General features: G+C 39.0%; 13 protein-coding genes, 2 long non-coding RNA genes and 4 pseudogenes across 40 annotated transcripts in view; 10 read left to right on the top strand and 9 right to left on the bottom strand.

The window, feature by feature from the left end:
- LOC148868018 (protein FATTY ACID EXPORT 3, chloroplastic-like) overlaps positions 1-6,393 on the bottom strand; it is a 9,923-nt gene extending 3,530 nt beyond the window's left edge. For 5 of the 12 annotated variants that reach the window (XR_016107130.1, XR_016107129.1, XM_088969309.1 and 2 more), the window contains exons 1-4: positions 5,934-6,393; positions 4,952-5,717; positions 2,107-2,497; positions 1,745-1,912 (exon numbers count right to left, since the gene is read on the bottom strand). Coding sequence is in view for 9 of the 12 variants with exons in the window: in XM_088969309.1 (XP_088825435.1) it covers positions 1,745-1,912; positions 2,107-2,497; positions 4,952-5,227 (835 nt within the window). In the remaining 3 variants the exon portion in view is untranslated. The remainder of the gene's footprint in view (positions 1-1,744; positions 1,913-2,106; positions 2,498-4,951; positions 5,718-5,933) is intronic. The other 7 variants (XR_016107131.1, XM_088969311.1, XM_088969310.1 and 4 more) reach the window with 5 other exon arrangements.
- A 27,146-nt stretch (positions 6,394-33,539) lies between these two features.
- LOC148868019 (Nucleic acid-binding, OB-fold-like protein) lies at positions 33,540-52,751 on the bottom strand. Of its 2 annotated transcripts, XM_088969303.1 has the most exons (13): positions 52,498-52,660; positions 50,066-50,419; positions 48,117-48,221; positions 47,731-47,901; positions 47,192-47,257; positions 44,222-44,287; positions 43,790-43,906; positions 43,197-43,348; positions 42,861-42,951; positions 42,673-42,741; positions 35,580-35,671; positions 34,538-34,601; positions 33,540-33,927 (listed from the first exon to the last, which is right to left on the bottom strand). In XM_088969303.1, the coding sequence occupies exons 3-13, from the start codon at positions 48,219-48,221 to the stop codon at positions 33,823-33,825; spliced, it is 1,098 nt and encodes a 365-aa protein (XP_088825429.1). In that variant the 5' UTR covers positions 50,066-50,419; positions 52,498-52,660; the 3' UTR covers positions 33,540-33,822. The 2 variants fall into 2 exon arrangements, with proteins under 2 accessions (XP_088825429.1, XP_088825428.1); XM_088969302.1 differs by lacking the exon at positions 50,066-50,419 and having other exon boundaries at positions 52,498-52,751.
- Positions 52,752-68,530: 15,779 nt separating this feature from the next.
- Positions 68,531-73,496, top strand: LOC148868020 (putative LRR receptor-like serine/threonine-protein kinase IRK). The gene is made up of 2 exons (XM_088969300.1): positions 68,531-70,893; positions 71,667-73,496. The coding sequence occupies exons 1-2, from the start codon at positions 69,434-69,436 to the stop codon at positions 73,117-73,119; spliced, it is 2,913 nt and encodes a 970-aa protein (XP_088825426.1). The 5' UTR covers positions 68,531-69,433; the 3' UTR covers positions 73,120-73,496.
- A 3,027-nt stretch (positions 73,497-76,523) lies between these two features.
- LOC148868021 (uncharacterized) lies at positions 76,524-100,341 on the bottom strand. Its single transcript, XM_088972395.1, has 5 exons — positions 98,621-100,341; positions 97,435-98,282; positions 97,069-97,339; positions 77,224-77,351; positions 76,524-77,122 (listed from the first exon to the last, which is right to left on the bottom strand). Exons 2-5 carry the CDS (start codon positions 97,567-97,569, stop codon positions 76,670-76,672), a joined length of 987 nt encoding a protein of 328 aa, XP_088828521.1. The 5' UTR covers positions 97,570-98,282; positions 98,621-100,341; the 3' UTR covers positions 76,524-76,669.
- On the top strand, positions 99,060-100,120 carry LOC148868022 (putative glucan endo-1,3-beta-glucosidase A6 pseudogene; annotated as a pseudogene).
- A 9,169-nt stretch (positions 100,342-109,510) lies between the features above and the next one.
- LOC148868023 (uncharacterized) lies at positions 109,511-111,827 on the top strand. The gene has a single exon (XM_088967691.1). The coding sequence runs from the start codon at positions 109,679-109,681 to the stop codon at positions 111,506-111,508; it is 1,830 nt and encodes a 609-aa protein (XP_088823817.1). The 5' UTR covers positions 109,511-109,678; the 3' UTR covers positions 111,509-111,827.
- A 2,023-nt stretch (positions 111,828-113,850) lies between these two features.
- LOC148868024 (elongation factor P (EF-P) family protein) lies at positions 113,851-128,009 on the bottom strand. 2 transcript variants are annotated; one of them, XM_088970537.1, is made up of 7 exons: positions 127,616-128,009; positions 127,439-127,516; positions 125,904-126,010; positions 123,782-123,859; positions 116,753-116,854; positions 115,819-115,900; positions 113,851-114,236 (listed from the first exon to the last, which is right to left on the bottom strand). In XM_088970537.1, the coding sequence occupies exons 1-7, from the start codon at positions 127,746-127,748 to the stop codon at positions 114,118-114,120; spliced, it is 699 nt and encodes a 232-aa protein (XP_088826663.1). In that variant the 5' UTR covers positions 127,749-128,009; the 3' UTR covers positions 113,851-114,117. The 2 variants fall into 2 exon arrangements, with proteins under 2 accessions (XP_088826663.1, XP_088826665.1); XM_088970539.1 differs by lacking the exon at positions 123,782-123,859 and having other exon boundaries at positions 127,616-128,002.
- Positions 128,010-132,600: 4,591 nt separating this feature from the next.
- On the top strand, positions 132,601-159,354 carry LOC148868025 (uncharacterized). Of its 4 annotated transcripts, none has more exons than XM_088967704.1 (11): positions 132,601-132,738; positions 133,587-134,031; positions 134,122-134,419; positions 139,394-139,475; positions 141,286-141,343; positions 156,233-156,321; positions 156,423-156,518; positions 156,614-156,684; positions 158,459-158,556; positions 158,839-158,926; positions 159,018-159,354. In XM_088967704.1, exons 1-11 carry the CDS (start codon positions 132,679-132,681, stop codon positions 159,055-159,057), a joined length of 1,425 nt encoding a protein of 474 aa, XP_088823830.1. In that variant the 5' UTR covers positions 132,601-132,678; the 3' UTR covers positions 159,058-159,354. The 4 variants fall into 4 exon arrangements, with proteins under 4 accessions (XP_088823830.1, XP_088823832.1, XP_088823831.1 ...); XM_088967705.1 differs by lacking the exon at positions 132,601-132,738 and adding an exon at positions 132,766-133,128; XM_088967706.1 differs by lacking the exons at positions 158,459-158,556; positions 159,018-159,354 and having other exon boundaries at positions 158,557-158,951.
- A 692-nt stretch (positions 159,355-160,046) lies between these two features.
- On the bottom strand, positions 160,047-167,575 carry LOC148868026 (uncharacterized). Of its 4 annotated transcripts, none has more exons than XM_088967740.1 (8): positions 166,869-167,463; positions 166,630-166,741; positions 164,817-166,001; positions 164,353-164,415; positions 164,035-164,255; positions 163,068-163,186; positions 161,766-161,910; positions 160,047-160,525 (listed from the first exon to the last, which is right to left on the bottom strand). In XM_088967740.1, the coding sequence occupies exons 1-7, from the start codon at positions 166,935-166,937 to the stop codon at positions 161,799-161,801; spliced, it is 1,881 nt and encodes a 626-aa protein (XP_088823866.1). In that variant the 5' UTR covers positions 166,938-167,463; the 3' UTR covers positions 160,047-160,525; positions 161,766-161,798. The 4 variants fall into 4 exon arrangements, with proteins under 4 accessions (XP_088823866.1, XP_088823867.1, XP_088823865.1 ...); XM_088967741.1 differs by lacking the exon at positions 160,047-160,525 and having other exon boundaries at positions 161,481-161,910; positions 164,817-165,734; positions 165,813-166,001; XM_088967739.1 differs by lacking the exon at positions 160,047-160,525 and having other exon boundaries at positions 161,481-161,910; positions 166,869-167,575.
- Positions 167,576-171,788: 4,213 nt separating this feature from the next.
- Positions 171,789-174,711, top strand: LOC148868027 (uncharacterized; annotated as a pseudogene).
- Positions 174,712-182,611: 7,900 nt separating this feature from the next.
- LOC148868028 (uncharacterized) lies at positions 182,612-194,124 on the top strand. The gene is made up of 3 exons (XR_016107295.1): positions 182,612-183,174; positions 185,888-185,962; positions 193,141-194,124. It is a non-coding gene; the product is annotated as an uncharacterized LOC148868028 (long non-coding RNA).
- LOC148868029 (uncharacterized) lies at positions 186,641-189,906 on the top strand. The gene is made up of 2 exons (XR_016107296.1): positions 186,641-188,991; positions 189,326-189,906. It is a non-coding gene; the product is annotated as an uncharacterized LOC148868029 (long non-coding RNA).
- Positions 194,125-194,172: 48 nt separating the features above from the next.
- Positions 194,173-195,543, bottom strand: LOC148868030 (uncharacterized). Its single transcript, XM_088970192.1, has one exon. It carries the CDS (start codon positions 195,088-195,090, stop codon positions 194,302-194,304), a length of 789 nt encoding a protein of 262 aa, XP_088826318.1. The 5' UTR covers positions 195,091-195,543; the 3' UTR covers positions 194,173-194,301.
- Positions 195,544-207,107: 11,564 nt separating this feature from the next.
- Positions 207,108-211,299, bottom strand: CYP79A2 (phenylalanine N-monooxygenase-like protein). Its single transcript, XM_088971790.1, has 2 exons — positions 210,046-211,299; positions 207,108-208,051 (listed from the first exon to the last, which is right to left on the bottom strand). The coding sequence occupies exons 1-2, from the start codon at positions 211,147-211,149 to the stop codon at positions 207,389-207,391; spliced, it is 1,767 nt and encodes a 588-aa protein (XP_088827916.1). The 5' UTR covers positions 211,150-211,299; the 3' UTR covers positions 207,108-207,388.
- Positions 211,300-221,100: 9,801 nt separating this feature from the next.
- ATSIK (Protein kinase superfamily protein) lies at positions 221,101-226,857 on the bottom strand. Of its 2 annotated transcripts, none has more exons than XM_088973440.1 (5): positions 226,244-226,857; positions 224,675-225,335; positions 223,570-223,827; positions 222,343-222,462; positions 221,101-221,956 (listed from the first exon to the last, which is right to left on the bottom strand). In XM_088973440.1, the coding sequence occupies exons 2-5, from the start codon at positions 225,302-225,304 to the stop codon at positions 221,324-221,326; spliced, it is 1,641 nt and encodes a 546-aa protein (XP_088829566.1). In that variant the 5' UTR covers positions 225,305-225,335; positions 226,244-226,857; the 3' UTR covers positions 221,101-221,323. The 2 variants fall into 2 exon arrangements, with proteins under 2 accessions (XP_088829566.1, XP_088829567.1); XM_088973441.1 differs by having other exon boundaries at positions 224,675-225,409; positions 226,244-226,592.
- A 16,617-nt stretch (positions 226,858-243,474) lies between these two features.
- LOC148868033 (chalcone isomerase-like protein 2) lies at positions 243,475-249,961 on the top strand. 2 transcript variants are annotated; one of them, XM_088969140.1, is made up of 5 exons: positions 243,475-243,696; positions 244,029-244,112; positions 248,509-248,664; positions 248,747-248,982; positions 249,550-249,961. In XM_088969140.1, coding segments are annotated over exons 1-5 (639 nt in total). In that variant the 5' UTR covers positions 243,475-243,695; the 3' UTR covers positions 249,712-249,961. The 2 variants fall into 2 exon arrangements, with proteins under 2 accessions (XP_088825266.1, XP_088825267.1); XM_088969141.1 differs by lacking the exon at positions 243,475-243,696 and adding an exon at positions 243,699-243,871.
- A 5,804-nt stretch (positions 249,962-255,765) lies between these two features.
- Positions 255,766-257,756, bottom strand: LOC148868034 (RING-H2 finger protein ATL74 pseudogene; annotated as a pseudogene). Of its 3 annotated transcripts, none has more exons than XR_016108360.1 (2): positions 257,575-257,756; positions 255,766-257,063 (listed from the first exon to the last, which is right to left on the bottom strand). The product of XR_016108360.1 is annotated as an RING-H2 finger protein ATL74 pseudogene, transcript variant X2 (transcript). The 3 variants fall into 3 exon arrangements; XR_016108361.1 differs by having other exon boundaries at positions 255,766-257,440; positions 257,575-257,754; XR_016108359.1 differs by having other exon boundaries at positions 255,766-256,607; positions 257,575-257,713.
- Positions 257,757-267,754: 9,998 nt separating this feature from the next.
- On the top strand, positions 267,755-268,945 carry LOC148868035 (G-type lectin S-receptor-like serine/threonine-protein kinase At5g35370). The gene is made up of 2 exons (XM_088968233.1): positions 267,755-268,327; positions 268,418-268,945. The coding sequence occupies exons 1-2, from the start codon at positions 267,755-267,757 to the stop codon at positions 268,943-268,945; spliced, it is 1,101 nt and encodes a 366-aa protein (XP_088824359.1).
- Positions 268,946-277,915: 8,970 nt separating this feature from the next.
- The window catches only part of LOC148868036 (transcription factor RF2b-like), an 11,990-nt pseudogene continuing 1,547 nt past the window's right edge, over positions 277,916-288,358 (top strand). The window contains exons 1-3 of the transcript XR_016108163.1: positions 277,916-278,652; positions 279,790-279,923; positions 282,302-282,386. The product of XR_016108163.1 is annotated as a transcription factor RF2b-like (transcript). The remainder of the gene's footprint in view (positions 278,653-279,789; positions 279,924-282,301; positions 282,387-288,358) is intronic.

Genomic DNA, 288,358 nt, shown 5'->3' on the forward strand with positions numbered 1-288,358 from the left:
GTCAAGTTCTCAAGGATGAATGAGATCAGTCAGTTTTTTGTGGCACGCTTATGTTTCAGGGAGTTGGAGGCATTTCCTCCCTTTTTGGTGCTCAATTGCAGCCACAAGAATATATCCTTAAACTACTAACAACTAACTTATTCGCCCTTGGAAGGAAAAGAAGAAAATGTGTTTGAGCAGCTACATTGTGGTCAATCTGTTGGGAATGAAAATCTAGATTTTCTTTTCCTTCTCTAACAAATAACAGGATGTTAATGTTTTAATTAGTTGCATCACCAGTAGAGTATCTATCTCTTTGGTTGCATATTGACATAGGAATCTGTATTCTCCCCTAGAAGGAAAAGAGGAAACATTATGTCAAGATGTATTCAAGCAGCTATGTTGTGGTCGACCTGTGAGGAACCAATCTGTTTTGATTGGTTGCATCACAAGTAGAGTAGTTTATTGGCTGCATATAGCATAGGAATCTGTACACTGTCTGCATGTTTTTTTGTCATTTAAAAAATGTCTACAAATATTTTTAAATTTTGATAATATCCTTAAACTACTAACAACTAATATATCCTTTTTGGTGCTCATGTACCTCCTTATTTTTTGTAAAAATATGTTGTTTTGCATTTCAGCAGCTGGAGACTACTTATTTGCTGAATGATGAAGATAGGCATTGGATAATTATTTTACTCCTAAAAAGTTTTTTTACAAGTTATTTTTTTGTAAAAAGTTACTAAGATTATATTAAAAAATAAGGAGGTACATGAGAAGATGTACGCCAGAGCGAAACAGAAAAAGGATTACAAAGGTAGAGCACTATCACTAAATAAACATTCTTTATGAGCATCAGATTTAGCTAACCCGTCTGCTACAGTGTTCAATTCCCTGGGAATCCAGTTCAACATAACCTGCATTGAGTCCAAAATGTCTCTAGCTTCTGCCAAGAGATGAGCCAAAGTTTAGCATATACCAACAAAACCCAAGGATTTAATCCATTTGGAATCCTTTCTGCATTCTACTTTCAGCACCTATTTCAGCGGTAATCAAATGGCCCCTAAGACTAACTTTTAAAGCTACAAACTAAAGAACTCATCCCCCTATTAATTTCTATTGAGATACATATGTTTTGGTGAAGAATGCTAGTAACCAAAGTCAGAGTGAAACTCATTGAATTCTTTACCCTACAGACAAAGTGGCACCTGTGAAAGGGGTATCCAAATTTGTCTTGTAGGGTGTCTTCTCAAGGTTCCACCATTTCTGTAGGAAGGAGAATTCAAAGAGTTGAAGAGTTGAACAGGGTGCTGCTTACTATCATTCCTCATATTTTAAGTATAAAATATTATGACTCAACGAAATCAAGCACCAAAAGGTCATGTGAGTTTGTAGTAATAATCACAAATTATTAGATGTACATGTTAGTCTTTTTGCTATTTTTGTTTAGTACAAGAGACACACAGATAACATAAAATATGAATGGATATTTCCTCCACACACTTTACCTAAGTGAAATGCTTATCTATCTTTATTCTATCCATCAACTTTACAGTGACATGCCTGTGTTCACTACTTTAATCTATGCATAAAAGTCGCATAATCTCTTATACGACAACAAGCACAAAAAGTATAGTGACCCGCTAAATACATTCTCACAATAAACCAGAAAATACAGGATCCATTGTCACTCAAGGAATTCATTAATCAACAAGAGAAAAGAAAAAGAAAAGAACAAAGAAAACATATATAATTCACCAACCTGCTTGCCCTTTCAAAGCCAGAGCAAACGATTCCCCCCTTTTCCATGATCTCAGACTTGATATACTTAATGCTAGAAGAATACCCCCAAGAATAACCCCAAACCTAATAGCAGAAATGCTTCCAGTTATCATGAAGGAAAGAAAACCACCACCAGAAAGAAAGACACCTGCTCAAAACAAGAATTCCATGACAAATACATAACTTAAATTAAAAGGACTTATAACTATAGTCCATCTGTATGGATCAAAATAATATCAACAAGGAAAAGGGAAACACCATTAAGTTGCAGAAGTAGGAACAGACCAAAGCACATTGCACATCTACGTCAAGGGCATCCATACCAAAAGGGACAGTACATACCATAAGGAATCCCAAGGTAAAAGTCTTGAACCTTAGAAACTTCCTTCAAATCATTAGTTGAGGAAGCAAAGGTTTCCACAATGTCCTTCACTGGCTCAGGAGAATTGTCTGCCACTGTAGAAAGATATTCTTTACCTTCTTCACTGATTTCTCTTGCTATTATACTCAGATCATGTCTTGCTTTCTCCACCTGGATGCTTAGCTGTGCTGAGGTATCCTTCAAAACCACCCTTGCCTTCTCAGAGTATAACTTGTATGCTTCTTCAGACATGATCTGCATCTTTACAGCTTGTTCTTTGAAAGATTCTAATGTCTGTTTCAGTGCTTCTTGGGATTCCTTGGCTCTAATGTCAAACTCACTCTTCCCTTCAACTTCAATTTCTGAATTCTTCTGTTATACAAAGACATTAAATTTACAATAACAAAAAAAAAAAAAAAAAACTTCAATTAAAGGGGTAAAAAACTGAAACTGAAGATGCAGAGAAAGAGAAGATTAATCAGATCTGAGCCATTATCATGCCTCAACCAAAGAAGAAGCATCATAGTTTCTCCAAGGAAAGCAGTCCTCCAGCACAAAGTACAAGAAACATGTTTCACTTTCCCAATTCATTTATTAAAAATTGATATTTGGCTGTCAACCCTGAAATTCGTTGCAATAAGATTCAAGTATCCCAATAAAGGGCACAACACAGATATCTATTGGTCCTTGGGCATTACCTCTAAATAAGGTTCAGAGTATCAAAAACACAAGGTGCATCAGAAAGGCAGTTTTAAGAGACGTATAGGGTACACTTTAGATACACATGGATACACTAGGAAACTCAAACATATTATAAAAAATATATTAATAACAAGAAATATAAACTTTATATGACTTTAATAAGTTGCGTACGCATAAAAAACCTTTAATAGTTTTTACAAAGTGTCATATATCGGATCGGGACACAATTGGTAACCATCAAAAAATGATAAAAGAACTAAAATGTATGTATATACCTTAAATTAAAAAATATATATATATACAATATAATATGTGTTAATATTTATTAGTATATAAATTTTAATAACTATTTTAGCACTTAGCCATTTATTGACAAACATCCACTAACCACTAAGAGGAGAAAGTTTACTTAAGAATCAAACTGCATATGATTATGACAAGCAATTAGAGTATGGCGTAGTGGTGGACCTATGGTCATTACAGTGTTTTAAAAGCGCAAGGCGCAAAGCGAGGCACGTGCCTCTTTAAGAAAGGTGCAAAACTACAAAAAAAAAAAAGCTAAAAATCAAAAATAAAGTCAGAAAATTCAAAAAAATTAAACATAATGTTAATAAAAAATATAAACAAATTTTAAAATAAATGTTTTAAAAAACCAATTATCTAAAATTAAAATACATAAACATAACATGTAAAGTGTATTCAAATGAAAATTTAAAAATAAAAGCAAATATATAAAGCATTTTCAAGCATCTAAAACCCACAATCTCTTTTTTTTTTTTCCTTAATTGCATTGTTTCAAGTAGCTAATGTGATGTAAAACATACTGCATTCTTGATTCTATGAGTCGCCTTTGTACCACGTCCCTCGAGGCAAACCCGAACAAGTCTATGTTAGGGCTTTTGAAAGGGGTGTGCCCAGGACCTGGGTGAGGAACATACCCCAAAATGTGCCTCACCTGTGCGCCTAGGCATGCCTTTTAAATCACTGGGTCATTACAAACTAATGACCAAAGGTTCAAATATTCTTATATCCTACTTGTAGTTTTTATACAAAAATGATAGGCTATAGTAATTAAATAAAAGTTTAATGGTGTGTCATTATAACAACTTCGAATTTGAATATTGCTTCAAATGTAGGAGGTAATTAAAATTGAGACAATTTTGAATTTGAAAAGTTTCTCTTAATATAGGAGTTATTAATGAGAAAGATTGTACAAGGATTAGAATGTTAAAAATCATATCTATATTGGCCAAAATGACCCAATACAGGTCCATATTGTCCCAATACAAACGAAAGGAATTCAACACATGATTTCAATGTGTTCCACGCATCGGGACCTGGCTGGAATAATATGTGTCGACCAATACAGATCAATACATTGTGAAATTTTAAACCTTGCCTCTAAAGACCCTCTACAGAACACCGTGATAATGCAAAGCTATGGTGCCAATTGGAGGCATATAGAGGTTTTAATGGTGGATCCCCCCAAAAGTAAAGTCAAAATGTGGCTCGAGTACTGCATAAATTCTTGAGATAACTGGTACCATGTACTTGGATTGGAAACACAATGTTCAACCGCTGGATTATGAGCCACTCATGCATAGGCTTGCTAAAAGTGAGGGGAAATGTATGACTGATCAAAACAACAAACAATATTTATGAATTACTTCGTTGCTGCATAACTAAATGGTTGACGATTGCTCCACCTGATGTGTGTGTGTGTGTGTGTGAGAGAGAGAGAGAGAGAGAGTATTGGTCCATCTGGTTGGAAAAAAGATCGGCTGAATTGATTTTAAGATCGAGTTGAAGTATCTATCCATCTACGATCTATTCCTTCTTGTCACCACGAAACGTCATGAAAATTCCATTTCCTAAGTTAAGCAATAAGATCAATGATATTCGCCTATTCGGAGTCTCCACCCGTCCCCGGCGCTCAACTAGTTTAATCAGTAAACCTGGTTACTAATTAGCAATCATACCACTGTCCGGTTCGGAATGAAAACGTTTAAGTTGCACTTACAATACATTAACAACACAATATTAGTCAGAATGCAATATGTTAAGAAGATTAAACGTATATAAATACAGAGAACGGAATTACAGAAAAGTGCAAGGTGTTCTTACCGAGTCTTCATGCGAAGCAGCAAATGAGGTAACCGATCCATTGTTGTTGGACCTTGGGCGATGGGGCAAAGCAGAACGAGATCCAAACCCTTTGAGAGATATGCAGCGACCGGCAACCGCGACCCTGTAATTGTAAGGACGAAAAGGTGAAGGTTCGGAACAAAACGACGAGGCAGAAGAAAGAGGGGTAGAAAAGGCCATGGAACCACTCCTCATAGAGACAGTAGTAGAGTTAGGGTTTGTGTACGAAACGAAGCACTTCAGAGATACCGCCATGGCGCTTTGCTCAGACGAAAATCACGAGGGGCGGAGTCGATATGAAAATGCTTCTTTATTTCTTTGCCTAGTTCAGACAGGCAGGCAAGTAAACTGCACTCAACTTTTCTTTTCACCCAAAGACAGAAAAAAAAAAAGGTTAAATGCTTAAACCTCCCCTCTGGAATTGACAAATGCTGAGACGTTCCCTTTGATTAGCGAAATGACTTAACAGTACATTACTGAACCATTATTTAGAGAAAGACTATTTTACTCTTTATTCATCTCTAATTTTTCAAAAAAAATATGATATATATTGAAAACCGAAAACTGTATTAGTGATTTAGTGTTACTACTCGAGGTTGAGGAGAACCTCAGAGGTCCCGCCGGCTTCGACGATGATCCAAGTGATCCCAGCAGAAGTTTCACAAAACTTGGGACAGCCCCTTGACCAAATAATTACAACCCCGGCATTCTCCGACGTTCCTGAAGCAATTTTCGACCTATAAGGCTGTAAAGAAAGGAAAACCTTTACAAAATTAAGGCTAAAGCTGCGGAATGTCCTCCCTCACAAGTAACTCAACAAAACGAGGAGCAACACCAGAAAAGTAATTAAAGCAAATAAAAGAAAAATAAGACATTCGATTTTTGTTCAACAAAGGAAAAAAAAAATTAAAGCAATGGAAGACAGGTTTAAAAAGGCATTATAAAAATATAGAATCAATACCCATCGAAAGTAATTTCCGAAGCTGCGTGATTGCCTACTGGCTAGTGGCTACTGCAGAGGGAATGCACACGGCGAAGGCGAATATTAAAAGTGTTAAGTGGCGAACATAAATATTCAAAATTTAAAGCGCCAAAGTCGTTCTGTGACTGCATGACATCAATCACAATCACAAGCTGTTCAAAATCTGAAATCAAAGCCTAAGAAAATGATCCAACAACCGTATAAGATCGAAACCATTACACAGATACCAAACACTTGACATCAAAAACACGAAGCGAACTTATACGCTACTCCACACCTCAACCAACCATCTGAATTCGGCTACGGAGAAAGAAACCTGCAGCAATGCGTGGGCACCATCGTCTCTCTCTAGCAGGAGAACGAGCATCTGGTATCTGTGGCTGCGTTTGGCCAGGCATAAAGGATTCCAGGGAATTGCAAGTTTGGGTTTTCATTTGATGTTACATACAAGAGGGGTGTAAACTATATACTCCGGCGGGCTTGCCCATGCTAGACCTGTTCATGGGCCGGGCTCGGGCCAGGCTTTCACTTGTCATTAAAGGAAATATGTTAGGCCCGAGCCCAAGTCCGGCCCGACCAACGGCCTATAACTTGGGCCCGAGCCCGGCTCTGATAAAAAGCCCAAAGCCTGACCTAATAAAAAAAACAATTTTCCCTATTCAAATTAAAATTAAAAATTCAGATAGTTTTTTTTTTCCTATTTAAATGAACAATGGGCTTATAAGATGATTTTTTCTCCTTTCTTTTTGACCCGGATTTAAGCCCGTGGGCCTATAACCACGTTCAATACCCGGCCCATGAACAGGTCTAGCCCAGGGGCATGGCCGCGGGCTCAGGATCAACTTTAGGCCCACGGGTTGGTTCGGGGTGTAAATGCCAGACATTGTTACTTTTCAATCTGTGATTGGGCTTTTGTAAATAAACCCGATTCATAACATGGGCTTTTTCACTTTTGTAAATGAACCCGTATGATACGCGGGAAAATCCAAATTTCTGTTAAATTATTAGTTTATTAAATAAAATTTTAAATTGACAATTTAAAAAAGAAAAAAGATAGAATTTATTTTGTTAATATATTAAAAATTATTGAATATTTTTCTAAACAACAAATTGACAATTCTCAAAGTAGCAAAATTTATTATGCCATTTTATTGAAAATTATTAAATATTTTTCCAACCAAATAATTAGTTTTCAGTAATTAATTATTAGTTCATCGAATAAAAAGCTAATCAATGTTTTAAGTTTTAACAAAAATTTTAAATAATTTCTATAATTAGTTATCAACAATTTATTACATTTGTGTATTTTGGGGAAATTATTGAAATTTATTTTTTGCTCATAGTAATTACCAGGAAATTATTTCCAAAAAATATTACATAAACCTATTCAATAAATTTATTGAAATTATTGGAAATTTTCTTTGTAATTTATTGAAACTTTACAATAAGTAGGGACTTTTATACCTGATGAAGGAAGATTTGGCCCGACCTCTTTATTATGTGACACGTGGCAGAAATGACAGCTCGGCAAAAGGGGTCAAGCCTAGGCGGGAACAAGGGCACACTTCGCCGAACTAACCTTGTAACAGCTCGGGATAGACTTCGCCGAACTGACCGTCTTGTAACAGCTCGGGGTAGACTTCGCCGAACTGACCACCTTGTAACAGCTCGGGATAAACTTCGCCGAACTGACCACCTTGTAACAGCTCGGGGTACATTTCGCCGAACTGACCCTTGTAACAGCTCGGGACACACTTCGCCGAACTGACCACCTTGTAACAGCTCGGGGTACATTTCGCCGAAATGACCCTTGTAACAGCTCGGGACACACTTCGTCGAACTGACCCACCTTGTTACAGTTCGGGATACCTCCGAGCTCAAGACCGCCTCGCTCAGCACTTCGCATCATCTTCTAGGCACCAAAGCCAAACAAGTCGTACCATGCCTGGCACCAGGGAAGTCCGTGCCCGAGGGCGCCACGCCTGACTGACTTGGGATCTGACGTTTTGGCAACAGCACTCTAAACGGCCACCTGCCACCGCCACTGACGCCACCATCTCCAGTTAGACGGTTAGGCAGTGACGGTTCTGTCTCAGTAGAAGGGACGACGGCCGAGTTGACAAGCGCAAGGGTAATCATACCCGATCTGACAAGGGCCTCGGGATGAGTACGCGAAGCGACTATAAGAGCCCCCTGCCCCCCGACAACGGAGGTATGCAAAACTTTGCGCTATCTGGTATTACCTTGCTTTTGAAAGATTCTAACTTGAGCTTCGGAGCCTCTACACCGGGTTCCCCCTGGAGCTTTCCCATCTCTCCCGTTTCAGGATCCCTGCTACCCCGTTCAAAAGCAAGGCAGCGGACAGCTAAGACCAGCCGGATCGCGCTCCATCAATTGGCGCCGTCTGTGGGAAACGCTTCAAAAAGCCTCCCTCCAAACTTCGATACCCCCTTTCTTCTTCAAAAATCCCAACACTCATGGCCTCCTCCAGCAACACCGGACGCGGCACGGAGACAAACGCCACCGGGGAGCAACTTCAGGTCCCCGTAGTGTGCGTTGGACAGTTCACCATCCCCCTTTCGGCGGATGGGATCCCCATCCTGAACACGCCACAAGCAGTGGCACCCGTAAACCCTCCTACCACAAACGTCCCCTTTCCTCTCCCCATTGAGACAACTTTCACTGAACCAACTGCCGTCCCCCTGGCAGCTAGCCAAGACCGGTTGGAGGACCTGGTGCAGTGCATGCGGGCAATGCAAGCCAAAATGCAACAGTTCCAGCAACACCAGCTTCACCAGCACCAAGTGATGCACAACATCTCCCAGTATCACTACCAACAGCAGTTCCCCCAACTGCCACTGAACCAACCACTACTTCCACCTCGCCACCCCGCTCCAAGGCCGGTCAAGGCCTCCCCGTAGGATGGGCGCCCCCGCCAGGCGAAGGCCTCCCGGCCCCAAAACCACCCCAACAGCCAGGCCTCGTCCCCAGGCCAAAGAGAGAGAAATGTCATCCCCGCCTCGCAACCCGCGGGTGGGTCGGGAACCTCGCCCGCGAGGTCGGCACCCCGGCGCTCCAAGCCCGAGCTCCCGCTCACTGAAAATCGATTCAGCGCCCTAGCGGCGGACTACCAGCACTCCGGGCCCATCGAGCTCGGTAACACGGAGGCCAGCAGCGCCAGCACAAGGCCCGCTCAACGGCGAAGGCGCCGGCGGAGTCGTCAGACCGCCACCCGCGCCTTGTCGGAAGTCAGAGGCAAAGCCACGAGCTCAGACGAGGTAGGGGCTACCCCGGCTCTCTCCGTTCCTTCCCCCCTCGCATCGGAACTCCTGGCGGTCCCCTTACCCAAAGACTTCAAACTCCCACCTCTGGACAAGTACGACGGGTCCTTCGACCCTAACGACCACGTTGACGCCTTTCAGTCGCAAATGCACCTCGCCAGGGCTAGCGAATCGTGCATGTGCGTGGCCTTTACCACCACCCTCAAGGGGGTAGCCCGCACTTGGTACAGGAACCTGGCCCCCGGGTCGATAAAGTGCTGGGCCCAGTTCGTGCAAGTCTTCACCACACACTTCGTCACCAGCCGACGGTGCCCCAGAACAGAGGAAAGCATCTTCGGAGTGGTCCAAAGAGAAGGAGAGTCTATTCGGGGCTACATCAAGCGGTTCAACGAGGCATGCTTGCAAATACCACGGTTGGACCCCGCAGTGCAGCTCGCGGCGGCCAAAAGAGGGGTGACGCACAAAGAGTTCAAATGGCACATGGTGGCCAACCAGCCCGCGACCATGGCCGAATTCCTCAAACTTGCAGATAAGTTCATGAGGACTGAGGAAGAGATCAACCAACGAACCGAAGGCGGGAACGAGAAAAGAAAGAGAGAAGGCGAGCTCTCCAACCCGGTGAGTAGAAAAAACCCGACCCGGGAGCCGAAGCCGAACCAATCCTTCCGGGCCCCCCTAGCAGTTCGAACGGACTACACGCCGTTGAACACGAGGCGGACAGAGATCTTAATGACGATCAAAGACGCTCCGTACGTTAAGTGGCCACCTCGCCTGAAGGGAAATCTGAACGATAGAAACAAGAATTTGTATTGTAGTTTCCATCGAGACCATGGTCATAGCACCGAACAGTGTAATAATCTCCGGGACGAGATAGAGGGACTCATCCGTCGCGGATACTTGAGAAATTTTGTACAGCACAACAATAACAATAAAGCAGGTCGGCAAGGGGAGCAAGAAAAAGATGCACCCGAGTCTAGCAACAGACCTGCCGAACCGTTGCAGAAGCAGCCTCCGGAAGAGACGCCAGTTCGGGGAACCATCCATGTAATAGTGGGAGGATCCGTAGTAGCGGGGTGTACCTCGGCAGCGGCCCGGACTTCAGTTCGTGAAGCGGCCCTCGAAGAAAGGAACCCCCCAAAGAGGCCAAAGACCGAAGAGCCAATCTTTTTCACCGAGGACGACGCGCGAGGAGTCCACTACCCCCATGATGACGCGCTTGTCATTAAGCTAAGGATCAGCGATTTCAAGGTCAGGCGCGTACTCGTAGATTCGGGCAGCTCAGCGGACATCCTCTTCAAATTGGCATTTGACCCGCTGCAGTTAAAGAGGAGCGAGCTGAAGCCCGCGAACACTCCCCTGGTAGGTTTCAGTGGAGAGGAAGTTAGGCCCCTCGGGAAAATAACTGTCCATGTGGAAGTCGGCACATGGCCTTGTGCGGTCAGACTCAACCATGATTAACTGGTAGTCGCAACCCCCTCCCCATACAATGCCATAATAGGGCGGCTGATCACGCATGTCCTACGGGTGGCGGTCTCCACCTACTATTTGGCCATGAAATTCCCTACGGACTTCGGTATAGGGGTAGCGCGGGGCGACCAGCTCGAGTCCCGCAAGTGCTACGTTGCCGCCCTAAAGGGAAAAACCAAGGCGGCCAACGACCTCAAGCTGGAGCGGCCGACGGAGCAAGGTGAGGAGCGAGCTTCGCCCACGGAGGAAACAGTCGCAATCCAGGCTTCAGCTACGGACCCAGCTCGCACACTAAGCATCGGAGCTTCCATCGAAGATCCCCTACGAGCCGAACTGGTAAGTTTTTTACTTCAAAATTTAGATATTTTTGCCTGGTCTGCGACCGACATGCCCGGCATTATCCCCGGACTGATAACTCACAAACTTAATATTGACCCTGTAGTCAGACCCATTAGACAGAAGAAACGCAACTTAGCCCCAGAACGCTGGAGAACGGTCGACGAGGAGGTTGAGAAGCTCCTCGCAGCAAACTTCATAAGGGAAGTCCACTACCCGAGCTGGGTGGCCTACCCGGTGTTGGTAAGAAAGGCAAGCGGCAAGTGGCGCATGTGCGTCGACTATACCGACCTGAACCGAGCTTGCCCGAAAGATTGCTTCCCCCTCCCCAGAATTGACCGCCTAGTGGACGCGACCTCGGGAAACGAGTTGCTAAGCTTCCTGGACACCTACTCGGGCTACAACCAAGTTAGGATGGATCCATCCGATGAGGAAAAAACCAGCTTCATTACCGAGTTCGGCCTGTATTGCTACAAAGTCATGCCCTTCGGACTAAAAAACGCCGGAGCAACTTTCCAAAGACTTGTAAATAAGCTATTTCGGCCCCTGATCGGTACGAAGATAGAATGCTATGTAGACGACATGGTCGTCAAAACTCAGTTTTCACAAGAGTTAATACAAGACTTAGATTCTGTTTTCCAAATTCTGCGTCAGTTTAGTTTGAAGTTGAATCCCAACAAGTGTGTCTTTGGCGTTACCTCGGGCAAGTTCCTAGGCTACATTGTCAATCGGCGCGGTATTGAGGCCAACCCAGACAAAATAAAAGCCATTCTAGATATGAAACCACCTCGGAAAGTAAAAGAGGTCCAGAGGCTAAACGGCTGCATAGCCGCTCTAAGCCGCTTCTTATCTAAGTCAGCAGACCGCTGCCTACCCTTCTTCAAGGCAGTCAAAGGCAAAGGGTTCGAATGGACCCAGGACTGCTAGTTCGCGTTCGACAAACTAAAAGGTTACCTCGCAAGTGTGCCAACCTTAGCCCGGCCCGAGATGGGTGAAGTCTTAGAACTGTACCTCTCGGCGAGCGACGAGGCGGTCAGTTCGGTACTAATAAAGGAAACATACTGGGTCCAACGACCCATATATTATGTTAGTAAAATTTTGCAGGGAGCAGAGGCAAGGTACCCGGAGATAGAAAAACTAGCATACGCCGTAGTAATAGCAGCTCGGAAACTTCGCCCGTACTTCCAGGCTCATACAGTCATCGTCCTAACTGACAAACCTCTCAAACAAGTTTTACTCAAACCCGAAGTCTCCGGTCGACTGACGAAATGGGCCATCGAACTCAGTGAGTACGATCTCCAGTACAAACCGAGAACCGCTATCAAGGCCCAAGCTTTGGCAGATTTTATCGCCGAATGCACTTTCAGCCACGAAGCCCCACAAGTCGAGCCCGAGGTCCCCATTTGCGGCGAACCCAGAGCTCCTGAGACCATAGAGTTCGAACCCCGTGAAGTAGCATCCAGTGTGGCATCTCTCCTGATCAGGCGAAGAGCGAATTGGGATGAGGAGCCCTGGATCCTTCACGTGGATGGTTCCTCGAACCGGTAGGGCAGCGGAGCTGGAATAGTCTTGTGCGGCCCGAGCGGCACAAAAGTAGAGTACGCGCTACGCTTTGAATTTGCGGCATCCAACAACGAGGCAGAGTATGAAGCGCTAATCGCCGGGCTGGGCCTAGCGCGAAAGTTTAAGGCAAAACACTTGGTCATCTGCAGCGATTCTCAGCTCGTGGTAAACCAAGTTACCGGCGAGTATGAAGCACGCGATCTCTCCATGATCGCATATTTGGCCAAAGTAAAAGAAGCCCTGCTCAACTTCCGGTCACACATCATCAAGCAAATCCCGAGGTCCGAAAACACTGAGGCCGATGCCCTGTCCCGGTTAGCCAGCACGAGTCACAACAATATGAGAACTGTGTACATAGAGGACTTACCTCGGCCTAGTATTCTCGGGGGGACAGAGGAGGTCGCTCCCATCTTAGATGCAGAACCGAGCTGAATTGATCCACTCGCGAGCTTCCTGATAGACGGAACCCTCCCTGTAGAACGCAATATCGCCAAAAAGATGCAGCGCCAGGCAGCCAAATATGTCATAATAGATGAACGGTTATACCGATAGTCGTACACGCTCCCCTATTTGCGGTGCCTGCGACCTACTGAAGCCGAGTTTGTACTCCGTGACACTCATGAAGGCCTGTGCGGCGGACACTTGGGGGCAGAGCACTCGCCCAAAAGGCACTTCGACAAGGATACTACTAGCCAATGATGAAGGCAGAAGCTGTCGAGCTCGTCAGAAAATGCGACAAGTGTTAGAAGCACGCAAACACCCACCATCAACCTGCCTCCGACCTCAAATACCTCGCCAGCCCGTGGCCCTTTGCACAATGGGGCATCGACCTCCTTGGGCCATTCCCACCAGCAACAGGCGGGAGAAAATTCTTAGTCGTTGCGGTAGATTATTTTACGAAGTGGATAGAAGCCGAACCTCTGGCAACTGTTACGGCCCGAAACATACATAACTTCTTTTGGAAGAACATAGTATGTCGGTTCAGATTACCTCGGGTTCTAATTTCCGACAACGGCAAACAGGTCAAGGATATCAAGTTCCAAGAGTGGTGCCAGGACATGGGGATTCGGCAAAATTTCACGTCAGTCGCGCACCCACAGGCAAACGGTCAGACGGAAGTAATGAACAGAGCCATCCTGCGCGGACTGAAAGCACGTCTGGATCGAGCTAAGGGATTGTGGGCCGAAGAGCTACCAAGTGTCTTATGGGCTCACCGAACGACCGAAAAAGCAGCAACGGGAGAAACCCCCTTCAACCTCACCTACGGCACTGAAGCGGTGATCCCGGCGGAAATCGAAATACCAACGTTGCGATTAGAAACATACGACGATCGGACGAACGGAGACGAGTTACACACCAACCTCGACCTACTGGACAAGGTAAGGGACCTCGCGCACATCCGAACAATGGCATACCAGCAGCAGGTAGCTCGCTACTACAATAGCAGAGTAAAGCGACGAAGCTTCCGAGTCGGTGACCTGGTCCTCCAGAAAATTATGGTGCCCGAACACGGCGTCGGCAAGCTTGGACCTAATTGGGAAGGGCCCTATAAAGTAAAAACAACGTTCGGGGGCACATATGAACTCGAAACCTTGGAAGGCAAACGAGTACCACGAACGTGGAACATCGTGAACTTGAGGTGATACTACCTATAAACCACCTAGCGAAGTGGACAAAATCAGGCCATGTGCCACAAGGCAAGCCGAGGAACTTCAGCACATTATCAGCTCGGCAAAAAAATCAGTTCGCAGCATAAAAGACCACGGAAATTTAAAAACCCGGCAAAGAAACAACTCGGGGAAGATGAGCAAGGGGAAAAAGACACCATTGCAAGAAAGAGTACACTGGCAAAAAAAAAAAAAAAATTACATGCCCGGAGCCACTTCTTCGCCATCGGAAGGCACTTCAACAACACCCGAAGGCCCTGCCTCTCCTTCAGAGACCGGCTCGCCATCGGCAGCATTGGCCATCTCCTGAGTTATGCGCGAAGTGGTTATGGCACTTACATCGAGGTCTGGGTATGTATTCCGGATCATCCACCGGCTCAACTTGAACCCCCTCCTGTAAGAGTCCACCATCAGATCGTCAAAACGCGGGGAGGCAATGTAGTCTTCAACTGCCTTCTTTTTGGTGTCTTCAATGCCTTGGGAGAAAATCTGTGTTCTCTCCCTAATGTCCTCCTGAAGATACTCGACTTGGTGCTGCAAATCCAACTTCAAGTCCGCCATGTGCTTGACAACTACCCCCATGGCCTCGGCGTCACGCTGAGACCTCGCCTGTCTGGCCATCGCGACGCGAGCAGCCTTTTCAGCAGCTTAAGCAGCCGCCTCAGCAGCCCGGGTGTTTGCCTCTGCAGCACGGAAGGCTTCTTCAGCAGTAGCCTCAGCAGCTCACGCCCGTCGCGAGCTCCTCTCCACTTGGGCCGCCAAGGCAGGAATCGAAGAATTCACCTACCAAAAGAAACAAGTGAGCAAAATGACAGCAGAAGCAACAGAATAAAAAAGGAAGACAAAATCTAACTTACCACCATGGCATGTGTTACGGTGCGGCAAGCGACCTGATTCAAGGGAAGATCGGTCCACGCCGCGACCTCCTCGGGGAAAGTAGCATCCCTACTCTTTCGAAGAGCGTAGTTCGGCATCAACACGCTCCTAAACTTCCCTTGAGCTCCCGAGCCTGAGGGCCCAGCCCACGTATGAGCAGACCCAGAGTGAGGAGCACTTGAGTACGCAGGAGCGCCCGTATGAGTGGTTTCAGCGAAAGGCGCCCCGGCAGTCTCGTGCACCGGTGGAATCACTTCGGGCTCCCTGGGCAGATCCTCTGTCGTATGGTCTGGGGCTTGGGGCTCCTCATCCAGGGGCAGCTCGTTACGAGTTCGCTTGGCGACCCGCTTCCTCCTCTTCATACCTTTGAACAAACGCCCGCCGCGAGTTCTCTCCGCATCCATCACACCTGCAGAACGAGTTCAACATCAGAAAAAATGAAGGAACAGAGCAAGCAAGAAACCGCATAGCCAGAAACCTACCCAAACTCAGGCCGGCTGCAAAAAGCTTAGCCTCCATTAAGTAGTGGTGGCACTTTAAGCCTTGCCGTGCCCACTGCCGGAGACCCTTCACCGTCTCTTTATCAAGAGTTACGCCCGAGTCGGGAGCGGCCTCACCCCACCCGGTCTGAAAGGGCCATCCTTGTGCACTTCGCACGCCGAAGTAGTCCCGCTTACACGCCGGGACCTTGTTAGGGAGATCGTGCAGAAGCTTAAAACCCTGGCGAGGAGTAAGGTAATACGCCCGTCTCCCCCCAGGAAGAGGACCCGCCTGTCTCTTGAGCATCAAGATAGAGGAGAATATCTCTAAGTCCAAGGGGAAGTTCTGCTCGCAAAAAAGGGATATCGTCCCCACCAGGTTCCGAATAGAGTTCGGATGAACCTGGCCAATGGTGACACCGAAGTGGTTTATGACTTCGACGAGAAGGGGATGGAAAGGAAGTCACAACCCTGCGGTGAGCTGCTCTCGAAAAATCACGATCTCATCGGGACCGTGTTCCCAAGGAAAGCTACCCGAAGGAATGAAATATGTGTACCCCCCAGGAAGATTGTAGGACAGAAGTATGGATTGAAGCCCCTCAGGCGTCATGGTCGAAGGACCAAACCTGTCTAGCATCCGACCTCGGCGGGAGGTAGACGCCAAACTGCCCGAAGCAACTCGGCCCACTAGTTCAAGTCTTCAAGCTCCACCTCAGGATCACTGAGGCAATCTGGGGACACGGCTCGGCCCTACTCGAAGAATCGTCTGAGCTATCAAAGCTAGACATTGGGGAAAAGATAGATTCAAGAAAGTACTCACTGGAAAATTTGAAGAACAAGCTAAAGAACCGTGAAGACTGTATAACCAGCCTTGACGCGAGCTGGAAGAGACTCAGACGCGAGTTGGAAGGTTGGACGCGAACTCGATAGACAACCGCAGAAGTGACAAACCAACTGGGGTCCCCCACTATTTATAGCTACAGTAACCAAGAATCGACCGTGCAGACTGAAGACGATCCGACGGCCCACGTTCTTACCAACCGCGCAAACCTTAAAGTCGAGACGTGATTGGCCACGTCTTTCCGAAAAAAGCGAAACGTCAACACGTCTTTTTGAAACCGACGTCGCTTTGACACGCGTCTTTTCGAATCTGACGCGCCACGCGTCTCCCTGACAGTCGACGGCGTACGTACAGCAGTGGCGTGCCTTTTTGAAATGACCCGCTGTCACGTCCCAGCGGCGCGAGTTGGTTTGAAATTTAAAACCCACGGTCACAACCACCAGCGTTCTTGAGTAAGTCACGTTTCCAGCCTTCTCGAAAACCGAAAAAACTCTAGCAAAAGTGTCTCATACAGTGAAGGTTTGAAGGACGGGACAAATCTACAAACACCTCGTGAAAACTCCCCGCACCATGGCAAGGCCCTCGGCGCAAGGAGTGGGGAGCAATTGATGAAGGAAGATTTGGCCCGACCTCTTTATTATGTGACACATGGCAGAAACGACAGCTCGGCAAAAGGGGTCAAGCCTAGGCGGGAACAAGGGCACACTTCGCCGAACTGACCGTCTTGTAACAGCTCGGGGTAGACTTCGCCGAACTGACCACCTTGTAACAGTTCGGGATAGACTTCGCCGAACTGACCACCTTGTAACAGCTCGGGGTACATTTCGCCGAACTGACCCTTGTAACAGCTCGGGACACACTTTGCCGAACTGACCACCTTGTAACAGCTCGGGGTACATTTCGCCGAACTGATCCTTGTAACAGCTCGGGACACACTTCGTCGAACTGACCCACCTTGTCACAGTTCGGAATACCTCTGAGCTCAAGACCGCTTCGCTCAGCACTTCGCATCATCTTCTAGGCACCAAAGCCAAACAAGTCGTACCATGCGTGGCACTAGGGAAGTCCGTGCCCGAGGGCGCCACGCCTGACTGACTTGGGATCTGACGTTTTGGCAGCAGCACTCTAAACGGCCACCTGCCACCGCCACTGGCGCCGCCATCTCCAGTTAGACGGTTAGGCAGTGACGGTTCTGTCTCAGCAGAAGGGACGACGGCCAAGTTGACAAGCGCAAGGGTAATCATACCCGATCTGACAAGGGCCTCGGGACGAGTACGCGAAGCGACTATAAGAGCCCCCTGCCCCCCGACAACGGAGGTATGCAAAACTTTGCGCTATCTGGTATTACCTTGCTTTTGAAAGATTCTAACTTGAGCTTCGGAGCCTCTACACCGGGTTCCCCCCGGAGCTTTCCCATCTCTCCCATTTCAGGATCCCTGCTACCCCGTTCGAAAGCAAGGCAGCGGACAGCTAAGACCAGCTGGATCGCGCTCCATCAATACCCATGCATCAGATGGGTCCCTACTTAACTCCCAAAACTTTGATTGTAAATAAAGAAATGAATATTCAGAAACATAATAAATTTTGAAAAATTCCAACTAACAAAATAAATAAACATTCAGAAACACATTAATCTCACTCAGCTTTCACTGATCCTGGTGGAATGTACTTTTCACCTTTAACTAAACAAATGTGTTATTTTCATAAGTTTTTATCTTTGATTGCATAATTTGTGCATATGAATCCAGATTCAATAAGGAAATAAACCAATTAAAGAAATAGTAAAACAGTGATCGGATGAGAAGTTGAAGTTTGCTTGATTTAATGAAATAAGTGAAGTATTAATATTTAATAAAACTAGAAATTGGGAAAGTAGTGAATTTGGAAAATGCGTATGGATCGGAATACCCAGAACTGGGATCGATTTAATAACCTTCCTGACCCAAATTTCTTTACGGTTGTTTCTCAAATTTAGGGTGGTTTGACGGTATAAGAACGCACTGCTCGCTGGAATGACGCTGGAGTCCATTAAACCGGCCTATTTGGTCACCAACGATGGTGATTTTTAAATGTTGTTTTAGAAAAGAACAATGGTTTTGATTGCAAAAAAATAAATAAAACAATTTGCTAAAATAGTGGTTTTGATTGAGGAAAAACAAGTTTCTCTTTGGTACAACAATAACGACCATTATTCATAGAAAAACCGACCCATTTGGTCACCGATGGTTGGTATTTTTATAGGACCGGGAGTAGGACACTCCCCTATTTCAGGGTGATCCAAAAACTCTCTGAATAAAAGCTGGAAGTTGAATGACCGGGAGTAGGACACGCCTTTAATTATTTGTTGAATGGTTGAATGTACGGTATTATGTGGCTTTAAGAACTTGAATGGCCATCAGACGTGGTGAAGAACGATTCAAATACAAAAATCCAAGGTGGATGGAAAAAGTGATCGACCTTGAGACTTGTAAACAAGAAAGAGAGAAGATGACGTCGATGTAGAGAAGTAAGGCAACTCCACGTCCACGAAGAATGGTGGTAAACGGTGGAATGTGGTGTAAGACGAAAAACAACCCCATGCCTTCGTACAGATTTGAGGCATTAAAGGAAAGACACAAAATTTAGGGTATAATACGAAACCCTCTCCTAAATTTTTTAAGAATTTAACAAAAGCCTCCCCTAAATTCCGTCACTGACCCAAACGGAAAACGTTAAACCGGTTTTTGTAACGTTAATTTACATATACTTTACTAAAATACCCCCATTTGAAAATTGAGTTAAAAAACTCCCTTTGACCTCATTATACTTCTCAAATCCCTGAACTCCACCGTTTGAAGATGAGGAACGTAGCTCGTGAAGTATTTGAGCCATTATAGGAATAGACTCAAACAATTTCTCGTAGAATCCTTTCTGGGCCTCACAGGTAGTTCAGACAGGAAGAACGAATTGTTATCGGAGCTTGTAATTCTGTAAAGACTGTTTCAAGAGTCCTTATTGACCGGGCAGCCACTCTGCATCAAGGGGTGGCTGAAACCACCACCATGGTTCGACAGACCAACTCTGTTGCCGACTGGCCTGAACTGACTGTGAACTAAGCCATTAGTCCCCTCCCCACAATTCCAAAACTAACCAGTCTCTCTTTGGTGGCTTCCCATCAAGTACTCATAATTCTCGGTCGAGTTTCGGGTGAGTGAGTAGCTGGGGTTGTGAGAGAAGGGGAGGGAGTAGGAGTACGAACGTGATGCTGCCGTATAGTCATCGGAGCATGACGACGCCAATGAATGAATGCTCCTCACTGACTTCAGATGAACAGGAGGGTCAGCTTTTGGAGCTGGGTTCAAAGTGTTGGGGGATAGTGAGACATCCGGCAAAGCTACAGAGAGATTAAGGGTCTCAATCTTTGGTTTCTTTTCCCTCTTGTCTTTGTCGATTTCCTCTTCCTCGAACTCTCGCCTCGGCCCTGCTCCCCTAGCATCGTTCAACTGTAGAAAATCTCTCTCTACCCATCTATCCTCTTCATTCTTGTTCTCCGGAGCCACTTCCTATTCCTTATATCTCCCTTTCTCCAAATAACTCAACACATGCTTCCCAGAAATCTCTCTGTCTTGAAAATCCATTTTAGAATTATCGCACAGGTAGCTCAGAGTCAGCCCCTGAGCACCTGAATTGCCATTTCTTGGCGGTTTTAACGGAAACCCATTATGACCAATCTCCGAACCTCGCAGAAAATTGGGACCCTTCTAAAAAAAGAACCAATTTTCCCATTTGGGGTCTTGAGGTTTTGCACGGAGACGTGATGTTTCAGTTTGGTCAGAGAGTTCTCTGTTCTGTGAACAAAACCATTGGAAATTTCAGAAGTCGTCCAAGGATTTGAGGGGAAGTTCGAAGAAAATTCTCTTCCTCCCTAGTATGCCCTTGCAGCTGGTGATGGACTAAGAAACATTCCCATGAGCTTCCTTGACTGGTGATGGACCAGGCATAGCTGTAGATGATGAACCCTCATTCCCATTAGGCATGAGCTCCTTGAGTGTAGATGGTGACTTGGTGAGGGTTCAGCATAGCTTCCTTGACTGGTTTGGTTGAGACTTGATGGTGCATAATTCGGCCGGTCCTAGCTGTCAACGATCTTGCCTCCGGCTGGAGAAGAAGGTGCCTGAAAAGGGGAAGAAGGCAAGTCTCTCCGAGGAGGGACCCGGTGAAAGTGCTCCGAAGCTCAAGTTAGTATCTTCAAAGGCAAGATGATAAACCAGATGGCGCAAAGTTCACATACCTCGTTCTTGGGGGGTAGAGAGCCTTTTATAACCACTTTGCGCACTCACTCCTAAGTTTTTGTCAGGTCGAGTATGATTACATCTGCGCTTCTGCCAGTTCGGGTGTCCTCACCTCTGTTGGGGCAGAATCACCACTGCTCTCTTTGTCGGAGCCGTCTCTATAACTAGAGATGGCGGTGGCAAGTGGCGGTGGCAAGTGGCAGTGGCAGGTGGTCGTTGAAATGCGGTTTGTCAAGCGTCATGTCCCAAGTTAGTCAGGTGCACAGCCTCCAGATACAGACTACTTCGGTGTCAGGTACGGTGCGGTTGTTCAGTTTGGCATCCCGGAGGCGAAGTGCTGGAGTGGTGTGTGAGGTGAAGTCTTGAGTTCGGATAGAGGTGTGGCCCGAACTGCCATGAGGCAGGCCAGTTCGGGTTGTTGTCTTTTGTGTTTGTAAGGCTCGGGGTCCAAGGGAGAGCTTGGGCTCCTTGTGGGGAGTTCGGACTGTGGGCTCTTCTTTTCGGAGCTCGTGCCTTGGGCGTACTGTTGTGCCGAGCTGCTGTCTTTCCACGTGTTGAGTGGTTACGAGGTTGGGCCATATCTTCCTTCATCAATTGCCCCCCACTCCTTGTGCAAAGGGACTTGCCCTGGCGCGGGGAGTTCGCGAGGTGGCGGGTGGATTTGACCCGTACTTTGGACTAGTTTGACCGATAGCACGAAGTGCACGTTTGTCAGGGTTTTTCTGGGTTTCTCGATCACCAAAAAGTCGAGAAATGTGTCAATCTATTTATAAATGCTGACAGACGTGACAACGCGTGTTTATTTCAAAATTTAAAAAACGCGACGCGGGGAGACATGACAACGCGCGTTTACTTCAAAGTTAAAAAAAAAAAAACGCGCCTCTTGTGACTTTAACGAGGGGAGACGTGTGCCGATGCTCTTTCAGTTTCGAATGATGTGTGGCCAGTCACGTCTTGGTCTCAGGAGACGTGTGGTCAGTGCGACTGCGGGCCATTGGATTTGCTTTGATCAGAGCCGTTGATTTTTTGTTACTGTGGGTATAAATAGTGGGAGACCCAAGTTGCTTTTCATTGTCATTCTCCTGCGTTTTGCTTCTTGAGCTCGCACCCAAGTTTTTTAGCTCGCATCCAAGTTTTTTAGCTCACATCCAAGTTTCTGTAGTTCGTTTGCCTTTTCCGGGTGAGTCTTCTTTCTTCATGGTATCATTTTCCTCCCGATGTCTAGCTCGGACAGCTCAGACAATTCTTCGAGGGGTTTAGATGCAGGTTCTACGAATCGAGCTGCATCCCTTGATAGCCTTAGTGAACCCGAGGTAGAGCTCGAGGAGGAGCTTAAACCCATAGGTCGAGTTGCCTCTAGTAGCTTGGTGTCCTCCTCCCGTTGAGGTCGGACGTTAGACAAGTTTGGGCCCTCGACCATGACGCCTGAGGAGCTTCAGTCCCTTTTACCTAGTTCAACTTGCCTAGGGAGTACACCTACTTCAATGAGCCCATAGAACAGTTGGTAGCTCATCCACCCACAACCCTTTAGCTCGGTCTAGTCGCGCTTTCAGTCCACGGAGGATAGCTATGTTCATTACTTCTGTTTGACCGTTTGCCTGCGGGTGCGTGACCGATGTGAAGTTCTGCCGAATCCCCATATCTTAGCACAATTCTTGAAACTTGATATCTTCAAACTTCTTACCATTATCGGATATTAGTACCCGAGGTAACCCAAAGCGACATACTATGTTCTTCCAAAAGAAGTTATGTATGTTTCGAGCCATAACTATTGCAAGAGGTTCAACTTCTACCCACTTTGTGAAGTAATCTACCGCCACCACTAGGAACTTCCACCCACCTGTTGCTGGCGGGAATGGCCTCAGGAGATCGATGGCCCTTCATAGTTGAGGTCGATGGCAGGCTGATGGTGGATGTTGGCATGTTTCTGACACATCGCATTTTCTGATGAGCTCGACGGCCTCTGCCTTCATCGTTGGCCAATAGTACCCTTGTCGAAGTTCCTTTTGGGCGAGGGCCATACCTCCCAAGTTTCTACCGCACAGACCTTTATGAGTGTCGTAGAGTACGAGCTCGGCCTCGACAAGTCGCAAGCAACGCAGGTAGGGGAGTGTGTAGGACCGTCGGTACAGTCGTTCGTCTATTATGACATATTTGGCTGCCTGGCACTGCACCCTCCTGGATGCATTGCGGTCTGCAAGGAGGGTTCCATCTAACAAGAAGCTCGTGAGTGGGTCGATCCAGCTCAGTTTTGCTTCAAGGACGGGAGCGACCTCTCTACCCCACCAAAAATGCTAGGCCGAGGTAAGACCTCTATGTACACGGTTCTCATGGTGTTGTGATTTATGCTGGCTAACCGGGACAGGGCGTCGGCCTCAGTGTTCTCTGACCTTGGGATTTGCCTAATGAAGTGTGACTGGAAGTTGAGCAGAGCCTCTTTTCACTTTTGCTAGGTAGGCGATCATAGTTAGCTTCCGTGCTTCATATTCGCCCGTAACATGGTTGACCACAAGCTGGGAATTGTTAGATAGTTTTGTATGCCCTTAGCTTCAATCAAAATGATGTACTTTATGAGTTTATTGTAAATGAATAAAAGTGCATATTTGATTCATGTTCCCTTGGTATGTTTCTGTATAATACCCTTAAACTTGACACTTAATGAGACTCGTGTTAGTTTAGAATGTTCACAGCCAGTGGGTCGGTCTGGGAGACCTATCCTGACAAGGCTGACACTATGGCGCCACCAAGTCGGTTGGGGTGGCTTGTCTTAGCCACCGGGGTGAGACCCTAGGCACATACAGTGTAGGATTAATTGAATCTTTGAACTGGACCAGATTTTCAGTATTGCCCTGGACCTTTGAGATTGATGGGCAAAACTGGAAAGTTACACCCGACCCCTAGACTCGATTATGATACTGCACTAGGTGTCGGATTGGGCTGTCTTTGATGTACTAATCAGTGAGATCCTTAGCAAGGATCAAAACCTAGGTATGTTGGGACAGTCTGAGAATTCATCTGAGTGGGTGATCGTAGTGACAGGATCAGCCCCTTTGTCGGACAAAGGTAATGATCAGGGATGCACTCTCACTAATGGAAACCAAGACTGCTGGCAGCCGATTTCAATCGTTGAGATTTGTTTTGCAAAATATATTTTATATGAGATATAAAAGTATATATATTATGGTTTCGAAATGATTTGCAAAAGATTTTAATTCCCGGGATCCATATAAGTAGAGAGTGCAACACTGTTCCTTGCAGCCGAGGGAGAGGTCCTCTCTTGTCGGGCAGTGTATGATCATTATGGGCTGAGAGGTTAAGTGTAAGACCATTGAGGATAATACCTGATGGGCTAATCATGCATCTACCCACAGTCCCTAGGTGTTACAAGGTGGCTTGGCCCAGGGACCACTTAGGGTAAGTGTTGGGCCCATAGAGCCCATCTGATGGGTTTTAGGGGGTGCACTATCCATAACAGTGTATTCGGCTAGGCCTTGTAACAAAGGCTGGGCTGAACCCATGTGGCTGATGTGTAGATCAATGTTTGGGTCACACGCCATACAAGGAAGCCCAACTAGGTAGCAGTTTGGAAGGCTAAATGAATACATAACCTTAAATGGGCCTTAAGCCCATTTCGAACTGGGCTAATTTGATTAGTCACTTAAGGTGCGAATTCTGAGATGGTTCAACTGATAGGATTGGGCCCACACCCTATCCACTTAAAGAGTCCAAGATCTAAATAAGATTTAAATCTGGAAACCTCCTAATTAGATTAGGAGATGGCTTATCTAATTTGCAGATAAGATAAGGATTATCCCTTATCACTTAAAGGGACTTCTAATCCAAATATGATTTGGGTTAGCAACTCCTAATGGGATTAAGAACTAATCCCTTTTTCAGTCTATAAAAGGAAGAGGGGGCGGCAACCTTTAGACATGCAAGTAATACACATTCTTGTCTCCAGAGCTGAAATCACAAGAAGAGAGGGGTATTCACAAGCCATCTAGGTGATTCTTGAGAAGGGTTAAGTTCTTTTGGAAGAACACTGTTGATTCTGCTCCACCCTGCACTGTGCCATCTTCAGTGGGAGCAGATTTTGGATCCTTCCTTGGGCGTGAACACCTCCATTGGGAGATACTACTTTTCTGTATCAGGTATTATCTCTCCCTACTCCTTTTGGTTCAAATCCGATTCAGTTCATGGTTCAAGAATGATCCTTGAAAATATGATTTTCTAAATGGGGAATTCGATTCCTAGTTGAAGGGAGAGAAAAAATTTTTGAAATTCGCCCCCTTATTCCACAATCTTTGGGCGTCCATGTGATGGATTTCCTATCCCTTCAGGAATCGCTGCAGATAACTATGTGTTTTGCTCTTACCTTTAGCGATAGGTTCAGCCTGGCTATCAATGCCTCATACTCTGCCTCGTTGTTGGATGCCACAAACTCAAAGCGTAGTGCGTATTCCAATTTCGTGCCACCTGGCCCACACAACACTATTCCAGCCCCGCTGCCCTGCTGATTCAAGGAGCCATCTACGTGAAGGATTCAGGGCTCCTCATCCCAGTTCGCGTTTGGCCTAACCAGGAGAGATGCCACCCTACCTGCTACTTCATGGGGTTCAGACTCTATTGGCTTGGGAGCTCTGAGCTCACTCGAACTGGGGATCTCGGGCTCAACTGGCCTAGTGACTTCAAGGCTGAACGTGCACTCGGTGATAAATCTGCCAAGGCTTGGGCCTTAATAGCAGTTCGTGGCTTATACTGGAGGTTGTACTCCCTAAGCTCGATGGCCCACTTCATCAGCTGACTGGAAACCTCGGGCTTGAGTAAGACTTGCCTCAGAGGTTTGTCGGTCAAGACGATGACAGTGTGAGCCTGGAAATATGGGCGAAGTTTCCGAGCTGCAATTACCAGTGCGTATGCTAGCTTTTCTATCTGCGGGTATCTCGTTTCTGCTCCCTGCAGAATTTTACTAACATAATAGATGGGTCGTTGAACCCAATCTACTTTTTTTATTAGTACCGAACTGATCACCTCGTCACTTGCCGAGAGGTACAGTTCTAAGACCTCGCCCTCCTCGGGCCTGGTTAAGACCGGCACACTAGCGAGGTAGTTCTTTAGCTTGTTGAACGCGAGCTGGCAGTCTCGGGTCCATTCGAACCCTTTGCCTTTAATTGCTTTAAAGAAAGGCAGGCAGCGGTCTGCCAATTTGGACATAAAGTGGCTCAGAGCGGCTATGCAGTCGTTTAGCCTCTTAACCTCTTTTACTTTTGGGGGTGGTCTCATATCTAGGATGGCTTTTATCTTGTCCGATTGTCAATGTACCCTAGGAACTTACCCGAGGTGACACTGAAGACACACTTGTTTGGGTTTAGTTTCATGCTAAATTGACACAGGATTTGGAAGACAGAATCTAAGTCTTGTATTAATTCCTATGAAAATTGTGTCTTGATGACCATGTCATCTACATAATATTCTATTTTCGTGTCAATTAAGGGCCGAAACAGCTTATTCATAAGTCTTTGGAATGTTGCCCTAGCATTCTTCAGTCCGAGCAATACAGGCCAAACTCGGTTATGAAGGTGGTTTTTTCCTCATCGGAATGGTCCATCCTGATTTGGCTGAGTAGGCATCCAAGAAGCTTAGCAACTCATGTCCCGAGGTCGTATCCACTAGGCGATCAATTATGGGAAGGGGGAAACAATCTTTCGGGCAGGTTTGGTTCAAGTAGATGTAGTCGACGCACATGCGCCACTTGCCGTTTGCCTTTTTTACCAGCACTGGGTTGGCTACCCAGCTCGGGTAGTGAACTTCCCTTATAAAGTCTGCTGCGATGAGCTTTTCGACCTCCTCGTCGACCGCCCTCCAACGTTCTGGGGCTAAGTTGCGTTTCTTCTGTCTAATGGGTCTGACTACAGGGTCAGTATTAAGTTTGTGAGTTATAAGGTTGTGGTCAATGCCAGGCATATCGAAAGCAAACCTTGCAAAAATATCTAAGTTTTGAAGTAAGAAACTCACCAGTTCGGTTCGTAGAGGTTCCTGGACGGAAGCACCGATCTGGGTCCGCAGCTGAAGTTGGGATTATGACCATTTCTTCTGTGGGCGCAGTTTGTTACTCACCTTGCTCCGTAGGTCACTCTAGTTCGAGGTCGTCGACCACCTTGGTTTTTCCCTTCAGGGCGGCAACATAGCACTTGCGGGACTCGAGATGGTCGCCCCGCGCTACCCCCACACCGAAGTCTCTAGGAAACTTCATTGCCAAGTAATAGGTGGAGACCACTGCTCGTAGAACATGAGTGATTAGCCACCCTATTATGGCATTGTATGGGGAGGGGGTCGCAACCACTAGGAAATCGTGGTTGAGTCTGACCGCACAGGGCCATGTGCCGACTTCCACTGGTACTGTTATTTTTCCAAGGGGTCTGACTTCCTCTCCGTTGAAGCCCACTAGAGGAGTGTTTGCAGGCTTTAGCTCGCTTCTCTGCAACTGAAGCTGGTCAAACACCGACTTGAAGAGAATGTTCATCGAGCTGCCTGAATCAACAAGCACGCACCTGACTTTGAAGTCACCGATCCTTAGTTTGATGACAAGCGCATCATCGTGGGGGTAGTGGACCCCTCGCGCATAGTCTTCCGTGAAGAAAATCGATTCCTCCGTCTTTGGCCTCTTTGGAGGGTTCTGCTCTTCTCGGGCAGCTTCGCGAACTGACACCCAGGCTGATGTTGAAGTGCAACCTATGACTATCGAACCTCCCACTATTACGTGGATAGTTCCCCGAACTGGTCTCTCCTCCGGAAGCTATTTTTCGGCGGTTCGGCCGGCCTACCGCTGGACTCAGGAGCATCCTTACTGTGCTCCCCTTGCCGACCTGTCTTATTATTATTATTATTGCTATGCTGTACAAAATTTATCAAGTACATGCGACAGATGAGTCCCTCTATCTCGTCCCAAAGATTATTACATTGTTCGGTACTATGATCGTGATCTCTACAGAAACTGCAATACAAGTTTTTATTTCTCTCGTTCGGGTTCCCTTTTAGGCGAGGTGGCCATTTCACATATGGGGCGTCTTTGATCGTCATCAAGATCTCGGTTCGCCTCGCGTTTAAGGGTGTGTAGTCCGTTCGAGCTGCTAAGAGAGATCGGAATGGCTAGCTCGGCTTTGTCTCCCGGGCCGGGTTTTTTCTTCTGTCAACTGGGTTGGAGGGCTTGCCTTCCCTCTTCCTTTTCTCGATCTCGCTTTCGGTCCTTAGGTTGATTTCTTCCTCTATTCTCATGAACTTATCCGCGAGCTTGAGGAATTCGGCTACGGTCATGGGCTAACTAGCTACCATGTGCCATTTGAACTCCATGTATGTTACTCCTCTCTTAGCTGCCGCGAGCTGCACTGCGGGGTCCAGTCGCGGTATCTGCAAGCACGCGTCATTGAACCGCTTGATGTAGCCCTGGATGGATTCTCCTTCCCTCTGGACTACTTCGAAGATGCTTTCCTCGATTCTGGGGCACCGCTTGCTAGTAACGAAGTGTGCAGTGAAGACCTGCACGAACTGGGTCCAGCTTCTTATTGACTTGGGGGCCAGGTTCCTATACCAAGTGCAGGCCACCCCCTGAAGGTGGTGGTGAAGGCCACGCACATGCATGATTCACTGGCCCTTGCTAGGTGCATCTGGGACTGGAAGGCATCGACGTGGTCGTTGGGGTTGAAGGACCCATCATACTTGTCTAAAGCGGGGAGCTTGAAATCTCTGAGCATGGGGACTGCAAGGAGTTCTGATGAGAGGGGGGAAGGAACTGAGAGAATAGGGGCAGCTTTTACCTCGTCCGAGCTTTTCTCTTCTTTACCTTTGAGCTCGGGCAGGACACGGGTGGCAGTTCGGCGACTTCGCTGGCGTCTTCGTTGCTGAGTGGGACTGGTACTGGCGCTGCTGGCCTCCGTGTTGCCGAGCTCGAGGGGCCAAAAATGTTGGTAGTCCGTCGCTAGGACGCTGAGTCGGTTCTCTGTGGGCAGGAGCTCAGGCTTGGAGTGTCGAGGTGCTGACTTGGCGGGTGAGGTTCCCGATCCGTCGGCAAGTTGCGGGGCAGGGGAGATCCTTCTTTCCCTCCGGCCCGGGGATGAGGCCTGGCTCTTGGAGGGGTTCTGAATTTGGGAGGCTTCTCCTCGGTGAAGATGTCCGCCCTGAGGGGAGGGCTTAACCGTCTTTGGAGCAGGGTGACGAGGTGGAAGCTGGGGTTGGTTCAGAGGAGGCAGTTGGGGGAAATGCTGCTGATAGTGATACTGAGAGAGGTGGTGCAGTACTTGGTGCTAGAGCTGATGCTGCTGGAACTGCTGCATTTGGGCTTGCATTGCCCACATGTATTGCATCAGGTCGTCAAACTGGCTCTGGCTAGTCGCCAGGGGGACAACAGTTGGTTCGGTAGAGGTTGTCTTGACAGGGAGAGGAAGAGGGACGTTCACGGCGGGTAGGTTCACTGGCGCCACTGCTCGTGGCGCATCCAGGCTGGGGATCCCATCCACCGGGAGGGGGATGGTGAACTGTCCGATGCACACCACGGGGACTTGAAGTTGTTCCCCGGGGGCCTTCATCTTCATGTTACGTCCGGCATTGCTGGAAGAAGCCATGAGTGTTGGGGTTTCTTGGAAAAAGGAGGTTATAAGAGTTTTAGAGGGAGGCTTTTAGAAGCGTTTTCCCACAGACGGCGCCAATTGATGGTGTCCAATTCAGCCGGTCCTAGCTGTCAACGATCTTGCCTCCGACTGGAGCAAAAAGTGCCTGAAAAGGGGAAGAAGGCGAGTATCTCCGAAGGGGTACCCGGTGAGAGTGCTTCGAAGCTCAAGTTAGTATCTTCAAAGGCAAGATGATAAACCGCATGGCGCAAAGTTCACATACCTCGTTCTTGGGGGGTAGAGAGCCTTTTATAACCACTTTGCGCACTCACTCCTAAGCTTCTGTCAGGTTGGGTGTGATTACCTCTGCGCTTCTGCCAGTTCGGGTGTCCTCACCTCTGCTGGGGCAGAACCGCCACTGCTTTCTTTGTCGGAGCCATCTCTGTAACTGGAGATGGCGGTGACAGGTGGCCGTTGAAGTGCGGTTTGTCAAACGTCAAGTCCCAAGTTAGTCAGGTGCGCAGCCTCCAGATACGGACTCCTTCGGTGTCAGGTACGATGCGGTTGTTCTGTTCGGCATCCCGGAGGCGAAGTGCTGGAGTGGTGTGCGAGGTGAAGTCTTGAGTTCGGATAGAGGTGTGGCCCGAACTGCCATGAGGCGGGCCAGTTCGGATTGTTGTCTTTTGTGTTTGTAAGGCTCGGGGTCCAAGGGAGAGCTCGGGCTCCTTGTGGGGAGTTCGGACCGCAGGCTCTTCTTTTCAGAGCTCGCGCCTTGAGTGTACTATTGTGCCGAGCTGCTGTTTTTTCACGTGTTGAGTGGTTACGAGGTCGGGCCAAATCTTCCTTCATCAAGACTGAATCAAATTTTCCACGTGTATCGTCCTTAATGCACGAGTTACTGCATTTCCCATTATCCCAAGCATTAAATGTTGCTTCTTTACCTAACTAGAATAAGCTTCAGCATTGAAAGGAAAAACATTGAAAAACTCAACAACCGCTTCTTCTTGAGTCGATGGAGTTTCAAGGAATATTGAAAGAGGAGGAAGAAAACAACGAAGAAAGAATAAGAAAATGACAGACTTTTCAGGATTACTCTTTATTTTTAACCGATAGGATTTGGATGAAAGATCGAAAGATCTGTGTTTCTCATCTTCAAACGGTGGAGTTTAGGGATTAAAAAAGTATAATGAGGTCGAAGGGAGTTTTTTGCTCATGGGGGTATTTCAATAAAAGTATTTGTAAACTAATTTATAAAAGGGGAAAATGGGTATTTAGAAAAAAAAATTGATGCACCGGTTTAACGTTCTGCGTCTGAATCAGTGAGGGAAGGAAGGTTTTTGTCAAATTGTTTTGATTAAAATCAAACTAAATGAAAAGTTTTTATGATTGTCAAAAACTTTAAAGGAGATTTTTATATTTTATCGGGATGTGAATAACCACCCAAGAACCTTATTAATTATCCTTTGCATGATGAAACAAAAATCACTGCCGATACCATTTATTACACAAATAAAAGGCCACGTTGACTACATTAAACACCCATCCCGCTTTAATATATAGCAGAGTAACCCGTGCTGAGCACGGGAGTGATACTGGATAAAATGTCTGACATTTCATCGAATAGGGATCATGCTAACAGAAATTTAGAAGTGTTTCTTTTTTTTTTTTTCCTAATTTATACCAACCTACCCAGTAATAAGCGCCAACTGAAAGAAAGTGTATTTTCAAGAAGTCTGAGCAAATACCAAAACTTATTTTCAAGGTCATTAAAGCCCTGGAATCAAAATATGGAGTTTGAGCAAAACTGGGAAAGGCATTAGGACATACACCACAGGAGAAGCATCTGATGAGGAGTAGAATTAACCGTAAGGCCCTTTGAGCTCCCAAGTTCCATATATTGCCTACTCTCCTGTTGAAGCTCACCGGAGAACTGACCGTCAATAGATTATGAGAATTGCCCAAGGCCTAGATCACGTGGAATCTCCTGCAAGCTGCTACCAGCTTCATTTTCGTTGGAACTCCATGTTGTTTGCTACAGCACCGTGAGGTGCTGATGATTGAACCATCGGGTTCTAGAGCCCCATGGTTGAGACTCCTGCAAAACATTCACCCGGATGCATACAGGAACTGGAAAAGACCGTCCCACCCAGTGAACCTTGCAGATATGTGTGGGAACTGTGAGAGAACTCATTGCTTGTAGACTTCTCTGAGCTTCTTGGCCATAGATGTGGCAGAAATTTTCCAGTAGCCATATAGGTTGTAGATCACCTGGCCTTGTGATTGGCCATTGTTGGTGTTCGGTCTGCCTGTTAGACTGATAACAATCAAGGAAGAGAGAGAGAAGAGAGAAGGAGAGAAAGAGAAAAAGGAGAAGAGCAGAAGAGAAACAAGGAGAAAAGATTCTGGTTCGAATGAGATAAAAAGTTCACTCTTCGGCCAGATGTATTTTATATTACTAAATAATGTAAAAAAGCCACATATGCCCCTACTTAAGTTAGAGACATTAAATCTAACATAAACTTACACATTAGCACCTAAACACAAACACAAAGACAAAATTACTCCTACATACTCGACACTAACAACCATATATCTCTTGGTGGATGCCTTGGGTATGCTGTGAAATCCATCAGAAAACTACCAACTCTACTGCTAGCTACTGCAAATTAAGAATAGAAAAATGTCATCAGTGGTCGGTGGAGTGTGGTGAAACGTGAGTGAGATAGCAAACGAAAAAAGGCAAAAATAATAACACATGAATAAGCAATTCGGGAGAAATGGGACCCTCATTTGTTCCCTATTCGTACAATTCAATGAAAATTATGTGGATACCATTTCTTGCGGGAAGAAGAGGCCACGTCGTCTTAACGAAAGCCCATCCCACTCTAATATATAGATAGATAGATAGATATTGTCATTCAGTAATATATAATAAAAATATATATTAGTAATACATGATAAAATTTGTTTATTCCCAATTTCCCATTTAGACTAGACTTTTAGCTTTGTATAAAGGCCAACTCTAGGCTCGATAGTCAGGTTGGATTCGGGCTTGGACCTGAACATTCTTTATTCATAAAGAGGCAAAGCCTGGCTTGAACTCAGCTTGTCCCATGAATAGGTCTTGTCTCTTGTATAAGCAGATCCAAATTCAATCGAAACAAACAATATTTAAATTCAAGTTAATATTTAATTAGATTCAAATTTGATTAATTAATTATTTTAGATAATTAATTTGTATATATAATACAAATATTTTATTATATAAAATATATGAATATAGGAATTATTTTATATAATTTAAATGTCATATATATGAATTACCTAAAATATTTAAATATTTTATGTTTTGTATATATAAATTATATAATTGGTCAAATTCGGATATTTATCCAATCAGATCTTATCCAAATTCGATGCCATTGTCACACCATGCAAACCAAATGCGACAAGCAACTGATGAAAGGGTAGCATCGGACATAACCCAGGAACCAGTAAGTTGGTCATTTTGGAAAATAGATACCAGAGGGGAGGTTTACGTATTTAACCCCCCAAAAAAATGAAAATTACTCAAACCTCCACTATATTTTGACCTTCAAAGAAAACTACCATCATGTTACATACCCCTTCCCTTAATTGTTAAAACTGACATGATTGTTTAAAATTTCTAAAATCACATTTGTCTTATTGATGTGAAGATTTATCAAATTACTAGAATGTGATTTACATTATTTAAATGTGAATCAATAATTACTTGATCAAGTGAACAAGAAATGCAGTTAGCCAAAATAAAAAGTGAACAGATGCTAAATTAGAATTGAACTTAAGCCTCCTCCATTAGCAGAAATACCATACTCATGAATTTCCCATGTGATTTTAGACTTTAAAACACAAACGCAATTGTATGTACTTTAAATCCCATTTGGAACGCACATTTCCAAATTGAGAATTTGCTTCCTAAAGCAATTGAGAATGGATTTTGAGACCTTGCTTCCTAAAGCAGGAATCATCAAATTGCCGTTTCTTGAAACACCGCCTAGAATGGATTTCTTTGCTAAGTATTTTATGACTCCTTGACTCAAAACCTCTCCAACCAAACAGAATTAACCGTTTAACTCAAAATGCCTACGTGACACTGATACGTGGCAGCACATAGCCCCCTTTGTCAACAGTTATCGTTAGTTTTCAGACCCCCAGCCAATGGCGCATACTGTTCTTTATAATTTTGATTGGCCATCATGTCAATAACTCCAAAACTGCAACATGTTCATGCATCGAGTAAAGATGAATTACAACTCGGACTCAGAATACAGGTTTCCAACGTATTAATTACCCAAGGAAAAATTGAGGCATATAGCCAATAGATTCTTGGATAGGCCGTAGGCGATATGAAACGATGAACAGAACAAAATGTAACGATTACTGAGACAAGGCAGCCTTGATAACTAGTAACTACAAGAGCATACTCCAATGCTTTAACAGGCTCATTTAATACTTGCATTACGGATAGAAGATGTGCATGGCCCAGCAGATGTCATGAAGGGTATTCCCTTGAATGTGGCCACTCCTTTGTCATCGGTGTAAAGATGCTGCATCAACCAAAAACTATCACCACATAAACAAAGCAGGGCATTTAAATCATGTACATAAAGAGAATAGATGGAGACTTGAATCTATAGCACACATTTGGCAAGGGTATCCCTTTAAGCAAATAAGCAAGACCATTTCCAGCAATGAAGCTTATTGACACGATTGGAAGGAAAAATAAGAGACCAAGAACAAGGGCCATCTCAAACCTGAACTTAAAATAACTGGGATAAAGTCTGGAAAAGTCTACACCCTGGCACCACAAAAAATCCCAACTATCCACTATTCAGTCTAAGACCTATGGTAGAAATACATAATATGAGAGAGAGAGAGAGAGAGCTTGTCAGTTGGATGGAAAAGACTCTGAGAATTGTGATTTGAAGGCTCCTGTGGACAGGGTAGAGAAAGAAACGGGCCAAATAACTATGATAGCCAGGTACTTGTTGAATAAGCCCTTCACTGCCAGCAGGAAGACGCATGATTCAAGAACCAGAACTTCTATAAACAATAAAATTAAATACACCAGCAGGAACAAGAATTGAAATGTTCTGCACATGAAAGTTGCTAGACAAAGGAGAAAATTTACACTTTCAACAGGAAAGAAGTATATACCGGTGTGATCTTCTCCAACTGCTTCTTCTTGGGATTTAGAACATCCTCTGGCTTACCATCGTGCCTAAATGGAAACATTCACAGATGAAGGTCAAATAATTATAGTAGTCCCTGTTAAGGGCAAAATGAGTTTTGCAGTTGTAATCAAAAGATAAATCCAAGTGAGCAAAACTATCCTTAAACAGTAGCAAAACAGTAAAGCATTAATGCTAAACAGAGCACCTTCTGAAGTCTGGAAATAGTCCTCTGAAGTGCCATTGAGCCTTAAATTTTAGGTGCAATAGACCTATGAAGGACTTACCATACTGCAGAGTATTTTAGGTGCAATTGACCTATGAATAGAATAGAGTTGAGGTTGAAAGATTCAAAATTTTAACTTTAATCTTTATAATATATGTCAGTAACATAACAGTCCCACACCCACAGTTTATAAGAGTGCCCGTCAGATACGGGGCTAACTAGAGTGGTTGAATGTTCAGTTTTGAATTCCACGACAGTCCCATACCCCACAGTTTATAAGAGCTTTTCTTCATAGAAAAAGACATAGGATACACAGTAGGGGCTTTTGGTCTGAAACCTGCTCAATTAGATAGAGAAGCAAGTGGACCCCAACTATGGTCCTGTGTTGAAGATTACTTGGTTGTTTACTGCACTAAACAACTCAATCACAAACTTGGTACCCCTGTATGTTTATGGGGATGGTGCTTCTAGTCAGGTCATTCAATGAAATCTAACCAAGAATCTTCCAAAAGAGTTCACATGTTCCTCTGGATGCCTTATATTCATGAGGGAAAATTTCAGCTTAAAACTCCCTGCAATACAGCCTAAATAAGCCTCGTTTTTTATTACAAATCAAAAAACATTGGAAGGTTGGACCATAAAAACTCATCTATGGTCTAAATAGTAAATACAAGGTGAGGTATGGTTATACATTTTTCATTTTCGAGATAGATGGATTGCCTAGGGAGCTTTCCTAATTAATACAATTAGAATTTTTTTCTCATTTGTTTATGGTTATACATTTTTCATTTTCAATGCTTACCCTGAAAATAGAACACGTTCCCCAATTTTAGCCCCTTCTGGAGGAATCAAAGGTTCCACAACTGTATGATCTTGATTAGAAGCACATAGTACCTGAGGCATACAAAACCACACAAACACACACAAACAAAACATCAAATTCATATCTTTAGGTTTGACAAGAAAAAAACAAACAAAAGGAAAGGGGAAAAAAGCAATAATTATTCATACAAAACCACACGAACGCACACACAAATAAAACATCAAATTCATATTTTAAGGTTTGACAAGAAAAAAAAAACAAACAAAAGGAAAGGGGGAAAAAAGAAATAATGATTCAAAACTTTACAAGTGCAATGAAACATACTATTTTTAAATGAGAAAAGGTGAAAATACTTTATGACACAAATTTATAGTTACACCAGCCATGAAAATATTTTATGACTTAAATTTATACAGAACATTTTATTAACATCCCTACTTTGATCAGTGTCAGTGACCCAAAAGAAAAGGAAAAAAGGGTGAAAAATGAAGAAAAAAAATATGTTAGAAGCCACTTAATTCCCTAAAGCATGGGACAGACAAGTTAATGTCAAAACAATCATAAGCAAAAGTAATTTTGCAAACAACATAAGCAAAATATAGATACATACACAACAAATTGAAAACCACATAACTCAAATTCAGCTATGGATTACATGACAACTTGATGTGGCACCACCATCTTAGCTCAATAAATATGATCTCTTACGGAAAGCTCAAAGGAGAAAACTTAGCAATAATAATTAAAACAATGAAGACAACTACATATACATCAAAGCAAAAGCACACTAAATAGAGGTTTGGATCATTCCCGAAAGGAGAACTACCAGCAAGGAGTTTTGGGGAGAAAGCTAATAGAATCCCATATTTTAAAAGTAATTCTCTATTTGGTTAATGTCTTATGAATAGGTTTAATCATGTTAAAGAGTCAAAACAGTTTAAAGAGTTGTATTAGCGAGTTTTTAGAACTTAAAAAAAAAAAAGTGGTTAAAACCCATCACGTTTCCTTCCAGTTATTTCAAGAGTCCACGTCCATTTTTAAATTACCCTCTAAGTTTCATATGGGTTTACCGTAGTCCTAATGCAATTAAGAAATCACTTCTAGACAATACCTCCTGAAGTTAGGGCCTTCTCTTGAGAACTGTACCACTTGATATTAATGCTTGTGTGAACCTTCAAAGCATGCTTTTATTTTTTTAATTTTTTTGTCAGAACAGGTCATCCGAACCAGACGGTCAAACCGTCAACCCAGAAACCAGTGGACAGAATGGTTCTATTTCTGGGTTGTTTTTTAAAACTATGAAGGAAGAGGCCTGATCAGTGCCTTTCTCCACACATCTGTTCCCTTTGCAATGCAAGTGGAGAAAGTACCTAGCATCTGCTAATCTCCTGTACTTGGTACTTGTGTTACTGGCTTTTTTTATCAATTACTTTTTGCTGCTGGCATTTGGGATGGGTTTTTTGCTCTATTTTGTTGTAGGTAGACTCCTCCATCAAACTTGGCAAAACTCTTTAAACCAAATTTCTTCAACCACCTAGAAGGAGAGGAAAGATATTATGAAGGTGTACTAGAGAAGCAATTGTGTGACCCACACAGCTTATCCAAAAATGGAAGAAAGAAAACTGATAAAAAAAAATGGGGGACTGTTTAGAGAGAACACCCAAGGTAGAAGCACTATCATAGAAAATATCACAATGAAAGTGGTGCATAGGTGAAAACAGTGGGAATGTTCAATGAGTTTCCACTAATGACATCATCCGAGGGTGGCAATCTCCTCTACTACTATGACTGCAGCAAACCTCCCCAGCAAACTCAATCAAATTAAACTTTGATGGCTCCAGCAGAGGTAAACTCAGGCTTATTGGGGATAGGGCGTCTTTAGGGACTACATTGAAGACATTACAACATTATTTTCTGCTCCAGTAGGCCACAGGAATTCAAATAGAGCAGAATTATTAGCATTACTACAAAGCTGATAAAAGATCTGACCTATACAAACTTCATGATTGTGGGTGGGATAGATTCAGAATGTGGACAAGACCGGCTGGCATTATAGAAATATAATAAAAGGGATAAAGGAGCTCAAAAGAGGCAGAACTATCTCGTCAACTTGGGTTTATAGAGCAGCTAATGGGCTAGCAGATGCCTTGGCAAAATGAGAGGTAAAGGAAATTCTGTTTTGAGGTGTGGAGGGAACATTTGATGTATACGGACTATGAAAATGCCCATCCCAATCTCTAGGATGCTGCCATTTTGTACAGAATTTTATTTATTTTTCTTTATTTGAAAGTAACTGATTATATTAGAATAAAGAAGCAGAAGAGAGGTACATGAGAAGATAAACATCTATAAGGCCTGCAGGAATTAGCTAGGTAGAGAACTATCACAATGCATTACATCCAAAAGCGCACTGGATTTAGCTAACACTTCAGCCATAGAGTATAGCTCTCTGGTGACACAGTGTAGGTCACAATCTCCACTGAAGTCCCAATATCTCAAGCTTCATTCAAGAAATGATGCATCCTCCAAGGACCATTATCCTTCACTCCCAACCAATTTATAGTATTTGTGGAATCACCTTCTATTGTTAAAACAGAGATACCCAGGTTCGTGGCAAAGCACAAGCACATCAGCCTTAGCTGAACCAACTTCCCCAATTGGTTCACTGAAACCCAGCAAACAATGCCATTGCTTCCCCGGATCACTCCTCCAATACCAGCCTTGCTTGGATTGCCCAAGAAGCATCCATCAAAGTTTAACCTCATTCCCCTCTCCAACTCCATTGAAAGGAAATAAAGGGGAATTAAAATCTGTGGTGAGAAGAAGAGGATCTCAGCCAAGTTGCTTTGCAGATCATTTAAGGAGATGATCCTGAATTCAGTAGAGCTTAGGACATAAGAATTACATTATGTAGCTGATCAAACTCTTCATGAGATCTGGCCCTGTTGTTGAAGATTTGATTGTTCTTCTCCTAAACACTCCACATCACCGCTTGAATGAGAGAGCACCAATAAACCCCCCCCCAGTTCTACCAAGTCCTCTTCCTTGCCATTGCCAAAGCCCAAAGGAGCTCAACAGTATGTTTGAAAGCAACCCAACTAAAACCAGCCAAGTTGAGGAAGTAATTCCTAATTCTTCTGGTCTTGGGGTAATGCACCAGCAGATGATCCATTGTTGCCCCCCTAATAAAGGCCACCCTAGGAGGAGTGGGAGGGAACCATATCTTCTTGCAAGGAAAACTAACAACTTAGTCCTCTAAAATGGGAGCCCTGAAAAATGACTTAGTCAAGAACTTACCAGCAGAGTGGATTTTCCAAAAGCATTGGTCAGGGAAAGGAGAGATGTAAACCTCCAGAAGAGAGTTTAGGAGATGGGAGATTAAATTGTAAATTTTTTTTATCAATAACAAAGATTTCATTAATCAAACAGAATAATTAATTACAAAGGAAGGGAAATAAACTTTCTTAACTCCCCCAACAGAGGCACACCCTCAAAGTGAAAAAAACAAAATTACAACTGAGCCCAAAATAAAGATTCCCTAGTCACCCCTTGCTTGGCTAACCCATCTGCAAACGAGTTAGCAGGTCTCTTCACCCAGCTGTACTTTATTTCCATGTCCTTAGCCAACCACCTGAATTTTTTCCTTTCATTGGTGTAGTTCCATAGCCCAGCCTTGTCTTCTCTCAACCACCCTACTACCACCTCCAAGTCCGCTTCAATTACAAGCCTCCTAATATTCATTTCCTTGGCCCTTTGAACACCTTCCAAAAGCCGCAAAAATCTCAGCCATGAGAGTCACCTGCCCCAATTGGGCCCGAGAACATGGCTGAAACAATTCCATTCTCATCCCTAAACACACCCCCAATGCCCGAATGCCTAGGATTGCCTCTACTGCTGCCATCAAAGTTCAACTTTAACCAGTGGGAGGAGGGGTCCAAGACAGACAAAGACCCATTTTCACATGGGCAGAACTAGCAATCTCTTTCCACCTCCTCAGCAAATCATCCACTGTAAAGTCTGTGAATAAATCTGTGAACTTCAACCAATGTACCACCCTGAAGTGAATCAAGTCGATCAAACTTTCAAAGTTCCTCTGTTTCCCGGAGAAAAATCTTGAATTCCTTTCTTTCCAACAATTGATAACCAGTTTCCCCATCAGCTTTACATAGAATACACCAACGAGGGGACAAACACATCTTGGGTCACTTTCTTTGAAGCAGATCATTAGTGTTGATTCTTTCCAGTAAAGTTTCCCAGCAAAAACTCCCACCCTAGGAGGAATTGGCTCACACCAAATCTCTTTAACAGTGAAGGATAAACCTACAGTGCCGGAAGGTTGAGTTAAGACTTTAAAGGAAGAGGCACAAGAGAACATTTTCAAGAATAGCCAGGAGGGGGTGGGGGTCCAAATTCTGGTGTCTTCCTTTGTGGGGTCCAAGAAAACATTTTCAAGAATAGCAAGGAGAGACAAGGTGTTGTTTAGATCTATATCTCTAACAGCCCTTCTTAGACCCAAATTCCAACCAAACCTAGTGTTTGAAGATGAAGGGACAACAAAGGAAAAAATGAGCTCATTTTTCAAGTCAAAGAGAGCATACAGGGATGCAAATTGATCCTTCAACGGAGAATTCCCCACCCAAGTTTGTTCCCAAAATTTTATGAGGTTGCCCGAGTTTAAATCATACCTGATTAGAGGGAGAAAACTGGTAACAAGTCATGGATTGCTTTCCAAGGTGAGGCACATGTAGTCCTTGCCAAGATTCCAAGATCCCATCCATTGTTCTCCAGCAGTCCAGCCCATGAATTCTAGCCACTATTCTAGCCCACAACTTCTTTTCAAAAGGGAACCTCCATAACCATTTCCCTAAAAAAGCCACATTCCTCTTCCTAATGTTCCCGAGCCCCAACCCTCGAAACTTATTATTCCTAATCACCATCTCCCACCCCACTCTATGGTCCCTCTTCTCCTCACCTAGCTCCCACAGAAAGTCTCTCATCAACTTTTCCAATCTATTGGACACCTCTGTTAAAATCTTGAACACTGACAAGAAACAGATGGGTAAATTGGCTAAGGTAGCCCTAATTAATGTGATCCTCCCACCAAGAGAAAGATAATTCTTTATTACAAGAGGGAAGTCTCATCTCAACTCTTTCCACCACCAAATTCCAGAAACTTCCTTTCTTGGGGTTGTCTCCCAGGGGTAGGGGTAGACCTAGATAATTCAAGGGCCAACTTGAAACTGCACATCCCAATAGCTCTATGGGAGATTTGAGAGAGATTTTAACTTGGAATTAAAGTATGTAAAGAGAGACTGGAGCCTTATGCTGACTTTGTAAATATAGTCATCATAATTGGAATTTTAGGGTTCACTTGATGCAAAAAAAGGTTCAGTTTAATGAATCTTGCTTGTGGGAGCTTGCTCCAAGCATCTCTCTTTCTTTTCTAATAATTCTCCTTTTGCTTCTTTCTCTATTGGTTATTATTTTTTCTCTACACCAACAACTATTCTTCCCTTTTTCATCTTTAACTTTCTTCTAATTTCTTATATTCAGCTAGCTGTATACCATCTTTCATCACTAGTTCATTATCTCTAATCTCTATGTACTTATTCCTACATTGTCATACTCCACTGCATATATGCTCGTCACTTGATCCATAATTGGACTTTTAGAGTTGATTTGACAGGGAAAAGTCTCCAGTTGAAGACTTTTTATGGGTTTTTTTCACACAGGACAGAGGGGAACAATGAAGGAATTATTTGACTCAGCTTAATGAATCCCTTATCTTTAAAAGTTAAAGCTAGTTCCCTAGCACCAGTAGCAGCTGTCTCTACTAAGGTTTTTCAATTAGTTTAAACATTGAATAATACAGTTAGTTATTCATCATCAACATTGAACCCCTGTCCCAACTATATGGGATCAGCCACATGAATCCTGTTTCACCATTCCATTCTGTTCCGTGCCTTATATGTACCATTAAATTATGGGCACTTAAATCATCTCTTATCACTCCCACCCCAAGTCCTTTTCGGTCTGCCCTGCTCTTCTAAGGTAACGCAAATCTGGAAAAAAGTGAAAGAAAAATTGAAAAAGCAATCAAGTATCCAATTGCAGTCTTGGTACCTTATCAACCGCATTCACCTTTAAAGAAACAACAAGAATTAATCAAAACTTGTTAATTATAACAACAAAGATGTACATAGACACACTTTGTCAGGCATAGCACCAGGATAACCTAGTTACATTTATCTACAAGTTCATTACAATTATTTGGCCAGAGTCCTTCAACCCTGGATGGCTGCATCAGGTGTAGGGCCAAGCATTGCCCAGGCCAAGAGTAAAAAAGAGCCAGTTACAACCCAAACACAGATGACCCAACCAAATGTGTTATATCTTGACATGAATCCAAGGTCACAAGAAACAAGCACAAGCCATCCTAAAACTCAAATGGTGAATACCAGAACAGAAAGCCTGAGAAAACTAAAACAAAAAGACTAAAGGGAAGTTTGATAGAAAGATCAAACAATCTGCATAGAAGCAATAAAAAGCATTTGCAGGACAGCAAAGCTTGGGTTTGATGTATATATATAGCCCCACATGTTCACCAACCCAGGCTGTTCAACTGAAGGACTCCTTGGATGAACCAGAGAGAAGAGCTCAAAATACCTTAGCAATCAGAAAATATTGGATGAAGAGAATAATAAAACTTTTAATGACTGGTGATCAAAAGATAAAACTCAAGGAGCTTAAAGTAACAAATTGAACTACATTTCATTTAGAATCAAGGGAAAGAAAAATAGCTCCTCAGATGATCCAATGGCTGCAGTTATGCCCAATAAACATTAGATGACCACACAGTTTAAATCACTGTTTAGGAGCCACACATATAAAACCATTAAACACAAGTTTAATGTCTCGTAGATGCAAATCTCTCAATTTAATTTATGGTAGACTTTCCAATCAAGTAGCACAAGCATGAGCAAAATTAGATTGGCAGTGCCAATAGAAATACAAATCTAACATAGATAAAAGCAAAATAAGATGACAATTAAAAAAAAAATCACATATATACCAGCCCAGCAGACATCACATCCCTCAACTTTCCAGGTTTAACATTGGTAATCAGCACAACACGTCGGTTCTGCATGACATGACAAAGAGTGCCTCAAAGGGTTATTGTCAGGGAAACTCCAAAGTTAATTGGTTGTAATATCAAATAGCATAACTCAATTAAGTTACTAAACTCAGGTAACTTCTTACTATTAATTCATCTGGACTGCAAAACTTTGCCAGGCCACTGACCACTTGCCGCACATTGCTATCTCCCAAGTCTATCTCCTCAACCAGCAAACTACAGAATAGATCAAAGGAAACAAGTCAAGAGGCATAACTAGGGAAAGTGAAAGTGCATGGAGCCACCTTAAATACATTATAGGTTTCAACAACTTGAATGATAAAAGGTTTAAAGCTCAAACCTTGTGTGTTCTGGAATTTATTTGGAATACACAATAACCATAGTTAGGTAGCGAGCAAACAATTATTAGCCAAATTGGAAATGCCCTGAAAACATGAAAAGTGGAACCTTTTTTGGTATACCTGTCTGCAGATGGATGCTTCCATGCCTTGTGTATAAGGCCAATCTGTATATTGAGTAAACTGACAGAAGCCTCTGTGTCCTTGTCAACTGCTTCTTTTTCTGGTAATTTGCTCTTCCCCTCAGTAGCTTTATTATCATCTGCAGCCTTTTTCTGTGAAATTCTCAATAAACACAATATATTGTCAATGCATGAGAATTAATGAAAAACAAAACATATAAGAAACTAAAAAATTAACTAAAGCCAACCTTAGTATGCTAGAGTTTCCCTCTAAAAGACACTAAAAAAGTCACAATATCTCCTAATACAAAATTCCAAAATTAACTAGAAAGTGATAATTATCCCTAGAAAATGTTTAATGCTGTTTGGACATTTCAAATGGTTTTGGTCATGCTCACCTAACCATTAATAAAAGCATAGAAGGGAAATCATCCCAACCATTAAAAATCCAGTAATAAATAAGGTGCATCTTATACTTAAACACAAAGATAAGCCTTCATTCCACCACACACACACATTGACTATGCATGTTATTCTGTCTATCTGAAAAGAACAAGGTATGAAACCTCAGCGCAACATAACAAAACATAATACCTCAGTACCATTCTTCTTTGATTTCACGTTGGCTTCCAACTTATCATCACTCTTTGTACTTTGTTCAACCTTTTTTATATTTGGTTCAGCTTCTAACCTAGCTATACTTTTAGGACACTGCAAACCAAAGAAAAGAGTTTTGTAAGCATTTGTTTTCAAGTGTGCCTATGAAAGAATGATACTTTGTCAAAAGTCTATTGCAGAAACTTCATGTTTTAGCCACTTGTGTTGGTGAATTGGTGAAGTACAAGGACTTCCAAGAGCTCACAGATTATCATGAGCCTCACCAACACAAAGAAGCAAATTAAATGCACAGGTTTTGTGACATATGGGTCATCTGGATCTGGTGCACCAATACATGCATAAGAATGATAAGCTTTTTTTTTATAAAAGCTCTATCTTATCAGGTAAAAGGCAATTATATCTACTCACTGGAGGATCAAAAACAGCCTTCTCCACTGGAACCAGTTCAAACATGTCCACAAGATCTTCCTTGCTCTACAAAATGAACAGTATAAAATTCAACAGAATTATTAGAATAAAGTTCCAGGAAGAGACACAAGAACTTTTGGCCCATTATTTTTCTAATCATACAAGTTTTTTTTGATAATTTTTTTCTGATCATACAATTCAACTCGTGATTCTATAATTTATCCAGTCTGTGTGGTATGAACCAAATTGACTTGAACTTAATTCCATATATTGCCCTTTGTTTTACTGTTTCTATTTAAGGTGGTGTTGTAAGACTTGACTGGACACAGAACCAGAATACTTGCCAGGTCACAGGTCAAATGATTTGACCACGAGTCATAAATAATATATAATAGCATATAAATAATATGTATAACAACTTTTGTAATTCATGTCACATGTATAGCTTATCAAAAAAAATATATTTCACGTGCATAGGTGGCAGCTAGATGGTTAAGTCATTTTTTGATACAAGTGACCAGGATTCAAGTCTTACAACTTGTATTTTATTCAAAACTTATATGTATTTAATCAATGTATATAAGAGACATATATGAGTACAAAAGACATGATGGATTAATAGCAGCAATATTAACACACATAGCTAAGAGGTTTCGAGTTCAAATCTTTCTATTGGTATTTTAAAATTTGTAGCAATTTGGTGACCCAGGTAGGTAGTGAAAACCATCTAGGTCATTGAAACCCAGTAGGTTTTCAACGGCTCCACCAGGTTGTGACCAATTTGACCAGTTTTCCAGAAATCTGCAAAACCAGGGTATTGAAAAATCGGAATGGCCTCCAGTTTACGGTCCAACCATCCAGTCTGATCCAAGTCTTACAAAACTTATTTAAGGATTTTTTAACCCTAACTAGGCAAAAAACTTGTTTAGGTCATTTAAAACCTATTTAAGGACACTTCTGGTTAATTTCCATTGTGTGAGTTAATTAACTCTAAACTTGAACTTGGTTATGCCATCCATTGCTTGCCTCCTACTCAGGGTCTTGGGAGGGGTACACTGCCTAAACTTTGGCTTTTTTTCACAAGAAATGAGCGAAATCAAACTTAAAAATTGCATTCTCATGTTTGTCAACCTGAGATTTTACCACTGCATCAAATAATGGCACATTCATCCACTGTTTACAATGTAAAGTGGAAAACTGTGGTGGTAATTTTATATCATGGATATGATTTGATAATGAGATATTGGGATAAAAATGAGGTTTCTATGTATTCAATATTTTAAGATATATTTGTAGTTTTATTGACAAATTCCTAAAACACAGAAAAATCTTATTGATTCACAATTTGATTCAATTCAACTTTCTTTACAACTTGGAACACAACCAGTGTTTCAAAAGAGCAAGGCGCAAGGCGAGGCACGCGCTTTTCTGAAGCAAGACGCAAAAATACAAAAAAAAAAGCTAAAATAAAAAATGTCAGAAAATTCAAAAAAAATGCAAAAATAAAACAATATATATATATATTAAACATAACATTAATAAAAAATAAAAAATTATATTTTAAAATAAATGTTTTGAAAAACCTATTATCTAAAATTAAAATACATAAACATAACATGTAAAGCATATTCAAATGAGAATTACATATAAAACATTTTCAAGCATGTAAAACCCACAATCACTTTTTTCCTCAATTGCATTACTTCAAGTAGCTAATGTGATACAAAACATATTACATTCCTAATTCTACGAGCCGCCTTTGTGTCCACGCCCCACGACGCTAACCCAAACAAGTCCATGTTAGGGTCTTAAATTCTTAGTTCCCACACAAAAAATGATTTTATAATTTTAATTGTTTTTAATAAGATATTTATTAGGATGAATGAATAAACAACATTTGCAAATAGGGGGTTCTTAGAGCTTAGGTGAGTGAACGAATCAGCAAACCAGACTACCAGAGCAGAGTAGAACCCCCCTATTTGCTAATGTTGTTCATTCATTCCCGGAAGCTAGGTTCAAAAAAAACAAAAAAGCGTCAAATTTTCAATGCGTGGACTGAGGTGCAAGGCACATCAAGCACACCAGGCGTGCGTCTTTTGAAAGGGCTGCGCCTAGGACCTAGGCGAGCACGCCTGAGGCATGCCTTTAATCACTGAACACAACTACATTTTTCAAAATGTTCTACATAAACTACCAAGCGGAAAAAAAAAATCAGAAATAAAAAAGCAACATTCTATCCCCACATCATGCATCCCACCAAAATCAATGCATTGTGAATGTTTTGGCGTAGAAAAATAAGGGCAACAACATACTGAACTTGAGTATGTACTCAATTTCAGGTCAAGCAGAGATCCATTTACTTGGCCTAGAAGTTCAAGTATCCCAGTATGGAAAATGTATATCCTGCATCATTAATAATACAAAAAGGGTTAAACCATATTTCAATTAGTATGCATGAAGTGTCTCGTATCACTCTCTATCACATTTTCATTTGAACACGAGTATCCAAACAAGTTATGTATATGTGAAACTAATCTGCTCAAAAAATAAAGACAGAAAAAATCTAGGTTGGGGGCAATATTATACTGCTTCTAAGAGAAAAAGAAAAATGATGCATTAATTTCAAGATTGATAGTACCAGTGCATAGGAAATGACAGTAAAAACTTAAAATAGGGACAATGACGGCAAAAATGATTAGGTAATAACATTCAGAAGCAGAAAATGTTGATTTGATATAAACCATAAATAATCCAATGGCATTGGTCTAAGCCAATTAACTACTCTAGGCAGCCAATACTCAAAGGATACCACAATATAAGTCCCAAAAGAATAAAGGGAATACTATAAATACATGACATGATCTTTTAAGTGTATTAGAGAATGATCATATGTGAATGGCCACATGATGGCATTAAATAGTCAGAGAACAAATGAAATTAAACTCAAAACATGACACCGCCTGGACCTACCTGAATGTAGTCCATCCATCTCATCACATTTGGCAACATCTGTCTGTCCGGAATTGAAAGACCTTTCTACCAATGACACACCATTCAAACACCCAATGGGTTTAGTACATAAAGTTAATGAAAATAAATATTCAAGATGAAAGATTGCATAGGAGACAAAGTAAGGACTAAGGAGTAAAATTTTATGGTGGCCCAACCACCATGAGGAATAAATTTAGAGGTTAAAGAAAATGAAATCAAATTTCTTAGTCAAGAAAAGTCATTACAAATAATTGTGTTTAGCTAGCCAACCAGAAAGCTATTGTTGTGTTACTCATTGTTTTCCACCTCTAAGTACTGTGAAAAATAAATAGATCTACTTAGGGCCATTACCATCCTGGCTATCTAGAATCTTGGGACTGGATATAGTCATATAAACCATTGCACCAAGCAATGAAATTTTACCATTGCACCCCTAATAAGATCAACTTTTAGAGGTTTAAAAGATAGGCAAGCATGGATTTTAAAAAGAATAAACGAAACAAAGATAAACATCATACCACATAAGAGTGAATCACTGAAAATACAAGAATATCCACTTCAGAAGGTTTCAATCCATTGCCCAACAGAACAGACCTTTGCACCAAATCTTCATTTAATGCCTTAAGACTTCCATGACAAGCTTCCAAACCACTAGGAAAATTGCTTGCAAATGCTACCCACTTCATCACCTACAAAAGAAAATCAAATTGTTAGGACCAGGGAAAAGAATCAATTTCCTTGTCAAGTTGGATATGGTTTTCACTTGTAGACATAGAAATAGCATCATTTATCATTGTACAAGTGATTCATATGATTACCCTCAAAAACAAACAAAACTAGGACTGTTCTTGGATTTAGACACCAATTTAATGTAAGCAATGATTTATCGATCTACCTAATTTACCTCATCATTGTTTCTCGAGGAGACAGAATTTCCAGAAGACTCCAAAATGCTAAAGAACAAGTCCTTGATGTCACTTCTCTCAATGTTTTCATTTGAGTAGCTCATCTGCATGGACCAAATTCAAAATTCAGTAGGCTAATTGGCAACCAATAAATATAGCAACCAAAAAAGTGCAAACTACAACATCTTAGTAATCATTCTAATTATTAATTTATAATATGAACAACAAATCCAGGATTTGAATATGGATAGCAAAGTCTAATCTTTCTTATTATTTCTTTCACTTGATCACAGCTGCCAGGAGAAAGGGCATGGATGGATGCCAGTGGGTAGAGATGTTTGTGGTACAGGTTAAGTGGTAAACCCGCGTTTTTTTTTATCAATTGTAAACCCACATTGACTGAACCCTATTGGTTGCAACCAGGTCAGTCTTAACTAGGTTTTGGGTTGGGTTTAGGTCAAGACTGAACCACATTGAACTTGGACTGTTGACATGGTAACACTGAAACATTTTGAAAATACAGTCTTGGTTGAGTATCGTTAACTATTTGCAGGATTGATCAAGCCAATATCCCCATTTCCCTTCACCTGGAAAGGGCAGGCTCAAAGCTGGGGCAACTTTGGGCCAGGTTTACCATGGCAAACCCAACCTTTTGGCATCCCTACCAATGAGTTGAGTTCAGCACAGATTTGCCTCAACCCAACTGCAACCCTGAAGTACCCACTACCAAACCCACCCATATTGACCTAATGAACAGTAACCCTGTTCTTAGTGAAGATTATATTTACAAAATCTTCAATATCATTATGTCACCTGCTATAGCAGTATCATGTATAATTCATTGCAAAGATCTATCAGCTATACCATATTCACAATAGTTTCATGAAAAACATAGTTTCAAGTCTTTCTCTAACAAGATTACGATAGAGAAGAGAATGAGAGACCAACTTGTTACATTCAAAAACCCTGAAATAAAGGGTAACATGACATAACCAATTACAAAAAAAAAAACTCAATATGCATTGCAACAACAACACAACATGTTAGGACTAGCAAAACCCGAACCAATGTTGATTAGATGCATTTAACCAAAACCCCACTCTAAACTAAGGCTGTCCTAAACCTGATCTGATAGCATTGGACAAAGGAAGGTTTACCATTTAACCTGACCCATGAGAATCCCGAGGTATTACTGACCAAAAAATGGACATCCCTAGGTATAGAAAAAATTAGAGAAAAAGTAGGAAACGACCTTAAAGCACCACATGATTAGGAGATGAGAAATATTTTTTTCCTTTTTACCAGTAATCAAAATCCATTAATGAAAAATTACAGAGATATAAAAAAGGGCCCTTATGGGACAGGAAAATGTGAGAAACCAATATGAATTTGTTTGAAATGCACTGAAAAAAGTGGAAAACAGCAAAAGAAGACACATGAAAATTGCAGTGACACTGATAAAATTTTCCCAAGCATTTATTATGCTTTATTACCACATTACTGAGTCTAAGCATGTTTCCCATAAGATGGAATACCAGAACAAATCTATTTCCCTAACATCTTTCCCAAGAAATGACAGTTCCATAATGGAAAATACATTTTACCAGTAAATAAATTTGATAAATGATAATCAGATAATTAATGCAACCAAATAATTTCTTGGGAAAGATGTTAAGGAAATAGATTTGATGAAGGGTAATTTGGCCGACCAATCGCAAGGAGACACGTCGTGAGTTCAGCCTGGCTTACGTCCTGATCTCTAAGGGGCTAGCAGGTCGCTCCTCGACAAGTCAATGACCTTGGAGGTTGGCATGACCCCTCCACCCCGGGCAGACCCAAGTAATAAATAGACTTCCAGGGTACCAATCCGCCAACATGTGTGGCAAGACACCTTTATCTGGAATGGCACAATTATCAGTATCGAGTCAGACGGCAGCATAATGCCTACCTAATACGCATGTCCACAGTTCCCGCACGATTCGGGGAGTCCGGATATGGATCACCGCCAATGTGGTAGGAAGGCACCCCGAAGAAAATAGACCGATAAGGCCAGTCGTTCCCAATTATCAGTACCAAGAAGGTACGCGCAATCTGTGCAACCCACTCACTTTTTGCTCTCTCAACACTCTCATCACTAACTTAAGCATCAGAGTGCCCAACCCAAGTTCAGCACCTTGAGTACTCTAATCCTTTGTTTATTGCAGTTCGGTAGACCAACCACATCAGCCCGTCCGTCCAAGCTGTCCTCCAGTAGGGAGATCAGCAGATTCTGGCTACATCAAGATTCATTCTAGTATTCCATCTGATGGGAAACATGCAGATCCATAATGAAAAAAACATTTTACCAGTAAATAAATTTGATAAATGATAATCAAATGATTAATGCAAGCAAAATCATCATCAACGATAATACAAACAATATGAGGTAAATCTGCAGGTCAGAGGATGGAAGAAAGCAGGATCTAACCAAAGTCCATAGTCACACTCAGTCTTCAATAATTTCATTGAAGAAATAGCTCCAAAATGGGTGAAAGGTTGCCTACTTTTTCCTGGACTAATGTTTGATTCAGATCTAAGCAGCTAGTGTGATGTTTCCAAACCTTTCTTACAATTAACAAAAAACAAAAACTTGAGACTAATCCGGATGATCTTCTATCCTTAGTACAATAAATTAGTTTCCAAGACCCATTGATGGAGTTCCTTCAATCACCCTCAACTAAATTAGCCTTCATAATTCTTAACCCTATGATAATGCCAAAACTTCTGCTTAGCTAAAATATAGCCTTCTCAGAACCACGGAGAAAATAAATGAGAAATCCATAATGTGCAGAGAAAGTATCTCTGATCCAAACCAGCCACAAACTACCCAAATAACTACTATCAAGAATGATATTAAAATCACAAGTGAAATGGATATCTACCATTGGAGAAATGTCTTTTAATATTACGGATATGGTATTCTCATACAATTCACATTTCGAACATTGCTGAGAGGGGATCTTGGACTTGCTCAAGAAGGATGTGATGATAGCTCTAGCTCAAGTAAACTGTAAAGACTAGACCATCACTTAGCTCTCTCTGTTCTTATATTTGACTTTCAAATGCATAAATCAGATAAACCAGAATACCTGATTTCACTTATCAATCATAGGTTAAAGTCCTGATTTTTTTATCAATATTAAAGGCCTAGATTTCTTTTTATGTTATTTGACGATTTCATATTCAGTTCTTTAATTCCAGTTGGCCAGCATAGTTTTCAGCTAATAACATACTATGATACATCAAGTTTAGAACCATGCCAGCAACAAGATATACATGAACCTCCCCTTCAAATGTAGTCATGAGGCTTAACTCCAATAGATTTGCAGGAATATGTGGAACTACTTAACAGGAAGATCATATTGTCCAGTGGAGGCCTATACTGGAAAAGTTTCCAGAATGTGATAAAAAAAAATGCATTGCCTCTAGGATTGATGTGTCAACATTTTGCATAAAACTACAACAGAAATAGAAAACGTCTACGCCCCTTTCTGGATAAAGAACATAGATTGATCATTGCAGAAACTCAATTTGAGAAAGATCAAGTAAATTTAAAGGTTTTAACACTTAAGGGGCATCCTCACAACTGAACCAGCAGGGAACCTAGTCATTGGCATTTCCCATATGGATAATTGAAATATATAGTTCACTTCTCAAGGATATTGAACATAAAGAAGTCTATACAATTAGTGATGCAAATACATCGCACTGTTTCTCTAATTTCAGACTCTTAACTTCTTCATGGGATACAGCTAAGACTCGAGCTTCTATCAATTATATCAGCAAGTCCGCTTATGGCAATTAAATTCATCAAGTGCCACTACTGATAATGTATACATGTACATAGACATGTATAATTATAGGTATATGTGCTCATTTGCATGCGCGATAGATGCATGCAAGAGTAGGATAAGCAGGTTGATATCTCATACATGTATTATGACAAAGCCCCCCGGAAAAGTGAACTGCCGGATCGGGAACTTATCGACAATATCAACAATTAACTACGATTTTAGTCGCCTAGCTCATAAACACTGTAAGAGGCCGGTTGTTTTAATTTAATCAGTCGAAAAAGCGCTCATAAGCATTTCTCCCTTAATGTATAACCTCTGTAACATATTAGAGACAATAGAACAAACATAATAAGAACTACAGAACAATTATTCTCAAACATCCACACAACCATCAAATATGAATAAATATCGTCTCAAAAAATTAAGTGCCAATGACAGACAATACACCTTAAACCCTGAACAAAGCGAAAAGGGAAGACCCGCTGAAATAAGGACTGGAACGAAAAGAAAAAATCGCAATAAGAATTGAATAGTAGATGGGGCTTACAGGGTCTAATGAGAGGCGTTTGCAAAGGGAGTGAACCATTGCTTGCTTTCTCCTGTAAATGGTGCTATCGCCGGCAGAACCGTTGGACTCCATTTCTTTTCCTCTTCGCATACAGTCTTCCTGGTCTTCAACCCTGGTAGTAAAGATTTTATTTTGTCACGATATATCTAGGCCGGGCCAATACCAAAATGTAGGGGAGACGGAGAGCATAGCATTGATAGCAATAGGGCATGCTCGTTTCAGGCTTTCAATGTACCTGTACAAGCCCAACAATAATGAATAAAGCCCAGTGGAAACCCAATCATAGTGAAATCGGAATAAAAAAGGGAATGGTCCAATGGCATTGTCCATCGTCTACTCAATGTTTTAGGGTATTTAGTAGATTTAGGGTCCATTTGGTTCACAGTTGAAATCGGAATAAAAAAGGGAATGGTCCATTCCCATGGTCTGTTGGAATAAAAATAGGAATTGGAATCGACAATAATGGGATTTCATTCTCAAGGGAGGGGCAAAGGAATGGCCACTCCCTCAAATGGGAGAATGCCATTCCAGAGGAATGGGAATGAGATTCCGATTATGCCCAACCAAACAATTGGAATGGGAATGACCCATTTTAATTCTAATTCCAAACCTCTATTCCTACGAACCAAATGGGGCTTTAGGTTTTGTAAATACAAGACCAAATAGAAAATGTCTTCAAGCCCAATAAGCTGCCAATTGCAGGCATTTAGACAAGAGACCCAAATTTTTAACTATAAAAATGAGATCGGATTCAATGATCACAAAACGAATATAGAGCTATTCTTAATATACGATTGCAAGTGGAGTAAAGCGATAAGCACCCATTTATGAGGATTGAATCCTAGTTCATGAAAAATAACTGCAATTCAAATTAAATTATGAGTAAAATAGAGTAAAAAATGCAGTTTATTTTAAACGCAGTTAAAATTCTTCAAATCAGCCAACCCTGGCTTGCACAATGATCGTCATTTAGATTTTTACTTTACCTCTTTGTCGCGGATGACATGTGAAAAGTTCCATTGCACTTATCGTTTCGTTCCTGATCTCAGCTTGTCGAAGGTTTATTCCACGCTTCGTTCCCGTAACAGAGTGCCCATGGACTAACGAGTTCGGATGGTCTGATCTGTGGGGAGATGTTCCCAATGCAGAGGGGATGGGCTGTGGTGTGCATGTGGGGCGTGCTTAGTGGGGAGTCCATCCCGTCATTCAACTAACTCAGTATGCTGTTAGGCATCATAGATCTATGACCTGACCCAATGTTTTCGTGTTCTTAAAGCATGTTTCGATATCCTACCCACATGACACATCGGTAACATTTTCCCTATTTGCAACGGTATATTGAAGATGTTTCGAATATACAGTTCTAATGTCTTGTGGGCAGGAGATCCCACATTTATTTATTTAGATATAAAGAACTCTTGTGGCAATGTACAGTTCAGTGTCCAATGGCAATGTTATCTGAAGCACTACACGGGATTAAATCAAATTTAAATCCCCAAATCCGATCGACTTAAGCAAACAAAATACCGCTTTTGAATTCAAATCTGATTAAACCCAATCCATTTGCAGCTATTTATTCAGAACCAAATAGCTCAACAAGTTGGAAATTTCAGTTTTAAATATGATTGGGGGTAGAGGCAAGAGTTGGGAGAAGGGAAGGTTGAACACATGGCTAATAATTTGAATACAGTATCTGTCATATTTTAACCAATTTATTATGCATAAAATTTTAACAAAAATATTATTATTCATCAAAAGAAAATTATACAAAAGGTTATCATTTTCGGAAGGAGATTGAATGTTAAATACAGAATGAATCAATAATCAAAACCAACGTGAGGACCACACATAGTTCAGAACTTGGATAAGCTCTAATGGACCGAGAAATATCATTTTATAAGCATATTTATATAGAGGTGAATCTGAATCAAGCAGCAAATTGGATTGCAAATTTAAGACAATTAGGTAATATTGTGGATTCATCTGAATTTCCTGCATATAGAGATTTAAATCTTATTGTTTCTTTTGATTTATTGGGGAAGAGCTGCCCCACGTCTATAGAAGCTACTTTTTTTTTTTACCTGAAAAAAAGGGAAAATTTCTGGTCATTACCTTGTACTTTGGCTTGAGTGACAATTTAATATCCGAACTTTAAAATGCGATAATTCAGTACCCGGATTTTCAAAATATGACAATCCAGAATCCGAACTTACAAAATGTGACAATCCAATACCTGTCGTTAACTAGCTGTTAAGTTATATTTGAAAAGTCAAAAATGCCCTAAAAATGACATATAATTCTATTTATCAACCATCTAAACATTGACAATAAAATAAATAGTCTAAAATTTTAGATTTTCTAAACAATCACCAACTTTTTGAATAGAAGATGATAGGATTTGGGATTATTTAGTTTTTTGTCAACGTTTGGATGGTTGATAAAGAGAATTAGATGACATTTAAAGGGCATTTTTGACTTTTCAAATATAACTTAACAGCTGATGAACGGATTGGTTAACGAAAGGTATTGGATTGTCACATTTTAAAAGTTTAGATATTAGATTATCACATTTTGAAAGTTTGGACACTGGATTGTTGCATTTTAAAGTTTAGGGATCAAATTGTCACTTGAGGCAAAATACAGGATACTGAATGGGAATTTTTCCAAAAAAAAATGTATAATTTATAATTAAGACACATGCAATACACAGGGGTTGTTAAACAATAATGAAATAATAGAATATAAGATACAAAAAAACAAATGAAACCTACCAAGCTCAATCACTTGACAAAAATATAAGATAATCTATAATAAAGTTGGTGTAGTTTAAAGAAATAGCCATTAACAATATAGCTTATGTAAATAAAGTTACTGATGTTCACCGATGTGAAAAAAAAAGAGTTAGTTGAGCCATAAAGATTGAAATGATGTTGAACCATGTTTCTAATAATTTTGGGCATTTTCTACTAATTTATGATCATTTTGTTAATTGATGGTAATTTACAATGATTTGAAATTTCTACTACTCTATGATAATTTTTCGAAAGAAATTGCTGGTGTTTTTTTGCTAATTCCTACTAATTTATGGTAATTTATATTAGTTTATTTATTTCACTATACATTTGTGTAAGTTTTGTGTTTAGGAAAAAAACTAATCATAGTATTCTTTTTTAGTTTTTGGTAAATTCCACCAATATTGATATTGTAAGTGATTTCTACTAATTTATGACAAATCATTAATAATAACTGGTGTAATTCCTGGACATTTCTATTATTTTATGATATTTGTTGGTAATTACCGGTAATATATTGTAATTTATGGTAATTTATAATGAATTGAAAGTCGTACTAAATTATGAATATACATTGGTAATTTTTTCTAATTTTTGGTAAGTTCTACTAATGTCTAGTAATTTCTGATAATTTATTTATTTCCTTAAAAGATTATGTAATTTATGTTTTATGGAAATACTGGTTGTATCAATTTATGGTAATTTCTAATAAATTATGATAATTTATTGAGTGAAATCCACAGGCTGTAACCATTATAATGCTTTAGCTTTTTATTTTTATTTAAAAAAAAAACTAAAATGACTGCCACATTAGCTAAATTAAAATGAATTGGTTTAAGGTAATGTTTTAAGACTTGGATTGGATTGGATGGTTGGACCATGAAAACTGGGAGTCAATGGCCTTTATGGCCTTATGGGTTTCAATTAAATGATGGCTCTACCGCCATGATAATGGGTAAAACCAAGACCCAAAGAGCACTTCAATTCACTCCGGTCCAAGTTTGAAATTGGCATTTGTGAACCACGAATGTCCCTTATGTATCATAGAAATAGAAAATTTCACAACTTTTTTGTAATATTTATAAGGGCCATTTATTAAAACACTTCTTATAGTTCCATGAATTTATTAAAACTTATCCTATAGTTTATGTTTTACTTAAACATTCCCTATATTTTGCAATTAATTTACTGAATCGACCTTCTATTACATGGAAGTGGAAAAATATAATTTTAATCATAACATCCATTAAAATAAATTTAATCAAAAGAAAATAAAAAACTAATTTTGCCCCTATAAAATATGGACAACCACTATAATTTTTTCTATTTGGTCAATTTTGTTCTTTATACAAAAAAAGTATTAGGGGTGTTTTTGGCATAAACAACCATAGATTCATACCCTAGAACATTTTTTCACTCAGTTTAGGGACACTTTTGGAATAAACAACCACAGGTCCATGCCCTTGAACATTTATCACTTAGTTTATGTGATCACATTACCATTTTCAAATGGCAAAACAAATAATTTTTAATGAAAAGTCAATTAAGTAAATAGACTGTAAATCATAAGGGGTGTTTTAATAAAATTGAAAATATAGGCTAGGTTTAAGTAAATCTGTGAAACTATAAAAATCGATCCGGAATTGAAATCGTTCTGGCCACTGATTTTGGGTTAACGGTTTGACTACCCGGTTCAAATGGACAACCTGTTATGATAAAAATTTAAAAAATAATTAAAGTAAAAAATCAAAAACATTGCATGGATTAATATATTATTGACCAATTAGATAATTTGACCAAATATCAGATTTAAGGTAAAAAAAAAAACAAAAAACCGATTGTCTCAACGGATTCCGATCTGAACGATTTGAACGTCCGACTCAGTGACGGTTCGAAAACATTGTTTGAAGCAATCAGGAGTTTGGATTCTCGGGGGAGCTTCTTGAACAAGTTGTTAACATTTTTTTTGGTTTTCTGAAGGGAGAAAAAGCCGATTTCATAAATGTTCTTTTTTTTGGGTTTTCCGGGTTGTGCGTCAATAATAAGGGAGAAGTACATAATGGATAGAATAATTACAGTTGTCGCAAGTATCAAAATCCCGCCAAGACAAAATTTTTGAATTTCGTTTAGGGCGGCGCCATTTTCGGCCTAGAAACCGGGAAACTCGTCAACGAGCACATTAATTGTCATTTGGTGAACCAATCCGCTACATTAATTACATTAATTGTAGCTTAAATTAAAAATTGAGTTATAATTTCTCTCGAGTCTCGTCCTTTTTCTTGTTTATTTATTTATTTACTGGTAAAAGTTTGCTCGTTTCTCGATAAGTAAAAGTCAGGGCCCAAGAAAAGCCTGGGACTGGGAGGGACTAGCCGACTAGGGAGTCGATTAATCGGCAAAACTTCCGACCGGGTCTCATTCGGTGAAGCTTGTTCGTACCTTCTGGACGAGCGTCGTTCCTAAGACTTGAGAATTATCTTCCCAATAAAGCTAATTAAGTGCAGATGGAAGCAAATATTATAGTAATAAATGCAAAAGTAAATCCAAATTGGAAATTAATCGGATGGTGAAGAATAAGTGCGTCAGAAGAAGATGGCCCCACTCACCGAGTCAGTCAACAAATGAACGATGTAGTCTCGTCGATAAGGAATTAAGGATGATTATCATTCATCATTCATGTCTGCTCTTCACAAGGGAGTGTGGGGACATTCATCATCATCCCAGTCTCCCTTATCTTTGAGGGTTGGTAATGGTAGGTCCGGGTGTATTGGGTGATACATCTATCTCTGTATCTGCGAATTCCCAATTCACATCACCTCGTGATCGTACGGACACAACGTACATCAAATTGCACTATATAAAAAGTAAAAGCCGTCGTTTCACTGTCTGCATTTTGTAGTATCCATACATCATATCGCGCATATGAACAGTAACGGACCCAATCCAAATTATTCCAGATTAGTGGTTCTGATGGATTTTCAAGGAGTAACATGAAAAACCAAACCCTTTCTTCTCTTTCTTTCTTTTTTTAATTAAAATTTAAAAAGGTCGGCTCACTGCAGAGTGCTGTCGTCCATATCTGATATCTCTATGGCATGCCTAGATGTTTTCATGTTATCTCCTCGGAACAACGTAACGAAATTGAGTATAATTGACATTTATCATTTACGTAATTATATAAAAACATTAATTAATTATTAGAAAAGAAAAATGCGGATATCATTTGATTGAACGCGATCCGGCTGGTCTTAGCTGTTCGCTGCCTTGCTTTCGAATGGGGTAGCAGGGATCCTAAAATGGGAGATATGGGAAAGCTCCGGGGGGAACCCGGTGTAGAGGCTTCGAAGCTCAATTTAGAATCTTTCAAAAGCAAGGTAATACCAGATAGCGCAAAGTTTTGCCTACCTCCGTTGTCAGGGGGGGTAGGGGGCTCTTATAGTCGCTTCGCGTACTCGTCCCGAGGCCCTTGTCAGATCGGGTATGATTACTCTTGCGCTTGTCAATTTGGCTGTCGTCCCTTCTGCTGAGACAGAACCGTCACTGCCTAACCGTCTAACTGGAGATGGCGGCGTCAGTGGCGGTGGCAGGTGGCCGTTTAGAGTGCTGCTGCCAAAACGTCAGATCCGAAGTCAGTCAGGCGTGGTGCCCTCGGGCACGAAATTCCCTGGTGCCAGGCATGGTACGACTTGTTTGGCTTTGGTGCCTAGAAGATGATGCGAAGTGCTGAGCGAGGCGGTCTTGAGCTCGGAGGTATCCCGAACTGTAACAAGGGTCAGTTCGGCGAAGTGTGTCCCGAGCTGTTACAAGGTGGCAGTTCGGCGAAGTGTGTCCCGAGCTGTTACAAGGTGGCAGTTCGGCGAAGTGTGTCCCGAGCTATTAGAAGGTGGCAGTTCGGCAAAGTCTACCGCGAGCTGTTACAAGGTGGCAGTTCGGCGAAGTGTGTCCCGAGCTGTTACAAGGTGGCAGTTCGGCGAAGTCTACCCCGAACTGTTACAAAGTGGTAGTTCGGCGAAGTCTACCCCGAGCTGTTACAAGGCGGCAATTCGGAAGTCTGCCCCGAGCTGTTACAAGGTGGGTTAGTTCGGCGAAGTGTGCCCTTGTTCCCGCCTAGGCTTGACCCCTTTTGCCGAGCTGTCATTTCTGCCACGTGTCTCATAATAAAGAGGTCGGGCCAAATTTTCCTTCATCAATTGCCCCCCACTCCTTGCGCCGAGGGCCTTGCCATGGTGCGGGGAGTTTTCACGAGGTGGTTGTAGATTTGTCCCGTCCTTCAAACCTTCACTGTATGAGACGCTTTTGCTAGGGTTTTTTTCAGTTTTCGAGAAGGCTGGAAACGTGCCTTACTCAAGAACGCTGGTGGTTGTGACCGTGCGTTTTAAATTTCAAACCAACTCGCGCCGCTGAGACGTGACAGCGGGACATTTCAAAAAGGCACGCCACTGCTGTACGTACACCGTCGACTGTCAGGGAGACGTGCGGTGCGTCAGATTCGAAAAGACACGTGTCGAAGCGGCGTCGGTTTCAAAAAGACGTGCTGACGTTTTGCTTTTTTCGGAAAGACGTGCACCAATCACGTCTCGACTTTAAGGGTTGCGCGGTTGGTAAGAACGTGGGCCGTCGGATCGTCTTCAGTCTGCACGGTCGATTCTTGGTTACTGTAGCTATAAATAGTAGGGGACCCCGGTTGGTTTGTCACTTCTGCAGTTGTCTATCGAGTTCGTGTCCAACCTTCCAACTCGCGTCTGAATCTCTTCCAGCTCACGTCAAGGCTGGTTATACAGTCTTCACGGTTCTTTAGCTTGTTCTTCAAACTTTCCGATGAGTACTTTCTTAATCTATCTTTTCCCCAATGTCTAGCTTTGATAGCTCAGACGATTCTTCGAGTAGGGCCGACGTAGGTTCCACCAACCGAGCCGTGTCCCCAGACTGCCTCAGTGACCCCGAGGTGGAGCTTGAAGACTATGAACTAGTGGGCCGAGTTGCTTTGGGCAGTTTGGCGTCTACCTCCCGCCGAGGTCAGATGCTAGACAGGTTTGGTCCTTCGACCATGACGCCTGAGGGGCTTCAATCCATACTTTTGTCCTACAATCTTCCTAGGGGGGTACACATATTTCGTTCCTTCGGGTAGCTTTCCTTGGGAACACGGTTCCGACGAGAACGTGATTTTTCGAGACCAGCTCGCCGCAGGGTTGCGACTTCCTTTCCATCCCCTCCTCGTTGAAGTCATAAACCACTTCGGTGTCACCATTGGCCAGCTTCATCCGAACTCTATTCGGAACCTGGTGGGGACGATATCCCTTTTTTGCGGGTCCTCTTCCTGGGGGGAGACAAGCGTATTACCTTACTCCTCGCCAGGGTTTTAAGCTTCTGCACGATCTCCCTAACAAGGTCCCGGCGTGGAAGCGGGACTACTTCGGCGTGCGAAGTGCACAAGGATGGCCCTTTCGGACCGGGTGGGGTGAGGCCGCTCCCGACTCGGGCGTAACTCTTGATAAAGAGACGGTGAAGGGTCTCCGGCAGTGGGCACGGCAAGGCTTAAAGTGCCACCACTACTTAACGGAGGCTAAGCTTTTTGCAGCCGGCCTAAGTTCGGGTAGGTTTCTGGCTATGCGGTTTCTTGCTTGCTCTGTTCCTTCATTTTTTCTGATGTCGAACTTGTTCTACATGTGTGATGGTTGTGGAGAGAACTCGCGGCGGGCGTTTGTTCCAAGGTATGAAGAGGAGGAAGCGGGTTGCCAAGCAAACTCGTAACGAGCTGCCCCTGGATGAGGAGCCCCAAGCCCGAGACCATACGACAGAGGATCTGCCCAGGGAGCCCGAAGTGACTCCACCGGTGCACGAGACTGCCGGGGCGCCTTTCGCTGAAACCACTCATATGGGCGCTCCTGCGTACTCAAGTGCTCCTCACTCCGGGTCTGCTCATACGCGGGCTGGGCCCTCAGGCTCGGGAGCTCAAGGGGAGTTTAGGAGCGTGTTGATGCCAACCTACGCTCTTCAAAAGAGTGGGATGCTACTTTCCCCGAGGAGGTCGCGGCGTGGACCAATCTTCCCTTGAATTAGGTTGCTTGCCGCGCCGTAACACATGCCATGGTGGTAAGTGAGATTTCGTCTTCCTTTTTTATTCTGTTGCTTCTGATGTTATTTGCTCACTTGTTTCTTTTGGTAGGTGAATTCTTCAATTCATGCCTTGGCTTCCCAAGTGGAGAGGAGCTCGCAACAGGCACGAGCTGCTGAGGCTGCTGCTCATGCTGTTGAAGAAGCCTTCCGTGCTGCAGAGGCACATACCCGGGCTGCTAAGGCGGCTGCTTACGCTGCTGAAAAGGCTGCTCGCGACGCGATGGCCAGACAGGCGAGGTCTCAGCGTGACGCTGAGGCCATGGGGGTAGTTGTCAAGCACATGGCGGATTTGAAGTTGGATTTGCAGCATCAAGTCGAGTATTTTCAGGAGGACATTAGGGAGAGAACACAGATTTTCTCCCAAGGCATTGAAGACGCCAAAAAGAAAGCAGTTGAAGACTACATTGCCTCCCCGCGTTTTGACGATCTGATGGTGGACTCTTATAGGAGGGGGTTCAAGTTGAGCCGGTGGATGATCCGGAATACATACCCCGACCTCGATGTAAGTGTCATAACCACTTCGCGCATAACTCAGGAGATGGCCAATGCTGCCGATGGCGAGCCGGACTCTGAAGGAGAGGCAGGGCCTTCGGGTGTTGTTGAAGTGCCTTTCGATGGCGAAGAAGTGGCTCTAGGCATGTAAATTTTTTTTTTTTGCCAATGTACTGTTTCTTGCAAAGGAGTGTCTTTTTCCCCTTGCTCATCTTCCCCGGGCTGTTTCTTTGCCGGGTTTTTAGATTTCCGTGGTCTTTTATGCCGCGAACTGATTTTTTGTCGAGCTGATAATGTGCTGAAGTTCCTCGACTTGCCTTGTGGCACGGTCTGATTTCGTCCACTTCGCTAGGTGGTTTATAGGTAGTATCGCCTCAAGTTCACGATGTTCCACGTTCGGGGTACTCGTTTGCCTTCCAAGGTTTCGAGTTCATATGCGCCCCCGAGCGCTGTTTTTACTTTATAGGGACCTTCCCTTCTACTGAGACAGAACCGTCACTGCCTAATCGTCTAACTGGAGATGGCGGCGTCAGTGGCGGTGGCAGGTGGCCGTTTAGAGTGCTGTTGCCAAAACGTCAGATCCCAAGTCAGTCAGGCGTGGCGCCCTCGGGCACAGAATTCCCTGGTGCCAGGCATGGTACGATTTGTTTGGCTTTGGTGCCTAGAAGATGATGCGAAGTGCTGAGCGAGGCGGTCTTGAGCTCGGAGGTATCCCGAATTGTAACAAGGGTCAGTTCGGCGAAGTGTGTCCCGAGCTGTTACAAGGTGGCAGTTCGGCGAAGTGTGTCCCGAGCTGTTACAAGGTGGCAGTTCGACGAAGTGTGTCCCGAGCTGTTACAAGGTGGCAGTTCGACGAAGTCTACCCCTAGCTGTTACAAGGTGGCAGTTCGGCGAAGTGTGTCCCGAGCTGTTACAAGGTGGCAGTTCGGCGAAGTCTACCCCGAGCTGTTACACGGTGGTAGTTCGGCGAAGTCTACCCCGAGCTATTACAAGGCGGCAATTCGGAAGTCTGCCCTGAGCTGTTACAAGGCGGCAATTCGGAAGTCTGCCCCGAGCTGTTACAAGGTGGGTTAGTTCGACGAAGTGTGCCCTTGTTCCCGCCTAGGCTTGACCCCTTTTGCCAAGCTGTCGTTTCTGCCACGTGTCTCATAATAAAGAGGTCGGACCAAGTTTTCCTTCATTAGCAGTGCTTAGTCCAATCTCCATGGTATTGAGTATAGTCCATGTTAATATCAGTTAGCGTTTTGTTTCCTTAACTAATTAAGGTTGAAGGCTGAAGCATGGATGTGCTGTGCAGTGGCCAGTGATCAGTGGTTACTGGATTGGACTGGGTGTGGGTGGGCCGTGGAGTGATTGAGTATTTTTGTTTTACTGGGCATGCATTCTCTTGATGGGATGTCCAGAAACCATTTACCTAGACGGTTGACCATTAAATTGTCATCCTTTCTGAAAAGGCCAAAAGCGACAGATTCAGTTGGTTATATATGAATATGATCAACCGGTTTTTGGTTGAATTCTAGTCCCTCTCTCACTCTCACCGTCTCACGTGGGGAAATGGGTGCTGTTGCCCTCTTGGCTTAAATTTAGCATTTAGCTGCTGCTTTGCTTAGACCTTATAAGTTGGATAGTGGGTCCATCCCTCCCTCCTTTATTCTCTCTATGTATATTTTGGTTGCACAAATACAAAGAAAGAAACCCCGTGATCAGGTTTTTTATTTTTATTTATCCTCTGAAAATTAGTTTGCCTTATGTATGTATGGATACATGCTGTCTAAAAAATGAAAGGCGATGATTAAATTTGAAATGGAACACCACAACCAACAACTAACAAGTAGCAATGGGCAATTGGCCAGTTTAAGGCTTCTTCCATGACAGCAACAGCTTTGCCATGCGTGCGTCTGCGTGGAGAGCAGGAGAGGGCCGGGATGGTTTATTTAAGGCTCTCGCCTACATACAAACCCTATAAGACGAAAATGACGATTCCCTTCACCGCTAAACTTCAAATGCATACAGTTATATCCACCTTGCATTGTTGCACTATTGGTTGGCTGTTTTCTGATTTCTACTCCTCAAAAATAAATACTCGCCGGCGGACGGCCCCTGTGCTGAATGAACCAACCATTTTCATTTTCCCAATATGGAAATCCTGGATGGGTCCCACCCTCCCTCCATCACTATGGTCAGTGCCCCAGCTTCCGACTTCATTAGCTTATCTCGTCAAACTCACTCAAACTCTTAACCAATGTTTCAAAAATATACCGTTTTTGTCTCTGGGTTGCGGGTCATCGATTCAATCGACCAGGTCAAATGGTTAAGGCCGTGTCACGCCATTATCATATATATATATATATATATATATATTATCAATAAATAATGTATAAATAAGTTTTAGATATGTTATATGTATTTTTTAATTTAGTTCTTAATTTTTTTATTTATAACAAATATTAAAAATTGCAATTTGAGGTTAAATAAGTTTTTTTATTTTTTACGAAAATAGCGGGCAAGGCATCTATAGATCCTTGGATGCATAGATCTCGAAAAATTATCTAAAATAACAAAAAAAAAAAAACCCAATCAGACATTGAAGTGTAAGGTTATGACCTCCGAAAGTTTGCATACATAGAATGTGTAACTCACGACCCGACGAATAGGTCAACGGTTGAATAACCAGGTCAAACGGTTCTTGACCAAGTCAACGATTTTGACCATTTGATGGGTCTTGATTGAATTGGACACAAAATCTTAGCCGGGTGATGATTCAATAGACTGACTACAACCCCATGAATATGATACATGGAAGTGTTGTTTACAATTTAGGGGGCATTCTTTTTTTGGATTTTAAGAGGAGGAAAGTTGGTCAATAGGATTTTGATTTCTATTAACCACGAAACCCATGCTCTTTTTTTTTAGATTTAAGTGGATATCATGGAAAGTTTATTTTCTTATGTAAGAAATACCTATCTCCTAGGTGGGTAAATAACTTTTTCACTTTAAGGGTAAAGTCACTAGCACCCGAATTGGACAAAAATACTAATTTTGACAATAAATTTGTATGACTAAAATATATATTACTTTATTTAATTAGGAAATAAAAGAATAGAAATAAATGTACTTACTTGAATAAATAAGTACATTTATTGAGATAAGTAACAAAGTGAACAAAGCGTTTATTCAATAAATTCTACCACATAGGCATCACTCCACCATTTCACCTTTCTTGCTCATCCCTATGCATCAAGAATGATAAAAGTGAACATTGGTCTTTATGCATGCCTACTGTTTAGAGAAGTTATATTCTAAAACTTCTACAAATGGTTATTTTCACTAATAAACTAATATGGAGCCTAATAACTCCTAATTGTCATAAACAATTATAATTATTACCTATCTAGGTTTTACAAGTAAATAAATTACAAGTATTGAATGAAAAATTTAAACAAAACAAAACACATACTTAATCCCTATTGTTTCACGACCAAACATTTTAGCGTCATCACGTGAAACTTTTTTTTTTTTTGTACTACCTTAAAAATTATCTATATTTCGTCTCCGGCGCAGCGCAGTATTTATTAAACACTAAGACAGTTCCACCCTGCGGAACTGGAAGGAACAAGGGAGTAAGTAAGAGACCAAATCTTTTGTGGCGCAGACAAATTAACCAATGGGAGCATAATTTCAGGTGTGATGGGCCCATGTTGAGAACTTTATGGGTCCATATTGAAAGCTCGCTATCCTAAAAATAATTAACAAAATAGTAATGGGAGGAAGCTGGAGGGATCATGAATCTTATCACTTATCAGTTATCACACCATGGTCCATTTCCACGGCCAGACAAACCCTATAGGATACATAAACAGCTATACAATATCAAAATGAGAAATGCTCTAAGCTGTTACAAATTAATAATATAGCCTATAGCAGCATTTATTTGTACTAATTAGTTGAGGGTGCAAGGATACATAATCCAGTCATCACCATCCAAGATGGGTTATAACTAATTTTCAAAATTGAGTGGAGGTCTGGACGTTTGTCTTATTGTACTATCAACAAGTAGTAAGATAATAGATGTATAAATAGTGATGACAAATAGTAACTACAAATTATACGAAATTTATTGATGACCAGCCATAATTGACGAGGATGTTCATTCATTAAGTGTTATTAAATGACTCTATAGTCTATCAGGCACTCTTTAATATTTCTACACGATATTAATGACTTTATCAGACTGTCTTTACTCTTCATGCGCCAGTTCCTTACTTAATGCCCATTAATTGGTCACACTCAACAATTAAATGCCACTGTTCCAAGTGATTGCTCTTGCTTTGCTTGCTGTTAATGTGGTTAGAGTGGATTAATCCATGTCATTAGACCACGATAAAACTAAACTACACCAAAATTAAATAAATACATAATGAGGTGACATGTGATACCGTTGTTTGATGCCCTGAGTGGGTAGAGAGTTGAGAAAGTGAGTCCAATCCCAAACTCCTAGGAACGGCGCCCTGGCCCTACACCTACCGTAATATGGTAATAGAGAATCCTCATAGCTAATGCCACGTTACTTGTTACCAAAATTTCATTTACCGGTGCACTACGTGGTGAGTGGTCCCCAGCAATATTGACCGTGCGAAAAAATGTGACCACTGGATCCATTATACGATTGTGGATTAACCGTGGTTAAATGTGACAGAGCATTTGAGCAAGAGCAATCAACCATCTTTCTCTCTATCTGGTTTCGCACGCACTTCTGGGAGCTGCACTTTATTGTTCCCACTTACTCCTCCCACTTTTATTAATTAACCCCACCACTCACCCCTTCCTTCACTTTAATACCTTTTATTGCTTTTGCTCTCTCTCTCTCTCTCTCTCTACACATCTAACGATTTCCCGCGTTTGTCCCTCTCCTTTCCCCTTTATTACCTGAGAGTGAGAGACACGGGAATTATAGCGTTCTCGGTAGTATGGAACGACCAGGGGACAGTCGCGTGATTGGTTGCTCTTGCTCGGATTTGCGATATTGTGCTAGCATCTGATCCGAAATCAGAGTTGCATAGTTCCGTTTGTTAACAATGCAAATATAAAAAATGTTTATTACAAAATCAAATATATTTGAATCTTAAAAATGTAAAATTGGTTTAATTTTACAGTGGTATAATAATTACAATTGATAATCTTTTCGGCTTGTGATTCTCATCCAACAAATCGATACTTTTGCTTTTCTAAACAAAAACAATTGGCTTATTCAAGTTAACACAATTTTAGAAAAAAATAGGAAATAACATAAGTTTAGATTATTATCATTAAAGTTATTTTTTATTAAAACAATCATAAAAAAGGAAAACTTGTACGCCATCTCTGGCAGATCACTCTCCAATGGCAATAGGGGTTTGACCATGGGACTCGGTTGAACCGTCCAAATCTACAACATATGTGTAGGGGTGTTCACTGTTAGGTTAACTAAATTTTGGGTTTTTCTTTTTCAAAATCAAATTGGTACTATCGATTTTTGAAAAACTTGTAATCGAAACCAATTGACTAATCGATTCAATTAATCATCAATTTTTTTTTTAAATTTTTATAATATATTATAAAAATATTATATTTTAAATAATAAAAATAGATCATATATTATAAATATATATTTATATATAATGTATATTTATTAATTTATAATATATAAAAATACAAAATATATATTTTATACATAATATATAAAAAATAAATAGAAATATATATATATATATACCAATTCGATTAACCACCAATTTTCTTTATTGGTTAACAGAAACCAAACTCATACCTTCGATCTTTTATAAAACACCAAACCAGATCGATTCGATTTACCGATTTTTCGATTCGGTTTCGACCGTTCGATTTTTTGGATTTTTCTCACCCCTAAATGTGATCTTATATTAATTCATTTCAAGAACCATTTAACAGCGCAACTGTACTGATTTCATCCAGCTCGCAATCTTCGAGGTGGGACCCAAGAGTGCAGAGATCATCAAAATAAGGTCCTTCAAATAAAAAAAGTACTGGTGGTGCTTGGTAAAAAAACATGAGTCAACCGATTCACTTTTGCTAGTTACTGCGATATGATTTTAGCGCAGCGCAGGGGTAAAATCGTGGATGAAGAGCATCGATTGAATTCAAGGTGGGAAGGTGGTGGGGCCACAACATCACATCCATGGCTTTGATTTCGTGGTTTTGGCGCAGCAGCAAACAAACGTGGTTTGTAAGCTCCAATGCGATGCTGGCTACGGTACAGCCTATATTTGGTAGGGAAATATTTGTAAATTCATAGAAGGTGAGGCCCCAGAACCCAGGCCCCAGGCCCCCAGCCTAACGTCCATCGGGACTCGGGCGTGAACCCATTTCACGTCTTCGCTAGATGGATAACTTTCTCCGGCAAAGCGCGCCGAACTTCGAACGTGACGGCAATGTCATAAAGCAGTTGGCTTGGCGACCAAAACAAAACGCCGTCTGTCCCCTCTCCCCCTCCCCCACATAGGATTGAGTTTGACCCAAGCTTTTTTGCCACGTGTACTGAAATAAAAGAAGGCCCATCTACCTGATTTTCGCTGTTAATAAGAAGCTTAAGCTATTCTCTTTTCAGTCTCATCAGACAGGCAGAGAGCTCTTTAATGGCAACTCAAGTTGGCTATATTTATGTCTCCCGCCGATTCAGCTCTTACCCTCAGGCCTTCACGTTCTCCGAGCTTTCCGGCTTAAAATACCTCTAAAACCTGTAAGCTTTCCGTGCTGGTTCAAGAGACCATTCCATTTTCTTTCTTCATCTTCAGGTCCCGGCCGCATTTCCGACGAAGTGAAGGTCAACCGCCCGGAGTTGTTTCATCACTAGTTTCTCACTACATCGCTTCTGAGATCTTAACTCTTAAAGTTAAGGGCGGGTCGATCCCGAGCTAGTCTTCTGTTCGAAGCTTGATATATGGGCGTTTTGGCATGTGGAGTTATTCTAGGGTTTCTTTACTGAAGATTCCAGTCATTCTTGGTTTGCTTTGTAGAGCCTTCTTGTTTTGGTTATTCCTTTCCGACAGTAGCTTGGAAATCACCTGCTAACGTGGTTTTTCCTTGTTGAATCGGTCATTTCGAGTTTTGTTGGAGGTCTTTATTTGCTTTTTCGGCTCTGTAGGTAATCTCACCAACTTTTACCTCTCAGGCTCAGCTTCTATCGGTTGGTAAACAAACAATGTTAGTGTGACAGTGCCATTGACTCACTTCCTTTAGTACCGGACCGCAATTGTTCATTTTCAACATCTCTCTTTCTCTCTCTAGAAGTACTATTTTCTCAAGGTTTAGTTCGCCAATCAGTGTTTTCCAGCCCCAACTGTGACAAAATCGTATTTTTTTAGAGAGTTTTCTCCATGGTTCTGATTATATCATATGAAGTTTCTCATTTCTGTTCACTTTATCTTTGAAACTCGTTCTTGAAGTCGTGAGGAGCTTCCTGCAATGACTGCGTAACATCAACCCAGATAGCTGTTGAAATGGGAAGGCTACTTGGGATTTTTGCCTTTCTTCTCTTAGTCCCAATTTTTGTGAGATCTTTGGAAACAACTCTTAATGACGACGTTCTTGGGCTAATTGTCTTCAAGGCTGATCTCCAAGATCCGGACTCGAAACTGATATCTTGGAATGAAGACGATGACAGTCCCTGCAATTGGGTAGGGGTAAAATGCGACCCCCAAACCAACCGGGTCTCTGAGCTTGTTCTTGAGGGATTCTCTCTATCTGGGCGTATTGGCCGAGGAGTTCTCCAACTGCAATTCCTTCGCAAACTATCCCTCTCAAACAACAATTTCACCGGGACCATAAACCCAAATCTTGCACGACTTGAGGGCCTGCGGGTCATTGATCTTAGTGATAACAGACTGTCAGGATCAATACCAGATGATTTTTTCGGGCAATGTGGTTCTTTAAGAGAAATATCCTTTGCGAGGAACAACTTGTCAGGACAGATCCCACAGAGTTTGGGCTCGTGTTCAACCCTCGCCACTCTTAACTTCTCCTCCAATCAGCTATCCGGCCCGTTGCCGTCCGGAATCTGGTCCTTGAATGGCCTTCGATCACTTGATCTTTCAGATAATCTACTAGAGGGCGTGATTCCCAAAGGTATGGCAGGCTTATATAATTTGAGATCGATCAATTTACAGAAGAACCGGTTTTCTGGGCAATTGCCCGATGATATTGGAGGGTGTTCACTCTTGAAGTTGATTGATTTTAGCGAGAATTCTCTATCTGGGAGTCTTCCAGATTCAATGAGGAAACTTACCATGTGTAGTTCTCTGAGTTTGCATGGCAATCTATTTAGTGGAGAACTTCCGGCAATGATTGGAGAAATGAGAGGCCTTGAGACTCTAGATCTGTCAAGGAATATATTTTCTGGTGGCATCCCAGATTCATTGGGGAACCTTCAATCACTGAAGCTGTTAAACCTGTCTAGTAATGGGTTTACTGGAGTTGTGCCTGATTCCTTGAGCAACTGTAAAAACCTTTTGATCATGGATTTTAGTCGAAATTCATTGACGGGTAACTTGCCAGCATGGATTTATGGATTGGGCTTGCAGAAGGTTTTTCTTTCAGAAAACAGACTAAGTGGAGTGATAAAAAATCCATTCCCCCTATCAGTGGAGCCATCATACAGTATTCTACAGGTCTTAGATTTGTCAGATAATGCATTTTCTGGTGAAATTCCCAGGAACATTGGGACTTTTAGCAACTTGCAGATCTTGAACGTATCTAGGAACTCTCTCATTGGTTTAATCCCTGCAAGTATAGGTGATTTGAAGGCTGTAACTATTCTTGATTTGAGTGAGAACCGACTGAATGGTAGCATCCCATCTGAAATTTGGGATGCTGTTTCTTTGAAGGAACTGAGGTTGGAAAAGAACTTCCTAGCTGGCAAAATTCCTTTACAGATTGAGAAGTGCTTGTCCCTAACATATCTGTAAGTTCTGTGTCCTCTTGCTGTCGCATTTCTGCTTTGAAGTATATCATCACAATGAAATTTGAAGCTTTGTTAACTCATTCTGTCGGAAGTATTTTAATAGTTTCTCAATGTTTTTTCCGGCTACTGGGAATTTTTAATAATCAATGAAAGGGTAGATTACACCAGGAGGACAATCCCTCCACTTGACTAACCACGCCATAGACAAACTACTAGCTGCAAGAGCTGAAAAATGGCCTATCTCAACTGTGGAGGAACCAAACCCCATGTCAATTTTTGAAGGATACTTGATAACATCAAGGTTATCTTCGCCTCCACTTATGTGATGATTTGTTCATCAGGCAGCATGCCTACGGCTATACTATTGCAATCTGATAGGCAAACTGTCTTTGGAAGTCAGAATTTTGCCCTCCACTGAACAAGTCCTGATTGCAACTTGCAAGTGTATTTGTCATCTTCTAGCTTGTTTAACAGTATCAAGATTCTCATTTTTTTACTGGAAACTGAAAGTAAAAAAAAAAAAAAAAGAATAAAATGAAAATTCTCAGTTTTTTTTTTTTTTTTTTTTCACATTGCTTTTTGCAATTGTTCTTGGTGTGTTCGTTAAAAAAATCATTGTTCAAATGTTTAGATTCTAAAATTGTAATACTAATGACAGGCAATCATGGAGTAAATCTGAATTGGGTTGATGTTATATCTCAAGATTTTAAACTTGTTATGATTATTTATTTCTGTTTTTCTAATTGATTTTGCTTTTTCTTTTATTTGCATAGGATCCTGTCGCAGAACAACATCTCAGGTTCAATACCTGCAACCTTAGCAAACCTCACCAATCTCCAAACTGTAGATTTATCCATGAATAATCTGTCCGGAAGCCTACCCAAGCAGCTGGCCAATCTCCCCCACCTTTTGTCTTTCAATATTTCCCACAACAATCTCCAAGGAGAGTTACCTGCCGGTGGCTTCTTTAACACTATTTCCCCCTCCTCTGTTTCTGGTAATCCATCCCTCTGTGGTTCTGCTGTCAACCGCTCATGCGCTGCTGTCCTTCCCAAACCAATTGTCCTTAACCCTAACTCATCTTCTGATTCCTCTGGCATGGGTTCATTCTCTCCTAATCTCCGCCACAAGAAGATCATCCTCAGCATCTCTGCCCTAATTGCAATTGGTGCTGCCATCGTGATTGCCTTTGGTGTGATTGCTGTGACTGTCCTCAACCTCCGGGTACGGTCATCTACTTCTCGCTCAGCTGCAGCCCTTACACTATCGGGTGGAGATGAATTCAGCCAATCTCCCATTACCGATGCAAATTCTGGGAAGCTTGTCATGTTTTCTGGTGACCCTGATTTCAGTGCCGGGGCCCATGCCCTTCTCAACAAGGATTGTGAACTTGGCCGTGGTGGTTTTGGAGCTGTATACCGAACGGTACTCAGAGATGGCCGTCCAGTTGCCATCAAGAAGCTTACTGTGTCAAGCCTTGTTAAGTCCCAAGAAGATTTTGAGAGAGAAGTAAATATGCTGGGTAAGATACGACATCCTAATCTTGTGGCACTGGAAGGATATTACTGGACTCCATCACTGCAACTCCTCATTTCTGAGTTTGTTTCTGGTGGGAGTTTGTATAAACACTTGCACGAGGGAGCTGGTGGAAACTGGCTCTCATGGCATGGGAGGTTCAACATAATTCTAGGGACAGCAAGAAGCCTGGCCCATTTACACCAACTGAACGTAATCCACTACAATCTGAAGTCGAGTAACGTACTGATTGACAGCAATGGCGAGCCAAAGGTTGGAGATTTTGGGTTGGCGAGGCTGCTACCGATGCTTGATCGCTACGTTTTAAGTAGCAAGATACAGAGTGCACTTGGGTATATGGCACCTGAGTTTGCATGCCGGACAGTGAAGATAACTGAGAAATGTGACGTATATGGGTTTGGGGTTTTGGTGTTAGAGGTGGTGACAGGGAAACGGCCTGTGGAATATATGGAGGATGACGTGGTGGTGCTGTGTGACATGGTGAGAGGAGCATTAGAAGAAGGTAGGGTGGAGCAGTGTGTGGACGGGAGGCTCAGTGGAAACTTCCCAGCGGAGGAAGCAATTCCGGTGATGAAGCTAGGGTTGATCTGTACTTCACAGGTGCCATCGAATAGGCCGGACATGGCAGAAGTCGTTAATATATTGGAATTGATCAGATGCCCATCCGAAGGCCAAGAGGAGTTGGTATGAATTTGACTTTTTTTATTAAATTTACTACTACTAGAAAGGGAGGACATAGAAGGGATAGATAATGGGTATTCCGGCGAAGAGGAATCCGGTTAGTTTATCAGTCTAATTACACAGAGAAAGAGGAAGAAGAAAAATTGATTATTGTAATTTTTGTTTTTTTTTTGGAAATTTCCTACTCGTTTATTTTGTTTTGTTTGTCTAGCTTATGACGGCACGGGTTCTCTTTGTAGGGTATTTTTGTGTCTTTTTTTTTCTTTGTTTTTTTTATTATTGTTATCATTATAGTGTTGCCGGATTCCTTTTCACCGGGTTTCAATTTGGGACCCCTTTCGAACCTGAACCAATTACTTTGCGGTGTGGATGAGTTTCTGATGTTATTGTTGGTTGGTTCTTTTATTTATTTATTTAGTTTGCCGTGATATTCGTGTGATGGATGGATATACATTCTTCTTGGTACGTACAATGGTCTGTGCTGTGAAGCAAACAGAAGCCCTATCTTACGATGTATTATTGTTGGTGAAATCTGGAATCCGGTGGAACCAAAAAAAAAAAAGGAATGATGGGGTCCGTCTGCGTCTTCCTGCTTAAAGGCGTTATTGTGAAGACTGAAGACGCATCGGCATCGTCTTTGAATCCATCTTGTGGCTGCGGCCTGCGAGCGTTAAGCTTTGGATAAAAACAAATTCCCATTGGCTGGTGGTTGGGCTTTCTCGACTCGATCGGCCGACTGTGTTGCATGTTGCTGGGTTGGGTTGTACTAAAATATTTCAGGATTGCCTGGTTGGCTGGCCCCACCCAAACCCAATCCAGTGGGTGGGGCCAACCACCAGGCGTAGAAAGATGTTCATTACGCTCTCGATCATCAGTATTCAGTAATTATGGGGTGCAATTTGCATGTCTCTAATTTATGGAAAAATGTTCCCAATGCGGTTACAAGTGTCGTGACTCGTGAGGATCAATTTTGCGAGTGCGAGGATGAATTCCATTCTCGGCTAGATGCCTAGATCTAGTTTTCCAAATTGTAATTAATAACACCAGAAGAATGGAACAAATGGAAAATTGGAGAGCTGGAGAGTGTGAGATGCCCAATTTTCACTTGTGTTCACAAACATCCACAGCTTATTCATATTGTTAGTGTGTTATTTGGTATTAAAAGGTAAAAGCAGTAAATACATGATGGGTAATGGGTGGGTGAGGCAGGTTAAAGTTTGGAACCGAATAACCAAAAGGCAAAAGCCCGGTAAAAAGTAATATAAAGAAAGAAAAAAAGAACCACTTCCACTATAAAGAAAAGCTATTGCGTGCTTTCGTACTGTCGGAAAAGAAGCACTCTTCTTTTTATTTTTTTGTTCTTTCTTCATTTCTTCATTTATTTTTACTTTTATCTTTTGATAAATTTGATTCCCATTTCCTCAGTTGACGCCTTTTTTAAAGAAATTGAAGAGCTTGACGTTCATTACTTATAATATTAGATAATTTCGTCCCTTTTTTTTATTATTCATAATATTCAATACGGATGCTGTTCAAGCTTCTTCACAGCCAATTTAGTTCTTTTTTTTTTCTTTTCTAATTTCGAAGAAAAAGGCCTTGTAGCAAAGGTGTGTTGATGGGTTATTTTAATTTCAGAACTTATTGCTTCACACTTTCACAGGCACAGCCTGCCCCTTCCAAAGTGCCTATCAGTCGAGGCATGAGCTTGAAATGAAACTTTTGATTAAATTAAAATTGTGTTGTGGGGCCGCCTTAGAGAAGCTTTTCCATGGGCTTCTCATTAACTTGCACATGGGGGGTCCTCAACAACTTAACTTTCTTTTTACTTGGGTGGAATGTAGCATGTAGTGATGTAGGTAGGTCCTCTTCATTATGTGGTGACCGGGACCCAGGACCTCCCCCCCCCCCCAAAAAAAAATGGTAACAAAATTAAGCCGAAGTGTTTCATCAAAAGCAACTCTTCAAAATTGTTTTTTCTTTCTTTTTCTTTTTACACCAAATGACTTCTAGGTTTTCTATCTTTAGCTTCTCATTTCGCTAAATAAATAAATTCATCATCACTGTTTCCCTAAACTGAATCTGAACCCTTAGTTGGAAGAAGTTGCGCGTGCGCGGGCTGGGGCCTTGGGGAAAGATTAAGAGAATATCGAAAAATTTGTCTTCGTTGATGGGGCAAGGCGTGCTTCCTGTGAGGAAAACAAAACGAATTTGAAAGGATAGAAAAGAAAAAGAGAAAATTCTTGTGATGTGAGGAAATAGTGAACTTTGTACTTGATTACTTCATAGAGGGACAAAATGATATCTTTATACAACTTTCACTGAGCACGTAGTGGTTGAGACTTGAGAGAGAGAGAGAACATATGATGCTGGATTTTCCGATTGTGAGTGGAGACAATACGACTTGAATTTATATATTATTTATGCTTGTTTTATTTGAAGGCGGCATGTGCAAACAGCAAACAGGTTGATGAGATTTCAGTGATTACCTCTACAATTTGTAAGATTGACAGGATTCTGATTTCTGAAAATAGATTCAAGTGTGACTGAATCCATCCATCATATGCGGATAATATTAGTATATTACTTTTCCCATCCATCAAACAGTGCAGATTAGAATTAGATGGAAGGAGCTGTACTGTTACGTGCAACAAAATATCAAAAAGCAATTGCATACTTGAATGGATCTGACCATCCACATCCAGCTGATTGATGATTGGACGGACTCTCCTGGGTACCTTACCTTACATTTACATGAGCTGCTGCTAAATTGTCTGTTCCGCACTTCCTTTTGTAGGGGAGGCCACTATTCCCAGCCCAACAATACTCGCCTTTTAGATTATTATATCAAGTTTTGGAGGCACGTTGGACCCATTTATGATTTATAGATTTTGCAGGTTGGATTCGTTGGAAGGGAACAATGCCGATGATGTGTGCATCAACAGACTATACTCTACATACAGTCCAAGCACAATAGAATAGGCACTTAAAATTCGAATTTCCAAATGATTTATTGAGACCAGAATATCGGAGTTTGATTTGGTGGGGATTGGATTTGGGGAAGAATGACCATTGACCTTTACGGCATTATTTCAACTTTCTAGTGCATTTGGAATTTGCACCCATCTCAATTACATATTATTCTAAAAGGAATGTAGATAAGATTTGGAGGAAAAGGAAATGAAACAGCTAAACCTTCAGTGGGATACATGATATTTCATCATTCTACCCATATGATGTTCACACTTCATACTAAATTGTTATAAATCAGAAATACTACCATGAGTTGTCAGGGCAATATTTAATCCAACTTCAAGGGATCTTCACGGTGAATATAATTATAGATTTGCTTTTGGACGCACATCTCCTCTTACCTATCAGATGAAAAAAAAAAGAACGCCTCATTCCCACCCAACTATCGCCAAAACTGCTTTCTATTTATTATTTGAAAATCAACATATTGCTATTGAAAAATCTAATGTGTAACTATTTCTGTCATTTTCTTTTCATTTTTTCCTCAACAAAAAAAAAAAAATCCCATTCATTTTTGTCCAAAAAACCTCTAATCATCCCATCCGTCTTCCCATCCATCTCTACTGGATGACCTGGAAGTATGGCCATTTGAAGACACATTTCCAGCCTGGAGTCCCCCTGCTGACTTCACTGCCTTGTCCTCATCCCAATCATCACCCCAATCCTGATTCCAACCATCCTCTGTGTCCACAACTACAGCTGAAACAGTCTGCGGCAGCCCCATTTCAAGTTCTTGGTATGGGATTCCACCATCACCGTGCCGCCTCTTCCCTAGCTTACAGCAGGCCCATGTCCCTCCAACAATAAAAGCAATTATAAACAACAAGTAGGCACCATAGATGGGTGACACAAGGGTGGTGTAAGAGGGGATTCGCTGGAAAAACCCTTCAGATACAGGTGATACCATATGAAGCACGCATTCCCCATTTCCAGCATTTAATACTATATTATGACTTTCCGAGGTACTAACTGAGAACTTGATCTGGAATAAAAAAATAAAAAAAAGTAAATACTACTGATAAGCTTTTCAAATAAGCTCACAAAAAATGAAAAAAAGGAAATAAAAAGACCGTGGAAACAGACCTTTTTCACTCGGTGTTTGGTTATCTCTAGCTCCTTAACAGGAATTTTCACTGATGCTGGGACTGTAATATTTACTTTGAGGGTACTCTCTCCATCATTCTGCACCAGAAGGAATAATTCCTGGGGTCCTGTTAGAAGAGCAAAAAGGAGTGAAAATCATTAAACCAATAGAAGAACAAAATCCCTGTTGCCAGAATTACCAAAACTTCAACTACCTTTCTCTTCCACTTTTTTTCTAAAATTTCTGTGCACATAATGTGCTTGGAGTAGAACATGCAATCTAATGGATGCAAAGTAGAATATAAACAATTGAGCCATGGATTAGAGATTAGAGAACATCAACATCGACTTCCAAGTTGCATTATAAATTCTAAAACATAAATATTTAATTCCTTTTGCAACTTCTTGACTCAGAAAGGAAAGAAACAAGAAAGCCAAAACACAAGGAGAGCTAAGAAGGCAATTGTTAAAGATACCAACAAGAATTGATGTTTGAAGTATTAATTTGAGCCATTAGAGTACCCCGGATCAGCGATAACTCTCACTGAATATTCTGTGATAAACCCTCTCAATCAGGGCAGAATCATAGTTGTTACCTCATCACATTAAAGTTCTATAATAGAAATAGAGTGGATTACATGAAATGGTTTTTCTTCTTCATGCGTTATTTTCCTATTTAAGGAAAACACCTAGTATCTGGTAAAGGTGAACTTGGTCCACCCTAAAAGATTTTAATGGTGGAACGTTAAGTTTATGGAATCAAATTTAAGAAGTTTAAGTTTGCAGTAGCTGAAAGAACCATCACATGAATGTGGACATGGGAAGTGGAAGCAGCTGTATAGTATTGCAGATATAACTTGATAATCTGAAAGAGAAATGGGTTATTCACAGGCCAGACTTCAGACTCAGACAATGAACATTTTCAACTGCTTTGGGCTCGGGCGAGGCCCATTCAAATTTTGGCAAAAGCTAAGTCCAAGCCCAGCCCATGAACAGGTCTATTGAGGCAGCATTTGGATTATCAAAAAAATTATTGAGAAAGTTGTAGGAAAGTCCACAAGGAATTTCATGACTTATTCTCCAAGGATACATGAACCATATGAATCGTATGATTCGTGAATCAAATAATAAGATTTAAAAAATAATCATAGGAGTTATATTGAAAAATTTGGATGCATCTCTGATATTATATATACATCGTATTAAACAAAAACAAATGTGACAAATAAGAATAACTTTCATACACAAAAATATAAAAAATTATTGAAAAATCTGGACACATTATTACTATTATTATCATCGTCATCTAAAACTGCCAGATGCAAAGCATGTATACATTTGCTGGTTGAGAAGAAAAGGTATGCCACTCTAATTGAAGCATCCCAGTCAACTTACCACAATACCTTGCAGCATTGGAAAGCCTGAACAATCAGATGCAGGTGGTGGTATCAGAAAAAATGAATGAATAGACTGGGAGGGGGGCATATCCTTTTGTTTGACATGAGGTACTACTTGTACTTCTGTTTCTACTTGGAGCTATTGGGTAGCTCTATAATGTAACACACTCGTTGTAATTACTTGTATATTATTCTTCACCCATTAACAAACTTTTTAGATACTGATTAAAGTCTTACCTCAATACCATTTTTAAAGGTGAAGATAGAAGATATCATGCTTTATATTCTGTTTCCCTATTTAAGATTCTAGTATCAATCTTCACAAGGAGCTTGTTAAGAGGTAATTTTCATAGCATAATATGGAAGGGGAAGAAAAGTCACCTCATTGATAGGCAAAACAAATTGCAGACATAGAGATCAAGGGGAATAAAGCTCTTTTTGTGTAAGTATGCAATAAGCATGGAGATTCAGGGAGAAAAAAGGGAAGTTTGTGGAAGTCAATGAGAGTAGTAGCAAGACTTTTGGCAGTTATAGGGTAAAGCATAAAGTAAAAGATAGCTGCAAGTGTAAATAAATTCATACTAGTTGTTTCATATAGGCAAAGAAATTTATCTCAGGAAAGCAAATTGCAAGTTAGAGCCTGCATGTATCGCTATATTTTTAACTAAAACCCTTCACCATGGCAATATTGGGTGTGAAGGATACTTTTCTAGTAGATTCAGAGCCTTCATATCCACAAATATAAATTTCTTTATGTATAGACTGTTAGAGTGTGGGGCCCATAAATTCATGGCCTATCGTTGTGGTTATAGGGGTTCCCTACAAAAAAACTCTCATTTTGGTTTAAGTGAAAACCATAAAGCCCTAAAATCTCTCGCCCACTTATCTTTATAATATTTTTGAATTTAAATTTGAATTTAGGTAGATGAATATAAGTGGAGAGTGGTTGATTCTTTATAGGCTGTTATAATAGGAGTTCCTTAATGGGGGGGGGGGGGGAACTACCTCCTAAATAGGTAGATAGGGTCCCTCCTTTTAGCTATATTCTAAGAGAAAAGAACCCCCGTTCATTCTACTCTTACCCACCAAACCATTATTGGGAAAATGAGAAAAGATAGTGAGAGAAGAAAAATTAACCCTAGCCTCTCTAGTCCAATACTAGAGTTTGTGAAAAGCTCCATTGAGAAATACAAGAAACTTTTGCCAAATATTGCAAACCATCAGCCCATGTTCAAGACTCCATGAGGAGAAAAGTGCAATACGAATACAAACAAGAAGCTGGACTGAATAGCTGATCAACCTAACTTTGGGAACATTCTGCTTGGCTGGAAATCAAAAGCAACAAGAGAAAGAAGAGATGCTCATGGCAATGGGCTCTACAAGTATCGTTTAGTTTATTTGTTTTTTTTTTTATTCTATTTTGTTGACATTCAATCAAACAATAGTATCAGAGCTGGTCCTTGCAGACCATGGCTGGATTGATTAGAAGGCCAACAATGGGCTAAAAAATTCCTACTGATTTTATTAATGATTGAGTGCATCATTTAGTTTAGTTAATGGGTTTTGGTGATGTTCATTCCAAGACATGGCATGATCTAAAGTTGTAATTGTGAGAAAGTCATTTCCATGTATTGTTTCTTGTTGATGTAATTCTTTGATTACTTTATTTTAAATTGTGGATGCTGAAATTTTAAAGGCATCCTTGATGTAACAGGCCATGTTGAGGATGGACAAAGTTCATCATTAACATATAGTTTCGCTTCTATGTTTTGCTATTTTTTTAGGATTTAAAATGATACACTCAAGCATTACATTTCAGAACCATTATTCAATTCATCTTCAGCCAATATTTATTTATGATTATTTAATTATATTTTTTGGCGCGTCATTGGCTCAACAGCATGCTACGATCCAATCAGTTTTTAATTCCTTGTGGTGGTGTATGGCTGATTGGATTTGTAATAGAGTTTTTCGCATAGTAGCATGCAAGATAGAATTTTTTTAAAGAAAAATATTGATGCTGAAATGCAATGCATGCCCATCAAGTACTAGTTTGTAGCTTATTGATTAATTGCTTACGTTAGAATGCATAGTGCTATTGTTGATATTTTTTTGAGATGTCTTAAATGTTCTCTTATTATTTGATGGATGTACCTTTACTTACGTTACTAAACTCGTTTAAGCCCAAAAGTTGAAGTTGCAAAGGGCTGGCTGAATTGCTAGGGCAATTTGGTAAGGTCCAACTATGTGTTTAATTACACATTTTGAGCTGAATTGGCGCAACGGCCCATTACAATTCAATTGGGAATGTTTTGGGCTGAGATAAGCTTTGTTCTCTATAGAATAATAATAGAAAATTTAGGACTACTTGCATACTCACTTATGGTGGCCTTATGTGAATCAAGGATGTTTAAGCTACCTAATTAATTGATTTTACATATACCACACATCCTTGAGTTTAAGCTGCCGTTAATTAAATTTAGATTTAAACTTAGGCGTGGCCAAAGCAACCTAAGTGTAAATTGTAGTAGGCAACCACATTTTTTGCGAAGATTGCATCTAGTTGACAAAACAATGACCATGAGGGCCCAAAGGCGAATGGTCATTGACATTGACAATTAGATGGAGGGAAATAGATGTGAGTTAATTAGGGAATGGAGAAATCTCTAATACCCAAGGGTGCGGGACCTTCATACTCAAATTGAACCACACCTAGTTTCACATCTAGCGGTTTGCTACAAATGCAATCAAGTTGAATGCCCAAAGGTAGACTTGATTTCGTTTTACAATTAATCTAATAATTTATTTATTCTTTGTGGCAGCTAATCTTAACTTCCTAGACCATAGTTCCATACTTCTATTGGAAGGAGACAATTTATAGGAGTGGAAAGAAAGTCTTCTTATTGCTTTAGACTGCACAAACCTGGACCTAGCCTTACAGGTCAAAGAAAAGCCAATCGTTACAAATGAGAGCACCAAAGAAGAGAAGGAACTTCTCGGAAACTGGGAAAACTCAAATAGGCTGTTCAAAATGATAATGAAATCCAAAATCAGCAAAAATATTAGAGGTGCAGTCCCCGACAAAGAGATAGTAACAGAATACCTGGCTGAAGTAGAAGGACAATTTGAGGCCTCGGAGAAAATGGTGTCACAGAGCCTTTGTAACAAAATGGTTAATATGAAGCTCTCCAACTCCAAGACAATGAGAGAGCACATATTAGAGATGAAGGACATAAGTGACAAGCTAAATGGTCTAGGTGTCGCCTTTACTAAACCCTTCCTAGTGGCCCTCGTGTTGAACTGTTGAGACACAAATAAAGGGAATACAAGTGTACAAGAAAAGGCCACACCAGCCTTTAAGGAATGTAACTAACAGCCAACCACTAGAACAAACTAAATAACTAACTGGACAAGTGGAGAGGCTGGTATAACAGAATTGTAACAGCAGTATATAAATAAGGAAAGGAAGCTAGGAGGGCATCATTGAATGGGAAATACAATCTCTCTCTCTCTCTCTCTCTCTCTCTCTCTCTCTTGTTCAAGAGGCAGGCTTCCTCGAAAGAGTCCCTGAGTTAGGCAGTTCCTAACAAGTTGGTATCAGAGCCAAGATGCCAAGCACCAGGTCGTCCGCAATGGAGAACAGGGTCGACAACATGGAAGGAGAAATGCAAAGAATATCGGCTGACGTCAAAGAAATCAAAGAAAGCTTCGCATCCTTGCTTGAAAGACTGGAACAGGCACCACCTGTGCTGAATCGGGAAGAGCGTAGTGACACCAATCATCGAAGTGGATCAAGAACAACAAGAATCGAGTTTCCCATCTTCACAGGGGGAGATCCCACATCCTAGCTTCTGGGAACAGAAAGATACTTCGATTACCACAACACGCAGGGACCTGATCGTGTTCCATTAGCTTTTGCACAACTGGAAGGAGAGGCGATCGTCTGGTACCAGTGGTACCGATGACGGCACCCAAGAGCCACATGGGCGGACTTCACCGATGCCTTAACCATGCGATTTGGAGTCTCGGATTTTGAGAACTATGATGAAAGCCTCGCTAAGCTACGACAGACTGGCTCCGTCCAAGATTATCAGATGGTGTTCGAAAGGTTAGCTGTACGCGTGCAAGGCTGGCCACAAAACACGCTTGTCGGCAGTTTTGTTGGTGGACTCAAGGAAGAATTGCAGCTCGAGGTAAAATCCATGCAGCCCACCACCGTTCTTGAAGCAGCAGCATTAGCTCGACTACATGAAGACAAACTGAATTGGGCAAGAAGGATTAATCGACCTCTGGGAGCTGTAATCAGACTAGGTATACCGAACCCAGAGCCAGGTATCTTGGGTAAATCGGAGTCCAGACCAGGAGTAGGAATCACAGGCAAGGACGCCAACTCTGGTTCAGGCCTCGACTCAACCAAGAGATTAACCCGGGCTGAGATGCAAGCCCGACGGGAAAAGGGCCTTTGTTATGCATGTGGAGACAAATTCGGGCCGAACCATCGTTGTAAGATCCCTTAAGTTTTCTTCCTTCAACCTGAAACCGTATACGTTGAGCAAGCAACAGATAGTGAAGAGCCAATGGACAACCAAGAATGGGGGCAATGGATAAAGGAATACCTGGAAGTATCCCTACAAGCCTTGACCGGTCTTGCTTCTTCTCAAACTATGAGAGTAACCGGACTGGTACAAGGGCGCCATGTGTCGGTTCTAATAGATAGTGGCAACACTCTCAATTTCATTACCCAAACATTGGTCAGACAACCAGGGATTCCGGTCCAACCATGTATAGCATTCCGGGTGCACGTAGCTAATGGGAGCAACCTGGTGTGCGACAATATGTGCACAGAATTAAAGATAAAGATACAAGGACATGAGTGCAAGGTAGATCTGCACCCCCTGAAAATCAGTGGAGCAGATGTAGTTCTCGGAGTCCAATGGTTAAGGCAACTAGGGCCGGTGATATGTGATTGGGCCCGTCTCACCATGGATTTTCAAGTGGGCAGCTCACACGTGCATATTCAAGGGCAGCTGTCCAAGGGTCCAGGACCCATTAGTCTCGCCTCCCTAAGGAAACAAGCAGAAGACCCAGCCCACATCATTTTAATGCAGATAGACTCCCACGGGAACGGCCCCATTCTAGCCCAAGGAAGCAGATCCGAAGAAGGCCGCACACAACTACAGCAGCTACTTCAAAAGTTATCAATGATCTTCCAAGAACCCAAGGAACTACCACCGAAATGTGCCCATGATCATTGCATTCCATTGCTGCCCGGAACTGCACCCACAAATGTAAGGCCCTATCGTTACCCCTATTTTCAGAAACTAGAGATTGAGAGGCAAGTGCAAGATATGCTTGATAGAAAAATTATACAACCCAACCAAAGCCCATTTTCCTCGCCAGTATTACTTGTGAAAAAGGATGGGACATGGCGGTTTTGTATAGACTATAGGGCTCTGAACATTACTGTGAAGGATCGATTTCCCATACCGGTAATCGATCGATGAACTACTAGATGAACTCGGCAGGGCCACCATATTCTCTAAACTAGACCTGAGATCGGGATATCATCAGATTCGGGTCCATGAGGGAGACATCCACAAGACTGCCTTTCGTACACATGAAGGGCATTATGAGTTTTTGGTCATGCCGTTTGGATTGACCAGTGCGCCAGCTACGCTCCAAGCACTTATGAATGACATATTTCAACCCCATTTGTGCAAATTTATACTCGTCTTTTTTTATGATATACTCGTATATAGCGCTACATGGGACGAACACCTAGTACATCTACAAATCACCTTGGAACTACTAAGGACTCATAAACTCCTTGCAAAGGAGTCAAAGTGCGCATTTGGACAGACACAAGTACACTATTTAGTGCACGTCATCGAAAACGGCATTGTAGTAGCAGACCCGAAAAAGATCTCAAGCATGATAAATTGGCCCTGACCTCAAAATGCTAAGGAGTTACGGGGCTTCTTGGGTCTAACAGGGTACTACCGGCGATTCATCAGAGGATATGGACTGATTGCTGCCCCCTTGACAAGTTTACTTAAGAAGAATGGGTTCTGTTGGACTAGGGAGGCCCAACAGGCCTTCGAGACACTCAAAACAACTGTCTCATCCCCACCGACGCTCGCACTTCCAAACTTCTCAAAGGACTTCATCATTGAATGTGATGCGTCAAGCCAAAGAGTTGGTGCAGTCCTCATGCAAGAAGAAAGGCCTCTAGCGTTTTTTAGCAAGGCAATGACAGCACAAAAATGGGCCAAGTCAGTATACAAACGCGAATTGATAGCAATTGTTCTCACAGTTCAGAGGTGGCGGCCCTACCTTCTAGGGAGGAGGTTCATTATACGAACCGACCACCAGAGCCTGAAATTTCTGTTGGAGCAGTCCGTACTATCCCCAGAACAGCAGCGATGGATAGCCAAATTACTCGGCTATGATTATGTCATTAAATACAAGGCAAGGCACACTAACAAGGTGGCGGATGCACTGTCACGCCAACCACAACTATTTCCATTACTTCTCACGGGCCCAACATGTTCCATCATGGGTCAGCTAAGGGAAGAAGCTGAAAGGCACCCACAACTGAGCAAGCTGCGTTCACAAGTCCAAGAGGACCCTAGTAGCCACCTAGGGTACACAGTGGAGGACAGCTTGTTGCTGTATAAACGCCAAATAGTGATACCACAGAATTCAGCCCATATTCAGTAGCTTCTAGAAGTGTTCCACGCATCACCAGTAGGAGGACACTCGGGGATCCTGCACACTTATAAGAGACTAACCACCCAATTCCACTGGAAAGGCATGCGAAATTCAGTCCAAAAATTCATATGTGAATGCGTCATTTTCCAGAAAAATAAAGTGGATACCTAGTCTCCAACAGGACTGCTACAACCACTCCCAATTCCTACACAAGTGTGGGCAGATATATCCATGGACTTCATAACGGGGCTTCTCCTTTCCTATGGCAAGTCCGTCATTCTTGTAGTGATTGATAGATTCACCAAATACTGCCATTTTCTCCCTCTATCCCACCCCTTTACAGCCTCAATGGTGGCTGAGATTTTTACTAAGGAGGTGGCATGAATGCATGGTACCCCTAACTCTATTGTCTTAGACCGCAACCCTATTTTTATGAGTTGTTTATGGGCAGAACTTTTTCGACTACAAGGAGTGAAACTCTTCAAGTCTACCAGCTACCACCCTCAAACAGATGGGCAGACTGAGGTGGTCAACCGGAGTTTGGAAAAACCTATCTAAGGTGCTATGCAGAGGATAGGCCACGTCAGTGGCTCAAGTGGCTTCATTGGGCAGAATGGTGGTACAATACCACGTATCATAGTGTAGTAGGAATGACTCCCTTTCGAGCTCTATATGGACGGGACCCACCTCTCCTACTCCCATATGAGAAAGGGTCTACAGCAGTAGCAGCAGTAAAAGACCAACTCCTCCAGCGAGATAGGGTGTTACAAGATCTCAAATCCCACCTCCATTGAGCCCAAATGGATGGCAGACTCCTACAACAGAAGGCATAAGCCTGTCCAACACCAGATTGGGGAGCAAGTCTTCCTTAAACTACAACCATACAAGCAAGTTTCAGTAGCAGGCCACAGGTGGAACAAACTGAGCCCAAGGTACTTCAGCCCATTTCGGATTGTGGAACGCATTGGGTCTGTGGCATACAGGCTTGACCTCCTAGCAACATCAAAATTGCACCCTGTATTCCATGTATCCCTATTAAAGAAATGGCCAAAAACAGGAGCAATAACAATCACCCTCCCATCATTCTCGGAAGATGGCCAAGTTCAAACTGAGCCCACCCAGATAACAGATATCAGGTGGATACACAAAGGAAATCACATCGAACCAGAGGCATTGGTGGTATGATCAGGTCTCCCAATTGAGGATGCAACTTGGGAACCATACTTGGACTTACAGAATAGATTTCCACATCTTGACTTTGAGGGCAAGGTCACTTTCAAGGGAGGAGGGACTGTTGAGACACAAATATAGGAAATACAAGTGTACAAGAAAAGGCCACGCCAGCCTTTAAGGAATGTAACTAACAGCCAACCACTAGAACAAACTAAATAACTAACTGGACAAGTGAACGAGGCTGGTATAACAGAATTGTAACAGCAGTATATAAATAAGGAAAGGAAGCTAGGAGGGCATCATTGGCTGGGAAATACAATCTCTCTCTCTCTCTCTCTCTCTCGTTCAGGAGGCAGGCTTCCTCGAAAGAGTCCTTGAGTTAGGCAATTCCTAACAAGAACTCTCTGCCTACAAAGTATAGACCATTCAAGGTCTCTTATAACACACAAAGAAAGCCATGGAGTTTCAATAGGCTCTTAACTATGTGTATCCAAGAGGAAGAGAGACTGAGGCATGAGAAGATGGAAACAACGAACCTTGTGCTTAAGGACAAAAAGAAAGGAAGCTTCACGAAGGGCAAAGGTTAGAAAATGACCAAGGGAAAGGGAAAGGGAAAGGCGTATCGGCATGCTTCCTCCGCAAGAAAAAGAGCCATTTCAAGAGTGATTGCACTTGTTACAAGAAATGGTTGGAGAAGAAAGACCAGATGGGAAAGAATGCAAGTATAAATCTATCCCTTGTTTGTGAATCACATTTAATTGAAGTCCATAGAGACTCTTGGTGGATTGGCTTTGGTTCAGTGTTTTAAAAGCGCAAGGTGCAAAAAAGGCGCAAAACTACAAAAAAAAAGCTAAAAAATCGAAAATAAAGTCAGAAAATTAAAAAAAAATGCCAAAAAGATATTAAACATAATGTTAAAATCAGTTGGAAATTGTTTCTTAATTGACAACCTTTATAAATTGGACTGCTCATTGGGTGAGACCAAATTGGTCTTAAGTTGCAATGCGAGTAATAAAAGGAGTTCTCATGAAAGGGACTCTCTAACCTTGGGGCGCAAAAGGTTGGGTCATATATCAGTTGATCAACTCAAAAGATTAATGAATGATGGGATATTGCAACCAATGGATTTCACCAAGTTCCCCACTTGCGTAAGTTTTATAAAGGGAAAACAAACTACCGAGAGGGGAACGAATGCCGCAAGAAGTAATGCAATTTTAGACTTGATCCATACAAACATGTGTGGACCCCTACCTACTCCCTGCTTGGGTGGTCAACAATACTTCATTACTTTCACCGATGATCACTCTAGATATATGTATCTTTACCTACTGCATGAAAAATCAAAAGCCCTAGAGGCATTTAAAGCTTTTAAAGCAGAGTTAAAGAAACAAACAGGAAAGACCATTAAGGTCTAATAGAGGTGGGGAGTATTGTGGTAGATACACGGAAGCTGGTCAAAATCCGGGAGCCTTCACTTTGTTTCTCCGAAAACATGGTATTGTCGCACAATACACCATGTCAGGTTCTTATTAAAATGGTGTGGTAGAAAAGAGAAATAGAACGCTTATGGACATGGTGATGAGTATGATGTGCAACTCCTCTCTACCACAAAATTTGTGGGGGGAAGCCCTTAAAACTGCAGTGCACATACTGAATAGGGTTCCAACAAAGGCAATTCCTAAGACGAGTCCAAATTTGCTGACCGCAACACATTGCTGGCCACGTTCACCCAACTATATATGGAATATTGGTTATGTTGTGGTCGTCGATGTTCTCAATGCGCGGCTGGATGAGCATGTCTAGCAATGTGTTGTGGACAACATATCCGAACTCTTCCTAAGACACCTTTTGAACTGTGGGTTGGAAAGAAACCCAACCTAAATCATGTACACATCTGGGGTTGTAAAGCCGAAGTAAGGGTGTATAACCCATAATTGGGGAAACTAGACCCAAGAACAATAAGTGGATACTTCATAGGATATGCAGAAAAGTCAAAAGGATATAGGTTTCACTATCCTAATAATGCCTTAAAAGTGGAAGAAGCCAGGAATGCTAAATTTCTAGAGGATCATGAAGAAAGTGGGAGAGAGCTCCTTGAAGCTCAACCTAGTGGGACAAGTGTTGTTGCATGTACAAATTGCATTTTGCTTGTACGAGAAATGGGAACAACAACAACTCCTCAATCATGGGGAAGTGGCACCCACTGAGACCACTGAAAATGATCAAACAATTGAGGCTACTAATGAGGTTCAAGAAATCGTTCTTGAACCTGAAGGACCAATACCTCATAGATCTTCTAGAATAAGGAGAAGCACTGCATTTCCAGATTTTGTGTATCTCCAACAAACAGACTATGACATTGGTGTCAAGGATAACCAACTAACCTTTCCAGAAGCCATGAATGGTTCAGACTCTTTGCTATGGCTTAAAGCCATGAAAAGTGAACTAGACTCCATGGCCATGAATGGAGCCTGGGAACTTGTACCAGTAGGAAAAAGAGCAATTCCATGTAAATGGATATTTAAAACTAAGCGGAATCCTACTGGCATAGTAGAGAGGTACAAAGCCAGATTGGTGGCAAAAGGATATAACACGAAGAAAGGAATGGATTATAATGAAATTACATCACAATGGCTTTAGTTTCGAAGAAGGATTCATTACGAATCACAATGGCTTTAGTGGCGCACTATGATATGGAATTACATCAGATGGATGTAAAAACAACTATTCTAAATAGGGATCTTCAAGAGTAGATATACATGGATCAGCTAGAGGGTTTCATTGCTAAAGGAAACAAGCATTTGGTGTGTAAATTAAACAAGTCAATATATGGCTTAAAGCAATACTCCTGTCAATGGTATTTCAAATTTCAGAGCGTTATTACATCATTGGATTTAAAGAAAACGTTGTTGACCAGTGTATATACCTTAAGGTCAGTGGGAGTAGCTTCATTCTGCTAGTGTTGTATGTAGATGATATACCTATAGTCAGCAGGAAAATTGGCTTGCTTAATCAAACAAAAGAATTCCTAATTGAACAATTTGACATGAAAGATATGGGAGAAGCATCCTGTGTCTTGGGCATCGAGATCCATAGAGACAGAGCCCACAAGACACTGGGTTTATCCCAGATGGCATATATAAATAGGATCTTGCAAAGGTTCGATAGGGAGAATTGCACACCAAGTGTAGTACCCGTTAATAAAGGAGAAAGGCTAAGCATAAATTGCTGCCCACAAACTCAATATGAAAAGATAGACATGGAGAAAGTTCCCTATGCATCTACAGTTGGGAGCCTCATGTATGCACACGTGAAAACAGGACCTGATATTGCTTTCACAGTGGGAGTGTTAGGCAGATTCCAAAGCAATCCAGGTAGAGAGCACTGGAGAGTGGCCAAAAAAGTTTTCAGATATTTGCAAGGAACTAAGGACTATTTGCTTACTTATACACAAGTAGACAACCTAGAGTTGTTGGGTTTTATAGACTCAGATTTCGTTGGGTGCCCCGATAGTAAAGCATCGACATCAAGATATGTATGTCTGCTTGCAGGTGGAAAAGTACTAATAAAAAGCTTAGAGCATCCTCTACGATGGAAGTAGAATTCATAAGATGTCATGATGCCATGACACATGCAATTTGGTTGAAGAATTTTATCACAGGACTCGATGCCTTAGTGCTCGACAATGTGGATAAACCGATAAAGTTGTTCTGTGATAATTCTGCGGCTGTGTTCTTTTCAAAGAACAACAAGAATACTAGTCAAAGTAAATCTTAAAGTACTTAGTAGTGAGGGACAACGTGCAAGAACGGAAAATCATCATTGAGCATATAAGAACTAAACATGAGCCATGTTAAAAACATAGGAATTGTTAGTTCTTTTACAGAATCAACATGATGACACGTGTCAATAATTGATTCTCTCGTTCTTGCAATCCCACAACTGTCTAATGCATGCACATCATTATAGACAGGCAGAAGAACACAGCTACGACTGGTATACAAATATAATCCACTACATTGAGGGTTACAAGTGTAATCGTAATGATGCATGGATGGAAACTCAACTTTTAGGAGAGATTGCCATGATCTAAGTTTACATAAGTAATTATGTAAGTGTGTTTGAGAATCACCATGAGCTATGATCAAATTGCGTCCTTCCATTGTTGACCCACCCGGGCCAAGTGCGAGATTGTTAAGAGTGTGGGGTCCATAAATTCATGGCCCATCGTTGTGGTCATAGGGGTTCCCTACAAAAAGCTCTCATTTTGGTTAAGTGAAAACCATAAGGCCCTAAAATCTCTCACCCACTTATCTATATCCTATTTTTGAATTTAGGTAGATGAGGATAAGTGGAGAGTGGTTGAATTGACAGGGGAGGTGGTTGATTCTTATAGGCTATTATAGTAAGAGTTCATTAATGGGGGGAACTACCTACTAAATAGGTGGATAGGGTCCCTCCTTTTAGCTATCTTCTAAGAGAAAAGAACACCCATTTGTTTTACTCTTACCCACCGAACCATTACCGGGAAAATGAGAGAAAATAGTGAAAAAAGGAGAATTAATTCTAGCCTATTTAGTCTAGTACTAGAGTATGTGAAAAGCTTCATTGAGAAGTACAAGAAGCTTTTGCCAAATACTACAAACCACCAGCCCATGTTCGAGAATCCATAAGGAGAAAAGTACAATACGAATATAAACAAGAGGCTAGACTGAATAACTGATCAACCTAACTTTGGGAGCATTCTGCTTGGCTTCAAATCAAAAGCAACAAGAGGAAGAAGAGATGTCCATGGCAATGGGCCCTACAGGTATCATTTAGTTTATTTATTTGAGGAGTTGTTCCATTTCTTGTACAGGCAAAACATAATCCGCACATGTAACACCTATCCCACTATGTTGAGCTTCAAGGAGCTTTCTCCCACTTACCTCATGATCCTCTAGAAATTTAGCATTCCTGGCTTCTACCACCCTTAAGGCACTATTAGGATAGTAAAACCTATATCCTTTTGACTTTTTTGCATATCCTATGAAGTATCCACTTATTGTTCTTGGGACTAGTTTCCCCAATTGTGGGTTATACACCCTTACTTCGGCTTTACAGTTCCAGATATATACATGATTTAGGCTAGGTTTCTTTCCAACCCACAGTTCAAAAGGTGTCTTAGGAAGATTTCGGATTTGCTGACCACAACACACTGTTGTCCACGCTCATCCAACCACGCATTGAGAATATCGACGACCACAACACAACCAATGTTCCATATATGTGGCTGGGTGAATGTGGCGAACAATGTGTTGTGGCTAGCAGATCTGAACTCATCTTAGGAACTACCTTTGTTGGAACCCTATTCAGTATGTACACTGCAGTTTTAAGGGCTTCCCCCCACAAATTTTGTGGTAGAGAGGAGTTGCACATCATACTCCTCACCATGCCCGTTAGCGTTCTGTTTCTCCTTTCTATAACACCATTCTGATCAAGAGAACCCGGCATGGTGTATTGTGCGACAATACCATGTTCTCGGAGAAACAGAGCAAAGGCTCCCGGATTTTAACCAGCTTCCATGTATCTACCATAATACTCCCCACTTCTATCAAACCTTACAACTTCAGTGGTCTTTCTTGTTTATTTCTCTACCTCTACTTTAAAAGCTTTAAATGACTCTAGGGCTTCTGATTTTTCATGCAGTAGGCAAAGATACATATATCTAGAGTGATCATCGATTAAAGTGATGAAGTATCGTTGACCACCCAAGCAGGGAGTAGGTAGGGGTCCACAAATGTTTGTATGGATCAAGTCTAAAATTGCATTACTTCTTGCGGCAATCGTTCCCCTCTCGGTAGTTTGTTTTCCCTTCATAAAACTTACACAAGTGGGGAACTTGGTGAAATCCATGGGTTGCAATATCCCATCACTCATTAATCTTTTGAGTTGATCAACTGATATATGACCCAACCTTTTGTGCCCCAAGGTTAGAGAGTCCCTTTTGTGAGAACTCCTTTTAATACTCGCATTACAACTTAAGACTAATTTGGTCTCACCCAATGAGCAGTCCAATTTATAAAGGTTGTCAATTAAGAAACAATTTCCAACTGATTTGTTGGATTTAAACAACTCAAACTTTTAACCAATAAAAAGTAGTTTAAAACCATCTAAAGTTAACTTGGAGACTGAAATCAAATTCCTAGAGAACCTAGGGGCAAACACTTCGAGGCGATCTCCATTTCCCAAATAAATGTTTCTATGGCCTCGATTTCCATGTATTAACAATATGAATCGAGGAACCAGAGTCAATCCGCCAAGAGTCTCTATGGACTTCAATTAAATGTAATTCACAAACAAGGGATAGATTTATACATGCATTCTTTCCCTTCTGGTCTTTCTTCTTCTCCAACCATTTCTTGTAACGAGTGCAATCACTCTTGACCTCTACCCTTCGTGAAGCCTCCTTTCTTTTTGTCCTTAAGCACAAGGTTCGTTGTTTCCAGCTTCTCATGCCTCAATCTCTCTTCCTCTTGGACACACATAGTTAAGAGCCTATTAAAACTCCATGGCTCTCTTTGTGTGTTATAAGAGACCTTGAATGGTCTATACTCTGTAGGCAGAGAGTGCAACACGAAGACCACTAGAAAGGGTTCAATAACGGTGACACCTAAACCATTTAGTTTGTCACTTCTGTCCATCTCTAATATGTGCCCCCTCATCGTCTTGGAGTTAGAGAGCTTCATATTAACCATTTTGTTAAGAAGGCTTTGATACCACTATTGGTTGATTGAATGTCAACAAAATAGAATAAAAAAAACAATTAAACTAAATGATACCTGCAAAGCCCATTGCCATGAACGTCCCTTCTTTCTCTTGTTTCTTTTGATTTCAAGTCAAGAAGAATGTTCCAAAAGTTAGGTTGATCAGCTATTCAGTCCAGCCTTTTTGTTTGTATTCGTACTATACTTTTCTCCTTATGAATTCTCGAACATGGGTTGATGGTTTGCAATATTTGGCAAAAGTTTCTTGTATTTGTCAATGGAGCTTTTCACATACTCTCGTACTAGACTAGAGAGGCTAGAGTTAATTCTCCTTCTCTCACTATCTTCTCTCATTTTCCCAATAATGGTTCGGTGGGTAAGAGTAGAACGAATAAGGGTTCTTTTCTCTTAGAAGATAGCTTAAAGGAGGGACTATCCACCTATTTAGTAGGTAGTTCCCCCCATTAAGGAACTCCTACTATAACAACTTATAAAAATCAACCATCTCTCCTATCAGTTCAATCACTCTCCACTTATCCTCAACTACCTAAACTCAAAAATAGGATAAAGATAAGTGGGTAAGAGATTTTAGGTCCTTATGGTTTTCACTTCACCAAAATGAGAGTTTTTTTTGTAGGGGACCCCTATGACCACAACAATGGGCCATGAATTTATGAGCCCCACACTCTAACGATGACACTTTTCTAGTAGATTCAGAGCCTTCATATTCACGAATATAAATTTCTTTATGTACAAACCATATTTGGGTAACCTTTTGGAAATTGAATATTTGATTTCATTGATTTATCTCACTAGGATGAATTTATGTGCAAAAAAGTGTTGATATGAATTAAGACTTTTCTCAAGACACTCCTATTTTAGTTTTTCCAACAAGAGGGTACCCCTCAAGGAGGACAATCTTATAATATTTCTAGTTCATCTTGATCCCTATGGACAAAAGGTATGGACAAACCTTCAAGAACTCAGATGGAGAGGATCTTGGGAGAAGATTTTAAGTAGGGTGGTTGAAATGGAGAAATGCTCAAGCAATTTTGTACGATTGGCATATAGCAATGAAACTAAAAGGAAAGTTTTATAATATGGCTACAAGACTAGCGGTGTTATATGGTGTTGGACAATTGGGGGAACAACATAACTACAAAATAAGCATAGATGATATGAAGATTCTAACATGGATGAGTGACAAGACTAGAAAGGATGGAGTCATCAAAAAACACATAGAGGAAGACTTAGGAGGAGTCCCAATAGGTGACAAGATAAGGGAAGGTTGACCAAGATAATTTCGCCATTAGAAGATTAAAACAATAACTTCACCAATGAGAAGTCATTGGGTACAAATAGAAAGCTCTATGAGAGTGAAGGGAAGGCCAGATAGGCCATGGGTTAATTTAACTGAGAAGATAGCTCTTGATAGAGTGCAACACTGGAATAAGATTCATTTAGCCAATCCCAAATAACCTTGGATCAGGCTTTGTTGGTTGAATTGATAGTTGTTCAAGCCCTTTATGCTTACGGTCTCCTATTGCAGAAGTAGAGAAATCGACTTTATTTGTTCAAAGATCAGTCTTTTAATATTCTATTCAAATTCTCAATGCAGTCCTTTTAGTAGTCAATGGAAAAAAGGAGGGAAACAAAGAAAATAAAAAATGATCTTACTTCTTTATTTAATATTTTTTTTCTTTTTGTTATTTATGTAGATGAATTGACTAAACATATTCAAGAGGAGGTCCCATGGTTCTTGATTAAATGCAAAATCAAGTTTATGGACAAGTACATTAGAAACAAGAAGTTTTAAAATAAGTAGAATTAAAACAGAATATATGCAATGTAAATTCAATAATACTAGGAGAGCAAACCATGATACACTTAGGATTGGTTATCAAGATATAACTCATTGTGACCTCATTTTTTTCAGCAAAAGTGAGATTTATTATATTAACTTGCAAAGTATGAGTGATTAATACAACTTGATTGATCAAAATGTCAATCCCCTCTTACAAGACCAAGTTACAATGATACCCAAGACAAACGCTGCCTCATAACCCCTTGTTTGGCTAAGGAGTCAGCTAAACCATTTGCACTCCTCCTAACCCACTTGAATTCAACCTCTATTTCTCTTGCAATCTTTTCCACTTCTCTTGGCACATGCTCAAGGATCCAAGGAATATGCCTGTTGGATTTTGCCCAAGAGATGACTATCTATAAGTCTCCTTTTGCCTCAATCATTCTGAATCTCAGCTGTTTAGCTAGCCTAGGACCTTGCAATAGAGCCAACAATTCAGCCTTCAAAGAGTTTCTGAACCCAATTGGCCCTGAAAACATGGCCACAATCCTCTTCTCTGAATCTCTGAAGACCCCTCCTATTCCAACTATACCTGGGTTTCCAAGGGAGCTCCCATTGAAATTCAATTTTACTTTATTACCTGCTGGGGGTTTCCACTCCATCCTAACCGTCTTTTACTCTTGAATATTGTGCTATTTCAGCCCAAGCCCTTGAGAAGTCAGTTATCGAGAAGGAATTGAAGCCTTGGTTCAATAATTCATAACAAAGGGGGCATTGAGGAGGATTTTTTCATAGAATTAGAGCATGATGAACAAAAAGGAGGGGCAAAACTGCAGAATTATGTGGCAGGAAAAGACCACCTTGGCTAAAGGGAAAATTCCATAAAACAATTATAAGGCCATCTATATCGAATGGACTTTGGAGTAGAGTGTTTTTTGGTAGTAAATTAAAAAGAAAATTTATTAGGAAAATAGAAGAGAGTACAAAGAAGGTGATAAGAAATCACCCACCAAAAATGGAAAACCTCTCCCAATACCCACATCAAATGCCAAAACTCACAAAGCAAAATAAAGCAACCTCTCACCATATATTCAACCAGCTACATAACTCAATACTTTAAGAAGTTGACACCTCCCTACAATCTAATCAACTAAAATTCACTATAGGAGTTGCTCCAATAAGTGGAAAAAATGCATATGCTTAGATAGATGAATGGTAAAACTAGAAAGGATACGGCCATAAGTGAAGTCAAATGAAGAAACCTAGGAGTAGCTCCAATAGGTAACAAAATGAGAGAAAGTAAACTGAGGTGGTTCAGTCACGTGCATGGAAGACCATCTACAACACCTGTAAGAAGAAATGATCCATTACAAGGAGCTAAAAGTGTTAGAGGCAGACCAAAAAGGATCTGGTGGAGACAGTAAGAAATTATTTAAACACACATAATTTGGTGATGGATATGGCACAGAATAGAACAGAATGGTGAAACAGGACTTATGTAGCTGACTGCCGACCCTATATAGTTGGAACAAGGCTAGATGATGATTATGATGATTTATTTAGCAATATTACAATGGATAATTTTCTCTTCAGTGCTTTCAATTTCAAAGAGGGAAAAGTAACAATTTTCCATCCTTTACAGGTTCTCCTACAAACAAATCATAGTCTAGAAGAAATTGTTCAAACTAGAGGACCAAGTAGACACAAATTGTTCAAACTAGAATAAATTCAGTTGGACAAAGGAAATCCTAACAAAATGGCTGACCTTCCGGAATTAAGTATCAACAATGAGATAATTCCCAGAAGGATCTTACCTCTATGCACCAAAATGGTTTAATGTTAATGAGGCAATTTGATATTAACCTAAATAAATATGCTAGAAATGACACTAACTAAAATGCTAAGCAGTGTAGTAAATGCGATAATTAGGCTCACATTAGAAAAGCAAAATAAACGATTTGCAGGAAGGACTATAAGTTGACTACACATATGCAAGGGAAGGATTAGCAGTTACCATTCTCATGATGTTTAAGGCACGCGATCATTTTCTTGTTGTCTATGCATCTGTTAGGTGCCACTGCACACTCTCCTCGTGATGAATCAACAGGACTATCAGATTCATCTCCTTTTTGGTTAGTTTCATCTTTGTCTACGTGGGTTTTAGCCTGTGGACTCGGTGCAGCCTGACCATCTGAGACCTTCGGGCCCACGTCTGTTGAATTATCGGGATTGAGGTGGCTAGGATCCGAATTCAAAATAGACGTGGGGCTGGGCGATGGGGAAATCTAAGAAAAAAAAACATAAATTCTCAGAATTCAGAATTGGAAAAGAAAGAATTCGTAACTCCAGAGACAAGGAAACGGAGTGCAAAGAGTATTACCTCTTCTTTTACAGGGAGCTTCACCTTGGGTGCAAGCCCCGCCTTTGTTCTAAACCTTCCAAGCAAGGAAGCATCGGATCCTTTACCAAAGATCAAAATCAATATAATTACTGTGATAACTCCTTTTCTGTCCATCCTCGAGGGTCTCTAACCTCTACGGATCCAACAAATTCCTAGCCCACGAACGCAACCGATCCGTATATCAAATGAGAATAAATCCGAGAATCTCATATTTTAGCTGACATAGAGCCTGTAGGACCAAAGATTGAAGGAGAATTGAAACCAGAAAGCAGGGAAATCAATTACATATCCCACACTAGCTCAGAACAACAACGAACCAACTAAATTTAAGATTTCTTGATGGAATAGAAGAAGTACAGACGCGGTAAAGAGATTGAAATCGGTTCAAACATGAAACTAAAAGGGGGAGACCTAAAACAATCTTAGGGATGAAACTAGGGTTTAAACAATCATGGGAAAGATGGATGGAAATCGTAAATAGAACGCTAGAGAGGCCAGAAGTCGGGCAGACAATAACGTAGACAGGAATTTTTCAATGTGAGGGGGTGAGGTGGAAATTGGAAATTGGTAGTCAATCCCAGTCTTTTCCTTCATTTCACGGTTTGTTTCTGGGATAATTTCACATTGACGATTTCAGCGGCCTCCTTGTCATTTCCAAAATGCCCAGCCAAACCTCACGTTATTCGTCTGTGCGCGTGAGTTCAAATTGGCGCCTAACAGAGCGCTCCACAGGCGCCCCACTTGCATGAAGAGATGTTTTCGGTACACGGCTGGGATGGGTTGTGGAGCGCCATACGAATTTTGTGCGCGTTTCGTCCGAATTCGATCTGTTGAATAAATATTTGACGAATAAATTATTTGAAAAATAAATACTTTAGAAATATTTATAAGTATAAGTAATTATTTGAATGAACAGTGTTTTGGGTCCTTTTTCAGATCACTTACAGCTATTTAAAGTATTTACCAGTAGGAAGTTAAAATGTGTTTATATAGAAGTGTAAAATACAAAAACCTTTTACAATCATAAAAAACCTCTGTTATAGTTTCACTTTAACAAAAACAATCTCCTTATTTTAAAAAAAATTGATAGAAACCTCCCTTTCGTCAATAATCTTGACGGAAAATGTTAAACAAATGATAGTTTTTTTTCAAATATCTATTTTACCCTTTTTACGACTTGATGTGTATCCGACCCTCGAACACTGTTAATCTTCTTCAACTACTTCGCTGGGTTTTGCCCTTCTTCAATGGAGGTAAGCGCCCGCAAGCTCAGCCTCAGCCTTAATCCGGAACCACGAACACAGGTCGCTGCCAATGTTGTTCTTCAAACCCAGATGATTCTTCCGGATCTAAGATGGTGGGGATAGGGAGGTAGATCTTGCCTATACGAAAGATTTTCCCGTGCGGCTAGAACATGCTGTGACTTTAGTGTGAGGAGCAAATCCATAATCAATGAAATTAAGGGGTTGATGACAAAGATGGCGAACGACGGGGCATGTAGAGGCAACACATCAACAACGGAGCTATTCCTTCAAGGGACTAGAGCGGTGCCTGTGCACTGCCTATACGTCAAAAAGAACCGGCCGTTGGTGCTTGTGATCCCGATCGAAAGGAGAAGGCGAGAAGAGGGGAGGAGGAGAAGAGGGCCGTCAAAAGAGCCGTTCATTCATAAGGTGCTTCAAACATACTTGTGCACTAGAACCAGCATTCGAGTCTCTGAGAAGAGGGGCAGAGGAGATGGCAAGAAGAGGGGTAGAGGAGAAGAGAGCCCTCGAAGGTCGCGTCAAACTCTACGATGCAAATGCAAACCCAGATTTTCTGAAGGCCCTCGAAGGGCCAACATCCAAGTGTCAATCATGGTTCCCAATCAATTAATCTCCAACATTTCTTCAAGCCAGTCCCTCGCAAACGAATGGGTTCGAACCAATGTCGTTCCTTTCTACCCCAAAACCTTGATTCTTTACCTCCTTGTCAGCAATGAAATCTTCAGCTTCTCCTCCGACCAAGATCGACAAACATGGTACGATCTCGTCCAAGCAATGCGCCGACTCAAGTATTCCCTCAAAATCCACAACATTAGAAACATCAAAATTGGGACTACAGTCGCCATGGATGTCGTTCAATCGTCCTTCCCACCATCGAACGAAACGTTTTGGTCCGATATCTCCATACCCGTGATGAAGCCTCTGTTACAGTTCTTTAACCGAACTAAATGGCGACCCCACGAACATTAATCTCGACTATGCGCTTTTTAAATGGAACCAAACCTACACCGACCCGCGAAGCGACTTTAACCTACACCAACCTCTTCGACCAGATGCTCGACTCGGTTATCTTCGCCACGACCAAACTTGGGTTCCCGAGCGTTTGGCTTGTAATCGCCGAAACAGGGTGGCCCAATACCGGAGACGTCGACTAGATCGGAGCGAACATCTTCAACGCAGCTACATATAACCGAAATCTAATCTGGAGAATGACGTCCAAACCAGCAATCGGAACTCCGGCCCGACCAGGTGTAGTAATAGTAACATTCATTTTCGCATTGTACAACGAGAACCAGAAGGGTGGACGGGGAACTGAACGGCATTGGGGATTGCTGAATCCGAACGAAACCTTGGTTTATGAGGTCGATTTAACTGGAAAACGGTTGGAATTCGACTATTAGAACATGGCTTCAAGTTTCGACTAGTGGGAGAAGGATCCATTGTTCTTTGCCACAGAGGAAGTTCGGTTGCATCTCAGTGAAGCGGCAAGTGTAGTTAGCTGCTACGGGCTCGAGCAGGGGATCGTTCTTGGACGCTAACAGTGTGAACCATGCCGTCACCATCAAAGAAATGGTGACCGACAACAGGCTTGAACAGGGGATCGACGTAAACAATCCAAGGTTTCGGTTCCATCGGGAGAGGGTGTCTTTTGTTGCGAGAAAGGTAAAATAGGTATTTGAAAGGGTAAAGTAGGACCAGGAAAATCATTAACGTGTAAAAAGGTAAAATAGGTATTTGAAAAGAGTCAATCATGATTTTAACGTTTTCCGTATTATTGTCGGAAAGGAGGTTTTTGTCAAATTTCTTAAAAGTAGCGGAGAGGTTTTTGCTAAAATAAAAATATAAGGAAGGTTTTTATGATTGTCAAAAATTTTAGGGGAGGTTTTTGTATTTTACCCTATATAGAAAAGGGATGGGCTACCCTATGTAGCCACATGAAGCGAAAAAAATGTGTTTATATAAAAATCGATCAAATTATGAAATTTTAGGGGATTTAAAAAATTGTTTATTTTCTTGGGTTTCAAGCTAAATCTTTTATTGTAAAACAAGAAAAATCCTATGCTACTTCATTAATGTTCTTTGGGATAAATAACTCAATTTATTCATACTTGTTAAATAATTGATACAAGAGAAAGCTCTTTAAAAACATTGAGATGAACATATCAAATGTACAAACATTTTTTTTACAATTTTAAAACAAAAATAAAAACTAAAAAAAAAGCTAGAAGTATAGATGGTTATAATTATCGGCCAAATCGCCAATACAAGTGATGTAGCGCAATCTAGTTGCTCCCTGTAGGAGACGATCTAGCTACCAGCAACAACGGGCTCGATGAACCTACAAGAGATGAATCGGAGAACCCGAGGTGGACTTCCGATGCTTAAGTTAGCACTTAGTTGTGAGCTGAAAAATGATATCAGATTGTGAGAAAGCTAGAGAGCAGAGATTACGCAACTCTTCGCCCATGGAGGGTGAGGTCTTTATATACTGGAGTCCTCACGGGTTTGGTGGAGTAGTTTCTAGATCCCCACTGTGATGGGATCCGTTTCTGTGTTAGTTGGGAATAATGCCACCAACCGGTAAGGTTGCCTATTTCCGCCTGAATCGGGAAGTGGGTGAGCTAATACTAACAGTTACAAGTCATGATCCCGTAAGATGCGGGGTACGATGGTGAAATCATCGAGGTTGTCATGTGGTGGTTGGTTTGATTAAGAAGCGAGCTGCCTGTGAGGTGCCGAACTGCTTAGTGGCGAGCTACCTATGAGGTGCCGGGCTGCTTGGTGGCGAGCTACCTGTGGAGTGTTGGATTGTTTGATGGCAAGCTACCTGTGAGATGTCGAGCTGCTCCTTAGTTGTCATGAGGTGCCATATGTTATAATGTCATAATATCATTGGAGGGCCAAATCCGCCCTCATCAATAAGGTTGAGTAAATAGGCATGGGGATGGACTGAAATGTTGTAACTATGAAATTCTACACATAACCAAGTTGTTGTTTTCCACTAGTCTACAATAGTTAAAAAACTAATGAATTCGCTTTAAGTTATATAGTTATAGATCTCTTTTAACTCATGCAAGAGCACATACTTAAGCCTAATGCACTTAACTAATCACCAAATCACAAATCTAATCCTAGGATATATACCCATCATAGGATATATAAACAATAGAAGGATTAATGAAACTTAAAAAAAGAAGTTTCATTTTTTTGTTTATCATTTGGTCATTCCCCTGAATCAAAAAACCATAACCATGGTGTATTCAATCCATCTCTCTCTTTCCTTCCATCCCTTCAATCCCAGTCCTTCATTTCACGGTTTGTTTCTGGGATAATTTCACAATGACGATTTCAACGGCCTCTTAGTCATTTCCATAATGCCCAGCCAAACCTCACGTTATTCGTTTGTGCGCGTCAGATCAGATTGGCGCTCAACAGAGTGCGCTCCACAGGCGCCCCACTCGCGCATCTCCCATACTTCTTATCGTGAAGAGATGTTTTCGGTACACGGCTGGGATGGGTTGTGGAGCGCCATGCGAATTTTGTGCGCGTTTCGTCCGAATTAGATCTGTTGAATAAATATTTGACGAATAAACGGTTTGAAAAATAAATACTTTTAAAATATTTATAAGTATATATATTTTAAGTAATTATTTGAATAAACACTTATTAGTGTTTTGGGTCCTTTTTCAGATCACTTACAGTTATTTTAAGTATTTAAAAAGGGCATGGGCAAAGGAGGAGCAAAGGAATGGTTGTTTATTTAAAATGTGATTATATAAAAATCGATCTAATTATGAAATTTTTGGAGATTTAAAAAATTGCTTATTATCTTGGGTTTCAAGTTAAATCCTTTAATTTTATTGTAAAACAAGATACCAAATTGAATTTTCAATTAAAAATCCTGTGCTACCTCATTAATGTTTTTTGGGATAAATAACTCAATTAATTAATGTGTGTTAAAGAATGGATACAAGAGAGAGCTTTTTTTAAATACTACGTTGGGGATGAACATGTCAAATGTACAAACATTTTTTTACAATTTAAAAAAAAAAAAAAACTAGAACTATAGATGGTTATTAATTGTCGACCAATACAAGGTTGAGTAAATAGGCATGGGGATGGACTGAAAATGCTATAATTGTGAGATTCAACACATAACCAAGTTATTGCTTCCCCATTTGTATCCGATCACCGGTCTAAAATAGTTAAAAAACTAATGCAGTCGCTTTAATTATATAGTTATAGATTTCTTTTAACACCTGCAAGAGCACATATTTAAGCCTAATGCCCTTAACTAATCGTCAAATCACAAGTCTAAGCATAGGATATATAAACAATAAAAGGATTAATGAAACTTAAAAAAAAAAGGTTTCATTTTTTGTTTGTCATTCGGTCATTCCCCCGAATCAAAAAAACCATAAACCATGGTGTATTCAGTCTATCTCTCTCTCTTTCCTTCCATCCCTTCCTCCCCATCACAAAATATATAGATTATAAAATCACATTTCTTTTTGTTTGTCATCTCCATATAACCTTCCCCACCTCTCCCTCCCTCCCTCAGTCCCCCTCTCTTATCATCTCTCTCCTCCTGCCCATCCCCCTTATAAACTGCATTACAAAACCATCTCCCAATCCAACACAAAGAAAAACTCCCCTTCCTCATCTCTCTTATCATTAATTGTGAAAAATTTAGAAAAAGTAGAATAAATCCCTTATATTTAAATAAAATAAGGGAAATGTAAGAAATCAAAATCAAATAATCAACAATTGAACTTTTTTTATAAGATATTTGAACTATTGAAGTATAGGTAACCAATTTAATGTATAGTAGCTAAAATTTCAGCTGAGTTGGTTTAGCACCAACCCTTCAGATGAATTGTTGTAAAAATAATAGTATAAGAATGCAAAATGGAACTATATTGAGAATATATTTGGCTTTACAAAACATGGTTTATAGATATGTATTTGGGGACCACCTTGGCAAGCTAGAAGCCATTAAGCTTTAGCCCTCCCAAACAGGCACTACCAGTTTGGTGGGACTGCTGGAAGTCATAGACTTGCAGAATGTAGCAGTGCCCATGACAACTCACGATTGGTGTTAAACCATTCACCTTGAATAAGGGTATTCAGTCAAACTACACCTAATGCGCAGAAACCCTTATACAATAAAAGAGAGAGAGAGTTACAGAACAAATAGCTAGCAATTTGTAGGCTAATCAACAGCCATAAACAAATAAATTCTGTATTAACATCTTGATTAGATAAACTATTGTAGGTTAAATAATAGCCAAAAGTAGATAAGTTATTCCTTAATACATTGATTATGGAAACTATTCAGAGGTGTAGAAAAAAAAATATTTGCAATTCTTCACCCAAATGATGGACTTCGGTTAAATTAGGGGCCAACTGACTAATGGAGATGCCATACCACCTAAGCAGCTCAGAAATGAGAGGATGGAGGGGAAACCTAAGGCTGAACTCTAAAAAGTGTTGGTAAACACAGATTTTCCCCTCTTTTGGTGTTCATGGCTGATCATCGGTGTCAGGAACCCTAAGTCTGTAAGACCGAGGGATAAAGTACTTCTTGCCTAAGTTCTTCACCTACTCGAAGTCAAGAATACGATACTTCTCCGACAATGGAAGGCACTCTATGTTCACCCCCCGAGCCACATACTCGGCCACCAGCCTCCAGCTGAGCTCGGGGACCTTCTCGCCCTTAACCACGTCAGGTGACCCCGAAGACCCCTCAGCCTCCCTAGGCCTCGTAGATCCGGCACTCTCATTGGGAGAGTCATCGCCCCTTTGGCTGCTTTCAGCACCTACAAGGGCAGTCCTCTCCCTTAATACCTCGACCTCAGGCCTCGAAGCTGGGACCTCAGACTCACAAGGGTTGTCTTCACCGCTATTGGCAGCAGATGGGGTTTGGAAGAAGCTTGCTCCCGAGACGTCTGAGAGTTCATAGCACTCTAAGCCAGAGTCTGAGTAAGAAATAGATGCAGATGGGTCCTTTACCTAAGGAGACGAAGTCTGGAGAGCTCTAAGGAAACATGAAGGGAAACCGAGGTCTTTGAAGACAAATGATGAAAGCGAACGCAACTAAGGCCCCTATTTGAGGAAAACGGATGACCCAAATCACCTCCAACCCAACAACTACGAAACGACCGCCTCCACGACCCAATTAGGAAACCAACTTGTGTCGCTCACCTCGGGAAGACGAAACGACGTCGGGCGAGGTGATTGGTCTGCTCGCCATGCCGACTGGTTCGCCCAACAACACTGAATCGGAGGACGTGCAACCCGACCAACCTAGTGCTTGTCTCGCCTAAGGACACAGTGCTATGACCCGTCCCATGCACGACTCTGACCCAGAGCCCATCTCGGGCACGATTCTGACCTGCCAAGGAGAGAACCCGTGGTATGCACAGTTTGCACCCACCATCGAGATCTGTCCTCCACACAGGTTATGGCTCATCAACAACAAGGCTCGTTTTGCATGCGACTAAGTCACAACCTCCCATCACCAAGTGCTACCCTCGGTGACCCCAGCTGAGGCTAGTGCCTCACACAAACTCGCCTAGGCACCAGTCAAACGCAGGATAGGGGCAAGTGCATCTTACTTACTCCCGTATCTGGCACGGATTCAAACTCATGGACGTCGAGGCCTTCGAACAGCAGAAGCCTCCACGGCCTCCCTCGAAAGCCGGTAACGAAGACCAAGTCCACACCACTGCAAGCGATGCTGAGTGCACCCCCACCAGCCGAGGCCGAGGCCTTCGTTAGATAGGCCCATAAGCACCTCCCAAAGGACAACACACTCTCTTCGACTGAAATTGAGGTCCTTAGCTTAGACCTCCTCCATGACCTCGAGAGGGGGGGGGGATGATGTAGGCACACATGGCCCGAACCAATATCATGTGCACACATGGCAGGTGACCACACTCCTCAGGGCCAGACCACATCCTAATCGTCTGAGCTCACCTACCTCCAGGCGGCTTCAAGTATAAATAGGGGGCAACCCTCTCAAGGTAATCATCTTAAATCTAGACTCAAGACTGCTAAGAACTCTCCAATTTTCGTTGTGGCATTGTTTGAGTACTTTTGCCACAAGCCTCGCCCACCTGGTGTTGCACCCATACTAACTTGACCGTTAGAGTCCTCGCCTCGAGTTAGCACCTAGGGCCTCTAACATTCTCTCTCTCTCTCTCTCTCTCTCTCTCTCTCTCTCTTTCTCCACAAGTTTGACCTACCAGTCCTCAGCCATAGCAGACCTTGGACTCCTCAACTAACCCTCAGCTTCAAAGTGAAATTATAATACTACCCTTAACCCATTCTAAACAGCAACAAGTGCCTTGCCTTAAACCTGTCCAACACCAAGGACGAGGAAAACTTGGAGATATGAGCCCAGTCGTATTTCAAACAAAATATCCAAACTCAAAAGTGGGATGTCACAAGGTAACAATCTTATCTTAAAATTCCTATAATCTAGAAAGAGCAGTTGTAATACATTGTAGTATTGTACACCTGATCATTTGGTAGCTAGTTCCATTGATGAATGATGCTTACAATACTTCCAAATCATAGGCATTGATATACAAGCAAATTAAAATCAAACGTGCAAGTGCAACACTCTATCTCCACCTCTTCAACACAAAACAGGTTACCGATCAGATAAAATCATAAACATAAATAGGATCAAGGATGGCGATTCTTTAAGTTTAGAGGGTGTTTGGTTCCATTTATGTTTATTCAGCAAACGTTTATTGATTGTGCCACATAGGTGTCATCTCAACATTTCTCTCTCTTGCTCTTCTGCATACATAAAAAATGTAAAAAGTGAACTTTGGTTTATGTGCATGCTAGCCGTTTGTAGAAGTTATTTTTTAAAGCTTCTACAAACGGCTAGGCGTTTATTCACTGTTACGCTGAAGTGGTGTCAAGTGGCACCTAATAGCGCCTAGTTGTCGTAAACAGTTGCGGTTATTGCATTTCTCAGTTTTACCAGCAAATAAAGTACAAACGTTTATTCAATAAACATAAACGGAACCAAACACATACTTAGTCTGACCCCCGCTCTATTCGGCTAGTCCCTTTCTCCCTTCTTGTGAAATCTTAATGCCCATCAATCTGACTTAATTCTTGCTCGATGTTGATCAGCTGATGGGTCCATCTTTAGCTGTATTTACATCCAAATTATCTATGCAGTATGCACCAGTAGGGGTAGAGTAAGTCAAGGGGAAAATGATTCCATTTTCAGGTTGTGTTTTACTGTTTTTTAAAGCATTGATCTAGACCAACTAGTTAACCAATCAACCAAAAGCAAATGAGGTAGCCACCCTATCATGTAGCTGCAATTAAGGGTGTTAATGGATTTGGATGGACCCAAGGTTCAAAATATCGATATGCCTGATGGGCGTATCGAGCAAATTGATACCCTTTTTTTTACTTTTTTTTTGGAACAGGTTTAGGGGGGCGGTTTAGGTCTTCTCCACCCCTTGAATCGATCAGACCCCTGATACACCCACTATAGGGGCGTATCGGAGGGGTCCCGGAACAATACATATTGGCCGATACGGGCTGATACGTGTCGATACTTTGAACCTTGGACGGGCCAATAAGGCATATTGAATTGGACTCGTCTAGACTTAATGGTTCAAAGTGCTTTTTGGATTGGATTGGACATGGTCCATCCATTAAAAAAAAAAACTATATTAGATTGGGTTGGATTGAGCCAATATCTGGTCCATTGATAGAAGATAAGAATATAGGTGTCAATGAACCAAATTTGGGTTAGAACTAATCTAAATTAAAACAAATTTGAACAGACTGAATGGTTCAAATATTAAATTGGACCTGTCTAAAATGGTGTAAAATATTCACTGGATTGAATTGGACAAGATCCATTTATAATGGACTCACATTGGACTGGATCGAATTGGACCAAAAATCCAGTCCAATAGACACCAAAGAAGCAACATTTGAGTAAATAGAGAGATGATTTTAAAACAGGGATTTTGTTAAATCAATCAATCATTTATTGGAGTCCCAATCTGCACTTCACAATGGACATCTCACACCGACTTCACAGCATGTTCTGACCACACATTGGGAACACCTCCCGTCATTTAATTTATTATTGATGAGTAGATGTTTTCCTTATAGGGTGGGATGTGGGATGTGGCTGTGAGGTCGAGCAGATCCCAATTCCATTTATTGATGCATATCTACGAGTACGAGGGTAATACTATGGGAGTGAACTAGACACTTGGTAATTGCCCTTTCATTAACTACTTTTGTGTAGAGTAAGGCTCGTAAAAAGAAAAAGATTCAAAGATGGCATTGAAAGAGTACGTAGTTAGAACTTAGAAGCTAGAATGAAATAAAAGGAATTTCTCCAAGGCAAGGAAGAATAAAGCGATCGATGACTTAAGTCGACAACTTGGACCTTTTCTTTTTAATCATCAGTCGACAAGTTGGACTACTTGAATCGAATGGCTTCCATATGGCCGGCCTGGCAGAGATCAGAGAGAGAGATGTAGTATTGAAAAAGCTTTGCCTTAAATCCTTTAATTTTATCTTCTTTCTCTTCAAGTAAGAAAGGACAAGATAAAATGATTGAGTATCTTTGTAAATAATATAATTGCCATGGTCATAGATGCATGCACATATATATATATATATATATGCCTTACTTAAACATGAGTCGATACTAAAAAGATCAGAAAAAGTATAAGCTTTTCTTTTTTTTTCTATATGTAGGTGAGAAGTGAGAAGGGATTGATGTTGATGAGATTTCCGTAGACAATAGCCATGAAAGGAAAGGGAGGAGTTGAGAGAGTTGGGGATGAACACAGATCATTGTTCGACCAGTATGAACGGCTGTGTATCGAGATCCAGCTCAACCAGGCAATTCTGGGTAGGAGTTTATCGGAGCCAAGTGTGGGTCGATCCCTGGGTCTGGGGCCTCCGTCTGAAGCTCCACCTTTGGTTTCCCAAGTGCGACAAGGGCGACGTTCCAGCTTGCCCAAGGTCCTGAAGAAGCTGTTGAAGTCAATTTTTGGTAGAAAGATGGGAGGAAGAAAGGATGAATCGCCACATCCAAACAACAACAATAATAATAATCCTCTTTTTTGCAAGGCATTCAGCAGATCCCTCCGAGTTTAGTTAATCGGCAGATGTTCTGAGCTTTGAGCTAGCCTTTGAGGTTGAGGTTGATGACTGATGAGGTGGTGTGTGCTTTAAGCTTAACCATGTTTTTTCATTCTAAATTTTTTACAACTATCTTTTGTATTTTGCAGGTAAATTATGTCCTTTTGTTTTCTTTGCCAGCTGTCTTAATAAACATTTCAGTGATGGTGTGTGTTAAATTTGATTGATTTATGATATTCAATCCGAATGGTGATCTCCCCTATCCCTAGCCCAGCGTGGAATACATGGATGATGGAATTAATGGTGGCCTGGGTCGGGTCTTCACTCCTCATCCGTTCTCACCACATGCCTTGCCTCGTTACTGATTCGGTGGGGAACTGGAGATGGATTACCTCTCCCTCTCTCTCTCTCTCTCTCTCTCGCTTTCTGATCTAGTGGAGTGGCGGGCGGGTAAATATAGGTAATGCAGGTCACCTAGACAAATTCAAGTGCAGAGAGAGAGAGAGAGTAGACTGTTGTATGGGGAATGGGGGGCCTTGACATGATCAGGCATGGCCCCGTTCTAATATTCGAGTAGGCCCGTCGGGTCACGGGTTTTGTCGAGACTTAGATCCGAGCAGGTTTTAATTGGGTCTTGAATCGTGACGTCTATGCTCCAGAAGGCGAAAACGCCTATACCTTAAGCTTAACCTCACCTTTGCATACGAGGAGGAGAAACAATCCAACAACATTACTCCGACTCTATCCATCTATCCTTCATTGGATGGACGATGGAATGTAAGAACTAAAGAGCTCCTTTTCTTCTTTCATTGATGCCTTCTTCAGTTGTCTCTTCATCTCCTCCATTTTCCTCTCTTCCCCAATCCCCCCTTCGATCCTGGCAGCTTCAGCGTCCTCCCGAGACCAACTTTTTTAGCACTCTCAACTCCTCCAAAACTCAACAAGGTAAGGCGATTCTCCTCGCAAAACTTACTTCCTCTGATATAAAATCTGCAAAAATTACTTCATTAGGGTTTTCCAATCTTGCTAAGAAGTTACCCATAATAGCACTTTCGGGCTTTGGTAAGGAAAATGGTAGACTACCCACCAAGGAAAAAACACAAGGAAACCAAATTTTATTTGACGCAAGTGAAGGATTGCCTGCGACACTGGAGGTAAGAAATGTTGATTTGGTAAAGGAAAGTGGAAGAACACCTACCAAGAAAGAGGATGAACTTATTGATTTTTCAAAGAAAAATAATGGAGTACCCATCAAGAAAAGAGCACTTCGAGATTCTGTTAGAAGAAACGCCAATTTACAAGTACTCGACTTCGTTGAAAGAATTAGAATATTGCCTGTGGATGGGCGGATTGAAATTCTCGATTTTTTCGAGAAAGATGGTCAAGTACCAACGCTTTTCGAATTCAACAATCTGCTTATGGCTATGGTCAAAGCAGGTGAGCCTGAATTTGCCGTCAAGCTGTTCTGTAGATTGCCTTCTTATGGCTTAGCACCCGATTCTCGAACATTTTCGATTATGATTCGGTGCTACTGCAACAAAAATAACCCGGATGAAGCAAAACAGATGTTGAATCACATGATTGAAAATGGATTTCATCCGGATGTTATGACCTTCACTTTGCTGATCAATTCATACTCCAGAAGGGGAAGGCTACAGAGAGCCTTTGAGGTTTTTGAGGGCATGGGCCGAATTGGTTGTGAACCTACAGTACGAACGTATAATTGCCTGATCAATGGCCTCTGTTATGTGGGTAGGGTAGAGGAAGCCTTTGATTTGTTTAAGAAGATCAAGAAATCTTCTAAGAAACCAGATATTTATACCTACACCACGGTTATGGATGGTTTCTGTAAGGTTGGTCGCTCAGATGAGGCGATGGAGTTGCTCAAAGAAGCATTGGAGATAGGATTAAGCCCAACGGTGGTAACTTTCAACACTCTATTTAATGGGTATTGTAAGGAGGGGAGACCTTTGGAGGGAATCCCTCTCTTGAAGAAAATGAAGGAGAATGATTGCCAGCCCGACTATATCAGTTACAGCACCTTGTTACATGGACTGTTGAAATGGAAGGAAATTCCAGCCGCTTTACAGATATACAAGGAGATGTTAGATATTGGTTTTAATGTTAATGAGAGGATGATGAACAGCCTACTTAGAGGAATTTGCAGGAAGTCATGGACTGATGAAGAGCTGTTGATAGATGCCCTGGAGGTGTTTGAGAGAATTAAAAAATTCAGTTATACTCCTCACTCATACACATATGGCACGATGATACACGCTCTTTCCATTAGAGGGGAGATAGAAAAAGCTTTAGCCAATCTACATGAGATGTTAAGCCTAGGATATCATCCAAGGATGATTACCTTCAACACTGTTACCCAAGCACTTTGTCGTGCAGGGAGGATTGATGAAGCATTGCTTCTGTTGGTCCATATGTTTAGAGGAAGTACAACCCCTAGCAGAATTTCTTGCAACTTATTAATTGATAAGCTCAATAAACAAGGAAGGTTGTTGGATGCTTGCAAGATATATGGGGCTGCATTGAAGCGAGGTGTCACTCCCCATCAGAAGCCAAAACAATGTTTAATATCTGATAGACAGGTTCCTGGAGAAGTTCTCGCTAAAGTAGGGCCAGAATGCTAGCATAGACTCTGAGAGACATGGTATGGGATCTTTGATACCTGAAGCAATCGTACATGTCACTGAGCAAGGCTTGAGATAGTTGTACACTGTTGCATTTTTAATTATATTGGAAGAGACTTGAAAACTTGGACAATTTTGACTGTAAAATCTGATACTGATAAGTTAGAATTTCTTCTCAGAAGAAGAATGGAAAGAATACTAGTTTTTTTTAGAGATAGAAACAAACTCTTTGCTGAGAAATCAGGGTTTCTAGTGTATTATGAACATTCATATGATTTGGAAGTGACAAATTAATGCTATGGTATGTTTATGTGGCAAATTAATTTCGAAGTGGCTTCATTGCTTGCTACCAAGTCAATTGAGAAGTTGAGAAATTTGTTTGGATAGCTGAGGGGATAAGAGGGTCTTTATCATTCTCCTTCTTCATGATGTTTGCTGTATTAATCGAGTAATAATATGAAAAGAATAAATTAATCGGCATGATGTTAAGCTATGTCAAGCATTACAGTATTACTAAACTAAGGTTTAGAACTACTTCTCCTCATTTCTTGCGAAATGCCATGGGATAACTTAACATTTTCAATTAAAAAAAAAATCTATTTTTGATTAAAACCTGGAAGTTGGAAAGAGATGGGTTGGTTGGCTGGGACCCAGTCCCTTAGTTTGGTTGGACAAAGCCGTTGACTTAGGCAAATCTACCATGAATCAGTTGACTGATGCTATCTCTACAGACATAAAAGATGCCTTTTTCAGACATTTTCTTATTCGTAAATTTCTTTGACTTTTTTTTCTGAATTGTTTTAACTAATATTGTAATAAAATAGCACTCAACCCCCCCGCCCCCCCAAAGTATAGAAAGAAGCTTGCACGTGGGGCTTATTCTCTATATTTCTTCTTACAACCTTTGGCTTCAAGGAGCTTTAAGCTTACAGAAAAAGCTACTAAACAAAAGAAATAATGATAAATTGATAAATTATGCATACAGGCAGGGGAAGAAATTGATTGCTTATCAGTCTCCAAGAATGGTTATTTATTTCCCCATTTCTGTTTGAGATCCAAAATCAAGTCCCAGAAATGTAGTCGAGGATTCTCCCCCATGTTGTGTTATACTCGGTATTTTATCTTATTCCTCTGTTACTTCGGTTAGAAATAATCATGGTCCCCCATGTTTCATTCCATGTTCTTGTTCCATTCTTTGAGCTAACTCATAAGATCTGCTGAGTGCAAGTGTTTAACATCGTAGTCCATCAGATCTTTGAGCTCTGTTCAGATTTTAAAGGACAAAAAGCTAAGGAAAATGCTGCCCGCAGAGGCAGAACCATAGATGGTGATGGGGAGACGTGTCACTGACTCACTGGAATGCTACATCTACATACAATACCAATAGGCCTAAATGAACACATTTATACGTGAATACAAGAATAGAAGCACTCGATGGAGATTGAAGTAGAATTAGTCAAGTTAAAAGCATTCATGCTTATCGAATTGGGTCCCGGTTTTACCGGTTATTTGGGCGCTTTGCCTGTTCAACTCATGAAAACCGGCCAAACCCGTCATTTAACCAGGGCCCAGAAAGGCCACCACTTTCTGGTCTTCACAGTCCAACCATCTGGTCTGAGCCCAGTCTTAGGACACTGGGTATAACCAAGGTATAGATGTTAATGCGCAAGAGTGGGAAGAGTAGGAGTCGATAAAATCAAAAACTTTATTTTTGCTAAAATCATAAAATTAGAAACTCAATGTGCAATTACAGGAGATAAAAACAAGAGAATTGGTTTGATCATTGATGCAAATTGACGTTCGCGGGTTCAAAGAGAAGACTAAAAAGCAATTGCGTTGAAACAACGAACGAGTTGCGAGTTTGAAGACTTTTAGGGTAGATCAATAAATTGTGGATAGAATTCGTAGATTATCATCAAAAGCTGGGACAAAGCATAGACCACTGTTGCGGTTTAAGTCGTGAGGCTTTACCGTGAAATTAGATTTTTGGAATTCCCCCTTGGTTCCAATGAAATTATTCATTGCACGGGAGAAGCATTTGCTCTGCAGTTTGCGAGAACAGAACCATTTGGCAACAGGTTTTAGCGTTCCCTAGAGTTGGAAGAGAATGAATTAAGAATGCAATTCCTGATAACTTCCATGTCCTCATGATAAGTTTGCCCTTTTTCATAGCTCTTTGTTAGTCTGTTTGTACAACAGCACCGCAGCCTCAGGCAACCATCAAGAGGGCAGTGGGTCTATGGGCAGAAAAATAAATGGTGCCATTTATGCCTTAATTAATTAGTTCAGGGAATCCAATTTTGGAAGATTATCAGTAGAGTTGCTCGAATGTAGAGAGCTAGTACATCAATCGGTGTAGTAAATCATAAATGGCTAAGCGTATTACACCACGTCCACAGTTGGATGACCACTAATCCCTGTGATATCAGGTCTTAGATTTCCATGGAATCCATCTTGTACTATGTAGGTAAAATACAATTTCTGTCATGCTCTTGTGGATCCTCGTGTTGATACTCGAGAGATTACAAAATCAAGATCAACCTTGGTAAACATACATAATAAGAAATTTTCTTTTGCAATGGAAGAGTCTAAAAATCTGCCAAAACAATCTAAGCACGGCTCATGTATTGTCCAGTTCTCGTATCCACCAATATTTCCTCCCCAATGTTTACAAACAATGGAACGTTTACAACAGCACCTGTATCGAGGGTTGCTGGCTTTGATCCGCCTGATAACAAAATTTTATTTCAGAACAAAGGTTAATACAACATATTATAAATACCTCATAATTCATAAAAGCATGACAACCACCATTACAATATATATATATATATATATATATATATATATAGGGATCACAAATACTTCACTAAAGTTGCAAAATAAAATGGGTTTATCAGCATAATTTTCAAATTGAGATCATCATTGCCCCTTATCTTTCAAGTCTGAAAAGTACTTATGTATAGCTGTTCTTCTCAAGGTTCAAAATATCGCAATGTATCATACTGTATTGTACTATTGTTGATATGTATTGTATTGATTTCAAGGTCGTCAAATCGCAAAATATTAAGGTTCAGAGAGTTTCTATGCATTTAAGTGTCAGACCCCTCCTAATGTATGTGTTCTGTAATTAGGAAACTGTGCAAAGTATAATAGTATGCAGTATCCTAGTTAATAAAAGGCTTCATACTGAAATTTTCATTACCGGAACCTTGTTTCTTCTATATCATGAAAATTGTCAAGCAGAGTACTGGGAAATGACATATTATACACCCAAAAAATGAGTAGCAGAGGTATGGATATTGAGATGGTTGGCTGGGAAGATCAGAAAGGTAGAAGTTGAACAGATGCACTTGTGTAAATCTAGGAGCAGTCTTATAGGTGACAAAGAGAGGAAAGGCAGAAAAAGATGGTTTCAGTGAGTCCGTACAAGGCCACCTGCTGCACCAGTAAGGAGTCATTGCATGCAAGTTGAAGCAAATTGACGGTTTTAGAAGAGCTAGGGGAAGGCTAAAAAAGACGGGTCAGTTAAGTGAAAGAATAAGAGGACGAAACTCTTAGTCTGTCAGGGATCTTGATAGACCACAATGGTAAAACAGGATTCCTGTAGCCAACCCCAAATAGCGGGGTTAGGCTTCATTTAGTACTTGAGTAGAAATTGCATAATGGACAAAACTCTTATAGGTGCACGCCACTACAGCTAGCCATTACCATAAAAGCACATTTAATTCAATGTCCTCAACCGTCATTGATAGATCTTCTGATAAAAAGCAATTCAGTACTTGATTGAACAGCTAGGAACTTTTGATATAGTGGAAACTTTTGACTTTTAGGTACTAGTTCAAAACATGGAATCTCAAACAGATGATATTAATTAATGACTGTGAAGTGTGTTTTTTGGGGCCTCGTAGGCTCATAGAGAGCAGCAGTGTTTTAAAACCCACCCGGATCTTGAGCTTCCCCTCCATGTCAATGGCTCAGCAGTTCAACTGTCTCGCTACGGGTCAACCCATTATGTCGTCAACATAAAAAACTCAAAAAAATCAGGACCCTGGTAACCTGCTGAACAAGTTAGACAGGTACAACTCAACCACCTGGATCAAGGTCATTGACCAAGGCAACAGTTTTTTTTTTTGGTAAAATAGTGGGTTGGAGGTTGACCCGAACTAGTATTGTGAACAGGTCACCAGTCTGATTGACCAGATCAACGACAGGTTGAAAACACCGATAGAGTCTCACCAACCATTTATGTGAAAAATTTGAGAAAATCAATACTTCCATAGCTTACAAAGAAAACCTAACAGCATTACCTTGTGCAGTATCCCCTTTAACACCAGGGTCCGCATCAACCACAGTCAGCTTAACTGTGATGGGAAGTTCAAAATCGATGACCTGCAACAATATCAAAAGAACAAGGTTATATTCCTTCTATGGAGTATTCATGTGCTCACCTAAGAGCATGTATGTTTGTGTTGATGTGCGCATATAATCTGTGGTTTTATGTGCAAACCCACATATATCCATATGAGGATATGATAATCACGTATACTGCTAGAATATGATGCCCATTGCTGCTGGCATTTATGGGCATTGATAGAATCTAATGCCTCAGAGTGTCTAGAGTGCTGCAGCATGCACAATATGGTTCTTCGTGTACATCTTTTATATGTTGCACAACTTCAACAGACAAAAGGCCCTTACCCAATGTTGGACTTGGACCCATTTATTGGGGTCTTGGGAGGGGTAGACTAGGTACAGTCCTAACTTTTCGCATCTTTTGCACAAAATGCGTCCCCCCCCCCCCCCCCGACTCAAATCCAAGTTCTTATGCTTGACAGATGATATATTAAAATGGAAAAGAAAAAGAGAAAGGTTTCATAATCAGCTCCAGACAATCCTACTTATTTCTGCCATGTGAGGAATGCTGTGGGCTCATCTGAACCATCCATTGGATAGACCATGTTCACCTGATCAGTTCACGACATCCTTACACCTATTGGACTTCTCCTTGAGTAACTAAACTAAAAAATGCCCAAACAAGGGCATCTTATTTTGACCTAGTGTCAAGGGATTTAAGCTGAAATTTACCCATGAATAGAAAGCGGTGAGAGGAAAATGCAGGGCCCAAGCAGATTGACACATGGAAGATTCCAAATATTTTGACTCCTTAATTAGATGACCTTCTAGCAGATTCATTTCCTATAAAAAGAAAAATATATGAATAGCAATGCAAATCTTACTTACTTTTCCATTCCAAAAGAGCACATTGCAGTCCATTCCCTCTTTCAGCCACTTTGTCTTGTCACCGACATCTGACTCATTAAGACGTGTTTCTTCATATGTATTCTGTGAAATCATAAGAACTTCAAAATTGATAAAAGAATTTTGAGAAGAACACAGAATTTTTAGTGCAAGTAATTTTTTTTATACAAGTCCATCCCTTTTCTGATGAGTCAACACAAGGGCTGTCAATAGGTCAGGTCTACCCAACAGAACCAAACCAAGCCAACCAGTTATTTTTTTGTCCCGATTATAGCTGGAGCAGTTCTGGTTTTGCATCTCAGTTCTAATTATAACTAGGTTGGGACTGGTTTTGGCTGTTCCGAACCAATTATACATCTATATGTTTAATGTATATTGCTTTACTACAATAGTACCCAGTAGTTTATTTGTTATTTCTCATAATACATTTGCAATTTCATTATATTTTATGTCTAAAAGGGTAATTTATCAGCCTTTATAGTCAGGAGACTATTCTCACAGAAATATATAGTGGACTTCACATATGAAATCATTCAGTTGTCTTGAGTCAAAGTGTCAACTCAATACCCGCTGCATGAGGAATTGAGGAGAAAGTGCCACAATAACCTGAGCAAAGGTGGTGGCAATGTAACTGCAAGTGATCTGATGGCTCCAATAGATGTCCTGCCCTTGGTCTTTCATTCAATGCAAATCAACTCAAAAAAGGGGGGAGGGGAGGGAACTTATCCTAGCAATTCAGGTTTGACTACAGGAATCCCATTTTCCACTCCACCAAAGGTCATATGTCCTGTCAACCTGAGTCTAGTTCTTTTATTAATAAGACAGCCTTACATCATTCTTGGCCATCCCTGAAGTCTCAGAACCCTCAAGTTGCATCAGATGACTCTATTACATCGGTGCCAGCAGTGAATCTTTTATATTAATTCTTACTAATTATTATTTTCTGGCATAACTGTTCTATAATTAAATATTATTTTTTTTAGACAGAAGATGAATTTTATTGGAAAAGGTGGTATGCATAATGTTACACCTTTAATACAAATAAGAATGATCTCTTCATCAACCATGTAGAGAACACTGATGTGTAATTATTTGTTTCAGTCATGGTAGTCTCAGTTGGTGGTCAGTTTGTTATTTCAGTTGTTATTTATTTCAGTTTTTTATTTGCTTTAACCTATAAAATACTAAGAGAGTGGCGGCGGCAGATCATTCTGAATCTGTCCCTTCTTTCAACCTTTGTTTTCTCCAGTTCTTCTCCTCTCTTTTCTTCCTTTCTCTTTCTTTTCTTCTACTTTTCCTAATCTGAAATCTATTAGCGCTCAAGGCTGATTGTAGCCTTGATCGTCTACTTGGTATCAGAGCCTATCTATCTAGGGTTTCTCATGTGAGTCTAGTCCAGCTGACCACATGAGAACTATCTAGGGCTGGAAGTTTATGAATAAGTATACGTTGGCTAATTCTTGGAGGTTACCAGAAGAGGTTCGCAGCTGTTGAAGACTTGCCACGGCTTGCAGAGTGTTGGTAATCAGGAAGAATTAGAGAAGGCTAGGGTTCAGGCAACCTTGGAAGGTAGCGAACAGCATTCTCTGGGTAAGTCTTATTTATTTTCTAGAGACTGCTATCAGTCAAGATAGGTTGGACCTATCTAGAAGGAGCGGTCGAACTGTTTTAGGGTTTTTTCTCTGTTCTAGGGTTTGACATTAACCTTGCGGCAAACCCTTCTGTTGAGCCGAACTCTTGTTATCCTCTTGGAAAGTGCTTGTTTTAGGGTTTTCTCCCAGAGGTGATCAGTTTTAGGGTTTCACATTGACCCTATGGCAAAACCTAACTGTACAGATTGCTTGGAAAGTGCAGCTAAGCACTTATTTCAAACCTACGATTGAAACCCTAATTCTGTTCCAGCATCTCAGATTGCTCTCTAAGCTGGTTTCAGACCTATTTTTTGGTTTTGAGCTCTTTTAGGGGGTGAAAACTTGTACGGATTGCTTGGTACTGTGATTGTCGATTGGTTTCAGATCAGATTTATACTGGTTTCATGCATATACTGTGGTTGCCGATTGGTTTCAGATCAGACCTGCACTAGTTTCATGCATATACCGTGATTACAGATTGGTTTCAGATCAGACCTGCATTGATTCCATACTGATTTCTGATTGTGATCGACTGTCCAAGTGCTGTTTTCTGTTGTAGTGAACCTAACAGTTCGTACCTACTGATTCTTGACCAAAGATGGAGTTTAAAAATCAGGGAGAAGGTAGTTTTGGGAACAGCAGTTATGATAGTATATCTGAAACTGGGTTTCAGATTACAACTGCTAGATTTGACGAGTCAAACTACTTGGAATGGGCCCAATCAGCCATGATGGCTATTGGGGGAAGGGGAAAACTGGGCTACCTCTTGGGAGATGTGAAAGAACCTTCCAAAGAGGACCCGATGTACACCAAGTGGGTTCAAGAGAACTACTTGGTTATGGCATGGCTGTGTAATTCTATGCAGCCACATATCAGCCGAAATTACTTGTGGGCCAAGACAGCCAATGAGATATGGGATGTTATGAAAGAAACGTATTCCCAACCCCTTAATGTTGCCAGAGCCTATGAACTGAAATGTGAAGTGAATAGTCTTAAACAAGGAGAGAAACCAGTTTTTGTCTATTTCTCTACCTTGAAATCCCTGTGGCATGAGATTGATCACCTAGAGACTCTTGAGTGGGAAAATCCCAGAGATGCACAAACTCATAGAAAGCAAGTCGAGACAAATAGGGTGTTTGAATTTCTGGCTGGCCTGAATTCAGAATATGACATTATGCGGCAACAGATACTGACCAGAGATAGTGTGACCCTCTCTCAAGCATACTCCCTGGTGCATAGTGAAGAGACCAGGCGGAAAGTCATGATGCAACCTCAGCCTCTTTCCCCAGCCCTGACAGCTGTTAAACCTAAGTCAGGGGGTGATCCAGAAAAGGACGGAAAGAAGGAAGATAAACGGGACCTAGTATGTGAACATTGCAAGAAACCCAAGCACACAAAAGATACTTGTTGGAAGCTACATCCTCATTTGGTCCCAGCAAAATTGAGAAATAAGAGGGGTAATGCTCATGTGGCTATGTATACTGATTCAGCATCCTTGTCAGGCACAAAAGGCACACCCCTAGGGACCTTAGCTGCAGTTCGGGCTGCCCTAATACAGTTGGAAAAGGAAGTTGGGAGTTCAACTCAGCCATCTCAGTCACTAACAGCCCCTGTCACATCTGCCTTTGCACATTCAGGTACTCAAGCCTCAGCTTACCATGCTTCAGCTCCAAGTAATATTGAACACTGTTGGGTAATAGATTCAGGTGCATCCGACCATATGACTAGCTTGCCATCATTGTTCACTACTTATCACTTGTCCTCCGGTAGAGATAGAGTATCCATTGTTGATGGCTCTCTTGTTCCCATTTCTGGCAAGGGTGACATCAAGTTATCGGATACTATCTATTTATCTTCCGTCTTGCATGTTCCTAAGCTTAATACTAACCTGCTTTCAGTCAGTAGTATTATCAAACATATGAACTGTTCAGTAACCTTTTTCCCTGACCGATGTGTTTATCAGGACTTGGAGACGAGGAAGGTGATTGGGACTGACCGTGATACGAATGGGATCTATCTACTTGGAGAGAGTTCTCGTTGGGAAGAGCCCGTGGATAAGAAGTCATTTGTTTCTCAGTTTGTGAGTCCGGTTATGCTTTGGCATAACCGATTAGGTCATTTATCTTTCCGGTCCTTGAAGAGTATGTTTCCTACTTTATTTGAGTCTGCTGAGTTGTCAAAGTTGAGATTTGAGAGTTGTGAGCTTGCCAAACATTGTAGAACATCTTATTCTTTGAGTAATAAAAGGAGTACTTAATCTTTTGATATTGTGCATACTGATGTTTGGGGGGCATATCACATCCCTTCTATGGGTGGGTACAAATATTTTTTGTTGTTTGTTGATGACCATACCCGTTTTTCTTGGATCTACCTTATGCGTTCTCGAGATGAGGTTCCCGCTCTGACCCAACACTTCCATCAGATGATTCTAACCCAGTTTGGGGTCAAGATCAAAGTTTTTAGATCTGATAATGCAAAGGAATACTTTGCTAAGCCAATGACCTCTTACCTCCTTAATCATGGAGTTATTCACCAGAGCACTTGCCCTCATACACCATAGCAGAACAAAGTTGCCGAAAGGAAGAATAGGCGCATCTTGGAGGTGGCTAGAAGCATTATGTTTACCTCCAATGTACCTACTCGCTTCTGGGGTGATGCCATCCTCACGACAATATATCTCATTAATCGGGTTCCTTCCCGGGTTCTTGATATGAAAACCCCTTTTTCCCTTCTATACCCAGACGAGGAGTTGTTTACCGTTCCCCTTAAAACCTTTGGTTGTACATGTTTCGTTCAACTTTTCGGGCCCCATCATTCCAAGTTTGACCCTAAGGCTTCCAAATGCATTTTCCTCGGCTATGCACAAATTCAAAAAGGTTATTGCCGCTATGATCCTGTTTTGGGGAAGAAGTTTGTCTCCATGGATGTCACCTTCTTTGAGGAGACACCCTTTTATCCTAGGGTTTCTCCTCAGGGGGAGAGCAGTGAGAGTGGGGATTTGGGTCTTTTTCCTCAGGGGGAGCGCAGTGGGAGTGGGGCTATTCCTTTACCTATTCCATTGGGTGATGAAGGTTGTAATGGTAAGGGTGGTCAGAGGGATTAGGAGTTGAGAGTCTATCACAGGCAATGCAGGCAGGTTGATCCCAGGAGTTGAGAGTCCTTTTGAGGCTCCGGATCCAAGTATTACAGTCCCAGAGCCCACTGAGACACCTTCCACTGTTCCTTTACCTCCTACGGATGACCTTGACCTCCCTATTGCCGTCCGCAAAGGGAAACGGCATTGCACCACATCTACAACTCACTGCATTTCCCAGTTTTTATCTTATGATTGCCTATCTCCCTCTTACCGGTCCTATCTCATTTCCATTGCCAATGTCCCTATTCCAAGAACAGTGCAAGAAGCCTTATCAGTTCCAGAGTGGAAAGATGCAATGCAAGTTGAAATTGATGCCCTGTTGAAAAATAATACTTGGGCGCTAGTTGACCTACCCAAAGGAAAGAAACTGGTTGGATGTAGATGGGTATTTACTGTGAAGCATAATGTTGATGGCTCCATTGAAAGGTACAAAGCTCGGCTGGTTGCAAAGGGGTTCACCCAGACTTATGGTATATACTACTTGGAGACCTTTGCCCCAGTGGCCAAGTTGATCACCACCCGAGTTCTGTTATCCCTTGCAGCAAGTCATTCTTGGCCCCTGTTCCAAATGGATGTTAAAAATGCTTTTTTGAATTGAGACTTACAAGAAGAGGTCTACATGCAGTTGCCTCCTGGATTCTATGATACAGAGACAGGTAAGAAGGTTTTCCGACTGAACAAGGCATTGTATGGTTTGAAGCAGTCACCTAGAGCTTGGTTTGATAGATTCAGACTAGCCCTTGGAAAATTTGGTTATGTACAGGCCCAATCAGATCATACACTGCTCATTAAGAGGATGGATTCCTCTCTGACCATGCTTGCTGTGTATGTGGATGATATTGTAGTAACAGGAAATAATAGTAGTGAGTTTGAATCCCTCAAACAGCTCCTTCATCAAGAGTTTGAGGTGAAAGATCTTGGTACACTACGGTACTTTTTGGGTATTGAGGTTGCTAGATCTAAACAAGGGATCTTTATCTCTCAGATAAAATATGTTCTAGATCTATTGGCGGAAACTGGAAAGTTAGGTGTTAAGCCTGCTGATACATCTATTGAACAGAATCACAAAATTAGTGCAGAGGGCGGGGAGCCTCTTGAAGACAAAGTTATGTTCCAAGAGTTGGTTGGAAAGCTCCTATATCTCTGCCTCACTCGGCTAGATATCAGTTATGCAGTTAGTGTTGTCAGCCAGTACATGCATTCCCCTAAAACTACTCATCTTCTTGCGGTAGAGAGAATATTAGCATACTTGAAGAGATGCCCGGGTAGAGGTATACTGTTCAAGAACAATAATCACATGAAGGTGGAGGTCTATACATATGTCGATTGGGCTAGGAGTGTTAATGACAAGATGTCTACCTTTGGATATTGTGCACTTATGGGAGGTAACCTTGTCTCTTGGAGGAGTAAGAAGCAGAGTGTTGTTTCCCGCTCTAGTGCCGAAGCTGAGTACAGGTCAATGGCTAACGGAGTGGCTGAAATCTTATGGTTGAGATCACTACTTGAAGAGTTGGGTATTGATTATGAGAAGCCCTTGATGCTGTATTGTGATAATCAGGCAGCTATTAATATAGCCCACAATCCGGTGCAACATGACAAAACTAAACACATTGAAGTTGATCAACATTTTGTACGAGAGAGGGTCTCATCACAAGAAGTGTGTCTCTCGTATATCACATCTAACATGCAACTCGCAGATATCCTCACCAAGGCAGTACCAAGGAAGAAGTTAGAGGCAGATCTATCCAATTTGGGAATGATAAATATCTATTCCCAACTTGAGGGGGAGTGTAGAGAACACTGATGTGAGCCCCACAATTGTGGTCCCCACTATGTTCGTAGAACAATATGTGTAATTATTTGTTTCAGTCATGGTAGTGTCAATTGGTGGTCAGTTTGTTATTTTAGTTGTTATTTATTTCAGTTTTTTATTTCCTTTAACCTATAAATACTAAGAGAGTGGCGGCGGCAGATCATTCTGAATTTGTCCCTTCTTTCAACCTTTGTTTTCTCCAGTTCTTCTCTCTTTTCTTCCTTTCTCTTTCTTTTCTTCTACTTTTCCTAATCTGAAATCTATTAGGGTTCAAGGCTGATTGTAGTCTTGATCGTCTACTAACCAAAAAAAGGAACATGAATGATTTACTCTAATAGAAAGGCCGTAGGCATCCAGTTAGTACTTAGTACAATATCTGAATATGATTTATCACAACTGAGACATAACATAAGAAGAGGAATGAATGTTACCAGATCCATAAACACAAACTGGGAACCATCTTTGTACGTGTACTGCTTGGTTTCCTTCACTATATTTGCTTCATTTATCTGAAGAAACAGAAAATCACTATAAGAATCTAGTTTGAAACCTAGTAATATGGCAGTGCTAAAAGAGCTTCCTGGTTTTTTTGGTAGTTGTAGGCATAAACTTTGAAAGATGCAGCATAGGTAAACCTGGACCCTGGGCAAAGGCAAGGCATTCAGAGATGAGCATGGGACCATTTTAGCCATGTATTATGGATCAATAATAAGGACTCTACAATAGTTTAATTTGCTAGAAGCATTACAGAGATTGAGAATGGGAAGATCACTAAATTATAAAAATATAAAGGTAGAAGAGGACTTAAATTCTACAAGAACAATTCAATTAGGGCTATTGCACTTGGTAAGTCAACTTAGTTTCAGTGTGATGAGTTTGCCCTCAAACCTGAATATCTAAACATTACCAAAGAATTCTCATACAGCTGAAGAAAGAAACTTAAATATGGTTAATAAGAGAATCTAGGAAGTCCCATGGTCAGTGCTAGTTACCTGGACATGTGACCTGTGTGTCCAGTTCCAAAGTGTCAAGAGGTTTGCCTGACACACTAGACTCTAAAAATCCTAGAGTAGAGACATGGCAATGTAACATAACCAAGTCTTGTTCAATATGTAAATTGCTCGAATGCAAATAAGTGATAGTGTAGATTGGATGAAGTAATCACAAATGTGCACACTATGCAATTAACAGTCTGCATTCACTATCTTTTGGTAATTATGCTGCAAGAGAAATAACTCTTTTAAGGTAAGGATATGTCATAAATATCTCCTCACCTTGAAAAGTGGTTTACTGGTAGTGGGGACTCTTAAATTGTTTAAGGCTGCAGTGAAGTAAGAGGACAAAGATGATGTTAGGAACCAGTATGTTGAGAAGATAAAAGGAATGGGAGAGAGTGAGAGAGCTGGTCACGCTTAGAGGTGCTCACAGTTTGGTTAACCGAACCGGTATTACCGGTTTCCAGAAAACTGGTAACCTAAACCAAACCAAAGCCGATCAGTTAACCGGTTGACCGGTCTGGTTAACCGTAGGTTTGGGTTGTCAGTTTTTCAGTTTTTTATATTTATAATATATTATAAAAAATATATATAAATATATAATAAAAAACTAGAAGTAAATACAAAAATATTATATTTAAAATAATAAATAATATATTATATATTTATATATATAATGCAGATTTATTAATTTATAATATATAGAAAATATAAAGTATGTATATAATATAATATACATAAATATTCATAAAATATATAGAAATATATGTATACCGGTCAGTTTGGTTAATCGTCAGTTTTCTATATTGGTTAACCAAAACTGAACCGGTACCTTCAGTTTTTTAAAAATACCAAACCAACCGGTTCGATTAACAAGATTTTCAGTTCGGCTTCGGTTGGTTTTTCAGTTTGGTTCGTTTTCGGTTTTTCTTGCTCACCCCTAGTCACGCTTCATACAGCTGGAGATTGTATTAAATGAAGAAGCTGATATCGACAATAGTAGAACAACTATGCAGGCAGGATCTGAAATTAAAATAAATTTAAAAAAAAAAATTCTCCTTCAGAATGCTATTGCAGAAGCAGAACCCTCGGTGTCTTTCGTGTTTATTTAACACTTTATTTAAACCTATAAATTATGATATAGTATAACGGCATGAATACGGTTTAAGTTGAAACACCTGGATTTTCTATGTCAAACATCTATGTTGTATAAAACATGTCAAGGCATTGTGTGCCATAACTGCCCATGACTAATAAAAGAGGTATTCATTGCATATCAATAATATTATAGGCATTCATCTCCCAGGACTGAATTCGATACCAAACAAGGACTCAAACATTCTATCAACCCTTAAGGCCAGATGGAAAACAGAAAAATCCTATGATATACATAAGTGAAATAAGGAAAGTAATGCTAAAGCAGAATTTGTCTTTCAGGTGCTGATCATCAGAAATCCCAAACTTATGACTCGCAGGGTGAACTTCTACTAAATCAAATTCACAGAGTATGATATTTCATGAACACATCAGCTTGCAGTTTAAACTATGATATTATTACCATACTTCCAGCTCGAAACGTTTTCTCAACAACGTTGCCAGTTACATAATTGCGCATTTTGGTCCTAACAAATGCTGCCCCTTTCCCAGGTTTCACGTGAAGAAATTCTGCACAAGAACATCAAATGAGGGAAACACAATTTAACTAGAGATTAGTCCAGAGCAGCACAGGACATATAAGCAGCATGACAGATAAGGTTGTAACTGCTTCTGGAAAACAAATAATAACTGTTTCTGGCCAGTGAAAACTGGTGCTAGTAGGTTCTGTTTCATCCTTGATACTTCCAAGCCCTATTATACTTCTCAAATGGAGTAGTACTATTTCTATACAAACCACTCCTAACAATAAAGAAAAATACCAACTTAAAGTCTTACAAGAAAACACCATAAATAGAACCCCTTACATCTAAACCAAGTATGAGAAGCCTAATTAAGTCATGCATCTTCACTAACAGAACAACATCAAACATCATAGGATACTGACTTCGTACCCAAAGGGATGAATCCATGATGTTTCACCTACAATGTTGTCCCAACATTAATCAGATTTACTTGATAATAGAGAACAGTTAAATAAATCCACCCATGGCTCTTTTTGAGTTGGCATTTTAAAGTCCCTGTCCTAGAGAAAGTGTGAAGTTCAACAGGACCAAACTTGTTGCATGCCGCACTGAGAATCCAAAATGAATTTCAGAGTTTGTGCTGTTTCCTCGTTCAATAATAATGACCTCGCTAAAGCATCACATGGCACTATAACCAATATAGCATCTTCCTTTTATGATCTTAAAAGATATGGCATGCCCTCAATCATGCCATAAAGTTTAGCACATAGTCCACACAACTTGAAAGCCAGAGCAAGGGCAAAACCCATGTCATTATAAATTAATGCTCCGATTGGTTGCACTTAAATGAAGGAAAATGAATGAATTTCATTACAGCGTTTGGTTGCATGTAAAATTACTGTAGAGTATAAATGTTTTCAGAAAAGTTAGTACCAATTGTAGAAAAATGATATTCCTTCTAACTCTTTTTTTGGTAAAGCTCGGTGGTCTGATCTCGATTCATATCTTGCAACACTCATCTTCCTGAACAAATCAAACTTGTCCTCCAAATTAAGAGGAATGTGATTCGTTTTTCTTATTGAGTATCATTTCCAAAGAAACCGGTCAGTTTTCCTTCATTTTACATGCAACCAGACACAATCCAAATTGGAAACTTATTTCAAAAAAGAGCGATGTCCTTTATCATAGTAATTGAATGATAAGACTAAATATCTCTATCAGCATTATCATGTGTCTCAACTCTCAATTCTCATGAGGACAATTAGAGATAAAACAAGCAACTAGGGAACGTTGTTAGAGACAACTAAGCAATAAAACGTGCATAAACAAGAAAGAATAACTGGTTCCAAGAAACAATCTGGGCAAAATGAAAAACATGCTCAGAACCTTGAATTGAAAAGCACTCCTCAAAAAGAGTGAAAAATAAATAAATAAATTTCATTTTAATAAATAGACTATAACAGAGGGCTCGTACCGATGACTCTCCACGGAGCTCCATCCACTTCAATGTTTGAACCTACTTTAATATCGTTGCTAGAGAATGCTAGGATTTCTGTACAGTAGAAAATGGAATACAGTATATGTCATGGCCATTTTCTAAGAACAATAAGAAGAAGAGGCGTGTCCTCCGGAACTGGTTTCGGGATTTTACTTGGGAATCTGAAGCGCAGAGGAATTCTGGGAAGAACCCGCATTGAGAGAACAGACGTCTTCGATGAGAAAGAAACCGATGACCAACGGAGACAATAATTGGGAGACAGACCCAGGGTTGCGATTCCCGCCATGGTTTTAGTTTTTGGTTGGGAAGAAACAGGAAAACGAGTGTTCCGCCAAAAAAAAAAATCTCCCCAAATTAAAGGACCGTTCTAAGTCGATAACTGATAAGGAAGGAAGAAGGGATTTCACTCAAGTCTTATGAAGCAGCACATATGCACGGAAACACTGATTGGGATCACGTGTGCGGGGAAGAAAACTGGAGTCCGGAACTCCGGATCTGCTCTGATAGATCGCGCCTCACACCGACCACACACCATGTTTTGGCCGCACATCGGAAACGTCTCTCATAATAAAATGTTTTCAACACACGGTGGATGTAACTGTGAGATCGGTGTGAGGCGCGCGGTGTGAAAAAGCAGATCCTTGAGAGGGATGAGGCAAAAATTAAAATGAAATAAAAAATCTATCGGGTCGAACCGATGTAGGTGGATTCAGATTTGATTCGTTCATTTTCGGTTTCGACTCGAATCCATCAAATTTATATCGGAATTCGAATCGAATTCAGAATGCAACAAAGCTATTGATTAGCATTCTTAAATTAAATTCAAAATGATCAGCATATCATATGCTAATAATTAAAAAAAAACTAGAAATAACTTAGACATTTTATAATGGTTATGAATAATGTGAATGTAACTTGTCTATCTTACCAGAACCTAACTTTGTTAGATAAAATTAGAACATCCAAAATATATTTAGGAGAGCCATGACCTGGTTTATCTTACCGGATTTCCTATGGTTTATGGTCTCTCTTGAGATGTAATTCTCTCGTTGATTGTTGAATGGAACTTGTCTTTGGGTTTTTAAAACAGTAAATCTCTTACTGTGGTTTGAATAAAAAAGTAGGGAAAGACAATGAATGTTTATAAAAGTTTCCTTACATTTTCCTTCAAATCAAACATAGCCTTAAGGTCTTTCTCGTTTTTTGGATTTTGAGAGGAAATAATAGATTTTGGTTCCCATTTATCAAGATACTTGTATTATTTTTTATGTTTTCTTTGGGTATCTTAGGAAATGGATTAAGAATCCACCTATTGTTTGTAAAATTCCTTATGCTGCATTTGGTTTGAAGGAAACAAGTAGGGAAAGGAAGGGAAAGGTAGGAAAATTTTTACAAACTTTGTATAGGTTTCCCTACCTTTTCCTTCAAACAAAACATACCCTTTAAGGTGCCTCAAATTTTTTGACAATTTGTTATATATTAGTGCACTATCACAACCTATTTGCATGTGATATCACATGCGTTTTATTCTCGTGCAGAAAGACACGGGAAGATGTACGAAAAAATGCACATCTGCAAAGCGATCTTCGAGCTGTCCAAATATTGTGTCAAAAGCTCAATGCATCTCTTTAACTGTTATAGCTACAGGAAAATTATCTCAAAAAGACACGCCAAACGGGCCCATCTTCTATTTATCTTATGTGTGAATCATTGGGTTTTATTTTTTATCTGATGTCTAAGTTATTAGAGGGTTACCCGCGCGCGCATGTGTGTGTGTTAGGTGAGCTCAATTTGATGTAGTGTCTGAATCTTAGAGAGAGGTGAAGTTAGTTGCAACTTTTTTTTTTCTTCAATAGTCAGGGGAAGTGAATCCCATTGGCCAATAAACCTATGTTATTTTTTTCAGATTTATGTAGGAAGCATGAAAATTTTATTTTATTGGGTATCACTTATAATAGCAATGTTCAATAAACCAATCTGGCCCGACTAAGCACCAGAGAGATAAGCACCAGAGAGGTAGTTTATCTGCATAACATTAATTATTAAACAAAAGCTCATACAGGGAAAGATTTTACTCATAGAGATAAGCTTCATCGCCCCTCTTGACATCGGATCTAACTCGACCAGGCATAAGGGAGGGGTTTAAATTTTCATCATTGCTTTAGTGGGTTCGATCTACCTTGGATTTTATTTTGAATTTTTGAAGAACAATAGATAATGAATTGATATTTTATTATTTTCAAAAAATACTTAAAGACGATATAAAACTGACAGAAAACTTGAGGGATTTATGGCATATTCGAAGTTGATCAAAATAGTAATGGTTCATATTCTAGTTAGGTCCTAAATTGGATGGAATTTGAATCACCCTTAATATTATCAAATTGGAATTCAAATGCAAACAAATGAGTACGAACCGACCGATTAGTTATCACTCATTCTTATGATATCATTTGATTGATTATTAGGTATCATGCATTTTCTAAAATAAATAGCTGAACCCTAATTTTCTATGCATATTAAGCCCCGTTTGAAAGTGTGTTATTGGATAAATAGTAATGGCTTATTAACACGTGCTGATCGTAATCAGTTATGGCTTATTAATGTGTTTATTGGTGTTAGTATACGTACTTTGAAAATTATATCGCAGGCCAAAACGGGTCAAAAAACACAATAAACACTTATTGAAAAGGTGCTTAAGAAATAAGCCCCGAATTTTGGTTTGTTTAAGAATTTGTAGGCTTGGAAATTTATATATATATATATATATATATATATATATATATATATATATATATATAAGATTTGATGCTCACAAAAGGGCTGTGAGAATGGTGTGAGTATAATTTTGTGATGATTGAATCTACTCTCTAATGTTTTCATATTATTTTGCTAACACATGTTTTATACATAAGTTATATAATTTATATATATATATATATATATATATATATATATATATATATATATATGATTCACACCCATATGTGAGGTGACGGGATATGTTCCTCACAAATGGGCGCCTCATAGGCACATCCACAATGCATTGGGAATACCTCACGTGAATAATAACCAATAAGTACGAGAGATGTTCCCAATGCACGATGGGATGCACATGTGAGGCGCCAGGTGTAAGGAGCGGATCCGGTCTCGTATGTGAGATGTATGTGTTTTTGCTGACAAAAGATTGTATAAAAAGTGTTTTTTTTTTTTGAGTTATATAATTTAAAAGGCAAACAAAAAAGAGGATTATAATCAAACATCTAATTGCATATCTTAAAAAAAAAATCACTTTGCAAGGAATCTTTTTTTTTTGTTCACCATAAGAGTAGACCACGATCCGATTAAGTAAGGTTAGTGTTGATGCATAATGCAAACGGATCGGATTGGATTGGATTCGAATCAGGGTATATCTGAATCAGATTCAACGCTGTCCATGATGTATCCGATTGGATCTCATAAGTAAGGCTATGAATTTGAATCTAATCGGGAAGTCAAATATTCATATCTGATCCGATCCTATTGGTTTTCTTTAAAAATTAATAAATTATTAAAATAAAAATGAAATATACCATTTTAAATAAAGAAAAACAAAAAATACAAGTATTTTTTTTACTTATTTTCATCGTGTATATATATACATGTTTATTTATAAAAATATAAGCAATATAACAAGTTTATAAAAAGACGATTTAAATTATATATTTATAAATAAATATATGACCAAATATATTTGATCAAATATGACTGGATTTGATCATGACCCGATCATTTGCACCCATGTGACTTAACTCCATATTTGCATGTATTAATATTACATAAATATGTATTTATACATGTATATTGCATGTTAAGAATTTGTAGGTTAATGGCAAGCTTTTTACAAAACACGATAACCGTAACCTTTTATACATAATAATACTAATATTGAATTAATATAAACCTTTAAAATATAAAAAATAAATACATTTTACAAAAGGAGGTAGAAAAGTTGAGCTAACATGAGTCGACTTGTTATGACTTAGGATTAAGGTCGGGATTTAACAACTCAAGCAAGACTAGGGTTAACCTCAACTTGAGCTAAACTGGCTCGACTCAACCCATAGGTGATACCATTCCTATGAGTGCAAATGGATCAGATCATTATTTGGTCGAATTTAGATCATCCCAGTTCAAATCTTTGAATGAGATCGATAATAGGTTACAATAAAAAACCAGGTCGAATTTGGATCACTCCTATCTGATCCAAGAAGATTTGATCTAATATATATGCTATATATATTTATTTATATAAATATATTATATATATATATGTTATTTATTTATTTATAAACATATTATTTTTATTGTATTTTGTAAGTTTGTTACATTATTTATTTTTTCAATAAAAATGTATACATATGATGAGAATAATTAAAACAATACTTGTATTGTTTTGTTTTTCTTTATTTAAATCAATATATATATATATTTTTTTCTTTTAATAATTTATTGATTTTAAAAAAAAATAAAGCGGATTGGATCATATCCGGATAACAAACTATCCAATCGGATTCAAATTATATGCAATTAACACTATCGGTTCGAAATCGGACACCCTGATTCGAATCCGATCTGATCCGATCCGATCTGTGCAACATCCCAACCACCAACATCATTTTGGAAACGTCGTATTAATACAAAGTACTTCGAGTTAACTCAACATCAACACGCCACACGTCAAACCCCACAGATATGATGAGACGCATGGCAACGAGACCAAATCTGCTCCTCACAGCTGACGCCTCACACGCACATCCTACTATACATCGGAAACATCTCTCGTATTTACGGGAGATGCTCCCAATGCACGGTGGATACACATGTGAGGCGCCAGTTGTGAGGAGGATCCCGTCTCGCAACGGTAACATCCTTGACTCGGCGTTGTGGGACCCATGACATCACGCGGATCGCCTGCTGGCATGGCTCTTTTGGTCCCACCGCACTCCATGAACATTGCTGAATTGCAGGGCAGCTCAAATTTTGGGTCCACCTGTTGTGGCCCACCGCCAGCTAGAGGAGTTCATCGGAATGTTAATCAGATATTTTTTTTTGGGTAAAAAAATGCTGATCAGATGGTTGGGGCCGTTGGGCTCCATGTTTTTCTTTTATTAATTTTTTGGTTACTAAACAATTGCGGATTTAGTTAACGATTCTGAGACAATTGATGATATATTATGATGATGTCGTCGTTCAATCCCGTTCGATTCCGCTCTCTTCCATTCTTTATTTCTTGGGTTAGTTTTTCATCATTTTATGTTTTTAAACTTATTATGCTTTTCGTCGCTGTCTCAGTGCACGGTGATGTTAATGGTGGCGCACGTTGCAAACCAGAAGCCAAAACGTATGCACCGTCTTCCCCCAGTAGAAAGAGGACTGGGGACGGGAAGCCGGGAAGCGGACTCGGGTTCTCTTTCTTTAAAATAGAAAGCAGGTCGCTAAAAGGGGTGGTGGGATTTGGGAAAGCGCTATCGCGCTCTCTCGGTGTCACTGTAGAACTGTAGAATAACAACTCCTCTGCCATTGTCGTCTGCATCAAAGACCAAACTTAAAAGCAGTAGCAGAAAGAAAACCCGAAAATCATTTTTCCCTTTCAATTCTCTGAAACATGAAAACGAAAAAAATGGGTAATCAATCGTTCGCCTTTTTTTTTTTTTTTAATTTTTAATCACACTATAAATATTACTATAATTTCTGGTCCGCACCCCGCATTTCGTAACCCCGCCAAAATCCCTGAAATCTCTCTCTCTCTCTCTCTCTCTCTCTCCCTCTGAGACTGTCAGACCACATACACATACACATCTACAGCTACTGATAAGTGACTATCGGTGTCTGAAAAAAAAGGAGGGAAGCCTTCGTATCTTATTCTCAGTCAGTTATTCTCTAAAACTCCTAGTCCGCTCGATAAATCCCTTCTCATTCTACTCATCCTTCTGAGATATAAATCAAGTGTTTCTTCGATGATAACGACTTCCATAGGAGATTTCTGGTCTTATTAGGATTTTTAATACATGGCCTCCGAGTAGATGGATTTGTCCCACCCCAGAGAATGGACAACGGATTGAATTCGCAAATGGTTTTCCAGGACGATGGTCTGCAGTTCAGCTGCGGTGCTCCCCAACGTCACGTTGCTGATCCCGGCCGCAAAACCAGGGAGGTCAGCGGCTTTGCAGACGAGAAGATGTTTCCCATCGTCCGAGACCGCTATGTCCGGACACCGGCTTCGGAATTCCGACGGAGCCTTTATGACAGCTCACCTGGTAGGCAAGATCGTCCTGAGAATCAGCAGAATTGGAATGGCAATGGAAGCGCTCGACCGCCCAGTGCCGATGGTTCGGAAGGAGAGGAAGATGACGACGACGAGGAGGATGACGAAGTTGACGAAGGAGACCGGGAAGTTGAGGTTTTGGACCGTTTGGTTGCGGCCATTGACGGCAACAATAAGAATAACAATAGCAGCAGTAGTGTACATAGTAGCTCCGAGAAAATACGCAATGAAAAATCAAATTTACAGAAACACCCTTCTTTTGGTATGAAAATCTAGCTAATTTTTATTTCTCCTTTTTTTTTTTCTTTTCATTCTTGATCTTGGAATGCTTAGATCGAGTTCATTTTGACAGGCGGTTCAAGCAGGGGAGCATTGGAAAAGGATGTGAACGTTGTTCAGTCTGCAACTAGCATTAGAGGGAGTCCTAGCGAACAACAACATCAACAAGGTCGGATTACTCACTACGACAATGCAGTTACAATTGCAGAACCGGACATTTATTATTCGCAGTTTCTCCAAGGGACGGAGGGAACAACCCTTGTGCAGAAGGAAATGGGAGGGGACAATGGGTGTGGGTTTAGTGGGAGACGGGATGGATTGTCAAATGAATCCGGAGAATCTCTAAGGGCAATTCTCTCAGATCCTCTGACGTAAGTCTCTCTGATCATGTGCTGCTTCTTTTTTCATTCTCAATATTTTTCTTTGTCACAGAATATTTGCACTACAGAATTTGTGCTTTAAGTTAGTGGACCGATTTATTTCACTGGCCTGGGCCGCCTGGCAAAACTTTAAAACTAAAACTGCAAGGGATTTCCTTTGGATACATATCTTGCCTACTCTCTTCCTTTTTCATAGATCTATTTCATTTGCATATTTCAATTACATATCCTGGCTTTTGGTTCTCCAGTACAATTAACTATGATTTGTACCCCGACTAGCTAAAGAATCCGCTAATCTATTGTCTGATTGGCGAATCCTGGAGAATGCTCCAGCTCCACAATTAGACCACTTACCTCCATTGAGTTCCTATGGTGCTAGGTTCCTAGTGCAGTGCATTAGTATGAAACCAACTTATGATCACATTCGAGTCTCCTACTGCAATGTCCCTCTAGTTTGGCTGTTTTCCCATTCTTAATCCTTGTAATATAGCTAATATTTCTGTGTTGGTTCAGTCTCCTTGAGTACTTGACCTCCAGGTCCAGAGTATATAGCCGTTATGTGCCCTTGGTGATGTTTGAAAATATCTCCAATTCCCGACCTAACTGGATTTACCATGCTGCGCCCAACAAAGTTAATTTTTAATAGGGTGATGCAGTGGAGCCCAGCTCATTACTCTTAGCTGCGGGTTTCTTTAACCCGAACTGTATTTCTTGGTCACCTCTAATTAATGTTATGGATTTATTTATTTATTTATTTTGATATGGTAAGGGAATTAAACAAGATGAGAAAAGGATCCTCCTAGCACATCTGCAAGGATAATGTAGTCTAGGTCACACGAACTGGCAGTGGAATCACTTATGGCTCCATGATGCCCTTTGTTCGCCAGTCAATCAGCAGACAGTTACCTTCTTTATGCACGTGGTGATAGCTTATCGAATGTTGTGGATTTATTTAATCCTAACTGTATTTTTTTCTAGTACCATAGGTGGAAAAATCATGTGGACATGCACCTGAGAAACAGTTTTTTTGGAGTATGTGGAAAGAAGGAATTCTAAAATATTCAACAAGGAGATTGAGGTCAGAACTATTATTGATATCATTGCCTTAAGGGTGGCCCATTGGGTCTCTATTAGAGAGGAGTTCAAGGGTAATTCTCTAGATTCCTTCCTGAGAGAACAGAGAAGGAATACTAATCAGGACTGGATAGGTTTTGTTCATGGGGTTATAAATTTAACTTTGATGGCCACTTGCTAGGAAACCATGGACCTTCCGGAGTAAGTGTCAACTTTAGAAGCCATCAAGGCAATACCTTGTTGAGTTTCTCAGAACCTGTTGGTGCAAACTCTCTTAGAGCTGATCTTCTTGCCCTTCTACAAGGGCTTAAATTATTTCATTCTTCATGTTGGAAGAGCCTTCTCGTATGAGGCAAGTGTCAGTGGTTGTTGATTGGATGAAGGGTATTGAAAAAGGTCCTTGAACCCTCAGATTTTATTGGGAGTAAAATCTCTAGCTGCTCTTTTGAACAGCTCACTGCTCATTCAGATAGATACTTTGGCCAGCTAATTCTTTTGCTGATTCAATTCTCTTGTGAGAGGTGGAGTTGGGTGACGGGTTAACTCCACTTCCCACAGTCATTATTATTTTTCTTGTGAGAGGTTGTCGGTGCTGGCAGAATGCTGCCTGCGTGGACAACCTTATTTTAATATATAGATTCTTTGGCTATCTGAAGTGTTGTAATAAAATATAGAAAAAAAATCATCTCGAAAGACCAAACAGTGCACAGATCAAGCAACATTACTAAACATGTAAAAGAGTAGGCACTGTTATATGGATTATATTTTTGTTTATATGCAAATTATAATGTTATTTAGTATTTTAAATATGTTTAAAGTTTCAACAAAATGAAATATTTCTGGTTTTTGTTTTTTCTAAAGTTTTGGGGGAGACAGGGAGAATCCTTTTTCTATTGTCTTTCAATACAAATATCTTCTATTTACTTCCTTCCCCCCACCCCCTTTCAGTGAAAAGTTCACTGAAAAATAAAAATAGAAAGCTCTGCACTATTAACTGGCAATTTGCATTTTTGTTCTATGAATGTAATGATGCAGTTGAAATAATTTATACTCACCTAACTTTAAATTACACCTCATAAGGTTTCTTATACATTTGGAAGAAGGGTTGGAGCGACAAGTCTATATCACATGGGCAGAAGCAGTTAAGAAGATGTGAGACATGGTTGTATGAGAAATCAGGCTCCTTCTCAGTGAAATCCTTTTTTAATGGCCTATCAAGGGAGGATACCTCTATCTTCCCAAGTAACAGGATCTGGATCAGGTCCGTACCATCAAAGCTAGCCTTCTTTGTTTGGACTGCAGTGCTGGATAAGATTCCAACCAAGGAAAACTTAGTTCGAAGAGGCCTAGTGGTGGCGGATCTGGACTGCACCTTGTGTAATGGAAATGTGGAGACTGCTAGCCATCTATTACTGCACTGTGAGTCTGCGGCTTCACTTACTGGATTTGGGTAAGGTTGCTGGAGTTTTTTGGAGTTAAAATGTGCTTCCGGCTGATGTGGAGGGCTTCATAGAGGCCTGGTTCTTAGGAGGCCACAGCAAGGTGGGTAAGGTAGCTTGGAGCATCATCCCCTCTGTTGTTTCCTGGGCAGTGTGGGGTGAAAGAAATAATAGATTTTTTTGAAGGGAGGCAAAAGTCAAAAGAAGAGGTGCTCAACAGGATTTTTGGGATGGTATTTTCGTGGCTGACAAATCACTCACTTTTTTAAAAACAGACACACTTGTTCTTTTTGAGATTGATTTACTTTTTGTAAGAAACATATAGTGTTTTTTGGGCTTGATTGGGAGTTGACTTTGATGAGTTTTATTGTCTTTCCCACTGTACAGTTTCTCATTGTACAGGGGCCTTATTGTATTTTGGCCTTTTGATATTAATGAAATGCTTTACATTACAGGCAAAAAAAAAATCTCTTGCAATGTGGTGGGTTTCTTATGGAGATATTTCAATTCCTTATTTATAGTTCAGTTTTTTCGGCCCTGCGATCTGGATGCAATCTTCTCTGTGTGGCCAAATATTCAAGGGAGAAAAAAAAAGGCAAATATTTTTTAGAGTTGTGTTCCATTGCAATAGGTTGGGGGCTTTGGTGAGAAAGTATTAGGAGACTGTTTGAGGGTAGTAAAAGAGGTATGGGCAGATTATGTGCTGACATTGGAAATATGGTTGTATACTGGTTTTGGTGTTACCAGAATTTTAAGGGATGGACAGATCTTATAGTTTGGGCTTTTAGGTTACTTTTGAACTGTCTTTTGATGTTGAAAATTGATTAATTGTTTGAGATGTTAGTCTCTGGTGATGTATTTCACTATGATGTTAGGTTCTAGCTCATCGCCCTAGATGCTATTTTACTCTTTTTCTTTTATTATTATTATTATTTGTTAGGTGACATAACTTTGTTAAATAAAAAAGAATAAGTATATACACGGCTTAGCTGCTTAGTTAGAGCCCAAAAGCTCCATATATAGGTTGGACTAGCCACTTATCCCAAAGCCTAGTATTATAGCCAAGCCCAAAACATTTGTTGCCTATAAATCCTAGTAATTTAAAAGGCCCGCCTCAGGTGCATAGGCGAGGCGTATTTTGGGGTATGCGCCTCGCCCAGGTCCTAGGTGCACCCCTTTCAAAAGGTGCGTGCCTGGTGCGCCTTGCGCCTCAGCCCAGGCATGCACCTTTTTAAAATTTTGCGCATTTTGGTTTTTTTTTTTTTTTAGTCTAACGGCTGGGCCGGGGTCTCCGCCCTCGGACCCCCAACCACACCCCTCGAGGCAAGCCCGAACAAGTCTATGTTAGGGTCTGAAATTCTTATTTGCTAATGTTGTTCATTATTCATTGCAATAAAATATCTTCTTAAAAGGCAATGAAAGTTATAAAACCATTGCTTTTTATGTGAGAAATAAGAAATTCAGACCCTAACATAGGCTTGTTTGGGCTTGCTTTGAGGGGTGTGGTACAAAGGTGACTCATAGAATCAAGAATGCAATATGTTTTACATCACATTAACTACTTGAAGCAATGCATTTAAGGAAAAAAAGAGATTGTGGGTTTTACATGCTTGAAAATGCTTTATATGTTTGCTTTTATTTTTAATTTTTCATTTGAATACACTTTACATGTTATGTTTATGTACTTTAATATTAGATAATAGGTTTTCTAAATCATTTATTTTAAAATTTAAGTTTATATTTTTTTATTAACATTATGTTTAATATTTTTTGACATTTCTTAAAAAAATTTGGCATTTTTTTTTGAATTTTCTTTTTTTTTGTGCCTTTCTTAAAAAGGCGTGCATCTCGCCTTGTGCCTTGTGCTTTTAAAACACTGATAAACCCCTTGTTTAAGCAAAGCATCTCCCATTGCATTTGCTGATCTTTGTACCCATTGAGAAGGCTAGACCTGCTTCCCTGACCAGCCAATTTATCTCCTTTATTGTACTCTTCTTTTTTTTTTTAATGAAAAATTTCTTTCATTTACTATAAAACTGATGGTTGCTAATGTAGTAGTCATTGCTATTGTACTCTCTCTCTCTCTCTACACACACATGTACATATACATGTATATAGGCATGTTTTTTATTGTATTGATTGGTCACTAATTATTTAGTGGAGAACATATTCATAATAAAATATTTAGGATTATAGTAATCAATTCAACAAGCCGTTCAGTACTTCAGTCATTAAGGAGCTCAAAACCCACATAATGACTTGTTCATTAAAAGACAAAGCATTATATCATTCTGTTCAGCGATTATCAAATGACCCCTAAGTACTTTATCTGGCTGATACTTGTGCATTTCCTTGGCTGAATGTCTGATGAGTTATTACTCATGCATTAACTATTGAAATTACATGTTTGTTTTCTGATCAGTTCCGCTATTTTCTATTGTGTTTTTATTAGAGGAACCCTCATGGACGATGCAATGATTTTGCCCTGTGGGCACTCTTTTGGAAGTGGTGGAATGCAGCATGTATTTAGAATGGTAGGTTTTCATCCTGTGTATTTCTTGGGATATTGATTTGTGATCATTCTCTTTATTATGTAGTGCTACTCTGTAAGAGACATTTACATGTATGTCGGGAAAAAAGCTTCTGGCATAATGTTAAATGGTTAAAAAGGCAATTAACTTCTCTTATTACTTGGATAAGAAAAGATTCTACATTGTTTTGAATATTGACAGCTTTCACATTGAAGATCAGACATAGACCTGGACATAGAGAAAGCAGGAAACAGGACTCTCAAGAACTGAAAAGAGTCAAAAGACTACCCAGACCCAGTCTAGAATGCCACAAATAGATGCTAGACTTATTTTGACCGTCTTGAAGACTGCAGGACAGAAGACTGAAATGAAGAACCCAGGAAGTAGAGACCACCAGATTCAAGCCAATGTCCAATCATCCTCCCTATTTCCAGATCCTGAAATATACAAAGAGCCAGGAATTAAATTTACTCTGCAATTAGAATTCTTAGTAATATGACTGACAGCAGGTAAATTTGTGGTCAATTGGGGAACATGAAGGACAGAAGATGATGTAAGATATAGGAAGAGTCAAATACCAGTCTAACAAAACAAACCTATTGTACATAACATCCATTCATTCCTCACAACTATTGAAGTTTATGGTTAACATTTTAACAATAAAAAATGATAAAGATACTTAATATGTTATGCATCATAAATATTTTCCACATATGTGGACACACTTATTAAATTGTATATTTGTGTTTTTTTTATCAGAAAGAAGATGAATTTTATTAATAAATGACTGAAATAGGTTACAGAAAAACACAAACTATGCCCAACAACATATTACAAAACAGCCCAAAAAAGCCATTGCCTGTAGACCCATTGGCAGTCCTCCTAATCCAAGTAAAAGAGGCATTGAGCTCCAAATTTCTTAAATCAGCTTGTTTAGCAAGTTTTAGACCTTATAGCAGCGCTAACAACTCAGCCTTTTGAGAGTCACCCACCCCCAAAGGACCTGAATACATTGCTAATACTTTGCTTGAAGTATCTCTAAAGACACCACCAATGCCTGCCAAACCCAGGTTTCCTATAGAGCTTTCATCAAAATTTAGCTTAATTTTGTTGGTACCTGGGGGCTACCATTCCATCACCTTTCTTTCTTCCAATTTGGAGGAGTGCGGTACTTCATTTCATGCCCTTACTATATCAGTAATTGAGAACATTTGAAAGAGCTCAAGAATTTTTACCCAATGTGCTACTCTAATCTTTATAATTTCCACAATTTCTTCCTTTGGCCTGTACTTCTTCCTTGTGAAGTTGCAAAAAATCTGTCAAGTGTATGTACGTGTTTTTAAAACAAAACTGACAGGTAACATGGAAAACTTTGACCCCTAGGCGGTTTTCCAAACAATCCGTTCAACTTCCTGACTTATGACTTGAACCATCCATGCATGTGGGTGTTAGAACCCCAGGACCATTAAGTTACCAAGGTGACCACCTTTAAGAACAATGTCTATAATGTACAAGGTTAAAGGGAAGTACCTGGTTAGGACTCTGTTTCAACTTCTGATCGCAATATTTTATGAGAGGTCAGTTAATACTTTATATTTTGTGTGTATCCAAATGGATGGTACACCCCCATCCATCATAGTTCAATAGTAAAGAAGAAAAAGAGAAACCAAAAGAACAATGACATGGGTTTGAGTCATTTGACAGATTGCATGTTTATCAATATACCATACCTACACCTATTATTTGTTGCATTCCTTTTACTAGTACTGGTTTTAGACATTTCATTAATTTAGCTTCTATAATGGATCTTCAGAAGGCTTGCTGTATTTGTTCACAGTCAGTTTCAGAAGATTCAGTGGCACCAAATCTGAGTAAGTTTTGGTTTTCTATGTCAATTGCAGTCTAAATTTTCTCTCATCATATTTAACTGTTTCTTTTTCTTTTTGGTTTGGTAATATTTGAGAGTTTTTTGTTATAGTTTAGCTGCTTCCACTTCTATGTTATTTAAGATGATATTTTAGTTTGTTGATTACTTGAAATATGATCCATCTGATTATTAAATAGTTCAGTTGTATTTTATTTAATTTATTCAGGTCATTTTTTTTGCTACTTCACAAGGTAGAATTTGGTTACTATTTAGCCATAAAATATATTTGACTTGATCTAAAATCAATATTTTAGTTAAGCTACTCAGCTTTAGGATATTCTGTTTCACAAAGTTGGACATAAAGTTTTTTTCCCTTTTTTTCTCAGTTGGACTAAAAGGTAGTTATTGCTGAGTCTGCATGCTCTATGATTACTTGCAAGTCTAAATTTTTAAAAATTAATTGATGGTACTACTGGCTTCTTATGTGTTATTGTTCAGTCATGCACCATCGCTTGTTCTGCATAAATTGATTTGATGCTACTGAGCTTTAGGATGTTCCATTTCACAAAGTTGGACTCAAAAGGTAGGGTTTCTTTTGGGGGTGGCCTCAGTTGGACTGAAAAGTAATTATTGCTGAGTCTGCATTACGTTGTTGGAGATTAATTGATGGTACTACTGGCTTCTTATGTGTTGTTGTTCAGTCATGCACCATTGCTTGTTCTGCATAAAGCAATTTGATGTCGAAACCATACTGAACTTTTTCACATCCTGTGACAGTTATCTTTTCCTTTACTAACTGAAGACGATCAAGACTGCTATCAGTCTTGGGCACTAAGGAATTTCAGGTTCGAACAGAAGAGAAAGTGAAGAAGAAAGAGGGGAAAGATTGGTGAGAGAGCAGTAGAACACAGGTTTGAAAGGAAGGACAGATTCTGAATCGTCTGCTGCTGCCACTTCAATTTAATATTTATATGTTATGCTAGTTACATGAAAGGACATAACATATAGATTAGGATAACAGAATAACAGAACTAGAATAACAGAATAACATGACAGATAGACTAGGTATATTCTACCGTACAGACAGAGTGGCCCCACAGCTGTTGGGCCCACATCAGTTTCTCTACACTCCCCCTCAAGTTGGGAGAAATGTTTATCATTCCCAACTTGGATAGATCCGCTTCTAGCATCTTTCTTGATACAGCTTTAGTGAGGATATCTGCTAATTGCATACTGGATGTGATGTAAGGGAGGCATATTTCTTGAGATGAGACCCTCTCTCGTACAAAATGTCGGTCAACTTCAATGTAGGCTAGAATTCTTTCTGCCGTAAGAAGATGTATGGTTTTAGGAGAATGCATGTATTGGCTGACAACACTAACAACATAAGTAATATCCGACTGAGTGAGACAGAGATATAGGAGCTTTCCTACCAACCGTTGGAACATAACTTTGTCTTCAAGCATCTCCCCACTCTCTGCACTAATCCTGTGGTTCTGTTCAATGGGTGTATCTGTAGGTTTGACACCCAACTTTCCAGTTTCAGCCAACAGATCTAAAACATATTTCCTTTGAGAGACAAAGATCCCTTGTTTAGATCTAGCAACCTCAATGCCCCAAAAATACCGTAGTGTACCCATATCTTTCACCTCAAACTCTTGATGAAGGAGTTGTTTGAGGGACTCAATCTCATGGCTGTCATTTCCTATCACCACAATATCATCAACATATACTGCAAGTAGTGTCAGTGAAGATTCCACCCTCTTGATGAACAGTGTATGATCTGACTGGGCCTGTACATAATCAAACTTTCCAAGAGCTAGTTTGAATCTGTCGAACCAAGCTCTAGGTGACTGCTTCAAACCATACAATGCCTTATTGAGCTGGCAGACCTTCTTACCTGTCTCTGTATCATAGTATCCATGAGGCAACTGCATGTAAACATCTTCCTACAAGTCCCCATTCAGGAAGGCATTTTTAACATCCATTTGGTACAAAGGTCAAGTGTGGTTTGCCGCAAGAGATAATAGAACCTAAATGGTGGTCATCTTGGCTACCGGGGCAAATGTCTCAAAGTAATCTATACCATAAGTCTGAGTGAACCCTTTTGCAACTAGCCGAGCTTTGTACCTCTCAATGGATCCATCCGCATTGTGTTTCACAGTAAATATCCACCTGCATCCAACTGGTTTCTTTCCTTTGGGCAAGTCAACTAGCTCCCAGGTATTATTTTTCAATAGGACATCCATTTCAACTTGCATTGCACCTCTCCACTCCGGAACCGATAGGGCCTCTTGTACTGTTCTTAGAATAGGGACATTGGAAATGGAACTAAGGTAGGACTTGTAGGTAGGAGATAGGCAACTATAGGATAAAAAATGGGAAATACAGTGGGCTGTAGATGTGGTACAATGTTGTTTCCCTTTACGGACTGCAATCGGAAGATCAAGGTCATCTGTAGGAGGTGAAATGGCAACAATAGAAGAAGTCTCTGTGGGTCCTAGGACTGTAATGTCTGGACCTGGGGCCGTAGATGAGATTGGAGCTAGCCTGGACTGCTGATGATCGGGATCAACCTGCCTGCACCGCCTGTGATAAACCCTCAATTTCTGATCCCTCTGACCACCCTCACCATTGCAGCTCCCCCTCAACTCTTGATCCCTCTGGCCACCCTCACCATTGCAGCTCCCATCACCCAATGGAATAGGTAAAGGAACTACCCCACTCTCACTGCTCTCCCCCCGAAGACAATGACTTAAACCCCTACTCTCACTGCTCTCCCCCTGAGGAGAAACCCGAGGATAATAGGGTGTTTCCTCAAAGAAAGTGACATCCATGGAGACGAACTTCCCCCTCTGACAAGATCATAGCAGCAATACCCCTTTTGAGTTTGTGCATAACTAAGGAAAATGCATTTGGAGGCCTTGGGTTCAAACTTGGAGTGATGGGGTCCGAGAAGCTGAACAAAACAAGTACAACCGAATGTTTTAAGGGGAATAGAAAACAACTCCTCATGTGGGTATAGAAGGGAAAAAGGAGATTGCAAATCAAGAACTCGGGAAGGAGTCCGATTAATAAGATATACCGCCGTGAGGATAGCAGCACCCCAGAAGCGAATAGGGACATTGGAGGTAAACATAAGACTTCTAGCCACCTCCAAGATGTGCCTATTCTTCCTTTCTGCAACCCCATTCTGCTGAGGTGTATGAGGGCAAGAGCTCTGATGAATAACCCCATGAGTAAGAAGGTAAGATGCCAATGACTTAGCAAAGTATTCTTTTGCATTATCAGATCTAAGAACTTTAATCTTGACATCAAACTGAGTTAGGATCATTTGGTGAAAGTTTTGGGTCAGGGCGGGAACCTCATCTCGTGAACGCATAAGATAAATCCAAGAAAACCGGGTTTGGTCATCAACAAATAACAAAAAATATCTGTACCCACCCATAGAAGGAATGTGGTATGGCCCCTAAACATCCGTATGCACAAGATCAAAAGGACGATTACTCCTTTTATTACTCAATGAATAAGAGTTTCTATAATGTTTAGCAAACTTATAGCTTTTACATTGCAACTAGGACAACTCAATAGACTCAAACAAAGTAGGAAACAGACTCTTTAAGGACCGAAAAGACAAATGATCCAATTGGTTATGCGAAAGCATAACCGAACTCACACTCTGGGAAACAAGTGACCTCTTACCCACTGACTCTTCCCGACGAGAACTCTCCCCGAGCAGATAGATCCCATTCATCTCACGGCCAGTCCCAATCACCTTCTTCGTCTCCAGGTCCTGAAAAACACACCGGTCAGGGAAGAAAGTTACTGAGCACTTCATGTGTTTGGTAATACTACTGACTGAAAGGAGGTTAGTATCGAGCTTAGGAACATGTATGACAGAAGACAATGAGATCATATCTGATAACTTAATCACCCCCTTCCCAGAAATAGGAACCAGGGAGCCATAAACAATAGATACTTTATCCCTACCAGATGACAAATGGTAAGAGGTAAACAGTGAAGGCAAGATAGTCATGTGTTCGGATGCACCTGGATCTATTACCCAACAAGGTTCAGTAGTACTTGGAGCTGAGGCATGGTAGGCTGAAGCTAGAGTACCTGAATTTACGGTTGTAATCTGACCACCCATCTCAGAAACACTGCCATAACTGATGCTCCCAAAGCTGCCTTCTGCCTGATTTTTAAACTCCATCTCGGTCAAGTCTTAAAACAGCACTTGGAATACCAATCACAATAAAAAACAATATAGGCCTGATTTGTATTCACAATGTATGTGCACAAAATTGGGATAACTCTGATCTGAAATTAACTAACAAACACAACAGTGGCTGTCCGTAGAGCTCTAACCCCTTTAAGAGAGTTTGAAAACCCCAAAAAACTCTGAACAACAGCTTAGAAGGAGGTCTGATTTGCCTTTGCAGAATTAGGGTTTTAATCAGTCCTTAAAGTGATCAATTCAGTTGCACAATCTAATCAGTACTGTATAGATAGACTTGTAGTAGGGTTAATATGAAACCCTAGAATCTGATCAATGCTAACAATAAACTTGAGGACAGCTCTAGATAGATCACAAGATTCAGTCCAGCACTAGGGCTTGCCGCAAGATCACTTTCAAACTCTAGTGCAGAAAGAAACAAGGCTGAGACAGTTCGGTGTAAAACAGTAGGCTTTGCTGTAAAACGCTGAATCGAAGTGTAAAACAGTAGGGTTTTAATCACAGCAGAACAGTAGGGTTTGCTGTAAAACCCTAGTGAATCGAAGAGATGAAAACCTAGAATGGTTCAGCCTTCCTCTCCAGATAGGTCCAACCTATCTTTTCTTAGAAAAGTAGACGACTTACAAGAAAAGAATTGTTCGCTGCCTTCTAGGGTTACCTGAACCCTAGTCTTCTCTGATCCTTCCTGACCACCAATACTCTGCAACCATAACAAAACTTCCAACAACTGCTAGCACTTCTGGTGATCTCCAAGAATCAGTCTGCGAATTCCACCTTTTCAGCTTCTAGTCCTAGGAGATTCTCATGTGGTCGGCTGGTATTAGACTCACATAAGAAACCCTAACTTGGCTCTGATACCATGAAGATGATCAAGACTGCTATCAGTCTTGGGCACTTAGGAATTTTAGGTTCGAACAGAAGAGAAAGTGAAGAAGAAAGAGGAGAAAGATTGGTGAGAGAGCAGTAGAACACAGGTTTGAAAGGAAGGACAGATTCTGAATCGTCTGCCGCTGCCACTTCAATTTAATATTTATATGTTATGCTAGTTACATGAAAGGACATATCTGCCCTTGGTGTTTACATCATAACACTTAACAATATAAAAAACTGAAATGTAAATAACAGAACTAGAATAACAGAATAACATAACAGATAGACTAGGTATATTCTACCCTATAGACAGAGCTGTGGGGCCCACATCAGTTTCTCTACACTAAACTTTTCACATCTTGCACAAGTTATCTTTTCCTTTTAACTAACTTTTTCACATCCTGAAATAAACTCAAGAAACTTTCAGGCATGTGTAAATCCTATATGCTTCTGTTCAAACTTATAAAAGGGCAACCATGACTCTGGTAGTAAATAATTTTTTCTCAAGATAATAAAGGCAGCGCCTGGTCATTCTGGCCTCTGCAGTTCAAATATTGACTACCCAGTTCCCAGACAAAAAAATAAAATAAAGGTAAAACTGTGAGAGGGTAGGTGAAATTGCTTCTTTTTGTTCTCTCAGTGCCTTTTAATCTCTACATTTAAGAAATCCAACTAGAATATAAAAATGTTAAATAACTTGTGCAAAAAGGGCATATACTAAGACTTAAGAATACCACATATTAAGGATTAAATAAATTGATGACCTAGTTTGAGTAATGTTTTAGACCTAGTTGATTATTAGTTGCAATTAGTTGCAATTAGTTGCAATTAGTTGTGCTGGCTCTTTAGGGTTTAAATCACTTGGTAAAGTTCTGAGAATTCCTAATCTTCATCGTGGACAATGACTACTTGACTCCTTAAGTTAACTGCATTTTTCTGAAGGACTGACACCCTCTAAGTTCCGCTGGACAAATGTATTGCAGGCCTGCGGCTTCACTTGATTCACCAATGGGAGTGTTTTCACCAAAAGGGTATCTATCCTTGCTTTTGTATGCTGTATGTAAGTGGCTGTGCTTTACAATCTGGCACTAGTTCATCTTTCAAATTTACCCATCATAATCAACTTACAGCCACAATGATGTAGCTGCATGAGAGGGTATCTTTTCCATCCTTAGAAGTAAATTAAAAAAAGGAGGGAAGTAAAAATGTTCTGATCTGATCAAAAGAAGGGGACAAGTAAAATGGAGATGACCCAATATCCCCAACCCAATCAGTCATGAAAGATCATATTGAACAAAAATAAGTGCAAACAAAAGCAAGCCATGGGCTTAAGAAAGAACAAGTCAAGGGCAACCTATGTAATGGAGGGTGTGATTAGAAATCATCTGGGTGTGGTGGTGGCACTCTTCTCAGGACCAATAGGTATTGGTGACTCTACAGGCTGAATCTCTAGCCCTACTTCAAGGTCTAAAGTTGGCTGAGCAGATAGGAATAACAGACTTAGAAATAGAAGGAGGCTCACTACCGGTCATTTCTTGGGCTAAAAACATCACATCAGTACCTTGGAAGCTCAAATTTATCTTCAGAGAAATTGACATACTTACAAGGAGGATCAACTCTCAGTTTGGTTGGATCAAATGGATTGCAAATGGGATGGCGGATACCCTAGCAAAACAGGGGGCAAATAGATCTACATTGTACTGGGCAGAACTGTAACTGATTGTATGTGAGTGCAGATTAGATTAATGCTTTTCTACTACCTATAACTTTTGTAACTGATTGTAACTTTTGCTATGTTATTAATTAAAAATTTCTTGCTGATCAAAAAAAAAAAACTATGTAATGGAGGGCAAGTTTACTCAAGATGGGTTTTTAGAGTTGGAAATAGGTTCAAGTAGGTAAGGATGAAATTGATGTGAATGGGTAGGATGGTTTTAGGTTGAAGGGTTTGGGGGCTCAATTGCGAGGGCACTGCAGATTTGTTCCAAAACTGTGAGAAGTTTCGAGCTGAAAGTAATAGGTTGGAGTTTGAAATTTTAATGAAAGATTATATGTAGGTTTTATACATAATATGTAGGACTGTTTGGTTGCTCCATTGCAACCTGGGTGGCCTAGGTAGGTTGGAGGGTGGGCCTTGGCACAACGGTTGGGTTGCTCCATTGCGACCTGGGTGACCAGGGTTCAAATCTTGGAAACAGCCTCTCTGTATGTGCAGTAGGGGTAAGGCTACTTACATCTGTCCCTCCCCAGACCCCGCATTGGTGTGAGCTCATGCACTGGGCTGCCCTTTTTTATGTAGGACTGTAGGAGCAACCAATTTTGGTAGGACTCTGAGTATGGCCTGCAAAATTCTGAATGCACAAAGAAAATTTGAGCAGTCTGAACACAGGCTTCTAAGTAAAGTTTTTGGATGGTTTGGTAGGATAAAGTGATCAAAACTTATCAAAGTGACATAGTATAAAGGCATTATAAGGTTAAAAGACAAAATCTGGGCCCTAAGATTTGGAAATTAGGGTTAGGCTTGGGATTTTCCAAAGCTGTTCTAGGGGATATTTACAAGGTTAAGGGATGGAGTGGCAAGATCAAATTGGGTTTTCACTCACCAAACCTAGAGTGAGATGATTTAGGGATGGGAGTTACCATAGAGCATAGAAACTAGTGAAGGCCTCCATCATGTCTTTAATGGTTGTAAGAGTGCTGAATTTGTGGAGTTATAATTCTGCTACTTTCTTGATCAGTAACACTGTAACACTTAAACTTGTATTAATAGAGGAAAGAAAGAAACCCCTGTACACTGGCCAATGGCAAGGAAACTATGCAATTGGGTAGAATGCAGCAGAGCACTGAGTAAAAGGAATACAATACAATCCGAAAATTAACTTTGTCGTTCCACCTCAGAGCCCGGTGCCTTGCATACAAGTTGTGGTCTAACTTGAATAAAAGAAACCAGAAACTGTTTGTTTTCTGATATGAATTCAGTAGGAAAAAGACGAGAAAAAAGGTCAGGAACAGAAGAGGAGAAGAGAGAAGAGGAGAAGAAGAAGAAGAGAAAAGTAGAGAAGAGAAGAGAAGAGAAGAGAAAGGGTGCAGGTTAAGTTATCTTGCCGCCCCATCAGTATGTTTGTAACTTAACATTAGTGGAGTTACACTAATACCCCTGCTGCCTACATAAGAAACATAAACAAATATATCTGGCCTAACTAGCATAACTACCACAAAATAACATTAAATTACATAAAGATATAAAGTGGGACCACACACTAAATCTATCTCCAACTTGGTCTTTGTAACCACCTTAGTGAAGAGATCAACTAGTTGCATATCTGAGGCAATATAGGGAAGACACGTTTCTTGAGATGCAACTCTCTCTCTTAGATGATAAAGTGCCAGTCCACTTCAATGTGATTAGTTTTGTCATGCAGTATTGGATTGTGAGTAATGTTAATGATAGATTGATTATTGTAATACAATGTTAGAGGCTTTTCATATTCAACACCTAGTTCATCAAGTAAAGATCTCAACCATAACACTTCTGCCACCCCATTAGCCATAGACTTGTATTCAACTTCAGCATTGGAGCGAGCAACACCATTTTGTTTCTTACTCCTCCAGGAAACAAGGTTCTCCCCTATAAAAGCACAATACCCAGAGGTAGATTTCCTGTCATCAACACAACCAGCCCAATCAACATTCGTGTATGCTTGTATTTTTATGTGAACATTATTCTTGAAGAGTATGCCTCTCCCTAGGCATCTCTTCAGAGTTACCGTTGATATATAACTCTGTCTTCAAGTGGCTCTCCACTTTCTGCTTTTATCTTATGGTTCAATTCAATGGGTGTGTTGGCAGGTTTAACTCCTAACTTCCTAGTTTCTTTTAACAAATCAAGAACATACTTTCTTTGGGAGACAAAGATGCCATGCTTAGATCTGGCTACCTCAATTCTCAATATGTAGCATAGTTCCCCCATCTTTTACTTCAAACTCCTAGTGAAAAAGTTGCTTATGAGAGTCAATCTCACCAATATCACTTCTTGTCACTACAATATCATCTACATAGAGAGCAAACAGAGTCAAAGAGGAGTCTCTTTTTCTTAAAGAAGAGAGTGCAATCTGATTGAGCTTGAATATAGCTAAATTGCTCCAAAGTGTTGAGACACAAATAAAGGGAATACAAGTGTACAAGAGAAGGCCACGCCAGCCTTTAAAGAATGTAACTAACAGCCAACCACTAGAACAAACTAAATAACAAACTAGACAAGTGGAGAAGCTGGTATAACAGAATTGTTACAGCAATATATAAATAAGGAAAGGAGGTTAGGAGGGGATTATCGATTTGGGAATACAATCTCTCTCTCTATCTATCTATCTCTCTCTATCTCTCTCTCTCATTCAGGAGGCAGGCTCCCAGAGGTCGATTACTCCTTCTTGCTCGATTCAGTTTGTCTTCATGTAGTCGAGCTAATGCTGTTGCTTCAAGAACGGTGGTGGGCTGCATGGCTTTTACCTCCAGCCGCATGTGATGTGTCTTCCTTGGTTGGCTTTTTTATATCCCCAGTCACATAGCCTAATTTGCCTCTACCTCCAATAGCCATAATAATTGATTGGGCCCATTCCAAGTAATTGGTTCCATCAAACCTAACAGTAGTAATCTGAAAAGAGCTCTCAGTCATGTTTCTGGCCCCTAAAATACCTTCCCCTTGAGTCTTTAACTCATTTCCAGCCTTCTCCGTTCTATATAAAATATTAACAGGTCACTATTTCAAGAAGGAAACCCCTAAACTGCCTTTTCTATGCAGAAAACCCTAAACTATTGAAATCAGCCACCTAGAAATCACTCACAGCCACGAATCATCACCCAGAAATCATCCACAGTCAAAATAACAAGCCTGGGAGCAAAGAACTGATCGTAGGGTTTGAAAACCCTAGAGAAAAGAACAGGGAAAGCAGAGAACTGTCAACTGGTGCTTCCAGAGTGGTTTAAACTGTTCTTATTCCAGATCGATAAAAAGAAGTATTTTCTCAGAAGAAAATCGATTGTCACCTTCAATCTTCAGTTTAAACCCTAATCTTGGACTTACCTATTTTCTCCGATCCTTCCTGGTCACCGGGCATTCTCCAAAGGTCATGCAATCCCTTGGGCAGCAACCAAAGACTCCAGCAACCTCCAAGAATCAGGCGGTGATGCAGAGCTTCCAGTCCTAAGAAGTTCTCATGTAGCTGACTGGATCAGGCTCACATGAGAACCCTAATCTCTCCTAGGTTTGCTCTGATATCAACTTGAATAAAAGAAACCAGAAACTGTTTGTTTTCTGATATGAATTCAATAGGAAAAAGAAGAGAAAAAAGGTCAAGAACAGAAGAGGAGGAGAAGAAGAAGAAGAAGAGAAGAGAAAAGGGTGTGGGTTAAGTTATCTTGCTGCCCCTCGTGCCTTTTCACGGGATGCATAAACTCTTATTTGCTGGTCTAATAAAATTTCACTCATTTATCAAAAAAAAAGTTATCTTGCTCCCCCATCAGTCTATTATTTATATATTTGTAACTTAACATTAGTGGAGTTACACCAATACTCCTGTTGCCAACATAAGAAACAGAAATAAATATAAAACAAATATATCTAGCCTGACTACCATAAAATAACATGAAATAATATAAAGATATAAAGTGGGACCACACACTAACAACTATCTCTACAGTCTATCAACCCCACCTCTAGTTTATTATTACAATTCTGCCATTAATAACCATAGCCCATAGAAAAACTAAATAGCTGCTAAGCAACTACAACTATATATGAGATCTAAAATATAAGCTAATTGCATTTAAAGAAAAAGATCAGAAACATACTGAAATTACTAAAGTATTCCCTTCTATCAAATTCAGCCCAACTCCCAATCACCATTTGTGTGCTGTATCAGGGCATATTTCAAGTACATTTTTCCTCCTAGAAGTCTTAATAGGTGTTGTGCGCTCCTTATCACTAAGCCTATAAATGAGCTCTTCTATAAAAGATATGTAAGTAAAAACTAGATCATTAAGAAGGGCCCCAGAAATAATCCGCTCCTTGTGTGAACAAAGATGTAACTGATCCAGTAAACAGGAAATGAGAGGGTTTTGTTGCATCTATATTATTCTCTTTGTGGTTTTCCCCCCTTTTTTTTTTTTTGCTTTTGATGATGATAGGTTGGTGTCATGATGTGGACATAGGAAGGTAAGTGGGCGTCAAGATGGGATGGCTGCAGCAAGCCATCAAGTTTGAGGCATGCACTTTACGGAGTTGTTCTTGATCCATCGAGAGAGGTTTGGACTTTTTAGAAGAATCCTTCTTGAATCCACACATGAAAGCATGTTTTTTGAAGAGTAAAATTGGTGGGTCAGCAGAGTGTATTTGTATTCAGGTGAAAAGGCAAGGCCACCCTCCAACCTCAGTGTGTATTGTGGACAGAGAACTGTGGCTGGAGTTGTTGCCAGAGAAAAACATTTCAGCGGACTGGAGGGAGTTGGTGGTAGGTCATCATGATTGGATTCAGTTGTTGTTGGTAGGCCAGGACATAGCAGGGGGAGTTAGGACAAAGCTGAAGGGGAAGGAGATAGTGCAAGATTCTATTGGGGGGGACTGTTCGGATCTGGAGAAGACCTTGATGACACGACGGAAATTACAGCGGTGGGGAACCAGTGTGTGTAAGATGACGTTGATGTGGCAGTCATCCATACCTTGTGACCAAAGGAGCCTTTTACAACCGCAGCTCAACTTGCTTTAGTAAGGGAGGTTGGGATTCAGAAATTTCAAATTTTGAATGAAAAGGACTTTTTTGAAGGAGTGGTGTCTACATCTATTGAGAGATTGGGCCAGTTGGGTCTTCATCGAGAAAAGTTGGGGCAAATGGGAGGTGAATGCAGGGAAGTAGGTCCTTTGCAAAAAATGCTCATCAAATGATTGTGGGGAGACAAGAAGTCTTAATTGTAGGGTTGGGCGTGACACAAGAAGGAACCACTACTACTCAGTTGAGGGGGCCATTTGAGGTCATGCCACCTGTTAGCCCAACCCGTTTATCCAGTGAGCCAATCATGAACCCAACCTAGGGTCAAACAAGGTTTATAGGAACTGGCTTAAATCCTCTAGTAGAACTCCTTGTGTCAACGAGTTCATCAATCGAAAGGGCCTTGAGCTGGGGTTTTAGGAGGAAGGACAACTTCAAATGCAGTCGGTTGCTCCGGTTGATATCAATGAGTTCCCTTTGACTAGGTGTGATTAGCAAATATTAGAAGACCATGAGACTAATCCAGTAGATGAAGAAGTTGAAGTGGCTCTCACTGTTTCAGAGCTGGTGGTGATTGGGCAAGGGGAGGACGAAGATTCATTGGAAGTTTTTGAGGTGATGCCTGATTCAAGCCCTATTACTTCTTTACCAGCAGAGTGGCCGACAGTTGGTGAGGTCTCTGTCTCAACTACAAGGAAAACAAGTACGAACGAAGGGCCGGGGTGCTTCTTGAGGGTAGAATCTATGTCGAGGAACTTTCTACTTGGGTTCTTTCAAAATTTTTTGGACTTTGGGCTTTCTTGGGGTATCTTTAAAAGGTATAGAGGGGTTAACGAAGGCATATCTAATGGAGGTAGAGAGGAGGATGCTAGAGGAGAAAGGAAGAATGGAGAGGAAAACAGAGAGGGAATTGTTCAGGCTCTCTTGGGTCTCAATGAAAAATTAAAAATGCAGGGGCAGCGCAGTTAGGGTGGGAAAGGAAGGAAGAAAGGATAGGGATTGATGGGGGTGAAGCAAGGGCTAGGGTAGTGCACCAAAACCTTTATTCATTTAAATGAAGATAGTGCCTTGAAATATTAGAGGCCTAAAATCCGGCCGAAGGAGTATAGTAGTAGGATCCCGCTTATGATCATGGAAACCAGATATTCTCTGTCTCCAAGAAACCAAAATGGAAGTAATGGAAACTGAAACAACAAGGACTGTATGGGGAGAGCACGATTGTAACTGCGAGTCTCTTACGGCTAAGGTTCTAAATATTGATACAGGCCAATACACTAGATGGGGCATATTGGCATGTATCCTTGGGCGCTTATATTTTTTTAGTTTCAGCTCAACCTTAAGTGCCGTATTAGTGACACACCAATACAATATGTATTGGCTGATACAAGCTAATACATTGCGGAATTTCAATCCTTGCTTCTAGCTATTGGCACAGTAGGAGGCTTGGTGGTGATTTGGGACGTAAATATTAACAGATTTCTTGACTTTTTTTTAAAGATGTGCTCTAAATCCTATCAAACTTGGTCACTCTCTACAATTATCCATTCAAATCCTACCTACAAATTTCATTGAAATAGACTCATTTTTCTTAATCTGAAACTTTTTGCAGATTTGGGATGAAAATGTAATTCTTGTAGTTCTGCCTCAAAAGACTTCTTAACCTAACCAATATATACTCTTATTCCTTTAATCACTATTAACTAGTGTTGCATAGACATGGACATGAAAGCCAGAATCTGATGTATGTTTACTGATAAAAAAAGAATCTGATGTATGTTCAAGAGTCCGACTCAACAAGATGGAAAAATATGGACTTGCAGATATGTCCATGGAAAGTTTATACTATTAAAATAATTTATATATTTTGAATTCTAACATTATACACCTGCAAAAAAGGGGTCTACAATGTTGCCATTGTTACCAGGTAACATTTAATTTAAAAAATGGCATTCATCATATACATTAGTTATTCACTTATGTCAAATAAGCCAGGAAACAAAAAGGAAATGTGACGTAGAAATAATCCAAGTAGGTAGTCCTACATCAGTTGCTATTAGAGCTGTCAATGCTACATTACTGATGAGGGACCTTGTTTTTATCTAACATTGTCCGGCATGTTTCATGATGTTTTCTGCATCTAGCTTGCTTTACCAGATTGTGCAGATGAAGTAGACAAGTAGTGATTCTAAGATGTTTGGTGGTTAGGTACAACTTTTTAGTGTATTCATGTCTCCTAAAGCCCCATTAAGCATTTCTTATCAGTAAATCTAAATGAAACATTTGAACAGTTTTGTTGAAGTTGTAATTACTGACATCATCTTTAGTTAGTTGCCCTTACACTACTTTTGTTTTTTTTTTTTTGAAAGGTAAAATATAATATATTGATACCAAAAAATGCACAAAAGCCCTATTCTGTGCATCAACCATAGGGCTACCATGAGCCTCCAAAAAAGTCAATAGACAAAAAGGAATGGCTGAAATCCCCACAAAAGGCTCTATGAGCGGAGAGCCAACTCTTAATAAAACCAAAAGATGCATTAATAACAGCCTTGACAGGGTTTTTCTTTGGAAGGAAAACTCCTGCATTTTGCCCTAAACCATGCTGCCCACATTACAGCCAAAGAAACCACATGCAATACTGTTTCTCTTCTTATTCATTCCTGGAACATTTCAGCCTCTGAGGAGCTTATTAACTGAAAGAGGAAAACATCCACACAATTGGTTTGCCTTCTGATAATGTGACCAGACCTTACTGGAGAAGTCACTGCAAAAATAAGTGATTAAAAGATTACTGCTGCTGCTCACATAATGGGCAAAGGCAGTTGTCAATATCCATTCCTCTCCTATCAAGGTTCTCCTTACACTTTTTTTATTGACAGATATTGGATAACACTTTGTTTCTATAACTTGATTCTATCAGATGTTTTCTCTTTATTATAATCCATAAAATGTGGACCAATAAAAAGTGTTGAAAAAACAAAAAGGCGGTAACTAACTCTGGATATATTCTACTCTGCTTGCATAGCTCTGCGTGCTGCAGTTCAAGCATTTCACAGGGAAGAAGAATTGCAGTCTTTTCGGGCATCAAAAAAAAGAAGAGAAAGGTTTGAACAGGTTTGTCTTCTCCATGACCTGTACTTTGCCATCTAAGCTCTACTAAGAACATTCCTAGATATTCCTTTTCCTTCTAAATATCTATTTCATCATTTTTGCAGGACAAGTATGGTTATGGTGATACATTTCCCATGGACATGTCAAGGGGTAGAGGTGTTCAATTTCCATTTTCAGTTAGTGACCGGGTTATCATAAGGGTAATATATAGTGCACACCCAAAGTTTAGTGTATTATATTTTTATTTTTCTTTGCTCAAACTTGGGAGGTAATACCTCAATGGAATATGAGCCAGGGTAATAAGAGGACACCACAACGCTTCATTGGACGTGAGGCTGTTATAACAACACAATGCTTGAATGGATGGTTAGTTATCTCTGTGTATTTGTTCCCATTCCATGTTTTTACAGTTCTATTATGATATGCCTTTTCTAGAGAAGAATGCTAGAAAGATGTGAAATCTATTCATCAATTTTCTGTCCATCAATTATGCAAAATATAAAATGTGAAATTTATACCTCAATCTATTCCATTTACTATGACTTCTTTCACCATCACCCATGGGAACTCATAATTAGTTCCTTGTATGTATCATGAAAGTGATCCACAAAATCTGTATGGATGTGTGAATGTGCTGTCAACCCTTGGATTAAATTCTGAGGAACATTTGGGGGAAAAGAGTTTTAGTGGACGTGTGGGTTGTGGAATTTGTTCTGATAGATTTCAGTTTAGCTACTCTGCACAAACTTCTCTTCTCTTTTTTTTTTTCAATCTTTTCTGATAGATTTTTACTATCATTTTTTAATATTTTCCTTTTTCTACAGGCTTTTTCTAATTTGAATAATCTGTGATAATCCTGCTCCACCATTCCACTCTGCTAAGTACCATAACCATCGTTAAATAATGGGCCCTTAAAACCATTTCTCACTACTTCAACCCATGTCCTTTTAGTCTGTCCCTATCTCTTATAGACCCTTCAACTTACAAGTTACAACTAATCACATCTATCTTGGTACTGGTGCTTTAGATGGTCTTCTACACGTGACCAAACTATTGCAATCTTGTTTCACTCATTTTATCACCTATTGGAGCCACTCCTAGGTTCTTTCAAATAAATTTATTTCTGATCCTATCATTTCTAGTTTTCCCACTCATACATTTCAACATTCACATTACTAGTTTTCTATTACACTCATTATTGAACTGTTGTTTTTTGACTGTCCAGCACTCTATCCATATAACATTGTTGGCTTTATAGCATTGTTATAAAATTTTCCTTTGTGACATTCTCCTATTATGTAGGGACTCCATATGCATTCCTCCATTTTACCCATCTTGTTCTAATTCTATAGGCAACATCCTCCTCAATCTCTTCTTTGTTATGAATTATTTAACCAAAGTAATAAAAGAGGTTGCATTGAGTTATCTCTTGGTCTCAAATCCTAATTATACCTTGGTTTGCACTCCTATTATTGTTAAATTTATTTTGCATATGTTCATTTTTTAATCCCAGTTATTTTAAAACTTAATTTTATATTGAATCCTTTGCTAGTTTCATCAATTAATAATATGCTATAAACAAACATCAGGCACCATGGGACTTCTTGAATACATAACCTTCATAGATTAGAAATAGGTGTCTGAGTGTAGGAAGAAGAAGAAGAAGAAAAATAGGGCGTGTTACTGTTCACACCCAAAACATTTCATTATATACTAAGATTGAAATTACAGTTATGCCCCTATAAGGGCGCCCAAAATACAAATAACAGAAAAGACAACAATGCCCCCAAGTCAAATGCATATTCCTCAACAGAAATGTATAGAACTTGAAAGGAGAATTAAAGATTTTTTTTAGCTTTAGAGGGTGAGGGAACACATTCAATAAGCTCTCAAAGGAAAAACACTATCAGCCCATCATCTCTGCTAGAATGGACTTATGTACTCCCTAGGCTTTCTTTTCTCACGCCCAAGAGAATTTTTGGCAACCTTAATCCCAACTATTTGGGGTGTAGACAAAATTCCCATGGCCCTAACGGAAATGATATTTTTGTGGATGTATTGAGTCGCTATTTTCCTTTCGTCTGAATGTGTGCGTAATTACAAATTTGTATGGTTCCTCGTTAATTTTGGATTTCAACAGGTACGTTGTAAAGACATTGGACAATGCAGAGAGTGTTAAATTGCAGTATCGTTCTTTGGCCAAGGTTTCTGATAATCCATTATCAAATCTTATGTCAGGCAAGACCACTCCAAACTGGCTTTAATCCTTGGATACCCACAATTGAAGCAGCCATTGGACATCTAAATGCAGCAGCTTCTTGCATACTAAATTTGACAACAGTCTAAAAAAAGAAAAAGTTTTGATTCCTTGGAACCATGCACTGGAATACTTCACAGTGAAAGTTATTACAGCGCCATTTGATTGACCTAAAAAATGATACGTTATTGAACATCTTGTAATCTTTTCTATGTGAAATATATCTAACAAGCAGTCTCTCTCTCTCTCTCTCCATTTACCAGTTCCTGTTGAAGCGAGAAGCAGGCTCGTTATATTTAAAAAATTTGAGTGTATGTTGAGAACCAGACTTGTTATGTTTACAAAGTTAAAGTAAGCACAGAAAGCCAGAGGAAAACAATCTTCTTCCTGTTTGACTTGCTTTTGTTATTTGGCCTTAACTTACATTTAATCGATGGATCAGGAATTCAGATGAAGGATTGATGATGGTAATGGAAGCATGATCGAGAAGCTTATTGTGGGGCGTTACTTATGAAAATAGGCTTGCAGATTGAAAAGGCACGGTACGACAGTATGAGGAGCTAAAACTTATGGCTTGTTTAGCTGATAGTTTTACCTTGATACCGATAGTAAGCTCTTACCCTGATAAAGAGCATGCTTTTTATTGGTGATGGCTAAACCATTTGCCCAGAATGCTCGTTCATGGAGCAAATAATATGGGTGGTCATGAAAAACCAGAAAAACTGAAAAAATTGAACCACAACCAGTAATCTGAACTGAAAAGTCCAATTAACCAAAACGGTTGGTTCAATTTTGCTTTTTCTTTTTCAAAATTTCAGTTTTTTGGCTTGGTTTCATTTAACTTATTAAAAAATGCGATTAACTGAAAAATCAAACAGTCAACCAGAACCAGTTAATCAATTGATTTGGTTCAATTTTGGTTTGGATTTAAACAAAAAAAAAAAAGCAAATATTTGCAAGTCTTGAAATTTGCGGGCCTTGGCCTAGCATCAAGTTTGTAATTACCGGGTCAAGTTGAAAATGATCACTCCTGGGGAGATAGGTCGTGCAATCAAACATCCAAAGTCAACTCCAACGTTGAACAATATAATGCAGAATATTTTTTTGGGGGGTAATTTGAGTTCAGTCCATCGTAGAATTCATAATGCGATCAAGATCACATCAGCACCCACAGACGCCCTACACACATCTTACCGTGCATTAGGAGCATCTCCCGTATTTGTTATTGGGAGATATTCTCGATATATGGCTGGTATGTACTGTGGGGCGCTGTGAGACGTGTCCTATGGGGAGTTGATATGAATTCAATGCAATCAGTTTGGGTCAGTGTTAGGGGGAAGATTTCCAATTCACTGGGGGAGGGGTGCTGTGTATATAGGAAGTGGTGATTAATACATTTGGAGAATTAATTTCCCAATTCTGATTTTAAGGCGTGGTCTGAGAAAAAAGATGATGTACCAAACAGCAGGTGTTTCCTCAGAAAACATATTTCTGATGTAGCATTAATGTTGTACCATTTTATGAGAAAATGGCATCGATCCCAAACACGTTATTAGTGTCACACATGGGAGACGAAAAGACGCAGGAAGCGGGAAGCCCGATACAATTGGAAAATTTCTTACGTTTTAAATTAATTTTTACTTCACTAAAATTATATAAAAATAGAAAATTTGCAATTTCCACCTTCGCACGTTGTGAGGGAATAGATTTGAGATGTCTCCCGAGGACAGACGATCCCAGATTCCCGATGCAAGTATGCATAAGCATCCGCAGGTACATCTTGGATCAAGCATACATGACCTGACCTGTTAGCTGTATAGAGTTTCGGTCGAAGTTTTTAAGCGTGGGGCGTGGGCCAAAGAATAGCCACTTAGGGCTGTAAATACATCGGATTCGGATCGTATACACCATACAGTTGCATCCATGTCCAATGAAACTCCTAACCCGCATCTGTATCATATGGAATTTTACATTAATGAATGACACAACTATCGTGTTTAAAATGACTAAAAATTTAACAAAGTTAAAAAAAACTAATTATTTTACTTTTTTTAGTAAGGAATAAAGCATCTATTATTCAACAAGCATGAATGAAATCTGGTTCCATAAAGCGTAGATGGCTTGAACAGAACAAGCGAACCGTGCAATGCCATGTGCTACTCTGAGGATCTTTTGATGCGGACATACCAAGAGTTGACTAAACTTCTACAGGCATCAATGAGGAGGAGACGGATGAAGTCAAAATATCATTCTCCAACAGAAGTTTCACTCGTCGAAGACATTAAGACAATCACTCTCAACCTGAATCCGGGACAAGTTTAAAGTTTAAACCTCTCACAAATGGAAGGACATAGTAGGCTTCAGCTTCGTGGAGAAACAACTGGCAACCGAATTGCTCATCCAAATATAAATTGACCATGAGAGTTACTAATGACAATGCCGGTTACAGCTTCCCTGAGGTGGAGGTATACATCTCGAAGGGATAAGCTGAATATGACCATTGCAGTCAAAAAAACCTGCTTGCAAAGTTGCAATGCCACTTCCATGATAAATGTATTGTAAGTTAATTTTTAACTTATATATAATAAATGTATATAAATATAAAATATTAAAATTTATCATTTATAAACTTTATATAATTATACATAATACTTATTTATATTACTATATACATAATTATACTACATATATACATAAAATAAATATTTTTTATCAAACTCTGATTTTAATTGAGTCAAATGGGGTTAAATCCACACGAAATCCAATTATTAATAGGATGCAAGTTCTAACATCCAAATCCAAGATAATCTGAGTCGAATTGGGTATTCAATCTTTTGGAATTCATTGACAATCCTAACAGCCAGATGGATGACAAAGTTTCAAAGCAAAAACTCATTCCAAAAAATTAGAACATATACGAATAGCTGGAATTTCATACTTTGATAATTCACATATTCCATAATCTTTTTTATTTGACAATTAAAATTCCAATAACACTGATTATCTCCCCGTGCTGGCCAATGCTGAAAATCTGACTTTCAGTAAAACTCGAAACACAAATTATCAATTATAGCTTCTAATGTTACACCAAAGCAAACCTGAATCACTATTTCGTTGACTAATAATAAATGCACAATTGAAATTAGTGAAACTAATACTAGGAAATGATCCAATTAATTTAGAAATTAACCTGATTTGTGGAGGATTTGGATTTTGGACAAGTTTAGAAACAGGACATATTTTCTGTAGACATGACAAAGTTGCAAGTGGAGTAAATGGAAGCTGCTGCTGCCCTTATGGCTAATTCCCTCTCTGAGTAGTCTGCTTTTCTTAATCTGCAAAAGAAATTAGCAATTTGGTTGTGAAAACCTATTCGACTCCAAATGCAACAAAAACAACTATGAAAAAGACTAGATTACCATGTCAAACCCACAATCTGTTGCATGGTTATCAAATTAACACCCAAAAGAGCAGCATAATGTATACAACCAACCTAATCTTACCTCAGAGCAAACTAAAATAACTAACCAAGATGACCTCCAACAAGAATAGACTAGGTACAGTTTTAATATTTTAGCTGTTTAACATATTGCAATTTTTGTGTCTAAAGATACAAAGATAAATGAAAACATAGTTGACGTATTTTTTGAGACCAATTAGGTCATCTGGCCTTGTGAGCAATGACCAACCTGCGGTATGCAGAGAGACCAACAGCAACTTATTATGGATTTCATTATTGAAATTTGATCAGAAGACCAGTTAGATGATATAAAAGCTTAACAGAATATCCTCATTTAAATGATCAAGACAATATATCAAAACAATCCAGGAAAATATTTTATGCTTTGTGGAGATGACTACTGCTAGAGTCGGCTGTAGAGGGCAGTTTGGTCTTTTTACTTTATGTTGGGAGTGTGATGTAATGTCCAACTTAGGTGATGTGTCCCATATTTAAGTAGGGGCATAACAGTCTTTATATTCTATTTTAGAAAACCATAAATATCAAACTGGCTGACTAGAGAGATTGACTTCTCTAGTTCTAACCAAACTTTTCTTCCCCTCTCTTCTCTTCTCTTCTTCTTTCTTCTCTCTTCTATCTCTTTCTACTGTTATTCTTAAACTAATTCTGGATCTAGTACAGATCTGAATTCTACCAATCAGATCATGAATAGAAAAAGGTGGATAGAAAGAAGACCATGGCTACTCAACCTATTTATATGTATTGGTATTTCATTGCTCTAGGAATATATATAGACAGCTTCTCTAGGCAAAAAAATCCTGATCATTTAGATATTTTGTTTTGTTCTCTTGAATCAGAAAATAAAATGCCATAAACACCACATTATCCAACCCTGCAACAGAAAGCTAACAGGAAAACTCTATAATAATTGAACTGATGCACATTTTTTTAACTGGAAAAAAAAGCATACCAATGCATCATAAAAGAAACTATAATAATGTAAAATGTTAATGTTGAAAGAGATGGCTTTACCTGGATTCAGTATCTGATCCACCGACTTGTGGCAAACCACTTGCTGTAAACCAGTTTACACATTGTAGACCCTGTTCACAATGCAATTGCATCTCTTTGACTTGATACAACCAGTGTTCCTGATTTATAAACCAAAAAACTAGTTATATGCCTACCAAAAACAAACAGAATGAATTAACATTTATTGACAGAACAAACTCAAATTCATTAACTCTTAAGTGAGCATATTAGATCTGGGGCCAGGAACCATAGAAGTATTGCATGGTTCTAGGATTGGGACTCACCATCAGTCCACCATATGGGTCCAGTTCTAACATTGGTCTTATAAAATCAACTTACTTAGATGATCTTCAACCATCTGGTTTTCCATTTGTAAACATTTTATTTTACCTTAAAAACAAATTGTCCAATATCCAATCTACAGGGTGGGAACCTGGTGAATCTTAGTTTCCAAGACATGCAAGACATGGCAAGTCATTGTGTCCCCAGACACAAGATTAAGGCCAATTCTAATAAACAAGATACATTTTGATGGGGGAATAACAAAAAAGGAGGAAGCACAAGGTACTTCTTGAGAAAAAAACAGATGACTCAAACATCAACACATGGTAAGCAACTAAGCACACAGTTTCCAACCACAAAGATCTTCTGGGTGAAAAAGATTTTCCTAATTGGATTTCTCATCATTTGATTCACTGTGTATATGGCTCCAGAAAATTTTGCTGTCTAGTCCAAAGGAATGTGAGAGCAGACTATTATGATAATCTGCTAGAACTTCTGGGTACCTAAAAAAAATCTTCTAGTTGGGACCATCAAATGCATGATCCTAATGCTAAAGCAGGTGTACATACAGGAAATGGAGAGAAGTAAAACTCAGATCTCCTGAAAATAGTACCTCTTGCAACTGTTTTTTTTTTCAAAATCACAATAATGAGCCTGTAATCCAACTATTTTCTATTAGACTCACCAAATGTTTCCCCTCTTCAGCCAGTGCATTTTCCATTTGATCAAACAAGGCAGTCCACTTTGCTTGATGCATCTCTAGACTTGCAATGTTGGGATGTCCATCAATGGATGACTGCCTCAAATATGGATCATTTTCATTGTTAGAAGAAAACTCTTTTGACATTAGAAAAGGCAGTTCTGTCTGAATCACAGCCCGAACTCTCTTCCTACTGCGCCGCAATGCTGCACATAAAAGAAGACAGCAACATAAATATGCTGCACTAAGGATATCTTTACTCATTGCCAATCTCCTATGCCTTCTACAAAAGCATAGAAATACCTGCTAGACGTCCTCTGATGTCTTGATAAAGAAGTTCCAACCACTGAGAAGCTACTGTGGCAGCTAAGAAACCAAGTAAACACCCAAATCAGCTTAAGGTGTTAACAACTATTTCTTTTTAAGTCATCCATTAAACTATGTTATGTGTAAAACTACCTTTCCTGTTGAATATGTAAGAATGACTTATATAACCACCAAAAAAAAAAAAAAAGACTTAAGGCCAGATCAATTTTCAACCAAGATAATCTCCCCGTGAGCCACTCTATGGACAACCAAGCTCCTAGTACTGCCAAACACCTCCCTGCAGGGGTGTCCTATTCATAAGGGAGCCGGTTGCTAACCACCACGCTTTTACATTTTGTATCTCTTCCCATTGTGAACTCAGAACACTGTGTAGGACTAGGCATGAATTACAAAGAGAATAATAATATGTTAAGAGATTTATGCCTAATATTAAAACTGACCTTTTACAGAAAGAGAAGAAACACTCGCTTGATTCACCGGCTCCTCATTAGACACAGAGCTGTTATCTTCTGATGCAACATTTGTAGCTGATGACAATTTAATTGTAAGAGCACTATCAGCACATTCAGAGGTGAAGTTCAAAGCACCTGAAATTTTGTCATGAATCTTTCTCTCCACTACATATGTTTCACCATGTCCAACTTTATGATCTGAACTCAAAGAAACAGTTTGTTTATCCAAGGATAAAGGAGCCTTCCTACTTCCTGATATGGTATTTGAAGGTTCATTTTCATGAGAATGATTAGGTTGACTAATTCCTGAATCATGAAAATTTTCTGGGTCTTTCTTTCTATCATTTACTTCCTTTCCTCTTTTTAAATGGCTTTCTGATCTTCTTTGAATGTGACCATTTTCAAGCTTTTCAGATCTGACTAGGGCCTCAATTATAGAATGGACCTGTTTACTATTCCTCACATGGTTAATGATCCCAGGGTTCAATTCATTGAGTAACCCACTAGGGGCCGCAATCTTCGTGAATCTATTAACCTGTTCCCTCTTTGCAAGCTCCATTTTTTTCTTGAGCACATCATTTTTACTTTTCCTCCCACGCTGCTTAGGCACCGGTATGCCTCCATGTGAAGATGAGAGGAAACCATTTTGCTTCATCTCTTTCCACAATTTCAATGAATCATTTTCCTCCAAAGGCCCGGTTGAGCTCCCACACTCTGAAGCCTCTCTGGATTTAACATGACCATAAATTTCATAAGGAAAAAATGATTCTTGATCAACCGAGCTGGAGACATCTGTTGCATTGAGATCCAACCCAGTGCCTCTTGAAGCTGTAAAATTACCACCATGATCTTTCTGGTGCTTTGCAAGCAAAGATGGCTTGCTAATATCGTCAACATGTAGTAATGCTTCACCATGCATGGAGTTATTAGCAGCATGCGCTTTGGCATTGAGATCAAAAGAATTTGGAGCAACATTAACATTACCTAAACTCAAACGAGTGGCTTCCTCTAAGAAAGAATGCTCATTTCCTCCTGTTGTTATTGCCTGGAATGCATCTGAAATTGTGGTTGAAGGCTCTTGCATGATTTGGGATGTCTCCTCTATGTCAAGGTGTAATCGGTCTGTGGTTTCTTTCCTTAAAAAAGATTCCTCCCCATAATGGTTTTCCTTAACTGCAAGATGAATTATAACTTAGAACCAGGAATTTCAAGTGTGTATAAGGAAATATACAGACAAATGAAATTGAAGATGGAAAATGTAGAGCGAGCTGAACAAATAAGCAAAGAGGATCCAAAGTTCCTCGCAAGACTTTTAGAATTACAACCAACCATGCATTAAATAAGCAGTTTGGAAGAAAATAGTAAGACCAGACCAAAAAATGGGTGTTTGACAAGATTTTCAATTGTGTTCCTGTGCTACAATTCAAAATGAAGTTCTAAATAAAACATGAAATCAAAAGTTAAAACCTTGTTGATTGAAAGTCATTGCAGAAATTTGAATAACCATACTTCATATACTAAGGAACGTTTAACCCAGCATAAAGATATACTTTTTAGAAACGTAAAAGAGAAGGTAAAGAAGGGGAAAAAAAAGGAAAACAGTAATTCCAGAAACGCATCTTAGATAAACCATCTTCTGACACAAGAATTTTTGATCATTGAAAATGAGAGAGCGAGAGAGAGAGAAGCCACATAAGAACGTGAGCTATAGGTGCTAAACAGCTAATGCATTTCCAGGATAAAATCTTGCTTGGAGCCCAATCAAATGACGAAAAATAACAGCGGGAAAATGGAAACTCACTTGAATTTGCCCCGAAACAATAAAGTGATTCGAGATGTCTCATTTTAATTCGCTTTGGAGCGAGCTCTGAGTTTCCTCCCAATTCTGTACAATCTCGCTTCTCCGCCAACGGCTAGAAAAGAAAAACAAGAAAAATAAGCACCGTAACCTGTAAAGAGTTAGATTCTCAGAAAAAAATAATAATAAAAATAATGAAACCTCCTCCGAGAAAAAAAAAAAAAAAAAAGGTAAAGAAAAACCTTTGGATCAGATCTAGGATTCACGAGTGGTGGACCCAATACGGATTCCGAACCAGATGGATCTTCCATGATGGTTTCCACTTCCGCGAAAGACAATTGAGAAAAATAAAAAGTGATTGAACCTATGGATGTTCAATTGTGAATTAAACGTCAGGTTGAGAAGACCAGATAACAGTCACGTCTCTTCGTGGAAACACAAACTGAGACGAATGCCCAGGCTCCATATTATCGCTCATTGTTCTCTGGTCAATAATTTAGCGAAAAAAAAAAGAGGGAGAGGAGAAGATGATGGAGTGAGTGTTTGTAAATCTGTGCAGAGTCGGAGATGACAGGGAGAAAGGGGGAAGACCGAAAGAGAGAAGAGAGAGAAGAGGAATGGGAATAGTGTAAGCTTAGGGTTTATTAAGACTGCGAATGTTTTCAAACTTCAAATCTGGTTTTGGTTTTTTGAAAATACGCAGGAGCGCGTTGACAAGCGTTATTCTGCTTATACTGCTGCTCCCTCACTCTACTCTCTCAATTGGTGGTTCTTTTTCAAATTCAAATGTGATGCGGTGGGGACCGGCGCGGGAGGGCTTTCCGGCATTCCTCGTTCATTTAAGAGTTGTGTCATGTGTGTGCTATGTATGCGGGCCGGGCGATAGAGAATTAGAGAGAGAGGGAATCTTCTTCTTTCTTCCTACTTGGCGGTTTCAATTTACCGCCCAAACGACCACGCCGCCGTAAAGAACTAATAATATATTCCGCTCCCACCATTATAATATGTGTCTCCTTGGTTGGAAACGTAATCATAACCACTAAAATAGGATTCTTTTTTCTAAAAGGGATAGATAGAATTGATGATTATATGCCCGTTTCCACTAATCAACCATCGAGTGCATGAATCTACGATGCTGCATGGACAGGAATTGCAGGTATAAAAATAGGGATCTCAATGGATCGGGGCCGACCCGGTGGGATTGGGCCGGTTTCTAGTTCCATAATCTGTACCGATGGATCGATTTTGGTTCCCAATTTATCGTCCCAATTTTATCGGTTTTGGACCCAGTCACAAACTGATTCAGGCCCCATCTGATGAGCCATAATATATAAAGGGTCTGGTTCAATTCGAGGACCTTGATATTTTTTGTCACGTCTATTCTTGTTCTACCCTATGCCAACTTAGACCTAACTCGTCATACCCCCTATATAAAATAGGTCAGGGGTTAAAGATGAAATTTGCTTTAAAAAGATAAAAAAAAAAGAAGTCTATGATATAAAAAAGACAACAAAAATAAAGAAAATGTAAAAAATGGAAGATTAAGGGTGCAAGTTGAATGGGTTGGGGCAGGTTTAAGCTCAACCCAATCCCAATCTAAAAATTAGGCCTAAGGCCCGAGCATGGACCAAGTTTGAAGACAAGCCTGATCTATCCAACTCAGCCCAGCCCACACTAAAACTTGATGGGGGCTCAGGTTGGGTTTGTCAAGATTGCAACCCTAGGAGAAGTATTTCAAGCAATATCTCTAATATATTTACCAATGGGGTTCAACTATGATACCAGAAAAAAAAATATATATTATGGCCAATCAACCAGTACTATAAAAGATATTACCAAACAAGTGATCTTCGTCAAAATTCATGAGGTACTTTGACTAGCCAAAACTCTTCCGGTTGAGCAAGGCCCAGACCTAGGTTATAGCCTTACAAAGCCCACTTGGCCCAATCAACCATCACCCCTAATTATATTGGGAATATTTCTCATACTTGTATGTTAAATTGATGGAGATATATTCCCTGTTGGATGCTATGTTCTCAAGGTGTTATATGATTTTTTGTGTAATACAGTTTTTACTTAATTTATTTGATTAGTGGAATGGCGTGGTTAATGCTTCAATGTAGATGTAAATTCTATATGAACGATGTCCATACAGTAGTGGGAACTAGGAAGACAACGAAGGTTCATAGCTAAGAATAGTAAATATAGTACGATACATATTTGAGATGCACGTTGTAGATTATGTTGGAAGTTATATGGGTAAGCAAATTTGTACTTTGGGATGTTATTTTAATTTGCACTGATGTAAAACTATAGTAGTGCAAATGATTTGAGTGTAAGTTTTGATTTATTTTTGTTTCAACTGTTCATTTCATCAGTTATCTCACACACATAATGTCCTGGGTGTGATTGGAGACATTTTTAAATCCCAAAATTAGCATTTGGAAGAATGTACTATTCACTGTCTTTTTACTTGAGACTTGTTGAGTAGCGAACGGTAACATTTTTTTCCTACTCTCTCTTTAGAAGCTGTGAATCAGAGCAATGCCATTTTCCAAAATTACTCTCTCATTTATAAATTTCTTGCATTCTTCATTGAAGGAATCTCTCTCACTAGTTGTGAACTCATGGAATATAAGAATTTATATCATTTGATAGCAATATAAAAGAATTATGAAAAAAAAAACTACAAGCATTGTATTGAGTAATGTTATGATCCATTTGTCTCACGTTAGTAATATGGGATGCTAATGTGAAATATCCCACATTGGTAGTATGGGATGTTGTTGTGTAATATATATATATATATATATATACTTGAATTCGCTCCCTCTAACAATTAGCTTTTAGGGGTGAATTATCATTAGACACATATATAATACAAAACCAAAATTGCTTCATCTTCAATCATGCCCAGCTTTTCCAAAAACTTTTCAAGACATTTCAGAGTTCAAAAAGATTTAGAATCTTGGCTTATGCATGAATAACTTTATTGGAAGCGGAATGCCAATGTTGACTAGACCTTGCATGGTGAAAGATGCACCACATATTTTCATATCTCTACAATCAACAAAAGGCGAAATAATAGAATTTAATGTCTTAAAAATTATGTTGGAAATTGGACCACCAATGATGATGAGATACCTCAAACCCTTGTTTCATATTTTAAAGATCTAGTTACTTCTACTAGCCCTGATTTATCAAATATCCAAGTTCCAAATTAAGATAGGTTTCTCTCCCCTGAAGATAATGATTTACTTCATCATACTCCCCCCACTGAGGAAGTTAAGGCTGTTTTATGTGGGATTGGACCTTGGAAATCACTTGGGCCAGATGGAATGCATGCAGGAATTTTACAGAATCAATGGTCCATTGTGGGTGTTGACATCACAGCTTGAGTACAACATATTTTAAAAAATCTCGAGGATATCAAACATGTGAATTTCACTTACCTCTGTTTGATCCAAAAAACTGAGAAAGTTGAAAATGCAAAAGACTTCATGCCAATCGGCTTAAGCAATGTTCTATACAAAATTGTAGCCAAGGTCATTTGCAATAGGCTGAAGCCGATCCTCCCCAAACTGGTCTCCCCATTTCAATGTGCTTTCACCCCTGGATGAAACATAACTGATAACACAACTATCACTCAAGAGGTCCTTCATAACATGAAGAAACAAAAAAGGTAGAGTTGGAAACTTTCTTCTTAAACTAGATTTTGCTAAAGCTTATGATAAAATGGAATGGTCTTTTTTGCACATTGTTCTTCATCACTTCGGGTTCTCAAATGAAATATGCAACCTCATTTATCAATGCATCTCAACAACCCAATTTTTCGGTGCTTCTAAATGGTAAACCTAGCACTTCTTTTTGTCCAAGTAGATGTTTGCGACAGGACTGTCCATTATCACCCTACCTCTTTATTTTGTGTATGGAAATGTTGTCCATGCTCCTAGAATCCAAGCTTAAACTAAGGGGGATTCATGGCTTCAATTTCACCAAAATTGGCATCCATATTTCTCACTTGATGTTCGCATATGATCTTTTGCTATTTGGGAGATGCAGTTGTACTAAGGCAACCCGTATTCTTGATGTTCTGCATATTTTCTGTAACCAGTCTAGACAAGAGGTTAACTTTAATAAGTCATCCATTTTCTTTAGCACCAATACACATAGAAGAATACGAATTCAAATAACTAGCAAGTTTGGAGTATCCTTTATGAAGCGGTGGGATAAATATTTGGGTGGTCTTCTCTTCTTAGGTAGACCTAAAACTATGGAACGGAATTATTTTGTGGATTAGTTGAAAATGAGATCGTCAATTGGAAAAAGAATACTCTCTCTCATGCTGGAAGAAGTGTGCTCATCACTACTACTCTTCAAGCTTTGCCACAATATATAAAACAAACTTATCTATTGTCGGCAACAATCTGTAATAAGTTGAACAATGTTTATTGTAACTTTTGGTGGTTAGACTCGAACTTCAATACTTTACATCTTCAAACCTGGTAATCCTTTATGTTACCAAAGGATTTTGTTGGACTTGGCTTCTGTGATACAAATTTGAAGAATGTGGCTCCCATTATAAAATTAAATTGGCATTTCTTGAGCAATCCCAATTCTTTGTGGGCAAAAATTTTTCATGCCAAATATATTAAGAACTCAAACTTTTGGCGTGCCAAAATCAACAGTGGCTCATCATATATTTGAAAGGGCATTTTGAAATGCCAACCATACCTTCTAAAGGGTTGTCGATGGCTGGTGGCCAATGGTTGGCATATTAACATTACTGAAAGTCTGTGGTTACCTGTAGCTTTCAACTAAATTATGTTCATCACCAACATATGCCTTTAAAGGTTGCAAGCTTAATTGACCACTTTACAATGATTTGGCGTCGTGATCTGGTGAACCTATTCTTTGACACCACTGTAACTAACCATATATATAATATGTCTCTCCCAATCCCAAATGAAGAAATAGAAGATATTTTGGTTTGGACATTAACACCACATGGAAATTATACAACTTCTGGGTGCAAATTCCTACTAACAAAAAAAAAAACCTTACATTCTTTTGCCCATCTTTTCGGTGATGGTATCTCGTGGCATTATTTCTTGAGTTTAAAGTTCATTCCACCTAAATTGCATATTTTCATTTGGAGAATAATGCATGATGCTATTCCTATTAAAAGAAGATTGCAAGTGGTGCTTAAACACATAAATACTTATTGCCCTCTGTGTGATGAAGATGATGAATCCCTTAAACATTTATTTCTCAAATGCCCATTGACAAAGCAAGTTTGGTTTGGTGTGGACATTGTTGTCCGTTCTGATGTAACCACTGACATGAGTATTGCTAGTTGGATCACAATCTGGATAAAGCTTTTCAAATCAAGGCTCATCATTGATATTGATTTACTGAAAATCATATATTTTCTATGGCATATTTGGATTTCAAGAAATGCTTTAGTATTCAATAACAACCCATGGAATCCTCATATGATTATCCAGCACGCCACTGGTTTCGCTCATCAGAACTTATTGGTCACTTCTAATCATCATGGTAACAATATGGATCCTGCAAGAAATAGATTGATTTAGCCAGTACTGGACAAAGCCACCCAATGGCCATTTAAAAATTAACTTTGATGGAGCCAATTTCTCTTAGAGGTCAGGTGTGGCATTTGTAGTGAGGGACCACACGGGATCTCTCATTTTTGCGTGAGCTATTCCTCTCAATCATTTGCTTCCAATTGTTTATGAAGCCACAACTCTATTGGAAAGTATAAAGTTTTCCATTTCCATGGGATTCTCTCACACCATCTTTGAAGGTGATAATGAAATAGTTATTAAGCTCTTGTTGGAGGAAAACTCTCATCCTCCTTGGAGTATTTTTACTCTAATATCTAGTTGTAGGAGTCTCCTCAATCACGTTGATGGTTCTTCAGTTACTTTTACTCCTACATCTGGTAACTAGGTAGGTCACCACTTAGGTAAATTTGCTCTTACTTGTCAACTTCCTCAAACTTGGTCCTATGCTCTTGAGTTTATCTCTTTTCTATTGAACAAGGATGTAACTGAGATTTGAAAGTTGAATGAAGGTACCTAAGGGCTTTCAAAAAAAAAAAAAAAAAACACAACGAAAGAAAATTGGTCACTGGTCATCCCCTTTCGGATCCCAACTACAAATAAAATAAAATTTTGTTTTCGTTTTTTTCTCCCATAATCTTGCTTACCAACAATGGGGTGAAGCAAAATAGGATCACCATGAATAAACCCTAGTCGTGATTCAGTAGGATTCAACATTCATGTTGATTCTACCTAAGTCTCTATTTGCAAGTGAGATAGAACTTGCTAAGAGTTATACAATTTCACATGGCCAAATCTTAGAAAAACTCACATTTTTTGAATGTGTCAATGTGATACTAATAATTTAGCCAATTGTACTAATAAAGAATTGGATCACCTAAGTGTTTTGATGGCTCTATTCCATACCATTCAGATGATTTTTGAGTTTATGAGAAAAAATTTGTTGTAAAATGATAGGGGAATGGAATAACCCGGAGTGCAATAATGTTATATAACTCTTTTTGAAGATGTTGTGAATTAAGAAAATTGCAAATTTGGATAGTTTAGTCGTCCGACGCGGCGACGCCCACACCCACACCTTGACCCCTGACCCTTTCTTGTCTTTTGAATCTTGCCTCTAGAAACCAAATCCCAATAAAATTGGATGAAAGGGAAAGAGAAAGACATCTACATGTATAGGTTAGCCCATAATCTTCTATTTGCTTGTTACATACCATGAAGGGGAAGACATCTACATGTCGTCGATTTTGTAGACTTTGGTGTTCATGTGAGATTTGAAATTATTAATTGTTTTCTCATCACTGGATTTTTTATTTGTTAGTGGCTATATAAGAAGAAAGGGAAAACAACAGTTTGATAATTTTACTACCCATGGGTGCATTGGACGAGTGCACCCTCGAATGAGAGGCGAACATGTCTTCTCATTCGTCTTAACTGCGACTTAATGGAAACTTTCTCCGTTACCAGTCATTTGACTAGTTGAACCGACAATTTTTTACTCTCCTTTCCATTTTTGACTCTCCTCCACCGAACCCAAGCTTCCATCAGCGACTCACTACACATCGGCATCGTGAATGCATAAGCCAACGGCAGTGGAAAAAAAAAAGCCACTGTCCCCCTGCTCTCCCTCCCCTTCATTATCTTGTTTGATAGGAGATGTTGCCCCAAAGATTCGGTCCCATTTCCTCCCCAAAGATTTGGTCCCAACGATCTACTAGACAATGATGTGCCATTACTTTCGGAGCCCCATCACAATGGCATGACCTTCAGCGATGATGACCACGAAGACGGTGTGGTTAAGATTAACAACGAGGCCAATCGATGCTATAGCAACGATAGAGTTGTATTGGATTATAACATGAAACTGAAGTATGCAGCACTTGAAGCGGTGAACAAATCCCATGTGTCGTACAATGGATACCCATATGGGGTGGCTTTAATGGACACCGAACAAAAGGTCTACAAAGGGTCGTATGCGGAATTGGCCATGTATAATCCAAGCCTGGGGGCCAATTCAGGCGGCGCTGGTGGCGTATGTGGTAGCGGTGGTGGGTATGAGAAGATCATGGTAGGGACATTGGCGGAGAAGAAATGAGCAATGGCAGGACATGAAGGCACGACATGGCTGTTGCTGCAATTAGTATCGTCGCAATGTGATTTGTTAGTATTCCACTGCAATTCGGCTCCCTCCCTCAAAACATAAAAAGCCTTGTTAATCTGTTATTGATCGATCTAAAGATGTTGTTAGCATTATTGGGTTGGAGGAGTGAAATCATTTCGGATCAATTATCCTCAAATGCTTCTCCAATTTGTTGTACCAAAGAAGCTTATCTATCCACTCAAGCAACGTCTCCTCAATCTGAATGCTTAGGCTCTTCCCAAACTCTCTCTCTCTCTCTCTCAAAATTCTCCTTCTGCGTTATTTCCAGTTAATACAAAGAATATTCTGAATTGGAGCAACTCTTGGCGAAAACCTGATGTAGTCTTTCAAAAGAGTGGACGAGTATCGGACGGGATAATGGAGGGGAGGGAGAGTGGGGGGATAGTGGATTTTTTCTTATTGCCGATGGCTTATACGTTCATGCCGCCACCGCGGTCGGTGTGCAGTGAGTCGCCGATGGATGCATGGGTTCGATGGAGGATAGTAAAAAATGGTTAGTTCAACCAACCAAATGACTGGTAAAGAGAAAGTTTCCGTTAATTCGTACTTAAGATGGATGAGATGACGTGTTCACCTCTCACTCGAGGGTGCACTCGTCCAGTGCACCCATGGATGCACAAAACATGGTCTCCTTAACCGCTATGTGCTGAAGTGCAATTTTTTAGAGAGAACTTTAAGATAATGTGGTGGTACATTTTAAAGTTGATATACTAAAGTATGACTGTTGCAAATTATAGGTAAGTTGGTGTAATAAACGCATGTAGAAATTTTAAATTATAATTTACTTATCATATTTATTTTTGTTTTGTATAATGAATTAGTTGAAAGAGGATATATTTTTAACCAAATTGTAAATTAGAGTTAATGGCTTTTAAAGAGACCTATATACTTATAAACACATTACCACAAAATTTCATTACAAATATCCCACATTTAATCCTTCACCACACTAAGATTTTAATTTGGGTCATCTCATTAACCAAGATATTCATTTCTTAAATTCCCTTAATCATAACATTTATGGACCAATCAAACCCACCAAATGATCCAAGAGACCAATACCTCTAGAAACCCCATTGTCAGCACTTGGTTTTTGCCCAATTTTCCATCAAAACCCTAATTTACCTTGAACATTGAATCAGACCATTCCGATCCTTCTAAAGTACCTAAAAATCCATGAACACCATCATCAGACCTATGACCTCCTGAAATATCTACCCCTGAAATTTCAACCCAAGATTCCCATTCATTTATTCTTTTATCAAACCAAGATTATCTTTTAAACCCTATTGTTAGCCTAAAGCACCCATAACCCAAATCTCCTTTATCCTAACATCTTTGAATCAATTATACCACACAATTGAACTCTAGATACACCAAAAACATCTACCCATAAATTTTTAGCCTAAAATTCCCCCATTTGCCTCATCATCGAATGGATATTTCATTTATGATGCTCTTGTTGACCCAAATTTCCATGATTTTGGCTCTCCAAAATCAAACAGATGTTTTCATAAGATCCTAGACACCCTAAAAACCTTACTTGCAAAAATTCAGCCCCAAAACCTTTGTTTGCCCCTCCATTACACCAATATTCCATTTCAAAGCTTAGCATTGACCATATCAAATCCTTTCTGAATCAGCCCGATCTTGGCAAAAATGGGCTAATTTGACCATACCAATCAACCCATAATGCTCAAAAACTCCACCATGCCAAGTTTTAACAAAAAATTCCCTCATTTTCTCCTCTATCACACCAATATTTTGTTTCAAAGTTAATAAATTATTTGAACCACTACTCCTCTAGATCCGCCTAATGTGAGCCTATTTAGGCCAATATGACACCACCAATCGATTCAAAATGCCTACCACCTTGTAAAATTTTAGCCAAAAATATCCTTATTTGCCCTCCATATAAAAAGATTCCATTTTTGTCAACCTCATTGGCTTGTATACGTAAAACCATTGTATATACTCAAATCCATTTCCACCCTTCACTTTCTTAACCCAAAATACCCACCATTAGATTATAATTTTGTTTTGGCCTCCTTAAACCCGATTTGACTAAAATATCCCACATGCTTACAAAAATTACCAAAATATCTAAAATAAATAATTAAATAAATACCACAATTAATCATGATATTTTGTTAAAGATATTATTGTCATTAATTATGACATTTATTTAACTATTTAATTAATAAACAATAGTTATGAAAATATTATTGATTAATTAACGATATTTTGATATAATTAATTAGTAATTCATGAATTAACAATATTTTTATTAATTATGGTAATTAATTAATTAATTAATACAGTTAAATTATGCATTGCTAATATTGTTAATTAATTAAATAAATTAAATAATTCAGTATGAGAAAGGGAGAAGGGAGTGATGAGGTGGCTTCATGAGGGAGCAAGAAAGGCTAAAATGAAGAGTGTCTGAGAGTTCTCGGTTGAAAATTTTCTATTAAATAACAAAACAAAATAGATTTATACATAAATATTGAAAATATATTTATCACAAAAATACAATAAATAGTTACTAAAAATATAATAAATATAAAATTTAGTATATATAAATATAGATTAAGATTTTAAAATTATTATTAATAAATGTTGAGTAGAAGGAGAAGGAGAAGAAGAAGGGAAGAAGAAAGAAGAAGAAGAAGAAGAAGAAGAAGAAAAAGAGGCTACAAAGTTAAGGCCTCAAAAGCTTAGCTTTAGTCGAGTGAAGCTTTGCATTTATACTATTTTGGCCATACATAACAATATGTCTACAAAATTACAAAAATACCCCTACGGGTACTAAGTTTGTGAATAGTACATATATTACACCTGTTAACACTCCCCCTCAAGTTGGGGCATAGATATCAATCATGCCCAACTTGTCACAGAGACCTTGATGTCTGGAATGGTTTAGCCCTTTTGTAAATAAGTCTGTTAGTTGGTCTTCAGAGCTGATGTATGGAGTACATACTTCGCCTGTGATGATTTTCTCTTTGATAAAATGCTTGTCAACTTCAATGTGCTTTGTTCTATCATGTAGTACCAGGTTGGCAGCGATACTGATAGTCGCCTTGTTGTCACAGAGTAGAGTCATGGGTTTACCAACTGGAAAACCCAACTCTCCCAATAGATTCTTTATCCACATACCTTTGGCTACTTCGTGTGCCATTGCACCATACTCAGCTTCAGCACTGGGTCTAGCTACCACGGTTTGCTTCTTACTCCTCCAAGTAACAAGGTTCCTTCCTACAAAGGTGCAATAACCACTAGTAGACCTTCTGTCACTTTGGGATCTAGCCCAATCCGCATCTGTGTAAGTTTCAAACCTCAAGTGTCCATGTTTCTGGAATAATAAACCAGCACCCGGGAACTTCTTAAGATATCAAAGTACTCTCTCTGCTGCTTCAAGATGGGTGGACATAGGTGCATGCATGAACTGGCTGAGGACACCAACAACATATGCTATGTCTGGACGAGTCATAGAGAGGTACAACAATCTTCCTACAAGCATCTGAAATTGCTTCACATCCTTAAGAGGTTCACCTTGTCTGTCACTTAACTTATGGTCGGGGTCAATGGGAGAGTCAACTGGTTTAATTCCAATCTTTCCAGTGTCCTTAAGCAAGTCTATGACATATTTCCTTTGGGAGATAAAGATACTCTTTTTTTATCGGGCAACCTCAATTCCAAAGAAGTATTTGGCAGGTCCTAGATCTTTCACTTCGAACTGAGTGGCAAGGAAGCCCTTCAAACTTTGAATTTCATCCTCCTAGTCACCAGTAACAATTATGTCATCCACATATACTATTAGGGTAGCCATTTTAGCTTCTACCCTTTTTACAAATAGTGTGTGATCTGACTGACATTGCTTGTATCCCCTCTGCTGAACTGCAATATGAAATCTACTAAACCAAGCTCTTGGTGATTGCTTCAGCCCATATAAAGACTTCTTTAACTTGCACACTTTCTGTTCACTTCCTTGAGCCAAAAAAACTGGGGGGTTGAGCCATATAAACTTCATCTTCAAGGTCACCATTCAAGAAGGCATTCTTGATGTCGAGCTGATGTAGATCCCAATTCAGATTGACAGCAAGAGAGAAAAGTACTCTAATAGAGTTCATTTTGGCAACAGGGGCAAAGGTTTTTGCATAATCAACTCCATATACTTGAGTAAAACCCTTTGCCACTTAACGAGCTTTATACCTCTGCACAGTTCCATCAGCACCATGCTTAACAGTGAACACCCATTTACATCCAACTAGAACCTTACCCTTAGAGAGATCAACAAGTTTCCACATGCCATTCTTATGAAGAGTATCAATTTCTTCCTTCATGGCATTTGTCCATTTTGGTACTGAGAGAGCTTTTGCCACATTCTTGGGAATAGGGATACTGTCAATGGAGGTAAGGAAGGCACAAAATGAAGGTGAGATGTTCTCATAGGAGACAAAGTTGAAAATGGGGTGTTTTGTGGTGCACAACCTAACACCTTTCCTGTGAGCAATAGGAAGGTCAAGATCATTAGCAACAGGGAGGTCAGAACTATCATTGGAAGTCAAGTTACCTGAGTGAGTATGATCTTCCCCCGAGGAATTTGATGGCACTTGAGGTACAACTTCTGGATTCTCCACAGCTCATAAACTTAGTTGGCCTTTACGACGTCAAGAAAAAACACGGAAAGATGGATGATCAGAAGGAGAAAGGGAAGGAGGAGAAGGATTAGGAAGAGGAGGAGGCTGAATTAGTTTCTCTTCATGTGTACACTCCCCCTGAGGAGAAACAGGAAAGAAGGGTTCATTTTCAAAGAATGTAACATCCATGGAGACATAGAATCTCTGAGAAACATGATCAAAGCAACGATACCCTTTCTGAGATAATGAATAGCTAAGAAATATACACGGAATAGCACGAGAGTCCAATTTCCCCCGGGTGGGAGATAGGTTTTAGACAAAACACCGACAACCAAAAACACGATGAGGGATAGAAAGAAGAGGGGCCTTAGGAAAGAGAAGCTGATGTGGGGCTTTGTACTCTAACCAACGAGAGGGCATTTGGTTAATGAGGTATGTAGAACAAAGGACAACCTTAAACCAAAATCGTTTGGGAACATTCATGTGGAGTAGTAAACCCCGTGCCACTTCAAGGAGGTGTTGGTTCTTCTGTTCAGCCACACCATTTTGTTGTGGTGTATGGGCACAAGAGCTCCGATGAAGAGAGCCATATGGAGCAAATAAATCCGTGAGGTCACTATGAAAAAATTCTTTTGCATTGTCTGACTGGAATATTTGAATCTCAGTCTGAAATTTGGTGAAGACCATCCGCTGGAAATCTTGGATAATTTATGGTATTTCCTCACGGGTTCACATTGGATATATCCAAGTGTATCTGGAATAATCGTCAATGAAGTACTTGTAGCCACTCTCAGAAGGTAAAGTAGCAGGGCCCCACACATTAGAATGCACAATGTGAAATGGAAACTCAGATTTACTATTTCTTTGAGGCAATTGAGTTCTACAATGCATGCTTAACTGACACGTTTGACAGGAAAAATTAGAAACATACATTGACTTACGCAGTTCTGGAAAACGAATTTCAAGGTTTCAAAAGATAAATGACCCAAACGATAATGCCACAAATACATTTTACTCTTTTTGAACTGACTCATAGACTCTGTAACATGAAGGCCAACCGTATTCTCCAGCATGTAGAGTCCATCAACCATACAACCCCTACCAATCGTCCTCCCCGAGGCAAGATCTTGAATCACACAATAGGTAGGGAAAAAAGTCATAGAATAGTTCAAGGAATTTGTAATACTACTGACTGAGAACAAATTCATAGGGAATTTTGGAAACATGAAGAACATTAGAAAGAGTAAGGCCGAGGGGAAGAGAGAGAGTTCCTTGACCAGCTATGGAAGTGTATGATCTATTAGATAATCTCACTTTATCTCTTTCGGAAAGAGGGTGATAAGTTTGAAAGTAAGAGGACATATTAGTCATGTGTTTTGACGCTCCGGAATCGATGATCCATGGAGAGTCAATGTTGTGTGAGGCAACATGGAAAGCAGTGGAAGAATTACCTGATATGGATGCAAAAGAGGTGGTGTTTACAATATCCTCCCTTGGGTCTGATCCAAAGTAGCTGTATTGGTTATGTGGTGTTTGAGGCACAGTAGAAGTGGAGGGCTGATTCTTCCGAGAAACCATATTTGCCATGTGGTGTTTCTTGGTACCTTGTTGCCCGGGTCTTCTAATTACATCTAAGCCTTGTTTCTTAGATAAATCCTAAACCCACTTTGGTTTCCCATGGAGATCCCAACAAGTATCTTTGGTGTGTCGGGGCCTCTGACAATTAGTGCACCACAATCTTTCCTTATTCATGATTCTAGGTTTAGAAGTACTCAAAAAACACAGGTACACTGCCTTACAGAGCTATTACAGTCCACAACTAGGCACTTGCTGATTTTCAGTTTCACAGAGAACCAAACACAAACACTGCAGCTGCAGTACTAGGATGTATGACTTACACTGTGTAGGAGTCCACAAAAGAATATACGAATTGTTCTTGTAGTGTAACCAGATCTGAATGATCTACAGTTTTGCAACTTCAATATAGTTTCTCAACCAAGAGAGAAAAAAAACTCAGTAGAAACAACAATACAAGTGGTGGCGCACCACACTTAGTCGGCTGATATCCACTTTCCAGGACAGCTGAACAATTACTTAGGGTCTAGGGTTCAACCACAATCCCTTGGAGAGTTGAATAGAACAACATACACTTGGAGGAAGGGGAACAGTCCCTACATAGATTTTTGGGACATTAACAGTCATGCAAGAAGAGAGCCATAAACAGGAAAAGAAAAGAAAAAGTTTCAGTCCCTGTGTCACCCGAACTGTGAATAGGTAGAACAGTCATGGATTCGAACTTCTCTTCAGGACAGAACCTTCCTTTGAAAGTCTGGAATGGATTTTCATAGACTTCTTAGTCGAATAACACCAGCTACCAACACCTAAGGTTTGAAGTTGAACAATCAGTAGCAGAACCCCTTTTTTCTGTGCCAGGAAGTTGAACAATCAGCTTTCATGTAGCAAAACCCAACTCGACAGTGGAGACAATCCACAATACTAGAGAATGCTTCATCTCCTTGTCTTCGAGCATAAGGACTATAGCTTATATGCAATAGTGGAGAGAGACCTCAGTTGGTTGTTTTCCAGGCCTGGACAGTCCTGCTCTGATACCATGTTGAGCAGAAGGAGAAGGAGAAGAAGAAGGGAAGAAGAAAGAAGAAGAAGAAGAAGAAGAAGAAAAATAGGCTACAGAGTTAAGGCCTCAAAAACTTAGCTTCAGTTGAGTGAAGCTTTGCATTTATACTATTCTGCCCGTACATAACAATATGTCTATAGAATTACAAAAATACCCCTACGGGTACTGTGAGCAGTACATATATTACACCTGTTAACAATAAATATCAAATTTCTGAAAGTTATTTTCTAGATACATGCCTTTTTTTTTTAATTTTCTATATTTTTATATTTTTATCTATATCTATTTTAAATTTCTATTATTTAGTTATGGCACCATTGGTTAACCCATATGACCTAAATGATGAATTGCTTATCCACCATGGGTTAAGAAATTTTTTGTTGTTAATTTTTTTTAAATATTAGTTTTTATATTATTAAAATTAATGTTATGGATTTAATTATGAGAATAATAATTAATACCTTATAAATGGAATTTAATGAGAGGGAATTGGAAAATAGTTTCATTTCTATTTGGTTTTAGATTTTATATTCTATTTCCATAATTAATAAAAATATTTTTATTTATCATATATGTGCCCAAAAATTTCTATATATATTTTTTATTATGTATATTTTTGTATTAGATGAAAACATGATTTTATTTCCATGTAGATTTTAAAATTTAAATTTTTATATTATTAAAATTATTATGTATTGATTTAATTAATAGAATTTAATGATGAATAATGAAAAAAATAAGTATAAAATTTAATGAGAGAAAATAAGAATTAAAATCTTAAATATAAGACATAAAAGAAAATTGAATGAATACATTTTTTGAGTTCACAATAAAAAAGAACCCATATTAAAAAAAAAGGCATTTTAATAAAAAAATCTAGAAACAATTTACCCTTTTTAGCCGGTAATGGAAGAGGAAGACCACCAGTGTTACAGTGGGGCTAAAAAGCGCCTGGTGGCGCAGTCTATGGTGCTGTTGTCTAAACACGCGTTAGTAGGAGCCTGGAACAAGAGGTTGAAACTTCCAATTTTCCAAAGAGTTGGCTGTATCTTCAAGACTTCAAGTGTCATGCATGCATATTATGCATCCATGATCCATTTTGCATTTGCATGGACACTTTTCCATTCCCTCCCGGGACTCGTCCGCCGTTGCGAGCTTCCGGTGACGTTTGGTTGATTTGAAGAGCTCTCCGGTCGGGTTCTGGTTGAATTCATGCAGAACATAGAGAACCTGACGAGTATACGAGGAAGAAGTAAACTGAGAGAGGAGCTTAGTTTTTCTTTTCCCCAGAGTTTTCAAGTGAAATTCACAACGGAGTTAGGGCTTTGATCAGTGGCTAGAGTCGTAACTCGTAACGCTTGCTGTCGTGGATATTGATTATTTTGTAATGAAATAGGCATTTCTGTTGGGGTTTTATCTTCTCACGAGAGGTCTTCAGAGCAGAGGGGGATTCGCTGAATGGCGTCCAAGATTTGTATGAATGTCTCAAGCGGGGCCGACATCGTCGATCGAATGGAGAAATGGGTGGGTTCTGCAATCTAGTGGATTTAATAATCTCTGCGATAAGTGCGGGTAGACTTATTTCTTTTGGAGTTGATTTTTCTTTCTCATCGTGGAAATTGAAATTTGCCCTATTTACGTACTTTTTTCGTGTTCAATTAATACTAGGATTTAATACTAGGTTTTCTGTTTTCTCTTCTTCTGCATTCACTCCCCCTTCCAGGGCTTAGGGCGTTTATGGATTAGAATCGATCGTTTATTTATTTATTCTGTTTATTTTTAATTTGGTAAATGGGTTTCTGTTATATTGCTGCATTTGTTAACTTTATGCGATAACTTGGCATAATATTCTATTTTCGATGTATTTCTTGCTTTCTACCGTAGGAGACGCTCACATGAACATTAAACAAGAATAGCACTTTTACCATACACAATTTCCCTGTGAACACTCACATTGGCCACTACCTATCTCAATGTGTGTTTGCATTACAACCCCTTTTCCTAGGGGATAGTCCCCTAAAATAATTGATTCCTATTTTCCCCTTGCATTGCCAAAGCATCAACCATACTGCAAGGTTATCTTTTGGGTCCAAATCCAAATGAAAGTGGCTCTCAGCTCCCTAGCTTAGGATGCAACTTCTCTCATCATATGCCCTGTGAAGCATTTTTTTTTGCACCATTCGATCACCACCTTTGAGTTTTTTCTACTACCGAGTTTTGGAGTTTAATGATTTTTCCAATCTCAATCCTTGTAATGTTGCTAATAGTTCAGCAGTTGTTGAATCCACCTCTCCTATTGGTTCTAGTCAAGATTATGCTGTAGCAGTTCTTGAAAATTTCCCTCAATCCCTGGTAAATTTGGGTTAGACACCCATTGAAGTTTAACTTGATAAAATCAATGATTAAAGGAGACAAAAGTGGAGCCATATGAGTCCTAGACGAAGAGGATGAGGCTATAATCTGCCACTTTCTAAGGAGATCATCTGATAATAACACGCAAATAATGGTAATGCCTTTACACAAAAGGAGTATATGATTTCTATCCTAATTGAGGAGGTGATGTTTTTCCTGCCTGAACTGGGCACAGGAGAAAGGGAATAAAGAACACACCATTTGAAGGGTCAACTTCTTTTTGCAAAAATTGACCATTCGATATTCCTTTCTTATCATCACTTTCATATAGAGTTCTGTATATTTATTTTATCAATATAAATAATTCTATAGATAGAAATCATTTGTTTGAGACCTTCTTTGACCTTGGAGATCTCTGTGGTGATTCCTTTGACTGATGTGCCTTGAACCTCTTTTCCCTCGCACACATTCACTGAGCACAAATTTTTGCTTTCATCCTTGCTATCAAACAACTTAGGAGTTTGTACCCACATGAAGATTGAGAGAAGTGAGGTGCCTATCACAGGAAATTGGTGTTACCTTCAAATGGGTTAGAAGGACTGCAAATGGTTTGGATGATACCTTACCCAAACAAGGGGTTTCTAGGGGAGATCTCTTTTGGGCTTTGTTGTAAGCTACTGATTTAAAGGGGCAACACCTCTTTTGGGGTGTGAGACAGGCAACTGTACTTGTTTAGAGTTTAATTTGAACGAAAGTTATCTTTTCCAATAAAAAAGTTTTTGGCTTTCATCCTTTAGAAAATTCATATCCAGTTCTACATGCTTGAAGGCTCATTAAAGCTTGAAAAAGTGACCCCCTTTTGCTCAGGGGTATAAGTGGATTCATGATTCTTCTGAAAATGAACTTGTGTAGACAATGCTTGTATACAAATAGGTAACCAATAGTCTGTTAAGGCATTCTCTGTAAGAGCAAGTAATTAACCAAATCTATGTCTCTAGTGGTTTATGACATGCCCGTAGATTTTGGTGTTCTGCTCCAAATGAGATAAGCCTAAAGGAACTGGAAAATCTCCTTAGATAGAATATGGGTATAGTGCAGCCTCTGTTTCCTTTTCAGATCCAGATTCCAGAAGTGAAAAAACAAAAAAGAATTTTAAGAATTATGAATCCATTCTTTTTGAGGTCTTTTCTGCAGATTTTCTACTTCCTGACATTAGTAAGCAATGTTGTAGGTCTTGGACTGGACACAGAATTGGAAAGCATGCTAGGTCACAGGTCGAACAGTGTTCAACTGTCAATCATAATAATATTAATAATAATTTTTGTGACATCATGTGTCTAAGAGGCAGCCAGATGGTTAAGGCTCTGTTTTTTGATACAACTGCCCTGGGTTGAACAAAAGGTGTGTTAGATTAATGATAGCATGTTAACACACACGAGCAAGAGGTTTCAAGTTCAAATATTCTCATTTGTCATTTTAAAGTTTGTAACAATTTAGTGATCCCAGGTGAGTTGAAAAAACTGTCTGGGTCATTGAAACTCGGCTGCTTTTCAACAGTTAGCTAGATTTTGACCAATTTGACTGGTTTAACTCGGGCATTAGGCCTCTGGTTCCTGGGTCTCGCAGTCTGATTGGCCGGTCCGGTCTGAGTCTTACAACACGGATAGTAAGTAGTCCTACAAAAATATTTTAGTTCAATATTAAATCTAATATGTTTTGTAAATCAGTGCATTTATATATATGATGTTCAAATATGTAAATCAGTGCCTTTAAAGGTTCTTTATTTATTTTTCCAGATTTTCATGTAGATGTATCTCCTCTCTGAGATTGCTTAAGCCTCATTCTAAATCCTTGACCTGATGCTCTGCTATTTCACATTGTCTAGGACCACACCCTCTGTTAACAGTGTTTGAGTCAAATAATGCCATGGTGAACAAATTAGTGGAATGGTGAAACCAAGGTGCGTGTCAGCCTGTATCGGTGCTTTTTTTTATGTTTTATTTATTTTTTTCAAAACCGGTTCAGAGGGGTTGGTTTAAGTCCCGGTTACCCTCTGAACCATGGTCTGACCCGATACAACCCCTGTAGGGGTGTATCAGGAAGCCACCGGCACGATACGTATCAGCCCGTATCAGCCGATACGTATCGATACTTTGAAAGCTGACTAATTTGGTTGGGAGAAGGCTTTATTGGGTTGAACAACTTAATTCCTTAACTCGTGGTAGGAATTCTGGGTTTTCAATGAGTACATTTTATACATAATATTATTTTTTTTTATCAATAACTGATTATATTAATGAAATATAAGCGATTACGTCATTCCCTTAGCATGGAAATGAGTACCAGAATAACAATACACAAATCACCCAAAGGTTGCCTCTACAATCTTAGGCAGCAAACAAACCAATATGTTACAATTCAATCACTGATCTTGGGCCTGGGTAGCGCACACAAAGCCATCTCTTGCTGTCCAGCTGGAGCCAAGGCATCTGCCAGACTATTAGCATCTTTAGGGATCCACTTGAACAAGTAGTTCATGTTGGCTTTTAGTTGCTTAGCCTCTTTGGTCAGATATCCTAATGCCAATGGACCTGAAGCATTTGATGAAGACCATGATATCATACTATCAAATCCCTAATTCTTTTTTTTTTTTTCATTTATTTCCAATTGGATTAAATGGTTTTATTAATGCAAGAAGAGAATCATGATTGATCTTCAAACAACCTGATCTCCCCTGATTTTAAAGCACTGACTGACTACAATTAGGAATTAGGATGCCAATGGCTTGGGTCCCAGCATGGGTTTAGTTTAACCCGATTCTGACGTGTCTAAATGAAATGGAAATCTGAACCCAACACAACTCATTCCAGAAGGAGCCTGGACCTGCTTAAAAAAAAAAACTGTTCCAACATGATCTGTGTCTGCACATCCAACACATGGTGGGTCCCAGTTTTATGGTGAGATGTGCGACACAGCATGTTGGGACAGTTTTTGTTGTGAGCAGATCCCGGCTCCTCCACAAGTAGCGCACATCTATACTCAATCAAGGGTATATTTACAAATATTACCATGATAGAATATCAAGAAGGTAGGGTCTGGCACAGGGGCAGACACAACCCAAACCCAATTAAGGTTGATCATCCCTAACCCATTAAGGTCAGCTCAATATGGGCTTACCACTTAATCTGACCCACTAGCATCCCTAACAGCAATGTCTTTAAAACTCAATCTGCACCACCGGTAAATATCAAGCAACTTGTCTACCTTACAACAGTTACCTTTCCCAAATCTAACTCTAGTTCCATCCCTCACCAAAAATTTTGTGCAACCAGAAAACTCGGTATGAAACCGCATATTTCCTTTCCACACACATATCCCATAAAATGAGCTCACCAATCTGGAGTCCCACCCAAATCTTACCACCTCATATTTACTAACAATCACCATTCTCCACAAAGATCTCCTTTATACGTACTTGTAGGATGTGCATAAATGTCTCATATAGGAAATTGTCATTTAAGAAAGATTGAGATGTATCACTGATTGGGCCTCATCTAAGAAAGTTTCTTAATAAACTGAAGGATCACATAATCTGATATTTTTTATTATCTTTTGTGTGTAACTTATTTGAAGCTTTAATAGGACTCTTGTATTGTTTTTTCTCTTTTTTTAGTATCTGGTTCCAAATAAGTACAATGAAATTACATTCATATGACTAGTCATTCTGGTACTTGGGCCTATGTGATCTCTTTTGGTAGAATTTATTGTTTAGTGTCTTATTCCACTATAGTGAGATATGGTTGTGTATTGTTGAATTTTAATCTCATAAGAGATTAAATCCAATGGGTTTGATTGGTCAATTACATGAGAAATTGCACTTGCACACTTGATTGAGAAATTAGCTTTTCTCTTACAAAGCCCAGTTTTGAACTTGTCCCACATTGGAAAATTATAAGTTTTGTTTTTGGTATTTTAATAGGAGCTGATTTATATTCCTTAGAAATAGTAAAGGAGAGTATGAGGGTTTGATACCGCACAACGCGCGTGCACGTGTATGCGGCGCAATGAGGCGCTTTAGAGGCACACTTTGCTCGCACTTCGCGCGCACCCGCGTGGCTTGCGAAGGGCGGCTTTGGTTTTGGTGCGATGCTGACCGTTGATCACCGTTGATGAGGTCAACGTCACGATTTGATCGGGTGTGATCAAGAGGCATAATTCAAAGTTAACAGTCATTAACTGTTAATCACTTTTTAAATAGTCACAATGTTTGAAATTGTGACTGTTCAAGGTGCCTTCTCTGAATCAACACCTACATTTTCTTCATACCTCTTCATAAAGTATTTAAGGAGCATGAATCAGACTTCAAAAACACACATTTTCGAAATCCACTTTCTCTCTCTTTCTCAGTCCGGTCTGCTACTTTGGAGATTCTTCAACTTTGCTGGTTGCAGATTCTCGCCCAAGGCTCTGTTGTATCCTGGGAACAGATTTGCCTGTAACCCAACGACAAACTTGGTGAAACCGATTGGGGGCAAATAACGTTCTAAAGACAATGTCTTCAGACGCGCCTTAGAGCTTCTCCTCCAAAGTTACAGCGACCCCATTTTCCAACAATTTTAGAACGTTATTCTGCAATGGAGGCGGAAGCAAGCATGACTTTGATCAAGATGATGAATCAAGATCTTGTACGACTAGACCAGTTCAATGGAGCAAACTTCAGCCGATGGCAAGACAAGATGATATTCTTTCTGACCACACTAAAATTATACTATCTGCTGGACCCGAATCTGCAATTACTTCCTGAACCCACTGACAAAGACTCAGAAAAACTAAAGAAGGAAGGAGCAAAACGAGAAGATGACTGACTTCTGTGTCGAGGACACATACTGAATGTTTTATCAGACCGGCTCTACAATTTCTACAAAGAACTTACATCTCCAAAAGAAATCTAGAATGCCCTGGAATTCAAATACAAGGTGCAAGAAGCAGGTATGAATAAGTGTCTTATTGCAGAATACTTTGACTTCACCATGAATGACCATAAACTCATACTGGAGCAAGTTCATGAACTACAAGTGATAGTTAACAAAATTCGATCTTTTGACATCATCCTTCTTGAATCTTTCCAAGTGGGAGCAATCATTGCCAAATTTCCACCCTTTTGGAAGGATTACAGGAAGAAGCTTATGTACAAGGCTGAATAACTTACCTTGAAGCAAATTTAACAACACCTTCGTATTGAAGAAGAGTCTCGGATTAGAGACAGTAGGGATAAGACTCTGGCTGGTATGCTGAACTCTAAGGTCAATTTTGTGGAAAACAGATCGAAGAAGACTAACCCTGCATTACAAGTAAAGAAGAAGGATGGGAACTTCCAAGAAGAGCAACAATAAGAAATGATCCTGCTATGTTTGTAGAAAGAAGGGGCATTATGCCCGAGTCTGCTGACGTCGGAAAGGCAAAACAAAGTCTGCAAACATGGTAGAAGACAATCTAGTGGCCATGATTATTGAAGTCAACATGGCAGAATCATCTTCTGGATGGTGGTTTGATTCAGGTGCCAGTCCATGTTTGCAAGGACAAGTCCTTGTTCAAGACATATGAAGAAGTGACTGATGGCCAAGAGGTACAGATGGGAAGCCAAACATGTGCCAAAGTTGCTAGAAGAGGCAATGTAGAGTTGAACTTCACCTCTGGAAAGACACTGGCTCTCCTAAATGTTCTCTATGTTCCTGACATTAGAAAGAACTTGGTCTCAGTAAATCTTGTCTGTAAGAGGGGATTCAAAGTTGTCTTTGAATCTGACAAACTAATTTTATCCAAAAATAAAATGTTTGTTGGAAAGGGATATGGCTGTAATGGTATGTTCAAATTAAGTATTAATGAAGGAAAAGTTTCTTCTTATATTGTTGATTCTTTTTCTTTATGGCACGATAGATTAGCACACTTGAATTTTAAATCCATAAAGAATATGAGCAAATTTGGTATAATTGCTTACAATAATGAATCAATTGAAAAATGTGAGATATGTGTAAAATCTAAAATGGCTAAGAAACATTTCCCTAATGTTGAGAAAAATTTCCAACTTTTAGAACTAATTCATTCTGACATCTATGAACTCAATGATGTATTAACTAGAGGAGGTAAGAGATACTTCATAACGTTTATAGATGATCTTTCTAGGTACATCTATGTCTACCTTATGAGAAATAAGGATGAAGCCTTTGACATGTTTAAATTGTACAAGACTGAAGTTGAAAATCAACTAGAAAAGAAAATTAAAATCCTTAGAAGTGATAGGGGTGCTGAATACTTTAAAAATGGGTTTAATTCTTTCAGTTAAGAATTTGGAATAATACATCAGTGTTCTGCTCCCTATACCCCTCAACAGAATGGCCTGACCGAAGGAAAAATAGAACACTTACCGAAATGATAAAATGCATGTTGTTAAAAGCTAATGCACCCTTAAACCTGTAGGGGGAAGCACTCCTAACAGCCTGTTATTTACATAATAGAATTATTTCTAGAGTTAATAACAAATGCCCATATGAATTATGGACAAGAAGAAAGCCTAATTTAGCATATCTAAAAGTGTGGGGGTGCTTAGCATATTATAGAGTTCTAGATCCTAAAAAAACCAAGTTAGGACTTAGAGCTAAGAGAAGTATGTTTGTTGGATATGCAGAACATAGCAAGGCCTATAGGCTTCTAGACTTAGAGTCCAACATAATAATTGGAACTAGAAATGTTGAATTTTTTGAAAATAAACTATGTTTTGAATCTACAGAAAACGACAGAGAACCTGAAAGAGAAACTCAGATCTCAATACTTGTTGATAATAATGAGACTGAAAGAAGAAATGACAAAACTGTAACACCTACAATAAGACTTAAAAAAAGTCAAAGACAAAGAACAAAGAAACACTTGGGACTGATCCAAGTACCACCAGGAATTGTTACAACTCTTTCATGACTCAGCCCAAGGGGGGCATTCCGGGGCTCTCCGTACCTACAAGTGCTTGGCCATTCATTATCATTGGAGGGGCATGAAACGAGTGGTGCAAGATTATGTTGCAAGGTGTGCCATGTGCCAATAGCAGAAGTGTAGCACGCAGGCACCAGCTGGGCTCTTACAACCCCTACCCACACCAGAGAAGGTCTGGGAAGAAGTTACCATGGACTTCATAACAGGGCTCGCCACATCTCAAGGGAAGTCGGTCGTGCTGGTGGTGGTCAACCGGCTAAGTAAGTACGCACACTTTATTGCACTCTCTAGGCCTACATATGGGAAGTGGCCAAACTCCATGGGACCTCCCTCTCCATTTTGACTGGCCGGGATCATCTCTTCATGAGCTCCTTTTGGCAAGCCTACTTCACAGCCCTAGGTGTACATCTACTTCACTCAACCAGTTATCATCCATAGATGGACAGTCGGGAGTAGTTAATCGTTGCTTGGAAACTTATGATGTTTTGTGGGAGGTAAGCCCAGGCAGTGGGCTCGATGGTTACCATGGGCCGAGTTTTGGTATAATACCACATTCTAGGTTTCGGCAGGAACCAGTCCTTTTAAGGTACTTTATGGGCGTGACCCTCCGCCTATTCTTCCATACAAAAAGGGAAAGTCATCAGTAGCTGAAGTTGAAGCCCAACTCTCAGAGAGAGACAAAATACTCGAGACCCTCAAGTACCACCTACAACGGGCCCAACAGCGTATGAAGATTGCTTATGACAAGAAACACCGGGAGTTGGAGTTTTTAGTAGGGGATTGGGTCTATTTGAAATTCCAACCATATAGACAGGCGTCTCTGGCACGAAGATCATCTCAGAAACTGTCTCCTCGTTACTTCGGCCCATTTCAGGTGGTTGAACGAATTGGGGTCGTAGCCTACCGTCTCAACCTCCCTATCATCCCATTTCATGTTAGCCTTCTTAAGCCTTGTCTATCCTCCTCTGATATCACCAGCCCCACACTTCTTCCGTTCTCAGAAGTTGGCGAAGTGATGTTTGAACCACAACGGATTAGGGATGTTCGTTGGGTAAAAACTGGCAGCAAGGTCCACAAACGGGTCTTAGTTGTGTGGAAGGGCCTGCCGGAGGAGGATGCCACCTGGGAAGACTACAACCAACTTCAGAAGCAGTTTCCCACTATCGACCTTGAGGACAAGGTCATTCTCGATGGGGAAGGGTGTGTAAAGACCCATGTAGAAGCAAGCCCGGAAGGAGAGGTCCAGGCCCATGGCGCTCGAAGCCCAGCTCAGTATGCCCCACGAATCATGCGCACCGTGCCTCCTCTGAGATTCGTGTACATGGTCCACATCAGGAGAAGTGATCAGAGTTCGTTAGTCTGTTAGAAGACGTGCTTCTTGCTATAAATATCTGTAATGAGCTCTTGAGAGCATGACATGATTGAAAATCAATTAGCATCTTCTTCTCCCTTCTCTCTTCTGTCTCTGTCTCTCTCTCTCTCGCACATTTCAGGAGGGTGAGCTCCCTTGAACCAGCTACACCCATTCTCAGTTGCCCAGGAAGCAAGTCCATCAGTCTACTTACTGCTTTTCATTGGTAGTGTATAGAAAATTGTTACCTGCAGCAGCTTTTTTCTGTAGATAAATGGCTCTTTTTCATTTTGAAATACTCCATTCTCTATTCAATATGGCACTTTTTTCTGTCCATCATTTTTCCTTTCTTTATTTTTCTTTCTTCCTATTCTTTTCTCTTTCTTCTTCTGTAGATAATTGTTACCTGCAACAGTATTTTTTCTTTCTTCTTTGTTTCTGTAGGTAGATAATGGTTCGTTTTAATGTATCATTGTGTTTATATTATACAGGGCCATCAATTAGATGACGTTGAACATATAGGCATGTGTTTTGGGTATTCCGAAATTGAACTGACAAAAATACTCGGTATCACTAAACTGCTTTGGAAATGTATGATAATATTTCATTTTTCTGTGTATTGCTGTAGTTTCTGGTGCACGAAACATGTAAAATGTATGGAATATATTACCCACAAGGATTTTGGAAGAAGACGCTAGTTTTTACATATGCCAATGTATTTTTAATGTTCAGAATGCATATGTGGGTGAACAGAATTTTCAATTTCTACCACTCATGACTTATGTTCTGTAATTGTGACATAGATAAGAAAAAAGGGAGAGTTGTTGCAAACCATAAACCAGCCTTGGAGCGTGAACTTTCAGGCCTAGACACTCTGGCCACTGCAACGGTCCTTGGAGGCAAGGGAGGGGACCAGGAGCCACCTTCGGGAAAGGCTCAAAGCACAAGCCCACATGTACATGCAATATTTGCGTGACTGTGGAGCACCGTCTCAAAACACTCATGATGCGCAGGAAGAAATACTAGTTTGAGCGTGAAGCAGAAATTGCTCAGAGGAAGCGACATCTCTGGGGTCCCAGAGATGGAAGTTGAATTAGACAGAAACGTACAGAGGAGGTGTTTATTTATCGCAATTAGATCCTACGGAGAATGAGAACGAGCAAGAAAATGAATCATGTTCTGGTGGAGGCTAGAGCAGAATCTTAACTAAGAAAGGGGTGAGAGTAGCAAGCCGCAGATAGACCTGGACTCTCATCCTGGCCGTGATGACGACCTGCAAGGTGGATTGACAAGTGGGCATGACGAGTCTTCTTCAATGTGGCTAATCTCCTATTGGAGACGTATTTGAAGGAGAATGGTGTCACGAGTGTGGTATGTAAACAACAAGCAATCTCAACTCTCAAGCTTCAGTACATGCTGTTCCACAGGCCACTTGGCGGGGGGAGTGAAGGAAGACGACCTGTGGAGAGCTGCTGAAGTGTGAGAATGCTGGCGATGAAGAATGTACCGAGCCTGATGAAGCCAGAATTGATGTCAACATTTGATAGCGTGGTTATTGTTTTATAATGAATCAAACAGGAGTATGTAGAATATTTGATATGCGTTCTTCTTTTTTTTTTTTTCGTTTCCCCTTCTAAATGTAAATTATTTCTACTTGTTTTTATTGTTTGCTGTGGATGTATCAATACGTAGAGAGAAAATTGAAGACCAAAAATTGGACGACTGTTTGACGTTGTAAAAACCTTGCTTTTCCTTTGAAAACATGAATGAATGATCGATGGGATCAAGACAGTCTGTGTTTTTCTTTAATCTGTACAACACACACACACACGAAAGAAGGCATCAAGCGTGAACATGGCAATTAGAAAAAGACAATGTGGGGAATTCATAATTTCATATTCGAAGTCTTGCTGAGAGAGAATCAATGGCCAATGAATGAATCAGTTGTGCCTTTTCCGCCGCTGCTACTGTTGTTGGTGTTGCAATCGCCAAGATTTAGCGAGCTGTACATGTGCGCTTTCCCCAAAGCACTTGGTCCTCATCAGACAGAAGTGAGTGCAGAAGCCTATCGATGATGAGCACGACACTCGGCATGTCTTGAGGATGTAACAAGCCGGGGTGCAATCCTTGCCTCTACCTTGAACGAGGATTCCCCATATTTTTGTGCCGGAGCTGGAGCTTGTGCAGCCCCGGCTTCTTCTTTGTTCTTCCATCTGTTCACCGTCTTCGTTTTCGTCAAGTTCTTTCACCAGTATGATCCCATCCGGTGCCGAGCAGTCTCCTCTGTCTATCCATCTCTTCTTAACATGGGGCCACATATCGCCCGTCGACTTGACTCTCTCCAACCTCGTCGTCAATATCGTTCCCTTGTTATTGGCGCAGAAGACATGAAGCAAGAAAGGCGCCTCTCCAATATTCCTCACGATCTCCGGAATTGAATCTCTCATCCACTGATCGAGAATCTCAGATGGGATTCCACCATCCTTTCCAGATTCCCTCCAGAAACCAGGCTTTAAGTAAACCTCAGGGCCAAGAATAGAATCATTGGCATTCCCAACTTGTTGACCATCCTCACGAATGCTGAGATTCGGAGTCAGACAGGCGCAAGCTCGAGCGACCAGCTGCTGCTGTTGCTTCTGCTTGGGAGGAAGATGTAGATAAGTGGAATTAAGGGACCCGTTGTTGGTTTTGGCATCGGTACTGGGGAAGGAGAGCAATGCGTTTCCACCGCAACGGAAGCCCAAGATCGCCATCCGTGCGTTTTTCTCTGAATCTGATTGATGACGAAAAAGGTACAAAAACAAAACAAAGTTGGTCTTTGAGTCTCGTGCCCACCAACAGAATTACAGGATGAGGATGATGATGATCCGAGGTAATTAAAAACATACAATGAACACCACGGAAGACGGAGAGCCGGAGGGGCGGAAGAAGAAGGAGGTGAAGGCGAAGGCGAAGGCGGTATTATTGTCTTTCCCGTCACGCCTCACTTTCTCCCCCCGACGCTTTGTCTGGAAGGAGAAATCGTGTGGTGACTGGTGAGTTATATATAATATTCCCAACTTCCCCGACTTGTTGTTTTGTTTGAAACTGAAAGAAAAGGAGGGGAGGGGAAAGCAAAAATAATCGATTTGGTAATTGGGATTTGGGAAATGGGAAATGCAGATGAGAATATGAGATGATCCCCCATCACATATCACATGTACAATGTGTTTTGTTCTGGAAACCACACCACTCCACACTCTCGCCAATTTCCCACACCTTCCTACCACGAGTCGACACGGCATAGCCACGCGAACGTCACGAGTTTCTCCTCCTTATATTAGCTGGTGAACCCGCCAAACCGGTTACTAGATTCGTATTCAATATTCCCACTCTAGCTAGCTAGCAAGTAGCAATAAAAGGAGGAAACTCAACATTTATTATGCCTCAAGCATTCAAGCTGGCATAATTTATTTCCGACATAGCAAATAAATACACTAATAAAACAAAAAGAGATCTCGTTCCTCTCTTTTCCAAGTCCAAGATGTTTCGGTATACAAGATGAACACTCTCCTCGTTGAAATCCAACCGTAACCAATGTTTTAAAACTGATCTGAGGTTGAACCGTTCTTATCTCTGGGTTGTAAGTTATTGGTTCAGACCATATATGTATTGTTTATCTATTTTATATTTTATATAAAATGCTAAAAATTAAAATTTGAGGCAAAAAAAATTCTAATTGAACAAGTGCAAAGTTATGGATTCTAAATATATATATATATAACATAGCAAGTAATTTGTGAACCAGTGACAATGGGTCAGCAAGGGTTGAATGTATTTGACCAAATCAACATTTTTTGGTTAAATCTCATATTTTTTGAAAATTGAAATCCAAAATTGTAAGCAGGTAATGGTTCGAATGATATGATCATATGGATCAACCGTGGATTGAAAACATTGGTAGTAATCTTACAAATTTTTAGCATTTAATATCCTTTACTAATCCAAATTCCAATCTATTCAAGTAACTAACTCCAGAAAAATCACACAAATAAACCCATTTGCAATTGACTAAACAACTCTTCGTCTACGAGAGCCAGTGTGTAGGAATTAGGATCAGGAATCCAAGATGCGATATTTTTAACGATGGAATAACATAACCGGTTTAATCGGTTATAGGACAATGATTAGGTTACGATTTCCACGTGCGAGGAACGTGGAATCATCGGGCGGGCTGGTGCTGTCATGCTGATGGAATAACATAACCACTTTCTTTCTTGATTCTATCGGACGGTCCTTTTTATCCTAATCTGGCGGTTGATAGAAGAGGTAATAAACTAATTTGATGGAACACGTCTTCTCCTTGATTTGACCGGCCAAATCTCCAATAAGGAAACGCGGTTTTCGGTGTCATCATCGGAGGTTTCCTCTCCGAATAATCAGAGTTTAGACTTTAGAGCGTCAACAGCCGATGACCGGTGAGATGGTCAGTCAAAGGGAAAATTTATGATACGGTAAAGACATAGTATCCAAAGACTTTTGACCGATGAATATAACTCTTTTATGATACACTTCGTCGGGCTTATAAATGCAGAGTATAAAACTTTGTATTTTGTATTATTTTATACGTATTTACATTCAATGTATTTGTATTCGCACTTTTTTCAAACTGAGCGTCCTTTTCAATCAAACACAGGTATGTGTATGAATCCAGTTCAAACCAGTTTACGAGCCAGAATAACCAAGGTTCCAAAGTGGAAAAAATAGTAAATTAGACTCAAATTAGTATTGTAGAATATTAATCTTAATGTTCAAAGTATCAACATCTATCAGTCTATATCGGTCAATATGTATTGTTTCGGGACCCCTCCAATACGCTCCTATAGTGGATGTATCGGGGGTCTGACTAGTTCAGGGGGTGGAGGAGACCTAAACCGCCCCCCTTGAACCAGTTTTAAGAAAAAAAAAATAACAACTAAAAAAAATAGTATCGATTCGCCCAATACGCTCATACTGATGTATCGGGCGTATCGATATTTTGAACCTTGATCTTAAATGGGGGTGAGGCAGAGACAGGGTGGGGATAAGAAAAATATTTTTGCCTTAAATTAGGGATGGTGTTTGCATATAATTCCCGAACCCGATAGTAAATTAATAAAATATTCATACATTTAATATTGTTTTTTAAAATATCTTTAAGTTTTCCTCATATTCATATAATCCTAAGATCCCATAATTTCATTTATAAAATACTCCCAAATTGTCATAATCCAATTCTTAAAATACCCCCAAATTCCTATGGTCCTATTTGTAAAATATCCATAAATTAGATTTTTTAGAGGGTTGCCTCAGGGTAGGGAAAATTTAGGGATTCCCCATTCCCGAGAGGGGAATGGGTGCCTCGCCCCGAATCTACCCCAACTGAGATCGGGGCTGGAATGGAGTAGAGTGTTTTGACTTACGGGGGTGGGGGACAAGGGGGGTTGCTCCATCCCATGCATCACACGGGCCCTCGCTAGTATATCCTAAAGTAGAATGATGGCACATCATGGCCTGAGCTCTCTATCAGCTCCTCTCATTTTACCATTCCTTGCTCCCTCATGAAGCCACCTCATCACTCATTTCCCCTTCTCTAATTTTGACGTCTAAGCATGCTTGACCCATCCATATTATCTATAATTCATTTACCAAAATATAATCTAATCTAGCCAAGTGGCATCACTATCCCCCACTTTCTCCTAAATTATCTATAATTCCTATTTATCTCCTAAATTATCTCTAATTTAGTAAGTTTTTCTCATAAATTATCTCTAATTCCTATTTACGTTCTCCCCCATTTTTCACCTATATCCATCAAAAGAAAATTTAAATTAAAAATTTAAGAATGATTTAAATATTATAATAAAATTATGTAATAACTTTAAAGTATTTATTAAAAATACGAAAAATATCATAGATTTAATAATATTCAAATTATTAATACTTTTATACTTTTATGAAATTCATAACAAAATTATGTACTAACAATATAAATTATAATTTCAATAACTAAATATTATAAAAAACAAAATAAATAAAATTTAGATAATGAGAAATTTTAAATAAAAAATATGTAATAAATTTTAACGAAATTATGTAATAAATTTATGTATAAATCTATATTTGTTGTATTTTTAGATAAATTTATATATATATATATATATATATATATATATATATAAGATAGATAGATAGATAGATAGATAGCTATACTAAATTAAAAACATGCCATGTCATGGTTTGAGCTTTCTCTCTTACTGCAATCGAGAACTCTCTAACATTCTTCATTCTAGCCTTTCTTGCTCTCTCATGAAGCCACCTCATCACTCTCTTCTCCCTCTCTCATAATGAATTGTTTAATTTATTTAATTAATTATCAGTATTAATTAATGTTATTTTATGATTTTTATTTAATTATTTAATTAATCTAATTAATTAAAAATATTATCAATATATTATTTAATAATATTTATTAATTAATTATGGTATTTGTTTAATTAAATACCATAATTAATAAAAATACTATTATAGAAATACATATAATATTGTTAAATTATTAAATAAACACCATAATTAATAAAAATATTGTTAATTAATGAATAACTAATTAATTATATCAAATACTATTAATTAATTAATAATAATTAATAGTATTTTCATAAATACTAACTATTAATTAAATAATTAAATAAATACTGTAAGTAATAACAAAAGTATCATTAAAAAATACCATAATTAATTATGGTATTTATTTATTTATTTATTTTAGGTATTTTGGTAAGCTCGGGGGGTATTTTAATTAATTTAGGTATAAGGAGGCTAAAACAAAATTCTAATCTAATGGTGGGTATTTTGGGTTAAAAAATTGAAGGGTGGAGATGGATTTGAGTATATACAATAGTTTTGTGTGTACGAACCAATGAGAGATTTGCCAAAATATAATCTTTTTATATGGAGGGCAAACAAGGGTATTTTTGGCTTAAATTTTATAAGGTGGTAGGCATTTTGAATCGATTGATGGGGTCAGATTGGCCAAAATAGGGTCGGATTTGGTAGATCTAGAGTGGTAGTTATTCAGTTAATTTATTAACTTTGAAACAGAGGGAATTTTTGTTGAAATTTGGCAAGGTGGTGTTTTTGAGCATTATGGGTTGATTGGTAAGGTTAGATTGGCTTAATTATGCCAAGATCGGGTAGATTCAGAAAAGGACTTGATATAGTCAATGCAAAGCTTTGAAACGGAATCTTGGTGTAATGGAGGGGCAAACAAAGGTTTTGGGGTTGAATTTTTGCAAGTAGGGTTTTTAGGGTGCCTAGGATCTTATGAAAACATCTGATTAATTTTGGAGGGCCAAAATCACGAAAAATTGGGTCAACGAGAGCATCCTAAATGGAATATTTGTTCGATGGTGGGATAAATGGGGGAATTTTGGGTTGTGGGTGCTTTAGGCTAACAAGAGAGTTTGAAAAGGAATCTTGGTTTGATAAAAGAATAAATAGAGGAGAATTTTGGGTTGAAATTTCAGGGGTAGATATTTTAGGAGGTCCTAGGTTTGATGACAGTGTTCAAGGATTTTTAGGTACTTCGGAAGGATGGGAATGGTCTGATCGGGTGTTCGGTGTAAATTGGGGTTTTGACGGTAAATTGAACAAAAATCAAGTAATGTCAATGGGGGTTTATGGAGGCATTGGTCTCTTGGATCATTTAGTGGGGTTTGATTGGTCCATAAATGGTATGATCAAGGGCATTTATGAAATGAATATCTTGACTATTGAGATAACCCAAATTAAAATCTTATTGTGATGAAGGGTTAAGTGGGGAATTTCTGTGATGAAATTTTGTGGTAAAGTGTTTATAAGTATCTAGGGCTCTTTAAAAGCCCATTAACTCTAATTTGCAATTCGGTTAAAAAAACCCCATATGTTGCATGGGTTCTGACTTGTATTTAATTATATTTTTAGTTATTATAATATTTCATCACCTTCTCATGAAAAAAAATCTTCATCCCCGACCCCAACAGCCTATGCTGTTGAGGGTGTTTATGGGCTAAATACGTTCACCCATTCACGCTCATATTTATCTTTTCTTTTTTGTCAAAAGTAAATAGGGACAATTACTATTTTACCCCATTCTCATGATAATTTGGCATTTCTATGAATGTTCTGAATAGCATAGGCTGTTGGGATTTTTTTTTTTTTTTTTTTTTTTTTTTTTTTTTTTTGCATTTGGGGTGGATCTCTATAGGGATCAGAGAAATGGAAAAAAAATGTTATTTCCACCTAGCAATATTTAAAAAAAAAACAGGAGGTTAAAGTCATAAAACCCAATTTCAATATTTGACCCAACATTAATGTTAGTTGCTAAATCATATTTTATAAGTTTTAGTTATTTAATTAATTTAAGAGTTCTATTATGATACCTGAAAAACTTATAATCAATCAACCAAGATATTAAGTGTTGATCAATAGATGGTATTCATCAAAATTCATCAGGTTTGGATGGGTCAAAGTTCTTCCGGTATCATACTTTTCCATCAACATAGATTTACCCTTAATTTAGTATCATTGGCATATAACATAGTGGGTTGTTGTCTTATGGTGGATCAATCTTAGGGTGAGATGTGCAGAAACATAATGTTGGAAGCATGTTGGGACATGTTTTGATGGGGAGTAGATACCAACTCTTTACAACCTAAATTGCAGTTTAATGGGCTTCAGTTCTGAGATGGTTGTGACCATAAATCTAGTAACAATGGGCCATTCGCCAACTTGTTTTGTGGTTGTGGTCTTTCAATCTATCCATAACTCCGATTCTCTGATCTCTTATAACCTTTGGCATTCCCCACCACCTTCTATTAAGTTGAACGTTTTTGAAAAGGTTCCCCACCTCTGATTTATCTCTTTTAGGGGGCGTTCTACCACATTAATATTTTCATTTGTTTTTGGAATTGTTACATCAGTAAAAAACAAAAACGTTGTTTTTGAATTCTATTTTTATTTTCAAAAAAGAAAGCAAGTTGATTTTGTTTAAAAAATAATACATATTTTGGAACTAACAAAATATTGGCTTTTAAAACAACTTTTCTAGTACAGAAATTATATGATTTATGGAATATGACGTTGAATAATCAAAAGAAAACATATTTTAAAATCAGATTCAAAAACATATTTTAATTTCAATTTTGAAAACACAAAACACAAACAAAACCAATAACATGTTTCTGATGTTTTTATTTTAAGAAACACATTTATTTTCAAATAAAATGGTTTTAATTTGTTTTGAAACCAACAACTAGAAAAACAATTGATGTTGTATAACGCTCCCATGTCCAATTTGTAAATCATTGATTGAATCACTTTTATTTCTGTTTTATGATTTTTTGGTAAGCATAAAATGTTAAGAAGATGCTCCTGACCTTCTTGGATGCAAATAAGATCCCTTGCCAAAATGTAGAGGGTAATTTGGTCTATAATCCTAGCTTATCCATACTTATATTATATATCGACTTATTCCATGTGGCATCTTTCTCCTCTTCAAATTTTGTTCTAAAATTTCCTTTGCTAATTTTTTAAAATTTTGATTTTTTTTTTTTTTAATTTCACGTAATTGAACATGTTCGTTTTAAAGCTTCCCACCCTCAGCAAACAAATTCAAATTCGAGTTAGAATCAATTACGATTCTTTAAGTCTGATAACTTAGATTCTAAGTCGTCATACGTACAATTCATAGTGGAAATTCTTTGACTCGGGTTTTGTTGACATTCTTGACTCACACCAGGTAAGTTTTGCCACGAAGGTATGTTTTCCAATGTCCAAAAGACCTCAAAGGTTAAAAAACTCAGAAACAGGGGAGCATCTTACCTCAGACATTTATTTCTGATTTTTTAAATACAATAATTTACTAATTAATTAATAATTGCTTGCTAGGCATATTTATTACAATAATAATAATAATAATAATAATAATAATCAGAAATTAGTTTCATATTGTTATCAATATTCAATTTTTATTGCAATTTACTGTTATTTTCTTATTTTTAAACATTAATTATTGAAAACGATGAAAATTTAGTGTAATTTATTGTTATTTAATATTTAATTTTCATTGTATTTTACTGTTATTTCCTTATTGTTAATCGTTAATTATTGAGATTTATCAGAAATTGGTGAAATTTATTGTTATTTAATATTAAGTTGTTTTATTGTAATTTACTGTTATTGTCTGATATTTAAACATTATTTTTTTGAAAAATATAAAAAGTTAGTATAAGTTATTGTTATTTAATATTTATCATTTCACTGTATTGTACTATTATTTTCTTATTTTTAATCATTAATTATTGAAAATTATCAAAAATTGGTGTAATTTATTATTATTATTATTTAAATTTAATCTTTAATTTTTTATCATAATTTAATGTTATTTTGTGTGAAATAATAAAAAATAAGTGTAATTTATTGTTACTTAATATTTAGTTTCTTATTGTAATTTACTCTTATTTTCTGATTTTAATAATTAATTGTTGAAAATTATCATAAATTAGTGTAAAATTATAACAAGTTATTGTCATTTATTGTTATTTAATATTTAATTGGTTATTGTATTTTACTGTTATTTTTTGAATTTTAATTATTAAATATTGTATATTATCAAAATTTAATGTCATTTATGATTATTGATCATGAGGGTTGAATTGACCTCTAATAACATTGTGACACATGGCAACGTGAGGGACGCTTAATAGCATCTCAGGGGCTCCCAGTGACAGCACGACCTGAGGTACCCCAAGGTCCCCAACAGCAGTTGAGCTACGACAAGCCCAAACTTAGTTACGTCTCTAAAGACACGTGTCCAACCAAGCATACTTTTGACGTCAAAGGCACACATCCGACTTGCTTCAACTTCACACATAACCGCTAATTGCCACTTGGCAGCACAGACACCCCACTTCCCCACTTTGCGAGGAAGTGGGCCCCGAGCACTTTCCAAGCGTTCAGAACGCCGATCCACATAATCACCCCACCACCTATGGTAAACACGTGTTCACATCTGCGCCCCACAATGTCCCACAGTGTATCTCTTCTGTCTATTGGAAACATCTCCCAATGAGTGTACCAGACCCGAGATGTTTCCAATACAAGGTGAAGATGAGCTGTGGAACATTGTGGGGAACAGATCTGAACTCGGTGAATACCACTCCTTGCAATAATTTTGAAAGAAACAGATGGCACACGGGGATAGATTTTAGCTTTCCAAAATTTCACCGAAAGGCCTATTTGTGTGACACATCTCTTAGTTAATGTGCATTTTATCCAAATGTTTTTGTTCTAAGCAGAAATGATCCATTATTGTATTATTTTTGTCAAAATAACTAAAAATAAAAAACAATGAAAAAGAAAAACGTAAATAAGTCCAAACTCCTAACACATTTAGGTTTTCCTTTTACACTGTTTTTATTTTTAATTATTTTGACAAAGATAATACAATAATGGATGATTTTTATTTAACAGAACAAAAACGTCACTGTTTTCAAAATCGAACCAGACTGGATGGTTGGATCGGAAAAATCGGTCATCGGTCATCTAATCGGTTTCATTTTCCTTCAAAACTGCCTTTTTCTCCAAAACCGTTGAACGATTGAACCGGCCGGTTAACCGTTCGAACGATTTTGACCATTTTCCAATTTTTAAATTTTTTTTGTTAGAACGGTCCGACTGTTCGGGTCGAACGATCGGACTGTTCGAACTGATAACTGGACCCCTGACCGGTTTATTTTTAAAAACTATGAAAAAATGTTTGGATGAAATTCACTTTAACTGAGAGATGTGTCATGCAACTATTACATGCTCGCTAATTGTGTTTACCTAACACGCCTACTACATACAGACCCGCTCCCGCACCTCTAGAAAACTTTACATCACTAACATCATGTAGCAAGATATAAATAATAGTGAATTGTCCACCTCGTCCCTTCATCCAAAGCCACTCATCCCCCAGCATATCAATCTAGAAATACTCCGGATCTCCTGCCCACGAGAACCCACAATACACCACGCTCCGTGAATTAAGAATATCTCCCCCTGCATAATAATATACAGGGATGAGATGTTATCCATGTATGACTGCGATAAACGTGAATATCTTTTAGGAAAGAGAGCTTTCTAACAGGTTTTCATTCCACTCTGGAGTTGAGAGTGTGTAAGCAGTTCACTTACAAGTTTCACACCCAAATTCTCATTTCTTAGAGAATTAGCGAGTGTAAATTCATGTACTTCAAGAATTCATGGATCCCCCCAATACTAGATCTAAGTAGTCCTCCCTAGAACCAGGAAGAAGACTCCCTAACTGCTGGTGCTTTGAAGAAGGTGTTATGTTTACAGTATTTGGTTTTAAGCAATTATTGGACCCCCACCTTACACAATAAAGCATCATTAACATATTTTAACCTGCGAAGTCCTAATCCTCCAGCATTCCTAGGGGAGCAAGCTTTCTTCCACACCAAATCCCTACCAAACGTATTATTTCCATGGAAAAAAAAATCTTTCATTAATTTTCAATGCTTTCACAAGTAGCCACTGGTAATGAGTGAACGGACGTGATGTAGGAAGGTAGAACCGAAACCACACTTTTAATAAGTACAGTTGGGTCCATTTGGGACAGTGAGTTGGCTTTCGATCCACTTAATCTTGAATATTGAACTCGATCCACCACCTCCTTATACACCATACGCTTATTTATTCCAACAAACATCGACATACCCAAATATTTCTCCTTGCTACCCAGTCTTTGCACTCTCAAACTCTTTGGCCTTTGCAATGATACGGCAATGTCTAGAAGAAATATTTTTGCTAAAATAAATACCCGAGTCCTGACCGGAGCAAGCCCCAAATTCCTCTAAAATCTTAACCACTGTATCTACCTCCCTCAACAAAGCTGTTGGACCGAACAAAAGTTTTTTAAGTCATCCGCGAAAAGCAAGTGAGACACTACCGGACAACCCCTCCCAACCCAGACTCCATGTAACTCCCCTTTTTCCACTTTCTTCTGTAACATCAAAGATAGTGGGCTTATCCCCAATATAAAAAGGAAGGGTGCCAATGGGTCTCCTTGTCGCAGTCCAGGGCTCGGGCTCGGAGTGAATTGAATAGATTCTTCTCCATTGACAATCACCGCAAACTGGGTTGTAGAGATACACATCTTCACTAGCTTTCTTGTTCATCAAATCCATCATCTTCCATCACCTCCATACGCCTTACACATGTCTATCTATAGAGAAAACACACCATGCTTGCCTTTTTTTCTTTTCATATAATGCAAAATTTCTTGTCCAACTATAACATGTCTACCCATGGAGAAATTAATTTATGAATCATCATTTTAAGTCTATTAGCCATTATTTTTGAAAATAATTTATAAATCACATTACGTAGGCTAATAGGCCTAAAATGAGCAACTGTTTCTGGACATTTAACCTTAGGAATAACAACTATATTTGTGAAATTAACTTCTGGTAACATCTCATCCCCAAAGAATAATGATTGAATAAAAGAAACCACATCTTGTTCAATAATCGACCAAGATTTATGGAAAAATGATGCAGACATACCATCAGGTCCGGGAGCCTTTAACTCACCAATTTGAAATGCAACGTCACGTATCTCCTCTGTTGTAGGGACCCTAGTCAATGCCTCGTTATCTTCGATAGAAATAAGTGACTGTAGCAGTTCTCTAACTGTAGGAGACATAATAGGTTGTAAAGAGGAAAACAATTCTGAGAAATATTTCACAAATAATTCTTGCATCTCCTTTATATCCTCTGTCCACCCCATCTTCCTTTTTTAAGCGTGTGATATTCAGTCTTCTTCTATTTACTATCGTGGAAAGATGAAAATACTTCGTGTTGTGACCACCTTCCCGCAACCACAACCCCCTTGATTTTTGTTTCCAAAATGATTCCTCCCACGCCAACAATTCGTCCATTTGCACTGCAAGTTCTTTCTCTTTGTGCTAAACCTCCTCACTTGGGTAGAGTTGTTGAACTTCAGCCACCTTCCTATGTATCTCCTGGAAATTTATTTCCTCAAAATGTGCTTTTGGAAAAGGAAATCATTGATTAAGATATTTATATTGGAAAATAAAAGATTATCATTTTTGAAATTTTGGAAAAGAAAATTATTGATTAACATATTTTGAGAAATAAAAAGATAAATTAGTGTAATTTTGTCAATAAATTATTTGATAACAATTCAAAAATATATTTCAATGATATTTTTTGTAAACTATTTAAAAGGAAAATAAATTATTTAATAACATTTCAAAAATAAATTTTAAAATTACACAAATGTAATAAAATTTCCAAAGTTTTCATAAAATTACATTTCGGAAAGTTAAAGATAATTTAGTGTGCTTTTAGAAATTGAAAATTTTGTGTAATTTTCATTGTAAATTATTGAAAATAAATTTTTACATTTTCAGGAAATTATTTTGGAAAACTATAATTTGAACCAAAAATTAAACAAACTATTTTTGATACATAAATTAGTATATCCTTTTGATCATTTTTTTTCACCAATTTGGACATAGGATTTTCCCGGATCCCCACTAGTTTTGTATATATAACAGAATTTGTAAATAGGAGAAATTTGATCACTTATATTGTAAAAAAGCCCATTTTTTTTTTAAATCAGGACTCGATCAATATATAAAATTAGGAAGAATATGATTATAGTTTATACTATACACGCAACAGAAGAAAAGAAAAGAATTCCCATCCTTTTATTGAATTATTACTTGATCCGAAATAATAATCATCACAAAATACACATTTCTGCTGAACCAAATTTGAAAAGAAAACTCCAACAGAATTAAAAATTTAAATTTAACCACCCTGTTCCCTCATTCATCAACACAACTTAATTAATTAATTAATTAATAATATTATTATATTATATAGAAACAAAAAACGTTGATAACAGATGATAATGAAAATTCTGAATTTCCTTTTTCAGAAATTTGATTTGAATGGTGATTTATTAATTATTAGTGGTCTGGGTATAGAGGTGCATGGGCAAACGGGGCTTAGCAAACGAGCGTAGCGGTTTAGCCAGGAAAAGATCATTTGTGGACTCAGAGAGGTCGATTTGGGACAGCCCAGGCGGAACTTGCCAGCTGAACCCCTGAAGGAGCCTAGCCAACAGCATCACCGTCATGGCTGACCCGAGCGCCGCACCCATGCATCCACGCCTCCCCGTGCTAAATGAGATGAAGCGCAGATCCGGTTCAACCAATTCCACCTCTGCTGCTGTTGCTTCTGCTCTGCCATTGTCCAACTGCAAGTGGCGTTCGGGCTTGAACCGGAGTGGTTCATCCCAAACTTTAGGGTTTCGGCCCAGACCGATTCGACTCAGCAGCACGTGGCTACCCTTAGGGATGAAGTAACCGGCAACCGTGCTGTCGGCGTTAGACACGTGAGGCAGGTTAAAAGGGGCAATGGGGTGAAGGCGGAAGGCTTCCCGAGCACATGCCTTGACGTAATTGAGGCGTGGGAAATCTGATTCTTGAACCAGTCTCAAGTTTCCAACCACACTATCGATTTCCTCAACAGCTTTCCTAAGAATCTCAGGTTGGTTGATCATCTCCGCCAACGCCCATTCCACTGCATTTGATGGATTGTCCACTGCCGCGTAGATCAAGTCCTGTAACACGTCATCAATTAATTACTATATCTCATTTACCATCATCCCTTTTTTTTTTTTATCGTTAACTAATTAAACATACGTATGTTAAAATTTTAAAATTTAAATACTCTAGCATCTACCTCACAATATTAAAGAGAAGACAGAGTTTATATATTATAGCGCAGCACTCATTTTCTTTCTGAGCCTAAGAAAATAAAAACAATTTTTTTTTCTTAAAACATAAAAAAGAAGTGAAGAAATTGATGGGCCAACCCGAACCATGAGGTTGAGTAAGGATTAATTAATTTCGGGGGTTCACAAAACCTGAAATGGGTTAGGGAGGGTATGACCCCGATCTGAGCTAATTAATTGGGACCCGGCTTGTACCTCTACTGGTAACTGGATCATGATAGACGATTTTTACAAATAAACACGGGATTAGACGGAACGGTGGATTCATTAATTCCACATTACAACCATCAGGGGGTTATGGAAGCCTACCAAATAATTGGCTTAAAAAAGTCTACCAAATGTACACTATTATTATATACATAGAAATAACAATAAAGATAAAAGAAAAAAAATCAATTAATAAAACTGTTATTATATACATAGAAATAACAATAAAGATAAAAGAAAAAAATTCAATTAATATAATTGTTTCCCTTAAACAATTTCCAAAGTTTATGTATTCAATTTTTATGATGAGTATTAATTTTGATTGGTAGACAAGACTATTAGATGGTATTTTATAGTGGGTTTAGGTTTTTAGATGCCAAAGATATCTTCTCCTACCCAGGAAGATGAGGAAAAGAAACTAATTCTGGGCGAGATTAGGGTTGAAGGTCATACCCATACAGCTTAGGCTTGTTCATGCCTAAACTCTTAGTTGGTCTCCAGACTGAGATCAGTTATTGGCGATTAGAAAGAAGAAAACATAAGCTCTAACCCAAAGAGTCAAGTTCGGTTTTGCTCGATCACCAAATTATGGGTTTTCTTTTAACATAATCGGCCAGCACATGGTTTCTGATTTCTATTAATTTTACCAAACACCTTGAAACTTTCATTTCATTCCAGAGTATTGAATTTAGAAAACTCTAGATTTCTTCCTGCTAAAATAATAATTTTGGACAAACCGGCAATTTGTTTTTGCTGAAATTTCAGTGCGCATTCGGTACATATTTTAGCTCAAATTAATATACAAAAATACTTATTTTTAATATTTCTAAAAGAGTTTTTGGATAAAGTTTCAATTTTCTTTGCTGACTTTCCAGTGCAGTTCGGGTAAAATTTATAGCTCATTAAATGAGCAAAATATAATTGCATACTTAGTTTAAATATATAAACATAAAGTGTTTTTTAATTGGAAAATACTAGATTTCATGCTGCTAAATGAATTCTTAATAATCATATTTCTTTGCAGACATTTCAGTGCAGTTAAGGGAAAAAATTTAGATCAAATTACTAAGAAAAATACAAACGTACTTATTTCTAAAAGGTTTCAAATAGAAATTAAACACTAGATTTTGCTGAATTTTCAGCACACATTCGGGAAAATTTTTACTCCAGTTAATAAAATAATGAAATGAAGATAAAATGTATAAACGCAACCGCTTTAAATATTTCTGAAGGAGTTTTGCTGAAGTAAAAGAATTATAAAAAGGTATAAATATTTTACTTATATATTAATATATAGCTTCATAATTAATGAAGTAATTATAATGACATACCGAAGAAAGCAAATATATGTATGTATGTATACATTCAATTTTGCGGAAACATTTATAATTTTGGAAACTATGATCCGTTCATGCATCTTCAAAGCTAGCTAGGATTTTTAATCTTTTCAACTCTCACGCATGCATGCATGATTGCAATTTCATCTCAAGAATATATAACTAGGTTTGAACATTGAAGAATGAAAATTAAAAGATGAAGAGGATGGGGGTAACGGCTATATATATATATATATATATATTAAGTTAAAACACTAATACGTATATGTATCTTACCGCAGTCTGCGCTTTGATTTCTTCACTTGATAGCAATGGTTTTCCATCAGTGTCCTTGGCGGAAATGAGGACATCGAGGAGGTCTTGAGGTTCTTTCTTGGTGGCGGAAGAAAAAACATCTTTGCCACAACATCTCCATTTCTTAATTCTGTCATCAATAATGGGGTCATGGTATTTGTTAACAATACGAATAGCCTTCTTCATGATCTTCTCATGGCCATTCAAATCCAACCATCTCAGGCAAGGCATGTAGTCTGATACACAAAACGCATAGAGAAGTGAAAGCACGGTGAAGAGAGCATCGACATGTTCTATTTCTTCGGCACCAGGACCTCCGTCCGGGCTTCCTTGGCCGAAATATCTCTTGTTGAACATCATCTTCCGAATGACATTCCCGCTATATTGTCGAACGGCAACCCTAACGTTGACGACTCCACCAGCAGCACGAGCAGCCATGGTACCGTTGAGCTTGGAGTTGGAGGAGTTGCATTGGTTAAAGATGTAGCGAATGAGATTATCGGCCTCCTCAACTCTCTTGTCGAGGAGCCAGCGGAGTCTGGCAGGAGTGATTACCTCAGAAGCTACCACCCTCCTCATCTTCTTCCATTGGTCGCCCCAGGGTGCAACGGCAATGGACAAGAAGCCACGGCTGGAGTACTGAGTTCCCATGGTGATGGGCCTGGATGCAAACAGTGCATCCTGTTTCTTCAAGAACTCTCGAGCAATCTCAGGGCAATTAACGGGGATTATATGAACATTACCCAACCTAATGCAAGCGATATTTGCATTCAATTCCTTCATAAGACCTAATATCCATCTAAAGGAAGGCTTGTTTATGAACAACTCGGGAAGGTTGCCGACGATTGGCCAGGGTAGAGGGCCAGGAGGGAGTGAAGGGGTGGCAGCAGGGCTAAACTTCTTGTGGGTTTCAGATCGAAGTTGGAGGAGTAAGAAGAAGAGAGATGCCAAGAGTAAGAGAGCAGTGGTGGAAAGGGTGGTGGAGCCGAAGAGTATTCCGGAAAGGCCGGTAAAAGCCGCATCAGCGGCGTCGGTGCCCCATCGTAGAGCAAGTAGTGAGGATGTGGCGTTCGTCTTGGCTGTCATGGGGTGGGTGCGTGTAGAAATTGGGAAATAGTCTGTGATAACTGACAGATAATTACGATGGACGGAATTTAAGTGAGTAGTTGTAGACGACGAGGAGTGGAGTGGACTAGTGGAGTACTCGGTACTGGAGACTCTCTTTGTTGTCTTAACTCTTAAGAGGGAGTTGGTGGAACGTGGAATATATATACCACTCAACTCTAGGGGAGTTGAAGTAACGGAGAGATGGAGAAACGTACACGGACTTCACGTGAGAAAAAACATTGCATGTGAGGACCCCATATATACTGAATTTCTCTCCTAATTCATAGCTTTTGCTTTTATTTATTCTTTTCCTTCAGGGGTGTACGTGAGGCCCACCCACCAGCTATACCACGGAGAACCTGATGGTTTGATCAACTCTAACTCTCAAATTGACAACAACCATCTCTACATTAGGACATGGGCGATTCTGCCCCGGGTAGAAAAGTTAATGGAGTGATGATTTGATTTGGAATATTAAATCCGGTTTTTACCGTTTATACTTTATACAGCTTAATATTTCTACATATATATAGACACCGAGAGAGATGGCAGGGTATTATTGTTTTCAAAACATGAAAATTTGACTTTCATTTTAAATAATAAAAAAAAAAAAGGTTGGGAGTGGGGGAGGGGGTTTGGTCAGGTCATATCATTGATGATGATGCATTTTCTCCCAAAACATTTGAAGGCCGGATTATTCCATGGGACTTCATATTTTGTTTGGCAGCGTCAAAGCTTTGCATGGCACTTGGCGCGTGAAATCCGTGGGGGGTTTCTACTTTCTAGTTTCTACGCTAATGCTGGTGTGCTCTCTCGCGCTTTTATCCAAATAAACATTTAACAATAGTATATATATTATTCTTTTTTTTGGTTTCTATCAGGGAAGAAACGAACCTTATCCTAAATTCTTAGGTAAGGTTTTAAATATCGATATATATGTTGGTAGAGATGTATTGAGCAATATCATTATTGTTTTTTTTTTCTAATTTGATTTAGAGAGATTGACTTAAAGTTTTTTCACCCCTGAGCCGGTTAAAACTTTGATACACCTTTTGTAGGATCATGTCCGAATGGTCTCGATATGATATATATTGACCGATATGTAACAAATTTTTGAACATGCAGGTACTATTATACTTTTGTCCATAGTAAAAATCTTTATACCAAAAACTAAAGAATATATATATATAGAGAGAGAGAGAATTGGAGATGATTAATCGGTGCCTGTGTCTTGATGTGTCAAATACTTGTTATTGCCCACAGACTTCGCGAGGGATTTTTTTTGTCGGGATCTACTGCACTTATCCTTCACTCCATACAGTCTGCACTTATCCTTCACTCCATACAGTCTGTGATGGGCCTTAGAGACTCAGCCAGAATCTGATTTTCTTTTTTCTTTCTTTTCTTTTTTTAAGTAGACCCAACATTATCAAGTAAGCTAAGGGGGTGTTTTCCAACGCGAATCATTTTTCTTGTTACAAGTATCAAAAGTAAAATAAATTAAAATGAGTAATTAATTTGAAAATAAATAGAAAATATATGCTTAATTGGTTATATATATGCTCTTTGTTTCTATTATTAAAACCAAAACATGTTATTGAATTCCTCGTTTAATTAAAATCATGTTTTCATTTGATTATTTAATATCATGTTTCATAAATTATAGAATTTTTCAAAGCAAAAAAGAATCATATAATTTTTTATTTTCTATACTATAATATTTCTTATTGTTTTAAAAATACTTATTTTGATGTTTTAAAAAATCTACATTATTTTTTAAAATAAAACCAACTTGATTTTTCTTTTTCCAAATAAAAATCATGGTTGAAGAACACTTTTTTTTTTCTTGCTAATGTCACATTTTCAAAAATAAAAGAAAACAAAAGCACTCAAACCCTCATACAAGGGGGTGTTCCACAACATACAAAAACAACAAAGTTGTCAAACACTCTCTAAATTTACAAATACATGCACAAATATACACTATCATAACATATGGAAAAATATAATTGCAGGTATAATAGGGTTCGGGTTGTAATTTTCCAACCCCAACTCAATTTAGCTTTCTTAGCCCAACCCAAGTTGCACCTTTATGTTTTTGGTTCAAATGAATAGAATGAAACTACTTATAAGTTATAACTAAGTGACTTCCCTCAACCTTCTCTTTCTCTCTCATTTTCTATCAAACCAAATACAGCCTCTATCAAACCAAACACAGCCGGCTTAGTAGGTAAGATTGCTCTGATTGTAGCTGAGATTTGAGTTAAAATCCCACCTGCACATCCCCAGCCGTGTAGCTTCATCGAGCCCAAAAAAAAAAAAAAAAACAAAAAACAAAAAAAAAAAAAAAGAAAAAGGAAGAAGAAAAGAAATGACAGGAAAATTTAAGAATGTTAACAAATTTGTAACAGCCATAAGGTGCATAGAAACAATATAATTGAAAAAAAGAAGTCATTGTCTTAGATGGTTTATCGAGTCAAAATTTGCCAAACCTGGTTGTCAAGGTTGAAAACTTAATTTGAACAAGTTTGGTAGAGTAATGCATGCTATTTATGTACACAGTTCTAAAAAAAAAACATTTTAAGTTGGATGCCATTTTTTTGTTTTCTATTTTTTTTAAGTGATTAGAGTGCATCCAGTTTATATGTTTTTTTTTGTGTTATTTTATTGACCTATTGTACATATAATATACTCTTATTATGTATAGAAAATAGGGAAAATCTAAGATACCGGAAATACATCATACCAAAAAGGCTTTGATCAATCAAAGGCCCATAAATTTTGGTGAAAACTTACCTGATTGGTTCCTACTTTATATTACCGGTTGCAAATTTTTTAAGGTATCATGTCTTTCTAGCATCATAGCCGAACCATGAAAAATCAAGACTCAGAAATTCATGATCAGTGCATGTGCATCAGAGAGAAGATGCTGATTTTATGTTGCGCATTTCAATTTCCAATTCCTAGAAGATAATTCTCTGTGTTTGGTCGGATTGTGATGGTCATGGATGGCCACAATTCGATAATCTGATCAAAACATCTTGATTGTCATCCATCAACGAGGAGGTTTCTCTTTTGTTTTCTTGCCAAGGAATCAAGCTTAAGGGGGTGATGATAACAAGCTGCGTAATTTTGTATTTATACTCCTTCCAAACTGAGCTTTAAAATTTGTACTACCAATGATTGCATATAAGATTTAAAAAAAAATGAAAATTTTGTATCAGATAATAATACAAATTACGAATGAATGCAAAACTGAATCTGATGCAAAATGTCTATCTGATTCAGATTTGGAATACAAGCAAATTAAACGGATCCCAAGAGGAGAGAACCGAGGTTGGAATTTAACTAATCTGTACTCAAAAACCTACATTTTATAGCTAACATGCCTTTGAAACCAACTTTGACATGTAAAGGATCCTCTTTTTTTTTTTCCTGATAATTTTTACTAAAACCCACACTATACTTTGGGTTTTACTACAACAACCATGGGAGTGGGAGCTCATGCCCTTAAACACTGTCTACTGGATTTATTTCTAAATGACAATACAAACGGTTTTTAACGGAAAATCGATTAAATAAATCAGTTGCAATGTAAATAGCTTATTTTAGTAAAATGCAAAAACTATAGGACAATTTTTAGTAAATCTAAAAATAAAAGGTGTTTTAGTAAATGACTTTTTTTTTTTTTTATCTTTTTGATTATTGAACAATAAAGATTGCTTAGGTAATAAAAAGTTTGTGGCCACACTTCAGTTAGATATTCAATGCTTATAAACAGCACAATAAGCAATTAGCAACAAGCATCCCCACTAGTAGGGGTGTCAATGGACCAGTTTTGGATTGGACCTCATCCAAACCAAAATCAATTTAGATGGATTGGATGGATCAACAAGATATTGAATTGGACCAATCCAGATCTAATGGTCCAAAGTCAAACTCTAAAGTATTTATTGGATTGGACCTGGTCCGTCCATAATAAATTTGTATTAGATTGAGTCTATATCTGGTCCATTGATAGAAGATAATAATATAGGTGTCAATGGATCAGTTTGGATTAGAATTAATTTATATTAAAACAAATTTGAATATATTAAATAGTCCAAAATATCCATTGCATTGGATTGGACCTGATCCATTTGTAATGGACTCACATCGGATTGGACCAAATCCAGTCCAATTAACAGTCCTACCCACCAGGCCACCAGTCCGCCAAGACTCAGTCAAATTGATCCAGTTTTGAAATGGGATTGCTAGTTGCTACGGGTGTGCGTGGACGTCATTTGGATTGGGTCTAATGAAGTTTAGGTTCCACTTATTATATAATAGCCTCCACAAACAATTTCAAATTTGGCTCATGGGCCTTAGTGATGAGCCCTATGTCAACATTAAGGATTTCCCTGAAACCCAGGCCCAGCTTATTAGGATTTAGGACTGATCCTCCTTGCATGGTTACATTACATAACCATTGCTATTGTCTTTGTCAGGTTAAGGACCATAGCAGCAAGCCGGCAAGCCAAAATGCTGATATTCTTTAGTTTTTTAGATTATGTTTGGTTTGAAGGAAAAGGTAAGAAAAGAAAAGAAACGGCAGACAAATTTATACATGTTTTATAAAGGTTTTTTTAACTTTCTTTTCCTTTTTCTACTTTTTCCTTCAAAGCAAACACAGCCCGAAGGTAAAATACGTATACTTGTGATGTTTCTAACAATTGCTTAAACCTTCCTGACTTTTATCAGTTGCAAAAACCTCCCTGACTCTTTGGGGTAAAGTATACTTACTGACCCCTTCCTTCCGTTAATTCCAGTTGACATAGAGAGTAAAAATTCCTAACTACCCTTTTTTATCTGACAGAAGAGTTAAACGCTTTAGTACCAAAATTGCCCTTCTTTGATTATTTTTCCGTTTCTTCTAAAACCACTCTCACCTACATGTAAATGGAATGAGCATTAAAAAAGATAGTGGGAAGGGTCTAATTCCAAGAATCCACCCAAACCGGTTCTAAGGCGTAGGGGTTTATGCTACCTGAATCAGCCCAGAAAATAGGCCTTGGTGGAATTGGAATTATAATCAAACTTGTCTTGAAATAAATCTCAAAATATATTAAGGATGTGAAGATTTGAACCTAAGCACTCATGGTTACAAAGATCATGGTCTCAATTGATCATTAATTCACTTAAGTTATTTGATCATTTTTCTTTAACTTGATATTTGAATTTGTATAACAAGTAATGTAAAAGGTAATATTTACAAAATTTGAACCATAATGATAAATTTTGAACTACATATTAGTATATTATTATAATATTGAAATTAAATTACTCAATTTATTATTATTATTATTATTATTATTATTATTATTGTTATTATTATTATTATTATTATTATTATTATTATTGTTATTATTATTATTATTATTATTATTATTATTATTATTATTATTATTATTATTATCCCTAGAATCAATCTTAAAAGGATAGGTTCCGATTCCAAGAACCTAGAACTGATAGATTCTAGGTTCTACCTTGAAATTGAACCAAACCAACCCATCCCCACCCCAAAATGGTATGGCTTTCTGAGAGATTGAGTATAATAGGATCCAAATTTGATCGCCATTTATTGAATCATTTTATGAAACTCTTTTTAGGGTTTGGCTTTGAACTCATGAGTAAGTAGAGGTGTAAATGGGGTCACCATGCTTTGGCGGGCTGTGTTAGGCCATGCTTGCTTCCTCTAGGATACTTCAGATGTCAGGCCTGGCACGAGCCTAGGTGGGCTTGCGCTAGGCCGTGCTAAGCCTTGAGCCAAGCGATGGGAGGCACATTTAAAAAAATTGAAAAAGTACAAATTAGACAAACAATTAAAACAATCTTAAAATTTTATTTTATATGAATTTTGCTGTACACAATTATTTATATATAAAATAATAAAATAAAATTAAAAAAATTACAATACAATTGAAATAAAATAGTATATAAAACTATATATATATATATATAAGTTATTTGTGTAAAATCAATGGCATTTCCAATTGGTGCCTTAAGGTTATGTGGCAGGCAGCTGAATTTAATATTTCATAACCGATTAATAAATTAATTAATTAAATAGTAGGGACCCGTGCGATGCATGAGATTTATTAAGTGAAAGTTAAATATTAGAAATGATCATTTACTAAAATATCCCTTATATTTCATGGATTTACTAAAATCTACCCTATAATTAAAATTTTACTAAAACATCACTTATAATTTGCAATGGATTTAATCAATCTTCCATTAGATGACAGTGGAAAATGATAGTGTTGACCCTAATGTTCATTTAAATAAATTTAGTCAAAATAAAATAAAAATAAAAATACCATTTTTGCTATTTATAGGACACAATCAATCACTCTATTGGCTATATTTGGTTAATTTTGTTTTTTGTACAAAAAGTGTTAAGGGTATTTTTGGAATAAAATATCATGGGCCTAATGGAAAAATAAACACTCCTTAATGAAAGGTTGGTTAAGTAAATAAGTTGTAAAATATACGAGATGTTTTAATAAAATGAAAACTATAAGGTAAGTTTAAGTAAATATATAAAACTATAAGATGTGTTCTAGTAAATAACCCTAATAGAATCACATAAGAGTATACAATTGATTTATATTTTTAATTTTTTAAATAATTAATAATTTTTCATATTTTATATACTACTTTTAATAAATTTTTTATAATACAGAAATAACAATAATTAATTTCAGTTACGTTTATTCATCAAACTGATGAAACCGACCAACTCGATCAACTCAACCCAATTTGGTCGGTTTTCTAGTATTTTAGATCGGTTTTGGTTAAAAAATTTCCCACTTCGACCAAGTTCGATCAATTTCACTTTGGCTATTTGTAAACCAACCAAAATTGAACAACCTAACCATGGATATATATATATATATATATATATATATATATATATATTATAAATAAAATTTTTAATATAAAAAAGTATGAAACTTCCCATATTTCTTAGTCCAAAATGTTTTATATTATAATCTAATTTTTAAATTTATTTTTTAATAAATGCACTATAGTTTTTAAAATTAAAATAAATTTTTAAGTTTAAATCTTTTGAACTGACTGACCAAACCAAAAAATCGGCCCAAACCTATACAACTTGAGTGGGTCGATTTTCTCAAAAGGTTAGTTTTGGTTTCAGTTAACCAACTCCCTAACCTAACCATGTCACTTTGGTTGGCCAAATAGCCTACGACCTAAACGAACCAACTCATGAACACTCATAATTTCAGCTAAATTAATAGTCTCATCTCTGACAAATAACAATAGTTTAATCTCCAATAATTATTGAACATTTATAGCAAAAATACACAATTATTAAAAATATATTGATAATGAAAAAAAAATACAATAAGTACTAAAGTATATTAACTTAGTCAATAAATAGTATAGTCTCAAATAATAGTTTGATCTCTAATAAATATTAATCAATAAGTTATAACAAAAATATAATAAATACAATAAACTAAAATTAAAGATTCCACTAATAGTAGTTTAATCTCCAATAACTATTGAAAGTTTTATATTGAATAATAAATTTATACATAATCATTGAAAATACATTTATCACAAAAACAATAAATAATTACTGAAATACAATAAATATTAATTTTAGTATATATAATTATATAATAAATACAGATTAAGAGTTTAAAATTATTATTAATAAACATTAATTTTTTTTGAAAGTTATTTTCTTGAATTATTACTTGATATAAGTGAAATTAGTTATTTACAATATTATGTAAAACTATTAAATTATTATTAATTTCAATATTATGTTATAATTATTTTTCTACTTTTTAGAATTTTTTTAAAATTTATTACATAATTTATTTATTTTAACGATTTAAAATCTAGTTATATTAAATATTTTGTTATTTAAAATACCCAGTTATTTAAATACTTAAAAAATTGTAAAATATTTAAATTTTAAAAATATAGTTATTTATGGAATTTAATTATCCATAAAATCATATTTGTATTATTATTACATAATTTCATTATTAATTTTGTAATATGTTAAATTATTATTAATTTTAATATTATGTTATAATTATTTTTTTGCTTTAATGATTTTTTTAATTTATTACATAATTTCATTATTTTAACTATTTAAAATTTAGTTATGATAAATATCTAGTTATTTAAATATTTTAATAATCTATAAAATATTTAAAATTTTTTGTTATTTGAATTTTATTTATTCAATGCTATTATATTTTATTAAATATTTGAAAAACATTTAATTTGAAGATCCAGAAAAACAAAATTTAATTTGTTAGTACATAATTTCTTGATATATTTTGTAAAAATATAAAATTATTTATTAGATAATTTCGTTATTTTAACTATTTAATATATAGTTATGATAAATATTTAGTTATTTAAATATTTAAATAATCTATAAAATATTTAATTTTTTGTTATTTTAATTTTATTTATTTAAATCTTTTACATATTACTAAATATTTGAAAACCATTTAAATTGATAATCTGGAAAAACATAATTTAAATTGTTTGTACGTGATTTTGTGATATATTTTGTAAAAACATAAAATTATTTTTTGTGTTTTTAATAAATATTTTAAAGTTATTACATAATTTTGTTAGAATATTTAAATAATTATTAAATTTTTTAATCGAAACTTTCTTTAGATAGATATAGATAAAAAGTAGGGGAGAGGATACATAGGAATTAGAGATAAGTTATGAGAGAAATTCTCTACTAAATTAGAGATAATTGTGGAGATAAATAGGAATTAAAGATAATTCTGGAGAAAGTGGGGTAGTCAGTTTAGGATAAATTTTTGGAGAAAATATTATTTAGGTTATTGGGAAAGTGCATCTCATTGGTTGTTTCAAAAATAACATGGAATAAAAAAATAAAAAATTCAAAAAAAGGAAAAAAAATTGATCGTTTTGTTTGAATATATATATATATATATATATATATATATATATATATATATATATATATATATATATGCTAGACATGGAATAAAATTAACATTCTAGATCATATAACCCAATTAGCATTCTACAACTTGGGTCCAACCCCTATTGTGTGTATATATATATATATATATATATATATATATTTTGATAGTCATCTGGTGTTGTACAAGCCCAATTGTATTACTATTTGCAACTTGCAATTTGCCAGGGGATTTGGATGGGAAGGCTACATTGATTACACACAGAGACAGTCCAAAGCTTTGGCAACCGTTTGGTGATTGGAGCTAGAAAATATCAAAGTACTAGTAGTAACCAAAACATATACTGTTTGGATCAGAACAATTTCGTCAATTTTCCAAAGTCTGTACCCCCATGCCACATCCCACTAGATTGGGCCGTCTTCTGGGAATTTAGGGGCAAAGACGAGTAAGCTTCTGCTTCTCAGTTCTCCCTTGACCCTTCCACATTGTCTCTTCCCCCATATATTTTCTTTTATTAGGCCTTTTATGGTGTTACCCTCGTTGAAATTCAACGGCCGAATGCGTCACGTCTTCATCAATAGCAAGATTGATTGTTTAGACTTTTTGACTCCAGAAAGAGTTATATTATTTTCTTTATTAAATCTTAATAACTGGCATAGTCGACAAGGACCCGAGTGTGTTCATCCTCCCTGGCCACCGGTGGCAGTGCTCTGGTTCAGTTTAGCCAACGGTCGACACACTACAGGCTTTAGAGGTCAGGTCCAGTAACCACCCATGCCATGAGTGTAGAGCGCATATAGAGAAAAATACCATCTTCCTCTCTGCCTTTCTTTGACTCGATTTCATGTTAAGAAAATTTGTGAACTTTCACTCCACTTTTCTGTTACTCCGATTTTCTGTCAAATCAAACATAACAAGAAATAGACAAAACTGATTGGTTGGAGTATGAAATAGACAAAACTGATTGAATCCATATAAAACAGGCTTGCAGTTGCACTCTTCTTTATCTACAAATGGCATTCTCTCTTTTCATCTTTCTCAAGCAATAGAAATGTGGAAAAACCACATCTTTATCTTTCTATATACCATGTTAAATCACAATACAACGGTTAAAAAATGAAAAAAAGAAAGACGAAAAATATATATACTATTAACAATCAAAACCCTTCAACTCCAGCCCTTCGAATTGTTGAGGCTGCTGATTTCCGACTTTCCTGTACCCCATTTTCCTCCAATGAAATCACAGATGAACATGATCGCGGTGGGAGTGACATGGGCACTGAGGGTGGCCTTGTTGGAGAAACAGATAGCCCCGTTCTTGAAGGTGGAGAAGGTGAGAAACTTAATCTGGGGGCTGGGGTAACGGTACCATTGAGACTTGGTGACCTTAACATCTGTTTTCCAGATACAGTAGCAGGCTCCTGGAGTGGAAACCGACAAGCATACTTCATGTCTTGGATGTTTTTCAGAGACTCAACTATAGTTCTCATTGTGGGTCTTTCAGATGGATCCTTCTGGAGACATCTTAATGCAATGTCAGCCACAGTTCGAGCTGCTTTAACTGGAAAGCGGCCTTTTAGCCGTGGGTCCATGATCAAGGATAATCGGCAATCATCAGCCAGGAAAGGTCTGCTCCACTTAACTAAGTTCATTTCTTCCTTGGGGTGGCGGCTGTCAAGATTCCTCCGCCCTGTGAGTAATTCAAGAAGAACAATTCCAAAGCTCCAAACATTGCTTTTTGGAGTGAGTAATCCTCTCTCCAACGTCTCTACTGAAAGATTTGCCAGTGCCTGAAGGGTTGAAAGAGATCCATCCAAACACAGGAGCAAGATTCATCAAGATATGATTGACAACTCAGAAAATCCAACAAAAATTAACCCATGCATCAGATGATCAGCCATATAAATTTCAAACCATTATATTCCCAGAACAAAAATTGTTTGGATTTTTATTGCTCAGAAGAAATATTTTAATTTTCCCATCACTTGGTCACTAAACAAGTATTATGTAAACAGCATCTTTTTGGTAATCAACATGTTTAAAGAAGCATTGATACTTCCTACAATACACAATGAATATCATCCACCCCAAATTAGAATAAGCAGGAGCCCCCCTGCTTCAGAAATCAGAATTGATAACAGTAGCAACATTCAAGTGTTGAGTACAGAAAACATACCGTTGAAGAATTAGATATCTCTGCCTCTGGATTATGGCTGACACAACCATAACCTGAGAGCTTTGCACTGAAATCTTTGTCGATCTGTATATTGCCAGTTGAGAATTCATTGTACATTGCCTGCCAAAATAAAAAGCATAAGGTGAACCTGAATTGATAAAATAACAGGTTTAATGCATACAAAGAGGAATGCTTATCTCAAACTCAAATATCCTTCTCAATCTCTGGCCACACGACAGACTTGGCAAATGTAAAGGTCTACAATCCACCATCCAAAGGGTCCAGCCTTGGATATTTTTAAAGGTTAAACCGACCCAGTTATATGATTCTAACCAGCGTGGGGACTCATGAGTTGATGTGTGTCCACAGGTTGACCCTTGCCTGACTCTCCAAAATGCCCACTGACTCAACTCTTCAAAACTATGAATCTCACTTTAAATACCTCTATGCAACAGTTCTCCAACCATTTAAACTGTACAAGGGGACTCTACTATTTTTATTTTCCCAATTTACACATAACTTATGACCTATTGTTTATTGGATCTTTTCCAATTAACATTGAAATTAAGAATCATCATCATCATCATCCAAACCTTGTCCCAACCATATGGGGCCAGCTAAATGAATCCTGTTTTGCTATACTGTTCTGTTTAATGTCATAGCCATTGTAAAATTATTGGCGCTTAAATCATTTCTTACTACTTCTACTCATGTCCTTTTTACTTGTCAATTATAAATAGTAATTTAACTATTTAGGTTGTTTTATCTATATAGTTCTATGAACTTTATGAATAGTATTAAAAACCAGAATGTCTAATATGTACAATAGAATATTTTTTATGTGAGATACGCTCAAGAATCCCAATTTTTTGGGTTCACTATGTCAGACTCTTGTAAACATGTAAGATTGTAATTCCCATGTCCATGTCCATACAGCAATGGTTCTGATCAACCAACAACCCACCATCAAGAAGAATGTGTGATGTGGTCCATGTGGATCACAGTGACCAGTCCTACTCTTAACCTAAAAGATCTACAATGTGGAAAATATGGGATAATTGGTTTAGGCATGAGTAGATTGGGCTCAAATTACAAGATTCTACTCTTTCTCATGATTGTTTACATACTCATCAATAGGAAATGCATGGCCAAAAAAAAATGAAATCTCATTAAAACTTCAATTAAATTCAGCCCTGAATGATATTCCAGATGGAAGGGTGAATACACCTGAAAAGGCCCTTCTTCATGCAGAAAAGCAAGACCTTGTGCTGAACAAAGAGCCACTTTCATCCTTGTATACCAGTCAATTGGGGGCCCATCAGACCTGCCATAAAGCAGCTTGTCTAAGCTTCCATGGTATAGCCTTTCATAGACCAACATCCGCTGTTCTGAACCCTCACGTGCATGGTAACCAAGCAATTTACAGAGCTGTGGATGTTGCAATGATGCAAGTGTATTAACCTCATTGATAAATTCTTTGAACCCCTGCAAGACACAAACATGTTGAGACCACACCATAAAAAAAAATATATATGATACTCAAACTCTGAAAGTATCAACAAACAAATGAAAAGAACTTTCACATGCACCCACGTCAAAACTAGTAACTCAACATGCTTGTATAAAATTATAAATAAAATAACCAGGATACACACTTTAAAGTTTTCTCAGTGCATCAGTGACAATACATAGCATGTATACTTTGCTTTCCAATACTTATGGTGTGAATCAAATAGATTTATACAATTGTCAACCATGTGCCTCTATGCCTATCTCATTGTTTTGTTTACCAGACCATCCTTACTCCATTTTATCAGTTGATGACTGTGGCCTTTATAAGACCATGTTAGTGGGCTATGTGCTGAATTTTTTGTTATATTTGACATCCTCCTTATAGTTCAGTTGAAAAGACATCCTTTTCAAGTAAAATAACCTTCACACCATTGACTTGATATGTATTCATAGTTGATAGTCATGGCCTTTATATGATCATGGGAAAAATAGCACCATAAACAAGAATCTCAGATAACAGTTAAAAGATCAAAGACAGAAGTCATAGTACAGAGTTCACTCAAGAACACCCAAAGGTACAAATGGGTTCGTTACTAGCTCTTCAGATGTATCTCACTCTAAGATTAGCAAATACTGAAAATGACAGGTGAAACTAAATCATCATCATCATTTAACCCTTATCCCAACTATATGGGGTTGGCTACATGAATCCTGTTTTGCCATTCTATTCTGCTTAGTGCCATATAAGAGGTGAAACTAAATAATAGATTAAAAAAACCCATGTAGTGGCAACCTAGGAGGGCTGTGAATTATAATTTACCTGATTGGATGGAAGAAGGCGAGTAACTGTGGCTTCAACCCTCTTGGAACCTGATGAATCTTCTCCAAAAGAAGCTTTATAAATTACAGAAGAAAGACTTTCTAACATGCAACGTTCAGGAGAAAAATGTTGGCAAGCAGCTGCAATCTCTTCATATGAAAAGTTTCGGAGTCCTCCCAAAGGAGGCAGAGGCAAGGGGCCAGAAGCAGAGATAGAACTGCCAGCATTCGCTGCCTTGAAGCTTCCCATATTTTTCAAAACAGCAGTGCTTTGAGGTGATGGCAGAGGAAGTGGTTGTGGGCTTGGAGCATGATGTTCCCTTGTGAACCCTGCTCGGGTCTTCAATTCTTCATGTTCATCATATTCAATTGATGAGAGTGCATCTCTTTCTGCCACATTTAAGCTTGAAGGAGCAGATAAAGCACGGATTCTACTATTAGTGAGGTAAGTAACTGATTGGGCAGGTTTGGCTCTTGTTCTGAAGCTTGGAGGGGCAGACTGCAGTGAGCGACCATTTGTTTGTGGTTCAGGGAGCATGGTGGGTGTATTCTCCCGAGGCTTCATCTGTTTGATATAGTTGGACTGCTCAGACTTCTTCTTCTTACTTTTTAATACCGTGAAACATCCCATTTTAGGCCCTAAACCTTTCAGAGATTTGTTCCTACACAAGGGAAGACAGAGGTTACTGGCTGCCTCATTGCTTAATGGGGTCTGAGAAGATGGGTGCACCCAACTCTGGATACCAAGTGAAAAAAGGTATAGTAATTAAGAATTTCTCCATGTATAGACTGTATAGTTGCAGAAACAAACCTATATATATTAATACTTAGCGGTTAACCTAAATAGTAAGTTCTAGTGCTTTTACCGATCCTTATTCACCCAAAAACCCCAATAATAAGTTGTTAAGTGCTCTTAATGGCCATCACATGAAATAATACAGAAACTTCCCGGAGAAAGTGCACAGTCGTTAAACTCCATTAAAGAAAGGCTCGGAGCAAGCAAAAGATAAAAGAAGAAAAAAAAAACTCAACAAAGAAAAGGAAATTAAAAATTACCAAAACTGAACATTCCGAACAGGTCAAGAAAGCCGGTAAAACCCATGAAAATGCCATACACCGGCATCTTCATCTACGTATGAAATGCAAATTAAACCATTAAGTATCAATTCTTTTCTCCTAACTGGACATAAATCAATGGCCATGGAACCCTAAAGTTCCACATAAAAGGGAAAAAAAGAACATCTTTAAAGCCAACCTGAAAACAGAAACGAAACTAATCACTCAAATTCGTCATGCAAAAACCGAAATTCAACTTCCACAATACAAATTCCGCCAAGAACCACCACAAACGGCAGCCCAAATCCAACGATCAAATTTCTCGTTAAGTAACTTAAATTATTTCAATTCTTACCGAGACCAAACTTAAAAATAATTAAAAGAAGGATGGAATGATTTAAAAAACAAGGAAATCCATCTATCCACAAAGAAACTGTTTCCGAATGACGCGTTCTCTGATTATGAAATTCCAAAATAAACAAAAGCAAAATAAGTAAAGATATGCGAATGAAACCTGAGAACAGAACCGGTGAAGACCAAAGATCAGCAGCTCCCTAGCAACTGTAGATTAGAGATCCGAACGAGAAAATGGAAAGATGTGATTTGCTTTCGTTAGATCGAATAAAGTGAATGCCGAGATAGAAAGGGGGGGAGGAGAGACACTAAAAAGCGAAACCCTAAGAAGTCAAATGAAAGCATGGGGTGATTGCGAAAAAGAAAATAAAGAAGCAAAAGTGGGGAGCTTGAAGCCTGAAGGAAGGGATTGTGGAGAGAGAGAGAGAGAGAGAGAGAGAGAGAGAGAGCAAAACAAACAGCAGCAGTCAAACCTCCTAAAGGAAATCGATTTTAAAATCATTTCATTTGCTGCAAAATTGAATTGAATTGCTATTATCGATACCAACAGAAACTGTTTCCTTTCTTATTCCATTTGCATTCCCATAAATGCCCCTCCGCTCCATTTGACATCCAGAAACACCGTCATCATCTCCCCAAATTTTATTCCAACCCGCCTTTTCTAATTTCTAATTTTCTTCTTCTCTTCTCTTGCCTCATCCACTCCGGTAACAATAACCTCTACCAACTTTTTTTTTTTTCTTTTCCTATTCTTTTTTCTTTCTGGGTCTAATCAGCCCAACCCAAACCCGCTCGCTCTTTTCTCTGCTGCTTAGACCCTTCTTTTTTTAGTCGATCGAGTTAATTCAACACAGTTTCCAGACGATGTCAAAAATTGAACTCAACCCGATTTTAAAATAGCCCAGATTCAGTTGGAGCAGCACTTTTGCCAAATGTCAACCGATCACACCTATAAATCATCTAGACGAGAGGGAGAGAGAAAGAGAAGAAAAAATTGTAAGAGAAAGTCTATGGACTATGGAGTAGATGATCGGGATCAACCTAAGAAAGCTGTTAAAATTTGACCAACTTATTCATATAATCCAGTCGGACCAGTCCACCTAATTTGGATGGGTCTGGTCATATCCATTCCGTATGTGAAACGCATTGGTACGTTTTGTAAATATAGTAAAGATAGAGGGTATGTCGGTTGCCTCGAATAAGGTCATCGATTGGAGTGACGCCTGGTCAAAGATGGAAAATGCCTGGTGCTCGTAAAATCTGTTTTCAGTATAGTCAAACAGACGAATCATGACCGATTTATTGACTGAATCCAACCCGTCGGATTCTCCGACGTCGCACATATCGATGGACAGTTTCACCGTTCAAAACAATTGCATGACCCACCAACAGTGTCAATTGTAGTAGATTTGGTCCAATTCGACGCAGTCCGATGTGAGTCCATTATAAATGGACCATCCAATAAACATTTTGGACCGGTCCAATTCAAATTTGTTTTAATTTATATTGAATTTAACTCAAATTTGTCACAAGGTTAGGTTTATAGTAAAAGAAAACTATGTGGCATCCAAGCCATGTGCAGCTAGGATAAGCCTTTTGTGTTGTAAGTGCTATGTGTCAAACTGTTGATGGTTTCACCAATTGTGGTGCATGGTGAGGGTTCTAATGTTGGCTCTTGCTGGTCCATGGGAGGTGTCTCTTATGTGCCAAAGGGATAATTTGCTGATAATAAGTGTAGGCAACCACTAAGTCGTCAATACACCTGTGCGTTGTGAGCAATAAGGTAGCTCAATTAGCTTAGGCTCAATTTGAAAAGAGTACAAATACAAATATATACAGTACAAATAGATATAAAATTATACAAAATACAAGGTTTTGCATTCTACATATTTATTCCTTCCAAATGGAGCCTTAAATACAAGACTAGTGAGGTGTAGGGGCATGTCACATGCAAATCCTTTCTTTCATATATATTGCACAGTGTTAATCCCTACACAGTCCCCATGAGTGTGTGCATGCCCATGAGGAACGTCGGTAGCCATGTTAGCCATTAACTAGGGTTCCCTGCAAGGGATGCTGGTCTATGGAGTGCCAAGGTTAGGCACCCATGGAGTTCGACCACCCCTCCTCAAAGAGTATGTTAACTTTTGGTGGTTTGCTAGAAGGATAAATGATTTTTTTTGAAAAATCATATTGGTAATATTTATGATAATGCCACTTAATATAAGCCCATCAAGTGTAAGTAAGGCTAAGCCTGTGTTAAACCGTGACATGGTGCTCATAAAAACAATTTAAGTGTAGTCAAATAGACGAATCATGACCAATTTATTGATTGAATCCAACCTGTTAGATTCTTCAACGTTGCACATATTGATGGATTGTTTCACCATTAAAAACAATTGTGTGACCCAGAACAACTTGGGGTGTCAATTGGACTAGATTTGGTCCAATCCGATCAAGTCCAATGTGAGAGCATTACAAAAGGAGCAGGTCCAATCCAATGAATATTTTGGATCGGTCTAATTCCATATTTGAACCATCCAATCTATTCAAATTTGTTTTAATTTAGATTGGTTTTAACTCAAAGTTGGTCTATTGGCACCTATATTCTTATCTTTTATCAAATAGACCAGATATTGGCAGGGTAGGGATGGGGATGTGGATTATTTTGGTGGGGCGGGGATGAGGATTGAGGTCCCCGCCCTGCCCCAACCCCAATTATATATATATATATATATATATATATATATATATATATTTAAATGTAATTTATATTAAATATACACTATACTTTATTTATATTATATATATCAAAACATTATTTATAATTTAAAAATTTTATTTATTTTAAGTAAATTCATTTTAAAAATATACTACTATCTAGAACTATTCATGGGTCGGGTGGCCTGACCCACCCAACCCGGCCCCTGGACAGGCTTGAACATGTTTATAGGCTCGCGGGCTAAACTTGGGACAAAAATCCTGGCCCGCAATAAATTTGAGCCAGACTCGGGTTTTGTCAAAATAGCCCACCTTGAGTCCAGCCCGACCCGACCTAAAATTAGACTTAAAATGGGTTATGTGATTATGTCCATTTGAATAATTTTTTTGATTTAAGAATGTAAAACTATGTTTTAAAATGTAAAAGAAAAGAAAAAAAAAACTATATTGTAGGCCCATTGTTCATTTAAATAGGAAAAAAAAACATCTAAATTTTTAATTCTAATTTGAATAGGGAAAATTGTAACTTTTTTTATTAGGTTGGGCTTCGGGCTTTTTATCAGGGTTGGGCTCGGGCCCAAGTTATAGGCCCATTGGTCGGGTCGGGCTTGAGCTCGGGCCTAGCATATTTCCATTAATGATGAGTAAAAGTCCAACCCGAGCCCAGCCCGGCCCGGCCCATGAACAGGTCTACTACTATCTAAAAACTTTTGGGGATTTGGGTCCTAGCGGGGAATCCATCCTCGTCAGGGATCGGAGATGGAGGAAAAGTTTTATCTCCAACAAGGATTAGGGACGAGGATGGGGTTAATTTTATAATTGAGGGCAAGGACGGGAAATATGATCCCTGCCCCGTTGCCATTCCTACTAGGGGTTAATCGACCCGTGGGGTATTTTTTCAAACCAAACCGACCTGATTGGTTTTTTAAATATCCAAACCGAAACCAAACCGATGCAATCGGTTAATTGGTTCACTGGTTAACGACGATTCGGTTTTTCGATTTTTTTATGCACTTAAAATAAAAAAACTAAAATTGTCGGTGATTCGGTGATTGCTGCCGGTGTCAGATTTTTCATGAAGATGGTGGTTGCTGTTAGTGCCGGCACTGGTTGGTGTCGGTGGTTGCTGTCGAAAGTCTGGCGAAGACGCAGAGGGGAGAGGTGAGAGAGAGAGAAGAGAGAAGGAAGTCTATTCGACGGTCTTGGTGCTGCCGTTGGTACTTGCTTACCGGCGAGGCGGCGACCGGCGTTGCCACTTAGTGCTGCGGCAGTTACTGTGCTAGTGGTTGGTGCAGGTCGCATGGGCGCCTGGAGTGAGGATTGGAGAATACGAAGAGTAGAAGCTTTGCATCTACATTCTCCCATCCCTATATGACTTGGATCTGTAACTGTCCAAGAATACACAGAATGACCCAAAGATTGGAGCGTTGAACTATGGAGGCGATACTAGGGAGAAGATGAGGAAGCAAGGAAGAGAAAATTAGAAGAAAAAATGAGGTAGGAGTGGCTTCTCTGTGTATTGTTTCATTGGGGAATACAAAGAGTAAAGACGAGTAAACTGATGGGTGATGGAGACTGTCAAACTGGCAGTCTGACATTATTGAACTTTCAATTGAAAGTTTCAAACTGGCAATGCCGAACTGTTAGAGACTTAGACCGGAAGTCTGGCACTATCAGACTGGCCATGTCGGCAGCCTCTCATACTACCGAACTCTTTTAATCAAATTAAAAAAAAAATTATATATATATATTGGTCGATTTGGTTAATAGAGGGTTATTTTTTTTTAAATGATTAATTGAAATTATCAAATTTTTAAGAATATTAAACCAGAATCGAACATCAGTTCGGTTAACTGATTTTTCGATTTGGTTTTGATCGGTTCAGTTTTTCCGTTTTTTTACTCACCCCTAATTCCCACCCAAACCTAATTCGGTCAGGTTGACGTCTTGATGATCAGGTTAAGATTAGGGTTGACAAAAGTCAATCCCAATTTAACTTCAGGTTAAGATTAGGCGACGCAATAATCCTAAAGAAAATTTAAAAAGATAATATTGGTGATTTTCATGCTATATTTTTATCATTTTAGCCTTATTCGCTTTTCAAAATGTCATTTACCCCAATAAATATTTTGTGGAAAATACTTATGAACTTTTAATTCTCAAGTAAGTTATATAATAACTTTTTTTATCTATACAAATTCAATTTTAAAAGGGACAAACTAATCCCATTATATTTTCAAGGGTAATACCAAAAAAATATACCACGCCAATTTCGAAAGTTTAAGGACGAACAAAACATTTGAACCAGGACCTTTTTCAACGGTGTTTTTTTTTTTTTTTTTTTTGAAACATTGCTGCTAGGTATAATGTTTTTGGAGCAATAATAATATTTTCTATTTGGTACCAGTGTTTTATGTCTATTTTTACCACTAGTACCCATTATAGGAAGTTCACATCTCTGTCACATTACATTCTCGTTAGCAATAACGAGCTGCAATTTGAGAAAATGTCAAATTTGACATTGCTCCAAACCACGTCTTCGAAATTTCCAAAGCGTGACTTAGAATACCATTTTTTATGAAAAAACGGTTCCAAACAATAGACATCGGTTTGGCCCTCCAGTGGAATTGTGACACGTGGCACCTCGTGACAACTAGGCAAACACCCGACCAAAAACTTATGAAGTTGGTGATCCACCCAGGCATCGGTTTGGTCGGTTTGGCGCGGCCTGCGCGACCTGGCGCGGCCTGCGATGCGCAACCTGGCGCGGCCTGCGATGCGCGACCTGTGCGACCTGCACGACCTGGCTGACCTGGATCAGCCTAGCACATGATCCGGCCAAGCCGCCCATAAGACGCCCACTGATAAACTCGGCGGCATGCATACCCCACGAGCTCTCGCCAAAGAGCTAGGCAGCTCGCCACAGGGAGTTCGCCCCCAGGCAGTTCGCCACCAAACAGCTCGCCATAGGCAGCTCGTCACTTGTAGAGAAGTTTGGTACAGGAGTAGTTTGGCGTATCGCAGGAAGATCTCCTGCTTGACGACCTGGCCTAGACATTGACCCGTCGACTGACACAGGCGCTGACCTAGCAAACTGGCCCATACACCGACCCGCCGACTGATGCAGGTGCTGCCCTAACAACCCGGCCCAGGCGCCGACCTGGCCGCCTGACACAAGCGCCAGCCTGACGACCTCGAGGAATTATTCACCACCGTACCCCGGTTCTAACAGGATGTGACGAGTCTTATCATTTGGAGGCTTTTCACCCACCTAACCCGCGAGGACTCCGGTATATAAAGACCTCATCCCCCAAAAGGGAGGGGGATGGAAAAAGGGAAGTAATCCCTGCTCTCTAGCTCTCTCGTTTCTCCTATATTATCTTCAAAGTTCTCTACAATCAGAGTGCTAACTTAAGCATCGGAGAGCCCCCGCCGGGAAAATACCCCCAGGACCTATGATTCAGTTCTCGCAGGTCCCTCAGCTCCCGTCGCCTACAAGGAGGAGGAAAAGATGGAGTTCCTGCAGGTCCATCAACTCCCGTCACCTACAAAGAGGAGGAAGAGATGGAGTTCTCGCAGGTCCCTCAGCTCCCACTACCTACAAAGGAAAGAAGACCACTTCATTCTGAGGGCAGTCGGGTTTCACCGCACTAGGGAGCTCCACCACTCTCTAAATCACAGGCCGCCTAGTAGGGAGATCGCACCAGGTAGCTCTCCACCAGGGAGCTCACCACCGGGCAGCTCGCCACTAGGTAGTTCGCCCCCAGGCAGTTCGCCCCTAGGCAGTTCACCACCACGGAGCTCACCACCAGGCAGTTCACCACCAGGTAGTTCACCCCCAGGCAGTTCTCCACCAAGCAGTTTGCCACCAGGCAGTTCGCCACCAAGTAGCTCATCACTAAGGCACGTCACCACAGGGTCAAATAACAAGGTACTTAGCCAAAAAATTTTTACACCACGAAACATTGGTACGTGGCCGAAAACGGTTACATCAATTGACATCGTTTGTGGGAAAACACTACAAAAAGCTAAGTTCTCATCCTACAAAAGCTAAGTTCTCATCTTACCAAAGCTAAGTCCTCGCTTTTTAGAAATTGAAGCTATCGCTTTATAGTTTATGATGGAGCGTGATCCGGCCGGTCTTAGCTTGCTTCTAAACGGGGTAGCAGGGAACGTGAAACGGAGGAGATGGAGAAGCTCCGGGGGGAACCCGGTGTAGAGGCTCCGAAGCTCAAGTTAGAATCCTTCAAAAGCAAGGTAATACCAGATAGCGCAAAGTTTGCATACCTCCTTTGTCGGGGGGCAGGGGGCTCTTATAATCACTTCGTGCACTCGTCCCGAGGCCCTTGTCAGGTCAGGTATGATTACCCTTGTGCTTGTCAATTCGGCCGTCGTCCTTTCTGCTGAGATAGAACCGTCACTTCCTAACCGTCTTTCTAACCGGAGATGGCGGTGTCAGTGGCGGTGGCAGGTGGCCGTTTAGAGTGCTGCCGCCAAACGTCAGATCCCAAGTCAGTTAGGCACGGCGCCCTCGGGCACGAACTTCCTTAGTGTCAGGCATGGTATGACTTGTTTGGTTTTGGTGCCCAGAAGGTGATGCGAAGTGCTGAGCGAGGCGGTCTTGAGCTCGGAGGTATCTATAGGGCAGGTCAGTTCAGCGAGGTGTATCCCGAGCTGTTACAAAGTGGGTCAGTTCGGCGAAGTGTATCCCGAGCTGTTACAAGGTGGGTCAGTTCGGCGAGTGTATCCCGAGCTGTTACAAGGTGGGTCAGTTTGGCGAAGTGTATCCCGAGCTGTTACAAAGTGGGTCAGTTTGGCGAAGTGTATCCCGAGCTGTTACAAAGGGTGAGTTCGGGCCCCCGGTAGGGAGTTTAGTCCGCTCGTGTCCCCTTGTTCCCGCCTAGGCTTGGCCCCTTTTGCCGAGTTGTTGTTTCTGCCACGTGTCACGTAATAGAGAGGTCAGGCCAAATCTTCCTTCATCAGTTTACATTTTTTATGAACTCAAAGACTATGCATGGAGCTAACGGACTAAGTAGCTCTACCAACCTTACTTTCGATTCAGGTAATGCCACATCAGTCCTCTCCGCAAGGTCCCCCCTACAAAGATGAGCTCTTTGTGGCTTCCGCGGGAGTTGGTGACCAACAGACTACATAGGCGCCCTTACTGGTCGATCCTTCCAACGCTCCCGTGTGAGCTGGCAACCTAAAGTTAGTAGTGCTGCTCCCGAAGGTCGAGCTCCTAGTAGCTTCTCGTAGGAGTGGGTGACTGACATTACAAAGCTGATGCAGCACAATCATAGCTCGACACCTCACGGGTCAAGCCTATGGGCCACATTACTACTTGAAATCCGGTCGCCTCTCCAGCACGGGCAAAAGTCAAAGAAGAGTAGACTACGAGTCACTCCCAAAGCCTATGGGCCACACTAGGAATTGGATCAGTACTTACTAGCTCGTCGACTTACGGGCCAAAAGAAATCTACTCCCTTCGTTGAGTTACTCTCAGCTCGGGAGTGGGGGGCTATTGATGAGGGCTGATTTGGCCCTCCAGTGGAATTGTGACACATGGCACCTTGTGACAACTAGGCAAACACCCGGCCAAAAACTTACGAAGTTGGTGACCCACCCGGGCACCGGTCTAGCTGGCCTGGCACGACCTGCGTGACCTGTGTGACCTGTGCGCGGCCTGCACAACCTGGTGCGACCTGCGCGACCTGGCGTGACCTACACGCGGCTTGCGCAACCTGGCACAGCCTGCGCGACCTAGCCGACTTGGATCAACCTAGCACATGATCCGGCCAAGCCGCCCATAAGACGTCCACCGATAAACTCAGCGGCATGCATACCCTACGAGCTCGGTAGCTCACTAAAGAGCTAGGCAGCTCGCCACAGGGAGTTCGCCCCTAGGTAGTTCACCACCAGATAACTCGCCATTAGCAACTCGTCACTTGTAGAGAAGTTCGGTACATGAGTAGTTTGGCATATCGTAGGAAGATCTCCTGCCTGACGACCTGGCTTAGACACTGACCCGCCGACTGACACAGGCGCCAACCTGACAACCTGGCCCAGATACCGACCCATTAACTGACGCAGGCGCTACCCTGACAACCCGGCCCAGCCGCCAACCTGGCCGCCTGACACAAGCGCCAACCTGACGACCTCGAGAAGTTCACCACCGTACCCCAGTTTTGACGGGATGTGACGAGTCTTATCGTTTGGAGGCTTTTCACCCACCTAACCCGCGAGGACTTCGGTATATAAAGACCTCATCCCCCAAAAGGAAGGGGGATGGAAAAAGGGAAGTAATCCATGCTCTCTAGCTCTCTCGTTTATCCTATATTATCTTCAAAGCTCTCTACAATCAGAGTGCTAACTTAAGCACCGGAGAGCCCCTGCCGGGAAAATACCCCCGGGACCTCTGATTCAGTTCTCGTAGGTCCCTCAGCTCCCGCCGCCTATAAGGAGGAGGAAAAGATGGAGTTCCCGCAGGTCCATTAGCTCTCGCCACCTACAAAGAGGAGGAAAATATGGAGCTCTCGCAGGTCCCTCAGCTCCCACTGCCTACAAAGGAAAGAAGACCACTTCATGCTAAGGGTAGTCGGGTTGCGCCGCACCAGGGAGCTCCACCACTCTCTAAGTCACAAGCCGCATAGTAGGGAGTTCGCACCAAGTAGCTCTCCACTAGGCAGTTTGCCACCAGGGAGCTCGCCACTAGGCAGTTCGCCATAGGCAGTTTGCCCCCAGGGAGTTCGCCCCCAGGTAGTTCACCCCCAGGCAGTTCACCACCAGGCTGTTCGCTACCAGGCAGTTCACCCCCAGGTAGTTCTCCACCAAGCAGTTTGCCACCAGGCAGTTTGCCACCAGGCAGTTTACCACCAAGTAGCTCATCACTAAGGCACGTCACTACAGGGTCTAATAACGAGGTACTTAGCCAAAAAATTTTTACACCAAATATTGTTTTGGGCTTAGGTTGAGCCTTTCTAAATTGCACTCGTAACACGAATTGAGGTCAATCCTAACCCCACTTGGTTTCATCTTAAAACCTTTACCTACCTTTAACCTTGGGCTTGTTTTTGTACCTAATTTCTTCACCTTTTTAAAAAAACATGATAATTTCAGTAGATAAGAGGAATGCCGAATGCAATCAATTAGGGGTGTATAGTTGGATCATGCTGAGGTGGTGAGGTTGTTTATAGGTAATAGGAGAAAAAGCTTACATCACAGAAGTGTTAAAGTTAGAGGAAAGTAGGTTTTTAAATTTTAATGGTGTATGCAGCGGTGAAGTGTTCACATGTGATTATTAATACGCTTTTAATGGTGTATGTGGTGAAAGTATGTCTTTAATGGGTTAGATTGGTTGATGACTTTAATGGAAATATCAATTACATGATTTGTAATATGATGATTAATCCAAAGTTAATTGTTTTAATGATCATTTCTTTATTAAAATATTAAAATACAAAATTATCCCTTTAAAATTTATAGATGAGGGGCAATTTATATCCAACAAAAATTTCAGAAAAAGAGATCTCACTCACACTTTTATAAGTAGTATAGATAGATAGATGTGTTATTTTTAAGTTAACAAGGCTAACTAGTTTTTGTAACATACTTATTGCACTTAAAAGATTTTGCCTTCAAACTTAAAATTACTGATAAGCCTGCCAATATAAATATATATTGGTACTTTGGCTGGATTAGGTTTTCCAAAGCATCAACCCTAGTATGATATCTAAGTGTGACGGTGGGAGCGTCCCTCAAATTATGCTCTGATTGTCCAAATTCATTTTGGATATTATAAAGGGTGATCCAAATTCAATCCATTTATAATTAGATCAAATATGGATTCATGCCTATCCAATTTGATACAATATGGTTGGGTTTCAATTCATTTTGTTCATGAAACGCAATATTAAAATCTTTTTTTAGTTCATTTTATTAATAATGCATAACATCCTGTTCAATTTTGAATACAAAATGAATCAAATTTGGGTATACTTATATCATAATAAAGCTCAATTAGGAAGGAGTGCAAATACAAATATGTAGAGTGAAAAACCTTATATTTTGTATGTATTTGTACTCCTTCCAAATTACCAAATGGAGCCTTTTAGGCTGTTTTTGGTTGCAAGGCAAATAAATTTGTATTGATGCAAAACTATAGTAGTACAAATGATTTGAGTGTAAATTCTAACTTATTTTTGTTTAAAAATTTAACCTATTGTTTGATTGTAAATTACAAATAAAGTAAATTAAGAAATGAAGCAAAATAAAATAAAACCCAAAACAAAATTAAATGAAAATTTACATTTTTTTCATTTACACTCCCATGTATTTATATTAGTACAAATAAAATTGCACTGCAACCAAATACAACCTTAGGCTCAATTTGAAAAGAGTGCAAATACAAATATATACAATGCAAATACATACAAAATATAAGGTTTTGCACTCTACATATTTGTATTTATCCTCCTTCCAAACTAAGCCTTAAGAACAAATTATGAGTTCACATTACTACTGAATTGAAGCATGTTGCACCCTAAGTCACTGAAATGATCACTTTGGCCGTTTGACAAAAAAAAAAAAAAAAAAAAACACTTTGGCCCAATATGTATTATTTTTTTTTTTTATTTTTGCTTTTCAAAACAGCCAAAGTTTTTCCATTCGAACATGCAATTTTGATATTTCCAATACATCACATCTCCGTGAGGACCAAAACCGAATTTCATGCCATCAGTCCTACACCCCCCAAGTTGTTTTGGAAAATGAAACAACGCCAGAATAAATGTTGAGCTTCACTTTATAAACATTGCCGATGATCAATTTTGCCTTCAAGAACTCTGTCCACCATTTACGATCAAAACTACTAAGAGCATGAAAGAAAAAAAAAAAATACTAAGAGTCTGCTGCATGATTAGTGAAGTTTTGATATATATCTTGAGTTTTTTTAATTGACTTAAATGTATTCTGAGTATTTTTTTTTTAAGATTTAAAGATATTTTGTAATTCTTTTATCTTCCGTTTTCTTTTAAATTTTCAAAATATACCCTGAATTCTCTGCACAGTATAACTTCCGCAATTTCTGATATATTCTATGATCCTAATAACTTCACCAATTTTTTTATCTATGATCTTGGTTTTATGCCAAATTAATTAAAGCTTGGCTATGAAACTAGGTAACATCTAGGTGTATACCTTCCTCAATACTGAAATTCAAAGAAAAAAAAACTAATTAAAGCTTGGTGTGTGTGCTCTTGGTTTTCCGCCAAGCTTTTTTTATGGTATAAGAACTTTGAAAGTATTGCAAGTTTTATAATCTTGCACGAACCTATGATTTCTGTTATATATAGATTTTATGTTTCATGTGCTGGATTGAGGTAAAACAAATGTTGACCTAATAGATTTCTGGTTTCAATCCATTTTTCAGCTTTACTAAGCACCTTTTACCATGTTTTCTTTATTTTTGCAAGTTTTTTTTTTTTTTCTATTTTACTCTAGACAAGTAGAAATCACTTAACTTTCTTTTTCTTCTTCTTCCACCTCACTTATATTTCTTTTCTTTCCTGTTTAAAAGGGCAAAATAGGATTTTAAAATTTTTAAATTGATTATTTTGTTGATGAATGATATATTTAAGTCAATGGGGTCAGCCCATAAAACATATTTAAGTCTACACATTTAAGTCAATTTATAAAAATTCAGGGTATGTTTAAGTCTTTTATCCTATTTTAAAATTATAAAATTCCTTTTAAGTGTAAGTAATAACTTCAAATTCATTTGTTAAATGACTATTAACCCACCCCCCTTCTGAATGCTTTAGAATGTCTAAATTAAACTTTAACTATTGTTAATACTTTAAAATGATTAAATTGTCCCAAATGCTTTCAAAACCCAGGGTCATACTTTAAAATTAACCTGATAATTTGTATATTTATAACATATTATAATTCTTTCCTGCAATAAAAATCATTTATAACATATAATTTTATTTTAAATTTCTACCTTTTAGGTGCAGGGTATTGTCTATGTGTATTATTATTATTATTATTATTATTGTTATTATTATTGATAAACAGATTTCATTAATAAAAAACAGAGAAGCAGGCAAACAAGAACAGAAACAGAAAAAGAAAACCAGAGAAAACAAGACACAGACACCCACTAAAACTAAGATTTAAAGCTACGGGGAAAGAGCTCAGCAAGAAAAGAAAGACGCGGCCAGCTTGTGGGCTGATCTATTGAATTCACGAGGAACCCAGGAGAATCTTACTGATCTGCCTTCACTAACGCTTGGGTGCAGGAGACGTTGCAGCTGAACCTAGGTGAAGCCCCTCACCCTAAGTGCGAGCTTCTTGGCCTAGCTGCTATGATCACCCCAAACAACTACTTAGGTATTTAGAAAATGTATTAGTTTTCAAAATTATGGACTAAATTAAATCGTGGCCCTGCTATGATCGCCCAGAACACAATTGCTATAAATAATCATCATTCACAAGAGTGGATTATCTGGAATGATCAAGCATCCAATGAGTTGCTGCACTTCCCATTACAAGTCTAGAACAGGTGTCTTAATAAATCATGTTCACTATAATGGGACATTTGTGGCGGATTGAATGTTAATTGCAAAAAGAAGAAGAAGAAGTAGATCTTCATTTCAATATAGGATTTACTGGTTGCACTAACTGTTTCAGTAGGCCGTGGAACCAAGTATAGCACTCCACATCAGTCATAAAATACATAAGACCCACAACCATTTAAGATTCAGCCACTCATTAGCTAAGTTGAATTTGTGCACTCTATATAGTTCTATCACTCTACATTGGAAGATCACAGGGGAGCCTGGATGTAGGGGTGTCAATTGGATTGAATTTGATTCAATCTGATCCAGTCCAATGTGAGTCTATTATACATGGAGCAGATCTAATCCAGTCCAATGAACATTTTGGACTATTTTAGACCAGGTTCAAACCTGATTCATTAGCACCTATATTCTTATCTTATTTCAAGGGACCAGATATTGGCTTAACCCAAACCAATCCGATATAAATCTATTATGGACGGACCAGGTCCAATCCAATCTAAAAAGTATTAATCCAATTTTCTTGTTGGTCCATCCAAAATTGATTTAGACTGGATCGGGTCCTGACACCCTTACCTGTATACCATAGGGCAACTGTTTGACCATACAAGAACGAAAATATCAATACACATGAGATGATCCTCTAAATAAATAAATAAATAAACAAAGTGGGTGTAGGTGTAGGTCAGTAGGTGTAAATGTAAATAGCTGAACGAACGAAGGATGAAACACGTGGTTAGGTGATTGGCCACAAAACGCATAGTACTGTACAATAACATAAATGACCCTCCTTTCAATGCAAAATAACCAAAATGTTTTGGTCACCCTTTAGTAGCACAATTTTTTCACCTGCCTATTCTTTTGGCTATTCGATATTGCTTATTTTTGATACAATAACAAATTGACCGAATATACATCTTTGCTTAATTTATACATTCACTTCAAAAAGTTTGAAGTAAAAAGCACATATTTTATTATTGTATTTAATTATATGTAGTTATGCATATAATGTGTTAAATATATGTATATGTAAAATATAACAAATTAAAAATTCTCATATTTGCTTCCATATTTTTGAAAATATGGGCAATTTGTGTATTACATATTTTTGTTGAATTATTCGCCTATTCCATGTATTTTTTAGATAACAATTCAAGACATTTTCTTAAAAAAATGTCTATACGAGTATAACTCACATAATGTATGATTTAAAATAAAATATGATATTTAGGATAGAATGATGGTTTTTAAAACAAAAAAAAAAATGTTGGAATACAAATAGTGTATGATTCACGAAAGATGATTAGATATATTGTATGATTTAAAAATAAAAGCATTTTTTCAAATCAGAGATTCAAGAATACATTTATTTTGTTTCAAAATTTGAAACCAAAAAAAAAAAAAAAAGAAAACGCATTTGCAACCAATAATATTTTTTAATACCCCTAAGTCTACTCTAGGTGGAGAGTAGCCATCTAAAAATTTTATTAACCAATAGGAGGTAAATCAAAACAAGGGAGCACAAAACCCAACAACAGAATACACAACCTCACCCTCTAATCCCAGTCCAATACAAGGCTAAAAAATAGAAAAATAAAAATCAATCATGAGCTATTAAGGCCATTAACCTACATGAAGAGATGGGATACCAACTTAGTCTTCTTTAAGCATTAACATTACTTCCCTTGGAACCTCATTGATGGAATTGTAAATTGATACTATTGGCAAAGAAGTCAATACATTTGTTGTGTCTCTTAATGTATGAAAAAAAGAAAGACGTATAACAACACTTATTTTCTTTATGTCTCTCTTAATGTATGGCAAAGAAGTCATACATTAAGAGAATCATCTAGGCAGTCAGTTCCATTTTACCTAAATTAGGTCTTTAGCAAAAAATCGTTGAATCAGTCAATGATATATTGAGTTGGGTGGTCGAATTGTCAACCCGTTCAATGGTTTTTGATCATTTTTTAAATTTTAATTATTATTTTTAATTTATTTTGTTAGAACAGACTATCCATTTAAAACAGACGATCGAACCGTCAACCTAGAAACTAGTGGCCAAAACGGTTCCGATTTTGGATCATTTTTTAAAACATTGGTTTGAGGCATTTTCTAGGTGATTCATCTATTTTTTTTTCCTTCCTTTTTGGATAGATAAGAATGTTGAGAATATAAAACACTAGAGAATTGCCATTGTAAAAGCATTTATTCTCCTTGGCAATACTAATCTTCCTTAACCATTTGTTTATCTTAATAATAAGAGTAGAATATGGAAATTAATTTCTTACCTTCACAAGAGAATTACCAATAACTTGTGATGTAACCATTTTCGGCCACGTACCAATGTTTTGTGATGTAAATTTTTTTGGCAAAGTACCTCGTTATTCGACTCGGTGGTGGCGTGCCTTAGTGACGAGCTACTTGGTGGTGAACTCCCTGGGGGAGAACTGCTTGGTGACGAACTGCTTGGTGGCGAACTGCCTTGGTGGCGAACTGCCTGGAGGCGAACTGCCTTGGTGGCGAACTGCCTGGGGGCGAACTGCCTGGTGGCGAACTGCCTGGTGGCGAACTCCTTGGTGGCGAACTCCCTGGGGGCGAACTGCCTGGTGGCGAACTGCCTGGTGGCGAACTCCTTGGTGGCGAACTCCCTGGTGGCGAACTGCCTGGGGGCGAACTGCCTGGTGGCGAACTCCCTGGTGGCGAACTGCCTGGCGAACTCCCTACTAGGCGGCCGATGCCTTAGAGAATGTTGGAGCTCCCTGGTGCGGCGCAATCCGACTGCCCTCAGCATGAGGTGGTCTTCTTTCCTTTGTAGGCTGCGAGAGATGAGGGACCTGCGAGAGCTTCATCTTTTCCTCCTCTTTGTAGGTGGCGGGAGCTGAGAGACCTGCGAGAACTCCATCTTTTCCTCCTCTTTGTAGGTGGCGGGAGCTAAGGGACCTCCAAGAACTCCATCTTTTCCTCCTCCTTATAGGTGGCAGGAGCTGAGGGACTTCCGAGAACTCCATCTCTTCCTCCCGGGTGTATTTTCCCGGTGGGGGCTCTCCGATGCTCATGTTAGCACTCTTATTGTAGAGAGCTTTGAAGATAATATGAGAGAGCTAGAGAGCAGGGTTACTTCCCTTTCTTTTTCCTCCTCTTCCCCTTTGGGTGGTGAGGTCTTTATATACCGGAGTCCTCGCGGGTTAGGTGGGTGAAAAGCCTCCAAACGGTAAGACTCGTCGCATCCTGTCAGAACCGGGGTACGGTGGTGAACTCCTCGAGATCGTCAGGCTGGCGCTTATGTCAGGCGGCCAGGTCGTCAGGTCGGCGGGTCAGTGTCTAGATCAGGTCGTCAGGTCGACGCCTGTGTCAGTCGGTGGGTCAGTGTCTAGATCAGGTCGTCAAGCTGGCGCCTGTGTCAGTCAGCGGGTCAGTGTCTAGGCCAGGTTCGTCGGCGGGCGCCTTGGCCGCCGGATCATGCGTTAGGCTCGTCCAGGTTGGCCAGGTCGCGCAGGCCGTGCGCAGTTCACGTAGGACGCGCGCTAGGCCGCGCGTAGTTCGCGCAGGCCTCGCGTAGGTCACGCCAGGCCGACCAGACTGGTGCCTGGGTGGGTCACCAACTTCGTAAATTTGTTGGCTGGGTGTTTTCCTAGTTGTCACGAGGTGCCACGTGTCACAATTTCACTAGAGGGCCAAATCTGCCCTCATCAACTTGTTTTTAAGAAACAATTTGTTTTCAAAAATATGATTTTAATTTATTTTTGAAACTAACAACAACAAAAATAATTTGCACCAAAGAATATATACCCTCTTAAAATATATGAATCTTGTTATTCGAAACCATTGTATATATGATAAGCATATTTACAAATTTGTACGATAATCATATCATATGCACATATGCTGGGTTATTTAGGCTGTGTTTGGTTTGAAGGAAAAGGGTAGGAAAATCCATAATTATATGCTGAAGTTGTGGTTGCTCGACCTAACTACCAGCCTCAAGCTCCAACAGACCACAACTTTTTTGAAATTTTAAGATCGAATAAGGGTAATATGGGAATAAAAAATTAGCAGTCAAAATAGAAGAAAATGAGATAAATCGCAACTTCCTGCACTAGCTACCTACCACCAGCACCAGGGCACCGGAGAGGGCAGGCAGGAGAGTGTGTTAGTTGGAACATATTAAATATCTCCCTCAACCCAGCAACCCTCCAGAGAACTGGCCTTCCATTCTATCTCTATTTCCATTTTTACCTTTCCTCCTCTTTCGCCCAAAACTCCAAACGAAGAACCGACAAGAAGAAATAACAATCTTCTTCAACAGCAACAAGTAAGTCTCTCTCTCTCTCGCCCAAAGCTCCAAACTCCAAAGAAAGAAAAGAAGAAATAACCATCTCTCTCGCGTGGGCACGTTGAAGATGGGACGGAATGTGGTCGGACACGGCAGCCTCCGTCCCGTCATCGACGCCATCTTCAATCTTGATTGATTAATTAGTGCAGCAGTAGTAATCACTAATCACGCTCACGCCTGTCCATTGTCACAGTCTTACACTCTCACACTCTGATCACTTGCTGAGCTAATGAGATGAAATCTGTCTATTTTGTATTTGTTATTCCTCTTTGCTCACGGGCTTTGCTTGAATTCATCCTGTATATATGCAGTGGGCAATGAAACCGTGATGGTTGATGAGATACCATTTCTACCCGAGATATCGACATCCAAGCCACTCTCTCTGCTGGGGCACGGTAATCCACTCTACACCAGAACTTGTCGCTTCTCCTGCTACTAATTAATTCTTACAACCATCTAAATCAGACGGACCAGGTGAAACCCAAATCGTCTTTCTACGGATTTATTGCAGAAAGTAGAAAGTAGAAAGTAGAAACACAAGAGAAACATCCAACTGAAAGATCATATCAGTTCCAGAAAATAATCTGAACCCACTTTTTTGGAAGTTCACACCATCGTCATTTTTTTTTGGAGAAATCACAACATCAGCATTCAGAATGGATTTTTTTTTTTTTTTATATAAGATTCAGAATAGATTTTGGGAAACGAAGGATACTATTCAATTGGAGGCTTAACATGAAGTTGATTTTTAACACATCAGAGAATTAGTGGATCCAAATTATAAAAAAAAAAAACCTTTATAATTAGTCAGCATCCGTATGGTCTTTATTTTATAAGTAAAATTGAGGATCGAGCTCTATGACATTTCCAATTTCCAATTAAGCAAATCGTCGAAATCCAATTTAATTATTATTTTTTGGGTTATATTTATTTTATCACACTAGAATTAAGTTGCGCTCTAGGGAGAGTGTCCAGTCTTCTATGTTCTAGGTAAATTTGTATTATTTTTTATTGGTCATTTGTTGTATTTGTATTATGTTTAGGTAAAATTATAAAAAACATCTTATTATAACAATTCTATTAATGGCCTTTGTGTTTTGATCCTAACTAGACCTCCCATAAGTTAAAAAAAAAAGTACAATACCTCATTTCCCTTTCCCTTTTAAAAAGACATTGAATTTGCCAAAATACCCTTTTATTTATTTTGCCAAACAACTTTTAAAAAGTATCATATATAGCTTTTCGATGATTTAACTTTGTGCTCGATTATTTGATTGGGAATGATCTTTTTTTTTTAAATTTTGGATAACATATTGTGATCTTTGTAGTCCCACTATATAAGAAAAACCTCAACTGTTGGCCTCAGATTTCAATTTTTGGCTCTTATATTTATAAAAAATAAAAAACAGATAGTTTTTATATCCACATATATAGATGAATGATGTGTCACAATTTGACTTGTCCAACCTAGACTATTCTACAAATAGTCCTTTTATTTGTTAGGTGAAATAAATAATATTTATTCTAAAATGCAAATTACTTTATTAATTAACTATATTTTGAATTGAAGTGGATTATTTAGCCTAATAATATATCATTGAATATCTCTATGTCAATATAATCAATCTTTATTAATAGTTACAACTTAATGTAAATATATCTAATGTATAAAAAAAAATTAAGCATTAGATATAGACAAAGTTAATGAATTTTAATAATTTAATGGAGTAATGGAAAGGAGAGAGAGAGAGAGAGGGAGGGAGGGAGGGAGTATGAGAAGAGTTAAAAGTCTTAAAGGTGATTGGCCACTTGAATTATTTTATTAAATTTTAAAATAAAAAAATAAATAAACCATAAAATAGATAAATGCGTTTGAGAAGAAACTAGAAAGCAAACATTCCATTTTAATATATGGATATAGGTTGACTCATGTCATACTGGTAAAAAACTTTACTCTTTTTCTTTTGCAAAAAGAAATGGTCCTATGCATTGATAAGGCCACACCCTTATTTTTTTTTTGTATTTTTAAATGACATGGCCACTCCAAATCTCCTCCACAATACAAGGCAATAGTTTCTTGTGGGGGTGCAAATGGATCGGATCATGATCCAGTCCGATCCTATTTGGTCGAATTCAGGTCACCCGTATTCAGATATTCAAATTGGATCGGATAATAATATTCGATCGGAAATTGGATCGGATTCAGATCGCTACTATCTGATCTGAGAAGATCCAATCCGATATATGTTTATATTTATTTATATAAATATATATATATATATATATATATATATATATATAATACATATATATGTTATTATTTATATTTTTATAAATTTGTTATATTATTTATTTTTTATAAAAACATGTATATATGATGAAAATAATTAAAAAAATATTTACCTATTAAATCCGATCGAATCAAATCTATCATGAACAGTGTCGGATTGGATTCAGATATACCCTTAGTCGAATCTGATCCGATCCAATTGCTTCTCTATTCTTGTGGATAGGTTTGCAAAAATAAAAAAAATAAAAAAAACAGAAATAGACGAGAAAAAAGTTTTCTTGCGAGTAGAGATGTGAAAACAATTTGTGGATAGGTCGGATATGCTGATCACAAATCCACAACATATTGGTAGCCACGTTCACCCAGACCTAGTGGCACATTAGGAACATTGGTTGTAATTGTATTTTACATAACTGATATTTCCGATGTGCAGTTTGTAAGTAAAAAAGAGGTTTTTGTTTAAAAAACATTTGTTTTCGAAAACAATTATTCTTTTTTAGAAACTTGCAATAAGAGAACTCTCTCTTGATATAACTTATACAAGCCTACAAGTAAGGCTGTTCATGGACCGGTTTTGGATTCAATTCTGTCCGGTCCAAAATTAATTTGAACGGATTGAATGGAACCAAAAGACATAGTAGATTAGATCGATCTAGTCCAAAATATTTATTAGATTGGATTGGACCTGGTCCATTTGTAATAAATTTATATTGGATTTGGTTGAATTAAGCCAATATCTGACCCATTGATATAGGATAAGAATATAGGTGTCAATGGACCGGGTTTGAGTTAAAACCAATCTAAAATCAAATGAATTTGAACAAATTGGATGGTCCAAACATTGAATTGGACTGGTCTAAAATGGTCTAAATCATGGGTTTCAAAATCAGATCGGACCGGATAGTCAGATCGGAAAAGCCGAGAATTGGTCAGGTGACTGGTTCTATTTTCCCCCAAAACCGGATTTCCCCCCAAAACCGTTGATTTTGGCCAGTGAACCGCCGAATTGGGCGGTTAACCGTTCGAACGGTTTTGACCGTTTTTATTTTTTTGATTTTCTTTTTATTTTTTTATCAAAACAGGCCAAGGGTTCAATTTGAACGATCAAACCGTTTGACCCAATAACCAAACCTCTGACCGGTTCAATCACCAGGTCAGTTTTAAAAACTATGGTCCAACTTATTCATTGAATTGATTTGAACCTAGCCCATTTATAATGGACTCACATTGGACTGAATGGACAATCCAATCGACACCCCTACCTACAAGGATGTTTTTCAGGGGAGGACTGTCTCTGAGTCTAGATATGCTACCGATGCTATCCACAAGACACTAATGTGCGGCTATAGTGTCTTGTTGGTAGGTATAGGTAGCAGATCGGAGCACGTCCACTTCAGCTTTTTTAAATAGTTCATGTGGAGCACTTCAAATCAGTTGATTGCCTGAATCTTCAATATAGCCCCGACCTAATATGAGAAATGCTAGTGGAAAATTGAATAATGGGTTTTTGCGATTCTTGGTTTTTCATGGGCTTGGGCCAAGATGAGCTCAGTCCAATCATGTAAAAATTATGTATTCATTTCGGCTGTGTTTGGTTTTGTAGGTGTTTATTGAAAAAACACTATATCAATATAACATAGACATTTGTATTTATTGTAATATGAAGTATAATGAAACAATTTTTTGGTTTCACCCTTCATCAAATAAATGGTAAAAAACTGAAACACTTTGACTTTTGTGCATGGGGCATTTAGGGAAGTGTCAAATTCTTGTTTCTTCCAATGCCTCAGCATTTATTGAAACCAAATATTGATGTGACACACTTTAATGGGTATTAATTTGAGGCGGAGAGTAAAAAATGCTTAAAGTGAAGCCTAACCAAACAACAAAACATGAAACGTTTAAAGTGAAAAAGTACAAATAAACGGTCTATCCATAAACACTCACGGAACCAAATACATAGACCTTTTCCTTCGTTTCTGCACATCTTATTCTTTTCTTTTATTTTTATCCCATAAATTGATCGGTAATTGTAAACATTAAGGCCCCGTTCGCTTTTTGGTAAGGAAACATTTATCTGAGTAAATGTATTTACCCATGTTCTTTTATTTACAGGATAAATAAGACAATAACCATTTTAGTCATAAAAATCCATTATTAAAATGGAGAATTTTTTCCACCTGAAAAATGAATATCACTTAATGGGATAGATAATATTCAGGAAAATAAATTTTTCCTAATTTCCACACAAATCTGAAAACTTTGTTTAGGTGGAACTGGTCTCTCGCCCCCACCCCTTACCCTTGCTTTATATTTCTATATTGTTAATAATAATAATAATAATAATAATAATAATAGTACTACGACCATTTTTAACATTTTAGAGTACAGGTTAGAGAATAGAGGGCGTTAGGTATCCCAAACAGGTTGGTTTGAACTTGATGGGTTTACAGTTTAGATTACAAAAGTTGGGCGTTTTGATTTGTGGTTGTGGGTGGCAGGCATTACGGACATTGAGATACATTTCCTTCAAATCAAGTTTACTGCAATTGGGGTTTATTTGGAACCCGAGGTTGTGGCTCATTTACAGCAATGGAAGGGCAAATCAGGAAATGAACTCGCCCAGAACGATGACTTCTTTGAAGCCCTGATTTCAGGTAAGTGCAGTGGGGATTTCTGGTTATATTATATATTATTTCCATTATTAACCCATAGGATGGATCATGGATGCATTTGCAGCTCCGGTGGAGAAAATTGTGAGAGTCGTGGTAATCAAGGAGATCAAGGGATCACAGTACGGGGTGCAGATAGAGAGTGCTGTGAGGGATCGATTAGCAGCGGTTGACAAGTACGAGGAGGAAGAGGAGGAAGCTCTTGAAAACATCATCCAATTCTTCCAATCCAAATATTTCAAGAAACACTCTGTTATCACTTACACTTTTCCTGCTGCTTCCCCTGCTACTGGTACTGCTGAGGTAACTAATCAATAATTATTCATCTCCATACGCCCATACTAATGACTCATCAGCTTAGCTTAGAGGATCTCATCAATCATCTAACATTCTCTAACCATTAATGCTTTTAATAAGGGTGTTTTCGTCTTTACACATGAAGTTGGTTTGGTAATGAATTAAAAATTATTTAAAACACTAGCTATGTTTTTGAATTGCAGTTGATCCAGACAATCAGACCGTTCAATTGTTCAGTCAATCAATTCCATTTTACTGTAAAACTAGTGTTTGACCAAAAATCATTGAATTAATCAGTAATTCATTCATCCGGGCAGTCGAATTATCGATCTGTTCAATATTTTTTAACCATTTTTTAGATTTTAATTATTTTTATTTTTTAAATTAGAATTGACCACTCATTCGAACTGAATAATTAAATCGACCCAAAAACTGATGGCCAGAACAGGTTCCACATCAGTTTTTAGAACCATGATATAGATGAGATGCATATGCGAGTTCAATTACCAGAGAGTATGTTTGGCATTCGTTATATAAATGCTACTAACGCATAGCTTCGTGTATGCATGACAGATATCGTTTTCAACAGAAGGAAAAGAGGAGGCGAAGATCAAAGTGGAGAACGGCAATGTTGTGGAGATGATCAAGAAATGGTATCTGGGTGGGAGCAGTGGAGTGTCTCCTACCACCGTCGCATCCTTAGCCAACAATCTCTCCGCGCTGTTATCCAAGTGAAAAGAATATGCTTCTATTTTGTGTCCCATATAGTTAGAGGCTTAGCTGTCTGTTTTGTTCCTCAGTCCATAGAATCATATCTATGTTTGCTTTGCTTGTTACTTTCTTCTTCTTAGTTCTGCCTACGCCCACGTAAGTTCGTTTGCATTAGGTACACACATAGAGCCCATCTGTTCTGATTTGGACTGTTAACTAATTATAATTAAGATGTGTCGTTGTGCTTAGACATAAGACAGCAACTTTTTCTTCACTCAACTGTTCCCTCTTCCATATGCACTTAATTTGTGCCCTTCCATCATCACTAATTAGTAATTATCACACGTGGAGCCACATTACAATTTTTTTTTTTTTTTACATATATGTTGGTTGGGTAGGACTCACTTCTACTGGTGAAGAAGCCCACCTGCCGTAGAAGTCATCATCAGATTGAATGAGATGGAATTAAGGAAATATGGCCATATTGGAAAATAATAGATCCTACTTCATCCGGATACATTGTCACATGACAAGAGATCTTTCTCCATCCTCAATATGTTTTGGATTAATCTCGATTTGATTCTCGTAAAATTTGTCCTTACATCAATTCAAGCTCACATAATTGTTGTGAGAAACTGAGAATAACGTTCCGGACTCCCTCTAAAATTCTTTTACATCAATCAATCAAATAAAAAAATAACATATGGTGGGTCCTATGATGCGCGATGTATATATATATATATATATCCAAACTCAAAAATCACACTCCCCAAAATAATTCAAACCGTGCAAGAAATTAGGCTTCGGTTTCAAATTTAGGATTCCATTAATAAAATATTAAATCCATCTGAAATCCGATTGGATTTTGGAATTTCAAGTCATATTCCAATCACTCAGATCATATTAAGATGCAATGAAATAAAATTAAACCAATTAAAATAATAATTTTTTAAACTTATATTTAATAAATTAAATATTAAATATAGACACGGTGATTATACTTCTGCTTCTCATGATTTAGCCTGAAAAATATCAGATTCTCCCGCTGTTGGGCTAAAACCATGGTTTCCAAAATCGAACCTGATGTAACCGTTTTCGGCTACGTACCAATGTTTTGTGATGTAAAATTTTTTGGCAAAGTACCTCGTTATTCGACCCGGTGGTGGCGTACCTTAGTGACGAGCTACTTGGTGGCAAACTGCCTGGTGGCGAACTGCCTTGGTGGCGAACTGCCTGGGGGCGAACTGCCTTGGTGGCGAACTGCCTGGGGGCGAACTCCCTGGTGGCGAACTGCCTGGGGGCGAATTGCCTTGGTGGCGAACTGCCTGGGGGCGAATTGCCTTGGTGGCGAACTGCCTGGGGGCGAACTGCCTGGTGGCGAACTCCCTGGTGGCGAACTGCCTGTGGGCGAACTGCCTGGTAGCGAACTCCCTGGTGGCGAACTGCCTGGGGGCGAACTGCTTTGGTGGCGAACTTCCTTGGTGGCGAACTGCCTGGGGGCGAACTGCCTTGGTGGCGAACTGCCTGGGGGCGAACTCCCTAGTGGCGAACTGCCTGGGGGCGAACTCCCTAGTGGCGAACTGCCTTGGTGGCGAATTGCCTGGGGGCGATGGAGTTCTCGGAGGTCCCTCAACTGCCTCCACCTACAAGGAGGAGGAAGAGATGGAGTTCTCGGAGGTCCCTCAACTCCCGCCACCTACAAGGAGGAGGAAAATATGGAGTTCTCGGAGGTCCCTTAGCTCCCGCCACCTACAAAGAGGAGGAAAAGATGGAGTTCTCGCAGGTCTCTCAGCTCCCGCCACCTACAAAGAGGAGGAAAAGATGAAGTTCTTGCAGGTCCCTCATCTCCCGCAGCCTACAAAGGAAAGAAGACCACCTCATGCTGAGGGCAGTCAGATTGCGCCGCACCAGGGAGCTCCAACATTCTCTAAGGCATCGACTGCCTAGTAGGGAGTTCGCCCCCAGGCAGTTCACCACCAAGGCAGTTCGCCCCCAGGCAGTTCGCCACCAAGGCAGTTCGCTCCTAGGCAGTTCGCCACCAAGGCAGTTCGCCCCCAGGCAGTTCGCCACCAGGGAGTTCTCCACCAGGCAGTTCGCCCCCAGGCAGTTCGCCACCAAGGCAATTCGCCACCAAGGCAATTCGCCACCAAGGCAATTCGCCCCCAGGCAGTTCGCCACCAAGGCAATTCGCCCCCAGGCAGTTCGCCACCAAGGAGTTCGCCCCGAGGCAGTTCGCCCCCAGGCAGTTCGCCACCAAGGCAGTTCGCCCCCAGGTAGTTCGCCACCAAGGCAGTTCGCCACCAAGGCAGTTCACCCCCAGGCAGTTCGCCACCAAGGCAGTTCGCCCCCAGGCAGTTCGCCACCAGGCATTTCGCCCCCAGGCAGTTCGCCACCAAGGCAGTTCGCCCCCAAGCAGTTCGCCACCAGGCAGTTCGCCACCAAAGCAGTTCGCCACCAGGCAGTTCGCCACCAAGTAGCTCGTCACTAAGGTACGCCACCACAGGGTCGAATAACGAGGTACTTTGCCAAAAAATTTTACATCACAAAACATTGGTACATGGCCGAAAACGGTTACATCAATTGGCGTCGTCTGTGGGATCCCGTTACAAAAAGCTAAGTTCTCATCCTACCAAAGCTTAGTTCTCATCTTGCCAAAACTAAGTCCTCACTTTTTAGAAATCGAAGCTATCGCTTTATAGTTTACATTTTTTATGAACTCAGAGACTATGCAGGGAGCTAACAGACTAAGTAGCTCTACCAACCTTACTTTCAATTCAGATAATGCCACATCAGTCCTCTCCGCAAGGTCCCCCTACAAAGATGAGCTCTTCGTGGCTTCCGTGGGAGTTGGCGGCCAACTGACTACATAGGCGCCCTTACTGGTCGAGCCTTCCAAGGCTCCCGTGTGAGCTGACAACCTAAAGTTAGTGGTGTTTCCCCCGAAGGTCGAGCCCCTAGTAGCTTCTTGTAGGAGTAGGTGACCAGCATTACGAAGCTGATGCAGGCCAAGCCTACGGGCCACCTCACTACTTAAGACTCGGTTGCCTCTCCGGCACGGGCAAAAGTCAAAAAAGAGTAGACTACGAGTTGCTCCCAAAAGCCTACGGGGCACATTACTGCTTAAGACCCGATCGCCTCTCCGGCATGGGCAAAAGTCAAAAAAGAGTAGACTACGAGTCACTCCCAAAAGCCTACGGGCCACATTACTGCTTAAGACCTGGTCACCTCTCCGGCACGGGCAAAAGTAAAAAAAAGAGTAGACTACGAGTCGCTCCCAAAAGCCTACGGGCCACATTACTGCTTAAGACCCAGTCGCCTCTCCGGCATGGGCAAAAGTAAAAAAAAAAAGAGAGTAGACTACGAGTCGCTCCCAAAATCCTACGGGCCACATTGCTGCTCAAGACCTGGTCGCCTCTCCGGCACGGGCAAAGTCAAAAAAGAATAGACTACGAGTCGCTCCCAAAGCCTACGGGCCATACTAGTAATTGGATCAGCACTTACTAGCTCATCGACTTACGGGCCAAAAGAAATATACTCCCTTCGCTGAGTTACTATTAGCTCGGGAGTGGGGGGCTATTGATGAGGGTAGATTTGGCCCTCCAGTAAAATTGTGACACATGGCACCTCGTGACAACTAGGAAAACACCCAGCCAACAAACTTACGAAGTTGGTGACCCACCCGGGCACCTGTCTGGCCGGCCTGGCGCGACATGCGCGCGGCCTGACGCGCGCCTGCGCAGCGTGCACGAACTGCACGGCGCGCGTGTGGCCTGCGCGAACTGTGCACGGCCTGCGTGACCTGGACCAGCCTAGCGCATGATCCGGCCAAGGCACCAGCTTGACGACCTGATCTAGACACTGACCCGTCGACTGACACAGGCGCCAGTTTGACGACCTGATCTAGGCACTGTCCCGCCGACTGACACAGGCGCCGACCTGACGACTTGGCCTAAACGCTGACCCACCGACTGACGCAGGCACCCCTCTTGACAACCCGACCCAGGCGCCGACCTGGCCGCCTGACACAAGCGCCAGCCTGACGACCTCAAGGAGTTCACCACCGTACCCCGGTTCTGACCGGATGCGACGAGTCTTACCGTTTGGAGGCTTTTCACCCACCTAACCCGCGAAGACTCCGGTATATAAAGACCTCACCCCCCAAAGGGGAAGGGGATGGAAAAGAAAGGGAAGTAACCCTGCTCTCTAGCTCTCTCATATTATCTTCAAAGCTCTCTACAATAAGAGTGCTAACTTAAGCATCGGAGAGCCCCCACCGGGAAAGTACCTCCGTGACCTCTGATTCAGTTCTCGCAGGTCTTTCAGCTCCCGCCGCCTACGAAGAGGAGGAAAAGATGCAGTTCTCGAAAGTCCCTCAGCTCCCCCCACCTACAAGGAGGAGGAAGAGATGGAGTTCTCGGAGGTCCCTCAACTCCCGCCACCTACAAGGAGGAGGAAAAGATGGAGTTCTCGGAGGTCCCTTAGCTCCCGCCACCTACAAAGAGGAGGAAAAGATGGAGTTCTCGGAGGTCCCATCTTGACGACATCGACAAGCAAGCTGCGAATGACCTCACAAGACATCCGGTCAGTGTAAGAGGCAACGTGCTTTCGCCGACCTGACTTGAATTTGCTTAGCGACCTGCCAGATGTGCTAGGTGACCTCCTCCTTAAGCGGGTTATCGTCTCCGGCTCCCCCGGGATCACGATGCCACTACGACAAAGTAGATCACCACCCCACCTGCTTTGGATGCATTTGGATAAGCATTACCAGCTTATGTGGAGTTTGCCTCTGAGCATGAAACCACCTTCGAATCAGATGGGCCGGTGATCTCGCAACGCTTCATGAGCCTCACGGCAACTTGCCTATATAAAGGAATCCCCTTTCATAGAAGAGGTACGTGCGGTTTTGCTCGCACACACTCTAGCTCTCTAGCTTTTTTAATATCAAACTCCGATTCGTTGATTTAAGCATCAGAGTGCCCACCCTGAAAAAAGCAACCCACACACTCTAATCACTTTTCTTTTACAGCTTGACCAAGCGACCCATCCAATTCAGCATTTGATCTGAATTGGTTCATTGATGCCTTTACCTCTACTGGCATGTGAGGAGAGGATCCTCTTCCACGTCATGCCAACTCATTTAAGTTAAAGTGGTATTCATAAAAATTCACAGGGGGGTTTTGAGTGGTCAAAGCCTTTCTTCTCTTCTGGTATCATAGTTTTCTGGTATTATCAGTTGTTTCTTTACCGACTAACTATTCTTTGAGTTGGCATGATATCATTGGGTCAGATCGGGCCAGTGAAGGATTTGAAAGGAGAATGGGGCGAGTAAAGGATTTGAAAGGAGAAGCACCACATTGAGTTGAGAATTTAAAACCTAACGAAGCTTGCTGCTCGTATTTTAGCCTAGTATACTAAACTTGCAATTATGGACTTACGGTACATTTTTTTCGGGTATTTTGGTGAACCGATCTCCCCATTTGATTAGTGCAGCACCACACTGAGTGAATGAAAAAGTTGGTGGTCGCGAGAATTGACCCTCAGTTGGCTAATTATATTCTATTCATTATTGGTGATCCTTGTCAGTTAATACAATTCTGGCTCAAACTTTTCTTAAGCCCCAAATTTTAAAATTTTATTAAAAAAATACCAAAAAAAAAATACAGGAGAGTACAAGAAACATTCCCTGAACTCTCAAAAAACCATCCCATAAAAGAAAAAAAAAAAACGTTATATGCACCTGGAAATTGGTAAACCAAACTTATCTACTTGATATAAAGTGAACTTCGTCAAGCTTGATCATATTTTAATCGACCCAGCAAGTCTCCCGAGTACCTGATGATTTTCCAATTAATGCATATTATGGCACCAAAATAATATTCAAACCACACAACTTATGCGTGTATTTACCATTTAGAAAAGATTCTAACCTTAAACAACCGAATATATGCATAATTTCCTTTTGTTTTTCTTGTTTTAGGGTACAAACATGAGACATGGCGATGGTTTATTAATAGATATATACAGGTAAATGTACAAATTAATCAAATTCAACCCATCAACTACATAACCCCACCTCCATAGGTAAAAATCCTTCATTTTGTTTTGTTTTCACTATTAAGCTTTTAAGCATTGGACAAGTGGCAAATACTAAGTGATTAATACTACAAAGCCGTGTTGCTCTTTGTTTTTACATTCTTTACATAAAGTTAGCTTTCAATTAAATTAAAAACCAAAACAACTAAAAAAAGAATATAAAAACCTGTACCAAATATAGTATTGGGATATATATAGTCCGATCAACACCATCAACTCGGCTGCGCTACAAGCCTACGACTACTATGAGGCTACTCTGTCGGCCGGACCCGCCTTCCGGCGGCCTAACTCGTTCATCGGCATCTTGAGCATCAGATGTTGTTGGGCGGTCCAGCAATGAATGCCGGCAAGTAGGGCAGGACGAGTGTGACACGAGCCATGTGTCTATGCACTTGACGTGGAACCCATGGCTGCATTCAGGTAAGACACGTATCTTATCTCCGTCAACAAAGTCTCCCAGACAAATTGGGCACTCGGTGGCCTGAATACTCTTCCCCGATCCCGATCCCGATCCATACACCGCTACCGGAATCTGGCGCAATGCTTTCTTCTTAAGCCCAGTTGCAGCTAAACGTGCAGCTGTCTCGTCCGGTGTCTCGAAGGCTAATCGGCGGCCACATCTTAGTGCACAACGTAGTATGGAGTTCAATCCGAGAGCGAATATTAGTGTGCATAGCAAGGCCGCTAGGATGATCACCATGTTGGTGTCGAAGTTTGCTTCACTGGTGTAAGAGTAAGACCCATGCAACGATCTGCTTCCATTGATCGGTGGTGCCCGGGATTCCACGTCTAGGAGGAGACGATGTGGGTGGTATTGAGGTCTCATCCTTGAAATAATAGATGGATATATAGAGCCAGTCGGGTTCCGCAGTGCCGCACAAAAAATCCGATCGATCGAAGACGATTAGAGAATGGAATTCAAAACCCTTAAACCCTTGAACCTAACTAATTTCATACCAATCCAAAGTAACAAGATTGGAGGATTTGTGATTGAAAGGCTGTAATTATGTTATCTGATGGTGATGTAGTCAGGCTTTCTTCTTGAAACCCCAACGAACCGTCAAAGGAAGCGCCACCCAATTTAGGCTAATTCAATCGGAACTTGGTCACAATGCCGGGTGGGGGGATTCAGAAAAGAAATCAGAAGCAGCAAAACCATTTCTCTTGAACTGGATATCTAGGCCACTGGGGACTGCAGAGGAGAACCTTTTCTAACCTACTGTGTCTCAATCGGTACATATACTTTGTCTTCCTTTCCTCCGTGTTACGGATTAATTTGGGTTCTGCAAGGGTGAAGGAAGGATCTTATAATAAATATATTTGACGGCTAGAATCCATGTATGTTAAAATTCAAATTAGAAGCAGGGGAAGAGAATCCAAGTAGCCAACAGAAAAGAGGAAGGTTGTATCTGTATTTGTTTCCTTTTTAATGATTCTTCTTGATCTTTTTTTTTATGTATAGTGGAGAGAGAGAGAGAGAGAGAGAGAGAGAAAGAGTATTTTGAAGCTATAGTAATGCTGTCATGATTCCAAGCTGATAAAGACATAGCAGGGGCATCTTCTGGGTCACCAGGATAAGGCAAAAGGATGGATGAAAGACTGTGTGCGAAGAGCTAGTGGTTATCCAAATTTGGGCCCGTCGACGGTGGATTCCGGCTTCCTAAATGGAAAAATGGTCCTCTGTTCTCAAATTGAACTCCCCTTCTATCCAAAAGCGTAACCAAAGAAAAGAAGACGGCGACGGTGTCGATATTGATTGAGCGGAAAAAAGAGAAAAAATTTTAGAATCTTTACCTGAGCTTCTAGCTAGTGAGCTCCACCGTTGAACTCCGACGTTGTGAATGCCAGCAGCCAGCCGTGATCGTGATTAGTGATACCCACTATTTTATATAATATTTCCATTCTGAGTTCTGAGTACTGACCACACCGAATGTTTTCTGTTCTGTAGGAGGAGCCACAAACGGAGGTAGAGAGGATAAGCCTTTTCGCCCATAGGGCCCGGATTTGGGCTCCAAATGCTGGGCCCGATTATTTTTCGGGTCAGGTTTGAGTTTTACCAAATAATCCTGATGCGAATTTGATATACATAATAAAAGTATATCATAATATTATGCAATAATAATATTAGTATCGAAAAATGAGTTATATAATATTCAAAAATATTTGTCCAAGTCTAGCTTTAGGCCTTTAGGGCTGGGTTCAAGTTCAAGATTTAGGCCAATGGTCAGGTCGGTCTCAAGTTTGAGTCAATATTTTCTATTTCTTAAGAGACAAAACCCAACCTGGCCTGGCCCGTGAACAGGTCTACATGCATGTAAAAGTTAAATTTAATTATATAATGTTGACTTAGTTCTTTACACTATACTTGTACACACACCCTTACATTAGTATATATGGCAGATATTTGTCTTGATTCATTAAAGTTAAATCCAAATAATATGTATGTCTTTGGTTCCGTTTATGTTTTTTCATTCAATGCTTATACTTTATTTGCTTGCAAGACCGAAAAAATTAATAATAATGGTACTGGGTCTGCTCCTCACATAGGGCGTCTCACACGCACAACCTACCATGCATTGGGAACATCTCTCATATTTGTAAGTTATTTTTCACGGGAGATGTTCCCAATGCACGGTGGATGTGCATGTGAAGTGCCCAAGTGTGAGGAGCAGATCTCGTTCCAATAATTACAACTGTTTATGACAAGTAGGCACCACACAGTGAAAACGCCTAACCACTAGGTGAAAATTTTAAAAATAACTTTCCCAAATGGTATGCTTGCACAGAAATCGAAATCACCTTTTGCTATTCTCGATGCATACGAAAGAATATGAGATGAAAACTGCTGAAGTGGTGCCTATGTGACAACGTTCATTGAATAAACGCCCAAAAGGAAACATTGGTAACAGCAATTGTGCAATATGGTAAGTATTCTTATTAATTTATATATATTCTGAATCCTTGTTCTTAAATACTAATTGTTAACACCCTCTATAGTTCCATGGATTTACTTAAACCTACGTTTTTATTTTATTAAAAAACTCCCTATAGTTTGAAACTTATTTATTTAATTGAGCTTTGAGTAAGAAGTACTTGTTTACACCTAAGCCGAGTGGAAATTATTCAAGGGCATGAGCTCATGATTGTTTATTCCAAAAGTTCCTCTAATACTCCTTCCCACAGAAAACAAAATTAACTAAGAGCCAAATAGAGTGGCTAATCGTGTTTTATTAAGGAAAAAATGATATTTTTCTTTTATTTTCTATTGATTAAACTTATTCAAATGAACATTAGAATCAAATTTATCATTTCCAATGAAAGATAAATTAAGTAAACTAATTACAAACTACATACCCTTTTAATGTATGATCATCAATCTATTTGATTTTAATGTTATTTTATATGAATTGAATGTTTTGTGTAGAGGAGTAATTTATTTGAAGTGTCTATAAACAATGTGCCAGAAAGGACAAATTGGTTCTTAAAAATGTTTTGAGCCCACCGTATAATTGATATGGTTATATAATTATCATCATAATAAAAGTCTAGAAATATCATGTAAAAAAAATGCTATTAGACAAAGTTAAGATATCTGATATGTTTTCATCAAGTGATTTAATATCATGTTTTTTTTTGGTAAATCGTAATTCTGTACTCCAAAATTTGCTGCTATTTTAGAATGATGGAAATAATTAAACATTCCCTGGGTTTTCATAAATTAACTAAAATGTACTTGAGTTTATAAGGTGGACTTAAATATACAAAAATGCTATACAAAAATGCTATTCTGATTAAAAGGGGAAAATACTTAAACATCTCCTGGGTTTTCATAAAGGGAAAATGTTAGAGTAGCAATTTTGGGCCTAGTGTTATTTTAGTTTCGGAATTTAAAATGTATCAATTCAGTATCTGAATTTTTAAAATGTGTCAATGCAGTAACTGTAAGTTATAATGTGTTGGACGGTATTTTTGGTTTTTCTGAAGTTCTGATTGATGAATAGCCACATGAAGATGAATAATAAGTGAATAAAGAATGAGCTTTTGATTCTTCAATCATTTAAATAGGACTGGACAATGGCATAGAAGTTGTCACCGAGATTGAAACTGGCGACTCTGGTGTCTGGGAACGTGCGTTGAATCAACATCCGATAAGATAAGATTTCAACTTCTGCTCGTTCTTTTTCCCAGGCAACTGGATTTTGTTCTTAGGCTTCATTATAATTCCTTAGGCTGCATTTGTTTAAGGTATAAATTCAAATTTTATACGATAGAAAAATTGAACCGATTTAGAAAAATTTTATACGACAGAAAATTTTCAAAACCCGTTGATTTTGAAAACTTACATCGACCTTGTTTGGTTGTCTAGGGTGTAAAAAAAGTTACTACTGTTGCTTTTCGCATAAAAACTGGATCTCAACGGAGCAACAGCCACTGCTTTCACCGTTGGACAGATCGCCCGAAAAGCTATTTGAAGATAGATCAAGGGATCGGAGGCTTACAATCGAGGAGAATTCTGATGGAATTCTACCAGAATTCTGCCAGAAAAGTGGTTGTTTCGCAGGTTTAGGATTTGCAATTTCCAGCAGTCGATGATTTGTCGAGGAATTTTGTCAACGAGGTGATTGTCAGGGAGACAGAGCTCTCTGAGTCTCGTGAGACGACCGATTCCTGGAGAAAGGAATCTATCGAGCTGCTGCGATTCTAGGACAACTCTGTTGGGTTTTAATCTTGTGGACTTACATATTTAATGAAACAATTGCATGGATGGACTATTTTATAAATATGCTTAATTAATTGATTCAGTTATGCATAGACTTTAATAAGTAGGTATGGGGTTTAATGGGTGGATACCACATTTGACCCATATAGGCTTAATGGGATCCTATTAGGTCAAAATATAAAGACTCCTAGGTTATGGTTCCCAATAGGTTAAATAATTTCAGCTGCCCTCTATTTTCTTCCCATCAGAGATAGAGAGTTGAGAGAACCTCAAGCAAGGAGGGATTTAATTGAGGAAAACCACACTGTCGACACATTCATTTGTTCATTTATTCCGCAAAGGTTCGACTCCTGCGATGGATACAGGTATTTATATTGGAATTTCCTTGATAATTAAAGCATGATGTATTTTGGGTGCAACAAAGTCTCTTGATCTTTGTTTGTTCATTGTATTAGTCGATTTCTACAAATTCTTGTGATGCAGAGCACTAGTGAGTCACTGGAGAATTGTCACAAAAGGGCATACAAATATTACGAGATCGCTCTCGAGGTATTCTTGAATTGTCACACAAGGGCTATATCGAAAAGGTGCTAAGCAGATTTGGAATGAAAAGTTGTTCGTCAAGTGATATGCCTGTGGCTAAAGGAGACAAGTCCAGTCCCAATCAGTGCCCCAAAATAGACATTGAAATAAAGGAGATGCAAAAGGTTCCCTATGCCTCAGCAATAGGAAGTCTGATGTATGCTCAAGTTTGTACCCGTCTCGATATAGCATTTATAGTGGGACTGTTGGGCAGATATTTGAATAACCCAGGACTGGATCATTGGAAAACAGTCAAACGGGTAATGCGGTATTTATAGAGAATAAAGGACTTCATGTTAATCTATAGAAAATCAGATAGTTTGGAGATCATTGGGTATTCTGGTTCTGATTTTGCGGGATGCCAAGACAGCAAATGATCCACTTCGGACTATGTTTTCATGTTAGTTGGAGGAGCTATATCTTGGAAAAGTGCCAAACTAACGCTCATAGCTTCTTCGACCATGGCTGCAGAGTTCATAGCATGTTTTGAGGCATTCAATCATGGGATATGGCTGCATAACTTTGTCACTGGGCTGCGTATAGTTAATGGCATTAAAAGGCCATTAAATTTATTATGTGACAATAAATCTGCAGTTCTATATTCCAACAACAACAGAAGTTCTGTGAAGTCAAAACATATTGACATCAAGTTTCTATCTGTTAAGGAGAGAGTTCAGAATGGTCATATTTGTATAGAACATATAGGGACAAACTCCATGATAGCGGATCCGTTGACTAAAGGATTGCCACCTAAGGTTTTTCATGAGCACACTACTCGTATGGGTATATGCATGTTTTGAGATACCTTGATTTAGTGGGAGTTTTTCATTTACTTTTGGATGTTTTATGGATTAAGGCATGTTTTGCATATCTACATTTATGCATAATAAAGTTTTATGATTCTTTTCACCATCTACATGTCTGAATATGTTTGTGATTTTTTTGAATGATCTCTTTAAAGAATAAAATAGAACTAGTTGGAAATAGGCATGTTTTGAGATCACATTGCATGTAATTTTGATGCCACTCATCCATACTTGATCTATGTCATTGAATGTGCTGATATGGTGAGCATGAAATGTTTGGTCACGCTTGTATGTGACAAAAGCCGTCATGATCTCATATTAATGCAGGAAATGGACCAGATTGAAACTAAGGATAAGTCTAAAGAAAATAGCATAAAATGTGTACACATAAGGAATTTGCTCAATATAATTGTTTCAGATTTCATATGTAGCCCAAGTGGGAGATTGTTGGGTTTTAATCTCTATTATGTGGGCTTACATATTCAATGAAACAATTGCATTGATGGGATATTTTATAAGTGGGATTAATTAAGTGATTCGGTTATGTAAAGTCCATAGACTTTAATAAGTAGGTATGGGGTTTAATGGGTGAATACCACATTTGACCCATATAGGCTTAATGGGATCCTATTAGGTCAAAATATAAAGACTTCTAGGTTATGGTTCCCAATAGGTTAAATCATTCAGCCGCCCTCTATTTTCTCCCCATCAGAGATAGAGAGTTGAGAGAACCTCAAGCAAGGAGGGATTTAACTGAGGAAAACCACACCTGTCGACATAGTCATTTGTTCATTTATTCCGCAAAGGTTCGACTGCTGCGATGGATACAGGTATTTATATCGGAATTTCGTTGATAACAACATGATGCATCTTGGGTGCAACAAAGTCTCTTGATCTTTGTTTGTTCATTGTATTAGCCGATTTCTACAAATTCTTGTGATGCAGAGCACCGGTGAGTCACTAGAGAATCTCCTCTCGCAAAAGATACCAACGGCCGAATAACACAAGTTCTCTGGTAAGTAGAGTTGACCGTGAAACCAACCAAGTCTTTGTGAACAAGAGAGAGAGCGTCGAAATCTGATGGGTCAAGATTCAGCCCAGAGTGAACCAAAAGGGCGAAACAAAGAAAAGCGAGTAAAGAAAGGCAGAACTGGTAGAGGTGGGAACCCATTTCTATCAATCCCCGATCGGCAGTGCCAAGCACCGGTGTGGATGGATGGCAGACTGGTAGTATTAATGGAGTTGGCTTTAGAATTGGAACTCGCCGGTCGGGGATGCCACCACCACATTGGTGGGAGATGCCGCCATCGCACTGGTTCACTCTTCTTGGATCGAATGAAGACATGTAGTGGTGGACAGAAGAGACACAAGGTAATCGTTGGATAGAGGAAGGTAGATTTACATCGATTTTATCGATGTAAATTTTTCGCTGATTTTCCATGAATATACACTGACAAGGATAGACTTCTACATCGATTGATAAGGTATATTAACACCTCTACCAAATGCCTGCAAAACCAAACTGGGGGTGTAAAATTTATCCCATTTCTCATTTACACTTTAGACAAACACAATCTTAGGCTTAGTTTGAAAAGAGTAGAAATACAAATAGATATAAAATAATACAAAATACAATATTTTGCACTTATATTCCTTCCAAATGGAGCCAGGACGAGAATTTATTTTAATAATTGACAAAGAAAATTAAATAACATTTGAAGAATATTTATATTTTTTCATATCTCACTTAATAACGGTTAAGAGTTTATAGTAAATTGGCATGTTTTGGAAGTAGATTGGCATACTTCAAAATGTGGGGGCCAAAGTGACAGTAGACCAAAAGTCTATGGTATTAATTAGGAATTTAACTTAAGCGTTCCTAGCTTTTAAAACGAACTTGAATATATTTTATACTCATTTTATCTTTCATTTTCTTTTAAAATTTTGAAAAGAATTAACTCCCTTATTTATTAATTCCATGCGAGGATAATCTTGCAAAACTTCCTCAAATTTTCTAACAATTGTCCAAATTTGCATATTGACAACTCAGAACCGCAACTCTCCTCTGAAACTACGGAGGTCGGCACCCCTCTCGTTCTCTTTGAAACCGCCGCAGCCGTTCGTTCTCTCTCCCTCTCAGCGAAGCCGTCGCATGCGATGGCAGCCACTGGCGAAGGGCTCCCTCCCTCCCTTTCTCTCTTCCTCCCCTTCGTCCCCTTCGTTCTCTCGCCCCTCTTTCATCACCACCATTGCTGCAACTTGTAGCGGTGGTGATGAAACAGGAGCAAGAGGGAATGGGGGAGAAAGAGAGAGAGAGGGGAGGAAGAGAAAAAGAGAGAGAGGGAGCCATTTGCCGGTGGCTATCGTCACCTGCGACGACTGGATTCTGGGTTTGCAGGCATTGATGGGTTTGCAGCTACAAACCCACAATCCAAAGCTACACCAGAAGGGCTCGTTGCAGACACATAAGGTGAAGGCAGCCACCGGCGAAGGGGACGAAGGGGAGAAAGAGCAGCCACCGCCTTCTCTGCACCCACTCAACGGTACGACGTCGTCGTCTTTTCGAACAACGCTAAAGCAGGTCTGTGTTGGTGGCTTGCAACGCAGGCGGTGCTGAAGCAGATCTGCATTGTTTGAGAGTCTCCATCTTTGTATAAACAACCTTAATGAATCCCGGGAAGTTGAGTGCACGGATGCGCTCCGACGGTATGACGTCGCTGTCTTTTCAAACAACGCTGAAGCAGGTCGGCGTTGGTGGCTTGCAACGCAGGCGGTGCTGAAGCAGATCTGCGTTGTTTAAGAGCCTCCATCTTTGTATAAACAGCCTCAATGAATCCAGGGAAGTCGAGTGCACGGATGCTCTCCGACGGTATGACGTCGCCGTCTTTTCAAACAACGCTGAAGCAGGTCTGCGTTGGTGACTGGCAACGCAAGCGGTGCTGAAGCAGATCTGCGTTGTTTGAAAACATTGCCGGTGCCGATGTTTACAAGAAGGTGGCTTGCAACGAACTGGCTCGGGCTGAAGCAGACTTAGGCGAGATCAGAAGGGAGAGACAGAGAATTCAGCTTGGACTGTAATTAGCTGCAGAGCACAGAAGCACCATTGTTAGAAGCAACAGTTCAAACCCCATCTCTCTCTCTAATTGAGTGTTTTTAATTAAAATTATCTCATATATTATCTATCAAATTAAAATTATGTTATATTATAAACAAAATAATCAATCTACACAAAGAATCAAAACCAACCCAATTATCAATGATGAAAAACTCAAAACCAAAATCAACATAATCAGTTTTATTTAATCAGATAAAATTGACCCTTTTGATAAGATGTTTAAATGGGCTTAGCCTATTCTTAGATACAAAACAAGCTCAAGCTAGAAAATTTGAGCTTGACCTAAACTTGTGTGCCCAAGCCCAAATTTAATTATAAGTAAAACACGAGTTTAGAAAAATGGAACAGGTACGGATGTTGAATAGGGTGGCATTTGATGTTGTATTTGAAATTCCGTCTATAAATGCCACCTTTGTTGTTGTATTTGAAATTCCGTCTATAAAGTTTTTTTTTTTAGATTTTGAATTTTAAGACTTAGGCCCGTGTTCAGACACATTTCAGATATGGTCTAAAGTAAAAAATACCCCTCTACATTCGGTCTCTCTCTCTTCTATATTCCTGCCATCACCATCGCAAGTTCTCTCGCTCTCTCACCCCTATTTTCCCACCATCGCTGTTGCAACTTGGAGTGGTGGTTCTCTCTCTCTCTTTCTCTCTCCCATTGTCTTCCCACCACCGTCGTTGCAAGTTGCAGAAGCGGTTCTCTCTCTCCCCCCCTTGCCTTCCCGCTCTCCCCCTGTCTTCCCACCACCGCCACCACCGCTGCAACTTGCGGTAGCGGTGGTGCAGTGAGTAGTAGTAATATTAATAATAATAATAACAACAACAACAACAACAATAAAAAATAATAATAATAATAAAATTATAAATTATTTTTACTAATTATTAATTATTTTAATATTTTTATTAAACATTAATTATTAATTTTACTTGTGTTATTTATTATTTATTAACTAGTAATTTCTAATTATTTCGTTAATTTTTAAAATTTATTTTAATTTTTATTTATGTTAAATATTAATTATTTTAATATTTATAGTCATTACTTATTTTTTTTTAATTTTGATCATTTTATTTATTATTTATTATTTGTATTGTTTTAATATTATTTTGAGATTGAAAATTATTTTTATGAGATAATGCAAATTAAACTCAACATTTCCAAATAGTATGTTCTAAGGGTAAAATAGTATAATTCATAATTTTAAAAAGGTTAAGGGTTGATCCAACACAAACAAACTTATGGATGTAGAGCCTCTAAATAATAGAAAAACACCTATAATTCTTTTCAAATTTCAGACAAAAATAATTTTTTAATTTTTTATATATGAAATTTAAGATTTATCAAACACCACCTAAATCTTGGTAGGGTTTTCATATAATCTTACAAGAAAGCTTCTTTTTGTTTGATTTGCAATATGAATTGGAATAAAAATCAATCAGAATCAAAATCAGAATGGTCCATTTGGAATCGGAATTAGAATTAGGATGATATGGAATGAATTTTCATTACCAATGGAGAGAGAGGGTCAGAATGGAGAAATGCAATTCTAGATCCCATCCACTTAAAATCCAATTATAGACCCCTAATCCTATGAATCGATCAGATCCCTAGTTCTAATAAGTAAAATAATTTTGATTTTTAGCTTTTGCTTACTTTTGAAAACACCCACACCCGTACTAGTGTAATACCTTAGTGTGCTCATATCTAACGATTATTTCTCTCTCATCTTCTGTCAAGCAAACACAGAGCAAAGGTGGAGAACTGATCCATCTTTAGATTATTATACTATTCAAATAGATTATTCAGGTGCTACATTTCATGATTCTATGAACAAATGGCCTTCCATTATTACCAGTGTCCTACAAAAACCATATATATATATATAATAAAATATGATGGTCCATGTCAGCATGTCTCTCCTTTGAGAGAATTTATTTATCTATTTTTTCCATTTTTTACATTTATCCTATTTTCTTTTGTTTTAAAAATATAAAAAAGTAACCATTGTCTATTTTGATTAGATCAACAACAAAGTTATACATTATTATATAGAGAGACCTTTGGGTTTTCCAATGCCTTTTATTTTGATGCATGTTATTATAAATAGGTTGAAGTTAAAAATCGAACATAAAACAACAAAAATGAAAATATTATTTTAAAATTTTTAATTTTAAAGTCCATAAACTTCCACTTAAAACTAATAAAACTTAGTAAAAATTAAAAACAGTTCAGTTCCATTAAAAATCAAACTTAATAAACAATATTAAAAATAAAAAATTTAAATACAAAAAAAAAATTTGGTAGTTTTAATTATATTATGATTTAAACATGGGTTTGATATATTGCAAATAGAACCAGTATTATAGTTTTGTATATTGTTTTGTTTATTCTTTCTATTTTATTAGATAAATTTGTATTAATGCATTTTTAATTAATGGGTAAAATACAAAAACCTCCCCTGATGTTTTTGACAATTATAAAAACCTTCCCTATATTTTTATTTTAGCAAAAACCTCCCCTGATGTTTTTGAAAAATTCAACAAATACCTCCATTCCCTGAATAACCAAGACGGAAAAAATTAAAAAGATTATCATTTTTTTAAAATACCTATTTTACCCTTTTACTAATTAGTGTACATCTATTTTTACTAAAATAGCCTCGAACACTGTTCATCTTCTTCCTCACTATGCACAGCGGCAGAACACTGTTCGTTGTCTTCACTGTCCCGATCACCAACGTGTCTACCATGGATGGGATAGACTTCACTAAAGTAATCTGGTCTGCTAACGGTAACAATCCCATTAGAGCCAGTGCAACTTTGAACATCACTGCAGATGGAGATTTGATCTTGCGAGACTTTGATGGTAGTTTGGTTTGGTCAACCAACACAGCAGGGAAGTCCGTCGTCGACATGAACTTGACCGAGACAGGAAATCTCGTGCTCTTCAACAGAAACAACCGAACCGTCTGGCAGTCTTTTGATCACCCAACATACACCTTGGTTCCAGGGCAGAAGATGGTGGTCAGGCAGAGACTCGCGGCAAGGGCCTCATTGACAGATTGGAGTCGAGGTTTGTTTTCACTCTCTGTTACTAGTGAAGTTGTGTTTGCTTTCATCGAGTCGGATCTTCCGCAGGTCTATTTCAAATACTCGCTGGCTGGCAAACTAAGCTATGTAATGATCTTGAAAGAAGGTATTACTTTGTACTCAAACAAGACAAATGAAACGATAATGGATACTTCTCCTTCAGACTCGTTCCTGTGGTTCCATCCAGATGGCTATTTGAAAGCTTACGAGTGGGCGAACGAGTGGCAGGAGGTGAAAGATGTGCTTACAGAAACCATGGATTTATGCAAGTGTGGTTATTGCACGATCTGTGGGAATTACAGTATTTGCTAAAATGGGCAGTGTACTTGTCCACAAGGAATTGATGGAGAAACAAGCTATTTTATGCCATTAGATGATAAGGAACCAGATCAGGGGTGTTCTAAAATTACTCCTCTGTCTTGTCAATCTTCACAATTTCACAGTTTTCTAGAGCTCAAGGATGTTACTTACTTCACTAATGCTGCTTACTATCCAGATATTACAGATACAAGTATGGAGAGTTGCAAACAGTCCTGTTCCTGCAAAGCTGCTTTCTTTCAGTATTATGAAAATGCTTCAATGGGGAATTGCTCTTTACCAGCCCAAGTCTTCTCCCTCATGGCCAACAATAAGAAAATCAGTAATTATAGTGCATCTGCATTCATTAAGGTGCAGAAATCCCCATCCAAAACGAAAACAACCCAGACAGCAATCATTTTAGTATCCAGTCTTGGAGCTTTCTTTTTTGTTTTCCTGGTTTTTAGCATCTGGGTTATTCTATATAGGAACAAAAGAGATGCCGATGAGGGTGAGGAGGATGATTGCATCATGTACCAGGAATGTCCGTGAGACAGCGAATAGTGTTCAGACGCTGTGCACGGTGAGGAAGAAGATGAACAGTTTTTTAATGCTATTTTAGAAAAAATAGATGAACATTAATTTGTAAAAGGGTAAAACAGGTATTTTGAAAAAAATGGTCATCTCTTTAACGTTTTCTATCTTGACCATTGGCCGAAGAGAGGTATTTGTTGAATTTTTCAAAAATAGAGGGAGGTTTTTGCCAAAGTGAAACTATAGGGGAGTGCTTTGTATTTTACCCTTAATTAATTAATTAATAATATTGTTAAAATTAATAATTTTTATGAGTTGGGACCTTTATTGTGCATAGTGCCCATACCACACATGGCTTATATAAAATAGATGGTCCATTAAAAATCATATAAAATAAAAATTATTAGAAATGTAAAATGTAGAACCCGTTTTATCACTCAAACAAAGAAGACATACAAGCTAAAAAGGTCTATGTTGACCCATTTTTGAAGATGGTTCCGATTCATCTAGAAACTTGTAACGTGTGATACACAACATACAACAACAACAACAACAACAACAACAATAATAATAATAATAATAATAATAATAATAATAATATTATTATTATTATTATTATTATTATTATTATTATTATTATTATTATTATTATTAATGTTGATGATGATAATAATAATAATAATACAATTGAAACCAAACAACTATAATTAATAAAAATTACAAAAGTTAATAAAAATATTAAAATTTAGCAAGTTTTTATCTAACAACTATTAAAAGTTAAGAAATTAATAAAAGTAGTAGTTCATAAATTTAAAAAACTAAAATGCAATTTAATTCTATTTAAATATAATCAATATTAATGGGATAATTAAGTTAACCATTTACATTCCATATAAAAATTAATTAAAATAGTGTCATAAGACTCCTACTTAGGGATTTCCATTTATAACTTAGCCCAACTTTGGGCTTAAGCAAATATTTTCTTCTAAGCGAGGTATAGCTTAGATCTACACCAAGCCCACAGGTAATGCGGACAATAGGACTTTATTAATAAAAAATTACTAAAGTTAATAAAAAAATATTAAATTTTAGCAGCTTTTACCTAACAACTATTAAAGTTAAGAAATTAATAAAAAATAGTATTGGTAAGATAATTAAAATTAATTATAAAAAGTAACAAATCATTTATAACTTAGGCTAACCCGATTAGATCTATAAATTTCCATGCTCAAGCAACTATTTTCTCTTGAGTTAGGTCTAGCTCAAACATGCACCAAGCCCACACATAATGCGGGTAGTAGGCTGCAAATAGATCAAATTCAAATCAAATCTTTCTACATCCACATCAACATCTGATTATGAAATTTCTAAATTTGCATGCACATCTTATTTTTATTATGATGGATTTTGAATTTTAAAGTATAAATTTATATAAGTATAATTACTCATAATATCTATGTGTATAGAATAGTTATACTACATATATAAAATAATAATGTTTATTATACGTGAATTTTAATCAAATTGAATGGGGTTAAATCCACATCCAATTGAATTATTAACAACACGCAAGTTCTAACATCTTAATATGAGATAATTGGATTTGAAGTCTAATTGGGTATTGAATTTTTAGAGTCCAACGAGGGCCCAAGCTAAGCAACCCCTAATAAACTCACTTGGAAGTTATATGCATTTATTGTAAATATTATTATATCTTACCCATTTATAAAAATTGAAAATGGATGAATCTTCAACACACCCTGATTTCATATTTCCAAGATTTACCCTCTTAAAATGGTTGAAATCGTCAAGATATCTTGATTTTATATTTCAAGACATTTTGTTGCCCTTTTATAATCCTCCCCTCACATGCCCTCATTTTAAACAAGCAGTGGTTTCTTTTGAGCATGCCCCTCTGCCCTCTGTTATTTCCCTAAACATTTGAGTATAGTAGACCTGAATTGGGCCATTAGAAAAATCTTTGCATTTTTTTGACACTTGGTAGAGATGAAGTGCAAAGTGTTGCTCTAGTTTAGGTTCAGTGATAGTGAGAAGGCGAGCAGTGCCCAAAGGAATTAAATGAATTTGGTTTGCTATAAAAAAAAAAAAAAACCTTATTGTTGGTTTCTTATATATATTGACTAATAAGAATATTTTTTTATGGATCAAGTTCATAACATATTACCATTCTACGAATTGGAAAAGAAGAAAATATAATCCAATAGAACTTATGAACAATAGCACTAAACCATGGTAAACTCATGAATGGTGACTAATAGTATCATCCATCATTTCTAAACACAACATCCTTCTAACTAGATGGTCAAAACTCTTGGGGCTCATTCCCTGGCATTGCAAATCTTTGATATAATAGTCCAAAATCAACATATCAAAAATATAATTCTGAAAATGAGGTCAGTAGTAAAATTTATCTCGTCCAACATGGTTGCCCCTTCCTGGAATCATTGCTAACAGTGTTGAGCTCATGATGGATCCTTTTGGGAATAACTTTGTCCATAAGTTTTTTCAAGTTTGTGATGAGGACCAGAAAATGCAGATACTCTATGCAATCACTAGAAAAACTAAAGACATTGATAGAAATTCTTGTGACATACATGGATTAGTTCATCTTTTTCTTGCCTTGTTATATTTTTGGCTTGTTTTTTCAATATCTTTTAACATTCAATGAGGTTTTCTCTAAAAAACAAAATTTGGGTTATGTAGAAACTGATTAAAACCCTTAAGACTCTAGAACAAGTTTCCATGGTTCTCTACTTAAGCAATTTATTCGTACCTATTTTATCTATATATTATAATTCAATAAAGTTTTCTTATCTCTTGAATGATAACCTATCCCCATTTATCTATCTAGATTTCTACATAATTACTGAGATCATTCGTCACATTGTTGAGCTTCTTGAAATCTGTAATGAGGACCATAAAATCCAGATACTCCACGCAATTACTAGAAAAACTAGAGACCTTGTTAGAATTTCTTGTGACATGCATGGGTCAGTTCGTTCATCTTTTCCTGCCTTGTTATGTTTATAGTTTGTTTTTCCAATAAAGATTTATGGTTTGTTTTTTATTTGATCTATATGTTATAATTCAATAAAGATTTATGATCCCTTGAATGATAGCCTATCCATGGTTCAAACATCCTGTGCATCACACGGGTCAGTCTACTAGTAATGTATAGATAACAAATTTTATATCAAAATGGGCAAGCTTGTAGGCTCAACAAATATTATACACTTAAGGTGTGGGTTAGGCTAGGCCAAAGAACCTTAAAAAAATGCTAAGACACTATCAAAATTTTCATTGGGCTGCACAGTTGTGGTAGCCCATCCTTCATATCTCCTTTGGCTTCAATATTGTCTAAAAATAGTTAAAAAAAAAACTCAACAATAATGCATGCATGGGTCACACTCGATTTAGTTCAGTCCAATGAATGTTACAATGTGTGCAATTCAGTTTATATAGTTCAGTCTAATCCAAAGTCTTAAACCTTAAGTTTGGGTTTAGATTAATTTAATTAATTATGACTAAAAAGTTAACTATAGATTAATTTTATTATTGACTATAGCATAATTTTATATATTTACTGATCTTTAAGTATTTTAAATATTTAAGTGATATTTACAAAAAAAATTGAAACATCTAATCATTAATAAACCAAAATAAATAAGATAGAACACTAAGAAATAATAAGAAAAAATAATTATTTTGTTATGTAATTAGTAATAATTTATTATTTTTGTCAAAAAATATTAATATAATTAATCCAAATTAGTAAAACATTTTTGTAACAGATTATTAAATAAAAATCTAATTATTTTAAATGACATTACATTTTTTCCTTAATTAATTATAAGTTTTGCTCATTTCACTTTCCTTGATAAATCCCATGCATTACACGGGTCCCGCTATTTCCATATATATGACAACAATAAAGGAGTTAGGATTTCCTCTTTAATGCTCATAGAATCCTCCTAAGGCTCAGGATCTTCTGCCCACAATAACTCTATCCACGTCTACCAACAAAACACTACATCCATGTATTGGAAATATCTCCCCGTGCATAATACTATGTAGGAGGATGAAATATATTCTTTATGTATAGTTAGGGTATTTTATAGATATACATGAAGAGAATTGTCATGGGTAGGACATTCGGACACATCTCTTCAATCGCACATCGAGAACATTTCCCATTCCCATTCATATTCCCAACAAATAACCAATCAACCTTTGTTTCTTACCCACCAAATAATCTGGGCCACTCAACCAGTCCTAGTCCAAAACAAAGGCCTCTTAAATAAATTTATTTTATCATTTTTTTCATATATTAAGCAGTAAATATATGATGAGGTGCCAACTATTTTAATAGGTCGTACTGTAGATAACCAGACTGATTTTATTTTAGTGTTGACTTTCATTCTTACTAATAACAAGCTTTACGTTATTATTAAGGGAGACGAAAAACTGATCGATAAGGTAATATACATTTTAGAAGATAGTCTCGTTGTGGGGAAATCGACGTAATCCATATGCTTAGGAAAATGTGCCAGCAAATTTCTGCTTGCTAGTTGGGAAGCAAGTATGCAACTATGCGTTCAAAATACACTTCAATTGAAATTTTGAAATCACAACTTTTGTGTATAGAGAGAAGAATTTCATTTTTATTTTCTTTCTATATTAATATAATCAGTACTTATGTGGATGCATTCCTACTTCTAAATTATAACTTATATGCATTTCTCATTTATCGGTGTTGAATCTGTTTGTACCCAAATGATGTATTTTCAAATTTAATAATTTTCTTATTTTTTATTTGTTATATATAAATACTAATATCAATCAAGACCCGTGTGATGTATAGATTTTGTTAAGGCCTAGTTTAGAAAGACTATAAATACAAATTTGTAGAATAGAAAACCCTATATTTTATATTATTTTTTATGCATTTTCGCTGGAAATATTTATATTTGTATTCTTTCCAAATTCAACCTAAGAGAAATTAAAGTAGTTGCCCAATAGTTTTTTCATTTTTTTTCCTGTTTCAATCTTATGACCTTTTCAATTGCACCCCAGTAAGAGTAGCCAAAGGCTGTACTTAATTATTTGTTTTTATTTTTAAATAAAATTAATTTACTAAAAATTTATTTTTTTATATAAAAAAATCAGTTTTCAATGTCAGCATCCCCTCCTCTTTCCCTCATCATTTTTAAATTTCTTTCTTAATTTTTAGTTATTTTAAAATGCTAATGTAGTCTGGCTTGGGCCGCTTGGGCTAATTAAAAGTGTCTTAAGACTCTTTTCGCTTGTTAGTTTCGCTTATTATTATTATTATTATTATTGATATTTTTTTATTATTTATTGTAAATATACGATTTTCATGCTTCTTCATTGAGGTAACGAATGATACCCACTCGAGTTCGGATTTCCTGTCCACAAGAATTCTGCCCACATTTGTGTTGTGATGTTCCCAATTCACGGAGATAGTGTGTTGTGAGTAAACGTGGGCAGGAGATCCCGCGTGTCCCTGCTCCCCCCCCCCCAACCCCTTGCGTTGGTAACAATCATTAGTTGAAGAGAAGGTTTTTTATATTGCCTAATAATAAGTTGAAGTCCATCCACAGTTACAAATAACTGAACCACCGAAGAGAATTTTCTTTGTTGTAGATTGTATCTTTCTTGTCAGATATTCCCAACTGTGGTGTATTGTGTGTAGACCTGTTTATGGATCAGGTTAGGCTTTACTAGAAAATGTTTAGGCCAGAGTCCGAATCTAACATGACTATCAGGTTTAGATTTTGAGCCCGAGCCTGGCCCTTATATAAAGCCCGAAGTCTAATCTATACATGAAATGTCTTATTTTCAGTGTAATTTTATAAATTAATAAACTAATTTGTATTTTCTAATAATAAATTAATATTTAATAATAAATATATATTATATATAATATAAGTATTTTTTTATTGTATGTAATAATGTTGGGCCTGGTATTTAAATCTCAAGACCAAACCCGTGGGCCTGAAGTTTTGTCTAAGCTCTAAAAATAATAGGCCAAGCTGGGCCAGCTCAACGAACTACCCTGATCATCAACATGTCTAATTGTGCATAGAGAAATGGTAAAAATTTGTGAGTAAGAGATATGAAGTGTAGATTTAATGCCAAACACAAAGATACCAACGGGATAATTGGAAAGGTTTCCTATTGGGTTTCATGGGATAAAATATTCTCTATGTGTGTGTAACTGCTAGACCTGGCAATTGGGTTGTGTGGGTCGGGTTCGGATTGGGTCAAGGTATTTCGGGTTGATTTTAGGTCAAATTGAATTTTGGGTTGGGTTGCCAAATGCTAGACCCTAACCCTAAATGTTCGGGTTAAAGAGTAAACAATAAAAAGTAAAAACTAAATAGAAAAAAATTAAAAAGTAGAAATTTCTAGCAATGCATAAATAATCCCAATTAGACTTGATAATCAAGTCAACGGGTTGACCCATAACTAAACCCAGTTTTTTTTCGAGTTGGGAATTTGAGTTGCTAAGTGTGAGACCCTAACCCTATCTTTTTAGGTTGGGTTGGATCGGGTTCACGGGTGGACTCGTTCTATAGCCCTTTGTAGCAAAAAAGATTTATGGCCAAACAAAGCATTTAGCATCATTGTTCTTTTCTTTAAACTCAATAATTGAAACGAAACCTATTCAGGCAATATTGCCCAAACAAAGCAGAAAAGTAAGAAAACTTGAAACAATAATATTATATGTTTCCTCCGTTTTCAACTTTCCATCAAAACCAAAAAGGCCAAAACTAAATAAAATATTGAATAAATTACAGGGACCCCAACACTTACAACGACCCTCTTCAACTTTGACCGTGAGACAAAGACCACGAGATCAGTTAAGTCAGATGATGGAAAGTATTAAATTATTAAAATACCCTGTTAAACATACTCTATTTTCTTTTTTTGCCATCATCTCTTCAAATCTCGCTAGCCCAAAAATATCCCCATTTCTTCTCAACGAACAATACTTCTGCAATGAAACTCCGATGGATCCTCCGTTGCTCAAATAAACATATCAAGTTTTTGTTTGGGTGAATGTACAAGATATAGAGATTTAGACAGCATGGGTTATGTCTCAGTGGATTTTGATGGCCGAGAGCATAAACAAGTTTGCTCCTGATCCTCTGGTCATGAAAGGACTAATCATCCGGTTGATCACGAGATACCACCACCGAACATTGATCAAAATCTAGAAAAATAGAGCCCCAAATTAAAACCAATAACCAGAACAAAATCAAGCTAAATTCAACTGGGCTTCAAAAAGGATTCAATGCCGAGGATGAAGACCACCATCGAACATTACGCTTCTCCTCATCTTTGCTGACTCCGTGCATAAAGACCACCTTCTCGAGATCATTACCCAGGTCTTCTTCAAAAGGGATTCGATGCCGAGGATCACATCGCTCCCTCGGAGGATGTCAAAGATCGTCACCCAATCAACGGCGTTCTTGATCATAGCGATATCCCCCAGAAGAAACGAGGATCACATCACTCCGCTCGCTCGGACGTTGCCGAGGATCACATCACTCGCTCATCCTGGGGAATACCCTAGAAGAAACGAGGGGAGAGAGAGAGAGAGAGAGAGAGAGAGAGAGAGAGAGAAAGAGGAGGAGCAATGTCGTTGGGTTCTCGTCGGGCGCCGCAGGATACACCCACCTTTGTTGTTTCCTTCAAAGATATCCAGTCTTTGAAGCATTTCCTCCATAGAAACCCTAAATCTTCTTACTCTTCAGCCGGCGTTTCATTATTGATTCTTTCATTGCTAAGAAACTGTTTTGATCTCCTTTCACCTTCCGCTTTCTTCTCATCTTCCTCCAGTCTTCATCATATGAAAAATTGCTGCATCTTTCCCTAATGCTGAGAAGCCGAACCCTAGCCAGATTTTCAAAATCCCCTTGAGTGAGATTGGTGAAACCCATTTTTAAAAATCCCCTTACTCCCTGAGAAGCGAGATGGAAGCACCACCAGAACTCACACCACTACCACCGCCGTAATGGTTGAAACTGATTTTGATCAAATGAAGAGAAGCGCGCCAGGGAACTCGGGTCGGTCGATGGCGTTGAGGGGCATCTGGACGCTCATCATGTTGGCAAGCTCCAATATGTCAGTTTGCGTTTTTTCAGATCTCTGTTGTCTCGTCTGCCATTGGCCGTAAAACTCTGATTCTCGGTTCTCACTCCTCATGTCGTGTCTAATTATCAGAAGGATGGTTTGAGAATTTAGGAGTCTTGTAACAGTGAAATAGAAATATTTTTTAACGATAATTAACAGAATAATACCTGTTGATGGACGGGCCGCGTTGTATATGTATCAATAGAATACATTCATGTCCGAGTCCGAGCCTGGTCCGATCATCATGCCTAGGTCTTGAGTTCAAACCCAGTCCTCGTATAAAATCCGAAGCCCAAGCCTTAATACGAGTCTGGCTAGAAATTTGAAAATAAAATTCTTTTTTTATTTAATAAAAAAGTATTTTATTTATATTAAAAAATTTTTAAATTCAAAAATAATAAATATTTCCCTATTATTAGAATTAAAAAAGAAGAAGAACAAAAAAAATTATATATGTTTTATTAAATAAAATATATTATTTAATATATAATATCAAATTGGGCTCAGGCTCAGACCAGTTTTTTTAAGAAAGCCAGCCCGATAAAAAAGTTGAGTTCGGTGTTTTAGATCCGAAACCGAACCCTCGGGCCTAAAATTATGATCAAATCGATTTATAACGAATCAATCCGGACCAGCCCATCGGGTTATCCGATCCATAAACAGGTCATGATGAAACATTAACAGAAGGGGTTTTTGTCTCACGGCTAAAGTTAAAAGGGGACTTTCTCGCAAAAAATGCTAAGAGTCTTTGTCACAGACCCTATAATACGGGGGGTCCGTGTTATATACCCTAAAATATTCAACTTCCCGTTTAAAGGAAATTGCCTTTCTCTTTTTGTTAACGATGGACGAAGAAAGGAAACCAAATCTTTTCCTCGTCTAAATATGTAGAAGAAGAAGAAGAAAGCGACAGCAGCAGCCATACGAACAGAAAATTGGAACGTAGTAATGGAAATGCTAGATTCTGGGAACCACAACCTTAGCAATTCTAATTCGCAGAGTGCTCAGAAAACGAAAGCGACGGTAATGCTCGGCAACTCGAACGGTTCATTCAGAAGCTCTCACCACCGGCGAGCCCATTCTGAGGTGAATTTCAGGCTCCCGCATGACCTAGATGTTGTCGCTGATCCATTTGATGCGCCCACCGCCAGCTTTGAAGAGATCGGATCGGAGGACGATCTCTTTTGTACGTATATGGACATTGAGAAGCTCGGATCCAAGATCGAGGACTGCACGACAGGGGGAAGCAAGCTGGTAGATTGCCGGATCGATGATGGAGGTATCGTTGACGGACGGAATTGTATGGGTCAAAACGGAGGAGCAGCAGGAGGAAGAGGTGATGTTGGTGTTTCTGGAGCCGTACTGTCTGAGAACAGTGTTGAAGAAAAGAATGTTAGGCCTCGGCACCGGCATAGCAATTCGGTCGACGGCTCTTCCATCTTAAGAGGAGAGTCTCTGTTTGGGGATGTAATGGAGGCCAAGAAGGCAATGCCTCCAGATAAGCTTGCTGAACTTTGGGCACTTGATCCCAAGCGAGCCAAAAGGTACTCGATTTGATGCATTCTTCTCTTTTTAAAGGGAAAAATTGAAATACGTTTGTCAACTCCATTTATGCTATTTAATCCTGCGGAGAAACTACACCTTGAAAACTGTTGAGGTTGCCGAAACTTAAGAAGTCATTCCTCCAGAACTTTATACCGAATAAGTAAGTGATGTGCAATGAGATTCCTTCGGTTCATGAACTTGGAGGCTGTTGCAGGACCTCGCCTGAGTTTATGATAAAAATGCAAAATACTATTTCTTGTTATAATGTCCCGACCACCTTCTGTACCTATAACTTACTTTTGTTTGCCTTAGGTACTTACTCTTGAGAAAGTTATGGCTGGTTACTGCAGATAATGCCTGGAAATTTTAGCTTTATATTCGGTTGAAATCCAAAGCAGAGACTAAATTAAAACTGGACTGGAACTACTTGTTGGAAAAGACATGTCTTATGATCATGTGCCCATGGTTATACATGCATCTTAAGGGTTTGGTTGAATTTTGGGTCCGAGGTTCTGTACCCCTGTGGGCCCCCTCTTTTTTCCTGTTTTGCTTGGCATTGGACCCTGTTTCATATATGCTTCAGCAAGATGTGAATTCAATTTCTAAACCTGTATGACTCTACCTGAGTACAGAGTAAGAATCACCTTATTTATTAAACTCCAGGGTTAAGCCCCAGGATGATTCCTTTATATTAGTATTGATGGAGCATCTCAGGAATCAGGGGTATGGTGGAAGCGGTGAATGCCGATTTAATTTTGCAAATTGTAGCAATAGAGTTAGCTAATCTAGGCATCTATTAAAGGAGCTGTTCAATCTAACTGATAGAAGGCAGACTTCTTTGATGACATGGAGTGCTAGGAACAAAAAGAAAGTCTGATTGCTTCATGTTCAGTTTAGTTTGAACTTTGAACCCTAACATAGTTTTAGATTATCTTTGAACATTTGTTTTGAGTTCATCTGGTCCTACTATCTTATTTCAATCATTATCTCCGTCTTTGATTATAAGATGTTAAATTTTGCCTTTTTTGTTATCTTTCTACCAAAAAAAAGTTAAATTTGCATCTTAAATTTGGGATTCTAAGGTTTCTTCATATTTGTGATCTATATTCTAGACATTACTAACTTACTAGATACAGGATTCTTGCAAATCGACAGTCTGCTGCTCGGTCAAAAGAGAGGAAAGCTCGTTATATATCAGAACTTGAGCGAAAAGTTCAGACATTACAAACTGAAAGCAACAACACTTTCTGCACAACTGACATTATTTCAGGTTTGTCCTAGACGTAACAGTCAACTACAGTGTATGCCCAACTACTATTTGAATATTCAGAACTTACTCTTGTCTTTCCCTCCTTTATCCTACAAAAGAATCTGGTAATGTTTAAAAAATGTGGAAACTAGAAAGCTAAACCTGAAGTTTTATATTCTTTACAAAGTACTTTGATCATTGAGAAATAATGTTTATGTTTTATATGATATAAAATGCTGGTGTATTATGTATAGATGTGGATCATATCAAATTGCTTCAACAATTCAAGCGCGTCAAACTCTCAACATGTTTGTCTCTCTCCTAGTTGCATTACATCAAGTCAATGTTTTAAGACTCAAACCAGACCGGATGGTGAGATTGTTCAACCTAGGAACTAGAAGGCATTCTGGTTGTTTAAACCCCGGTTTTCATATTTAGAATAACTGGTCAAAACCTGGCAAAATCATTGAAAACCGGCTGTATCTCAATGATCCAACCAGTTTCCACTACCCACCCAAGTCACTAAATAAACCTTAAAATTCAAATGGGGAGACTTGAACCTGAGATCTCAAACTTACATGCACAAGTCCCAAACCATTGTATTTTTACATATATATTTTCAATAAAACACAAGTACCGAGACTTACACTTTCACCATCCAGCCACCACTTACATGTCTTGCATGCCTAATCCTAGGAGGCTGGTTTTGTGATCCTGGTCATGGGTCATTTTTTTTTCTTTGGGAAAATTCCCGATCAGTACCCTGTACTTTGGCTTGAGTGACAATTTGGTCCCCGAACTTTAAAATGCAACAATTCAGTATCCGAACTTTCAAAATGTGACAAATTGACAATCCAGTACCCGAACTTTCAAAATGTGACAATCCAGCACTTGTTGCTAACCAGTCCGTTAATCATCCATTAAGTGACATTTGAAAAGTCAAAAATGCCCTTTGAATGCCATCTAATTCTCATTATCAACCATCCAAATGTTGACAAAAAAGTGAACAACCTCAAATCCTCTATTCAAAAAAGTTGGTGACTGTTTAGAAGAATCTAGAACTTGGGTAAAAAGAAATGCTAATTCCTTTGCTGATGGATTAGCTAGACAAGGGGTTAATAGGGCTTCTGGGTTTTGGGCTCAATTGTAAGTTTTTTGTGTTTTCAAGTCAGATGTATTCCCATACCTTGGGGAGCTAACAATTTTTAGCTCCCATTCTTTGTAACTTTATTCCCTTATTAATGAAATCTGTGGTTATTGATAAAAAAAAAATTATTGTCATTGTTTGGATGGTTGATAAAGAGAATTAGATGGCATTCTTAGGGCATTTTTTACTTTTCAAATGTCACTTAATGGCTGATTAACGGCAAGTACTGGATTGTCACATTTTGAAAGTTTGGGTACTGAATTGTTGCATTTTAAAGTTCGGGACCAAATTATCACTTGATCCAAAGTACAGGGTATTGATCAGGAATTTTCCCTTTTTCTTTTTGATTACTTTTGAAGGGCTACACAACCCGCAGGGGGTAGTCCATCCATCCCCCAACCCAGGTGCAGGTGGGATTCGAGTCTCCGCTATGACCAGCAGGAGACCTTACCAACCAGTTGGCTGGCACCTTTCTAGTCATTGGTCATTTTACATTAGGGTTATATTGTTATTTCTTCTTTAGTGGACATTCTTCTATCTATGGCCCTATCCAACACAACTAGCACATCGGGCATTCAAAAGATTTTTGTTTTTGGAAAGGTTTTCCACCTGGGTTCAAGGGAAACAGGTGCCTTAAAATATGACATAGCTATGTACCTACTCACGTGTACCTTTGAATACATGGATGAAAGTATTTATCAAATTCTCCATGTCTACTTTTCCTAGTGTTTTTTCCATTGTTTTTCCTAGAATAGCTTTTTGAACAGTGATGCCAAATAAGGTAGCCAAGGTGGCTTCCTAGTTATCTTAGGCTATTAATAGACACTAAAACTAATGGAATTATTTTTTTGTAAATAAAGCTAATGGAAATATGGGAAATGAATTAGCAAAATGATATATTTCTGGCAACTACCTAGGTATTAGTTGGTTGCACCAAAAGGTGATTTCATCTGATGAAGATGCCTGATTTAAATGGAAAATGCAGGTTTTTGATTTAATAAAGATGTACCATGTTAAAATCATCAAAAAATAGGATTTTGTGCTCTTTCGCAAAACATAATATTTGGAAAAGTCCAATACTGCCTTTAGTGATCAGCCTGATTCATTTTGAGCCTTCCTCACCACACTGTTTGATGCTAGGACTTGTTAAAAGTTGTATATTATCATGCATTGACTGTACTTTGCTCATCCTATATTTCTTTCACTGTTTTCTAGATGCTGAAGAAATAACTTTTGTCATCTTTCCTTTTAGAGAGACACAACGGGTCTCACTACTGAGAACACTGAACTTAAGCTTCGATTACAAGCTATGGAACAGCAAGCTCAGTTGCGTGATGGTAAGTTTCAATTCCAACAATTTTTAGTGGTATGTCACCGCGTGCAATCTATTATTCCTTTTTCATGCATATTCCCTGAAAGCATTTGCATAAGCATCTTATTTGGGTTTATTTGTTCCTTTTTATATGGCAAGATGCCAAGATGTTCTCTATGTAATAAAACCTGTATACAAAATTTAAATTGTATATTGCATGGTTGAAATCATGGTTTTTAGAACCGAACCGGTCAGGGCACCATTTTCCGGTTCGGTGGTTCAACCGTCCGGGTTGAACGGTTCAACCCATGACATCATAAATAAATAAAAAATAAAAAATACTTATATATAATAAAAATACCATAGAAATTTAAATAAAATACAAAAAAATACATAAAAATACAGGAAAAAGAACAATACATGAAAAAATAAAAATATCTAAATATAAAAATAATAAAATACAGAAAATACAAAAATAATACAGAAAAATTTCCAAAAAATACGGAAAATTTTCCAAAAAATATAGAAAATTTTCCAAAAATATAGAAAAATTCCAATTGTAGTACTTAGACCCTTTGGCCTACCTGAAGCATCCATGCCAAAAGATATGTAGTCTAATAACCAAAAACCCAAGGCCCTAACAGAAAAAAGTTATAACTTATAATTGAGAAACAAAATCATTTCTTGAGAAATACCCATTATAACAGCTCAATGCACCTTACCATTAGCTATTTCAAGCTTTCAACTTCTACTTTCTTTGAGTTTCTGGCAAGCCCTTTTAACTTGTATTCCAAATATACAAAGAAAATGGTAAGAAAAACTTCTACCAGGCCATAAGCAATGCAAACTATAAAAGGAGTACTTTCTTTCACCTTACGGAAAGGGATCCCTTTAGATGGTCAAGTCTTTCAGAGTTTCCTCTGGACTTCCTGTTCAAAAACACTAAGAAGACAAGAAAATAAATTTTGCAAAAGATTCTATTCATATTGCTATAACATCGTGCATTCTTAATTCATCAAACATATTACTTAGATACGCAAAAATAAAAAGATCATAAACACAAGTAACAAAAAGATCAAAAACCAAGTTCACCAAGTATTAAACACAAATCAAAACTTCAAGTTCAACATAGAGTTTGGTTCACTAATCTAACCATCCAAATTCTCCAGATATGTTGGCCCAACTTATCAATGGTACCAACTACCAACCAAAGCCAGGTGGTATTTCTCCATCATCTTCATCTTCATCTTCATCTTCGAGAGGTTGTGTTTCATCTACATCTCCAACTTGGGTGTTGGCTGCATTTTCCTCCATGATTCCCCATTGCTCAATGAAAAATTCATTATCATCTAAAGAACGAAAATGGAAAATTATGACTCAAAAAATAGCTAAAATAATCAAGTATGGAAATGTCATTTGAGATAATATCAATGATAGTTACCATCAGTCCTAGCTATTTTTCTTGATGGTGATTCCATTATTGGAAATGTTGTCTCATCAGCTTTAAACATATCATCCTTCTCAATACCATCAAGTAATGAAGGATCCTCATCATCGTGCACTATCCAATCTTCCACAACATCAACATGTTCATACCCAATTGGGTCAAGACTTTCAGTTTTTCTCCCACAAATTAATAAATGATACATCAAATGCAATGCAAGCATTAAAAAAAAGCAAGCATGAAACATAAAAGTTAAAACACTTACCCATCCATCACATGCAGGTTGCAATGAACATATACTAGGTCATTGAGACTCTGGTGCTCTAACCTATTCTTTCTCTTCGTGTGTATACATTCAAAAACACTCCAATTGCGTTCACACCCAGATGAGCTACACATCTAGCTAAGGATTTGTATAGTAATCCTTTTCAAATTTGGAGTGTCACAACCAAATCTCGACCACCATTCACCTATATACAATGAAATATAGTTAATTTAATTTATAAAATAAAATTGAAAATTGAAATAATAAACATGTTATAAGAAAAAAATATTTATTACTTGGAGGCGTTGACTTAAATGTCTTCACTGAGAAAGGTCTTCCAAAATTACCACGAAAATTTTCAAAAAGAGTTAACTCTTTGTTCAGCTTTATCTCCACATCATCTGATTTGATTGCAAGCTTTTCAATGACATCAAAAACTCTAGACATAATGACCGGGGATTTAACTTTTGATTTCGGATCATATTGGAAGGCCGGGTTAAAATAATACCCTGCAAGATGAAGCCTCTGACCCATTTGTCTATTCCATCTTCTATCAATGATGTCCATGATTAGGCCATATTCAGCTTTCTTATAATTAAAAAACTTTTCCAGTGATTCTTTTGCCTTCAACATTGCATGATACATATACCCCATTGCAGGCCTAAACTTAGAATCTGCAAGTCTCAATGCACTAACAAGAGGTCATGTGAAACCCACAATCATTTTGCATTGTGCCCAAAATTCAGAATCCAAAACTATTTGTATTACTTCCTTCCCCTTTGCATTTTTTGCATACTTAGAATCAATAGAACTCCGATCTATCACCAAATTTTGCAAATCATGCATGTGCTTCAAAATGCTATCCAATGCAATGAAATTAGTTGCAAAACGAGTGGCTCCAGGACGTACTATCTCAATCCAACTAGGTCTCTTCCTTAGCATTGAGAGTATAAAAATATGATTGTAGTCAAATTTGGTAATTCTAGATGCATGTTGAACCACATTTGCAGCATAATCCATTTCCCCAATTTCCTTTAACATCAGGTTTAGACAATGTGTTGCACAAGGTGACCAATACATCCATGGAAATTCTGCTTCCAACAATCTTCCTGCAGCTACACAATTTGCAGCATTGTCAATGACCACCTGAACAACATTTTCTGCTTTTACCCAATCAATAACTTCCTTAAACAAAAGAAATAAATTCTCTACACTCTTAACTGTTTCAGAAGCATCTACAGACTTCACAAATGCAGTTCCTGTAGGACAATACACTAAAAAATTAATCAATGTTCGGCTATGTGTATTTGTCCAACCGTCAACCATTATAGTGCAGCCATATGTAACCCAATCCTTACAGAGTTTATCAACTGACATTTGCACCTCCTGAACTAAATCCTTCAACAAATTGGTCTTACAGTTATGATATGAAGGAGCTTTGTACCCTGGACCAATAGTAACAAGGGCATCCAACATAGGCTGAAAATATCTTGAAGATAAAGCATTCAAGGGAATACAAGTATCACACAACCACTTCATAACAGCATGGTCCACATGATTAATTGCTCCCTTATATGCCAATACACTCTTAATTCCAGGTTGTGCACCTGGAGTGGTTCGTGGAGCAAAATGGCTAGTTATTAGCCCTGAAGATGCTTTCCCCTTTCCCAATGATGTAGTTGGTTTTTTCCCTTGATAGGTATCATGTGTATTAGGTGGATCTATTTCTCTAATCTCAATATCATCATCATTATCATTCCTTCCACATTGTGCTCTAGTGTCAACAAAATTCATTGGTTGCTTTTCACTTCTTTTTTTGTCATTGATTTCATTCAACGATTGCTCCATTTTGAACCTTACATCATGGGGTACTTTACGACAAATTGCAATCTCACCTTTCCTTTGGGCAAGATGTTGTTTCATCCTATTAATCCCTCCCCCTTTAAAAGTCTTTTGACAATAAAGACATGTCATTGACTTTGATCCATTAAGAGGGTCAACTTTAAGGGAAACATGCTGCCAATCATACTCATTTTTTCCCCTAACATTTGATGAAATTGACTCTTGTGATGGAACTGGATCAGATGTATTAGCATTTGTACTTTGAGATTCCATCATCTTAGTTCAATCAAAGAAACCCAACGCAAAAATAAATCCCTTCACACAAACACAAAATATAAAATTTAAAACCTTGCATTGACTAAAAGAACCAATCAAAATGTAAAATCACTCCATATGAGCAAATAATTAAGCAAATAATTAACCAAAATGTAAAATCACTCCATTAGAAATGAGAGTAAATTGCTTGCAAAAATTTAAGCAAAACTTTCAACATCCGATCATCATATGAAAATTAAGCAAAATATGCATATGAAAATTAAAAACAAATTAACCAGATTAATTAAACAAAGAACTAAGCATCTAATCATCAAATGAAGTTTGAGGGTTCAGCAAGGCATATAATCAACAAGAAACTGATAAAAAAATACAAGCAACAATTTTCTGCTAGTAAATCTATCAACTTATTGTCTGCTGCTCCTAATTATAAACTATAAATTATTCACTAAAAGCCTCTGCCTAGCAGGTCTAAAGCAAAATGATAAACCAAATGAACAAATAGGGGCTGATGAACCAAATGAATCAAAAAAATTCAAAAAATCAAAAAAAAAAACTATACCTTCAGGGTTTCACTGCCGAGTGCCAGTAATGGTGGATTCGTCGTCGATGGGCTTGGGCAATTGGGCTTGGTCGCAGGCAAGTTGCCGCTGCAAGCCTGCAAGTGCTGAGTTCCGAGTGGATTCGCTACCGCTGCAAGCCTGCAAGTCGGGCTTGGGCTCGCCCGTGCAAATGCTGAATGTTGACTATTGAGTGTCATGGTTGAGTGCCGAGTGTCGCTGCAAGATCGTTTTCTGCCACTGCAAGCTTGTCGTCCGCTGTTGCAAATCACCGCTGCAAGTGCTGGATCTTCTTGCCATTGGATGCCGCTGCAAGTGCTGGGGTGAGGGTTACTTTTCGCCGCTGCAAACTCGTCGGTTGCCGTCGGTGTGTATCGCCGTCGGATGTCGAAGGTGATGGCCGCCGCAGGTGATCATTTGGTAGGGTGTGAGGGTTGAGAGGACTGAGGAGGGAACTCGGGAAAATGGGAAATAACCCTAAAGCTAAAGGGAAAATCGAATAAGGATTCGAACTTATTGGGATATAATGGGTATTTTATTTTTTGTTTTTTTTTATTTAAAACATTAAAAATAAAAATCTTAACCCGTGAACCATTGCCCGGGTCGAACGGTTTAGCGGTCTGACTGCCCGGGTCAGCGGTTTCTTTTTACTTTTTAACGTTTTTTTTCAATTTTCCGGTTTCTGGTAAAACCGGATCCAGATGGCTGACCGGTTACCAGTTTTTCCGGTCAGTCTGGTTTTGAAAACACTGGTTGAAATACTATGTGATTGTATTTTAAGAATACCTCGCATTTACTTAGTGATGTTCAATTTGTCTGTTATATTTTAAATGTAATGACAAACTTCCTATTTGTCCTTTGCTTTCCATGTGCTGGGCCAATAAGTTACTCCCTTTTCATGCTTTCATTATATTATTGCAGTTAATTCAAGTACTCTATGGTGGCATATTTAATGATTGGAATTTAGTGCCTACTATGACACTTTCTATTGAAGGCACCATTATGAACCACACATCTGAACTTAAGTACTCCCTTGATAATGTTGAAGGTGCCAACTGGATCAGTTGGTAAGGTCTTTGGCTGGTTATAACAGAGACTTGGGATCGAAGCCCACCTTGATCCTGGTTGGCTGTGTTTGGTTTGAAAGAGAAGGTAGGGAAAGGAAGAGAAAGGTAGGGAAACCTATACAAAGTGTTCTTTGAGAAAATGCAACAAGGTTATGTATTTTACCTGGATTAACTTTGAAAGAGAAATCCTTTGGCAGATAATTTTCTTTTTTCATTTCTTCATGTGAGTTGGAAGAGTACCCATTGATGACAGAAAAAGAATGCCCGTACGGTCAAAAAGGAAAAACAAGGCTGAAATCACTTTCATCTTTAAACTGGAATCAGTTTCCATCAGGGGATCCCATTGGGCCATCTATGTAAATCCTTGTAATTGTTCTTCCTCAAACCTTAAATGCTATTCCGACCAACTTTCCCACTTCACATCCTCAATAACTATTTTATATGAGATGTATTTTTTTTCTTTGATCTTTCAATCTTGGCTCAGGCTCTTGACAATCTTGAGGTGCCAAGCTTGGGCTTGACTACAATTAGACTGTGTATCCAGTC

The sequence above is a fragment of the Nelumbo lutea genome, chromosome 2 (genome assembly GCF_056320005.1).
Source record: "Nelumbo lutea isolate HS-2025 chromosome 2, American lotus-T2T, whole genome shotgun sequence".
Classification (NCBI taxonomy): Eukaryota; Viridiplantae; Streptophyta; class Magnoliopsida; order Proteales; family Nelumbonaceae; genus Nelumbo; species Nelumbo lutea.

Coding starts and splice junctions, on each gene's coding strand:
- LOC148868019 (XM_088969302.1), bottom strand. CDS start 52,608: ATGCGAAGAGGAAAAGAAATGGAGTCCAACGGTTCTGCCGGCGATAGC. Junction 48,222..52,497: donor AACGCCTCTCATTAGACCCT/GTAAGCCCCATC, acceptor TGGTCCATGCAG/ATGAGCTACTCAAATGAAAA. Junction 35,672..42,672: donor ATGTGATGTCTGCTGGGCTG/GTATATATGTGA, acceptor TGTATGCCTCAG/GTACTATGTGCTTCTAATCA.
- LOC148868020 (XM_088969300.1), top strand. CDS start 69,434: ATGGGAAGGCTACTTGGGATTTTTGCCTTTCTTCTCTTAGTCCCAATT. Junction 70,894..71,666: donor TGCTTGTCCCTAACATATCT/GTAAGTTCTGTG, acceptor TTATTTGCATAG/GATCCTGTCGCAGAACAACA.
- LOC148868021 (XM_088972395.1), bottom strand. CDS start 97,569: ATGGACAGAAAAGGAGTTATCACAGTAATTATATTGATTTTGATCTTT. Junction 97,340..97,434: donor AGCTCCCTGTAAAAGAAGAG/GTAATACTCTTT, acceptor TTTTTTTCTTAG/ATTTCCCCATCGCCCAGCCC. Junction 77,123..77,223: donor CCAAACACCGAGTGAAAAAG/GTCTGTTTCCAC, acceptor TTTTTATTCCAG/ATCAAGTTCTCAGTTAGTAC.
- LOC148868023 (XM_088967691.1), top strand. CDS start 109,679: ATGCCTTCTTCAGTTGTCTCTTCATCTCCTCCATTTTCCTCTCTTCCC.
- LOC148868024 (XM_088970537.1), bottom strand. CDS start 127,748: ATGGCGGGAATCGCAACCCTGGGTCTGTCTCCCAATTATTGTCTCCGT. Junction 126,011..127,438: donor AGCTCCGTGGAGAGTCATCG/GTACGAGCCCTC, acceptor GTTCTTGTGCAG/AATTTCTTCACGTGAAACCT. Junction 116,855..123,781: donor AGTTTGTGTTTATGGATCTG/GTAACATTCATT, acceptor ATGATTTCACAG/AATACATATGAAGAAACACG.
- LOC148868025 (XM_088967704.1), top strand. CDS start 132,679: ATGATGATGTCGTCGTTCAATCCCGTTCGATTCCGCTCTCTTCCATTC. Junction 134,420..139,393: donor ATTCTCTCAGATCCTCTGAC/GTAAGTCTCTCT, acceptor TGTTTTTATTAG/AGGAACCCTCATGGACGATG. Junction 156,322..156,422: donor GAAGAGAAAGGTTTGAACAG/GTTTGTCTTCTC, acceptor TCATTTTTGCAG/GACAAGTATGGTTATGGTGA.
- LOC148868026 (XM_088967740.1), bottom strand. CDS start 166,937: ATGGAAGATCCATCTGGTTCGGAATCCGTATTGGGTCCACCACTCGTG. Junction 166,002..166,629: donor TTGTTTCGGGGCAAATTCAA/GTGAGTTTCCAT, acceptor TTCATCTTGCAG/TTAAGGAAAACCATTATGGG. Junction 163,187..164,034: donor CTGAAGAGGGGAAACATTTG/GTGAGTCTAATA, acceptor TTTATAAATCAG/GAACACTGGTTGTATCAAGT.
- LOC148868030 (XM_088970192.1), bottom strand. CDS start 195,090: ATGGCGATCTTGGGCTTCCGTTGCGGTGGAAACGCATTGCTCTCCTTC.
- CYP79A2 (XM_088971790.1), bottom strand. CDS start 211,149: ATGACAGCCAAGACGAACGCCACATCCTCACTACTTGCTCTACGATGG. Junction 208,052..210,045: donor AAATCAAAGCGCAGACTGCG/GTAAGATACATA, acceptor GACGTGTTACAG/GACTTGATCTACGCGGCAGT.
- ATSIK (XM_088973440.1), bottom strand. CDS start 225,304: ATGGGATGTTTCACGGTATTAAAAAGTAAGAAGAAGAAGTCTGAGCAG. Junction 223,828..224,674: donor GCCTTCTTCCATCCAATCAG/GTAAATTATAAT, acceptor TGTGTCTTGCAG/GGGTTCAAAGAATTTATCAA. Junction 221,957..222,342: donor AGATATCTAATTCTTCAACG/GTATGTTTTCTG, acceptor TCAACCCTTCAG/GCACTGGCAAATCTTTCAGT.
- LOC148868033 (XM_088969140.1), top strand. Junction 248,665..248,746: donor CTTTGAAGCCCTGATTTCAG/GTAAGTGCAGTG, acceptor ATGCATTTGCAG/CTCCGGTGGAGAAAATTGTG. Junction 248,983..249,549: donor CTGCTACTGGTACTGCTGAG/GTAACTAATCAA, acceptor TATGCATGACAG/ATATCGTTTTCAACAGAAGG.
- LOC148868035 (XM_088968233.1), top strand. CDS start 267,755: ATGGATGGGATAGACTTCACTAAAGTAATCTGGTCTGCTAACGGTAAC. Junction 268,328..268,417: donor GGGCGAACGAGTGGCAGGAG/GTGAAAGATGTG, acceptor TAAAATGGGCAG/TGTACTTGTCCACAAGGAAT.